Below are 243,793 nucleotides of genomic sequence, written 5' to 3'. Positions count from 1 at the left end.
CAACTGGAAAAAGCGGTAGTTTATGATAACTTAGTCACCACAGTGTAGCCTTTGTCTTGTACTGAATCAAATAGCTCATATTTTACAGTATCCTAAGTTAGTAGTTGACATCCAATTAATTACTTCCCAAAAAGTTATCCGCAAAAGTGATAACAATATCTGAGTTTCCAAGGGAAAAATAAATCAACATGTGACCTCTAGTCCTATTGTCCTTTTAAGTTCCCACTATATTTGAGAAGCTACCACAAATCCATTTTTCTCTCTTTCAGAGGTCAACCATGTTTTGCATTTCCAAGTGAAAGCACTACACTGCAGTGTTAGACAGCAGCACTACACTGCTGGCACGGGGTAAGAATTTTTTCTGTACTTCGCATACTCTTAAGTTCCACCACTGCCAGAAAACGTGCCAGTAAGAGAAGGGAAAAAAGTAACACAAACACTCTTATCACACAGTATTTGACACTGGTTGTACTTAGTCTCACGTAGCGAACTCATGGTGAGGGATAGAGAAAAGGTTTAAGCAGATTGTGTTCTGTACTGAATTATGAAATATTTTTTTGTACGAAACACCAAGAGTTTCTACTTCATTAAGTCCCTAATTCTAGTGGATCTGTAATGTACTTTCATTTGCATTCAACTTGCAAAGCAACTCAATCTCCCACTTCATTGTATGCACCGATCCATTCAAGCTGGGCCAGCATTTCTAGTTTTTTTGAGACAAGAAAATACTTCAGTTACTATTTGTTTGCCTACAGAAATATCCTGAGGTCAATTTAAATATTTTATTATTTAAAAAGGTCTTACTGGATTTAACAAAAAACATTTTTTTTTCTAGCTGTTTAGAATATGATTGAAACTGTATCACCACAGGTCAGTTCTTTTGCAGATCTGGATCTCCTTTCAAATCAAGATGCCACAGGATATTCAGCAGATGAACTGTTTGATGTTTAGATAGTTATACTATGGGCAAACATTTAGAGTGGTCTTTAAAAAAAGACTAATTTCATTTTACCGTTATAAAGAGAGTTTACCTTCCTGATAAAAATATATACACCATCATCTGGCATAATGGACAAGGAGAACACTATTAAAGGATCCTACTATGAGTTTTAAGAGAAAATCAGTCTCTAACACCTTGGGTTTGGGACATTTTGGAGCTGTTTGAAAGCCTATTAAGCTGGTATGGTTCAATGCAGATAGGATTTGATTTCTGATGCATCAGAGAGGGGGAAAAAAAAAGGGGAGGGCAGAAACTAGATCTACCTAATTATTTTTTATCCCATGGTCTTCTAAAAATAAAATCCCTGGGGTTTTCAGGCAAATACTAGTTCCAGGAAAATACTCCAGGGCATACAAAAGATTCTTTTTAATTGTTTTATCTTCAAGGAAATCACATACTTACGACTCACACCTCTGAGACAGCAAAAATGTATTTGGGACATAAAAGTGGATATGAGGATGATATAATTTCCCAGTCCTGAAGAAGCCATGACTTATCATTTTTCATAGAATCATAGAATGGCTTGGGTTGGAAGGGACCTTAAAGATCACCTGGTTCCAACCCCCTGCCATGGGCAAGGACACTTTTCACTAGACCAGGCTGCCCAAACTGGCCTTGAACATCGCCTGAGATGGGACATAAAACAAATTCTCTGGGCACTTTGAAAGCTTTAGAATTGTTCTGCTGGCTATCTGCAATTTCACAGGACCTTTTTTGGCAGTAAAGGTGAGACTGAGCACAGGTTCTGCGCTGTTTCTATTGCTGTTAGAAATCCAGATCTGGTATGCCAAAAATGAGGGCGCTTGGGACTCTCACAGTTGAAATCTTGATATTGCCAAAGAAACACACAAAACACCTGTCCAGATTAGGCCAGGATGCAGCCCTTTCATGAATCTGCTTATGAGATGAGATTGATCGATCTCTGCCTTAACTTGCAAATAACTTCTTGCAGCACCAAAACCAGTATCAACCCTCTCTGGGTTCCAGTAAGCCCTGGACCATGGAGAATTACACTGCAGGACACAGTTAGAACATTTTTTTTTGTTTATGCAGACTTTAGCAGTTCTTGCATTTCTGACTGCACAGCAATGGGTTTCTGAAGTTATTTTGACAGGGGTTGTGGCTCTAAAAAGAGATTCCTGGCATGACAGAGGGTAGTATGAAAGAAAAGGACAGACAGGTAGGCAATAGAGCTTTAAACAAGCAATGCAACTGAAGACACATTTGTGAAACTATGGTTTTTGAATAGCAGCATTTGATGCTGTCCAGAGATTGTAGCTTAAGACCAAAATCAACTCGTATTGTGAGTTCTGATCTAAGTGCCCTGCCACTTGGCATGTATTTGGCTTACCATGTGGATGGATATTGGTGATTTGGGATGGCAGCTGCTACACAAGGACAGCCCCTTGCAGTTTTAATTTTAGAAATTTGTTGGAACTTAGTAAACAGATCCCAGAAACCTGAAGGTCAACTTTATGGGCCAAAGACATGGCTTACAACTTGAATCACGTGTCATTACAAAAAGATAATTTTCTGTGTGAGGAAAGGGAATTGTTCCATACAAACTGCAGGAACGTGCTGTTAAATAACTTCTTAATGGAGGATTAAATATCTACAATTCACAAAAGGATGAGAATGTTAAAAACAAACAAACAAACAAACAAAAACCCAAAACCACTACCCTAGAACAAACCTCTCTGTTTAAACAGAAAACGGAAACAAAAACTTCATCTCAAGAGAGAAGTAACTCATAATTACCTGACTGCTCAGCTTAGTTTGTGGTTTCCCAGCTCATGTTAACTGTTTTCTGATGTTAACTGCAGCAAATACAGGTAATTTTGCAAAACTGTAAATGTAAACCAAATTCTATTGTAGCCCTTCATATACACTACACAGCACTTGAATATATCTTGCAGTTGAACAGTGCTTCTATGAATTCTGTCAACAGAAGAATATATTAAAGACATGATTAAAATCTTGCAAAAGCCACACAAAATATTTGGGCTAGGCCAAAGGATGTAGCCTCTTTGTTAATTTGGCCAGTACAAGATGTTGTAGGTCAAGTTCTGCCCTAACTTATAATTAACTTCAGAGATTTGGAAAGATGAAGTGCAAACCGAACAGATTCTCACCTCCTGCCTGCCTGACACACACAGCCAGATGAATTCTGGCAGTGCTCACTGTTCACAAACTTGCAGCGGACACTCACTGCCAGAAAACAGAGAAACCTCCCTAACAGCCATTTCCATCACCAGCGAAATGGGAGTTTACAGTGAAACAGGGTTTACAATGGGCAGCTACACTTCTGTAGCTGGAAAAGGCATCCACAACAAACTGTGCAGTTTCTTAATCAACAGCTTAATCACAGCAGTTACACACTCATGCTTATAAGTACAGGAATTAATGAACAGTGTTCTACTTTACTTGCAGTAATTAGGTTTTAATCTACTACTGATTTTTTCTTTACTATAAGCAATGTCACCACAATGTGAAATTGCTATTCATCACAGACATGTTCCTACACGAATACAAGCATCAGTCACAGGGCCATGGTCTGGGTTATGCAAAACAGTTCTGTAAACAGACAGTGCAGGAGGAGGCAAACAAGGCTTGTTTGGCAGGAGTAAGACTTGAAAAAAGGGTACATGCAATGGTGATGAATCCAGTCTATTTTAAGTGTGGGAGAACTTCACCTGAATTTTCTCCTCCATCATATTTTAACTTAAGTCTGCACTACACAGCACTTAACCAATACATGTCTGGCAGCTGAACAGTGCTTCTGTAAATGCAGTATACAGAAGAAATAACTTAAAAAAGTAGCATCTGAAAAGTCTCAAAGTCTGGGAGATGACCATCTTATACAATTTCCAAATGCTGGCTGGAGAGCCAAGAGGACAACAAGGGAATATGATAAGAAGCCTTGGCTGACAACTTCTATACTAATTTGCTACACAGTCAGACCTAACTATAAGAAATAAAACTGAGATACCTGAGAAATCCTCCTAGCCAGTCTCCTGCCTGGTTACCTCTCTCACAATCTGAAGAAACAAAATGAGCCGCTGTTTATGAGCAGTTATGTTCCTCAGTTCATGAAAACAGTGAATCAAGAATCAGAAAACTGTCATTGCTCACCCCAGAGTTACTCTTTCAGTTCTCTTTGTCTTCAGAAATTATCTTCATTGGCTTCTTAATGTGTCTTGCAGTTTATCTGCATGTAATACAAGGTGTGAAGATATTTTAAACACCAGACGTATTTACAGTAAAACCACCCTCCCATAAACAAAACCATAAACACTAGATTTGTAGTCAGTGGTGAAGAAATAGTTTAATGGAGAATGTGGTCACAGCCTATTTAATAAACAGGTCCTGTTCACCTGGAAGGAGATAGGCAAACATACACAGTCAACTGAACAGGTGAAAAAGAATAAAATGTGAGAAAGCATCAAATACAGAAAAGACCCTTGTATTCTGCTCCACTCAACAGCTGTGGACTGCCCTTTTACATTTCAACCAAGTGGTTTCTGAGTTAGGCATAAATTGATGCATGGACTCTGGCTGTGAAATGACACTACTGGGAGCTTGATACTGATGTCACATTTATGGGCTCAAGCTTTTCCACTGATGGAAAAGCACAAGACATTCTTGCTTTCAGGGGTACACACCAGTAATCCATCAATTCCTCAGGATGCCTCTTGAGGAATCTTTTTTCCAAGGCAAATCTTCCACTCCATTCTGGAATAAAATATAGCTGATTTTCCAGAAGAGGAATTGCTCCAACCTTTAAGACAAATTAGACTTAAATTTAATATAAGACCTAGCAAGAAACCATAATTTATCTAGTTCACCACTTCTAGTTTAAAGGAGTTCTGGCTCCAAATTCTGCTCATGAAGATGCTTGTTTTGAGTGCACAGAAACCTGTAGAACATGAGACTATTTCAATAATCCCAAGGAGGCTTCAGCAGTTGCAGTATGAACCTACCAGCAGGAATCCAGGGTTTTTTCCTCAGTCCTGTTCTCATACCTTCACTCCCAGAACACCTGCTGAATCCTTCTGTTCCCAAAGCCTAGGACTTGTGGCATCTTCCCCAGTAGTGGAATTGTAGAGTGCTCAGGAACTGACCAAACCTTCTGCAGATGAAGACAGGGAAAGGAGCTTTCAGAGCTGTTCTGAGGATGCTCTGGAGGAATAAGGGTATGAGTTAAACAAAGATTTCCACCCTGATGAATTTCCTCCAGAAGGGTTAAAAGTGCTTATTTTATTTGAAGTAAATGCCTACTACCCTCAGGGTAAATGCTCAGGCAAATCTTCAGGCTGTCAGAACACAAAAACCGCTCGCTACTAAAAATAAATCCAAGATTAGCCCACAGCTCGAAGTGACAACTTTTTATTTTAGGCAAAAAAAAATAAATGCCAAAAACATTCCGCTATTGCAGTTTGTAAAATTTTCACTGTTTTCAGTAGAAACAGTTCACAAGTCAGAACGCAATATTCAAATAACATTGTGCAAAATTGTACTGGCATAACTACACATAGCAAAAAGACTAGTGTAAATCAAGAATTCCATTGAAATTAGTTGAGCTGCTCCAGTTTTACAACAGTGTACATCACCTCAGAATAGGCCCTTTTTTGCAGAACATCCCTGGAATTCCTCTTGCTTACAAAAATTGCTTTACATGCAACAAGTAACAACATATGCAAGAACACCTCCACAAGTTATCACAGTGTAACAGAGGAAAACATATCAGCCAATTTCATACAAAGGCAAATCTAATGGTAGTTTTGAACATCCCTTGACTGCTACCCTCAAAAATTGCACATTTCAGTAAATGAAATAATTAGAATGAAGCCAAGCTATGTTCTTACCTATCAGTACATTGACAATTAGGACGGACGATGTGTTCAGAAGGGGGTTGTTTTCTTTTTTTTTAACTTATTAGATTTTCCAAAGAGATTTGTTTCACAAGAAGCTTGTGCAAGAAACGTTAACTTGCAGTGCTATCAGGCCAAGTCCTCTTCTGCTATTCAGATAGACCTGTCAACACTACAGAAGTCTCTGTAGTCAAATACAAATCCCAATGAAGAACTATGAAACAAAGACCACACCTTCAGTATTTGGTGATGACATGCAACAAAATAAAGCAAGCAGTAACAGGACTCCATTAACACTCGGAGCATTCAGAAAGAGACTGTTGCGGTTCAGTTGGAGTACAGGACCAGAATTTCACAAAACACTTGTGAACAGTTAACATCCTCTCCCCACTTGACTTGATGCACAAAGTAACAGTTTCAAAACAATGCACTCTAGGTCATTCTTTGTATAAACAAAACTCTAAGAGCAGAACTGAGTTTCAGAGTTCTGAATGCTCACAATGCCACATCAAGAAAATACACAGGTACATCTTACAATGAGTGGTCATTTTGTTTTCTTGTATACCCATATTTAGAAAAATAATTCCATAAGAACCCTTTGATTACAATAAAACCAGTTGTTCCCCAGTGTGTTTCACCTCCCTAGGTTAGGAAGGACACACCTTCTATTGCCTTTTCTAAGAGCCAACATTTTTGTTTTAATACATACCAAGCTGGTTCGAGTCTAAACCACAATGACGTCTTTCAACTATGACATTTTATGAAGGGCACACACTTAAACTATGGAATTATATGAAGAAGCACAGTCCTGATATTCTCAAGTGTTTGGTGCTTTTATGTCTTCTTTGCAGGTTATATTAACCTCACGAGAGCAAGAAAGAAAAATGCACAACCTTTGCTTTGGAGATACGTGTAAGGGTGCATCAGTTCTGCAAGAGAACAGGTCTGCAAGTCTGTACACAGGAAAAAAATAATAAAAGGTTCTCACAAATACCAGCCCTGCCTCAAACCATACAGACAAAAGCAGCAGACCTATGCAGACTGTATGTGTGCGTGCACACAGTGAGTCAAATGGAAATCCAGACACCCCAGAAGCCACCCTGCAGAAATGATCTCTGTAACTGAAAGTTTCTGGTGACTTCCTAAGCATCCTCCTTTGCCCCCTCGCTTCATGGAGAAGCTGTCAGGTACTCAGCAAGAAAACATTCAGCAAGGAAATATGGACATCTCTGGCACCCAGTTACTGGGAAGACATCGGTCAGCATTTCAGAGATGGCAGGGAGAGAACAGATAGAACTCCAGCAAGGAATTATTGCTGTAACACTGAATTCTATCAAACTCAATAAGCAACAAGAAGTTAGGCCCAAGGCAGAAGAAAGGTTAATGGATATGACTTTGTTTTCTTCTTCCCAAAAGGCTCAGCTTCAGTGTTTTCCAAAAGTCTCAGACTCTGAATTCCAGGAAATTGTATTTTAGAACAAATCAAAAAATAGCCCTGAGACTAAACACACTTTTAAAGAGCTACTATTGCTTCATGTAAGTCAAACACAGCAAGCATTTACTTCCACAGTATGCAATATTTAATTTTCACTCCCTTTTTTCCTCACTTGGGATATGTACCTGAAACCAAGAATTTCTTTCCAAGATGTATGTACTCAAGCATTATCTGTTACTTTTCCAAGAACTTAAATGCTACAGGATTATGGCACCAAGCAAGTAAAGAATAGCTGATGCAGGTCAAACTTCAACAAAGAAGTCCTCTTCCCTCGTGCCTTGAGTTTTTGAAAAAAGGATTCCAATAATCATAGCTGTCACCATGGACTTCATTACAATGAACTCCTTCCTTGTGACTTAAGTAGAATTTATAACTGGAGTATCATCATTTAGTATATCTCAAAATCAACTGTTACTGAACACTGCTACCAGCCTTTAAGTGTGACTAGAAGTGTAAAATACCAAGAAAAAAAGAATATCAAGTGTGTCAAGTTGTGCATAAAAATAGACCTTGACTTCTTCTTAAGGTAAAAACTAGGCAATCAAGGAACTGACTAGGTCTATGCATAGTTAGGATTTTAAGTATGCCAAAAGAATTTAGACTCTTTCAGTAAAACTCTGCTTGAGCAATGCAAGGTCAGCTCCTCCAAAAAATGGATATCCCACTCTGTACATAAAAGAATTTTTAAAAAGCTCCATGCGCTCTCAAAGCTATTTGAAATAGATTTAAATACTTTATCTAACAGCTATGCTATGGCACAAGACAGCACATAAAAAATTTAAGGCTAATTTTTTGTCTGCACACATGTCAAAGATGGTCTCAGAACAAAGCTGTCATATTTTCTTAATTCTGAGTCTTTAGTGTGGATTCATAATAAAGTCCAGCTGCCAAGCAATAGTAGAGTTGTCCTGCATATAAAAAAGACTGAATGTTGTCCTGAATGCAGTTGCTTTTTTTGTGTTTTTTTTCTTTACAAAAAGCAAAAACTTGACACATTTGCATTTGGTTTTTATCAGAGCAGCTCACTAATTTATACAGTACATTGTCCAATAACATACAAGGTAAACTACCAAAGAGATACTTGAAGTACTACAACAACAGGTGCAAAAGGAAGTCCTACGGTACGAAAGCCCACCGCTACTGGGAGAGTCACTCTGTGATGAAAACAAACATCAGAATGCAGTTTTGGTGAAGTCAGTTAAGTGTCAAGGCTGTAATAAAGGCTATTTGTTAACTTTAGCCCTTTGGTTCTTAACCATTCAGTTAAGATCTCCTAATAAAGCACTAGGCAGTTTGGCAATGATGGAAAAGTTCTTTACACGCTACTGTTACAGAAATAGAAAACAGACTCAGAAGCACTTCCTTCACCTGAATATGATCTGAATTCAGTCACATCAGGTTTAAAAAAAAAACCTACCTAAAGCAGTAAATTTTAGACTTCAAATTGCACTGTAGTGTTTCAGAAGAAACTAATTAATATCCACAAAGCCTAGAAAAGAATTATCAACTGGCAAAATTACATAAATTTGATGCACAAAGCCACTTATTTTAAAACTGTTCCTGAACAACTTCAGTTAACTGACAATGTCAGTGCAAAGCAGAACTGTTAACTTCAAAACAATCCTGTTTTCAAGGGGAAGATAGAAAGTAAGCCAAATTCTGTTTGTTTGCTAATTTAACAGGTGTAATATTTTAATGCTTCCTGGTACATTTTTCATTTACTGTTTTTTTGCATAATGTTGTAAGAATGGGTTCATTATGCTATAAACACAGGACTTTCAGATTCTAGTACGATTTACACTTGCTGAGTAAAGTACACTGCTATAATAGTTACTTATAGAGGATTTAACATAACAGCAAACGTTCATAGAGACGATGATTATTATCTGCACACATATGCAGGGTTTTTTGCTCCCAAGCAAAGTGTTTGCAAGCAAATTTATCATATTAAGCACTGAACAAAACTGTTATATTTGCAGTATCATCTTTAAATAGTTGCCATTATGAGAAGACCTGAGTATGCAAGGGATTTGTGAAAGGTATGCCTATGGAAGCCAGTGAGAACTGCTCATGTGTAACAGACCAATACTGAGAGCAAGAGACTGCCCAGGATGATGCTTTGAAATTACCAAATTTAACTCTGTAAAAGAGGTGCAAGGTCGACTTTGTAAGTTGATATGACACTGGTATTCAGGTCGTTGCAGGTTTTTGCATATCTATATTGTATTTACTCAAACCCAAGGAATGAACTCCAGGAACACATGAGGAACCTCACAGTTTCTGTTTGCAACTGCCTTTCCCCCCCATTTTCCTCTTTTATTGTAATTTCAAAGGAACTGTTAACTGCTGCATTATCTGGACAGACCAAATATCAAAAAAAACCCCCCTCTGTTTTACATGCCAACCTAAGTTGCTAGTCATAAAGGGAGAATGTATCTGCTGCTGTAAACTTCTGCATAACAGATATCATGCCTGACAAACCATCACCTTCAACGGACACACTAACACCACTATGACAACAGGGAGGAAACCATGCACAGGTATTTCAGTACTATGTGGCCAGGGTCTATAATACAGTGATGAGTCACGTCAGAGCAAATTTGTACCAAGAGTGATTAATGATTCAGGCTGACTAACTTCGTAAGTAGTCAAGCAAGCCTGTAAGAGCCAAGTATTTTCTGGAAGAAAGAATACCAAGTAAGAGGACAATATCTTTTTTCCCTACCTCTGCACAAAAATTCTATGGACAAATAGAACAATACTGGGGCAAGTGCTTTAAAATGCAATTTTCCAGTCAATAAGCCAACAGTAGTAGGAATTCTGTGAAGGAAGGTGTTTTAAGAATGTGACTTACCAGAAGCACAAATTTTCAATATCAAAAAAATGTACACTATATACTAACACCTTTTTTTTTTGCATACTCTTCTGTTTTAAAAGTTTCAAACGTATTAACTTGTCTTGTTTTGTTTAGAGCTGAGGCTGTTCAGCAAGGTCACATAATTTGAGACTGCAGAAGTAATTCAGCAATCCTTTGGTCCCATCAGCTGTAAACCAGCCAAGTATAAAAGAACCTTCCCTACAAAAGAAAAACAAAAAAGAGGGGGAGGGGATCATCCTCAGGAAACACCATCTGCTACGAATCAGAAAAGGCAAATTTTTGTTACAAAATACACATTTTCATACAAAAGACATCTTGCAAAACCATCTGATTGCCCCTCCCTCTGCAGATTACAATGGTAAATGGGATCAGCTGGTTGGTCTTGGGATTTTTGTTTTAATGAGAAAAAAAGTCAAAGGACACACAGTATCACAACAACTGGTCCTTTGAATGGCAAAGGATTATGAGTGTCTTTGTTTTCACCAGTGTTTAAAAAAGCAGGAGAGAAACAGAACCATAGTCTTTATAAGCAGAAAGTACAACAGCGCATCAGCTGCTGCATCCTCCTGAACTTCTCAATGTGCTACCAAACTGTCAATTATACAAACAGTTTGATTATGGCAGTGCCATAAATTGTTAAAACAACGCAAATAGTGTGATTAGAAAGGTCCAGTCAACTGGTTCCATTTTTTTTCCCCAGTAGTTGCCCAGAAAAGTGTCAAGACAATCTAAACCTATTCTTCAGCTTCCTCAATACATCCGGACGGCTGGAGCAGAGAGGACTGTGGTATTACTGTGCTTGTTCCACGAGAGATCCTGTCTTGATCTGTGTTTGTAGTCAAGGTGGCCATGGAAATGGGCTGTAACAAACCAGGCGTCATGCTGGAGGAGACAGTCAGGCTGTGTGTAGTGCCCTTAAGTGTGAGATCCTGTGTGGGAAGAAGTGGCTTGAGGATGCTGACAAGACAGAAAGCAGAGCCACTTTTCGGAATGAAATTCACTTTGTTCTTGTCAGGGCAATAGAAGGCTGGAATTTCATGCAATGGCTTTGGCCTAGAAATAAAATACACACAATAGTTTTATGAACAATCAAATTCTGCCAGTGGCAGGGATGTATTGCTGAACATGTCATCAGAAACAAATTGAGGTTTCAACTTGGAGTATTTCAGCTATTTAATAATGCCTTAATGACACTCACACCACACAGCAAGTGACAAGATAGTTTAAACTGCTTGTTTACATGTACTATGAGGTAAACAGCATGTTCTTAGGGCAGGCTGTCTCCAAACCTAAGGAAGACACCAACTTCATGCTGCAGATCACAAACCTTGTTCATGCTGCAGATCACAAACCCTGTTCATGTATTGGCACATCCAACACATGAGAAAGCATTCTCTATTGCATTCTCCAGAAACTTTCACAACCCAACCAGTTCTGCCCCCCATACAGACACTGTTTATACAACAAGCCTTGTGAAAGAAAGCTGGCATAGCAATGTTTCTAATATTGCATATCTCAAAGCAGTTCATGACCATGGGGAGATCCCCTTGTCTAGACTTTTGACTCCTTTGCACGTTCACGTGAGTGCGGCCTGACTCTCTGTAAAAGATAACCCCATCTTACTTAAAAACTCAATGCAGAGAGTAAAATACAGTATTCCCAAAGTGGCATTCATGATCAAGTACCTATAATCTGGGAAGGAAGTGTGGAACAAGCATTTAGATCCTGACTTGCAGTTTTGCCATCTCAGCATAGAACTCAACCAAATCAAAGACATGCTTTATGAAAAACAGAGCTGGAAGGGAAATTGTGGATAGCACAGGAATGCCTACTGTGTTCATTTCTAACCCTGCAATGTAAATCTACCTCAGCTAGCCAAATTCTATTTTAAGATAGAACTATGGGAATCTGCTTTAAAGCCTCTCTTTACTGCTAGAAAATAGCCATCAGAAATTTATACTAATATTTTCTTGTTGCCAGTATTGTCCTTTAGGCTATAACCTACCCCTCCCTTCTACATGTTTGTAAGACAGCATTATGCACTTCTGTCTTTGTTATACTAGGCCAAACCAACCTCCAGTATACTCTTGTAAGAGAAAATTACATTTCAGAGTAGAGCCTGTTCATGAAATAGGGTACATTTCCATGTTAGCCAATTCTCCCAAGTGTCCAGAAAATTCAACCCCACTTATATTTTTTTCCCAAATGAAAATCCTCTATAGGATTTTCAAGCAGAAATTATGTTAAACAAAGGTTGAGCTTTAAATAGTTACACTCACGTATTCCAGGTACACATGGAATACAATAACAGATGTGAAAAGATTTTTTCATCAGACTGCAGTGTCTAAGAACTGCGACAGCCAGGTAAAAGCTGCTGTAGAAGCTGTATAAACCCGTTTCCCTCTACAGCAGAACAGTCCTACAGCTACACAGCAAGGACTTTTGGAAAGAAATGCTAATGCAAGTTAAACCACAATAGATTACGTTCCTGAAACAAGTGAATGCTATCTAATCTGTTGGCAACAAAGCTTACACACTCTAAAATAGAGACAGGTAACTTAAGTTACCGTAACCCTTCCTGCATTGCTATGGGAGAGGCTGTAGAAACCTCTCAAAATCCATTTGCAGAGATCAGGCAAGTTCAAGGGTTTTTTTACATTAACACATATTAGACGGCATTCTTGAGATAACATAGGCATAAGAGAATTATAGAGAATCTATACGTGTGTGACAAAATGAAATTTTTAACTATAGCTTAAGATTCTCGCATGCAAGTGACATGAGAGTACAAAAACTCCTCTGAAAATAATAACTCCCAGAATACTCCCAAATGATAAAAGTTGGTTTTTTTCAGAATAACCTAAGCATTAAATATTCAAGGTAAAATTCACTCCTGTTACCAAAACTTTCACAACTACACTGATTTAGATGAAAAGAATATGGTCTTCAGAGTCTAGATTACTGGATGTGCCTGTCAAGCTGTGACATATATTAGCTGATGCACCTGCATTACAGCTTATTAGTACATCTCTCTCTAGCTGACTATTGGAGTTCCTCTCCCCCTATCTCCCACGTAAGAGACAGTTCTCTCGATTCACAGTTTTTAAAAAGAGTTTCTCAAGATTTTAACACAAAATTCCAGCAGTAAAATACATACCTATATATGCCAGTATATAGTCACACAGAACAGAGATCAGGCTGTTATCGTGGTCTTAGCAACTGGATTAATAACTTTGATCTGACACAAAATCAATAAAGCAATAATTAACTCTGATTGTTAGATGTTATTTCTTATGTAGCAAAGATCAACTTACAAGTTTTCCTCAAAGACTTTCACCTTTTCACAGCCCTCGGGAGGTTCACGCTTGAACATGTAGCTGTTGTTGGGTTTTGGTGAGGTAGCGTATTTTGGCAAAGGAGAATTATTCCCATTCTCTGCAGGAACAGAGTTTCTGATTACTTAAATGTGTCACGCTATAAAAAACCCACAAGAGCTGTCTTTAAATGCTCCCCAAATTTAAAGCCACTTCATTACCAATGTTACAAAATTAAGAAACATTTTCATTTGCCTTCAAGTCTTCATTTGCAAATAAGATTTCTTATCTCAATCCCTTTCCTCCTTTCTATTTCTCCATATAACATTTTCAGGCTCCTCTGCAATCTCTGATCAGTCCTGGATATTTTCAATTTGTAACTGCAAACCCGAATCTATGGTTCTGTGCCATTACCATCTACCCCAAGAGAAATGGGCAGAAGTCATATTCCTTAAAAAACAGAAGAGGTTTATGTTGAATTATAAAATTTTCCTACTATATCTCAGAAGATTTCAGATATAAAGAATAATTTACAAAGTCTAAACAGTTAAGCTTTTATACGTGCATGTATGAAATGCTGGAAGGTTGCCCACTTTGTCTAAGATCATAAAAAGAAATACCTGACAAGCAAATACCTGACAGGTGCTGTTCCACCTGTTACTGTACACTCTTGCTTCTTTAACTTGCTTAAAATACTTGAAGAACCTATTATTTAAAAAACAAAAACTTGTTTGGGAAGCACATTCCCCAGTCACATCTATGCAGCTCCAATCAATATGTGTGCACACAGTATTTGGAGCAATTTGGAAAAAACACATCACTTACAAAGAAAAACACATTCTATCGTTTCTCTCCATGGACATAGGGAACAAATCCCTTCTTTTACAGTTTAACAAATTGCAGTTCAGCATTGTTGAACTTTTAAAGTTACACAGTACCTTTGTCTCTGGAGTCACCAAGAAGATCATCTGTAGAACAGGGACTTTCTTCACTGCTTTCATTACAGATGGTAAGGAAGGAGGTTGGAGATACTGACTGGGAGCGGCTGCTGTTGTTACTGCCCTTGTCTGCTCCCCCGGGCGTTTGGGTATCGATGCTCCGAGTGCTGCTGCTGCGCTGAACCACCGGCGGTGGAGCACGGTGCCCATCTGGGATATCTTGAGGCTGTTAAAAGTGAAAGGTATCAGATGGCTGCTCTTATCTGGTTAGCAATTCTTTAAATCCAGCAACAGTGAGGGTTTTTTTCCGGTTTCGTAAAACCATTTGTGGAAAAAAAAAATTCATTACACACAACTCCAACAGAAAATAAGTCAGGTTCAGAAACTAAGGACAACAGTTTAACATTTCACATCATCACAGAACCGCTGAGGCTCGAAGGGACCTCTTGAGATTATCTAGTTCAACATCTCTGCTCAAGCAGAGTTAGCCAGAACAGTTTGTCCAGGACTCTGTCCTGTCAAGTTTTGAGTATCTCCACAGACAGCAATTCCACAAGTTCTCTGGGCAACCTACTCCAGTTTTGCATACCCACACACATTAAAAAAAAAAATTAAAAATCTAATGTTTTTTAATTTATGCCCACTGCCCCTTGCCCTGTCACTGGGCTCTACTGAGAAGAGACCAGCTCCCTCTCTTCATTCCTGCACATCAGATATTTATACATGTTGATAAGATCCCCCTGAGCTTTCCCATTTCAAGGCTGAACTTCCAGCTCTCTCAGACTCTCCTCATACGAAAAATGTTTCAGTCCCTTCATCATCTTCATGGTCTGTATTTCTGATACTTTATTACTAAATTTATCTCTAAAATCATTAAAATAAAATTAATATTAAAAATGGGCAAGTTATGCTTCAACTGAGATGGGAACAGTTCAGCATGGGCAAAAAAGAGTTACTACAAAAACTCTTAAAACAGACTTTTTGTCTTTCCCCCTGTTTTACTGAGATCACTTATTAAGAGGAAAAGGTTCAGAATTCAAGCTTTAACACTTTGCTTCCCTTTGCTTTCCAAGAGACTTTTCAACTAACCTTATTAAAAAAAGAACATATATAAATAAAATTAATTCCAGACAAATTTAATTTGAGAACTGTGCAAAATAAAGCTTATGACTTAGAAACCTCAAAGCAAAACCAAAATAATTATACAGAGAAATCGTGGTGGCAGATACATACAACGAGCTGTTCCTCCTTGTCTCCCGTCTCCTTAATTATTATCTCAATCTCCTGATTCAGTCCTTCTACACTGTTTCGGAATCGCGATCCTGTTGATTTGGTAATAGGTATCACAGGAACGAGAGCACTCTTTGGAATGGGAGCCTGAAGAACCAGAGACAATGAGAATGTTTTGCAAATAAGTCTACATTTATTTCTACTCAAAAGTGACCCTTGGAACAGAACACATCTACACCTTGGTATCAGATGTACTTGAAACTATAGCGACTGTGTTAAAATGGATGCCTTAAATGAAGACAGACATCCTGAATTTTGTTTAAAATCTGATTTATAGCAGGAAAAGCTTTATAATCTAGTCTCAAAATTCCCCTCAATATGGTCTGTCTCCAGCTTGACATTACTGTTAAATTTTCACTTGTAAAGCAAACATTTAAATGTAAGTAATTTTGAAGCCTTTACAATACTTTTACATTTCTCCTGAGGTGAGCTATACCATGAAGTCACATCGTTCACTATTAGATTTACCATTTGTACCTTCATCAAAATTATATTTTAATGGAAGTCTGTGGCCACATACACTGATAGGACACATGAAAATTATTGCACAAATGCAAGATTCCACTATGCTAGAAATTAAGTCTAACATATTAACTATATATAACAACCAAAATAAAAGGTTGACAAAACAACTTCAGAAGACTTCCACAGAGAGAATAAAATCCCAAACCCAAGTGTTGATACATAGTTGCTTCAGAATGAAGATCACCACTTTAAAAGTCCAGTGTTTCAAAGCATGCATGAAAACTCCATTCTCAGCAAACATGATACTGAAGTTTCCCCAAACCCCCTTTGGTACACCACAACCTCTCAATATTTTCCAGTCTCTCCATTAGCATCCTCCCTCCTGTTAAAAAAATCACACTACCAGAATATGAGAATATTCTGCCCTCCTTAAGCAGGGCTGTACTACAGATAATGGAATGCTTCCTGCAAACATTTAGTTCAACTCAAAAGACTTGCAAAAGCAAGCACAAAAGTTCCTATTCAGGAAATGCTTGTCACTCTGTTTGTCAACAAAAACTGACATAATAGCTGAACTTGTAAAGACTTTCAAAAGTCTTGCCTGAAGAAGAAACAGAGAAAACCAAAACCACAGGAAAAGAGCACAAAAAAGTCTGAGAAAACAACCCTGCTAATTCCAAGCAAGGCCTAGGATCAACAATCCAGTAAACACAGGTCAATATACAGTTATAATACAGGTATATCAGCATAAGCTTAGGCACTAAAAACTGTTTATGCACCCAGTTATTCAATATACACATTCTTAAGACAAACTGAATTGTGAAAAAGTAGAAGGCAAGTATGCTTTAAGATTTCAACTACCATTAGCAAAACGTGCGAGTTCTCCATCTTTTAAATATGATTGCCCACCACAAAAATTCTTTGAGCTCTTCAAATAGTAGCATGATTCTAAGCAGAAAAGCACAAGTTCCTCCATTAGAGTTCAATGAAGTTCAATACAGCACGTTTCACTTCCAAGAAAAATAATACTCTGTACAGGAGCGAGGATGATTTGCTAGCCCAGAGTGCCAGAGGGTGGGAAGGGAAGGAGGTATTGTGACATGGGTGGAACAATCAGCCTCAAAACAAGAAACTTGTTATTAGAAATACTGCCTTCACAGAGGACTGCATGGAGCTGGGCCCTGACATGCAGGAATTGACTACCAACCTTGGGCTACTCACCTGCACATTTGTGAATGCACACAATGAGGCAAGGTGCAAACACAGGATAATAATTACAGCATTCACATAACAACATACTGTCAGGGAGTTTTGCTGCAGGACAGTTAAGAGTCCTTACAGGTATGGCATAAACTCATGAGATATGAAATAGGGGTGATGACCAATCTAAATTGTTCACAGGCATTTCAGGAAAAATGCTCCAAGATCTTCCAGTTTTTCAACAAGCAACAAAACTTTAAACAGAATGCAAAGATGCCTTTAGATGTTAACATCAAACCTTCTCAGGGCTGAATGGATCATGGTAATTCCACTCTAAAAAAGAAATGCTCTACCTCTGTAAGGTAAGAGTGACACCAAAAAAAAGCAAACCCCAAACACTGCAAACTGCATGCAGTTGGTCTTGATATTAGTGGTTGCTTAGGATCAATCAATTGGTAAGACATTAAGGACACATGCTTCTCAGGAAACTGAAAGGAAGAGGGGGGCTTGATGGTTCATAGTGTCAAGTAGCAATGTAACATCAGTCAAGTGCACTGAGGAAAAAAAGATTATTTTGGAAAAACTAACCCATTTATTCTTTCATCTAGCTTCAGCTCTGGCCTCAATTCTACTTTCTCCACAACACCAACATTGAGAATAAAGAAAAATCATGGTGGTTTGACTCCTGTTTACAGATTTAGTACCACACAATTAATTCTAAGTATTCTCAGAAGCAACTTGAGATCACCTGAGGAGGCTATGACCTTTCTGCAAGCCCCTCTTCCTGCTAAGAGAGGCAGAATGGAACTTCTCAGGCATAATGTAAAAACCACACCAAAAAAAACCCCATTCAATTGCTCTACAAATAAATGTAGTCAGCAGATCAGACTTGATCAAGGTCCTCACCAACTATTTCCTGATTCTGAGTAGATGGACAGGAACAGCTAACTAGCTTATTCTATAGGGATTGTGTGGATTTTTTTCTCACACAAAAATCGTATTAGAAAGAAGCACAACTAAACAGAGGCTTAGTTGGCAAGACCCAGTAAAAATTTTTGTTAAATTCAAGAATTCTGGCAAAGTTTAAGTTTTTATTAGTAGAGAAGAAAAGAGGATATAAATGCACTAAAATTTCTTATTTTAATTTTAATAGAAGAGTACACCATTTTCCAAATGTTAAACAGTGTTTACTTAGTCTCTGTGAAGGAACTTACTGAGGCAATTTCCTAACACTTTTTTTCACCTTGTCAGGAATCCAACTCTTTGAGCTCAGAAATCTTTGTATGACTCTTTAGAGTCAACAAACACAAGTTTCCTTCAAGCTAGGAATGTAAAAAAAAAAAAAAAAAATTCTAAGTATTCTCATCACTAAATGCTAGTTTCCACATAGTCCTTCCCACAAATCCTGAAGGAACTGAGCTGCTGCCAGAAATTCTAGTTTAGCGGTTCCCAAAAGAGGAATGAGAAAATCTAAGAACTTTGCCCTTGATGCCTACAGTTACAGATTCTCACTCTGACTTAGAAAACAGCCATTGAATGCCATTAATCTAAACCCTTCACTTACTCTTTTTGAGTCCTTCTGTAACTTGCCCCCCTTGCAAGTAGCTCAACACAGCAGGCACAAAATTTACCAAGAAAAACAATGTTTTGTTTTCTATCACAATCCTGGAAAAGCTGCTTTGCCTCAGTTTATATTTTATAGTTTGTTTCACAAGACCAAAAACTAATTATCCATTGTGCAATATTTTTTTCACATACTCTAAAATTTGGCAGAATGCAAATGCATCCACACAAGAAGTAAAATAATAAAATAATTATGACCAAAAAAATGTTAGGTACATAATTTGCACGTGGGTTATTTTTCTGAGTAATAGCATCACTGTTCATTGTGAAAATTAAAACCCACTAAGATTATTAATGCTAAAGTGACAATAGCTTAGCATTCAGAAACCCACAGGTTTGCAGAATGCCAAGAAAACCTGACAGACTGCATGAGATTCTCCAGGTACTAAAGAACCTACACCAAAATTTCCACAGGGTACCTTTTGGTTAAAATGCCTCAAATGTCCTCAAGTTCTACAAATTTGGATAAAACACCTGCATCAAGTATGTTGATCTGACTTTTTTTTTTCTTTTTTGAACCAACAGTTTGAGACACATTTTGTATGTTGATTTTCATAAACTTTTTCAAAAACCCCTAGAAAGGGATTGGGTCATTTATTTGTCTTCCTTTATTCATCATTTCAGACTGTTCTGACTTGAGCTACAGCAGTCACTATGATCAGCAGCACACTACACTGCACCCACACTGCAGTAAAGCAGACCAAGATGTAGGGATCTGTACAACACAGCCTGTTTCAAATCCAACCTGTTCTTCTACTACACAAGAGGAGGAAATAGTTTCTGTCTCAAGATTTAAGGAGTTTGAAGAAGTAATTCCTAAATTGTTATGTCAAAAAACGTAATTCTAAAAAAATCCTACATACTTCTAATAGAACAGAATTCAAACTGATTTCAAAAGGCACTTAAATCCTGAAAATTTGTGACTCCTAATTAAGTGACCTACAGCAGGGCTAAGAAGTTAGGGTCTGAGACAAAAGATGCTAATGATTTTTTATACAAAGTAGGAGTTAAGAGGAACAGAGCAGAAGAAATTAAAAAAGCTGTTTCATTTTATTTCCAGTCTTGAAAGACAAATAGATTCACTCAGACACCTGACTTTTATCTGGGAAAGAACTTGGCTGCTTAGGACTGAATGCATGGTTCTCCCTTCTATTTCTTATTTCATCCTTTATCAGAGTGGATAAGTATCTGGACACATGCTAATGCCACAACAACTTCCCTCTGTGGCCTAAATTAATTCCAGAAGGATGGAACGACAGAGATGACACAGTTTTTATTAACTGGTGTCAAATTACGATATTTATTAGAACAATGCTAATGGCATATCAGGAGCAATTGGGAATATGATTAGATTTTCAGAGAAGCTTCAGAGATGAAGTACTTTCTCAATTCACAACACTGACAGTTTCATAGTTTCTTTCAACTGCATTGCCTTGCAAGGCTATTGTTCTTTTCATAACTGTTAAAAAATTGTGTGTATCAAATATACATTCACAAGATCAGTAGGGAGAGGAAAAAAGTTTTCTTCTGAAAAAATGTCCAAACTTTCCTATTGGTTTTCTTAAAGTTACTCAAGCAAAACACACTTGAAAAAGGATCTGTGTGTCTAAAAGTCTGTATTTAAAAGCCTGTTATCAATTGAGCTAAAAATATTACATCTCTGTCAACCTGACCTTATTAAAAGTCTTGAGATAAAACTGAAACTGCACACAGAACATGTGGTAGCCTAACCACTGCAATTTTTGAAGTGATTACTACTTCCAAGTCTCAAGGCACAATAAATGACAGGAAAAAGAAATAAAATCTTACAAAGCCTGAATGAAGTCATGAAGTGTATAAACAAATAAATAATCCCATTGAATAGCCTTCTGTCAGGTAAGCTCTCTAAATATCACAGTATTAGACAAGTGTTTGTCAAGACACAAAATGTGCTCAAAAAAGCCACATTTTATTTGAGTATACAGTTTTACCAGCAGTTTGCTCCATGCCATATTCTACATGCAAAGCTGTAATTGTTACAGCAATGCGTAATGAAAAAGATGATCTGTGGTTTTTGCTTAAACTTATCTGTCATCCTTTGTGGAGCCTGCAGAATGCATTTTAAAAATCTTGCTTTAAGGAAGGATTTAACTACCTGAAATTATTTGAAAGTGGGAGTTCAAAGCCAGCTCATCCAAGTAACAAAAAATCTGGAACTCCATTCAGTCAAGGAAGTCAAAAGAAAGAGATCCATTCCATAGAATTCACCTATAGCTACAACACATTTAGCAGTCCATGGTATTTCTAAGTTCCCTTAGAGGCAAATCACCTTGAAAGGAGTTAAAATTAGTATTAGCTACCCAATATGGCCAAAAAGCACCCAGCCTTACCTGACTGTGGTTAATGGCAGCATGGTTGCCATGAAATGGAGACTGTCTCTCCTTATCACGGTGGTGCCGACTGCTGTGTTTGCTTCTCTGCAGTTGTTGACGCAATTTTGCAATCTAATGAAGGAAAAATTAGATTTCAACGAGTGTATTCTATAGTGTCATGAATCTGTTCCATCACTTACTTAAAATTCTTTACTACCACAATATTCATAATTACTGCCAGCACTAAATCAGGGTCAAGATCTTGCACACCTAATGTTAGTAACCAACTCAACTGAAGCCCAGAAGGCACCTCTGGAGATTTAATGAAAGAACTTGAAATACATGAAGTTTGAAAGTAGTTTGGTCACTGCCGTATTTTCTCCTTTGATGAAGAATGTCACCTGCATTGAACACTTTCTTTCCCAACATTCAGATTAAAATTTTTAATTGACCTGCATTACTGTATTAAATACTGCCTTCCTGAAAAATCATAGTATCAGTGCATACCGCTAAAAAATTTAATCCAAAGGTATCTCAAGTAATGGCATTTCTGACCTCCTTGAGTTGTTCATTGCTGCCCCATGATGATGAACGTTTGTGTGAGCTTCTCTTCTTCTCTAAATATTCTTCAGCCCAGGCACTTTCTGTCTGTAGCAAGAAGATTACAGGATTAATTAAAAAAGAAAATTGCTGCTTTCTGGCAGAATATTTTGAGACAAATTAGAAAAGAGAACATTTAGGATTTGCAAGATTCAGAACTGAAAGTGAACAGCAGTCACCAACTAGAAACTTTTCTCACAGGTGAATTATGAAAAAGTGGAGTGAAACTATAGAAATAAAGACCCCAACAACTTTCAGACTTATTCTAATACAGGAATGTGCTAGTTTTCCTTCCAAATTATTGAGCATAAGGCAGTATTCACAGCCAGATGTACCACAAGCTGCTATTCAGTTCTGAAGAACCCGTATGACAGTTCTGAACTGGGGAGAGATGGTATATTTTATTTTTGACACACTAGCAAGGGTAGCTTGGTGTAAATGTTGTGAAAGCCTGCACCAGCACAGCTTCAAAATCATGTTCTTGCTCACAAGAATGAGAAAAAGGAAGACAAGGCATATGAGCACCACTAGGACTTCTGCAAAGCAGGAAATCAGTTTATTAATGTCTCAAAGGGCTCCAGGTTCATAGTTGTCTCAGGCCATGCAGAAAGCAACACAGATAATACTAAACTGGTATAGCTATCAGTGCTTAATAAAAAAAACTTGCAAACATACTGTGGTGAAAGACTTCTAAGAAATTCAAAGTATCATTAAGACAAACTGTATTTAAGGTAAGAAATGCACAGGCATAATACGTGATAATACTGCATGCTTTATGGACAGTTTGTATTTCCACCTAACCACACCCAGAAACATCTTCAAAAGCAGTGAACTGTGAAGGCTCTAAGAAGATGGATAGTAAAATCTCTCAGGAACCTCTGTGCAGTCACAAGAAATATACCTAATGAAGCAAGGGGAAGGATATCTGGAAGAAGCTTACACACTCAAAGAGACAGCAAATTCCTTGAAATGCATTGTTGCCACAACTGTTGCAGTTCTTAGCATACAGTGGTGATCTAGCTAACCTCATTTTTAGGAGTCACTGATATCTCACTTTCTCATATGGAGAGGAACTTTGATTGCCTTAAAGTCTTCACAGTGTGCAGTAGTTGTTCTTACATGTGAGACTAACAGCCTGCAGAAGCCACAAGTTGACCTTACTTACCCCATCTGCACTCAGATCACAGAAACTCACAAGTCCTCTATGGTATCAATCCCTATTTTGCAGGGGATATGGAGCTGTAACTCCAAATACATAGGTTGCAATCCCACCAGCTTCAGTTACAGATATAAGTTTCATATAAATGAAACCTCCACTATCAGTAGTTTTTAATCTTCATCATTCCAAATCAAAAACTAACTAGGACAAATCTGAATAATAAAGTTAGTAGGGTTGCTTTGAAATTCCTATTTCATAGCAAAATCAGAATCCATTACAATCTGTTTTTCCAGAAAAGCCCTCACTGATCTTCATCATAAAATAGAATAATTGATAACCCCCATTCCCAACCAAAGTACCAACCTTTGTCTAGTCAATTCTCAAATCAATCAGGAGTCTCACCCTATCCTCTAGCTCCTGGAACAGTAAGCTTTAGCCACTAATTCTAGCTTTCCAACTTAGCACAACCATTACACTTTCCTATGGGGAGTCTAATTAACACTCTAATCAGTCTTTGCCTTTAATTTATATTCCAGACTTTGACTCAAGATTCAAGACTTATTTAATAAATTAATATCTGATTCATTTTACAGCATTAGAAGTTGCTTTGATGCTCATCCTCAAAACAAATAGTTGGAAATCTTTTCAGAGTGGGTGTAGGTATAAGACACTAAATTACAGGAAACCTGTACATCAAGACAGAAATGTGATACTATTTTAGCAAGTCTCCTCCTACTTATTCTCCATATTTTGTTTATAATACTATTATCAAGAAACACAGATGAGATAACCAGTAGGCAAAGTGGGATTTATATTTCTCTAGGTTCTTAATGTACTACTACTTGCTTATTAGTTGGTACCATTCACAACATCCTTCCCCCATTCTAGAATTAGAAAGAGAAATTAGTTTAAGGCTAAATTTATTACAGATCCTGTAGAACACTTAAGAAAAAAAGTCTTAAGAGGCAAAAACTTTGCAGTCAAAATGAATTATTATTTAATAATTTAAAAAAAACACTAAGTAACTGTCTCATTTTAACTTGTAAGCCAAACAGGTTTAATTCAAATGAAAAAAGACACAAGATTACCAACATCTGTTTTAGGAGTACTTAAAAGAATATGGACCAGTACAAATTCTAGCCATGGATCATCCAACAAACATTCTTCATGTACATAATTCAGTCTAGTTTTATAGACAGGTTTCATAAAACAAAGGAGGAGTCTGATACCCAGTCTCTGCGTGACCTGGGATCTCTTACACAGTTCTCAGCCATGACCTAAGGGCATCTCTAGAAAGGCCTGCAAGTTGAAGTGTGCCACTAATTGCCATCTCTTCCCACTCTGCTTCCTGAACGACTCCACTCCCTATGCCATAACTCCACAGGATCAAGATGCCCTATTTACTCCACTTAAATTGGATCTATGAAGATATAAAAGATTTTCATGTTCTCTAAACTCCTGAAATCCGAACACATGCATTTCTTGTCAGATTTTGTGAAATCTGAAATTACACACTGGAACCAGAAGATCTTACAAGTGAAACTTCACCCAAACATGACATCTTCAGAAAAGCTGAACAGTATAAATGGAGAGCCTATATTATCTCCAGAAACTAACTATTGTTAATCACATTTTAAACTTGTCCTTAGCTCGAGTGGTTGCTCTCAGGCAAGAAGATTAAAAGCAATAGCATCTCATCACTGTCATATCAACAAAAGCTTTGGGCTTACAGATATATGGCTATATCCCTAAATTTTCTACTGGTTGGAGAAATTTTAAATTAGTAAGTACAAACAGATCATTCTACTTGTCTCAGAAATACACTACCATAAATCACCACTAAATGCACTCATTCTGCAGAAACACCTAGTGCCCTTTTAGTCATCCCATTAACCTTTTCAAATATATTTCCCCTTGCATATCAAAGTCCCACTGCCACAGCAGTTAGATGGGTCAAAATGGGAAGAAAATGATAAAAGAAAAATGTAAACCAAAAATGACGATATATGGCAAATACAGAGATTATAAAAGCCCAGCCATGACACAGATTATATTGAAACTAAGATGAAGGAGATCTACTGAACACAGCAAATACTTTGGCAGCAGTACAGAAATATAAGTATTTTGAAAAAAGTATTATCCTAAGAAAGCAAATATGAAAATATATTTCTAAGACACCCACACAGGTTTAGTTCTGCCCTTTAATGATGCCTTTTAATAGCTAAGCATGAACAGCCATTCCCTGTATATCACACACCTTCCTTCATCCTTCTCCTCTTACTTCAGTTTGCTTACCTTTCACCCCGTCTTCTAACCATTTTTCCAATTCATTTTCCTGCACAGAAAACTTGTTCCTAGGCTGTCCTTTCTTCATCAGTTCCTATGTCCACCTTGTCCACACAGGCATATTCCCCTACAAAGCACTTTAGTTCTCTACCAGGCTGCTCTTTGAAAGGTGGTCCTTTTCACAAAACGCTCTGGATCTGGAGAAGGCCACACAGTAACACCACAGACTTCCTCTGCTCTACACCCTACATGTGTCCTTAGACAGAACACTGAAACCCACGAGGCCACATTTTTGTTACTGTTACCAGAACTAGCAGGGCTTCAAACACAAGTATGTCCCACATGCTGTCAGGTCCTCTTCCAACTGCATTTTGCTTATGTTCTTTGGAATTAGTGGAGACCTGTTGTTGAAACCACATTCTAGCAACAGGGATTTAGAATCTGATATGTTTGCCTCTTTCTTTCACTCTACAAGTTAGAGAAACCTACTGCCAGACTGTATCCACAGAAGGAGAAGTTAAATAAGTCACATACACAGTAGCAAAGGATCCCTGCAATTTGAAAGTGAATAAGAACTTGTGAGCAAGAAAAGTAAAGTAAATGTTTTCAAGGGAAAACATTTTTCTTACATTTAAATCCCATCTTCACATTTAAATTCTCCAAAGACAAAAATCTGTCCTACCTGTGTGGCTTTGTCTCTCATACATGGAGCAGCTTGTCCATGATTATCACGAGGCCACTGTCCAGCAAGGTATGGAGCAGCAAGTGTGTCCAGTGAGGAAGTCCGGCGAACAATACTGGAAGGGCTTGATGAAGGTGGTCTTGATTTGTCTGCTAGAACAAGAACACTTGATTACAAAGAAAGCAAGACAGAGAGCTTACTCATTTTAATAGTCTACAAGAAATCACGTCAAATTGGAACCACGATGTTATTAAGTATACAATAAGATACTTTTAATATGGAAATATAGTTTGCTTTGCCAGGTTCTATTCAGTTTAAAAAGGCTATGAAATCTGTTCGTACAGTTTCCTTAAAAACATCCTAATGCCACAAATGCTGCCTTAGTACTCACACACAACCATTCACTCCCTTAAAGGTAAAACTGTCATTGGATTCTTAAATGATGAAGGCCTAGAAGAAATAAAAATAGCTAAGTTTCCTCATACATAAAGGTTAATGAAAAAAACTGTTGAACATTCTCAATTTAATGTCGAGTTTAGAGTTCATCCCACTAGCCCTTTACCCTTCGCCTACTTTACTTCAAGGAACACTATAAACTGGCATGTTTTATTAATCACTCAGTACATGATATATGGCATATGATACATGGTTCAACCCTCAGATCCAGAAGTCAACCTCGATAAGGTAATGATTTACTTTTTACAAGCTAATCGAGTCATCTTCTCCCTTTACATGCTATTTGGTAACTACATTCAGATTTGCCTGATCTTCAGCAACACCTCTTTCTTAGTGTTTACATTGGTATCCCTTTTCAGAACAAATTAGATGCTAATAAGAATCCTTACTAAAAAAGGTTAAATATAACAAACACAGAAATTAGCATGAGAAGGAAGAATACAAATAAAAATTTGTATCTATTCCATCTGTCAATGATATCTTAAGTAAAGTGGCAGTAAAAGACTACACTGCAAGCTATTAAGAATAAACACTGAAGAAAGGTTCCTCAAAACAGTAATTGAGGTTGTTAAATTTAAGAGACTGAGCAGAGGGAAAGACCCAGGGTTTAGAGATACATAAATGCTCTCATATTTGGAAATGTAAAATGCAAATAATGAGATCACAATGATCTAAGCTTACTATCAACTCATCTGCTCCCCACAGAATTATACTTGAAAGAACTGTGCATTAATCTTACCTATAATGAATACAGAGGCCTAAAATACATGGTTAGAACACAGCAAGCATGATTCAGAGACCAGATGGAAGCTTTAAAAGGGCACTGGAAAAACTCAGTCATATGTCCTCCCTGACTGTGCCTTAGGATGAATTCTGCACCAAAAGTATCAATAACATAGCAATTTGTATCATGCAGAAACTCATTTATGGGCAAAAGAAATTGTTCCTGATTAGTGTCTGACTGCTAGTCAGAAAATAAAATCACTGACATCAGAAGTCCAGAATTCAAATTATAAGCTGTTGCAAACTACTAAAAATACATATGATAAATATTATTAAAACCTGGTAGGTATAGATTCCGGTGCTGTGGACAGCATCTATGTCTAGTGACATTCTACAATAAATATCTTCATGCAAATTTCACATTAGAAATGCACACATTAAAAATGTGGGAAATATGTCAATTCAACTACAAGGAAAAAATTATTAGCACTATAATCAGCCACATTCACACAAAGGAGTCAGGAAACCTCATCTGGTTTATTATTTCTACTAGTACCAACAATGATAAAACCTTACTGCTGAGCTCACAGCAGATTTGCTCTCAGGGTACAGCAGCAAATCTGCTTTGGAGTTTGCACTTAAGACCCCTGTATCAAAGAATTTCCCTGACTACCACTACCACCACACTCACACTGAAGGGTCTGTTTGTAGCAGAAGATTTCAAACCAATTCCTTTTGTCTGTACTATGGGACAGTGTGGCATGCTAATGCAACGTGTCATTCCTTAAAAATTACACTCACTTCCAAAGTTATATCAAACATGTTATTTGTCTTAGAATTAGCTGCTGTACTCTCCCTGTTTTTCTTCTGAGTTATTCTTCCTCTTCAAGAAGCTTCTCTCTTTTTACTAAGAGGAAACAAAGGATGTGAAAAAAAATTATAAATCAGGAAGTGTGTGTAGTCAGTCACATCATCTGCAAAGCTACTGCAGCAGACAGCTTCAGAACTGGAGAAGCAGAATCTATTACCCTCTCCACCACAAAAAGAGAAAAAGCAGAAAGACTATTTTGCAGAACAGAGAGAATGAAAACTGAGGAGCCTGTTTACTATTTAAGTCCAAGGGACTTGTTTCAAGGCACAAAGCCTATAAGTACTCTCTTATCCTCTGAAATAAAAATTCTTTCGAGGAACTCTGTTTTTCAGATTACTTATATTTAGATGGGGAAGGATGTTTGGATATGTTTTTACTTACTTTTTCACCTTCATAACCTGTTTTAATACAAATTGGCAAAGTCTACTACACATTTCTTCTTGCTGTTTCAAAACGTTTCAATGGGAACATATACAATGTTTTCATTGCACTTTCCCCTGCAATACTTGAAGCAAGTGTTCAGCTGCTATTTTCCCTTGATGTGACCTACATAACAAGAGATCTGCCTCCATAGAGATAACAGTTACAACAGCTGTGGCTGATGAAAAACAATGGAGCTGTTTCATCAAATAGACGCTTCTTAAATATTAGATCTGTTCTAATTGGCCTGATTATCTCTTTAAACCAGTATTTGTGATAAATATCAACCCTCCTATCCATCAACCACCAGTATAAATCTATTTAGAAACAAAAGTATTTTTGCAATTTGGTCTCAAAAAAAGCAAAGTAATAGAACAAAACATAAGCAGAACACACACAGTACAGACCAATGAAGTCCATAATGCAGGCAGATAACAAGCAAGTTATCATGTCATTATGTACCCCTGACCAACTGCAGCTGCTACAGGTGAACTGGTATTACACCTATCCCAGTGTGAAGTCAGGCTACTCAGAAGGCAATGTCAGCTAAGGCAGTCTAACAGCGTGACTAAAGAGCAAAATTAACCAATACAGATGCCCACCAACAACTAACTGAAAGGTAGGACAGAGTGCACTGATTTTGGCAAGGTGTCAGCATACAAGTCCAGTTACAATTGATAAAGGAAATTACAGTGTAAGAACACAGACCTTTAAACCAGTTATTTCAGAGAGGAAAATTACTATATATAAAAGAAAGGAAGGGAATAAAGAGAAAGGCCTTAAACATAAGTGAGCCCGAAGTAAACATAAGTTCAGAACTGTTGTTAGAATGACAAAATAATGATTACTGCTGAAGTGTAACTTCAAGATTGATCTTACCATCCTGTTGACCTCTTTCTACACATTTGAAATTAAATTTTTGAGAAAGGAAAATAAAAACTCCAAAGAAACATCATCTAACAGATATTGTGAGAAAACAAGCAGCAGAAAAGGGACACTGGAAAAGCATAAGACAGCACTGAACTCACAAAATTCCCTGACAGAGTTCCACTTGAAGTTTTTTTTATACAAGTGGGCTATCCAAAGAAATGAGGAGGAGTGAGACTCATCTAGCTTCTCTGGCATCACGGCACACAGCTGACCTTTTTGTTCTCTTTTGGTCAGGGTTTTCCCTGGAAAGGACATTCATGGGATCTCTCTCAGGCACAGCTGGCAGAGCTGCCTCTTCCAAAAAGACAACTGATCTCTGGGGCTTCACCTACTTTTCACATTTCATTAAAACAACTTAACAGACTCAGAGCATTAAAACCAGATACACAGCCCAACTGTGTATACTCCTTTTGGAAGACAATCCTGGCTATTATCCTCACATAAATGTAAGAGAACTATTCACTAGTAACTCAAAATTGTCCCACTGTAGAAGAATGGCTGAATTAATGGTGTTTTACAAAATCAAACCTCAGAAAGCCCAAGATGTTCAAGTTACTTAATTCTAGTGAATGAAAACACACAATCTCAATAAAGTCACCTGAAGTGTTGGCCACAAGAAACCTACAAGTACGATGCTGCAAAAATGAATTCACTTTCTTTACACCTACCATTTGTAAAACAGCTTAAGTAAGCAAAGCAGGCATGTAATGGTACACAAAGCCTTCTATACTCTTATCCTACAGAACTTTCAGAACTGCTGCAAAACCTTGGTAATTAAGGTTGACAGGTATGCAGCTATTAATGTGTCACTCAAATTATTAAAATAAATCAATTCTATGGTGAAATTTAAGAGTTTAATGAAGTTCCTTTTCTTCCTCTCTACCAAGGAGTTTACATCTGACCTGTTTCAGACTTTATATACTATTATAACTATTGTCATAATTTCCTTTCACACAAGAACACTTTAACATCGTGCTTCGACAGACTGCTCTAAACAATTAGAGGTCAATTTAGTTCCAGATAAAACTAACCAATTTTTCTCCTTAATTTTAGAATGAGTTTAAATGTCCAATACAGTCCACTGGAATATACCAGAAAGTTCAGCATCCAGTAGAGAAATCTCCCACTACTTCAAGGCATTTAAAAGTAAACAATTGCTATGGCTCCAGTCTTGACCTTCTTGTTTACACAGCCTGGTACATTAAACCATTTTCTGAGTTGAGCAGTTGAACTCCTCTGAGATGATGTGCTTTATATAAGAACACAAATAATAAGATGCCATTAGATCTTCATTCAGTAAATAAGCCAAGACAAAACCAACAATAAATAGGGAGCATACACATTTTGCTATCTCACTTTGCAACAGTGTACTAGTAGGTCACAACAACAACCTCTAACAGCATGGTTTGCAGACAGGTAAAGAGGCATATGTGAAAACTGAACCAAAACTGGAGATTGCAGGACAGACATCACAGTGTAGAAATGAGGCCACACCAGTGATGGGAAGGACAGAGCACATTACCGTGCAATTAAAAGCTGAAGTCCTTGAACTAAGTACTAGAGACTGCAGAAAGTGAAAGTAAAAGACAAAAATGGGGTAGTAGTAAGACCTAGGCTCCTGGTGATATTTGTGAGGAAGGAAAGTGGCAAGAAAAGCATGGAAAAATTAGAAATTGTACAACAGAATCTTCTATTTGTAATTATCCCATAATCAACAGAAAATTCAGTTAAGCATTTCCGAAATTAAGCTGCAATTCAGGTCAGAAAACTATGACAAAAACCCCCAAACCAACAAAACCCACACCCGAAACCACAAAAGAAGCAAAAGAAGTAACATTTGCAAATTCACAAGTTGGGGTCCTCAAGTGTTGACGAAAACTACATTCAAAACTATTCAACTGCTTGCCAGAAAAGAAAATCTGTAAAACATGAAGTCTAAAGTACACAACTTGTATTTAGATACAACCAGTATCTAAGTTCAGAAGAAGCTATCATTTGTCTAACCTCAAGGTTCATTTTAATCTAAAAAAATATGGCTGCAGCTGTAGGAATCGACAAAAGCCACCATCAACAGAAAGCAAGAAAGAGAAAACCCCAGGTTATTCTGCAGCAGATTCTGACTGATTCCCTCATGTGGCCCATTTGGCTGCACAACCATTGCCTCCTTAGCAAAAAAAGTTCCACTTCCATGTCCTCAGGTACAGCTAAGTTTTCCAATTCATGTGAAGAAGAAATTTAAGTTAACTCGGTCTCTATCAAGCACTGGACTACACAAGACAAATGTTGAGCAATATTAAACAGTTTTAATTTGCATTTGGGGCCCAGACAAGTACTGCTCAGAAATTTAAACACGTGGAAGCAATTAAATGGACACCACTCTCCTGTTTTCACAAGTCTTGTAACAAGCTAGTGGAGTTATCTTAACATGGTAGAGTGATCAAATTACTTGTTTCCTTCTATGTGCTAATTAATTTGCAGTAAAGAAGCCAACAAGGTTTCAGCAGGCTTCTACAAAATGGCCAAAAGTGAAACTTTTCCACTATAAGTGGTCTGATGCATGCCTTTATTAAGAGTATTTGAACCTGGATCTCAAGGCTAGCCATCCTGTTCCTCGTTCTCCAGACCAGGAGATTGCACCTAAGGCAAGAGTTCTATAAAGTTCACAGGATGAAGGTAGGATTTTGTGATGTGTATAAAGTCTTTCAGATTACTGATTAACAAGAATCTCAAACGAAGAATACGCACATTTCTCGATCCAAAGCCTCAGAATATAACCTTAATAAAACCCTCATTACTCTTATCTGGAAAATGGAAAATCTAATTCAGGACCTTATTAGGGGTCTCTTACACTACAGACAAGCAGGCACATAGTCATCTTGTACCAGCTGGTTAGGACTTCTAATTGGGCAGCATCATTGCCCAAGAGCCAGGATAGGAGAAAAGAAAAAACCCAACGTGGTAGTCTGGTTACAATTAGTATTTTAGAAAGGGGGAGGAATATTAGGAGAAGTAGGATTGTTAAAGGGAGGGTTGGTCCTAAATTTCTGCGTATACTGCATATTACTAAACTTGTGTAGATTAGCACAGGCAATTTAATGATAAAAGAGTAGCTGTGAGCTTTGGTATCTCAAAAGTAACAGGTTTTTTCGAGATTTGAAGGCATGAACACAAAGCCTCACTCGTGCATTTTTGAGTAAACTTTTATCCCAAGAAGAAAACGGGCTTACATATGTCAGCCTCTGTTATCCTCAACTAGCTGCCCCATATTGTTTGAATTCCAGCATTTCCAGTAAGAATTATTTAATTATTCAAAACCATTAGAAAGCAGTTTGCTACAAAATGTATGCCATCCCCACGGTATTTTCTATCTTCGCTATAGCACAAGCTTGTCATCACTCTCAAGCTCACACATCCTTCTGCAGGGTTCATGCTGAAAGTAACTACTAAGAGAGATACTGAATACTTTTTTCCTACGTCTCTGCCATGCCTACAGCACCAGTTAGTTCTCTAATCGCAAGCTTGCGAACACTATTTGGATCAAAACCACCCACACCATCTGGCACGAGGTGCACAGAGAGGGGAGATGCAAAGGCTTCACAACAGCTGCCAAAAACCAAATGCACCTTAAGCTTGTGCCCAAGTATCTGAAGCACATCCACACCATCGAACCCCTCTCATCTGCAAACCTGCGGCAGCACTCGCGGTACTCAGAGGAGCGGCCACAACCCCCCACATGGCACGCTTGGCTCTCTGTCCCTCTTCTGAGAGCCAGGACGGAACAGAGCGGCAACAAAAGCAACGAGCCCTTCCACGCACACACGGCCCCAAGCGCTGCCGCCGGCCAGGGAAGGGGCAGGACGGGCACCAGCCCGGGCACAGCCCCGTCCCTGCCTCTGCCCCGGGGCACGGCGCGCCCGGAGCCACCGCCGGCCTCAGCCCCGCTCCCCGCACCCGGCCCGGCCGCCCGGGACGTGCCTCGCCGCCGCCCCGGAGACCCCGGCGCTCACCTTTGCAAACGGGGGAGCTGGGGCTCTTCCTCTCGGGGGAGCTCTTGCCCGGCTCCGGCGACTGCCGCCGGTGGTGCCGGACCCTGCCCTCCGGCAGCGGGGGCACGGGCGATGAGCACGGCGAGGGCCCGCAGCCCGGCGGCGGCGGCGGGGGCGGCGGCGGCAGGTGGTGGTGCCGCGGGGGGCTGCCCCGCGCCCCGCCATGGCCACGCGTGGGGCTGCCCCGCGAGGAGGCGGCGGCGGCGGCGCTGCCCCCCGCTCCCCCCGGCGGGGCCGTGGCGGGGCCGCCGCGCCCGCCGCTGCCGGGGGGCGCCGCGCGTGGGAGCCCCGCGCCCGGGCCGCCGCCGCTCCTCGTGGGGCTGCCATGTTGTTGCTGCTGCTGCTGCTGCTGCTTGAGCTGGAAGGGCACCGTGGCCCGCATGGGCTGGAGGCGGCTGCTCGCTCCCGCTCCGCCGCCGCCCGCCGCCGCCGCGCCGCCCGCCCCCGCCAGGGTGGTGGCGGGGGTCGGGGAGCCGCCGCACCTCACGCGCTGGTGGGACATTGTCCGTCGGGAGCCGTGGCTCGCGGAAGGCGGCCTGAGGTGGGGAAGGGGGGAAACGGAAGGGTGCGAGGCGCGGGCCGCTCCTCGCGGGGGTCCAACGCCTCAGGCGGCGGCGGCAGCGACGGCCACAGCCCCGTCCCAATCCCGCTGCGGGTCCCGTCCCCTCCGCGCCGCTGCGCCCGCAGCCTCCGTGCGCCTCATCAACAATAGTGCCCCGGCCGCGCGCCCCGCCCACCGCGCCCTCCCATTGGGCGCGGCGCCGCTCGGCTCGCGCAGCTACGGCGCGCCCATTGGCTGCGGGGCGCGCGCCTGAGTGGCCGGGCCCGCGCGGGGGGGCGGTGCGGGGGGGCCGCGCGCACTGAGCCGCACGCGGGCGGCGGCGGGGCCGCGCGCTGCCCCCGGCACGTGCCGCGGGGGGACCCCGGGAACACCCCGGGAACACCCCAGGAACAGCCCTGGACCCCTCGGGAACAGCCTGGGCAGGGCCCGCCCCGACCCCACCGCCCCCGCGCCAGGCTAGACCCCCATCCCGCCCCCGGGGTGCCAGGACGTGCCCGAGGGTCCCCGCGACCGCCGCTCGGCTCCCCGCGTCCCGCCGGGGTGCCCGCGGACACGTGGAATGCTGGACGCCGGCAGGGGTGGTGGCTGCGGCTCACCCGTGCCTCGGTCCCGTTCCAAGGGACCATTATTCCTATTCTTCTCCATTATCCCTAGCCCTAGGTGCACTCCAGGAGAGGACGGGGCTCCGCAGCGGTTTATCCAATCGCTTTGCCACCCGCTCGCCGTTACCAATGATGGCACCAGGGACGTGGGCAATATCCAGGCAGACTTGACCCCCTTTCCCCTTAATTGCTGTGTTTACTCTTTTCCCATTAGGTTAGATTAGTTGCATCTTCACTGCAATCTTTTAAAAATACTTGTGAACTGCTGGCATCCTCTTAACCCGATTTATACATCAGGACAGTGAATACATGCATGGAACAAGCCCTAAGGCATGTGTCTGGGGTATTTAAATGCAAGGTAAACACACGTTAGCACCCTTGAGAAAGAATCAATAAATCTTTTTTCTGTCTTTATTGCAATGTGAGTTCTGAGCTACCAGAACTTACCCAAATTCTTTTCAATATTGCTCTACAAGTTGCATGTTGCAATTGAATACCATTGCTATGATACAAATGGTGTGACAACAAATTACATATTGTTCTCTGTTCTTCAGCTTGGTTGAGCTTGGGTTTGGCTTTTTTTTTCCCTTTCCTTTCTCCTTCGCTGTTTCTGACTGAAGCCTACTTCACCTAAAAAGCCCCACTTCCCCTTTGAGGAGCTCCATCCATGTGCTGACAAGTTCAACAAACCTGAAAAGTGAACCTATGATGTGCACAGGCCCTTCTCAAGGATGCCTGGACATTGGCCTACCTAAAGCCTCGAAGGTTAAAGCTCTAGTCAGAGTTGAGAGCTTTTTATGAGAGATCAGATTGGTGAAAGAGAACAGGACAGATGTGTTTCTACTGATGAGGTCGTTGAGAAGCTCTTACATTCTGAATTAATAAATTTATTTTTAAATGCATTATTTACAGGTACTGTAAATACTAGTAATATGGCCTGAAAGAGAGCTGGATGGGTCAATCAGAACTGGCTACAAGAGGCTGTGTAGCAGCCAGTAGATTTGTGCAGCAGACTTTCATCCCTTGGACAATTTATCCTCCCCGGGAATACTGGGAAGCAGTATTTCCAAGTACTTGGAAGCAGTGTGCCATAAAGATACTTCCAAGGCATAAAATATTCTGGATGCATTCTTATTCCTGTTACTGTTTTGAAGAGGCCAAAAATGACAGGTATTGATTCGTATTTATTTTCATGATGCATGTTACGGAGTCAAGTCACGACTTTGAACGCAGAAGATACCTGTGACAATTATAGTGCTTCCCACATTATTGTCACACTGCAAAGATGACACTGCTCCACGCAGCTGCTGTGAGAATATAAAGCACAGCATTTATGTGTAGTGCTCATCAGCAGTTGTATCGCTCTACATGCAGCAGATGTGAGAGCTCAACATGTAAAGTCATGTACTCAGACCTAGTCAAACACCGTGTACTTAGTACGTTCATTTGTTTAAACTGTAACAAATGTGTTACAACAGGATTTTACTCCTACACCTTATGGAAATAATGGAAAGAGCTAAAGCAGGATTATGAACTTGAAAATAGTTTTGAAACTTCTTTTCAATTACAAAAAAAATTCCTCAGAACAAAACCCCAGCCTCAAATAACTTGGATCCAGATTCCCCAGACTCTCCTTGTAGTTCACACCTCTCAAGCTCTGGGTTTTTTTCAGCCATCACCTTCCTTTCTGCCTGCAGACTTTGCCAAATGCTGTCCAGGCCAACTCTGAGCAACGCATTTCATACCGTTTCATGTGGAACCTTTTGGGCTGGGTTTCTTCAAATCCATGACACACTTACTCTGGCTTGGAGGCTCTCAGCACCCATCCAGAGTCCAACCAAAATGTGCTGCTTTCTAGTCAGTGTTGGGGGATTAAATCTAGGTATGGCAAACATCCCCCCTTACGTGCAAGGTGTTGGCTCTTTCTTAAAATATGGTGTGTGGTAAGTGCTGTAGATACAAACAAATCAATCCAAAGGCTGGAAGTATATCAAGTACCCTCAAGGGCAGATTGATCCAACACAAAGAGCTGAGGAAACAAATCTGCAACCTGCTGAAAGCAGGGATGTAAACAAGTCTGGGAACTGGTCAACTGAAAACTGGTCAACTGGTAACCTCAAATGAAAAGCAGAGTAACAAGAGTCAAAGGGGTTTAACCAAATTGATAGGACCAAATCCCACTGTACAGTTAGTAAAAAACCCAAGATTTAGGGAGTTTCCTTATACTAACAACTGAAAATGTCTAAGTATTACTGCTCACTGATCATAATAATATATATGAAAAATGCTCTGTTAAAATAATAGTAATAATAGTAAACCTTATAGAAAATTACTGTGCTTCAAGCAGCTTCAAATATGTTATTGTCTTATTCCAAAATTAAATAAAATGTAAAGCAGTACATGTAGAGGAGCAATCTACTGACTGAAATTGTTTTTTTAACTACGGTTGTTACAAGCAATATTGAAGGTTGAAAGACTAAAGATTCTGGGAGCCTAATCTAAACACTAGATTATGCCCCAGGATATTTCACTGTATTTCTCATCTCTCCCCTGCAGAGTGAGTTTGTTTTGCTTGTTTCTGTGGGTGTTCAACATCAAGTGGAGAAAAAGACATTTAAAAAAATAGGACAAATATAATAGAATTTGCTTTACACAGAACCTGTAAGAGCCTAGTTAATATTCTGGAATATCTGAGGGGATTTGAGAAGGCAAACAGATTGAAATAAGGTATTAAGGTTAAAAAAAATAAAAAACAACAGATGGGACTTTGGGCATAAATCAAACTCCATGCAATAAGCAAAATGCACTCCTGACACATTTTATGAAGTACAATCTTTAAGAAAAGTTGTCATAGAAATAACATCCAGAGGCTCCAGTGCCTCACTGGCATTAAGGTAACACATTTTTGACAAAGAAATCCAGTTCCTCAATGCAACACTTACCTGCAGCTTCAGGGACGTTCCCACTGCACATTCCTGGCACACGTAATTACCTGGGAGAAGCACAAGGTTAATTTCTTTAGAAGCCAGTGTTAAGTTCACCTACAAGTGACAAGTTTTTCCACACATACAGATCAGTTTTCCGAGCATGTGTTAAATGTCAGCAGCAACACTAAGCAAAAACCTTGTGGTGAGTGTCCAGCTGCTGAAGGAGAGGGGCAACTGGAATCCTGCTTGGTTCAGCGATGGGAATTCTTGCCAGCTGAGAGTGACTGGAACTCTTCCTGGATTGAGACGAGGGAAGAGAATGAGCAGCAGAAAAGGCCTGTTGTCCACCACATTTTGGAATCTTTTTTTCGGTAACGGTGAGAGAAGTGGCCTAGTTCATTTAAACAAGAGACAGTATAATCTCCCCTAGGTATCCTACAAGATGCTGAATGATAATTTGCACATGATTGCTCCTATTCCAACAATAAAACTTTGCTTCCTAAAAGGAACAGTCTCAGTTCATGGCTTGTGTAGGCAGATGGGAACTTCTGCTTGCCTGTGCCTCAGGCACATCTCACAATCACAGGGTGAAGTTCAAACACATGATTTAGTTGAATTCTGGCTTTCCAGAGGCAAACAATAAATAAAGTTAGCTGGCTTAATGGTGATTTTAAGCTAGCTGTTTCTGAGGCCTGATTCAAAATTGTTAACAGTCCTGTAAGAAAATTCTTGGCATGGCAACAGAAATACAGGTTCCCAATAAATTCTTTCCACCTCAGCAGAGATCCATCAAGGCCTCCCTCCTGCAGGAAATTCTCTGGTCACCCATACACACCTTAGCTGCACCAGTACAAGTGATATGTGCAGCAGCAATGCCTATCTCATGGGCTAGAGTCAGACCTACACCTTGCTACAATGATTTGTGTCAGATCTCATTTTTTTAACTAACCCAAAGACCTGGAGGTGCTAGAAGTTACTCCTTACAACAGGGCTCAATTATTACCTTTCCTATGAGAGGGAAGGGGGAGGGGGAGAAAGAGGAAGAAAGGGAGAGAGATTGAGAAAACAGGTATAATTTCAGTATTACAGCAGACTGGCAAAACACCAGTCACCGCAAAGCACACAGACCAACCGTCAGGAAGGGAACCAGGAACAGAGCACGAGCTCAACCTCGCTTCCCTTGCACCATAAAAGTACATCATGAAAACTGTATTTCTGGTCATTCTGATTAAGAAATCTGATATCTTGTGGCATGAACTTCTCCCAAACAAAGGTTGCAGTAAGCGAAAGAGGAAAGCACAAAAGGCTGTACCATTCCTAGGAACTGCTTGCAGGCCTGTTACAAGCAGTGGCACTAGTAAAACGAGCTGTACAACCTCTGTACTCTCTTTATCACAATGCCCTACGCTATCCTTTCCTGTTAGCACTTGGCAGGAACAACAAAGAAATTGGGCCAAAGAAAAATGCTGAGTTCTACTGTGTTATGGAAACCTGAAACAAGTATCTCTACCCCCCTCCATGCTTTCTCCTTCCTCAAATCTACCTCATGCACTTGAGACTCTGCCCACTGGCTTTGGCCCATTATCTGCCCAAACCATGCCTGCTCTCTGCTGACTCTATGTCCTCATTCTCAAAAGGTACTTGGACTGTGATACAGAGTGCTGGGAAGCTCCTGTCCTTCCCACTGGGAATTGAAATGCACCTGGATCAGGTGTTTCCAACCTTTCTCAATATTTGCATCCTTAACATTTTTCCATTGCCCATGCGAGAAATGCCATTTGCTCAGACACTGCATAGTAAATACAGACTTGCTTTCCTTAATCACCTCCCACAGACCAGCTGTCCTCAGCCAGCCTTATTTGTTGTCTTTGTAAAAGAGGCACGAGTGATCCCCAAAGCATGACTTCGGCTCAGATCACATTTGTGGATTTCTCACAGACTTTCCCTGTGGTACTGAGAGCTGAAAGAAGATCCCCTGACATAAAAGCAGAATACCAAAGTGTGCCATTTAAATTCCAGGAATCAAAACGTTTCAACTCCTCATTGGATGGAGAATGACAACCTTTCAGGCTAACATGAAAAGCTGAATTTATACAGACACTAACATTTTGGTATAGGTTAGTTTTCCTGCCTGTGGAAAATTAACCTTCTTATCCAATAGAATGTGCTTTGGGTCATGGCAGCAAGCAGATGTCTATAATCTCCTGCACGTGGAGAATTTCCATAACATCAGAATTAGCAAGAAGCAAATGGGGGAAAAAAACCCTGAATGGAAACAAATGGAAGACTGACGTGGCTGTGTTCCACAAAGTACGTTCTGCAGCTGCATCACTGCTCTGGAACAAAGGGCAATATAATTATTGTTGTTTTACTTTCATTTCCCATTAGCAAAGCAAAAGCCAAATAAAAGTGGTTGTTATTTCTGCAGGAGAGAGCTGGCAGAGGTGAGTGTATGAGGTCACACAGGGAACACTATGAGGAGACTACTTCTTAGCCCTGAGTAGCTCATGCACCCAGTGAAAAATATCAGCAAAATTCACCAGTTTGTTACTGCAGGGCTGAGTCAAGGCTTCTCAGATGCCCTGAGGACAAGGCTCAGCCACACCTGCTGGGGTAGGGCAGGACTTGGCTGCTCTTACTGTCAGCAAAGAACGATAATTGCTTTTGGGGACATGTCTGCTCCTTTTGTTATGCTGGCCCTCACTCTCAGTGTGCCTCCTGCTTGCAGGGGAAGCAGGGTTTGCCATAGCCCCTTCCTGCAGCCAGGGGTTTCTAGGTTCACTGTGTTGCTGATGCCTGAAACAAATATCATTCACCATACTTGTGGGGCTGAGGTGATTTGCCATACAGGCAAATACTTAAACACACACTACTTGCCTCAGTTTGTTGCTTCCTCCTTATTTATGACAGCAAGAAATGAAGCTCCTTACTCTGTCTCCCTTCTTTCCTTGCATTTTGGAGTTAGTTCCTTGGCCACAGAAGTGTAAGACTTGTATCACTTTCCTTTTTTGCCTGCAAAAATCACCACTGTGGATAGAGAAAAATAAATTAATAAGAATTAAGTGAGGAGGAGAGACAAAACCAACAAAGCAACTGAGCTGCAGGATGGATCCCACCAATCTGTGTATAGTGGAAAGTGCCAGCTGGTGGAAATTTGCAGCATCCTTCTACTATCTTAATCCATCTCTTTTAGTTCTGCTGGATAGGAAGGCAGCTCTGGGCTGCAAAAGTTCCTGCTTGTAAGAATGCCAGGACGTTGCCTCTTCATGGGGAGGAGAAAGTGCAGTAGCTCACGTGGGAAGGATAAGGGGTTTCTCTTTTAATTCCTGTCCCACCTGCCGAGGTTGATCCTTGCTGTGTTCCTCCCACATGCCTGGCTGCCATCAATCCTGTGCTCTCCCCAAGTGCCACTCAACCAAAACTGAAGGAGAAAACGATTCAGTTTAATGCCTCTTTCTCCTGTTTTTTTCTGAGGGTTTTTTGGTTTCGTTTTTTTTGGGTTTCTTTTGCATTTAAACACTTAGCAGGCAGATGAAGTGTGACACGAGGTCATGCAAGGCCTGCTGCTTTGAAACACCTATAAAACTGTATCCAGTTCCAATACAAACACCTGAGCTGACTGATCAGTGAGAAAGGGCAGAGAGGTGAGCACAGGCACTGCATTACTGCAACCCTCTCATTCCTGGGAGCGTATCTTGTTACTCGTGGCCAATAATAACTTGAAAAACGCACAAAAGACAGTGCTTTTTGTCATTAATATGATCTTTAATAAATGGAATAATGCACCATTTTACAGCAAGCTTTTTCTTTGAGGCCTAAAGAATAGCCTTTTAAATGTTCTTATCCAATGTCTCTGTATCAATACAATCTCTTTATTTAGGTTTATATATAACAAAACAATTCTTACAAGTATTCATAGAAAACTCTGTAGTGGCTTTAACAATGTCAGCTTTCATAGTGGCATCCACAGATGATTAAAAAACAAAAATTAGCTTTTTATTTCATACTCACACTGTTCCATGAAACACAACTTATACAGCATAGCAAGGGTATTGGGCAGCTTATACAAAAGAAATAACTGAAAGCAATTATTTATAAATTCATACATGATATTTCCTCAGTGTTTGAGAGGAAAACCAAAAATACCCGTTAACAAAAGGGTTCTGATGAGACTCCATAGTCAAGGACTTCTCCCCCTTTTCCCCCAGAAAAGCTCGCTCAGAAAGTAATGCTCTCTTTACAGTCTTTCATAAGGAAAATGGCAGTTTCACATCTCCATATTTCAGCTTCTACAGAAGACCAAACCCTAGAAATCGGTCCTTGCCATGTTCATTTTCCTCTTATACTGCATTTAGGGGGGAAAATAATCAACAGCAATGGTAAAATATGATTCCAGCTTATATAAATGTGAATAGAGCACGCTTTCCTCTAGAGACAAAAAGCAGACAAGAAACACTACATACAAACCGTTTTAAATACATTTCAACAGCGTGAAAGAGAGAGTAGAGTCACCAATCAGGAAATTCAAAAGTGACAAATGAGTCAGCTATAACTTGGACTTGCCTGTTTGTTCTTGTGACTTCTGACAAACTACAGAATCACGAACTATTTTCTTTTCTTTCTGAATAAACAAGACTGAAGTGTGATACTTCATGATACAGTTCTGAAGCACAAAAAAAAAAAAAGAATCAAGTGCTCTAGAAATAAACCTCACACATTTTTGCTGTCTTAAAAACAAGCGAGTGGGCTATAAAAATTGACTTTAGGGAGACCTTGCAACTAGGAAGTTATAAAGGCTAATTATTTCTGCTTTAAAATAGTTACCAGGCGAGATGCTGTGCCCTGGGTGGGTGTACGCTCCTGTGATACATCTGCAGAAGTCCGCGAAGACTGGGAATAAATCCTTCCTTCGTGTGACAGTTACTGCACTGTTGAGCATGGTGTGTGCATTGAAGGTAACCAACTGAATGACTTGCAAATTTAAACAGTTGCTGATCAATAGGCTTTTAAAAATATCTGACAATTACATTATTAAGTAACATAACTCCAGCTAGTTCCTGATTATTATGCACATGTGTATATTAAACCGCAGTGAAATAAATAGAGATGGCCATAAAAAGTAATTTGTGTTAGTAATGCACCACTAAAACAGACCTGTGTGGAGCCCAGATACACATTAAAGGAATTGGTGTAAATGAGAACTTATCTTGAAACCTTCCATTCCCACTGCCCCGATGCAGTTCCACTTCTGGACAATAACCACAGCTGCACTGTGCCAACCCCGCCCGACAGCCTGGACACCCCACCAGCAAACACCCAGCAAGGCATCCGGAGCCAGGGCTCCACATTCCACATCAGCTTTCCCAGGGCTAATCCTCCCAAGGAGTGTTTAACACCACAGCCAGCAGGACACACCCCTCCTTTGCCCATAATCAACAGCAGACTCCTCTTTGATTCCAGGGGCACCTGGCTCAACCGGGAGCCAGTCAGGTGCCGATTCCCTCGGATACAACTGTGCCAATAATGATACTCATCTGGATTTGCAGGAGCACCTACATCTGTTATCTGCAGAAATGAAAGTTCTCCTACCAATTTTACTCAGTGCAGAAGAAACCTCAAAATGAGAAATCTGATTTGTCACACTATTTCACATCAAAAATGAACCCACTTGGGAGGTGGGTGAGATCAAAAAGGGATGTATTTCTACAGCTACAGTTTTATATGACAATATAGAAGCTTAAAATGTAATTGGATTTAATGGACTAAAACACTATGTTTAAATAGCAACCACACACATAACTATAGCTACTACATAAAAAAGCCTTGTAAAAATTATGTGTTAAGTGTTCTGGGTTATTTTTTGATCTTTAAGAGAGGTACCTTAAATTACTCAGCTTCACATAAAACTTGTCATGTGCATTCCCAGGTTTCTCTCCCTCTCATAAATCCATTCCACCTAAACAATTAGTGACAAGTCTGTCATGGGAGATCTTGAACTACTGGACTGTATGTCACAGTCTGATCCCAACTTTACTGTGATGCACTAAGGACAATTTTAAAATGGCATATGAAAAAAAAATTATATTTGCTACCAGTGCTACCATCTGATGCTGTAACTCATGCACAACATACATATATGCATCTAAATACATAAGGAGTTTACATAAAAATATATATATATCTGGCTTCACTGCAATATGTATAGTTTTCATTGGTGAAAGGCTTAAAGTTAACAAAAAATAATGAGCACATTTTAAAAAGGAGGTTAACATATTTACCTGTTAAAACGGGTACCGGCAGACCAGACAGAAAAGTTCAAATAATCCAAATTCATGCAAAATACCAAACTGCCCAGCCTATAATCAGACTTTCATAGACAAATCAATCCAATTTCAATTTACTTTGATGAGCTGCTACAAATTTTCCAGTTAGGCATCAGGTCATGTATATGCTACTGTGCTTGGCAATTATTATTGAAACCAGCCTGTTTCAGCAATGCAAACTGCCATCATTTCTACACAAGTAAAAATTACAGCATAATTAATGTCTCCTGCACTGATTAAATATGTGAACTTTGAAATTCTCTCTAATTAGGCTGGAAACGTCCATAGTAACATTTTAACAGCAGAATGACTATGAACTTCTGAATATTTTTCATGAAAGAAAATGATAATCTGAACATAGATGTAGTAATGTTAAGTAGAGGTTTTTTAATGTTTAAAAAAGGAATATCATTACAGAAAAATGCACTGAACCTACAGCATATATAATGTATACATATATATTTTTTTAAAGTAAGAATTCATTGTTACTGAATTTGGGCCAATAATCTATTCCATACAATTAAATAACTTCCTTATTCTCCTGAGGCAGACAGGATTACAGATTTCTTCTAGAGAAAGTTTACAGGTGGGAGGATACGTACTTTCTAAACATATTTATGAGGTGAGGTTTTTTTGTTGCTTGTTTCCTGAAACTTGCCAGCATCTATCTTGCATTGTTTTGTGCCCAGTGCGCTGAAAAAATCAAAATGTGTTGCCTTTGAAAATTAGGTAGTTTTCTATAGGAAAATAGGACACAAATGGGCAGCACTAAAAAAGCAAAACACAAACGGAAATGTCGTTTGTTTCTGAGAATATTCTAATTATGACACTATCAGATGGTTTTAAGTTAGGAATCCCTTTGTTTTAGCTGTGCAGTTTAAGTGCATCTTGGAGCTTCACGAAAGGCCTTGTTAATACCAACTGTTTAGCACAGGAAGCTATTAAGCATTATAAGCAAATTTAGGGAAAGTGTTGCAAATAACATGACTTGTAAATATCAATTTAGTAGGAAACAGACCTGTCTATGAGGCATGTCTGGTCAAATGATTATAGAGTTCACACTCTAAAAACCATGTTATGTTGGTGACTATTATAGGAAACAGAACAAGAGGCAATGCATTAACCTAAGCAACTCTTCTGGCTTCGTTTTCTATAACTAGTAAGATTTTGGATTTTGTCTTATATATACAAACATCACAAATGTTTGCTCTATCATTTTACTTGAATTATCTGTTTTAAATTACCATAACAAATATTCTACTGTTGCCTATTTGACACAATTCATAGGTATTTACACTATCATTCTATTTTTGTTTGCTATATTTATCTTGTCTGCATTATGCATGAGAAACTAATAGAAAATTATCAACTTTTATCATTATCCTTTTTTTGTCTTGAAACACAAACAAATAAAAACAAAATCAAAAAGTACAAGGAAATAAATCACATTTGTCTCCCTTGTTTATAGTACATTTATCAACCGTCCCTGTGCTTGGTCTGTAGAATTCTCTCTCTGACATGTATTTTGTTTGGTTAAGGATAATTCCCTGTGGTATGAGACACAATCCATTATCATTTAACTTACAGAGAAAGTACTCTATGGAGATTGGATTATGTGCTGTGAACAAAAAAAAAAAAAGGGCATTACTAAATTAAGCATTAAAACCAAACTGCTAATCTGGTCTCATCTAGCTGTGCAGAATTACAATATTTTGGTACCTGCTTAAGAGTTTGTTTTGACTGACATTTAAAGATAGTTTTTCCTTTATTTAATCAATAGGGTATTTTGTGATAAAGTACATTTTTCTATCACATTGCAAATTATATTTATCCATGGTAGATTGCAAAGCCGATACTTGCTAATAATTCATCCCAGAGGCATACAAATAGTAGGAATAGATAAAAGGGGGAAAAAAAAGCATTGTTTGCTTTAAGAATGTTTAAGGAAAACTGCAGAACACTTTCATCCGGTATTAAAATGATTTTGATTGCATTGATCACAAAAAAGTTGGATTTCTTACAAAGGCTTGGCCTGCAAAGAAAGGCTAGAGAAGACGGGTGCAAATCTGTCTTAGCAAAAAGAAGCAGCAGTCAGAGAAGTAACTTTTCTCTCCCCAGAGTGTTTTGAGTTAGACAAGAGAGTCCTAAATACTCTTTTCAGCCCATATTCTGAAATGCTGATGGATGATACATGCAAAGCAAAGCAAAAGTCACTGGGAAAGGAGTGAAGAACCTTCAACACATGATACAGCGCTCACCACTGAACAACACAGCGCACTTCAAATGGAGACTCAAAGGAGGCCAGAAGAGAAGAAAACCACAGTGAGTATTATGAAGAGAATGCTAGAAATTCTGATTCAGGTCTTGAAACCCAGCTGAGCAACTGGCAGGTTTTCAACATCTGGGATGTGAGATTGCAGCAGATGGGAAGCTGGAGAGTGGATTAAAAGTCAAACCAGAGGAAGGCTGTATTTTTGAAGAGGGGAGACATAGCTGTGTATTTATACAGGGGGATGATAACATAATTACGCCTCAGAGATGAGAGGTACTATTTGAACTGGAGCTTAAAGAACATCAGGAGCCTGAAACGTGCCTCTTGGCTTGTATTTCTACAACTACACTTAATCAAAGTCTGGATTTATAGAGCTATCTCTTGGAGATATCTAGGAGAATCTAAGAAATGTTAAGAAGCGTTACAAGAGAAAATCATAGCAATCAAGCACAAACAAGGGATTTTGGGGAACAGCAAGAATCAGATGCAGCAAGGCATGTATTAGGCTACTTGTATCATCAGATATAGAAGAACAAGGTTGGCAAAGTTTACCTCAGGGGGAAAAAGTAATAAAACAGCAAGGAAACAAATGAGCTTAAAAGCAGAGAGCATCTGTTTCAGTCATCTGAAAGGAGACAGGGTAAGGGAGGCAATTGTTTGCTGCCAGCATCCTGCCACAGGAATCTGGCAGGCTGACTGAATTGATTTTCTTTCTTTGAACATCACCAGTTTTCAGATAAAGTGATAAAACTTTACTTGGTACCAAAGACTGATGTCTTTTTCATCTAAACAGTTTTTACTGAAGTGTTTTCAATCAGAAAGAATATTTCTGAGGTGGAAGGAGGTCCTGACTAATAAGGAAATTAATTTTCTTTCAGTAGACAGTAAAACCAATCATTCCAAAAAAGAGGTAAGGTTTACTTGAGATGGTGAAAAAAACAATTTATCTCAATAGATAATACATTCACTGACAGCTAAAATCAATGTGCATACAAACTGAAAGAAGGGACTACGCAGAGGGGAAAAAAAATCCCCAACCCTCCCCTGCAAACACCCATGAATTTTAAAAGCATGCAATAAATTTTAACACGATGAATGAGGGGCTCTCTAAAAACTCTGAAGGGAGGACGAGTTTCAACTCAACTTGGCAACAAGAGCCAATTAGGATGCACCTACCTGCATAGGCAATTAGGTTGATTTTACCTCAGACTGTAGGTAGGTTAATCAGGCAAGATTTCTGACTCATCACAAAACTGCTTTGTGCCAAGTAAGATTCATGATTTTTTTCTCTGTGTAAACAAAGTACGTTCACAACCTATCTTCACTCGAGCTTTTAAGTACGACAGTTATTAATATTTCTGAATAAAATGTATTTTCCAATGTACATCATTAGTGATCTAAATAAGGGTTTACATAAATACAGGGGGTAAAACTGCACACAAAATAAAATGGAAAAAATGGCTGACATTGTTTCCTTACATTTGTTCACCATTTTGTTATTCAGAACTTCACAGGTTGGCATACACTACTATAAAGGAAACACATTTTGATTTGGAAGGATCAAAGAAAAGGTACAGAGCTCAGATTTTTTTTTTTGTTCCTTTTTAAAAGCCCTTTCAAGTTGGGGAAAATTCATGCATTGTGACCTCTCAGCACAATGTGATATAGGCAGCTGCTTCGAGCTGGCTACAATGTGCAAAGTTCACTGTCATGACCGGCTGACTGCTCAACTGTCAGGGGAAAATTAACAGGTACAAAAATGGGAACACGTGGCAGTTTTAGAAACACACTTTTCAATAAAGCATACCATGAACTATAGACTATTGCACATTTCAACATGACACAAGAAAAATAAGGGGTTCAAAAGAGAATACACTTTGTAACATAGAAATATACAGACTAGCTTGTGCACAGAAATCAAAACATGGTTACAAGACACCACTGCAGTCAAACCTGTCTTATAGTCTGCTTATGATCTTAGTGACCTTAAGAAACTGGTCCAAACTGATTATCAGCAATACTTTTTTTTGTTACTTTTTTTTTAAAAAAATATTTTGAGACCACATTTTTGATACACATATATATATTCCGTGGTCAAAACAGACAGACTTAACTTTAGCGATACTAAATAAAAGTGCAAAAACGTTCAAAAAATAAAACAAAATAAAAAAATATGGAAGCATAAGCTAAAAATTTTCTGCATAGCTGAAATCTATTTAAAGCGAGTCCTTGGTAGGGGGTGCTGACAGGAGGAGAAAGCAGTTTTTTAGAATGTCTTCTGCATGTTTGTTTCAAATAATGCAAAAAAAAGGTCATTTGTCGGCTTTTAAAGTATTTCACAGGCAGTTCACTCCTGCATCCTTAGATACCATGGTGGTGGCAGTGCCTCCTTCCGCAAGGTAAACGGCAGTGCTGGATTTGGGGGGGGCTGCCTGGTCGCTGCCGTTGTTGTTGACCTCGCAGTGCAGAGGCTCGGTGGAGATGACCCACGTCGAAGGACGCCACCGCTTCAGGGAGTAGGGAGTTTTCACGCGTTTCTTGATCTTTTCTCCTGAGCCCGATCTGCCATCCTGTGAGGAGTCACCTACTGAAGGAAAAGATAAAAAAAAAAACAAAAACAAAAAAACCAGAGTAGAAAACAGTTTTATGAGGAAGGTGAGATTAGATTAGAGTCCAAGGTTGTCACTTATGTGAAACAGAACAAAATCTTGTCACACAGAAGCAACTGTGTGGCAGAGGCATGACAGGTATATCAACTGCAACAGCTGCCATTAAAACAGGGGTTAGGTTCTGTTCTCTGTCAGAAATTACTTCAGTGAAGTAATTTGTGTTACCTGGAACGCACATTGGCATCAAACAGGAGAATCAGCATTTGACATTTGAGGGGCTTTTGCAATCATAGTATCTTATATTACCTGTAATGGGAGGTACAAAAGAATGTTGCTACCAAAGGACAGCAAAGGCTAGAATTCTAATAGCGTAATTAAACTTTAGATCCCCTAATCCTACTTCACCTGGCAAAACATTTCAGCTGAATACAAAATGGTCCATTATCTGCTAAGATCCTAAGTCAGGATTTGGAATGTTGGGTTGCAAACCCAACTTTAATCGTGATAAAACTTCATCAGTAAAAATCTGATTGTTAAAAAAAACCTTTATACAACCCTTTCTTTTAACTTAACCATCAATTAAAGAAATTCACTGCAATAATCTTTTTTCTTTACCTCAATAAGATTTCAAATCATGTCAATGTCTTAAGGCAAAAATAAGGTTTCCTACTTAAAAGGAAGGCTTAAACATTTTACTGCTGAATATTCAACTACATTTCTTGAAAGATATGTGATATGTTCTGGTTTGATTTTAAATCTTTTATTTCCAAAGGTGCTGGCACCTCAGTTTATTTCACTAGTATCACAGCATCTGTCTAAACATAGTCAAGAGATTTGCAAGCACCTTTCAAAGACTAATGTGCCTTCTGGAAATATATATTCTCTTTAAAATGTACAGTAGGAGGCCTTTCCAACAGCTCATACAAGCTCAAAGTCAAACACAAAGGAGGGACCTAACTTAACTGTAACTATAGGATTACATTCTTATCGTAAAAAGGAGAGTCCCATTGTAACCTCTTAGATATTTGGCCATAAAAATCCTAAGGTAGTTATTCTGAAATGGTCTATTAAAATTCATTCCTTCTCTAACTACTTTGATTAATTTTTAATATGTACATGGTAAACTGATGAAGAATTGCTATAATTTCTGGAGCTTAAATAACAAAAAAGACAACACCCGACCCTTCATCAAGGGCTCATCTGGGCTAATACAGTAAAATCAATTGCTTTGAAAGTAATGAAGTATATAAGTAGTTATTATAATACATTATTTTAACCAATGCATCTTAGAGATGACTACTCCTAGGAGAATGGGGGAAAATAAGGGAAAAAAAGTATAATGTGTCCCTGCAGAAAGGAATAGGAAGCTTTTTCAATATGATTTGCAGCTGCCAAGGTAGGGGCCTTGCAAGGAATTACAAAAGTTAACCTAGAGTCAAGAGCAGATGGATTAGAAAGGGACACATTCATCCTGTATATGTGGAAGGAAGATAGTGATCTAATGTGCTGGAAATGATGGAGACAGGACTTTATCAAAACGACTGAAATTGTGCTGACCCCAGAGATTAAATTTATATAGGATTTAATAAGTATGCTTTGAGGAGGGACAGGAGAGATGGAAGGAATTTCTATTCAAGCAGATATATATAGTTACTAAGTAAAAAAGTGTCAGAGAAACTGTTCAAGTCCTGTAGGCACTTACACTGCATACTACTGCTATCCAAGCTATTTGTAGCTGACAGATCCAGCGAATTAGGCCTCTGTGCTCTTCTAGTCTGGGTCTGCCCAGGATTTCTCACTACATTCTGGACACTGGCTGTTGCTGTGTCTGGACACGGATTACTGTTGTTGTTATTGGCATTTGTTCGGCCATTATCCAGTGGTCGCTCCCTCCTGTCTACGAGGCGGTCCAGAACACCTTCATCGTGGCCAACCTGCTGCTCCCGCCTCAACAAGGGTTCGTGCTCATCAGGGCTTGAATTAATATTCAGCCGACTATCCTCTCCACTGAACTGGTTCTGAAGCATTTCCTGGGCCCTCTGTGCTACTGAGCTGGTTGTCTGGCCAGATGGCACCGTGCCATTGGCATACTGGGTGGTGCCAGCATGAGAGTTTATGCCGTGGCCTCTCCCAGCCACTCCGTTCATGGTGACTGTCACGACGTGAGGTTCTGCAGCATTGATAGTGTTCATCTTGGCAACGCCTGTTTCCACTTGCTTCAAGTTTGATTTGTGCTTGCCACCAAATTTTAAGCGTGGCTCCTTTGTTGAATTTTTGGTGTTTAGGGGGAGGCTAGTAGGCCTCTTCGGAAGGTTCTGTTGCTTGGGTAGAGGATAGACCTGAGCAGATGGGACATCCGGAATCAAACATGCTTGACCATTGGCAGCTTGTGTGAAGTCCTGTTGTCCTGTCACCTCTACTGCAAGCTTTATCAGTGGATAAAGTAAGCTGGAACTAGTGCTGCTGAGTGGATCTGGCCCACTAAACTGCTTAAGTGAATGTTCCATCAGATTCTCATCAGAGCTTTCTTTCAGGTTCTTATCCACTTCTTTTGGATCCAATTTATTTGTCTCCAAGTCCTCCTCTGTTAGCTGCAGGCAAACGGGGGTGGGCCCACCTGGCTGCATGACATTTGTAGTATGTAAGTTTGTTTCATCCGAGTAAGGCATTTCGGATATGGTGGTCATGCCAGTGCTAGGAGTGAGGCCAGTTGTATTGGTGGTGGTAGTATTGGTGGACAGACTGGTGACACTTGTCTCAGGACTAGGAATGCGAGCTTGTGCCTGTTGCCGCTCGTAGTTAATGGAATTTCTATTCTTTTCGCCTGAAGTCAACGGCGTAGTGGACATTGAATGTTCAGAAGAAATGTTCTTCACTATGCTGTCAGTGTGGTGGATTGAATCTTCAATGTAGGAAGAGGAAGAGTAATCTGGGTATGGCCTTATCTTTGATACACGTCGATGATGTGACAGATTCCTTTAAGAAAAAATAAGGGATGTTAAGATCATATATGTAAAAATCACCTCACGTCATAAAGCCTCTCATTTAAGAGAGATGATATTTCAGTAACTTCCTTGAAAAATCCTGGGTAGCAGAAAATTGGTTTTACTAGGGCAAAATTTCATCATGGATGTTATTTACTAAGAGAACAGTAATTTTCTTCTGTTCGTCCAATATGTTGTTTGTCTAGTTGACTGCTAAGGTACCACTCTAGACGTAGAGAAGTGACACTAGAGGAGTCAACGAGAACTCAACAGACAAGACCAAGAAAGCAATGCTGGGAAGAAGTCAAAAGGTCCTATGCCATGAAAACTCTACTATTTTAACCATTTAGATACTCTACGATTTGAACATAATTTTTTTCCGTGACAATAAACACTGCAATATACAGCAACATTACTCTTCTCTCAAATCCAGATTTCTAGCACGTACTATTAAGCACTAATGTCAGTTCTGCAAATTCTTGCTCCCTGTGGATCATATATAAGCAGAGAACGTACAGTACTTTTCTCCCTGGGGTCAGAATAACGATGCCTTAAACAATGGTCCTGTGGTTCTTTAATTGAAAAACTGCAGGTTTGAGACTCTGTAATTTCCTGAACTCAAACTGACTGAGAATTCAGTTTTTAGTAGAACACTTTAAACAGAAGTTTTATGCATCATTTAGCAAGTGTCCTTAAAGACAATTCCCTTCATCACTCCATATCGTTGCAAGCCTGCTGAGACAGTTTGCCTAAGCTCGGTTTAAAAGGCCCCGCAGTGAGAAGTACAGTTGTTGTGATAAAAGGTGCCTGAATTCCAGGGACACATACAGAGATCTTAAGAACACAAGCAATCAGGACCATGTCACACAATACCCACATGTAGACTAGCTCACGTAACACACCCCCACGTCACAAGTGCAGAGATGTTAAGCCAGCAGCAAGCTGCAGCTTCCCTCCTGGAGCAAGCTGAGCACTGCATTGGGCATTTGCTGCTGACTAAACCAAAATGCCTTCTCTTCTTACCGCTCATTTTGCATGGCAGTTGACATAGGGTTGACTGTTGGACTAACTGATTTATTCCTCTCCCAGATCATCATGAGTTCTGCCATTCTCTCCTCAGCACACTGTGCTGTTAGTCGAGCCTCAGCATCTTGATCCCAGCAGTCTTCAATTGTTTCTTTAAGTGACCTCACAGCCTGCCAGAAGACAAAAATCCTTTATCTTAAATTATTTCCCCTTTACATTGTGCTTCTAATTTACTGTTTTATGGCAGCACTCTGCATGTATGAGAACAGTCGCAAGCTGGTAGGAAAGAGACACAGAAGACACACGATTTCATTCAAAGCTAGTTTAACCTAATAGCTGCAATATGCATGACTAGTATTATCATACCTCACACACACATCAACTGGAAGACAATTATTTAGGAAAAGCTTCATTCACCAGTGTCCATACAACCTTCAGCCAGCCCTCTGAGGTATGCATGCCCAGCTTATTCTCCTTGCCTTATGAGAGCTGTGTACTAAGGATTTCTGATATTCTGGAAATGCTGTCATTGTTACCCTCACAGTTCTGCTAATGGTCACTGCCTCGCTCCTCTGCACTGTATGCAAATAACACAGCCGTGCCCATTTCATCGTGCTTTTCTTCCTCTGTTCACCACTGCAGCATCCAAATGTCTCATAAGTATCAGTGAATTTGTCTGCACCATGGGAGGAGATTATTGCTGCACTTGTTTTACAGATGGAGAAACAGAAACACACACACATTCCTGGCATCACACTGCGGGATGAACTGTACAGTCAGGATTAGAGCTCAAGACCTCCAAAACGTGCTGCCATATGCTCAGAGAACTGGAGAGGAAACAACTGAAATTATGAGCACTGAACAATTCTGCTTCCACTGCATCTGGAGTACAAAAGCCAGGCAGACATTTATGGGCCCCTGCTGCCAATCTATGGCCCATAAAGAGGACCTGATTTGCCAGAACATCTCACGTCTACAGCCAAGCTTTAACCTCTCCAGTGCCAAGGACTGTGCATAATCCCAGCTGGGCACTATGGCATTCAGTGGGTCCTGCTGGCTGCCTCTGTGCCAGAACTGCCTTGTGCCCTTCTGGCAGTGAAAGCCTGGACTGGCTCTGCATGTGAGCCAAGAGCTCCTCACCCACCGAGCGGGCTCCTGGCACCGTCTGCATCTGGCAAGTCACTGCTGCTCAGTGATGCGGCCATGGCTGCACTGGTGGGGATGAGCTCCCCCACAAGCAAACCTTTCATCTCCCTTCCCACAGCAGATCACAGAGGAGCTAAGCAACCACCCTCCCCTCAGCTGAGGGACATGAGTCTAAAAGCACCTGCAGGCACAAGGACCTGGATCTGTTTTCTCTCCCACAATAAAATGCCTTCAATTCAGCTTTTAGGACTTGATTTCATCACAGTTTAGACTAAATATTTAAGTCAGTGGACACTCTAATCTCCTGCCTTGTCTCTTTGCAAGACTCTCCCCTACAGGTTTCACCAGCAGTAAATTCAACCAGCGCTTAATTTCAAATTGTATCTCCTCTGGCAGACCCTTTTCTTTTGATATTGTAAGGATCATGAAAAGAACATAATAATGACTGTTAGAGATAGCTAACAAAACTGAACTTCTAGAGCTTCACATTTACCACAATGTGTTTTCTATTAATTTCAGGTTCAAAGACCACTATACCAAAATGCACTATTTAGAAGTTCTAGCATTCATCAAAAAAATAGAAGGGACCAGAAATCTGCATTATTCTATTATTCTCTTAATATCCTTCAGTGCTGACCTTTGAAGTCAAGCTCAGATGCCACTTTGGCAAGTGAGACAAGAATGCCGTAATGTCTCAACACAGTTTATAGCCCTTGAATTATTTTACACACACCATCTGCTCAGATTGTTGATTTACACTGTGAAAAACAATACTGCTAATCAAGGTCCGTAACATAACACATATAGTGCAAGAAGTAGACTGAGACTGCATATATAACCACAAATACAGCATTCCACATCTTTTGAGTGCCTTAATTATGTGACCTAAAAAATAAAACATTGCTTTTTATTTTTATTTCTCAAATGAAAAGGACAAACACATTTCTTTAATATATGAATTTGCATGAAAGTGTTATAACCCAACATGTCAGCACTGCTTTAAACAACAGAAAAAAATCTTTTCCCCCATGCATTAGATACAGGAGGTTAGGACCTGGGTCCAGGGTGAGGTTATCTGGAGCTTAGTTTTCCACATTACCTCCTCCAGAGTGCTCATTCAGATATTATCCTAGACTGGCATAGGGTGGAAGAAATTGTTTGATACACGAGAGAACTACAAATTATTTATTCTTCTTTTCTCTTAAAGCAATGATGTAGATCAATCCTTAGAGCTGGAGTTATAATCATCATAATTTTGATTTTTTGCAAAAAAAAAAATAGTAGCAACACAAAGTGTGTCAGGCACTTTAAATATGGGGATCATCTAATAATGCTGGAGTCTATCAGCTTGTTAGAACGTAACTAACATTTAAAATGGTAGTCTGCAAAACAGAACAAACCTTCTTGAACTGTTTTAACTGTCTTCAGAAACAGCTGTCAAGCTTGGTTCTTCCAACATTGCATTTGCCAACGTGGCTATAGTTAAAACAGTTGTTGTTTGATTTCCTATATCCTTTGGGCGTGGATTCCATTTTTTTCTCTTTGCTCCCCTGCCCCCGAGACTGGCTGGCCAAAACTGTGTTATTAAAGAACCCCTCTCGGAAGCTCCTGACGCAGTTCCAACATGTTTTACTGCAGTGCACCACTGGAGGCTACGCTCCTCTCTGAAAACGGTTCTGTACATATTTACAAGTACCAGCACAGGTGAGCCCTCAGGCTCCTCGCTGTCTGCACAGCAGCTACACACTTATCAACTAGCAAAGCCTCTGAAGATTGCAGGGCATGATTTCACTAAGGGAATAAATGGAAGTATCTTTTTATGAAAGAGTCAAATATGTAATTTCCATACTCTCAATCAAGCTGTATTAGCTTAAACAAGTTACCATGGATCAGGTGAAACCCCGTAAGTCCATGTCACTTCCCTTGTAATAAAAGACAACCAGCCCCCTCTAAGCTAAGGGGATTAGCATTACCTCACCTTTGCTGCAGACGAAAGCAAGCACACAGACTCACCAGAGTTCAGCTGACTTGCTGTAACTTGCTGGCCTGCAGCAGCAAGCAAGGCTCTAAGCCATAGCTACACTAATTCAAAACAACAAACAACATTACTACTTTATGGTCTTGAAAACAAAAATTGCAGATCAAATGAAGCCATATAAAATTTTTAATGTAGTTCTAATGAAATGATTGCTGGGAGCCATAGCCTCTGCAAATTCTGAGGACTATACAAGTTCAGAAAAAGTTTATTACAATGTTTACAGATTTTAGTTTTGGAACAGTATATTGGCATTTTTGCCAACTATTTTATGGTTTTATTAGTTTATAAGATGTCAAAAGGCAAAAAATGCCTTCATGTTTCTCATCCAGCATCCAGAGAACACATGGGCACTTCACACACAGTATTACAGATAGTGTCTAACAATTAATATAAGAAGTTATCTGCTGGGTATCACACTGCAGTATCCAATAATAGTAATAATAATAATAAGAGTATTTTTCCTGAAAAGAAATCTAGTTTTCATGTCAATGGCTTTTTAAAAACTGAATTCCATATTTAAGAAGTCCAGACAGAAACAGCTCCCAATCCTTAAACACCAGCAAACATTTAAAAAGAAATAAAAAATTGCTTTTAAGAAATGAGTACACCCTAAAGCTGATTAAATCACTGTTTCTTTGCAAATATTCTAGCTCACCAGGCTGTTCTCCTTCCATGCTTCTGGGAATTTTGGTCTTTGCTTCTCTCTAGACACCAAGACTTGCATATCTTCAAAAGTGGGATGGTTTCCGACTTCAGTCTGGAAAGCCATCTGGTACTCTGGCACAGATTCCCCTGTTAGCAAAAGAAAGAAAGGGGGAGAAAAATCAATCAGATTAAAAGGCAAAGCAAAGGCTTTCAGGTGATGAAAGGTATCATCAGAATTGCTGTCTATCGAGACGTTCCCCACTTTCTCCACAAAAAATTCTGAATTAACTGCAAATGAATTATGTGCTGTTCAGCAACCTTTCCAAGGATAACATCCTCAAACTTTGTTGGCTGAGTGGCACATTCAGAATGTCTTGGAGCCTGAGGATTACACCACTGACTGATTATATTCATGTACTTATTTGTGAGGAAGCCCAGCAAGATCACAAGCCTCTGCACATAAAATGCATCTGTTTGACTACAGAAAGAATGCTGCATTTTAGATTCATTCTATATGGTCTTGCTTGGAAAGAAGATGGTGGGTGTGGCACAACCTCGTGTTAAATCTTAAAAGTCTACTTCCTTTTGTTTTGTGTTACAGGTTTGGAAGATTTCCCTGCATTTTCAATGTCACTATCATAAATAAAAGTACAACTGACTAAAGGCTACATTAAATCACACTGTTTTTCCATACATTCTTTCATGGGAAAACTCTAAAAAACACTTTTATCGGTTCTAACAACTGGAAGTACTGCCTTTTCCACCAGATTAACTCCAAATGTATTTAAGCTCTGGACAATAATAATAATGCTCAAATTGCCCTTACCATGAGGCCTGCAAACTGCTTAAACAGGTAATTCCAAGTCTCCCAGCAGGAACTGTGCCTCACCCTCAAACACACTGCGCTGCCAACCACCCCTGCGAACACTAGATGGCACCGACTTAATGGCAGAAGCAACTGAGAAAACTAATTCCCCTCTTCCACTTCCAAAAGCTCTGGCTAAGGAGTAGCTTTGGTTGCTGGTACTGCTTTCTACCTATTACGCTTTTCCCAGTTCTTTTGGTTACCTGGGAAGAGGTCTGTACATCTCATGAAGATCTCCCAGTAGATAAGGCCTAGCGCGTACATATCCACTTGTTTCAAAGCGGATTCACAGTCCCTCAAGTTCACTGCTCCTTCAAGCACTTCTGGGGCCATGTAGCGGATCGTACCGACCTGTGAAAGCATAAAATCAAAGCTTCACATCAGGAAGTAATTTCCAAATTCAATTTATTGTGGAGATTTATTTTTTAATACCCTATCTTGTTTGGTGTTTTCTATAGTTATGGAAAATGCAGTTCTTTTCTAATCAATGTCCTCAGCTTCTAGACTCTTACCAGCAGCCTAGTCATAACAAAACCCTTGCCCTACTTTGTCACTTCTTTGTATGTACCAGAACAAAATAACTTTGTCCTTTATTTAATGTTCTCAGAAATGTTTTTTCCCCCCTGGAATTACTCTGTTAAACATCAAGGTATGTATCATAATGGAAGAGGGTGCTACTGAAGAGGAAACTTGTTCTCTTTTTCCTGAACTGTCACCAAGGCAGCCTACATCTTCCATAGTCAAAGGTTATTAACAGCCTTGAGAGATTCTATTAATTTTCACTGGGACAGATGTTAGATAGATTAGAGCACTCACTCATCAGTACTATCCAAGACTGTTTTGTCACAGGACTGCTCCCTACAGCTCCATTTTAACAGCACTTTCCCTGTTTCTTTGTTCAGTAAGGGGAGATCTAAAAAGAGCACATGTGAACTATATACTATCAATTTAGCACCTGCTTTCTAAGGGAAGGTGATTAGCACTGCAAAACATACTCTTTGAATGAAATGTAAAGGTTTTCTGTAAAAGCACAGACAAATTTACTGAACCATTAGGGACTTTCATTGTGTTTAAAATAGCCTCACTGTATTTCCATAGCCTGTATTGGATGTCAAGTATATTTATATTATACAAAAAGAAAATAACAACAAAAAACTCCCCCACTCTCTGAGTCACAGCATCATAAAAAGGAAAGCTTAAGAAATCAGTTTCTTCTTTTTGCCTAGAATCCATTATAACCCACTCCTAACAGATGTTTTCCCAATCTGTTCCTTAAATTCATAAAATGATGCAAATTCTATACAGCCTTCCTTAGCAGTCCATTCCAGACCCTGGCTGCCTTCCACAGATTAGAAAGGTTTCTTGGTAACTAACCTGAATTTTCCCTCCTGCAATAGTCCCATTATCTCTTGTCCTGAATGCAAACAGTTTATTCCTTTCCCTTTGTAGCAGCTGTTTACATACTTGAAGACCCGTCTCTGTCTTCCCTAAACAACCTTCATTCTTTTATTTTTTCCCATAAGGTACTCTTTCAAGCACCCCCTTGTTTTTCTGACCCTGTTCTTTTCAATTGGTCCATGTCTTTCTACATGTGCTCACTCTAACACAGATGTATCCATTTAAAGTCCAGAAAATTGCAGATGACACCCAGAGAAATCGTTGTAGGATGCAGAATGTGGTATGTCACCTTTTTGCAAAAATTAACACCAAAACCACCAAAGGATGTTTGGTCTTCAGTTAACCCTTGCAGTACAAGACTGAAGGGACCTGTACCACATCACTGCAAAGAACATGGCAACCAAACCAGACCTTATGTCTTCTTGTATCTCACACAGAAACTTCAGTCTCCAGGGCTGCCAACCTATTGCCTTTCAAAATGCTACGTTTGTCTGAGTGTTTTGAGAATAAAACCAGTTTCTTCCTATGGAGGTTTCAGTTACTTCTCACCTACACTGCAGCAACTCCCTCTTACAGAAACTGTACCACCTGAACATTCACCTTGTAGCAACAGAAATAACTCTTTCTCAGTGTTACTTCCATACCAATTTGCTCTTTTATGCACCGGTTTATCTTCATTTATACTTACCTCACTAATGGCTGCATTATCTTCCTCACCTGGTCGTACTAATCTGTTTCCAGTTAACTTCATTGAGAGTCCAAAATCACTAATTACACATGTTCCATCATTCTTTACCAGGACATTGCGGCTGTTCAAGTCACGATGGGATATCGCAGGTTTGTAATGGTCTATTTGGACAAATGAAAGTGCTCATTACTATTTGAGCAATTCTACTGTTTGGCAAAATGAGAGAACCAGATTATGTCTGCTCACCTATTATAAACTGAGAATCAACCTATCTTTTAGAAAGCTAACATTTTGGCTTCTTTACAATGAGCTCCGGAGTATGCGATCCCTAGAAAACCGACTGGCATTCAGAGTTTCACCATACCTACATAATGTATTAGGCTACTGCTAGATACAGTTCTACTGTTTGCCAATGATTTTCTTTCCAGGGGATATTTCAGCATTATTTTGGCAGTAGAGACACTGTGTACTTAAGCACAGACCTGCTGCCACAGCCCTAAAAGCCATTTCAAATACTCTCTCTCATATCCACACTCCTGTGTCAAACAGGGCACCAACTATTTACATTATGATGGGAATTGGCACTGGCACCTATTCAGAAGACATGTAGACAAAATTATTTCTGAACAGAGTCTGAACATGTTCACCTTGCATGGGATCTGATCTTTTCAAAAGAATAATCTCAGTTCCTAGTTTATATGCAGTTTATTTTGTTAGTACAGCAGCTAGCACTATAGAACCCATTTTACTGTGGAATTCATTCTACTCCATGAATTCCTCCCTAGCATTCACAGACTATGGCTGTCTCTTCTTTCTGATGGAAGGCTTACACATTTTTTGGCTGCTAATGGACACACGTGTCTGCACATTTTGAAATGATGAATTTAAGATGATAGCTGCAGTTTCAATGTCACACAGGAATACTGATTTAGGTATTTTCAGGCTTGCACTTCTAGCAGCATCTTCAGTTGTCATTCTTTGCTAGAGCTGATGCTTAACATTTGAGATATATAGTTTGGAATTTTAATCAAACCACTAGCACCTTAATGTAGATTCAATGAAACTAGCCTTTTATTTACTGCCAAAAAGCTTCATTGCCAGGCCATATTCTGCAGCCTGATAGATCACAGATCTCAGAATCTCTGCTTTATAATCATAACACTTCAGCTGCTGAAATGTTGGCTGAAGTATGCAAGCAGATACAAAGATACAAATCAATACACTGTCACATCCAGTACTCTAATAAAAGACCAGAAGTCCAGCATATCGTTTGTACACAGCAAAAGCTAGGGCCAAACCCTTAGACAGTAATCAAGACATGATAAGTAAAACTTCAGTGGAGTCAGAAAATATAATTATTTCTCCTTGTGTATACAGTTCACATACAAACTAAAAATTGCTTTGGTGATCTGTGTCTGAACTGCAAAAACAAACGCAACACCCCATCTGTTTGCCCTCTGCTAGACAGCCAGCCAGTGCTTCAGGTCTTCAGTAATCTGTTGCCATGATACAGCAGCACTGCACAGCTCTGCCTCCTCCTCTTGCCTCTCTCTGGGGCTCTCCTAGCTCTCTCACTCCTGTTTTCATAGGAGCATCACAGACAGAGCCCACGACGTGGGGTTGTTCAGAAGGAAAGAACATAGCAGAAGTTCTGAGCAGTCCCTACTGGTATTCATCATTTCCTACTCTCTGTACTGTCACAGAGAAAAAAACAAAGGCAGGAATCTACTACCCGACAGAAATAAGAGTACCTTGAAGATCTTGGAATCCCCTCCTGGCCTTACCTCCTCGAGGCAGCTCCGTGTGCAGGTATGCCAGGCCCCTAGTTATGGAGTGTGCCAAGCGACAAGAGCTCACCCAGTCACTCGTGTGGAGACTCAGATATTTGCACAGAGAACCCTAAAAAAAACCAACCAAAAACAGAACAATAAACATGGATTAAGATCATTGTCCACTTGAATAACTTAAAATCTTTAGGAAAGTCAGTTTTATCCATTGCTCCTGAATGGTATAAACCTGCAACTGCTTCTGTGTTTACTCACATATCCTAAAACCTGTGACTGGACCAAAGTTGCACTAATTTCTAGTGCTGCCATTTGGTTTATCTAAAGTGGAATAGAAATTTTATCACAAAATAACAGGGATTGCCTTAGAAATAATTAATTATAAAAATCTTGTTGCAGAACAGAAGAAAGGTAAGTGAAGACATAACAGCCTGGGTTATGTGGGCTTTAGACCCACATACATATGTGGGCACTTACAGAATACTCAACATATCTCACTGGCTCAGCTATAATCTATTTATGTATCAAAACAAAAAAAACCCTAAGGTAACTCAGAATAGGAGTGACTTCACATGCACTCGAAGAAACATGAAAAAAAGAACATCATGTTCCCCTCTTCTTGAAAGAGAAGTTACATGTGTAAAATGGGGGATTTTCTAGTAGTTTGTCGTGAAATCTCCAAGAAAACCAGAAGGAAGGGTGTGAATTAGAATACTGAGATATTCTAGAAACTGAGACCACAATCCAAAACAAGAGCCAGACCCTGCAAACTACAACAACTTTGAGCAGTTCTTATGCACAGTCCCCAGTGACAATATACTCAGTTTAAATAAACTAAATCCTTATTCATGAAGAACAAGTCATCCAGTTATCTCTGCATATTTATTAGGATATTTTTATAACTACAAACTACCCTGATTTTGCTTATTTAAATCTGTAATCTCAAAGATGCATCAATGTGTCACGTCACAGCTGCAACTAAATACATGTTATTGCAAAATTAGTTTTTTAACATTTGGTTCATAAAAATTTGGTATGTGGCATTTCAATCTGTCTGGAGTCAACATCCAGGTAGGTAATGCATGCACAGTTCAGATGGAGACACACAGACACCAGAATTTAAAGTGACCGAAATATTAGACATTTTTTTAATCCAGTGCTAAAGTAAAACCAAATTGTTGACACTCCTTAATAGAATCACAAGAGTCTTACACCTTTTCAGACTTAGTCTGTGCAGAACAAGGAAGCCTTAAATCGATGACCTCCCCGGTGACAACACAGACCAAATGTCACTCATACCAGTTTACACAAGTATATATGTATATTTTTTTTAAATATATGAAATTCAAATAGATTCTGTAACACATAAAAAACCTATGAATCCACCTAGAAATGAGTTAAAAGAACTTCTCATTTTTTCTTACTGTTTAAAGCTTTTTAAGAAATACAAGCACTCTGATTAGCCTCCAACTGTCAGCAACTTGGGTGCAGTAACAGACTTTCTTGGCTCAGCAGGTTGAGGTTCCAGCCCATTCTAAGAGAGGCCGCAGGATTGTTGTCATGGTGTGACTGAGAAATACTCACTACATAAAGATCTCAAACCAGCTTCAAGATCTTTCTGCTGCAGCGCCTGTTAGCCACCAGATAATTTTTAAGCTAGCTGAGGGCTGTGATTTTACACTTTTAGTTCAGTTCAATATAAATGACAATCAGGAAAATTTTAGTCAAGATTTATAGAGAGATATATTTGTAATTGTCAGTCATGAGTTACATGTTAAAATGGGGACGTTTGTTCTGATTCTAACTACTGATAGAATCGATGCTTTTAACACTCCAAAGATTCTATTTGTGTTTTACAACAATTTTTCCGTTGTTCTAAAAGGACATCAGTGTCTGACTACCGGGGCAATAATTCTGTGGCTATTACCTATCTCCTACTATGTCATCCCTCTCAGCTTTCTTATTCACCTCCCACACGTCAGAGTACCACCAGAACAGCCTGTTGATTGATAAATACACCTATGTTTCCTTACTTGCTTGCCTGCTTCCTTTGGTCTGAAGGCATGTTTGGATAATGATGCAATCTGGGTCAAACCTTATCTGTCTTGCTTTCACCAAGGCACCATCAAGAACAATTTTCTGTGTGAAAATGTTCTGGTTTGTGTGTTCTTATTTCCAAGAAGGGAAGTATTTTGATGGGGAATGATGTTTTGGGTGGGGAATATTTCACCTGCACATCTTGTATAGGTTAGTCCTTTTTGAAATCAGATTTATGGTTCCAGTTTGAATGCTGCAATTCCCTTTTAGTGAGGCTGCCACAGCAGGCTTCCTTCTCTGCTGTTAACTCCACATACAGCAGAACATCTGCTCCTGAATTAAGGATCACACTGTGCATTAATTACACCTGCTGTGCACTTTTTCCAATGACTTCCAAACAACCAGTGGATTGATTTTAGGCTAATCTTGCTGTTCTTAATACCATATTGAGAAAAAATCTGATAACATGATGTCATAAGCCTCATCTGTGCATTTAATCAGATCCTGTTCATATAAGCAATGAGACATTATTTTCAACCAAAGTACATTTCACCTAAAAATCCTTTCATTCAAGAAACAGCAAAACCAGATTACCTGTGAAGACAGTTATGCTATACCCTCACAGGAACAGAATATTCACTTGATTTCACTAAACTCAATTACTTGAAAATTAGCCTGTTCTGCCAGAGCTGATGTGCTTTGCCACCGTCCATCTGGTATGGGCAAAACTGACCTTTCTTATGGTCATTTCTAGTCTCTGCAATCTCCTTAGATGCCTGTCTCTTACAAGCTGACATGATCAAGTGTGTCCTCACTTAAAAGTTTCAGTTAAGATACTCTTTATATGTTTGTGCTATGCTGCCTTAAATTTGTATATAATATATATATGTGTGTGTGTGTAAATACATACCCATATTTAGGTATGTACCTAAAAACCCCTAAGACAGGCCATCATTACTGGTACTTATCACTGTTCTGCTCCTTCTTGCTACTCAAGTAGGCAGCTTTTGTCCTACTGTTGCCATAACAGAGCAGGCTTCAGCCATCACCTTTACACCCTGGAGGAAATACAATAGGACTTGGCTTACTTGAGAGCAAAAAGCTCATTAAAAAAATGGTTTACTGAATAACTACAGTTCTTTCCCATACAAAGGCAAAAAAGCCCAAGATAAATTGCGAAAGGTAATTTTTTTTGCATTTTCATATACATAACCCCCATATACATTACATTTGATGATTTATACTGTGTGTTTTCAAAATATTTTTGTTTCTCTGTGTACACACACACACAGAGCATTAGGAACTCAATGAATTCAAGGGATGTAAGCATTCAGTTAGCTAAGGAGATTTGAAGATATGGTTCTGGAAAGTAAGGCTGCCTTCTTAGGACTACCTCATCAGTACATGGTACAGAAAAATAAATACAGTATGTCACAGAAAGCTGTACAACAGATAACAGAATAAAAAGGCAACACGATTTATGGTACCACAGACTAGTTTGACAAAAATACTGGATCTATTACATTTCACTGTAAAAAAATCCACTATTTGCAGCTACTGAAGTCATTAACTACCATAAGAGAGATAGAATGTCTTAATACTAAAAAGTTTTAAATTTATAAAATTATTTTTAAGTAAAAACAACTCTCCAAATTCTGTTCTTGAGTAAGGACGGAACTGACTAAAAATACCTGCACCATAACCAAGACCAAATACTACAGCTAAGAATTTGTAAGACTACGTTTGGTAGCACTAACTGAGAAATCTTAAAGACTATTACAGTAAACCACATTAAGGTTCATTAAAATTGTAATTTATATGGATTATTTTTACATTACTGAGCAAGAAAGAGCAATGAAAAGCACTGACAAAAACTTAAGTACATCCTTTTTATGTGGCTATTCTTAGGATTCTAAACCAAGCCAATTGATTCCTTCGAAGCACTTACATTGGGGTAATATTCCATCACCAATAAATATTCCATCCGGCCGTCGGCAGTGAATCTCTCATCCCCCACAATGAAGCGGGCGATGTTATCGTGTTCCATCAGTGGAATCCTGTAAATGTTCCTCTCATTGACAAAATTCTGACGATTAGCAAAAGAAAATACTTTCACGGCAACCGGACGTTCATCTAGGGAACCTTTATACACTGCTCCATATCGTCCCCGGCCAATCAGCTGCAAAAAAAATGTCAATAATCAGTTCACTAAATAAGAGATGAAGACAAAACCCAAGTTTTCACTCCACAAAAATTGTATGCCGACTTTTATACTGACTTGCGCTATAAAAGTAGTGAAGATGGTAAATACTTTGCAGTGAAAACCAGAATTAGAATGCTGTCATAAAAGCTATTTTGGAGCTGGAAAACTCAGCACAGGCCAGTGTGGGTCTTACTAAATTGATCTATAGTCTGAATAGCCAGTAAATATATAATAAATAATCTATTCAGCAATTTTATATACAGAATCAATAAAATACATGTCTATTGTGATGTTAATTCTTTTATTAAACTCTTGCCTACTAAACGTTTATAGCTTTTATGTGATCAATTTTATTTCACTCCAGAGATCACAGACATCAAGGTAAACATTTTAGGTTTAGGACAGTTTATAAGCTGTGCTTTTTAGGTTAGTAATAACAAAATACACATTTATAGTGCAAAATAGATACCAAAAGAGGTAAACAGGTTTTAACAGAAGGGAACAATTTATTCCTGGCTACCTGTGAATCTTTATTCTAGCCCCCACTATGCTAGACAGTCTTCACAGAATGGCCTTTCCCATCTCCATGGCAACTGAAGAAGAAAGATGCAATCTCTGCCCTAAACCAAAATGCAGCACCACCTTCAGGAAAAGTCCTAATTTCTAAAGCTCAAAAGATTTTAACTACTTAAGAATTTAAGCACCTATTGAATTAAAATATTTTTCAGGAATACCTATACATGGAACTGTAAGGATTTCATGAACCATCTTTCTACTTTCTAAATTTAAATACTTTTTAAATACTTCTTACAAATGAAGCAGGAATGGAAAACAGAACAGATAACAAAAGTAATGTTTCTAAAAATGATAAAACTGTCTGATAGGAAAGTTTTCAACATGAAAGTATTATTTAAGGGAGAGACTTTTCGTTTCTCAGTCCTTTCATGTCAGTGGATTGCAAAGCAGCAGCAAGTCACTTCCAGGTACAAACCTGGAACATGTTCTACCCACAGAGAGTCAAAAGGCAAGCACAGATTAAGACATTTGTCCTGCAACACCCTATGACTGGGGGTGAGGAGTCAGCTCCTTCAGATACAAGAAACAGGACAGAAGACCCCACAGCAGATCTCTCTACCAATGCAGTCATTGCTTTCTCCAAGAGACTGCATATCAGTACAAGTACTCTCATGTGGGGCTTTGCACACTTCTACAAACACACATTGTTAAACTCCTGTAAACTCTGCCTCAAACACTTTTTTGATGGCAGAAGGCACTGAAGCTTCTTTGCTGATTAGTCTGTTGTCACCATTAGCACAGCCCACACTGCATGTCTGCATCTCTAGGTGTGGTTTCTACCGGGAAAAAGAAGAAAGTACCACTCTCTGCATCTCAGCCATTCTACTCATTTATTTCTGGCTAAGAGTTTTTTAAAATTCCATATGTTCTATCAAGCATTCCAACTGGAAGCACAGCATTTTGCAGTTTTGTGATGATACATCTAACACCAAGCTGAGTAGAGAGTTCTGGTTGGCCTCTAGTTGCCATGGAGATAGATCATACCCCACAGTGAAGAATGACTATACATAAATGCACCACTACTGAAATATACTGCCCTATCTACAGTACATTTGATATTCCAATAATGTTACTAAAGAATTCCAAATGACTACAGTTTGATACTGTACTCAGAGCAAGTGGTGTCAAGCAAAAAGATGGATCTTCTGATGCAAGGCTGAAATACAGCACATTCCAATTACCTCCCAGTGTTTCTCTTTTGTTCTTGAGGCAGAACATGTTCTAGCTAATTCCAACAATATTACTAACAAAATCAGACAAAATAATAAAACTGCAGGAACCCTTTTTTTCTTTTTATTTCTTCTTTAAACTGTGAAGAAAACATTACAGGAGCACTGATACATTCATTTCTGTAACCATACCTGGAAGATGATATGACCACAAGTGTTATATTGAAAAAAAACGAAGATTAAAAACTGAGTTGAACATTTACCTCCAACAACTTTAGATTATCCAGATCCAATGAGGGCTCTGATGCTGCTGCCTCCATCATGTTCATACTGTGCAAACCTTGTTTACGATCTCCTGGGGAAGAGGGTGAGAAGCAAATCAGATAGTTTCCTTTTTGACATGCTCCAAATGAAAATAATACAACTTACCTGGGACTTGGCAGAAATACATATTGCAGGCAAGGACATAACAAGTACTACATATACTACAGATATCTGCTAAAGTCACTGGCAATAACTATAAAGCATGTTCACCACCTCACTTAAGCTGTGTTGAGCAGATGATTTGTGGAAGAAAAATGAGTCCCAAAATGCCAGCTTGGACAAATCATAAATCCCTCTGAACTGTTATGAAAAGGATATCACCCACCATAAAGTGTCAGAGAGGAGAAAGGGGAGCATTATGTACAAGCATATAATAGGGACTGGGAGAACAGATGACAAGTATAACTTTGAGAAATAGCCAAAAGAACAACTGAAAAACACAAAATCAAAAAGACTGTCAATCCCTACCTGCAAGCATCCTGTATCCAAAGAACAGAGCAACAATCAAAACAGCCAGTACAGACACAGATGCCAGGGCAATAACAATAGTCTCATCTCGATGAAAAGAATGAGAAGAATCTGAAAGCAAACAAGATGAGGACTCTTTAATTGTAAATTCAAAAGAATCAACACTATAAACATGTAATTGTTATTACAACAGTGAGGGGGAAAAATGTACACTGTAAGACAATGCACTAAACTGTTTTTCCTCTCAAAATCTAGGGATGGCAAAAGAGCTGATAAAACACAGCTGAGCACATTTATCAACAGCTTTTCCCAGTCTCCCCTTGCCCTGTACAGAGAGGCACCGACAGCAGAAAGTGAATTTTGATCTGGCAAAGTTCAGCCCAGCCATACAAGGCCAAGTTGATGCAGTCCTGCTCTGCTATCTGTGCCTTAGTCCAGTTTCCTGTATGAATCAAGTTTGTAACCTTTACAAGGCTTTTTAATTGTTTTTCCCAGGATGAAAAACTTAACAGAGTTTGCTAATTGTGCTGCAAATGTGATGAATGCTGAATGTTTTGCATTCAAATATATACAACATACATAAGTCCACTTATGCAAATATTTCAAAATACGTTGGGGTTTTGATTTATGTCAGTGCTCAGCTAATTTTTGGCATAATTCTCACTCCTTAATTCACAAAAAGACAGAGGTATCTCCACTGACTATAGCAGAGTATTAGAAAACCTGAAAAAATAAAACACTCAACAAAATTAAATAATTATTTTTTATTGAGTCTTTTTTGAAATAGCATTTGATTTGTTGTCAAAATGTATTTTGCTTTTTCAGGTTTGGGGTTTTTTGGGTTTGTGGTTTTTTTCCTCTCAGTGGGGAAAAAAGATTTCATAAAAAGATTTGTTAGCATCTTGAACAGTGAGCTTAATGCTTCCCCATGTCAGACCCCAGTCTGGCTTTTTGCAGACACACAAAAATCCAGCCCCTTTAATATAACAATTTATTAGTGCAGATACTCTTCTGATGTTAGAATCACTGGAATGTGGCCCTACAAGACCTCATTTACTTTGGCTTCAAAGCCAAGTTTGGGAACTATGTTTAAACTTGTCTTATATATTGCAAAAAGTACTCCTTAAAAGACTGTAATGAGACCTAACTATGCTAAAACCACAAAATACAAAATGCACTCAAGACTTAAACATTGGATAAATTTTTAGGTGAGACTGAAATACAATTTATCCCAGTCTACACTAGCTGAATAAACTGACAACTTCCCTTTTCTTGTATTGCATTTAAAAGAAATTAAACATGATTCACTTATTCAAACGCCCAGTGTTGACAGACACAAGAGAACTAGATAAGAAGAGAAAGCAAATTTAAAAGAAAACAACTTCCATTCTTACATAACCATAATGCCAAGGGAAAATAATAAAAAGCTGGTAAAACAGAATATCAGAGAGATTTTCAGCTGTGACAGAAGTATGTGAAAAATCACCTATCAAAAACAACATGCAGCTCATATCTGATACACCATCTAAATAAAAGGAGCTTGTGATAATCACAACACCATCAAATTTAAATTTGTTCTGTCAAAAGAAATACCATCACTACTGGTTTTGGTTCACTAAGAAAGTAAGTTATTGCCACAGTGCACTGTAATGTGGAACAAGAGCTCTGACTTCCACTGCGAGGAGACTAAAAGATTCACATTACAACTGTCACCTAAATTATGAATTCAAAGCATACACATACATATATATTAAAAATCACAACATCATAAAGGAAACTGTTGCATCATACAAAGCTTTATGAAACATTACACAAATATAAGAAGCTGAGTAACTGCTAGCAGGGAAATGGTAATTTTGACTTTCCTATTTTTATGAATGGAATTTACATGTTATTGGGTTATCTTTTAAAATATATATTAAATGTGGCAGGTTTTGCATCAGTTCAAGACAGTGCCTAGTGTGTACTAAGAAGATGCAGGTTGTGAGAGACTGACCTTTTTGCTATAATCTCAGCTGTATTTCCTTTGACCACACAACTAGAGCACAGCCATTTGCAACCTTCCCATTGCCAAGTAACCAGTAATCATTTCCACCACTGTTTGCCAAATGGTATCTGATGCCTGAGTTTGCTTGCTCTGCTTTAGTTTGTTGTACAATCACAGGGTTAACACCATGCCTCCATCAGGAGGGCCCTCCTCTATCCTGGAGTGGGATTTTGCTGCTCCTCCAGTCCCAGCATAGCCCAGGGCAAGGGCATCCTGAGCAACAGGTTCTTCAGCAGCTCTGGCTGCCTTGGCACACCTCCCATAGAAGCCTGTGAATGGTGGCATTATGCAGGCTGAAGAGATACTAGAAAACCTCTAGATAAAAATGTTTTGTGCCCATCAGCAGTAGAAAAACATACAGAGAAAAACGATCTTGCTTTCTCCTTCCTTGCTGTACTATCCCCTCTGGGGAATTTTTCTCTTTAGTGGGTAGCTGTGCAGTCATCAGGTAACCTCAAAGAATCTCCCTGGCCTTCAAGAGAAAAGAATATTTTTTTTTTTTTAAGCAGAGTTGTTTCTTAATGAATCTTAGATTGGCTAATCTTGAACTAATTTTCAATTCTTATAAATATTTTAAAATAACATTGTCAACATTCCAACAGCCAAGTCAGTCCTACAGTGTGAGTTACTACTGTCAGGTTGTTGAACAACATTTATAAATTTAAGAATAACTACAAATTTCTTAGTTAAGTGTAAATGAACACCTCAATGGAATGGTAAGATGCAGCTCAAAACAGTATGAGTGAGTAAAACACTGCATGTGACAGCCAGTCATTTCCCAGCAAGGACAGTTTTACTATCTTTTGCTTGTAAATCTACATAAAGAGAAAAGCAGAAAAAAACCCCATAATGACAAAAAGCCCAGACAGCTCCCAAACCCCCACAAACGTGTTATTTCTATCCACCCTTATCTGCTTTGTACAACAATAACTTTTGTAATGTTGTCAGATTATCAATCTTTCTTAAATAGAACAAAAAGGCTATGTCACTTATCTGCTCAGCTTTAAAACCTTCCAAAGCTTAAAAAAACTCTTATTAACTCACTAATTTTATCAATCCATCTTTTTTCTTCGGTTATATGTCATCTTTACTCTTTTACACCATACTTACTTTTAAACACCTAGATAAGAAGCCAAAGCCAGATAGGACCTCTCAAGGCATTTGCAGGGTTTACATTTCCTCTTTTATCTACTTCTAAGTAATTAATACATATTTTATATATACATACGCACAAAAGTCATATTTCTCTTGGTATTATTTGGAGATGCATTTTAACTAAGTCACCAAAAGACACATCAGTGTGGGTCAATAAAAGTAATCACTGACCTTTAAGCAAGGCACTGCTGAAACAAGGATATAAAATCTATAGAAGTTTCCTTTCATGCTTTCTTCCATGAATTTACAGCCCTGGCTGAAACAACCACGATTTCTTACAATTAGAACATTCAATATGAAAGTTTATTTGATATTACAGCTCCTATCAACAGTTCCAGATGCAATACAGTGCAGAAACAAATTTTTCTGAAGTAAGACTTTCTTGGTCTGAAACTTAACAATCCCTCCCCCAAATCAGTGGACTCTGCTTTTATTATTTACAATGCCCGGACACCTGCCATACAGCTTCTGTATTTTTTCACCATGTCACTGTATAAACTCACTTTAAACATTCATAACAACCACTCAAGAATCTCATTTTAGTTTTCAGAATCATCACCAATATTTGGGCTTTTCTTTAGTGACAAATACGAAATGAATTAAAAACAAATTGTCCAACACTGGCTTCAAATCTCAGACTGGAAGTGCTGGTATCTCAGTATTATTCCTAAACTAATGTCTAACATAAAAAGCTAATGGCATAATGAGCAGAATTAGCTGCAGACTCTAGAAAATCCAATGATTAAGGAGTTGACTGTGGAGACAAATTCTACCTACACTTGCACACAGAAGATATTGGCAGAGCTTCCTCAGGTTACGTTACTGTAACTGAAAGCAAGGTTAGTGCAGTGCTTCTTTCACTGCTAAGTACAGGTGAGGATTTTCTTTCCAGCTTCAACTTAGGCTCCCTGATCTAGTCAAAATCTGCCACAACAAAAAATTAAAACCAAGAGAAACCACTGGAAGGCCCAAAACACCTTAACAGTCAATATCTTGTCCCAGCTGGATGGGAAAGGAGAGCACTGTTCCCAGGGCTACCGACTCTACAAGCAACAGTACGAAGAAACCATTTAGAAGACAACCCAGCACATACACTCTTCTATCTTGAAACATTTTGCCAGTTATTCTGATAGCAGTCAGCATTTTACTGAAGTCCACCAATCCCATCACAAACAAATATGACAGCAAACAGCATAAGTTTTTTTTTTCCTTTTCTTTTTTTAAATCAGAAAAAGAAACAAAGCATGACTCTTTAACAGAGACAACCTCCTCCTGGCTGGGGAGCAGCTGGTAACCAACAAGCCACCATTCCCAGAAGCATCCTGACCTCATCATCAAGCAAGAGCTTATTTTTGGGCTCCAAAAACCCAAGTATAACATCCCTTGTGTACGGAGAGAATTTTGTCAAAGGTACACACAAATAATTGGGAATGTCTTTCAGAGCACACCGTGAAGGGGAATGCTTCTAGCACTCGGTTAGATGTGAGTCATCTGGCTGAACCCAGCCCTGCACGTGGGATACTCCCTGCAGGCACTTCTACACATTAGGCATTTCTCTCTCTTTTCTCAGGCATCACTGCCATAATAGTTTCCAAGCACTTATACAGTATCTTTGATAAACTAAGTTTTTAAAATTAAGCTTCCATATTGCTGCACATGGAGATTGTTCAACTGCTGCCTTCCTAGCCTTCTCCAGGAATGACACAGAATGAAGAATATTAACAGTGCTAATGGCATCAGGAAGAACAGTGTTTTTCCTTCAAATTAACTCGTCCACCCTAAATGCAAGCTTGTAATATTAATTAATGCAAAAGTATTCCAATCTGTGCCTATGCTTGAAAAAGCTTCTTTTATTTCTTTGTAATTTAACTTTCAAAAATTAAAGCCTCTTTTTCATGCTTCCTGTTTCCATACTTTAAAATTAGCATTTATCCTATGATGAAAGAACATTCTGAGAAAACAGACAAAACCAGGTAACAGCAGCCAATGGCAAAAGAGTCTGTAAATATACGGAACTCCTTTCTGGGAGCCAGAGAGGGGATGTGTGACTCTTCTAGCTTCCTTTCCCATCAGCAAATACTGTGAAACCTGCAGACAACCATCCCCTCAGTTCCCCCACACCCCCCATATATCTTCCCTCCCTTGCCAGTCTGGGTAAAGCATCAACTAACTCACCACCACCACCATTACTGTGTCAGTTCAAGCACTGACGTCCATGCTGTGAAGGTAAAATATTCCAGCCCGGCTGACAAACTGTGAGGAGCCCACGCACAGTTTTTGTATTTCCTACTTCACTGTTCAGCACATTGTTGCTCTGATACTAGCACTGAAATCAGAACGTATGAAGAGAATGGAAAATGAGGAGAAGGGAGGGTAGTCTCCTCCTCATAACAGCTGCAAGCTGTCCAGAAAAGTTCTCTCTGCTACCACAGCAAAGGTTTTACATCGTGATGGCCAAAGAGCTCCCTGGGACACTACAGAGATCACTGTTGTGATGATACATCTTAAGACAGCCACGAGAAAAGGCAGCAAGTGTTAACCAAGTTGAAAAACTAGGAATCCCAAGGGGAAAAATTTGACTGTGTAATTAAAGGCTGTATCCCAACATAAACACACAAAAGGATATGGCCTTGAAACTGTGCAAGCAATGACATTGTTTCCTTTCAATATTTAAACATTTGAATATGAAACCTTAGGCTTCAGAATGTTGTTTCAAAGCTATATATTTACATGGTGGTGATCATATAATAAAGGACATTTGCACATAAATTTCCACCAGATCTCTATATTGCTATTAAAGCTTTTTATTCCATTTTCAGAAATCTGCCTACTCTTCATGTAAATGACTCACAGCTGTGTATCTGTCACACAGTAGTAAATAATTCTAGAAAATATATGTGTGTATTTAAGTTTAGAGAAGCATTGTATAAAAACATTTTAGAGAAACATACAATTATTCTATATAATTAAAATCAGTTTTGAAAATAACTACCTATGTTCCAACAGAATTTGTGGTAGCTGTGTATCAGAAACCAAGTGGTCTTACAGCTGATATGTACCAAAATACTAATGTTTATTTAATTTGCCAAATCACAAGTAAGTAGCAGTGTTAGTCTCGAACAAGCAAGGAAAACACCATCCTTTAACCTTCACAGCACAACAGTAACATCTGATTTTTCAAAACAACTGCAGCTGTATGGACTCTGATCAAAGCCAGCAAGATTACACAGAGACTCAAAGATCTGCCCATACAGATCACTTTAAAAAGAAGCAGAGTCTTCACGCCATTCTACAACTATTTCTTTGATGTGATAGATTCAATATGTTCATTGCCAATCTGTTGCAGAAGTTGCTCTTCCATTAAGGAATCTTAATGATACTGAGGATGAGATCAGAAGGATGAGGAAAAGCTTATGGTTCAGTCACCAATGCAGCATGAGACGGAAGGCTGCAGTGTGGGGGCAATGTGGCCTTCAGCTGCAGATGACTGCAAATATGCTCTGCAGATCAGAAAAGAGACCTTTCAAGTGTATTCAATTCATTTTGATTTTAAAGTCACATTGCTTTTCACAGTGGCCCTGCATGACTTTCATGACAGTGGTAAGATCGTGGTCCTTTGAAAAAACATACATTTAGCAATCTTTTCCAAAGGCCCACAGATCTCAATCACAATCTGTTTATCTCTTTCGTCTACACAAAGCTTATATTAAACATGTTCTAGGAATCCTCTACAACATGTAGAATATGCATTCCTAACTGCATTCTAGCAGCACATTCCAACCAAACCAAAACACTTCATCAAGTCTTTTTCTCTCTTCTTTTCTGCACAGTAATCAACGTTTCTTTCCAAACAACTGACTACTGCCTCATTTCTGAACCTCTGTCCCGCAGCAAGAGAGTTCAGTCTTCATCACATTAGAGCAACTGACAAGAAAGCCTCCAATATAAACATTATACCAAAATGACTCCGACTATTTTATGTAAATCCTAAATTTATTCAGCACAGGGAAGAAAATGTGAAAGAAAAAAAAATAAGCTGATAACTTGTAACAAAAAACTATGTTGGTAGGCTAACAGTATCTGAAAAGATACCAAAAGATATCCAAAAAGATAGTGTCTACAAAAATATCATGGGCATAGATCAGACTATCATATAGTTCAAGAATCCCATCACATGGCCTTCTACACCAATTTAACTAAATGCATTTAAATCTACAGTTTAGTTAAGCTGGAACTACAAGGTTGGAATACCTTAAAAGTTGTGTTCTACAGTCCTTTACAATGAAATCCAGCAGGAGCTATTGCCAGTTTTCCATTAAACCTCTGCATTGCTAAGAAGGATGAAAAGAATAAAGATAGCATTTCCTAAACATCTTTATTCCTTAAACTTCTTTATCTAACGTTTGACAGGTGCATGTTTTAAAACAGCTATTATCCTAATTCTGATTTATGAGCCTGTGCATGAGAAATAAGGCTGCATCCTTCTGTAAGTACTTGACAAATAATTAATAAAATTAAAATCCATGCCCAAATTTTGTAACAGAATTATAAAATGTAAGTATCTGATGCCTATCAACGTGACCACCTTCAGTACTTTAACCAAAGTTAAGGTAATGAACACTATTTCACATGGAACTCTTGAAGGCACTTGAAGGCACAATGAAGTCAGCAAGATAACTTCTATGGAAGAGGACTGAGCACTTGGTGCTCACGTAGATGAAAAACACAACGGGAACTGCGTATTTTGTGGGAGATGGTGCAACATTCTTTAGCAGAATAATCCTGCCAACCAGTAACTCTAAGGCAATTTTCATTCATAATTGAAAATGGATGTTTTCCCCAGACTTAAGAGAAATCTCTGGGTTTAGTCTACTGGCTTGGATGAAACAGAAAATTTGCACTTGCTTCCAATCATTCCAGTATTTGAAGAAAAGATTTAAACAGTCACCAATATGCTTCCACTTTGCACTTAGCATCATCATATTTTATACTTTTTATATAAAATCCTATATACTTATTGTCATGGGGTGTCCTTTGTGACACATCTTTTCATGTTTTTCTCCACATCAGGAGAGCTAAAATTTTAATCCATTTTTCACATAATCGCATCACTGTGTGGAACCTGGACTGTAAGAAAGCACCAGTCTCTCGTGAGACTTGCAGTAACATCACAACCTGGCAACCATGCACCACAGATCCCATCTGCCTCCTCACTGAGTGCCTGAAAACATCATGCAGCTTGGGCTGTAAAATTTATTTCCCATAACATGCTCCAGAGAAATCCTGCTACAGCTAGAAGTCAGTCGTTCGTGATGGCAGCGTTTCAGTGGGCAGCTCTCTTTCAAAAATCTGCTGCTGGAAAATGCAATTTGCACTTGAGCTTTGTGTTGAAGAGGAGGGCTCCCTCGCTGTCCCTGAGTCAAGGCAGTCCAAGAGGTGTAATCCTTTCCAGCATCTCTGTCCTCCTCTGGTGAACTGGCTGCCCCCAAGCACCCAGTCTGGAGCCAGGCTGTGGGGATTAGATTGGCTTTTTTTGTTCATTTTGAATACTGAAGCTTGTACTGATACATGAAACTTAAAAATGAAGCATGAGTGGTAATTTCTTGGCAGGGAAGTGGGTTATGCAATCCCTACCTGCTCTTTCTTTGATGACTAGATACGAAGAGGTGAATTAGCAGCTTGTCACATTTGTACAGAAGGAATTCACAAGTTCGTAAAAACCCAACAAAACTTCCTGTTCTGCCTTTTTTTCTGTGAGTTCAGGGATCTTCAGTGTTATTTCTAACACTATTGAATAGACCCTCATAATCATGATGTATATAGAATAAATAGCAATTCAATCACAAAACTAAATTTAGATTATTTTCTCTGAAATTCCCTATATATCAACAAATATTTGATTACTAGAGAGGTAAGACAAATACCTTGCTTCCATAGGCAAACTACTTTTGAGTGCACCTCAACCTTGCCTTCAAGTGTAACTGAAAGCTTATTTGAGCACTTAACCACATACTGGGGACATCTTCCATACTGAAATAAAACAGTCAGAGAAATGTTTTTAATAAAAAGGCTGAGAACAACCTTTCCATTATTCCCTTATATTAATCTTGGACCAACAGGACTTACTGCTTATCAAACTGAACAGCAGCTTTACCATAATGGCACACTTCCAGCTTCTGTAAAACACTGGATCAAAAAATACATATGCTGCAATGGAAAAAAATGAGCACTTCGGAGAGCCTCTTTAAAGACATCTGAAGTTCTTTTAAATTCAACAGGCTCAATGGCTGCATATTTCATGTTTGTAACGTTCCCAGGCGCTAAAAATAGAGCCCAAAAAATTACATCAAAACACTGAAACACCTATTTTTGTATGGGTAAGCAAGCAACCAACCCCCCCTCATCTTTCAGAAAAGGCAGCTCTGATCCCATGCGCCCACATATTCCAAGTCTTCGAGAGCGCTGGAGCCCAGGAACGCTGTTCACCAGTCGGCCGTGCTCCCCTCGCTCCTACAAAGCCAGGTCCCCCCCTTGCCAGCCGTTTGCTCAGTGGGAAGGCTGAGCCAAGCCCAGGCAGTGTGGGATGTCCGGGCCTGTCCCAGCAGGCTCTTGCTGGGTGCACCCTGCAGGAACGGCGGGTGCCTGTTTACGGGCAGTGAGGCCGATGCTGCTCCTGCCCTGCCAGCTCCGCGCTCCCCTCCGCTGTGGGCAGGGACAACGAGCACTCATGTCCTCTCAATAATGTTGCACATCTCTGAGGTTCAGGAATACTCTTCTCCTGTCAACCTTAGCAACAGGCAACAAAGAATGAACTGATCTAATGGACATGATTGCACAGAGTGTTGATTTCAAAATCATTTCCCAAAGCATGCAGTGAAATCTGAATTATAGCAAAATTTTAGTCAGCCAGCCTGTTTCAAGTGTAAACCCAAGATCAATACAAACAGGGTGAGAACAAGTTCTGACAAAACCTTTCATTGCACTTTTGGTTTATGTCCTAGTACTTCAGATCTCATGCCCTAAATCAGCTTAATATTGTAATCCTCAACTGTAATCCTCAAGTGTAGCAAGTATTTTAGTACTAAACCTTAACTTTTCCTGCTTGTTTTAATTCAAGAACATTTTTTATACTTCCAGTACAACTCAGTATAGTGTACATTCTCATATGCAAAAGGGCTTGCAATTTTAAATTTGAAAGTCTATGTTACAGATCTGTGAGTTAAATCTGTCTGATATGTTAGAAACATTCACAATTACTAAAGACTGTGTTTGTCTGGCTAATGCCAATTCAAATAATGCCTGTGGTACTCCAAAAGGTATGCATCTGCTCCAGCTCTTTCTATCATGGTTTAGGAGAGGGTCTAACATGACAGTACATGTCCCATTTTCCCATTAATCCTCCCTCATTCTCTTTTATTTTCCCCAGTCATCATCTGTATATGGACATATAATTTCTAACTTTTACCAGATTCTTTTTCTAGGACTTCAAAAATATTTTAAAAGTCTTCTGTAAATATAAGATAACAACAATCGTTACATTTCTCTACCATGTGTCCATGCCAGGAGGAGGAGCGGAGGAGGGCAGCGGAGCAGCTGAACCTCTCCTGCCTCCTGCTGAAAGCCACCTTTCCTCCACAGCTGAGAGGCCTTAGCAATGGCTCCTTCCCTCTATCCTGTCCTTGCTTAAATAGAGATTCAGCTGCATTCCAGGCAGGAAGAACCTCTTCCTCAAAGACACTTCACAGGTACGAGATGCAGCGATTTGGAGACATCCTCAAGCAGAGCGAAATAAAGGACAGAAAAGGCTGTGGAAACCTGACAAGGCCAACAGAGACGAGAGGAGGCAGCAGGGCCAGCGCTGGGCAGGGCAGAAGCTGAAACAGTGAGAATGGCCCAGAGAGGAGAAAGGCTTTAACCTCAGGAGGACCCCAGCAAATCAATAGGCTCCACTAACACACAGCTTCTGTTTCCAAGGCACCAGCTGGAGCGACCTTCTTCAAACAGAAAACTGCATCCTGTATGAGGGCACACAAGTGTACGTCACATATGCGTAAACGACCTTTCTTTTTTCCTAAAGGAAAGAAAAAATTTCCAGAACTTGAATTATAAAACAAAAAGAAACTCAGATGGTGTTTCTGGCTCTGCTACTGAATAGCCTGATCTTAGGTAAGTTACTTTGCCTCTTTGTGCTTCATGTTAGCTAGTTATATAATGGGAAAAACAGTACCTTCCCTAACTTCAAAGGTTATTCTGATTACTTTATAATAACACGAAGATGAAAAAGGCAATAATGATAAATAGTAATCCTTAGTTTGCACTTATGCAAAATCCTTCTACAGATCTAAGTACTTGATTTCAGATGAAATACAGACATCGTTTGATGTTCGTTTCTCACAGCACAAGTGCCAGCTCAGGCATCCCTTGCCTCCTACTCCCAGGTGCCTGTTCCAGCCCAGCAGTGCCCCGACAGCTGTGCTGAACAACCGCGGTTATGCCGAGCAGGGAGCTGGGTACGGAAGCCAACGGGGAGACCATGGGAAGGGAGGAAGGACCATATCTAAGGCAACATCCCTGCCAAAATAAATATACATCAATCAAGTACAAAGGCTGGTATCAAAGCTATCAATTCGTGTTACAGCTGACTTCACTTGTATAACACGTTCTGTCTGCCCTACAGTAACAAACTTGTTTCAAACCAGGAATAAATATTTCAACACAAATCTGAATAGGTCAGAGGAGACATTTCATAATCCTATGAAAGTGACTTGCTAATGATGTTGGAATCTGCATGATTGCTAGATTAATTTCACAGATTGAATAAAACTTTTACATAGAGAGTGATACGGCTTCTGTAACTTTTCTACTTTATACATACATTCCACATAATGAAAAATTTTCTGAAATCAATCCCTGAACCTGTCACAGCCCTGAGCATCGGTTTCAGCTGTTTTAATGACACTGTACAATTAAACCGTAAGTCTGAGACTGATATGCTCATAAGACACTTATTTACACAGATACTGTTGAAATTAGAATGGAAAAAGCAACCTTTTAAAAAATTGAATACAAAGAAGTCTTCTGTCAATCCGATTTACTCAAATCCTGACTGTACCATGAAATCCTGTTAAATGAAAGGCAAAAACCTCAAGTCTCATTAAACAAGTAGAAACCTTTTTTTTGCAAAATAAAAAAATAAAGTTAAACTTGAAACTGACTTCTTCCTGACAGGTGTTCCTGCTTTAACCCATCACAAAGTACATGCAGCCATAGCCGAGGTTTTCAAGTGGTTCTGCTGTTTTCCAAATGGACACCATCAAAACATTTCTACACTTCAGTGAAGACACTTAATATACACTCGTTTGGTTGCTCAAAATTTAAGACATCCTCGATCACTATAAGCTCCATCAAAGTGAAAATGCGTAACCAGGACAAAAATGAGAATTTATGATTGACGATTAACTTTTTGCTTTCAGCCTGAACTATGGTTTGGTGGTTGGTTGTTTCCTGGGGTTTTTTTGCTTGTTTTCCTTGCTTATTCCTTCTAACAATTGACAGGTAATCACACCAGTTATGCCTCTGAGCAGGTACTGTCCTATTACTGTTTTAGACAGGAGTTCTGTTTCCCAATCTATCCTTTCAAAAAGGAAATCCAAGTGTTCTCTGAGTTCCATGATGCTTACAAAATACACTTTCTATTTTTCTTCCTTAACTTCCCTTTGCTTAAAGGTTTCAAATCCAGGAGAGGTCTGTCAGGAGCCCAGTTCACTGAAATAATATAGCAAGTTGTCAAGTACTTGAGCACATTTCTACCAAACAATCAAAACACAGTTACATTACAGCTGGAAGATGACGGCATTTGCAAGAACATATTTGCTTCTCAGAGGAAAAAGCCTTGCTCTTAACAGCACCTACCTGGTAACTGTTTCATTTTATAACCACCTAGAAGCCTGCCTTCTAATCTCATTTCAAGGGCTCCATCATACCACAAGCCAGCATTGTGCCAACAGCACTTTGGGGAATAAGACACTGCTACTGACATAACCCATTACAATGATTACAAATACATTAAGGCAGTGAAGAAATTCATGTCATACTTCTGTCATCACTGTGGCCCTGGGTGTGCTAAGCTACTCATCAGGTTGTGCTTAAGCAGAAATTCTAAATTCCTAAAAAGTGGTAATTTTAATTCTTATACAGGCTGCTAGAAGAAACTCCGAATTTACCAGTTTATGTTCAAATATCAACTTATAAATTCACATGTAAAGTGTGCAGGCATAAAATGCACATATCTTTGATGAACATTTAGGTGACATATGACCTCAGCTAATTAAATACTTAGTGCTGTGCTCCCTCATATTATAGGAAACTTCTGTTCCACAGCAAGCACAGCATGGTGACAGACAGACTCTTCCTAAATGTAGGACTGTGCTCACCTCCACTCCCTGCTCTGAGTAGTCTCCTACAGATTACACACTAGCTCAGTGTAGGATCAAGGTCAGCAGAGTTGGGAGAACCTGTTCAGACTGATATCTTTAGTACCTTATTTCACTTGGTTTATTCTGGACTATGTAGTGAAATTAAGGATTCACAATTTATGAGTCTTCCCCCATTAGCAATATTTAATTATTATTGTTTTCATAGCAGGTATTTAACACTCCAAGACTATTACGAAAATTTTCTCCCCACAGCAGAGTTTGATGTTTTCAGTTTTAATTAAAATAACATAAAAAAAATCCTCCATGAAAAAAAAATCCGACTCGAAACAAAAAAACCCCAAAATTCCCAAAAACATTTAACTGTATAAACCCAGGAAAACTAATGTTAGCATACCTGGGCTATACACTGAAATCTTAAATTAGTTTAAAACCTTTTCCTTTATGCATCCTCTCCCACTGTTATTACTCACTAACTATCCCCTTAGTGCTGGACAGAAGTTGTCTCCTATCTAACCCTCCAAAGCTGAGCAGGGTCAGCCCACACCTCCCTTGGCTCTCCCCCTGCGCCTGTAGGAGCACTGCTGGCAGGAGCTCTGAGGCCTGGGAACAGCATCCCTCCCGGAGTGCCTGGCACAGCCCTCGGAGATGTGTAATGCTTTTGGTTTACAGTCTGTGTTTATTCCACCCCCACACGTTTTTAGTTTGCTCCGAAGATGCTGTGAATGGCTCCACAGCTGGGAGTGTCTAACGCAGGTGTGTGCAGGGCTCTGCTCCCCCAAACCCACGTGTGGTGGGGGGCACGGCCCACCTTCCCCTGCACAGGTAACAAGTGCACCATCCATCTGCTAACAGTGCTGATAGAGGCAGAGGAACTCACATTACTCTTCAGAGTCATTAAAAAAACTTTTCAAACAACAGCTCGAGTGTCTTCTGTATGTTCATCTATTACTGATTCCTGTGGCTTTACATGCTTTATTTTGCAGTAAGTTTTCACCAAGTGTTCTCTGCTTTCCCACAGCATTGTGGAGCAGCAGTGTCTGGACCTGCATTCAAAGGAAGAACGTGGCTCTGTGTAATTCACTGTGGCTCAGACAGCATCATCCATTTTGCCTTACTCACTGCAATTTTATCCTCAGAGAATAGAAATGGAGGAAAACAGAACAGCAGTTAGAATATAACCAATTTGTATTTGCTGCAGTTTGGATGTCTACCTGTCACGAGTTCATGTTGGTGTGAATGTGGGTACTTTCTCCGTGCCTGTGGGTTATTTTGTCTGTTTTTTCTGCTGGGGGATGGTTTTGGGTTTTGCTTCTTTTTGAAGTTTTTGTGTGTGTGTTGTTTCAGTTTTAGTTTTTTTTAAACAGTAAAACCTCCCAGGTCAAAAGAATACACGTATAAAAATTGTGTTTGTGTTTTACAACATTTGTACTAATTCATTGGGGTTTAAAATTCTATTTGTGCATCCCACATTGCTACTTTTAGAGTGAGTTAATGCTTTAATAGGAGAAAGAGAACTATGACCAAGCAACGGTGATCTCAGTGGTTCCATATAGATGGTCCAGCTGTCTAGAGCACATATCAGCTGGGTATTCCTTCAGACAAACACATCCAGATTGACAGACAGGGCTCTGAACCATCACTCAAAGATAAATAGAAGTATTTTTATTTGGCATAGAAAAAAAAATCACTTTCACTTCAACAGCTCCAACACACTTATTTCCCAACACACAGCATTACAAAAGTGAGAAGTGTTTTTATACAGGAGGCAAGGATACCTTACACTCCTGCTCAAAGTATATATAGTTTTGAAGTCAATATGAATGTCTGAAAAGGGAATTTTTTGCAAGTCTCAGACTAGCAGTTTCTAAATGAGCCTCATGCCGCCAGTCTAAAGGAAGGCAAAAATCCAGGCCAAAGTCAAAAGCTGTCTAATATCACTCATAGAGATTTCACAAACTTTTAGGAGATAATTGGCCTAATGCCAAGAAACATATATGCAGTATTTTGTAGGCTCAACCTTTAAAACAAATGCACAAAACTGTAGTGCTTAAACACTGAATCCACCTCACTGAAACCTTCAAAGGAATTTAAAAGAGCTGGATCACAATCTCCTATCTCTCTGCAACTTGGTACTGATGTCTTAGAAAAAGTCCTTCCTCAGACTTCTCAGAAAATATCAGATCTACCTTTCTACTCTAAAGGAAGGAAAAAATGCTAAAGTTCCATTAAAAAAAGAAAAGAAAAGCTAAGGCAATAGAAAGTCTTCACGCTTCTCTCAGTATCTTTCCTTGCCCTTAGAGATTGAATTCTTAACTTCTCCCCTCTAGACGTATCTATACAGCTAATGTTTAGAAGTGTACTACACAAATAAACTGAAATAAGGTAAAACTCAGTAAGTCAGATTTTAAGACTAATTAATATATTGATTTCTTTCAAATTAATAAATGTGTTACAGAATATACATCTTTTGGGATACATCTAGTATCCCAAAAATAAAACACTCATAAACAAACCAGACTTCTGAGAAAGAAATGTATGGACTATTTACATGAATCTGATGATGTTTGGTTTTTAGAAAGATCAACATCTATTCTGATATTGAAAACATGGAAGCTAAAAAACAACAACAAAAACCCCGCAGATTTCTAACAGCTGACACGAAAAATCAGACTTCCTATCACAAAATTCAGTCCTAATGAGAACTGCAACAGGGAAAGTCTCTGTCACACAAAAACAGGCACAACACTCGGTCTCCCAACTCCTATGCTTACGTATTAGTGTCCATAGCAACACCGCACCATTCATTTTATTTATTAAATACAAAACAGCAAAAATAATCATGGTGAATGGTATACATCAACAGCTATTTCAACACATAAGGAAGGAACATTCCCAAACCTACCATGGAAAAAGAACAAAACTGCAATGTGACTGGGAAGAGTAACACCACAAAATATCCAGATAAAATGAAAAGACACAAAGAAATACTATACAGAAGTAGTTGTGGATTGAGGAACTCTACTCTTTATACTTCATATAAGTCTCCTTATAACTTTTTCACAAATTCCCCTCACCCTAATCTGCCCTACTAGCAACAGTAAGCTTTCTTGGTTACACAACCAACACGAATGTAAATAGGTTTTTGGTATCGACCTGAATCCCTACTTTGCAAAGAAGTACAATTACATTCATGGGAATCTTCACCGAGATTTTAGTGAATATACTTTCATCATGTCTCCCATTTGGACAGCAACAATAGCAGTTATTCCATCCTGGAAGGGATAGCTTTGAAAACACCTGCAGTTGGTGCATAATCGGGGGTCTGACCAGGAGCACACTGACGTGATGTTTTCCTGTGTGTGTGGGTTCCCCTGGATCCTCTGCCAACTCCTTGTTTTTCAAGCACACGGGTTCTGTTACCCAGAAAGCCAAAAGGTCACCTCAGGCGACTCCGAAACAGCCCTGACAGCTCAATTCTTCAGAACTAATGGAGATGTGTATAGCCAGGATGACACAGATCCCAGTTACGAAACTTCACATTCAGCATTCAAGAGTTAGTCACAAGTTTACAATCCAAACAACTGAGGCACTTACCTGCATCTGCCATTCACTTGATTAATACAAAGAACATTAGCCTTCCTTTGTAAGGGAAACAAATTTAAAACCCTCATCCCCAGTGTCCATCCACAAGCAGATATTTTGTCTAATACAATGGAGGGAAAGGACAAACTATAGCTTCTATCCAGTACAGCTCCTAACTCTTCTAACACTACCAACAGAAGATGCTCCAACAGCACAGTTGTGAAAGAAATCAAATCACATAAAGAACAGTCACTTAGTGCATACAGACAAAGATAAGCACAGACAGTCCCGAGTTCAGGCTTTGACTACAGCGCCTGCAAGTCAGATCCAACCAGGCAGGGTGCTGCCCTGCAGCTTTTGCTCCCTGGCTCTGGGGGAACGTGGCTATCTCTGCTCACTGCCTGCTCTGCACCAGCCTCTGCAGGAGCCACCTGACAGCTAACCTACATAATTCTTGCTCTTTAAATGCTTTGTTTAAAAGTAATTCCTCAAGTGTCCTTAGAAACAACTTACCACACTGTTAAAAAACAAATGTTTTATTTACTTACAGCTCCTAGCATTGTACCAGATTGAAGTATCATTAGCATTTTACCTCCAGAGAGCATCCTCTCTGAGGATGCACCATATGCTACATCATAAAGAAAGCAGCCAGAAATCAATGTTAAGTATCGCATTGGATTTTCTGGATCACAATGTTTTTCAGATAAATAAAAAAAAAAATTATCAAAAATGCTCAATAAGGAACTGTGATTAATGACCAACTGTAAAGAGTCAAGATATTTTAATAGTCTGTCTGGACTTTCAGTCTCCTCTGAGGAGGCTGGGTCCCATTGTGCTGACCTATAGATGCAACTCAGGTATCACTGCAAAGCAGTCGGGCTAATGGGCTGTTTTAAGGGTATGTCAAGTGCCAAAACCCTAAAGCTTTCTTTATAAATTGTATCTGTTCTAAAATCAAGGGGGTAAAATGCATTCAACAAAACCACGATACAGGATTAGATTTTTGTCAGCAAACTTAGCACACAGGACAGAAACAAGAGAGGCTTATGGAAAAAGTCTAATTAAGAAGCAAGAAAAATACATGAAAGGTTTTCCATGATCTAAACACTATTCTGCACAGATGAGCCTAATAGCACTGAACAGCAAATAACAGACCTGATAGTTATAAGTGATCTTGTATTTTACATTTAACAGCTCCAGTCCCACGTCTGCCTCTTACTATGTCAGTAGTCTGTGGACAAAGACTGCTACTGTACTGGCCATGAGGTGGGGATTTATTAGTAGTAGCTGGCAACACCTACCAGTGCTTTATAACCACACTTCGCAGAGCTCTCGTTCCTTTAACTCCATTCATTTCAGAATTGCTAAGGAAATCCAGAGTAAAGCCATGCTAAAAATCAAATAGGAGGAATGCTCCTTGGGTAACATCACAGGACAAAGGGGGTTACGAGAAACAGTGTTCTCAGCAAGCCCAGCAGCTCCAGCCTGCCCAGAGAGATACAACTGCAGCATTTTGAAGCTAATGCCCTCTGTCAGGAGCTGCAGCCGGGGAGCAGCCTGTGCACAGCCATTTCTGCCACTCTGGCTCAACACAAGGAGCCTTGAGCATGACAAGACAGGGAAAGCAGGACGTCAACAAAGCCGGTGAGGAAATAAACGTTGTTTGGAAAAGCACAGGGACACAGACAAGTATAACATCCACAAAACATAAATAGCGTTTTAATTTTGCTTGTCAATGACTTGAGCGTAAAGTATCCTGGCTAACTCACTCAGTATACTGTGCTGAGTTACCTAAACAAATTCACAAGTCTTTAAAGTGGTGTAGCTTCCACAGTGCTGTAGTTTTAACTCTCTCTGAAGTGTTAAAAGCTACAGCACCCAGTCTTGAAATTTTTGGGGAATAGATATTAGAAGCCTATTACTACTACTACACCATCAGAAAGCCTGTTGATCTACAGTTGTTGATAATGTCACCCAAATGTGCACTGATATGTCAATCTGCCTTCCAGAGAGCTCCTATCTACTTCTCAAATTATTTGTGTTGTTAAATAGCACTGTAGAGTTTGTTTAGAATAATGTTGATATTGTATACATGTATTACATTGCATATTGCAGCATCTGAATCAAGACATAAAAAGTACAGCATCCTTGTCCGTTCTCCATTTTGCCTTGAGATGGAGCAAAACAATTTCTTTCTGCTCCCTTTTTCATTTACAGTCCAGTTTTCCACCAATGCATTGTTTGATGCAAAGAGTATTGTTGTTAGGAGTCTCATCTGCTTTTACCTTGAGTGTATAAGGCATTCACAATAAAGCCTCAATGTACACTGTCACAAAAGACATCTACTAACTATGACATTGAATTTATTATACCACAACATAAAAAAGTCTGACAATACTCAACATTCCCCGTAAATGGAAAAAATATATTTACTATATTTGTATTACCCAAAGATATTTGCAGTTCTTTAAACTGTGCATAAAACATAAGCAACTAATTTCCAGTCAAGATGCAAATTAGCACCTCAGGAACTGTACATGATAAAAGAACTGTGAATCACCTATTTACAGACATCAGTTAGCTTAAAATGTACATTTTCACTATTACTGAAGGTGTCAAAAAAACAGCGATTGCATTTCAAAAAATTTGTTTCCCTTCTTCATTTTAGACCTTAACTGTGAATAAAATAGTTGCTGTGTAGTACTAGAAATACGCAGGACACTTGGAAGACGACAGAGATGAAGATCAGACAGTTATATCAAATGAATAAGCCAGAAGTTATTCTCACATCTACTTGAAGAATAGAGACCTCTGAAAGAAAGCACTTCACAAACATCCTATATTGCAACGTCGAGATAAAGACAAAAATGCCACCTTGCATTCAAAAAGCTTTTTTTTTTGAGATGTCAGCAGATTTTAAAAAGAACTTTGCAAATTCCTTGTTCTCAGACCTATGGGTCATAACACAGTACTAATTACTGCGGGCACAGCCCTGTGGTGACCTGGTACAGCTCTCCTAGTTTGACAAAGCAATAGGGAACATACTCATAAAAGGAAAAAAAAAAAGAAGAAAAAAAAAGGGGGGGGTTGGAGCTTTTTTTTTTTTGTAAAAATAATATTTGAATTGTTTCTCCTTTTTCAAATAAACATGTTTGCTTTTCTAACACAGCTTTCAGCATTTTACGGGTTTGGTGCATAACAGAAATTTAAAAACATTTTCAAAATATTTCAATGCCAGAGCAAGTAAAACACTCCAATTTCATCTTCCTGATTAAATGCTTCTGTAAGAGAAAAAATTTACACGTACAGTTTTCTAAGGAGGCTTTGCCTTCACAGCTAATATTTCATATTCAGACTCCAATTTCACATCAAAGCTTTACTTTTAAATTCAGTAAAGATGCAAGTTTAATCTCGGGAGACTATGATGTCTCAGAAGTTAAAACAGTAAGTGCTGCTACCGACAATCTTTAAGAGATTGGGCTTTGATAGATTCATTTCTAACGGGAAACTGAAGTTACTCAACAAGCATTACCAGTTATCTTGGGAGATTTTTGGAACATTCCACTAATTCTATGGAAATTAAAAGTTTTCACTTGAATTTCTAAAAAAATTGCTTTGATACTTTGCTTCCTGCAACAACTTTCACTTCTACTTTTTCTGCCCTCCGCTAATCCTCAATACTATCACCTTTCCCTCAGCTGCAACCACACAAGACATAGCCTTAATTAGAATACGTTTCCAAAATGTTATCACTATGCACTTACAGCAATGTGCACCCTGTGTCACAGCCCTCTCCACAGTTAACTAATTTCCTGTAACCAAATAAACAGCAAAAACCAAACACTAAGCACCAAATTTCAGACGGAAAGGCAACTGAAGGTTCAAAACTTTGTCAACAGCTGGCTAAAATCCAAATATTTAATAATTATTCAGAATATTAAAAAATATTTAAAAAAAACCCCTACTTTTTGTTTTCCCCCTCTCTTAGCTGCTCCACATACAATCTCTTTTAACAGAGACACATACTTAGAAATCCCCACACACATTCACATGTAATCTCCTTTAGCAGTTCAGTATCTTCATTTTCTACAGTGCTCTAAAGTAACTTCCTTGGAGGCACAGTATCATTCTCTTGCATCAAATACTTAAATGTCTCAAAGTACGCTTTTTTAAAGAGATATTAAGGCCCTTAATTACTGTCTTAATATTTCTTCCCCATCTTATAACATAGTGAAGGTACATTAACGACATAAAATGCCTTATCTCTTCACTGACTTGACCAACTCCCTATCATTTCAAGGGTACAAGTTTTAAGCCTCGTGTAGATCAGTCCCAGCTCCATCTTTTAATGCCCAATATCTACCACCTTGCAAAGGTTTTTAATTTCCCCTTTACTATGTATCCAAATCACCTGAAGCAAAAAATTAGCGCACGCGAGGGAAAATGTGTTACAGAGTGTTCTCTTAGATTAAGCAGATCAGAACTGAAAGAGCAGTTTAAACACCAGCTCCAAAATTAGCTGATCAGATACTGCGACCCAGCTGAAGTAAATGCATTTCAATCACAAACTAATATCGGATGCTGCTCTCCGGAAAAAGCAGTTCAAGATAACAACTGAGAGTGAGCAGGGTTACAACTTTCCAAAATTAGCCTGCCATGATCTAATTCAGCTTCAGAGGGAGTTAGATTGGGCCACGTGCCCACAGCAACATGAGTCCAACTGCTGCCTCACAAAAACAATAGTTAAATGAAAACTCTCTTATTACCACCATAATTAACCTGACCCAGTCACATATATTAGTAATTACTTTTTTTTAATGGTAGCTTTCATCCAAGTTTCCCCACAACTCTGTGTGCACCTAAGATAGACTTCTACATACATATTTTATATACCTAGCAAGAAGGCTGGCAAGGAAAGGCAAGGATGTTCCACTGGAAAGATAAACCCATCTTTGAGTGTTCCAGAATAAAGAAATAACTTCCTTTGCTGTGTGAGGCAGTCTCTTTATATCCAAATCTCTGTGCTTTTATTGAATAAAAGTTTCCTAAAGCCTCTAAAAATTGCAGCCACCATTTGCTGTTGGTTAGAAGAATGCCCTACATAATTTTCAACAGTAAGTACCAGTAATGCTCAACTGTTGCTGCCAGGGATTTTTTCCATATATCATACAAAAATACATTCTTAACACTCAGTTGCTCTAACATTAATTTATTTGCAGAGCCAGGAATGCAGCCTTGAGGGAAAAAAAATAATTAAAAATTGTTTTGTTGCTTTCATCTTGATGTTATTTTAACGTGACTGTTTCACTACAGCAATATATCTATGACCAACGAGGGACATCATTAAGTCTTTAGCTACTTAAGTTCTATTTAACTGGCCATTATGAATGATTGAGGAACTAATGAATTTGTCTTCAAAACAGCCTCAGAATTTAGAAAGCATTTTGTAGACATAGGAGGCAGATATTTGGCAAGTCTCAAACTAAATATTTGACAAAGCCAAAGTAAACACGTCTCAAAACACTGACCCAGGAAGGCATAGCTGGCCCTCTTTAGGCAGGGTTAAGGGGTATATGAATATACTGGCTGAAGTTAAGATGGAAAATTTTTTGTCAATTTTTTGTCATTTAGCTAGGCAGAAGAAAGTATATTTTTCCCCAGAAGTGCAAGCTTAGATTGAGGATAAGTGGTTGTTTCTGAACTTCTGCATTTCAATAGCTCCAAACTCCACAACCAAATCTTGAGATTCAAAGTCACCACCCTGCTCCAACCACTGCTCCTCCCAGCATCAGGAAACAGCTATCTTAGTCTTTGCATTTTTAATACCTCCAGACTGTGGGTTCTAGACTACAACCCATCCTACAGCATTTGCAAAATTCTAGCTGGAGGGATTAGCAACCAACAACTACTCAAATCTGCCTGGATTATCTTGAAGATAGAAGGGAAGAATATTATGACTACTCAGATGTATGATAGTTTTAAATTACCAGCTGCACATTAAGAAGCAGTAAAGATTAAATTTAAAGCTTCCAGAACCTGTTTGTCCTTAATCTTATTTTTCATTTCTAATAAAACTTGTTACAAAACAGAATGGATAGCCTATATTTATTTCCTGATCAAATATGAACCAAAAAACCACGAAAAACCAAAAAAACATTCTACCAGATATGGCTGTGTGATAAATACATTTTGACATCCTAAAACCAACACTGACATTATCTTAAATATTACACTTAATTTCTATAACTGCTATATTTTATGACAATGATAATTTGTTATATCTAACACGTATTAAGATCTTAACTTACTCTCATCTCCTTGAATCATTTATAGTCTAGCTACATCTTTCAACACACCACTGTTAATTGTCATACAAAAACTGCATACAAAAGGCTGTACAAAGTAATTGTTTTATTCCTTCATTATTGTTCTGGATGGATTTAGCTCAATAACCTAACTATTCTGCTGTTTCCACAGATCCTTCATACAGCCTTCAAGGAATCATTTTAAAAAGAACAGCTACAATTTTCCTTAATAATTAAACTTTAAACTGACTAAGGTCATCAGTAGTGTTTACAGGTTCCATTAGTTTTTAAACTATAGCTGAATTTACACTTGTTATTCCAAGAACTTTTTATGCTGTGTGATTTTACTGAAAATCAGAAGAAAAACATTTACAGATACTTAGGCTTCACACAATTAACTGTACACCAGTCACCTCTGTTTCGAAATTTCCAGGATCAAAAGAACAGTTCTAGGAGGCCACATACATTACTTTCTGTCATTCAAGAACTATTCAATGTGCACCACTTCTAATGCTTTATCAAAAATACAGATGAAATAAGTGTTCTTACAGTTCACAGGCAATAGTGAAATAACCTTCTGCAGAAGATTTCCTATATGACTGTGACCGGTTCAATTTTATTATCTGAAAGGTGTGGTAACACAGATTGCCACAGCCTGTGCAGCCAAGCTTACTAATGCCCTTGGAGCACTCACCTTCAATAGAAAGGCTGGAAGAGAGCCCAAGCAAGGTATCTAGTAGTTAACACAAAGCTTCCCAAAAATTCCATTAAAACTGAATTTTGCCAAAGAAAGAGTGCTGTTCTCCATGTTCAGATGGCAAAACTGAATCTTACAGCACCAAAATGGGTTCTGGAAGGAGTTGAGAGGGCTGAAAAAGGGACCATGAAGACTCCAGCACTTGGAATGGAGGTCAGTAATGTTGTAGGGGTCTGTGTGCCACAGCCTACCCATTCTTTCACCCTTCCAGCTTCCTAGAGTATCCTCTGCCTCCACAGTGCTACAAGTGCGGGATATAAAAGGTCAGGAGCAGCCCCATCTCTGTGGGATGTGTGGCAAATGAGGCCATCCGTGCTACTGGAATGGCCCATCTCCATCTCTTTACAAATAAAACACCAGAGTGGCAAATGAGGCCATCTGTGCTACTGGAATGGCCCATCTCCATTTCTTAACCTTGTCAAAGCAGACAGACAACTGTGCTCGGCAGCAATCTGCTTATGCTTATGCCTAAAGCCACATTTGCCTATTATGAAAATGGAAGGTGACACAATAATACAGAACAGTTTGAGTCAGTAGAAATGTATGCTGCAGCACTCAATTACAGCTGGGTGAATTAAGGACTGTGTTAAATTTAATCCCCCCCCTCACTTTCAAATCAACATAAGATCTTTCACTAGTAAAAATTCCATATAAAAACTATTTGAAGATCTTATCACTCAATAACTGAATTAATTCAGCTTGTAATTTCTACCCTTGAAGAAGCACAAGTCATTTTGTAGGAACCTGGTTTTCCTATTTTGGGGGGACAGAAGGGGACAGGGAATTATCTTTACACTTTTTGTTCCTCCTGTCTAATTTCCCTCCACAACACTAACTCCAGTCACATTTGGGGAGCACAATCCAATGACTACTACAAGAATCAAGTAAGAGTCTGTTCTGCATTGTGCAGTGCTGAGCTGAGACACTGATTCTAAATGGTGACTATTTACTGGTTCTACAAATAGCCTTATCGACCAAAAGGCACCATGTCTTATCAACTTTCTTTACCCATTTATATTGTATGCACTTCCCAGTAAAGGCTGTTTATTTTTTAGTATGCCAAGCCCTCATTTTGATCACACTTGTTTACAAATACTCCACCCTACAGCCATTTTTGAAAGCATCAGTAATTAAAGCATCGGGATCTTCACGCTAAAGTTAATTCAAATACTGTCATTCCTAAACACAAACTATTCCTTTTGCATTCTACAGCTCTAAATGCTACCCAATTAAAGACATCTTCATTTACAAAACACTTTCCACTGATAAAGAACTCTCAACACAGGGAACAGTTGTGTCTCCCTTTACATACCTAACGGTATTTAATTTCTCTTTCACAATTCTTATTTAGAAAAGGCTATCCAAATGTTTACGTTAGGCCACTAACTCAGCCTCTTTACAGGTTCTTAACTCTTGGAACACAGCACAGCAGTGTGCCTGCTAGTTATGATCGTGCTTCTGTCACAGAAGGTTAAGCATTTGATCCCTTGATTTAGATCCATGTGTTATGTTGATTTTATAACAGAAAATTACATTGCTCAAACCAGTATTTTTGAATGTTATATCAAAGTTAACGCCTACCAGAGATATGCAAAAGAAAGAAGTCAGATTTCAAAGCACTGTAAGACTGTTGGAGAGAATCTCTACAGTCTGATATAAGACCGGTTCTACCACTCCAAGCTACCTGTGCACCATGACTGAACAGACAGGCCAGACTATCCAAAGGTGAATGAACCTACTGGCCTGTTTTTAACAGAAGTCATGAATCCTGAATATCCCCACAGGCTTATGAGCTTGGGCATCCAACTATCAAAACACCCAGGATCACAGACCATTTTGGAAAATGTAATCTGCATTCAGCAGTCGCCTATAGAAACAATCCTGCTGTAAATATTTAGCTCAGTCTTTCTGGAGCACTGTGGAATATATGTGTGATAAACTTTGTAAGTGAAAGCTCTGTTCTGTTTGCCGTCTCCGTGGCACATAAATAGAAAAGTCACAGGTTTCACATTTAACAGTACCATGAAAGAAGCATCTTTCTCTCAGACATTTAAACCACAAAATAGCACAGAGGGAAACATCTGACTTACTGTAAGGTGTTGTATCAGTAGGATCAGGAGGTGGAAAATTTTCTGTGAAGTTGACATTACACAAGTCCGTACTACAGCAGCAGAAGCGGTATGTTCCATTCTGAATCAAGGAAGGGGTGGTTGTAACTATACACTCCTCAAAGTGACACTCCTGTGGGTCTCCTATATGAGACCAGCAACCTGTAAAAAGAGGCAAATTAAAGAACCTTTCTTAAAAGAAGCATAAAATTAGTTCTATCAAATAGATAAACACACCTATAGAAATCCATACATTACCTAATTAAACATTATGAAGTGGGGTGAAAACAGTTATCATAATCTGCTTATCTGACTTTACTACTACCTTCTAAATCAAAACCTGAAGAATTTCTTTTAGAACTTCCCAAGTCAAAGAGAGGAAACATGGGCAGCAATGAAGGTCAACATCAGAGGTGTCCAGCTGTTACCTTAATATGATAAAACTTGAATTCCTAAGCCTTCAAAGCACAAGCATGCCATTCCCCATTTCTCTGGTACCACAGACTATATCACCACCCTTTGGTCTAGAGTCTAAATGAATTGTGACCTAGTCCCCTCCCTAGGCCACAAGACTGCATCTATGTAGTTTGGTGCTTCTTGCACAATTTTCAAAATTCTGTCCTTCCTCACTGTCAACATCACTGGACTTTTCTACAGTTATTTCTTGGTTAATACCAGGCCCTTTCTCCCTGCAGCAACTGTTCCTTCCCAAGTATGGTCAATGGCAGTTAAATGTCATTTATGTACAGATGTCTGGAAGGCAGAGAGGCAGCAGGGGGGCAGAGGTGAGCAGCCAGTCTGCCTCCTTCAGCACATTGCCAGATCAAACATGAAACAACATGGAGTACGACTGCACAGCTGTTTGTAAATACCAGCTTTCATTCAGCTTTATACTAAATTAACTTGCATCCAAGTAACATCAATACGTATACTGAAATTCAAGAAAGCCATCCTGACATCACAAGCCTCTGGACATCCTAAGTAACAAGAAATTTGAGTGCTTTTTCCTTCAGCTGTGCCTTGATGTCTTTGGTTTCCTTTAAAAGTCATTTATTTCAAAAGAACTTTCTGTTCATATTTAAAATTGCTAAATGGGAAATTTATAATTATGCATTTGTACAATGTGCAAGAAGTCTAGTTTTGCAGCTGTGCATCTTTGTACCTGCTGGCTAGGTCACAAAACATGAAATAAGTAGCAAAACTACTGCTCTTAAACTGAACTGTTCCATACCTTGTTTTACAAGATGTATGTCTCCTTCTCGTGTTTTTTCCCAAAGTCCATAGCAGGTACTACCTTTCATGCACAAAATTGTGCCATTCTCCTGGGAGATTCGGCTCTCACTGATTCCATGGTCCTGCTGATATGGGTCCTTAAATGCACACAGCCGCTCCTCACTCTGGGTGGCTTTAGACAAAAAAAGAAAAATAATTTTTGTCAGTGATTCTATGCATAAAATATTAAGGACGATTAAGGTCTTCTGGAAAGACACATTGAAAATCATCCTGAATTATATGTATCTATTCTTTAAACTCTACTCCCACAGACAGAAATAAAAATGAGGTTTATCCCAAAGTTACTTTCATACAGATGACAAAAAAAACCTCGACAGATGTCACAAGATGAATGTGCAAATGTTTGAAGTTCATAGGTGCAGAATAAAAACTTCATTGCACAGTTTGCCATCATCTGCATCGCTTGTCCTCAAGCATAAATTACAGAGCTATTTGCTGGTTTCTCCAACAACTGCAGGTGTTACCTAATTGTTTACAGATCCTAAACCAAGATGATCTTTTTCAGACTGCACCCAGTCCAGTGCCTACTGAATTCAGAGGGTTTTTTCCACTCTTTGGCTATTGACCTAGCTCTTCTTTTCCACATGACCCAGCCATTGCACTGACATTTACTGCTTTTTCCTCAGGAGCTGATCAGTTTGGGCTCTTTCACACAACTTCATTAATGACCAACAACCAAACTAGCAGAGTAAAGCCCCTACAACTGACCAGCAGGTCTGGGAAACACTGCCTGTAAACAGGAGCAACACTGCATGTGAAGTCTCCCTGTGGAATGTCCAGCACAACATCATAAAACATACAAAGAGAGCACAAAAATAAATATCCCCCCTCCCACCTGAAAGATTTCGGGTTTTTTTTCATTAAAACAAAACTAAAACCACCCACAAAAAGTATCCTGATTTTTATTTCATCAATAAATTTCAAAAATGTAGTATCTTAACAACTCATATGTTTGAACTGCCTCTGTCATCTTTTCTTTAGGAAGAATAAACACATTTAAACAATAAATTCTTCAAAAAGGCAAGAAGTTCAAGATAAATAAATCCTACATTTGTAGTGAGTATATTTAGAATATTTTCATTCTTCCTTTAGTGATATTATAAAATGCATGGGAAGCCAGGTGTGTAAATACAAGGCACTTAAGTATTATTCAGAAGTACAGCTCAGCAAACAGCCAATCACAGTAAGAATTTGTACTAGGTTATTTCAACAACTAGATTTCATCCAGTTCTTTAACTCCCATGAAAGCATTGGTAGCAAAAAGATGCAAGGTGAAGTAGATTGGTCTTTTGGGAAAACAGATTTTGAACTTAAAATAAAATTACACTATATGTGACTTTAAGTTATGAAAGGTACTGTATAAAATAGTTCCTCACAGAGCATTTATTTATTTTATTATTCACAGCACTGGCCCCAAAGAAGCCATTTTGCAGCAAGGCAGACTTACTGCAGAAGCACTTCCAGTGCATCCCCAGTGCGGATGATTGGGTAATAAAAAGAAAAGCCAAGAGACTCAGACACATGTGTCTCACTTCCAAGGCCTTTGCTATTCATTAAGGAGTCAAAATTCGTAATTCTTTTATGCTGAGGCAACCATAAAATGCTGCACCACCAAGAAGAGCATTCAGTCAGTGTCTCCCAGTTTATTCTGTGGCTGCAGTAACTAAAATAGCACAACTTAGCTTATTTTTCTAGTGGTCTGGTAGGGCGTGTATGAGCAGTTGAGCTGCACGTCGGCTCAGTGGCAGTAAAACTCTCAGCTGAAGAGACAAGAACTTCTTCAGCCAGTGTAATTCAATCACTTGCAGCTCCACATATCCCAAGAACCTGGCTGGCAGTCTGTGCTACTCACCCACCTCTGCACAAGGGTCAGTGCACTATTAACAGTTTACATTTAGAACTAGAGCTTTGCAGTGATAAATACATTTATTATGAAGCAGTACTTGATAGTCAGAAACTCGGTTGCCTAAATTTCGTATCCAATTTTTTTTAAAATCCAAATGGGTAGAGCTAGTCAAGTTACTGAGTACAAAAAGGTCACACATTAACAGCCAGCATATGCTGCCTCCAGCAGTACTTGCCAGTTGCACGTAGTAGTTTTACTCTCAGGAACAGCTGAGTATGCCAGGCGTGAAGCATCTGTCCTGCATTCTCTGCTCCATGACACGGGACTGGCCAAGAAACAACGTATGAAAGGACAGTACTCCACTGCCATAAGGGAACTGGAGCTGACTAACTTTTTGAAAATCAAAAGAAGAAAAAACTATCAGAATTAAAATTTTCAAGACTAAAAATGGGATAGAATTACACAGCCTTGTGAAATAGGGCCCATCTGCTCCAAGGGACACTAGGAAGGTTTTAAAATCCATTGTGAATGATTGCTGAGTGGGGCTAAGGCCATCCAAGATGCTGGTTGTTTACAAAATGCTCAAATTGCTGCAACATAAGCCCTTTCATAATTTGACTTTACTGTGAAAAACAAACTTAACAGAATTTATGAAACAGACACACGAATCTGGTTTCCTTACTAAAAAAAAAAGTAATTCCAGGAAAGTCCACTTTCATAATACCTACCTCAATAGGTTTAAAAAAAAATAAAATATTTTAACCTCTTGTTTAATGGAAGGGGAAAAAAAACCCCAAAACATTTAGGTTTTGCTTTATACTCAGAAATACAGTTGCATGTGTCATGTCTGTTTTCCAGAGTCTGAGACAGCTTTAATTGCTAACTATTCTGGTCTCTTCATCTTTCTATAAATCTCTTAGCATCAAGGTTATGCAGAAGATACTTGAAAAAAGAGAAGTTGTTAACCGTCATGCTAGATGCTGTCCAACTACACACTACAGAAAATATGAGCTGCTATCAAAGTCTTTTCTGATTTAAAAGATTTACCTTGCCCTACAAGAATACCTGCAGAGGGGAGGAAGGGGCAAGCATGGCAAAATACAGTTCACACCGCTAGCAACCTGTCTATCAGTTTTCCAGCAAAGTAATAAAAATACAAGTTAACTTGACACATTTTACTGTCAGATGATCTCAGTGGGAAACTTTTCCAACAAAAAATAAAGGTTACTCATCCAACAACTAGAGTTTTCATGCTGATCACTGCACATTCCTGCTTCGATTATAACTTAGAGTAGAACAGCCCCTGTGGGAGCAGTACCCACTGCAATACTCTGCTGACCCCTGCCCCTTCCCTGATGGCATGGAACATCTGGAGAACAGGGGACACGGAACAAAAGCTACTTTATTTTTCTCTATGGCCTCTGTAGGTTCATTGTTGAAGTTGTAATGCCGAAGAAAATCGGGTAGGGCGTTCAGATGTACAGAAACCATCTTGAAGAACAACAGAATAGATGAGCTGCTTCAGTTTCTTTGCGTGATTTTGGAACATTCCTGCTCTGGGAATCTGGCAGTAAGGTTTTCTTCTTCCAGGCAGTGGAACCTAGTCAGGTCTAAAAAAATTTTAGTATTGGAATATTTCTAGGTCAGGTCTTGAAAGCCACCTCTAGCCTAGAGGAGTGCGCCTTAAACTTTGCCCAAAAGAAGTAATACAAAATACTACTACAAAAACAACACAAAAGTGCTGGAGTGCCTGCTTCAAAGTTTAACCAAGTCTAACAGAAACCTTACTTTTCCAGGTAAAATATTGTGGCTTATTTGGATTTATGCATGTTCCCCATGGATTACCTTTTATGTCAGTTCTCAGTCATCACGGGAGCCAACAAGTATGCAGGCTGTTCTCCGAGCTCAAACACATCCACCCGTCCCTTGGGAGCTGTGCATCTGCAACCTTTGAGGGCAGCCACTAACACTCTCTGTAGCAGCTTAGCTGGAAACAGTTCCAAAGCTGCTGCTTCCAAAACTCAATGCTTGGAGATATTCAAAAGCCATCTGGGTATGGTCTGGGGCAGATGGCTCTAGGTGATCCTAGAATGGACAAGATGACCTCCAAGATTTCTCCCAAACTCAACCATTCTGCAAGGCTTGCAGGTCTCCAGGTACTCAGTGTGCAGCAACTGGTCAAAAATTATTCTTCAGCTGGGCTACCTGCCACTTTTTGCCTCCAAGGCAGGCAAAATGGTAGGGTAAGACTAGAACTACTGGATTCTCTAGTTTGTCTTCAGTTCAAATAGATACAAACCCAAGGAAATACCTTAATGTTAAGATCTTCATTAAACAACAAGAGCAATTAAAATAAACAACTTATCCTATAAAGACTGAGGCTCCTGCTCCATTTGATACCTCCAGTTCATTTGTAACCTGTCAGAAAAACAAAGGGCAAAGCCCCAGCAGACTCATGTGCTCGCCAGGCACAAAGGCCCCACGAGCAGCTCACTGTGCAGAGCTCCTTTCCTTACACATTCCACAGACCCAAGATGTACCAGCAGTGTATCCTCAAATCAGCAAATGCAGAAGCCATTTACAGATGAAGCTATAAACTGTATCTGCCCAGACATGAAATGTCCCAGCACACAAACAAAACCAAGACCTAGCACCAAAATAAGTGGTGGCACAGGTTTCACAGGACATCTGCTGCATGGCTGAAGTCGCCTTTCAGAGCCCTGAATTTACCTTTATAAGGCAGATTTCATAGTAAACTATATTTATTCATCACACAGAACTCATTATACAGTCAGGTCTTTTCTAATTCACCTTTAATGAAAGACCATGAGAGAGATGTTGAAACAAACAAACGGCAACTGAATCCCTACATGACATACACCACTGGAAAATCTGCTGCTACAGACAACTTCTAGCTTCTAGCTCTACAACAGCTTCTAGCTCTGTTGCTAGAAGCAACAGAGAGGCTGACACTGAAAAGGACAAAAGTAAAATCCAAACAACAAATCATGAAGGATTTATAATGAAACGCCAATTTTCCATTCCTCTTGAACCTGGGTACCAGACGAACTATGTCAAAATAATTCATTAAAAATTGTAAAATGAACTCAAGCTTCTGTTCTCTCATCCAGCAGAGGCTTCCAACAAAGACAAAAAGGGAAGGCACCATTCCCAGAAGTTGTACCAAGGGAAAAACCAGTGACAGCATAGCAAGCTCGTCAATTCCCTATCATAAACCAGAGGAAAAAAAAAAAGAGTTCTGTTGCTCTCCAGCCCATTTTACACCTCTGTTTATACAAAACCACACTTTTCTATCCAGTTTCAAAACCATTCTTAAAACATGAGTGGCATCAGAACTGAATATAGGTGCTTCTTCAAGCAGTCATCTAAGGAACAGTAAATGTTCTCAGCTTTCCTGCTTGGCTGCCATTACCGGTGAGTCTGATCTCTGCACACTTAACTTGAAGAAGATTGTGAAAATTTATTGTCTTATTCCAAAAGGAGAATGGGGAAATGACTCCATTAAATTACTTTCCTGAAATTATAAAGGAACTGGGAATTCTCTGTAGTTTCTCAAGTCCATTCTGGGGCTCAGTCTTACTGCCACAACACTCTGGGGGCATGGAGCTCATCCCCATGTGACTATCATCCAGTCTCAAGGAAAAGGACCAGGGCTTCAGGAGTTTCCTTCTTGGCATATGCCTCAGGTTTTTATACGATTTACAATCTTAGCATTAACCAGTTCTACCATCAACAATAACAAAAAATATCTGAACGTTATCACAGGAGAAATACTATATAGATGTTTTCAGTATTTTCTCCCTGTAACCACATTGCTGTTTCCAACTGCTCAGAAACAGAGAACTGATTCACACTGATATGTGAATTCTGAATGTCTGTTCACTACAAAAACACCCTGTGTTTACTATTTGAATATTTGCCTTTTTCCCCCGCTAAAGATATTTCTGAACAGCAAAGATCAAAAGAAAATTACAAGTGTAACTACTCTCTGTGTCAGAAATCTTTTGTGAGATTAATATACAATTCATCCATACTAGGATGAGTTTAAACAAATGAATATGCTGTTCTTGTTTTTAATACATTAATTCTTTCGCGATCATTTTGTGTTCTAGGAAAACATAATTACTGAAAACAATGAAACAGAAATACCAAAAGTTACAGGAATCCAACTGCAAATCCTTAGAACATGAGTCATGCTTTCATTAATAGCATCGGAAGTCAGTTCCATTAGTACTTAGTTGACGCCTCCTGACCCTGCATCTATTCAATGCAGTACACAGAATTCGCATCAAGTGCAAAGGGAGGGGGAAAGGAAGGAAAAAAGACTCAAATGTTACTCAAATGCTACTCCATGGTCTACTTGTTTAGATTAAAGATAGATAAATAAATAAATAAAACATTTGCCACTTTGTGATTAATGCCAGGCAAAACATTTTGTGATGCAACAGTCACAAATAAAAGAGTCTCAGATAACAGTCAGAAGACGAACTCGCACGCAAGGTACAAGAACAGGCTTGCGAGCATCGCAGACCACACACACCGGTATCGTGGTGGTAATTACATCCAACTGCCTTCATGACCATATAGGTGAAGACTTGGAAAAAAAAAAAAAGAAAGAGAAGAAGTTTTCCAAGCATTTGTTTGCCTGCAATGGGATTTCTTTAAATATAGGCCACCATACATTCAACTGGGAACCTCAGTAGGTTGCAACAGATTTGTTTATAAAGACTGAGGTTTTTTTCTGTAACTTGTCCTTTCAATTAGTCAGATTTTCATCAGAACAGCCATAGACACAAAACCTGTTTTATTTTGGCCCTGTCAGCTTTCTATGGAGTTCTTTTATTTACACAATACAGGGAAACATCATTGCCCTCAAGGCAGGGTTATGAGATAGTATGTGTCTTCATAATGCAAACTATTAAAGGGAAGGTGATTAAAGTATTGTACATCAGGAGGCTCCTTTGAGTATTTCTTTTCAACTACTGATACCTAAATTCTGGTGTGATGTACAGAGAAACAAAATCTTGAAGAAATCATCACTTAGCAAGCACTCTACTGCTGCTTTTTTCATCTTTTTCTCCTTAGAGGTTTTAATAACAAATATTTCTAAATGTGTATCCACTTGCATTAAAATGTATCACAAGCGGATGTCTTCTGAAGGAAGCCATGCTTCACCAGACAGACCACCCCTAATACTAACTTAGAGTGGGAGGAAAAACACTAAACTACTGGTAATCTGCCGAGTATTTACGCTTCCAGTACCCTGCTTTGTAGCATGTCTGACCAACTGCACAGCAGGGATCTGTGCTGACTGGTCAGGAAACGACATACATTGTCTGCCTAAGGATTAGGCATAAGGGCATGAAGGTCTAAACCAACCCAAAATGGCCTGCAGACTTTCTGAGTAAGAGGTCAGGAGCAGCACAGTGCAACCCGTAGCCAGGGAATGTCTGGTTGGGCACAGCCGATTGCTTTACAGCAAACTGCCATGTCAAAAGTCCTCCAGGTGGGCTCCAAAAAGCAACCACTAGATTAATATTTTAAGAAGAAGATGAAATAATGGAAGCTTGCACAAAAGAATACAGTAGAACTTCAAGGAGAGAGGCAGGAGAGTAAAGAAAAATTATTCAGAAATTTGCATCTCTGGTCATAACTTTCGTCTCCTCCTAAGAAAAGGAGAGCAAATAAAAACATCACAATCATTATTTTACAGGACATATTATGTACCTCAAGATTTACTGCAAAATATATTTTGACAATGAAGCCCTTACAGTTTATACTCAGTGTTAAAATCTGGAATGATCTGTTCACAGTACTGCATGTCCTTAGCCTTCGTTGATGACAATTATTTTGGTTCTGTCTGCTTTTGCTGTGTAACATCACAGTTTCAAATGCTGGCAATTACACAGAGCCAAGGCTTTGATTGAGAACTGGTGCCAAAACTAAAATAAATGCTAGTACTGATACCCATTTTGAAGTGATTGACTGCACATGCAGATGACAAAATCACTTATGTTCATTACAAGGTCCTTTGCCCTCAAAACATCACGAGACTAGAAAATTTAAGTGTCTTTTTTCTGTACATGGATATACTTTCATCTTTCCTTCTCCTCAGTCTAGCCTTCAAGGAAGCAAGTCTGAAATCTGTTTTCTTTTCTTGCTCCCTTTCTAACACTGTGTTGTCTGCTGATAAATGCTACAAGCAGCAACGGAGACGCCAGCCTTTTCCTGTTGCATATTCTTCAACAGGGCTTGGGTACATTGGTGTTCCAGCCTCCTTCTGAAGAACCAGTGGTCTATTAGCACTAAATTAACACAACAGAACCAGACCATGTGGCAGCTGTGTTGTGCCTCTCACGCTGTGCACCAAGTTTGCACTTTGCTTCCCACCCAGGCACTGCTGTCTTGCACCACTGTGGTACATAGTCCATGGCCTCCTCTTAGCCCCATCTGGGACCAGCTGACCCTTCTGGCACAGACCCACTGCCCCCTGGCCACCAACACGTGCCCCCCTTGCAGCCCATTAGTATTATATGCCAGATGCACTCACCATACCAGGAATTTCATTAACTGGAATTAATGTGAAGAGAGAGGTATGGAGAGGCCAAAAAGTAAATTGCCAACTCAAACTCTTTACTGAAGGCCTTGTTCTCCTTTTCTCCAAATCTACTCTCAAAGGAAGTGTTACCTTAGAAGAACTGAGCTTAAGCAAGAGGAGTCACACAGGAGAGAACCAGGATGGCAGAGATTTATTGCTAGCAGCTGAGAAATTACGTAGTTCCCAAATGCTGCCAGATGTTATGAAAAAATACCTGAGCTTACTGCCCATAAACTGTCACTGCTTTATTTCTACAACCTTCTAAGTGTTTCTGAGGACCACTCGACCACCTCGCTGTGCAAACCTCACCCAAACCAGACATTACCACAGATTCAAAATTCCATCCATTTAGCAAAAGCTCAAGGCATACTGGCAAGAAAGATAGCAACACCTGTGGTTTGGGTCAAAACTCAAGAATTTCAAGCAAATTTGCACAAACCAAGTTAATACTGTTACTGTATCAGTATCAAGAGGCTGAGGCATTCTTCAGCTAATGTGGGAAGAGATTTGAGCTGAATCTATAATGAGGATGTACCTCATTGGCTCAACCAGGGTCAGAGAAGGACAAACTGCAGAATTAAAACCAAGTGTCCTGAAGTCTCTACTACAGCCATAACAAGGTGACCTTTGACTACCTTCACTTAGGCCACTAATCAGAGCTGCCCCCACCTTACAAGACCTCCCCCACAATGTATATACATCTAAACAAGAATCTACCTCTCTCAATGATTCAGCATTTTCCTTAACACCATTTCACAGTTGTGTTCAGCTGGTATGCAGGACATTTGTTTTTATTGTGTAAGTCTGTCTAGTCCAGCAGGCTTCTCCCTTCCATCTTTATCCCCTCTAATAAATTCCCATTGATTTTTAACTAGACAGAATTAAAACAAAATGCACGAAACAAACAGGTAGTGGAAAAGGTTATCAATCTGTCCAATATGAAATTCCTAAATATATCACCTGCTAGCTGTGAAAAAACCTCTTCTGGTATGTTACAAAACAGTAACAGTACCTTAGTTCAGGGATCAAACAGGACTGACAGCATTTTACCACACAACTTTTCTATTAAGAAACAGCTAAAGGCTTTACAGCAAAAGACTACAGCAGGTTTTTTAATGTAAAAATAGTAAAATGTCACCGCATTTTAGCATTCACTTTCTTAAGCTTTGAAATACTCATCTTTCTTACCAGACTTCAACTTACAGCCAATCCCAAAACCTTTACATTTCATATTACAGCAAAATCCAGTCAGTGTGTCCAATGTGGAAATGCAATGGTCCAAGCACATTACAAAAGTCTTCTGAAAAACCTGTCAAGCTCAAACACTGGAAAGTAGAAGCAAATTAGCAAAAACCATGATTTAACCATTAAATACCATGCAAGTGTCAAATCATGGAATATGTTCAACACTCACTTAAGGGAGAATCTAATCTAAACACGTTAGTGGAGTACAAAGCACAAAAACATTTACTCTCAACTCTGAATGCTTTTTTTTTTTTGGAAATAATCTAAGAGCTTCCACAAAATTAATGAAGTAGAAGAAGAAGATTTTCTGTGAGGCGTCACATGGCAGAAAGCACCTCGTGGCTTCCAATCACACTGACTGGTTTGCACTGTCTTCTTGTCTCAAGATGAAACGATTCCTTATTTTACCCCATGAGCAAACAGGAATTCCAGTCTTTACACATAATTGAATCAGCTCAGAGAAGCTACTCTCAGACTCATGATGTAGAGCAAAAGAAAATTTTTCAACAAAAAGTATTTTGTAAGTCAGCTCTAATGTATGCCTGCCACTTTATTTAAGTATTAGTCCAACTCACGCTAAAGGTTATTAAGGCCCAGATTTCTGGAAAAGCACAGGGAAGGATGTAGTTGGCTTTCACTGGCTCAATGGGATTTTGGACATCCAACTTCTCTAGGTCTTCTGGAAAAATCCCAGTCTACATTTAATCTGAAAACATGAATAAGTATATTACAGGATTTAAACAAGCCTAGCATTTTTCAAATTATTTTTTTATATATCTTTCAATTCTTAAATTACTCCACTCAGAGAAAAAAATAAGTAAGTTCATGTTACTGTTTAGCAATTATGTCAGAACAGAAATCACCACAGCCTTAGTCACACATAATCTTTTCCAGTGGCCAGTGCCTATTCACGGAACTGAAAAAGCCTGAATTCTTTATCTTTGCCCTAGACTGGAGTTCAGGGATTTTTTTTTTCTGGGTATGAGCGTCTGGCTTTTGTTTATCTGGGCTGTCAAAGTGAAGTATCTGCATGGAATAACACAGGAAACTCTGCAGCAAAAGCAACAGTAAGGCAGACTAATGATGTGGCATTTATCCTCCAAACTCAGATGTAACAAATTTCCCACAGCAAAATCAGTTATTTCAGAGTCTACTTTAGACTCTGAAAAGTCTAAAGGCCTTAAAAAAGGCCTGCTGCTGGATAATCCAACACATGTAATGTACTCACTTTTCTAGCTAGCAAGAATGCCATTGCTACTGCAGGTATACTGAAACACTTTCCAGAGAACTCTTCAGTAGCTTAAGTTTGGAGAAAGATAGTACCCATACTGCCTCTGTCTCTTACAGTATATTACAAAAATTCTTCCTATAAAGGTTTTTAGGAAGCTTACATTACTGGCAATATACTGAAACATTTGAACACTGGCAGACATTTTATGACCTGAAGCTACAAGGAAATTAAGCTCTAAAATCATAATCATATTTTGCCCTCAAAAACATACATTATATTATCTTCTGACTGACTACAGAAGTTTAATCTATTTGGCTTTGGAATCTTGAACTCTGAAGAAAATGACAAGAGGAGCAAGAGGCAGAAACTACCTTCCATCCTGACATACTTTATGAAGGCATCAAGCCTCTCACCTTTTCAGAATTCCTTCAAGGCCTTTAGTACTATGCCACTGAATATCCCACAAACCACTGTTAATCTTGAGTCAAGAGCAGGGTCAACATGACAGCTCCCTGTGCACCTTAACACAGCCAGTGCAAGGTGAAAGCCAACTCATGCAGAGGACAGACTATTATCAAGGACCAGTAAGAGATCGTGGGCTGCTACAGGAACTTGGGACCTACTTCAAACACTCCTACTTTGTGTTCCTTAGCTGAGAGAAGGTATGGAAAGAATTGTCAGCTAAAGGTATTTATGGTGTTTGTCGAACTGGGCAAAACCAGAAAATATTGACTTTTGCTTCTGTTAGACTTCAAGGTTATCAGCCCACTGAACAGAGGTCGCCATTCATATATTTCTTGATGTTACAGTGCTTACATTGTTAGAAACTTATGGGCACAGCACCGAACTATTTAAAATCAACTCATACGTTTTCTTCATGCATTTCTTCTTTTCCATTTAAATCTCTGTTGTAGGCAACAACAACCTCACTGGTTAAGAAGGCGATAAAAGCAAACTTTTGCAAACTTCCTACAGTCAGAAGAATCAGCGTCTAGTCAAGACAAGCTCTTCATTAACTTCTGGTTTCTAAACTTAGGCAGTTAAGAAGGGTATGGTTGGTACATGCACACCAGCCCAGAGTACTGAACACACTTGTTTCAAGGCCTGGCTTCCACGTACTGAAGTACAGTACGTCACACCAAGGAAACAAACTTCTGGGGACAAGGAAACAAAAAAAAAATATTTTAAACAGCAGAGGACTGTTTTTAATTATCTTTGTTGATGCTAATGACAGGAAACATGGAAAAGGGCACTCCCAAAATACAGACACTCAAAGAAAAGACTGTAATCAACTTAACATTCTACATTGCACACCTGAGGATGATGGCTACAGTTGTGCTCAGAAGACCATCTTAACTCCTCACCCCATATATATGTACACACACACACACCCACCAGGTAGCACAGGTTAAAACTCCCAAGACACAGCAATAGTGTGAGCAGAAAACATCAGGTTCTCCAGGTCACTAGTGAGCCTCATTCACCAACCAGCTGTTCCAGGGGCGAGCACAGAGCCAGACTGTGCTGGGGCTTCCCCACACGCACCGTGGCTCTCTACCACAGACACAGACAAGATAAGCATTTCAGTCCATGACTTTTAGAGTTCACACTTTTTCTGACTCAGACCTGCTTTAAGGACAGGAAATAAGCACAAACAGTATCTTAGCATTTGGGACTCCTAAGGAAGGAACAACACCAAATCTCATATAAAACCAACAAGAAACAGTGTAGAGGCTTCACAATAGCAGAATTTAGCAGCAAAGAGGTTGTTTCCTCTGCGTTTTCACTTTTTTTGAAAGACTTTAGTCTTTTGACAGCACAAAGTGCTATATACATTTATTACAGGGAGACTGAACAAATATTAACTGGTTGATTTAGGTGTTTTTAGAAGTAAAGCTATGATCAGACACTATGTCAGCCACTACTGAGAATGTTTTAATTTCTGATTGGGATCACATGGTTTAGTGGTGAACACGGTGGTTCTGGGTTAATAGTTAGACTCGATAATCTCAGAGGTCTTTTCCAACCTTAACAATTCTATGAGTCTATGAACTAATGAATTTTTCTCTTTAACTTGAACTAGAAACCTTAGAAAGCAATATAACTTGCAGCAAATATTTAAATAGCAGCTTTAAATAAGTACATGAGTTAATAAAACTGATCTGAATTTATTTCCTAGCAAACTGGCTCTAGTTTATGAAAATTGAAGTATAACAGTGAAAAACACTCATGTTTGCACATGCATTATTTATGTTACATTTCTTTATAAAAAAATACAGTGTTGTACAGAATACTGCATATTTTAAATAAGCCATACACCATTATGAAATAGCTTTGGTATTCTTTTTAACAGAATTGTATAATGGAAAACTTACTTGCAATCTCTCTGTAAATAAGAGATCCTGATCCAAACCTGAATTACTTGACATCGTGATAAGCCAGATAAGGACAATTTCTGGTGATTAAAATACAAATCCTTCCAATGTTGAATGAATTTAAGTTCAATTTTTTTGCTAAACAGTTTTAAGACAGACATGCCTTTTTTTTCTTTTAACATAGATATGAGAAAAGGGAAAAACCCAGAAAACACTCAACTCGTAATCTGAATATGTGTTTTAGAGTCTTAAGGCAAGATATAATTTATTCTACAATATACACTAAACACATTTACAGGATCAGACAGGTTTTCAAAATCTCTGAGACAAACTAATACTGCAATCAAAGGATTAGCAAACCAGCTGCCTATATGCCATTACAGCTGATTATCATAGACTGTAGACAGCTAGCTTACTTGGAAAGTGCTTTCAGGAATACTGTACTGCTGCCAGAGAGAAGGGTATAGCAGGATAAATAATAACTCATTATTTTATTTAATATACATAAAACCAGACACTTGTGCAATATAAATTGCATGATGTTTTAGAAAATCTTGTTATAAACTACATTTACAATAAAACCTGGCAAAATGGAGAAGTGAAGACACTTATAAGACATTGCCATTCAGAGCTAAGGATGCCATGCAGTGAAGGTTTGACTTTTCAGTCTTCTCCCCAGCTCTTACTAAAAACTAAATGGATTCCATAATTCATCTTATCATGAATCCTTATACATGCCAGGATAAAATCACGGAAAGAGAAAAACTGAACAACTTGGAAATCAAAAGTTTTATCTTCAAAATATTTTCAAATAGCTCTTGAGTTCACACGTAGAAAAAATTGCAAAATATAAACTTCCAATATCCCTCAATAAAAAAGTTGTTATTAAATAGTCTTCAAATAGTTTGTTATGTCCAAACAATTTTCCCTCCTTAAGGCTATGAGAAAGAATTATTGTTCTTACTGGAGACTGAGCTCTTTCCAAACAGGAAAGCAGCAGAACTCAGCATATTTAACAAGATACTGAAGTGTTTACAGCACTGCTTAAAAAAAAAAAGGGAAACATCTTTAGTTTTTTACTAACACTTCAGCATCATGTTCTTTCAACATCTTTATGAGTTGCACTACTGGTAATGAGACAATGTTTGCATCACTCCAACTTGATACAACTATAAAGGAAATACATAATTTATTATCTATGAAGAAAATTCAGATGTGGATGGAAATTACAGTAGTGATTTGTTCATCTAGTAAAACCCCTCCTTTCAGATGACACTGATGCAAACCCAAAACTAGTAACCAACTGAGTTCATCTCTCAGGTAGTTGGTAAAAGAAATAATGTTAGCAGAGTAGAGCTGTATCTCTCTGTCAGAAGTAGGGACATGGCATTTTTTTGGCTGCATATGGTTTACTTAGACTAACACTGGCTTTAGTCTATGTAATTTGAAATTATATATTGAATTCTGAGATTCCTGTATAGGGAGAAAAACAGGATCATCTTGATCACAGTTTCTAGCTATTGATATGGCCTCTGTATCTCAGAAGAGGAAGCCAAAGTCAGAATTTCACAGCCAGTCAAGAGAGGACAGACTGCCTAGGGGTAACTACAGAAGTATAAATATGCACCAGTTATTCAAAGTATGGCTTTCCAGAAAGCTTTTAGATTAAATAGATTATTCCTCCCCTACTTGCTTCTTCTCTAGTTTGTCTTCTTTCCCTCACCTTCTGGGGATTTAAAGGTCTTTGAACATCCTGTGTAGGAGATGAAACAGCCATTCACAGTTTTTAAATGCTCTATCTGAATGAGCAGAGTAGTTAAAGAAAAGAAGCTTACCATAGTTTTAATCTCAGCTTCTGTGTTTACAATATGGTTACTCTCCAAATCTTGCTTGCTGTCTCTATCCCATAATATTGAAAGGTCAACCTCTCAGGTTGGTAAGCTTTTTTCACTCTTATATAAAGTCTCCTGAAATCTTCCTCCCTATCCATCCACCCAAGTAAAGATTCCTAAGAGAGTCTACACACAAGTACATCCACACCACCTTTGTCTTCTTTATTTTTAAAAGCTGTATTTTCCATTACACCTCGATTTTTTCTAAATCACAGTTGCACGTCACTGAGGACAATGAGGATGAAAAAACAGGAAATACTTTGATTGATGTGGGGTTTAATGTTACCAAGTCACTGTATTATTCAGGGACCAGAAAACACTAACAGAAATTAAAGTGAAGAAGATCCCAACAATAGAATCAGTTGGATTTCACAGAGGGGAAAAAAAAAGGAGCTCATGCTCAGCTTCATTAATCCTTTCCCCCTCGTCCTCTCCTCTAATTAGTATGCCTAAGGGCTCTCCGAGAACACTGCACCATAAGGATGTACAACACAGGTATTAATGCAAAATTGGAAGTAAAATAATGAAAACGTTCTTCTCTGCAAAGAGAAGAACAGAGCACAAACCAAGAAAACAAAAATCCAGGACAGGTTATCATTTTAGAGTAATAGCAAAGGAAAATGAAGGAAGTTCAACAAAGGAAATGTGCAACTGTTACCATCTGACAATAAGCCAGTGACCACCAGTTACAGAGGAAAAGGAGACACGACAGTTCTTAGGCTTTGCAAAAATACTAACTTGTAACTGAAAAACACACTCAAGATAAGTACAAGGAAATTCAACAATCTCTGAATATACTAAGTAGTTTGCTCATAAAACACCATCATCATAACAGGAGTATTTGGAATTTAAAAGCTACTGAAGCAGTGAGTGCAGAATCTGTTCCACAACATTTAAGGTTCCAGGTAGGTTTACCTCAGCGCAGAGTTCATTATTAGGTTCCCTTCCATGTCCCTATTGCACCCCTTAAGCAGTAAGGTTCTCTGTCTTATCCTTAATGCTTAACCTTGTGGAACTTCCACCTTACCTTTCAAAGGCCTACCACATTCAGTACCCCAAGTGATATTTTTTCAATCTGCTTATCACTTCCTTGCCTGCTCTTCCCCGATGTATTTGACAGCAGATGCACATTTCTCCCATAAGCACCACTACACCTTTTTTAGGTCACTCTGTATGTGCAGCACAGTTCCTGTGAGCAGCTGCCAAGTCACAGTCACTCTCTTCATTTCATCCAAGCTTGTGCTGAAATTAATTTCTACCAGAATGTAAGTCCATGATGAAGAAATTAGTTCCCCCTTTTTAAACCACTACAAAGGCATCAACAAAACTCCCATACTAGCAGATGCATAAAGCTGATGCACTATGTGGCTCTGTTGTGCCTGTGTGGCATTCTTCAGCCTGTGACTTGGCCTCCACACTTTGGCATTTTTTGCCCTGAGTCATTGTACTGTTTTTATAATACTGTATTTATAATTCTGATTATAAATAAACTGAGATGGCATCCAACTCATGCTTTCATCCAAGTACCTATCAAAAATATTAAAATAAGAAAGATCAAATCTGTCCTGGTTAAGGTCATGTTGACTTCTATTACAAAGTGCTTATCAAAGTCCCTAGTCAGGAGAAGCAATTCATTCTCTCATTTCATGGGATAATACACATAACTCCAGGATTTGAGGGAAGGAAGGCAAGCACATTCTAGAGACCTGTCAAGGCTACAGTAATGCCACTGGCACAAGCACCCACTGTGGAAGACCCTGTTGGTGATCCCAGGTGAGCCTGCCAGCCAAACCCACCAACTGAACTGCAGGGGCTCAGACATTCCCACATGGATGGCCACAGCACCGCAGCCAGAATGGCAGCAGTGGAGATTTCTCCTGCATTGGTTTGGTTTTACCCATGGAGAAATATTTGGCAGTCCCCTCCTTAACCCTATGTCTGCTCTATGATCCAGAGACACCAAATGCTAAAGAGAGCAAAAGTTCTTTTTTTAGGCTCTATCCTCCTCTCCTGCCCATCATAAAACACTGCTTACTTGTTATTTTCAATCAAATTTGACAGAAAAGTGAAGACCCTCATGGATACTCATTTCTCAAGAGTTCAATGAAAGCACGCTGGGTAGAGGCAAGTGGCACCAGAACCACTTCAGTGGAAAGAAAAGGTGCTTGTTAGGCATAAGGGATTTTACAGCTTAAGGAAAGATTACTTAAAAGTGCCTCCTACTTAATCCCAGCACGGCAGCTCTCAGAGGACCTCTGGCAAACAGGACATTCCCAATTTGGCCAGAGCTTGTCTCATCACCACATTTCTAATCCACATTTCTCACTTCTGTAACTTTTTAGCATACACATGTAGCTGTTTACACTTTACTTATATTGTACTGAGGTTGTTAAATTCCAGTCAGGTGCCAAATGGCAGCATTAGAGTCAGATACGGTGTCAGCATCTGAAGCTGAGAATCACTGTTGAGGTCTCTGCTCCTCCTCAGCACAGCTTCCCAACCGAGCCCAGTTGCAATGGAACAGGAAAGGAAATGGAAGAAGTGCCACCTGCAGTGTCTTGCTGTGCTTTAATCTGAAATCAGCCATACGCTCCTCACAGCAGTGTCTGTTTATCAGGCATTACAAACAACTGAATCCTAAGGGATCTACGCACGCACACCCCCATCACCTTCTGCTGAAGCACACACTAACACTAATCCCATGCTGGCATAAGCAGCATCTTAAAAGAGTCAAGAATTTTGTCCATTAAAAAACAAAACTTACACTTGGCAGTAGGATGAACCGAGCAGACATTCTTTTCATTTTATACAGTTTTCTTGAGATGCATAAACTGATTTAGAAGATTCCACTCTGGACACCATTTAAAGCTAAATGAGTCTAAGGCTGTCAATTTTTATTTTCTTAAGCTTTACTTTTTATATGTGTTCAAAGAAAATAAGTACTGAAAAACATCACTGCAAGCATCACTATAGCAACTGCAGCTCTTGAAACTTCCTTGATGCAACACACTCAGATTCCAGATGGAGCAAAATGCCATGTCTATCTTGCTTTTCTAAGGAGCCTCTCTTTCCTACAAAGCCTCCAAAGACTAGCAGGGACATCTGCCACAGAAGTTGCTCTTGCAAAGACCACACAGATGAATAAATTCACCTATTTTCACAGTTCTGAAAACAAATAAAACAATCAACATCATGACATCTGCACCCAAATGCCTGCATGAAATGTCACTAGAACAAGAAAAGAGTTATGCAAGGTATTTATTCGAGTCCCTTTACAACCCAAGGGTTGACCTCATTAAAGTCAGAGGCAGTTTTGCCACATATTTCAGCAGAGCCAGAATTCAACCCTTTATGGGACGTTTCCCTGGTAGCTCAGCTCTTTGACTCACCACAGGGCATCCAGAGTATTTTGTAGCATTTCACTACACCTGCTGCCCATCAATTCTGTCTTACTACCTGGATGCAATTTGTAGAAAAGGCTGTGTATCCTTGAATCAAAATCTTAGAAAATAATAACAGCAAACGTACTAAGGAGATTGTAAACAAATCCAGGGTCATTTTATTTCTAGGAAGAGACAGAAGACTGGAGTAAAGGTATCATTGGCTTCTATTTTTTATGCAGCCACCCAGGGAGGAATAACAGATAATTGTGTATTTTGTTCGTTGGTTCCAGCGTTCTGCATGTAATTCAGTGTTATGGAAGCAGGAACAACCAAAGGATCATTTCAGGTGCCACTATAAACTGTAACTGCCATCATAATATCCAAGTGAAAATTAAAACACCATAAAAATGCATCAGTTCTCCAAAGTATTCCCATCACCAAAAACACATGGGAAAAACGCCAACAATGAAAACTCCTCATAGATTCTCTGGTTTGGCCCATCTTCTGAAAAATAATTAACAAGGCATTCGTCTGGCTCTTGTCTAATCCCTTTTTGAGTTTGCATAAGTTCCAAGGTGAATCTGTGATATTTATTGCACCTTCTGGGCCTGAATGAAGTGGCAGGACTACGGTGCAAGGAAAGATGAGTAACCCAGCACCGCTAACGGCAGGCACAGATGCCAGCATTTACAGGCTTCTTGCAAGCCACAATTTTCAAACAGCAATATGGTCATGTACCAGAAACATCGTTATGCCCTGGAGATTCAGCCCTTTGTCCTCCAGTTGACATAAACGAAAACAAGTGTCAGTACATCAAAGAATGCTGTCTGCATTTCTTATTGCAACTTTCTGCTATAGCTGACAGATGGCTCAGTTCTTATGGGTGGAAGAAAAAAAACATTTCCTAGCAGACCCCAAATATTTGTGCTTGCTTGGCACACCTCTCAAACAATTCAAGAAGAGGAAAATGGGGTCAGTATGAATTCTCTTTCTGAAAGGAAAATAAATAATGGAGGGAAATATACAGGTCATGAAACTAATTAATATTGTGCAGGCCATATTTGAAAAATACAAGATAGAACACACATCTAGTATTTCCCTTCTAGAGCCTTGGGCCATAACACCCAAAATAACTTCAGCTGCCAATTATCTGGAGTCCATCTATCACAGTGAGAAATCTGACAGTCACTAGTGGGGAAACTGCAATGAAAAGATTTAAGTTACCACTGCCATTTGGCAAATGTGTAAGTAGTAACTTAGATTATTTTCCTTGAATAATAATTTTTTATTTTTAAAATCGTGAGGGAATGTCTGCAATTTCTCATGGATATCCTATGTATGATATGAAGTTCAGGTCTGAGAAGAAGTTCAAGCACTGTCAATAGCTAATCTGCAAGCAATGATGAGAAATTACCATCAACAGCGATAACAACTGGAAACATCTCTTAAATGGTTGTCTAAACTCTTACATCAAATCTCTAAACAACAATTATTTTCTAAGTTATACATGGAGCTTCATGTACTAAATACAAACCCAGCCATGCAAATTTGATTACACATTTCTGGCATGCTATCAAGGCACAGAAAAATGCCACATGTACTTGTCTACTCAACTTTAACTAGAGATGATTCCACTCATAATTATTCAGAAGATTTAAAACTCCTTTTTTTTGGTTCATCTAAACAAGTTCGAGGAAATCACCTCTCATCTGTGCATATTTTGAGGGGAAAAAGCAAAACTTTAACAAAATTACTTCCTTCTATCTCAGCTACTTCTAGATACAAAGATGGCATGTAGGATCTATGGCTGTAGAGTTCCCACATCACAAAATACGACTCAAAGAACCTGCAGCATGATTTAGATTGTGTCAAGGAAAGCTGCAACCTCCTACACTATTGAACAGATATTTTGAGGCAAATGTGAAATATATATGTCATTGTCAAGCTTAGGGGGAAAAAAAGTCAACAACAAATGCTTCTATGAAAATTTGTTAAGTTTGTACTTCACCCATTCTAGCATTACTAAACAAATAAGCTGCAGTGGTCAGTTATACTTTTCCTACATCCTATTATCAACAGCTGTTGAACATCTGTACTATTAACACACTAAATATTCAAATCAACTTATCTTTTCCAACGGAAGGGAAAAATCTCAGGTTTCCAGTCTGGTCAGCAATTTTTCCAATTTTTTTAGCTTTTGATGATGTTCTAAATACTTGTAGAACTACCATTTCTTGGAAAGGAAACTTACTGAATGTAATAGCCATCAGGATGTGCTCCTCTCTCTGGGGCTAGCAGCCCCTAAAAATTAAACCAACATTCAACAAGAAATTGTAATCAACTCCCTCTAGGCTCAGGTATCAACTATTTGTCAATACTTGTTTATCAGCTCAGTGTTCATCCCTCCCCATTCTTCCCCCAGACTCCTAACATTTCCTACCAAAAGACAGCACCACTACACTGACTGAACATCAGTTTGTGCAATTCTTACAGTAATTCTAAACTCCTTTGAAAAAGCAAACAAGAAGCACGTTTTCTTTCAGACAACTTATCTGCATCGTAAAACAAATGCTGGTTTAAAAGCTAATTGTAACCACTCAGCAGTAGTGCTGCTTGCATTGCCCTGCTCCCAGAAAATGATTAACACCACCGTATGGGACAGGCTGCTTCCCTCCTCCATAATCAACCCTGCTAACTAAGTTTTCAGACAATATAGGACTATTCAGATCCCTATGCTGGCCTGCTTCTTTGTGTCTCTATTAACTGATGTGCAGCTGTACAAACAGCAGTGTTTCACCAGCATACAGTCTCCTTTAATACAATTTATCTTATTCAATAGCACTTCCATAAGCTTAAATGAGCCCAGCATTTGAAAAACAGTAACAAATACCTTCAAGACATACTCCCCCATCTACAAAAAGATACCTACACGTCTCAAATAGTAAACTGCACGACAGTCTGTCTGCTGCATCTCCACAAAGGGGTTTTGCTGAAATCACAAGTCCTGGGGAGTGTGAGGGGCCATGTGTTAGTTTTATGAATATTCTGACTCATTATCAGGTTCCGTTCTCAAAACAGAAAACAGCACTGTATAAGCTTTGCCAGTACAACCATCTACAAAAGCCACCATTTATTTCTTCAGGTAGAAGAGGTTTCCCCAGCTGTGCTAAGAATGCCATCATCTTCCTAAATAAACCATTACACTGATGAGGAGACTCTAATTTCTAAAGAAAAGTCTGGAAAGAGTTGTTTTTGCAAATTTGCAAAACAAGTCAGCTAACAGGAGCAAACAGTCCCCCTCACAGCTGACAGCCCTGGCTGGCAGCAGGTTGTAACTCATTTTCATGTTTCCCCCTGCTCCCTCTGCAATCTTTTTGGGCACTTCTGGGTAAAAATACAAGAGAAATACAGAAGAGACATCCAGACACATCCATGTAATGTACACATCCAATCCACTGCTAAAAGCAATTCACATTACAATGGCTCAGCCACGCTAAATTATTCTGGATTGTCTTTGCACAGATAGGGCATAGTTTTGCATCTTAGCTGTTCAAAACATTCAACAGGGGAGCACTTAAATGAAAAGCTTTTTATATTGGTGCTGCTCAGAGCTACTGTGTTTTTTAGAAAGCCTTAAATCTTATTCAGATCATAATCAGAGGTCCGATACAGAAAGGAAAATGTGGCATCACAGTTGAAAATCCTTTTGCCAGGCAGAATTCAATTTCAGAAAGTGTTCTTTCTTGATCTCCTAAAACACAGGTGCCTCAGCTACTGAATATTTCAGAAAAGTTACAAATAATCTGAAATTTTCCCCATAACTGATATAGTGAGTACACTTTTAATATCAGCAAAAAAAAACCCCAACTTTATACCTTGTAGGAATTATTTCAAATGGATTTAAATACCTTTTTTTTTTAATAATTTACAGATTGCAAAGAATGGGACATGTGAAAACTAGATCATATTTTTCTAAGTTGGCAATGTTTACATCTGTAACACATGTTATTTCTCGTTTGATTTAGAGTATAGCACAAGAGCAGTCGATTTTATTAAGATTTGGGAAGACCTTTGAACATCCTGCTACAGTTACTGTGTCTCACTAACGCAAAGGAAAAGGGCGAGGGACAGGAGGGAACACATTCAATTTTACAACAGCAGAAGTTACGGCCTGAAGTTTATTTCCAAGAGCTCAGCTAACCCCTCCAGCACAATCAAACACAGCAGCTGATGGGTGAAGCAGTCCTTTCTTTCCTCCCCTCCCTATTTAAACTGCTTCTCTTCGCTGGGAGAGACAAGGCCGAGGCTCCCCTGCCCTGAATGCCTGGCTCTGGTCCAAGCTGCCCTTAATGAGGTCCTGGCAACTCCCTGGCACTGCAGACGCCTCTCAGCGCCGCAAACAGCCTTCAGCAAACAGCCCAGAACCGCGGGCAGAGCCGCGCCTGACAGCAGGGCTTTTACTTCCAAAATAAAGAGACAAACAGACATTCTGGAATATCGTATACCCCAGACTTTATCTGAGCTAATCCGATCTCACTTCAACTCTTCTCCAAGAAAAGCGAGCGCTAATACCTTATAACAATTAACAAAGTTTACATATTGTGCTATTCAGGCCAGCCAACACTTGATGCAAAAGAAACCCTTAACTCTTCTCATTTCAATTGTTAGAAATCCAGTTATATATTCAATATTTGGGGAGGAAAAAAAAAAATCGGCAGTAGTCAAGTTCTGATTTTCTTTTCTAAGCATCACTGATAGGACAAATCACTACAACAGGAACCAAGCTCTAAAAAGCAGGAGATTCATTCTTTAAACAAGTATCAACTAAAGAAACACCACAATAACACATTAGTGACACTACTCACTATAATTTGCTAGAGAATGTAATGCCCACTCATACTTCCACATTTTTTAAATTACAATAATTGTCATGCTTCGTGTCCATGTTTTAGATTATCTCCTTTTCTGACTGACTACAAGCTTGGTTTTTAAAAAAAAGAAAAGATTACAGTACAACCTAACTATACCACAGAGAGCAGTTGCTCTGCTTCCAAGCTGATCCACACTTAGTTTCAAGTAAAAAAAAAAAAAAAAGTAGCCAGAACTGTGCACAGAAAGTGCTGCTGTCTCTTATCCAGTTATGGAGTAGGATTTTCTTGTTTGGGTTAGGGGTTTATTTATTTGGAAAGTAATGTCACTTTCCTCTACAGTTATTTGCAAACTTTATTAAAATTATAATTGAATTGAGTTTGACTTACTATCCTATTACAGGGTATAACCCAAATCCTTGCTAACAAGGCCCAAAACATTTCCTTTCAAGAAGATCACTTGTGCACTGGAGGCACCCTGCAAGAAACCACACATTCAGATCCTACCGGCAGCCAAGTTCCAGCTGAAAAGGGTAACTTTTGTAAATTAGCAGCAGTGAACAAAGAAAGAATCCCATCTCTTCAGGCTCAGTGTCAACTGTCCAACCTCAAAATGAACACGCTGGAAGTTTACTCCCTTCACCACTGATACTGTCCTTTACCATCTTGTGTTGAAAGCAGCTCTCAGAACAAGTCTTTTGTTTTACACACGTAAATTACATACAGTAAAAACACCATATTCAGCAAAGGCATTTACTCTTCAAACATTAAATTAAAAGACATTCTGTTTGTAATATCCAGTGAACACACCAAGTAAATCCTTGGGTAGGACCAGCACTTGCTCTCTCCACCCATCCAACAAGCCTTGTTGGAATGGAGCAATCTTTTCCCAAAGGTGAGGGAGAAGGTTCCTGCTTGATCATGTATGACTGAACTGGGAATTGGGCACAGCAAGAGATTGTACCTAATAAAATACGTGGATGAGCTTTAATGAGCACCAAGTGAAGTTGTAATAAACGCTCCAGATAAACCTAATGTCTCCACGCTGCTGAGGGGCACAAGGGGGTGCAGGTCTCTCCAGATGACACTTGGCAAGAAGACATTGCTTCCTGTGAAAGGCATTTCATAGCATGTTGCTCAACTAAGCACTGCATTTGGATTATTTTGCAAAGGCAAACCATTTAATTAAATACAGCAGTAACAGCATAAACAGGGTGTGGGAAATCTGAACAGCAAAGGAGCATGAACAAGAGAACAGATAGGGAAGGCAAAGAGTACAAGAGAAAATATGCCAGAAGACAGCAAATAGTAAGTCCAGGTGCCCAAGAGTCGTAAAGCACTGTCTAGGTTACCATTGCTGTGACAATCCATCTTATATTAATCACAAATTATGTATCAGTTGGTGCATAACACCGCTATCTGCTGAAATATAATACTTAAATAATTATTTAGTGTATTAGATATCACTAATTTTAAAGTGAATTAGCAACCCACCTTATGGCATTGAAGAAAAGGGTTGCACTAACATCATCCTCTCACTTTGTTAATTTGAGACTGAAACACATACAAATGAATGCCTGTGAAATGCAAAAATAAGGATTTATATGTAAAGATATTTGAGAAGAGACACTGATTCTGCATAATTAACAGCACTGAAGAGATGGAAATGTTTGCTCTTCTTAACAGTATCCAGCAACCTGTAATTTAGCAAGCTGCTATCATGAAAAACCTGTTATTCCATTTATCATTTTCTCACACCAAATTGGACTAAAATTTCCGTCTGGATTCCATTTAAATCTGTCTTTGTAACGGTGCAGCTGAACATAGTTCCATAATCACACCACTGAATATTTGCTAAGCAGGCTATATTTCGAGAAAGAAGGAGGTGAAAGACCTTTTCCTTTAGATACACTAAAGTAGCCTTTGAATCAGACTGAGGGACTGAGAGTGAAAAGGCATCAACAATGCCCACATCAGGGTAATGAAGCAGAAAAGCAGCAGGATCAGCAGCAGCAGAGGGAAGGAGCTGCGAGGAACCTGGACCTCCCCCACTGCAGGCAGGATGGCACCAGTGCCTACGTGACAACACGGTGGAAAACCACACCAAACCACCCCGTAAGGGGGAGGCTTCAGATCCAGGCCATTCACCTTCCACGTGCCCCTTCATCACAGGGAAACTGTGTGCTTTCAAAAATTACACTTTTATTTATTTGTACCACCGCTGGTTTGCGGCACAAATCTCTTGAGTAATGCTTGACACGAAGCAGACAGGGAAAATGCACAGCACTGGCCTGTCGGCGATCCCAACGTATGGGCAAAATGATCAGAACCTTTATTTTCAGTATGAGACAAAAGGTTTTTACCAATGCACATCATCCACAAGGATTATCCTGCTGGTTAAAAGGCATTTCAGCAAGCTCACTGCTCAGGGTATGAAAAGGTCTTAGGCTGTTACATTAGTTTCCCTCCTGCTATTCACTTGGTGCCAGTAACAGAGTACAGTATTTTTGAAATTCTACACTTACGTTGCGTATGTTTTCTGGATGATTGCCAATACTGACCAGTTTCAGATGTAAGACACACAAACATATAATATTTTCCAGTACAAGTTTCTGGTTTCTAAGCAGGATTACCTTAGGACTCTCTAAATCAGAAATTACGGTATTTTGTGTAAAGAAAAAAGCTCTAGAAATTTTTCTTCCACAGATATGTAATGAGCATTTCTCCTTTTCATCATCCTGTTCTATCCTGCACAATCTTTAGAAAGAAACCTATTGTATGAAATCACAACTTTCATAGAATGGTAACAATGGGCCTTCCCAGACTAAAATGCAAATATGGACGTCAAGAAATTCAAAATTTTAAATGCAATTTAACGTCATTAATCAATATTCCTTTCAGGAATGTAATGGCATGAAACAGTTTGCATTAAAAACAACAACAAAACATTTTGCTAGCAATGACCTCCTTCAATCTTGGTAAGATTGACATCTTTCTCCAGAGGTGCAACAGCCAATTATACCCTCAGCACATGTAAGCTCCCATTTAAAATGTCCACAATTGATTACCAAAACCATTTGTTTACCAAGTCACATAAAAAAATGAATTATCCAACTGTATAAAAGTCCATTATATAGCACTACTTTATACAAAAGCAATTAAGTGCCAAGAAAAATCTGATTTTATGCAAATCCAAGCCATTTATTATGAACACGAGATAAATGTCTCCACACTGAACACCATTATTCAGCAGAACATAAACATATCCTTAACTCTGTGCTTAACATTAAGGAATTGTTTCATTTCCACTGTACGTGTCCCAATGATTTTGAACCTGATATTTAGCAAGTTTGGAGTAGAACATAAATACAGTGATAAAATCAATAGCCTTTATGTCCTTCAGTTTTTTCCATCTTATGCTAATATCCTCTAATAATCATAGAGCTGTATAGCACCAAGTAAGTTTGTATCAGTCCCTTATTTTCTTCATAAATGCACGACTTTCTTCAAATCTCAAGTTTTTAATATATTACTTGCACACTCTTCTGTATATAATGCTTACAGCTTATCCAAACATGATGCAGAACCACATAGTAACAGCTTGTGTCCATAAGGCAGCTATCACTTTATCGAATAATCCAAAAAGGAGCAACAGATGAAATGGGAGAGGGAAAAAAAAAAGCAGTCACAATCAATTCTTCAGTAGGAAATAAGTTATAAATAGGTTAAATATAAGCTTATATAAAATTGTACCAACCGTTTGATTTAAACAAGTAGCTTTTTAGAACAGCAACAGTATTATTTTAAAAGACATCAAACAGTAGAGCTAGAAACAGTTCTGTCAGAGCTCTGGAAGCTTTTTGTTTCAGTGCCTTCTACTATCTCTTACTATCTCTTCCACTTTACAAGTCTTTCAAAAGCAATCCATATCTGCAGCATACCTCTTAGCAAATAATTACGCACATCGTTTATAGATCTTAATTATTTACATTTTCTTATTATTTCAAGTAACCAAAGGCTCGCAAAACCAAAAAGTTTAAAAAGCCTTTACCCTCCTGCTGCCAGGGATTAGCATATTTAAGCATTCTAGGGAGGCCCACATGAAACAAAAGAGACGGGCTGGGAAGTACCACAAAGCAGTGCTTCTCAAGCAGAAATGAGTGCTTGAAAACGAAACAAAAGTGGGGAGGAAGAAAAAATAGAAAAAAACAACACTTACGTATTCACACCACTTGCTATTAACCCAGTGACAGAAACAGAGGTTAAAAAAAAAAAATCACTGCAGAAATTCAAAAGATGGTAACAAAAGTCGGTGTATCACACACAACCAGCTCAAAGCTATTCAGTTCCTTTTTCCTTGCAGCAAAGGTCTGCCTCAAAGCTCACTAAAAAGCACAATATAGTCAAGCCCTAAAACAAGCCTCCTTCTCCTATAAATCAAGTAAAGTACCAAAGGGAACACTAGATGAAAAAAAGAAATCTCTCTCTCTTCAGGCAAGAAGTTCCCAAAACATCAACACTTAAGCGAAGATTTTCATTGAGACAATGCAGCTTTAAATTGTTTAATGTAGTTTTTACACATCAGTTGTGAACTTGGGGGTGTTTCGTGCTCCACAGACCAATTGCGGTGAGAGATTTTTCTCCTAATCAGCCGCTCAATAACTCTGACAACCCTGTTATTCAGTAATCCACGAATAATTCTCTCTTTCTCTCCCGGGGCCATTACACTGCCTCTTAACCCAAACTGAAGTAGGATTAGCACCATTTTGCCTTTTCCCCTCCCCTACTTACTGCTGTTTCTCTTGAGCCAGAGCTGACACTAACGAAACTGCACAGTGAACCAACTGGGAGAGATGATCTGGGAAAAAACCAAACTGGGGGAGCATGGGGAGGTTAGTCTGGTAAAGTCAGCTCTCCAAAGAGCAACACCGAGGCACTGGTGCTGGCAGGCAAGAGAAGGCAAGGCCAACGGGCTAGCAGTGCATCCCAGAGGCAGGTGAAAGTCAAGAAAGGTGGTCCCTGGCATGTCAAGGTTTAGAGGTTTAGGCCAACTTCAATTCATCACTTCCTTCAAAAGCAAATCAAACATGTAACAATTCTACAAATGCAAAGAAACCAATATTTTTGAGCCAACGGTTGTATCACTGAAATAGAAGTTTGTACTCATCTAATGCTGACTGGAGGAGTGCTAGAAAACTGAGTGTATTGTCACTGTTGTTTGATTGATTCAGTGTTCCACTGTGTGATTCCATCCACACATCCACAAATTAAACCCAAGAACTTGAAGAAATTATTCTTAAAATAATTGACTTGTCACAGTGCCTTTATGGGAATTTTATAAAGGTTTAAGCTGTAACCTTGTCCAGCATTAAGTAATTAACAGTACAGAATTGTAAAAAGAACAGCAAAATACTAAACATTTGCAGAGTAAATGCCACAGCCCCTCATTCTTTGACCTCTGTGGAGCTCAAAGGTAACACAATGTATTTCACAGCAACCTATTACCAAGTACATCTACTGAAGAAATTCCAAGTTTCTTTGTAAAGAAATTAGGGAAAGAATCTGCTGTGTTAGTGATAACACTTCAGGACACAAAATCTTCACTTGGTTCAATTCTTTTGAAGTGCTTTAATACATTTTTGATAGCTCAGTGAATGGATTTATGGGTAGTCCATTTGCATATATTTTGATAGAATATGCAAAGAGGTTCTCTGAAGATCCCTTTAAATAAACTACAGAGAAAACATTACTTCAGTAACTATGAATGATAGATTTCTCTGTCCCAGAGAAATTAGACATCCATACATTCTCTGCATTAAAATTTAATTGGACTATTTACTAGCAGTGTGATTTCCTTCCTGAAAACCATTTTATACTCATCTCTGACAAGTATCTAGAAAGTCCTAGAAGTCAAGCAAAAAGTTGAGAAATTCACCATAATTATGTGTTTGAAAACAAAAATTTATGGGGAAAATCAAAAGAAACCAATCCACACTGGAACGCCCAAAATCAGGTGCGGATTGTTGGGCAAACATCACTCAGGTTGAAGAGAAAACTCAGTGATGGGCCTGCTAGTCACAGGTGCCTGGATTCTCCCCAAATCTTACAACTGACCAGTTTTGGCCTTTTCGGACTTCCTATTCCCATAGAGCTTCCTGTGAGTAATCACTTCACCCAGACATTTCCGAACCATTCCTCCGCAGTAAATCTGTTACTTCCTTCTTTGGGCTGCCCCCGAGTAACTTCACTCCTAATGACCTGGACAAATACCAGTGGACTTTGGAATTTCAAGTGTTGCCAATAATCAGACTTGGCTTTCCTTACACATAAATCTCCATGAAATTCAAGACTACTTCTCCAATGCAAACATCTCAGGTCTTCCTCTTAGATAAGGTAAAGGCACTGTGAAGAGGGAGCCTTTCAAACAGAGCTAATGCATAAAGACAGATTACCAAGCAAGACAACTGCACTGTATCACAACAAAAATGACCTTAGATTAGTTTTATGAGAATGAACTTCGACAATAATGAAATACAAAAAAGTGTTTGATTACTCAGAACATCTTTTCAGTCTTCTTAACGTAAATGACTGCTAAATCAGGAAAAGATAAGCAGGCAAAAATTTGAATTTGGAAGGCAGGTGAATCTGTCTATAGGTGAAGGAAATTCAGATTTGAAGATCTGCTGTTACAAGAAAAATATATAGCCACTGATGCACTTCTTTTCTCCAAGTCTTAAAAATTTGTATCTTATGAACTTAACTAGTTAATCACCCAGATCTTGCATTACTAAGCATTTCTTTTATCTGCTTACACTTTGCAAGCCATTTTGTACAGCATATAAATACTATATTATTCTACAAAATTCTACAGTAAATTTCACATTTGAAGTGTCTTAGAACACTATTTTATGTTGTACAAGCATTCATCTCCCATGCAGAAGAATCACTGCCAACAGACATAAATTATGTCTATCAGCCTGATGCATGTTTTAAGGGTGAGTTGAGATAGCCAGCTATGAAACTTTGCTCCGAGAACATAAAAGAAGAAATACAGACCACTCTGCAGCAGAGGGAGGTGTCACAAGCTCTTCAAATTTACAGTAGGATATAGATGTGTGTTATTAAGGCCACTCTCAGAATCTAAGTACATACACAGATACTGTTTCACCATCTAACAGCCTGAATAAATTCCCGAAAAAATACAGTGAGCAGGCAGAGCTACATTTCCTTCTCAGAATAATTGCCAGAAACACTGAAAATTTCAAAGCAGGATACAAAAGCACTGCACACTCACGCTATTTAACAAGTGTTGGAGCTGACCCACAGCAGGAGCCCCACGAGCTGCTGTAACTCACCAGTCTGGCAGAAAACTGGGTCAGTAGCCCTACAAAAACACTACTTAAATTTCTGCCAGTTAGAGACTTAAAGCTGCTTAATGAGGGGATCCAGATGAGTACAAGGGAGAGGAAGGAATACGTAGCTAGGAGTGGGAGAGAAGCTGGAAGAGAGAGATTCCCTAATGGATTGCTGCTGGAGAAGGATGACTAAATTGTCAGCTCCAGGATCTGAAGTCTCCTGAGTAGTTCCTGAAGACCCTTGCCAGAATGAGAAAAATGGGAGAAGTCAAGCAAAGAACTCTTAAGTCCCCTTTGCCTCTCCCTACCTCAAAGGGCACCCACTGACCCAATCTCCACAACTGTTAATTGCAGACACTTCCTAAAAAGCAGCACTGTGCAAAAACCAAATTCTGTATTCACAGTTACATTTTTATATGGCATCTTTAAAAACACAGTAAATATCATCTCCACAGAGAAATTACTTCTGTTTGCTCCCAAAAAAAAAATAGAGAGGGGGTAGCAGGGAGTAAGAAGGCCCAGAGAGAAATGTATTTTGGGATAAACCTATCTACATAAAAGAAGTGCAGCTAGAATTTTATATTAAACCTTTCAGAATACAATAACTTACTATCTCATGGGTTACTTATTTTCAAGGTAACAATGACCATATTCTACCAACACAACTGCTCACTAAAACAAAAACTGAATGAATGGTGACAATGTAACACCATTTTCCAACCACGATGCTAGAACTGACTCTGGAAAGCACCATTCTGCCTCAAATTAATGACAAGTGGAAATTACCCTTTGCTTCCAGCTGCCTACCTTACATACTAGTCCTGAAGTTTTCACTTTGCCCTACCTGCTCCAAGACCATCAGTAACAGAGATCACATCTCTCAGCCACTGAAATGCAGAGTCCATCCCACCATATGACTACCTGCAGCTGAAAGGATGTGAAGTATTTTCTAGCTATGATGCACAACTTCCTTCTGTGTTCAATGAACACTGCTCAGTTGCAGCTGTTAAAAACAACAGATATTCATTCATGAAAGGGTGAGTTACACAGAATTGTTCAAAAATTGGCTATCTGGCCTTACCTTAAACGTAAGCCATGGCAATTCAGAAAAAAATAGTATTGTTTCTTCCAGTGGTATATATCTGCTCTAAAACCATTCCCTGTGGGATAAGGGCTTGCTTCTAATGAAATCATAAATCACAGGAAATTTAAGAATTAGAAAAACAAGACAAGGTATTTATTACTGTTTATGAACAATATTTAGAGAGGTCCACACAGTGTGTCTGCATGCTTCAGTAGCATGTGTGTAAGGGGAATCTACCTTCAAAACTCACTGACCCACTTCTGAAAATGTATCACACCTGTAATCACTGTAAACTCTGTAAAAATAGGCAAGTAAGTTACAGTAATAAATATTGCAATACTGTTAAATATTTGATCTTGGAGTTAACTTCAAATACACACCTAAAAACTCTCACAGACTGTTTTTAAAGATGTACTGACATAATCTAAAGCCTGTAAGGACAGTACTAGATAAAAAATTCAAGTTCATGGTAACAATATTTGAAAGCAGCAAGAATACACGAGATACTGAAACGTAAGGTCTTCTGAAATTTCCCTTAAAATATTGCCAGTACTTTCTGCTGGATTCCTCCCTTATACCCACCCAAGACAGCCAGCTACCTCTGTCTCATGTTCTGTTCAGATGAGGATATGGATTGAAGAGGGACCTGGGAAACTCACGTAATCCATGAAGGAGAGTCACAGTAGAACTTCACCATCTCTTCTCAGTCAGGCTTTTGCCTGGGACATGGAGGATGGGAGCAGGTTTGGAGGTAGAGAGGGAGGAGTGTAGTTTTGTTGCTGCTGTTTTAAATATACTATTTCATACTATACCATACCAAGAGTGGTAGGCATACTTTTCTAAACAAGCTTGACTGAGCTGAAGTGACCTTGTCTCCCCTGCCTTGTTAATAATGCTTGAGAAGAGGATCTGTGAATCCCTTACAAGGTCTTGATAAGCATAGCCATAGTAGCTTCTTAGAAGATACTATGACAATCACACATTTTAGTCACCTTACAGACAAAACCAGAAATCTCTACAAACTTCCAGGGCTGCAGTATCAGATAAAGGAGACAAACCCAGCCAGTACTTCAGAAAACCCGATCTGGCCTTCTGGCTGGCTGCCACAAAATCTTCATTTAAATTCTAGGCCAATTCTAGTCTCTATTGTTTCATTGCTTTAGGGAGCTTTCACTTCACAATGAGGGCACCTCTGCCAATCCAGCCCTGCCTCTGTAAATAATTTACTGGTTACAAGATTTCATCATAAGCAGTGACTGGAACTGCAGCACTGGGGAATTTAAAACATGAATGTCAAAACGTGCACTTATCAGAATCCCCCCAACAGCCAGAGCCCTATCAGTGGCTCTCAGGCAATGCCCAACAGACCTGGAGCAGGTCTCTCCTTGCTGCAGGAACCACCAAATACGTTTCATCAAGATGGGGATGAAAAGAAGGGTAATTACTTCAACACAGCCACTGTAAGCTTCAAATGGAGTACACAAACAGAGGGGGTACTGTACACTGATTTCCCCCCTGCACCTTTCAGCCAGTCAGTCTCTCATAATCCTTTCAAGATTCATCTTGTCTCATGCCCAGGGAAAACCATCTCAAGGCAATTAAGAAACATCAAACCTCTTGCTGGCTCCATTAGAAAACTACATTGCTCCATGCAGGCCCTCAGAAATATGGGAGGTGTAATAAGGTCCCTCATGCATGCCAGCCAGCTGCTCATCGGCAGCTGCACAAGCCATTAAAGGGTTGTCTTCCCAAGAGGAACCACCACAAGCATCTACTTCTCCTGTAAAGGCCTTCAGAACAATCTTTCCTATATAAAACTAGTTTTCAGACCGACAATTTATGTCACTGAGATTGTCCCAGAGAGAGAACACAAAAATTTCTCTCCATTGGGATTCAAGGTTTTGTTATTTGAAAGCCTGATTGTAAAAATCAGAGCATATGCAGCTCTGAAGAGGTGTTTGCTCATGAATGGACCCATTAAAACCACTCACCTGAATACAAGTCCTCCTGCTTACAGAGCAGAAAACAAGCTGGAGCAGTCACTAGAATGATACTGTCCTCCACAGATGGTAACTTGTTTGAGAAGCACCAGGTGTGAGGACAAGCTGCAGAACAGCAGTGATGTGAATTCTCCTTCATTAGATAATGGACTGCTTGCCTACCTTCAAAAAAATTTGCTAGGAGTTACAGATTTCTCCATGAAAACTCCATGAAATTACTGAGTACTGCATTGATTTCTTAAAATTTGCCAATAATGTTACAAGAACAAATTCAAGCAGAAAGAAAGTTTTCATCAGAATTGCAAAACAGTGGAAGACATGATTGTAATTCAGGTCAAATAGGTTATAAATATTTGCATTAATACACCAGGTCTGGTTTGTCATTGGCTTTTTATCATGACTCAGTTTTGTTAAACTGACCACCACAACAAGTATTCCTGTTCCAGTTTATCTTCACACTATTTCAGCTCAGCATCTTCATATACATAACCTGAAATTCAAGTTTTAGGATCTCTTCTAAACTAATTGCACTGTTAGCCACCTTTTCAATGTTAGTCAATTAAGGACAGCATTGAGGGACAGTTTGGTTGACATTATTTATATTTACTTACTTTAAATTGAGAGGGGAGGGAATAATTACATTTATTATAACCAAGCCTGGAACTCTGCCTGTAATTAAGGATCTGGCACAACTTAGAAGAACTCCATTTTCAGTTGCTTAAGACATTTGCCAAACTATCAGTCAGGTCACAGATTTCATAGAGCAAGCCTTTTTCTACCATTTTACTTAGAAGTGAAAAACAGATTCTGTTAAAACGATGTTGTCATGCCTGAGAATAAGACGAGAAAAAATAGGTTGTGAAGTCCATACTAAAATACTTTTTTAAAGTATTCTGTTGACGAATTCTAAACGTGGAAGAAGCTGAATTTAAGCTGTGGCAGACGGGCTGCCTCATACCAAGGGTGTGGCTCCGGGTTGGTTTGCGGCGAGCTCTTTTTTTCTTGTGGGGAAGTGGAAGGGGAACAGAGAGAGGACTGCTCATTTTCTTGACAAAGTACCAAAATTATAAGCCTCTGAAAAACTTCAGAAGAGGGTTGTTAGTTTGGAAACTCAATTTTTGACAGACCAGCAGCAGTGGACATGCTCTACAGTCTCTCTAGGACACGGGATTGTTGTGCATGCTGCTTCCATGGGTAGATAAAAATCTGCTGCTTTATGAATGAGCTGAGGTGAACTTAGCTTCAGCTCCTCCTCCAGCAGCCAAGCACCTACTCTGGTAAAGCTGGAACTAAAACTCAGTTCTCTCCTAATCTCAAGCACAAAAAATAGTAAAAACCCCAAAATATTAAGAACTCTGGTATAGGAAAGGCAGTGGAAAGACAAAACACAGGTCAGTGGAGAAAGCAGCAGTGAAGTGGACAAAAGCAAAGGAGGTCAAAACCAAATGAAAAGACCAAAAGCCAGAGAGAAGATGCAACTGAAACAGAGAAAAGAAAGTCTGGAAATGTTTGTGGCCTCCAATAAAGAGCAACTCTGCTTTGTAGAAGCAGCTTTTTATTTTTCCCCTTCCCCTGCTCACCCTCCAGATCCCTGGCATTTATTTTATGATTCTGGTCACAATGTTGTGCCTAGGAAAAAAATATTATTGTAGCAAGAAACTAGGAAATAAACTTCTAGGTTCAAAGCAAGAGATCTTTTTAATAACATCTTGGTTTCGATATATAAAGTTTTAGGTTTGTGGCTGTTTGTTTGTTGTTTTTTTTTTAATTAATTTTTTCCTATCTTATTGCAGGAAGCTCTCACCAGGGTATCTGGTGCTAGATTGCATATTTGTATTCAGTAGTATTTAGAGAATTACATCAACAAATAAAAATGGTAAGATACCTTGTATTTTAATTAATTAGTTCACTGCAGATTCCTCTGTGTTTGGTGCCAAACAAGGCTACATACAAGGGAAACAGAGACCCAAAAGAAGGAACATGTTCACACTATGGCAGAGACAGATAATTAAACACAAACAGTGTGCACCTGTCAGGCTATCATCAAAAATCTACTCCTTAGATTTACTAAGAAATCTACAAAGACTTAAAGCAAAGAACAATTTCTCTCTGTCCAACCTTTTCCAGTACCTAACTCAAATGAATGTTTTTTCCATGTGCTTAAAGAGATCTTTATTCCTTGGCCCTTGTGAGGAGGATTCATTCTTCACACTTGCCTAGTCTTCAGCCATTCAGTCACGGAGGAAAATCAGGAAGGAAAAAAGTTAATCTCCAATCATATTATAGCATTCTTGCACCTCACTAAATTTTCTTGTGCTTAAAAGTACTAAAATATTGAAATAAACTTTTCTGTTACAGATCTCTTACCTTTTTCATTAATATAGTTTGAAATCTGCATCGAGTTAGCATGTTTCTCCCACAGCAAAGAAACTATAGCTCAGTGTCCATGGTTCTTTCATAATGGTTTTAATATGGCTTGGCAACTACAGTATTCTAATTCAGGAACCTAATAACACTACATCCTCCTTTTTGGAACTTGGAACTGCTGGAACTTGGATGCTCAAAGTTCCAACTGTCCAAAGATGACTCAAAATATTGTCTCCTAATTTCAAAGTCACTAATTTTAAGATCATAATCATCCTAAGATCTCTCTCACATATATAAAAAGCCTTAAGAAAAATTACAAAGCTCACTACTAGCAAAAGCAATGGCTGTTACAAATATGGAGGGAATGGAAATCAGTTGATTACAGGAAAAAAACCCAGCCACAACTATGTTAAAGTTTCATCATATATGTATATATTAAAATTCACCAAACAGCACTGAGAAATTGGCAATATCTGAGTAAATCCATATAATCTGCTTTTATTGATTCTCACATGGTAGCCCACTGGATTCCCTCACACTAAACTCATTACTTGAGATGTGAAAAAATAATTGCTTCAGAAAAGGTTAACAGAAAACACTCTCGGGATTTCATGTGTTCATTTAAAAGTCTTCTGAGCCTAGAAGTTTCTTAATATCTACAGGGAAGGTAGAGCTCAGAATAATTCTACATGTACTAAGGCTCATATTACCTCTTCTCTCTTCTACACAGGCAGAACAGGCACTTGGATAATACTGGACAGAAGAAAGAAAAAAGTGAAAAAATACAAAAGAAAGACATAAATATGGAAAAAAAAGGAAATGGAAGTAATTCCATCAATGTGCTCATATCCCTACACTTTGCTGTTTTTTGCAATAAAAAACCCCAAGTATACTCACTGTCAAAAGAAAAGGGAAAAAAAAGTCACACAGGGAACATTCTAGTTTACTGCTGCTTCTAAGAAAAGCAGTGAAAAGCATGTCAGAGTACAGACACTTGGAATTGCTAATTTAGATGCAGCTTAAGATTAGAAATTCACTTTCATCTAAAATAAGGAACACCCACCATGTGCCTACCAAATAAACACTTCTTTTGCTGCATCGTTAAAATATATTCAAGTAGTTGAGCAATTGTACATAGTACAAAAAACCCCTATTTAATCATCTGTCCAGCTTTCTGAGCTGTTTATTAAACATCTCAGGGATAGCTCAATCAAGCAGACAAAGACCATGAGTAGATGATACAAAACAACAGATATTTGGAATCTGTGGGCTCCTTGAGATAACAAGTTGATGAAATTGAGTGCTCAGGAATGATGATAAAAATTCAGTTTAACTAAGCAGAATTCAAATGGCAGTAAATAAGATGAAAGGTAAAACACTCCCAAATATATTTCAAATGACAAAGTTTTCTCTTTTGAACAGTATGTATTGAAGTGAAACAGAGCAGTTAAAAGTGTTGAGAAATTAATAAACACATTTCTAAACCTTTTGGAAACAAAATTTTCTTTTAAAAGTGGTGTCTCTAATAGTTGTATGCTTTGCCACTTTTCACAACTTCTCTCTGTAGAGCAGCTTTAATTAGTACAACTGCTTCCACAACCAGCTTTCTACTATGAGATATCTCAAAACAACATCAGTTTTGGATTGTAAAATGAAAGGCTGGTGAAGTGGATGACAACGCACTGGGAGCCAGCAAACCAGATATCCCTTCCTCTTTGATGGTGGCATGTTAAGCAGCAGCAAGACACTTCATCTCACTGTGGCCCTCCTTCTATCCATTGTCTATATAGTTTTTAAGTTTCTGATGCTTTTGCAGTGAGGCCTCAATGCCTTTTTTTTCTTTTAAACATCTGTACTGCAGAATCAGTGGCGTGCGCAGAGCAAGTTCTCAAAACACAACTGGTGTGTCAGAACAGAACACCCAGGGAATGAGACTTGCCTCCACGTCCCAAGAAAAAACAACATTTATAGCAACTCAGACAATTGTTTAGAGGTGGAAAGCAGCTATTTTTAACTATTCTGCTTAGTGGCTGCACTTAAGGGAGGCTCCCATTTCCTTTCTTCATCTTACGCAGCAGCCGTAACTACTATTTCCTTTTCCCTCAGCTGCTTTTACAAAACATCTGGGCTTGCAGCTTGCATGGATGCACTGTCTTCAATATCATCACAGGTTCAAAGCAAAAGCCAAATATTGCTTCCAAACCAAATTCTGCCCTGAAGGGCAGCAGGCAACTTTACCTTTGAATGCATCTATTTCTGTTCCAACACAGAAATAGCAAGCCTGAATTAGGCAGAGCCCTGAACATGAACCAGCAGGCCAGCCAGGGGATCCAGATTTAAGGTGCTGGTGTACAAATAAGTGCAAAAGGGGATGCAGCCATCACACCAACAGATTTTGATTGTGCTGTTTAAGCACCGCTACTTGGTGTGATCACCTGCACTTGGGACACTTTAACTCAAGCACAGGAATCTGCAGAGACAGACAGCACTGTATGAATTGTCAGCTCCTGACAGCCAAAAGCAAATATTTGGTGGATCACTGAAGAGGAATTTAGGAGCTTGACTCTAGGAGTGTCATTGCTGAAACCCTAGTTAACTCTGACTCGCATTTAATCCTGTTTATTTTAAAGCTATGAGAGGTTTATTATCATATGCTAAAACAAGTCTTCTGCAGTCCTTAGCAGAAATGGGTAAATGCTACCATATGCCAGGTATGGGACATGAGAAAGGAACTTGTGTCTTTTTCCTCAAATGGAAACACTTGAGACGAAGACAGTATTTGTATTCACATTTGTATACATTTGGTGAATAAAAACCGGAAGGATAGGAAGGGCAGAGCAAGCAAAGGCTACAGCAGTTCTAAGCTAACTTCCAAAGCCTGATCTCATCAGCCTTGCACAATACAATTCCAAACACAAAGATGAGAATTCAAAATAAATCTAGGAGAACTCCGAGGAAAGGTATCTTCTATCACACTAATGACTAGATAGAGATCTCCAAGAGAGCATGATGATTTTCTTTTTGAACTGTCACACCCACCCGCCCCTGCCACACAGTAGTTGACAATGCTGAGAATAATTTTGGTTTTCTTCTACACACAGTGAAAAAATACATTACCAGCTTGTCTTTCAAAGGTCCTGGAACTCTTTAATAAAATGCACTATAAGAAAAATAGTTTGGAAATCTGTGGCATGGAACTCGTGTATTCCTCAACGACTGGAATAGGTCTGCACACAATTTTACCTTAACTGCCCTTCTCCCCAAACCTTAACCAAAGCATATGATTCTTCTGAAAGCATTATTTAAATATATATCTGAAATCACTTCCTTAATTACTCACTCAAGCTCATGCATGTTTCAAAGAAGTTTAGTGGATGAGCCACCTCTCCTGGGCTATACTGAGCTAGGTGTAGGTAGGCAATGACTGTCCTATACCACCTCTAATCTCACCCCACTTCATCTCCCCCGAAACAAATTACACATGCACAGAGGATCTGTCCATCAAGATTCTCAGAGTTTGTGTTCTGCAAGACAATAAAAGTAGAAAGCTGAAGGATCCCCACTTTTTGAAAGCATACCAAAAGAGCTGGGAGAAGTTAAGCACTCCTTTAGGGAAGAATAAACTTCAGTCTTTTGCACTTCCTTTATGAATCCCAGTTGATCTGAGCACTTATCAAAGATCTCTTTTTAGTTACATGATACAGCTCATTTCTTTTCACTGAAGAGAAGAAATGCATAAAACAGCAATGTTCAAGTGGAAATAAAAACGTCTTGCTACCATAACTGAAATAAGGGCAATAAGTGAAAATTAAGAAGAGAGAATATTGAGAAAGAAGCATACATGAAGAACTACCTCTGAACTGGGGAATATAACATCCAAGGGGAAGAGAGAAGCAGGAAGGTCTGCAACTGCAAAAGTCTATTCTCTGCAAGAACTTAAAATTACCCCTTTTTTCACCATATGAGGCAGATACCCTGCAGAGAAAAATACTTTAAAGAACTGTCACAGTTATGCACAAAGCAGCTGAACTAAGGTCAGACAGAGAGTTGCTATCATGACATTCTGGGCGTTTATATGACTGATTTCATGTTTATTTTTAATGCTCTGCCTTTAGGTAATTCTGGTTTTGCTAGTGAAAACAAAACTACAGAATTGTGCTCATTCTCTGCTAGATACATTTGCATCTTCCCTTCTTTAAATGCTCCATTTGCATCTTAATCTGCAGGATTATCATCTCCTGCTCAAGCAGAACAATTGACAAGGGAGAAGGAGTGATGTCCACAAAGCCAGATAACATAAAAAATTGAAATGACAGCGATAATTTATTTAACTTATGCTGCAGCAACTCTGCATGTGCACGCTCACAACGTCTTTCCCAAGAGCTATCTTAACACTTACTGCAGGTTAGGAGCATGCACACGGTCAATCAAAGCAAAGCAGTTAGCAAACTGGTTTCCACCTGAACTCATCCTGTTCCTTTACATCTCTTCGTTCAAGAGTTCTTAACATTTATCCTCAAGCTGCCACTGGCTTGTGCCTCCTGTGCTATCAGGGGCATCTGCTACTCAACTCTTTGTCCTCACATCACCACGAAAACTTGAAAATACCTTTCCACGCTGTCCTCGGTAGCTCCCACATTTTTCCCCCCAGAAGTCCTCCCCAGGTAATTGTGGTAGTGTCTGCATAGAGATTGGGCTAACAAATCCAGCAGAACTATTTAAACTGGGCTCAGACTGGGCTACATCACACTCTACCTCTGAAATTTTGCTATGCCATCCCCTTTAATAAAATAAAATGCAATAAAAAATCCCTTTCCCTTTAAAAGTTGTTTGGAAAAGTCAAAGCTCACTGCATTACTCTTCAGTTAAAGGGAGGTGAGTCTCTAGTCGTGTTTCCTAATACTTATTGCTATAAAAGTGCACTTCAAACTTCCTCCCACCTCAACTAGATAATGAGCTTTTCCTTCAATCAAATATAATTAACTGTACAGCAATTCATTAGACCGTTTCTTTCAAAAACCACCCCCCCTATGAAATGAGAAAGAAGCAACACTCTGCAATTCAAGTCGCAGCCTTTCAAGTGAAGACCCTTAACTCTAGGAAGTGTATTGCCGGAGATAGCACTGAGCTCTCTGCTCGCCTTCCCCAGTACCCACCACAGCACATTCTTTAGCTGCAAGGTCACTTTTAAGAAGGTGATTAGCTTTCCTTGTTTGCTGCAGGATGAATGATGCTCTCGTGCCTGTCTAGACTGAGACTTGATGGAATGCAGTTACCTCTGCACCTCGTACCCCCACACCTCGCGGAAGTGAAGCAACACCAGTGTTATCAATTAAGCACTGAAACGAGCTGCTTTATGTAATTGCCACAAAGGAATTTACTATCAGATTCCATCGCATACGTCAGCCTCGTGTGCTATTAAATATTTCAGCTAAATGTAATAACTGTTTGTATGTGGTATTCCTAGATTTTAAACTATTTAGTTGCAGTTATATGTTGAAAGCACACGTCGGTGACATAAAGGTAAACTCATTACATGCTTATCTTAAGCATCCTAAAAAGAATAACAAAACTAAGGGTGGAGAAGGGTGGGCAAATCTAGGAAAGAATCAAGACACAAATACCTTGTTCTGTAATAACAGTGGTAAACATCCAGCCAGGATGTCTAGTTTTATCTGGAGAAGAAAGGATATTGCAATAGGCTTACTTCTCAGTGTTTCCTGGTAGTCTCACTAAAATGTCTGATCTCCAAAATCTGTGTCAAGTTCAAAGAACTAACTGTAAATTTGAACAGAAGAATAAAGCATTCAGAACACTGGAATATTAAAAAGGCTGTTGGGATTACAACAGCACCTTGTATAATAAGAATCTGAAAACAAAATATAACTGTACTGAACTTCACTGTCCCAAAGCGGTTCTGGGTTTAAGCTTATAGCATGAACACAAAACTGTGTGAAAAAAGCAATGCTGAGAGGCTCATTACTAGCATCACATCAGCACAGAAGGGGAAAAATTACTTATTTAAATTTCCATTCAAATACAGAACATTCACATAAATTTTCATTTTCCCCCTCAGTAATCAGACACAGAAGACAAGCTAGTTGATACAGTAAGAAAGTTCGGTATTTTAGAATTATCTTGATTTATCTTTAATTAGAAGCCTGTCGATATCTTTGGGGGTTTATTTTGCATTATATGCATGAACATATTGCAGGAAGTCTGGAAGTGATATATAACAGCATCGTTAAATGTATGTTGAATCATGATGTCTGAAAACTAGGGGTTTAACTACATTTGAAGATTTGAACTTGGCAAAAAAGATACCATATGCACAACAAATACATGAAACCTGCCACCAAAGAGGAGCCTTATCTCTTCTTGCTAGTAGTAAAGCAACGTTAAAACATAGGTACTTATTTGTAAAGCCCCATAGACATTCAATCACTTAAATTAAGCCCTGGTTTTCGCAAATATTTAACAAAAATCTTATGGAAGGTTAACCCTAACCAAATAAAAGGAGGTAAAATCATAAAAAGGACTGAGATTCTAAGCAAATTCTTATTTCAGTTAGTACAACTGTGGATTAATCAAGCTCTCTATAAAAATATGCTCGGTAAAGTTTTGCATTATTTGCCACATAAACCCATTTTTTAGAAGTTGAAATTTTGGGTTTCATCTGTTTCTTTACACTCTCAGCAGTTCAAACAAAAACCTGTTACTGCTCTGTTGTTGAGCACTGGCCACACACAGTGCAGTTCAGACAGAATTCTGAGGGACATATTCTAGATTTACTGACAGTTTCAGATGCTTTCTTAGCTACTGCAAGCTTCTTTCTGAAACGGGATATACAGAAGGAGAAGGGTGCAATGCACATTGCCCTGTGTGCTACACACAATTCACTATTCTTCACAATCACTCCCTCGGTTTTTAATGAGAACCTTAATTAACTGTAGAGTTTTTTTACTTTTCCACCTATCTTCCCTCGTTATTGGATCACAACTCTGTTCCCAGTTTTGCTGCCACATCAAAAACCCATTTTTTTATTTTTCTGCATGCCCTATTATGTTCTCAGCTCAGCTCTTTTGTTACTGACCCTTCTCCCACTCTTCCAAAACCAGTCAAGAAAATCAAGCTGTTGGCCAAGATATCACTTTGACAACATCTGCCTCCTTTTGCAGACCTTCACTTCTTCAAGCTGAAAGACTGTTTTGATGACTGCTTCAAAGCACATAACATTTCAATAGTTGTTTTCACATTTAACTCTTCCACTCCTCAAGAGGGTCCAATTCAACATCCCTTTTAGCGTATCCCCTCTTAAATACTTCTAGATTTCCTCAGTGAAGTGACTCCTGCTAAGAATATTCTTACCAGTCTCATATATTATGGCACCACTTACTATTCAAGTGTCTTAGGACCTCACTAATTTTTTTCCCTGCACACTAAAAAGTGAGAGAAAAAATATTCTTACATTCCTAAAGTGAAACCACAAAGTTGTTTGAGTTGTATCATTATTGTATCACTAGTCTTCCTTCTTCACACCTTCTCTCCATTTTTAAAATTCATTTACTATGTCATGTTCTATATGGACTGGGTATTCCTGTGCCCAAAGGCCACATTTTCAAATTTTAAGTAGTGTTATATAGTCTGCATACAGATTAGTAAAATAATAATTGGGGGTTATTTGTTTTGGACACAAACATTCTATTCCACTACTTCTTAAAATAAAGGAAGCTGAATTTGCTGACAGCTTCACTACTTCTCTGACAGGAAACAATACAAGCAAAGAAAGTCTTCTATTTGCCACTTTCAATATTTCTAAGTCTGTATGGAATAGTTCGGGAAAAATATTTACTAGATTTAAAATTCTTAGCTAAAACAATGTGAAACAACTGTGACCAAATAATTGTGTTCTGCTGCAAAAGCATTAACTACTACAGATTAAATTTAACTAAAATTTAATTAGGCCAGATTCATCTTAGCATAACTAAAAGAGAAATTATTTAACAGGTCCTGATAGAATCTGAATGTAATTAATAAGTGTAAAGTTTACCCATCATACAAAATAAGTCATTTATAAGGACTTTTTGGAAACTAAGAACACCATGCAAACACAAATTTGCCAGTATTAAAATATTAGAGTTTAGCAGAGGAAGCATATTGGTATGCTTGAATTTTGGTAACATAGTGAGTATATAAGGATAGGTACACATACAGACACACACATACATATATGTATGTATTACAATTTACAAGTCATCTTCACTGTATCTGTGCAATACACACTAGAATTGGGTATCTGCATGTGTTCCCTATAAAAAAAGTTTACAGAGATCCAAATACTGCTACAGTGGGCATGAGGAATGATTTATCCTACTGCTTCCACATCTTTTTTCACTCATTTAGATTCACTGAGTCATTCATCCCTGCCTGCAAAGCCGAATAAGAATAGCACAGAACGCTGGAACGAGTTCTTCCACTTCTCAGTGAGTCCTGTTCCAACAGCAGGAGGAAGCCCAGGAGACAGGAGTGTGCACCCTGCTCTCCTGTCCCCGGCAGAGCCCAGGCCCGGGGGGCTATTTCAATCCTGGCAGCTGCTCAGGCTGCAGCTCCCTGGCCTGGGCCACTACAGAGAGAAATGCAGGAAAAGAACTTCAAACATGCAAACAGAAGAAACCGGCACCAGGGTGGCATCCAGACGAGCTTCATTACAGGGTTCCTTTTAGCCTTCTCTGATTGCAACTGAAATTATTTTAATACAGAAGGCTCGTTCTTGGGCTAAGTGCCTGCTTTGCATATACATGGCAGTGCCACTGTCTAACTAAAAAGATAGGTGCTACAATTTTCCTACTACAACCTTAGTTTTCTTCAGCTTAGTATACTGGCTCCACACACTATGCATATCTCAGACAGCTAAATATAATAAAAATTTATATTTAAGAACTGGTAATCATTTAAAAAACCTCTAATTTTCAGCTAAGGTTTTTATCTGCAAATAAATATGGAAAAACAATTTCTAGTGTTTAGGTTTTAAACACAAAAGGACTGACAAAAGTTCACAGCATATAGCACATTATCTATGTCCACACCGAGACTTTTGAAGCTTAGAAGGTACAGGGACACAAAGTCTCTCAACAAAATCAGCTTTACTGACTTTCCTGTGAAGGACAGCACGAGAAGGAAGGACCAATTTTCAAGAAGGTTCAGCAACAAACTAACTACAACAGAACCACTCCATCACTAACAAAAGCAAGCAATTTTTACAATGGACAACTAAACATTCTGCTGTAAGATCATTTATTTATACAATGGTTACTGTAGAAAACAGCTTTAATAGCAACAAAACCCACTATTTTCCCTGGTGACACGTTTGTCAAGTGTAACAAAAATTCAGAATAGCAAAGGATTGTGGATTAGTTTAAGTTATTGGAAAAATCTAATAAAGGTTCTCTAACATGGATGGTCTAGGAGTTTTGTTGCAAGTATCTGCTGCTTTGGTTGCAGAAATAAAATGCTTTATTTTCAACAGAAACCAAACCATTCCGAGGAAGCCTCATAAGGCAAAAGCAAGAGCAGCAGAGCACGTTTAGTCAGTCACTCCTGTCACTGAACCACGTTAAAGCTTCTCACATCAGGTAAAGCTGACCTTTGTGACTTATGCAGAGGGAAGTGCTCTTCACATCAAGAATGACGAGCTTGAGAGATGACACTGCCAACGCCCAGCACTTGGATATTAATTAAGTGCTGCATTCTCTAATGTATAAACTAAGGAGTCCAATTAACATACGTGACCTTCGATCATACTTACAGTCATCTCACTACAAAAAAAAAAAAGCCTCTTACATATATTCTCTTACACCCCTCCTGCTCACAACTAAAATGGAAAAACTATTATAGTAGAACAAGGAGCATAAATGTAGTATCAGCTTCTGGCTAAGCATAATAGCAAGAGCTGCTGTGCACCACTGCTAGCATTACCTTGCCCACTTGCTGTTGGCAGTCAGTACAGAAGATCAGAGGTTCCCTGTGCCACTGCCTGTGTCATTGTCTGCCATTTACTCCAGCCCAGAAGGTGACAGTACGTGCCTTTCCACTACTCCTGCTTAAACAAATAATAAAACTATTTTTCATGCACTTCACAGATTGAAGCAAGTATAATACATAGCAAAAACATTAAAAGGGACCACAGGAAAAGTCTAAGTTACAGCACTGTTGAAAAGAAGATCATAAGGAAGCTTAATGTGTTGGATATCTGAACTACAGTGTATAGTAAAATCCAGTCTGAAAGTGTGAAAAACAATGCATACCATGCAAGTTACTCATACACACCATGAACTTCATAAGTGGATGATAGCCATTCGGTAAGGTGATCTGGGCATTGTTTTGCAAGCTCAGTCAAAAAAATTGGCTACTACATTGTCTCAGAAACACCAGTTGTTCCACAAGCACTGAACTAATAGCCTAAAATTTGACCCTTATCCCACACTTCTTAGCCAACTCCCATGCTTCCTACAAAAGGGATCCCACATTTTCCCCCAGGTCTCCTATGGCATGTCGAGTGAACAGAGGACAAAATATACTGTGCTTAGTCCAGAACAGTGTATGTACCAACACACTTGCCAGCACCTCTGCACTGACTGGGCAGCCAGGTAATCTGAGAGGATTACCTGAGCTGAGTTCTGCTCCTCTTTCCCCTTGGGAAACCTCTATCTTGGGATTGTCTCCTCTATTAACTGAATAATTTTCACGAAAACAGTAGCAAATTAATCTTTCAAGACTAAGCATCTTTCACATCTGACTGAAATCAGCCAGCAGACTCAGAAGTTAGACATGGAGATGGAAGGGTTCACAGTAGTCAGTGACAGTCTTCCGTGTCCATAGTGCCTATTTTTACTTCCTTTTCTCATAGAAAAAATAAACCAAAGAGAAAATACAGAGTACTGAGAGATGCAGCAGGTAGACACATTTAGAGTTCAAAACAAAAAATGTGATTTGATGCAAACTCAAGAAGAAAAATTCACAAAACCGACACATCCCAGTGACTTGGAACAAAATGCCATCACCACCCAAAAGCCTGTGGTTTCCAAACTTACAAAACTGAGAGGAGGTAAAGGTAAAGGCAGCATCTAAATGATTGGGTCTCTCATTCATTCTCACAAAAGGGAACAGAAATCTTCAAAACTGCCACCTACAACTATGCTTTCTGTCTCTCTCCGCTGCAAAAGCTTCATTCCATTCATTCTCCAAACAAGTCTGACAGAAGTTTAGACGCTATCTCTGTCTGGCTGTCTAATACTCCTTGGTTCTCATCCCACAGCAAACCAGATTGAATCCTTCATCCTTTCAAATCTCTCCTGTCTCAGCCTTTCTTCCTCCTCATCACACCCCCAGACTGACTTCTCCTATCAGATCCACTTCTGCTGCTCAGCCAAGGTTCCAGCTCTGCAATTAACAGATTAACAGACCCCTTGAGTCAGGAAAGCATCATCAGAAACTGAAATTTAGGAATAGCACAAGTTTTCAAAAACAGTTTTTGGAAATTGCAATAATTGCATTTTAAAACACTAATGGTCAACTCGAGGCTTCCATCAAAAATTCCTGTAGCCAAGCTCAAGACACTGGGCTTCAACACAGGAATATCGAGACTGATATTCCCTGGCAATTGTCTGTGTGTGCTCCACACTACATGTTCAGGTGGATTGCCACATATTAATATCTTAAACAATCTTGCATTAGAAAAGAGGGGAAAAAAAAAAACCTACTACTGTTGCATTATGAAAAACATGATGATAATTAAGCACTGTAACAGGATGGACTGCCTAGATAGCCTGTGAAATCCCTCTTCACTGGAGATTTTAGAGGTGTTAGACAGACAGTATTATCTGTGCTTACAACACCAGACCATGGAGGAAACAGAGGAGAAGTCACTTCCAGCCTTATATTTCTGTGAACGTATGTTTCAGAGAAAAAAAAAAGAAAAAGGAAAAAAACCCACCCCCAAACAAATAAAAAAAGCAAGCAAACAAACAACAACAAAACAATAAAAACCATCCCACAGAAATCAGTTTGCATACTGAAATGTCAGTCTTTTGGAAAACAGTTCTTGTATTTCACTTATTTTTAAAATTCAAATTCAAGCAGTGAGTAGCTCCACTAAGTCTACAAGCTTAATAAAATTAATACTTGCTGCCTGTAAGCTATGCACAGATTCCAGTCCTACCCAACACAAAGCATCACCCAGCCCGTTTTATTCAGGGCATAAACATTTTGTTCCGAATGAAACTTTACACTCAACTCACAGCCCTGGTATAAAGTTAGAGTCTGCCCAGAAAATGACAGCACATTTTCATGGCACAGCCAGACTGAGTCCAAACACAATACAGCTCCAGTGCCATGCACTCTGCTGTTAGGAATAAAACATTTCTGAAGAACCCAACACAGCAACTTTCATATCTTTTCGGTGAGAAAGGCGGAGGAGAGTGGTATCTGCCAAGGAAACAACGCCACTGACTACACAGACTACTGAGAAATACTTAAAGGAGTATAAAAAGGAGGGGGGGACAACAATGTAAAAGTCAACAAATTATTTTTTAGAGAAATAAGTGCTAGAGAGGTGCTATCAAAACAACCACTTCAACAAACTTCACCACAGGAATATTTATAAGAGATACAGTTATGCTTCCCTCTCTGTCCAGGGTGAAGTGAGGTTTGCCTGCCTTCACCAGAGAAGGGCAGGCAGACAATTCAACCAGCCTTTTATATGTGGTTCCTTTGAGGGCAGAACCATTCACACTGAAGTGAGGCATCTGTGTAGTGTCTCAGGGCTTGAAATTTGGGTTCAACGAATGAGCTCAGCTTCCATTTCCTCACAGGCTGTGCCCACACTGCATGGTGCAGTACCCAAGCACTGAAGTTTGCTTGGGAACTGGAAGCAGCTCAGCTGAAATATCACAGAGGTTCACACAGGCTGATACACCTAATGGAAAATGGGCTCTTCTCAGCGAGGTGAATGGTTCTGTGCAGGATCCTGGGCTTTCCTTACACAAGTAGGCAGCTAATGAAGCCCGAGTCTGGCACACAGGCTGTGCTTCTATGTGAGGTTATCCATCAGGCATACCAGTGTGCTCCCCAAGAAAACAGCTTTGTTTCCATCTCCTAGGTTAGTATTTCTGAGACAGCTCCCAAGACAAACTGAAAAATAAATTTAATTTTTAGATTTCATCTGAATAAGCCATAAACAGTGGGCATAGCTTTAGTAAATAAGTAGAAATAGGGGTGCAGATAGGTTTAAAAAAACACTTTTATACACAAGATGCATAGAGACAGTTAGCAATTCAAAACACTGAATTGGAAGAACTGAGTTGGATAGCTAAAGGAGGCTTTTCCTCATGTCACACAATTCATATTTCAAAAAAATTATGTTGAGATACTAAAGTAACTTTAACTGGCAAGACAGAATTAGATAAAGATGCTTCTGCTCGCTCATTTTGATTAATAATTAAAATGATCATTAAAAAAAAATATTTCAATCTCTATCCAATCCCTTACACACTTTAATTTTTACAGCCCTGATGAACCACACAGACATAGATTTATGGAAATATTCCCAAAGATAAAACCATATTCTGTTTGCTTTAATTTTCACTTTATACTTCCCACAAATAATTCACACATTAGACAATGGAATGCTGTCTACCCTGGACATGTATAAAGAAGGAAAAGTGGTTTAGTGTTGCATATCACAGAACGCAAGCAAGTGAAATGAGGAACGATTATATCTTTAATATCTGGTCCGTATGAACACCCAAACAAAATTCTTTAGCAATACTGGGGAAGAGCTCAAAGGTTCACCAACCACCTCTTCAGGTGCAAACCCCCATGATTAACACATCAGAATACTCTACAATTTATAGGCAGATAAATAGTTCCCACAGTTCTAAGCAAAAGATTTAGAAATAGGTGTTTCAAATAATTTGAGAAATAAAGAACAAAGTGGCACAAACCATTTTTGTCCAATACTACTTTTTAAACCTCTGCCTAAGACTATTATCAGTAAAATGTCCTCACTGTAGCATTTCTCTTTACAAGGACTATTACATGATTTAAACACAGAGCTACCAGATAACTGTTAAGATCTGTATTTTATGAAGGAAGCCAGTATTATTTTCCTCCTAATAATCAGCAAATATTACTGAATCTAGAGCTAGTTTTTTATTATATCTTCAATTACAAAAGTGAAGGAAGAACCACCTTCTTTCTTCATTCATATTCTAGATTATGAGTGGAACTATCATCTCCAGCCCCACTGTAAGACTTTTTTTTCTGGTCATCCTCTTTATGCATCTTTTCATCTTCCCTTTCCTGTCCATACTAAGCCCAGGTCCTTGTGGAGTCTCTACAAAGAGGTCCAGATATTATCCTCCAGACAGAAACTTAAAAACCTGTTATGAAAATACTTTCCCTCTGATGTCATGATTTTGCATTTATAAACACTCAATTCTATACACTGCTGAGATATAGTATCCATTCACTAATCAGAAGTAAGAATTAACAGGGGGTTTCAAAGCTACAAAGGCAGCATTTTCACTCTGATGGGAGCATACAGTTCATACTTTGGGGGAGGGGAAGAGAAGAAAGAGTGTTGGCTCTTTCATGAACATAAAAGGGCAGAATTACACATTAGTGTAGCTTCCCCATGTATAGACATTTTTTTCTGAAATGCAGTGTAAACTTAAAATCAACCATTAAAATCTTTAACTACAGCTCAAATCATCCACGTAATTACTCTTACAGAGGATTATGACCAAGGTTTTTTAAAACTAGAATGGTTAAAACTGCACAATTAAGAAATAAATCACAATGGGAAAATAGGTTCCTATTCACAAAACAACCAACCAAGCTGGCATCGTTAATACCCTTTTAGAAAGGTAAAAACCAGAACCGAAATACTGGGAATGCTGTTGCCAGGTCAGAATTGAGGTGAATTGGCGAAACCGCGCAGATGGGCTCCTACCGCACCTGCCCAGCCCTTGGCCTGGTACAAATGCGTGCTCGCTCCTTCAGGAACCCTTCTCCTTCATCAGGGCATTGAAGTTTTCACAAAGGGGAAAAAAAGCCTACACTTTTTTAAAAATACATTTGAAAGAAAAGTTGAGATGCTGGGCATTCTTGATTGACGTGTGCTTTAAAAACCAAGATTTTTGACCTTCAGAAGTCCCTTCCCCCAGCTAAAGAAAAAGAAAAGGGAAAAAAAAAATAGAAACACTCCTCAGAAACTACCACAGAGAGACGCTGCAGACATCAATCGAAAATAATGGCAGTCAAAGGTCAGGATGATATAGGCAACATCAAGCTTTTCATTTAAATATCTTCCTGAAAGAGACCTCTTAATAAGCAGAAGCAAAAAAATCAGGGACTATCCAGTCAGTGATGAAAAAAAGTCATTTACAGGATTTTCCTAATAATGACACCAAGTATCTTCAACTTTGACAAATAAATTTTAAGACCTCACTGAATTATAATATGCAAACTACCATCAGCTTGTTGGGTTATCTTAGCAAGATTCAGCAATTTTTTAAGCGAAGATTCACTTATGAACTATACACAGCAGATTACAAAATAACACTAAAAAAAGCAAGCACTGCAAATTGGATCTGGACCGGTAAAACGACACAAAAGTCGTAGTAATCTTCCAAAACTGCTGGAAAACGCATACTGCAAGAACAATTGGTATTACTGCCTAACAAAGCTGGGTAACACTCAGAAGGCTCCAACATGCTAATCTGTCACCGTGACAGAAAAGCAAAAGATGCCAGACCAATACACATCCCTCTTCCAGTACCCTACATATCTAACACTGAGCTTCCGAACCCAATGAAAAATAGGACTAGAGTGTCCAAAAATATGAGTAAGGATGCTCTTAGCAAATCTGCTCCCAACTTCTTGTTATTAAAAAAAGAGTACCCTTCAAGATTTGTCAGCATTCCTCAACAGTGTTTTGTGTTATTGTTCTATAATCACAGCTACATTTTTGCTTCAGATCTCTCCTCCAAGAAAAAAAAAATACACATTACAGTAAGTCTGTTATAAAAGTGAAGCACATGTTTAAGGCCCATAGAAGCACCGATGCTGATAAAATTAAAAATGGCTGTGCCCGAAGATCCCACAGCAAAAACAGGCACAGCTCTGCTGCAGATTAAAATATATATTAAAAATTCCCGCATTACCTTACAAAGGGCGAGGTATGCAAAACAAAAAGATTATATATATTTCCAAAACTGAAGTAAGTTATTAGACAAGAGATGCAGATCTAGGCAAAGCATACTTCTTCAGTGCAGGTCGAGTTCATTTACACAATAAAGCAGCATTTTATTCCCCGAGACACTTAACGTATCGGGATTTCAAAACTTTTATCGGGCTTCGCCGCTGAAATAGATGCACACCCCTCTGTAAGGAGAGGAGACACGGATGTGCCCAAATACCAGCGGACCCCACCCCCTTCCCGCTGCCAAAATGGCCAGTTCGTTCCACCCAGTGGCTACTCACCAGCCGCAGTGCCGAGCAGCAGGGTGGCACTGGAGAGCAGGAGCACCAGCACAAGGTGCTGCAGTGAGGCAGGCATACCTGGGCAAGCCACGGTTCGAGCCAGGAGGAGGAGAAAAAAAAAAAAGGAGGGGAGGGGGGTTAAAAACCCCAAAAACCCGACGAGAGGAAATTCCTCCTGCTTTCACACAGCCTTCCTCAACTCTCTCGGTTTACAATCCCGCCTGGAAGGGCAAATGGCAGATGAGGGGAGCCGTCTTCGCTCCTACTCCATTACAGCCGCCTGCCTTCATGCCTGGGGCGCCGGCAGCGCTCGGCGGACACGGGGGAAGCGCCTGGCTCTGCCTCCCAGCCCCGAGGCATCTCCCCCGCCGGGGAGGACGGCGGCACGCTCCCGACCCCGCTGGGAACCGGGCTATTTCCCACGCAGCTTCACGACATCGAAGAAAGAGCCCGGTTGGGAAGGGAACATATCCAGACGCGCCCACAGCGGTGTCAGTCAGCGCGGCCCCCGCGGGCTGGCCCGGGCACGGAGAGCGAGCTACGGGCTCACGGCGGCGCCGCGTCCCATCCCGGCAAAGGTCTCTGTCCTCTGGCGGCCCCTCCTCGCTGCCTCACGCTCCGGGGAAGGCGGCGGCGAGACCCCCCGCTCTCACGGCGAGGGCTGCGGCTGCATCCCGGCCCATCTGCCTCCCGCGCCGGGCGGGCTCCTCCGCGCTGCCCCGGCCCCCGCCGCAGCACCGACGCCACCCCCGGCCACCCCGACAAAGGTGGGGCCCGGGGCGGCGAGGCCCCTCCTCGGCGTCTCCAGCTGCGAGCGCACCCGGCTGCTCTCCGCGGGCGAAGGCCCTTCCCCTCCTCCGCCGCCCGCCCGCGCCGGGCAGCCCGGCCCGGCCTCCTCCCTCCGGTCTCGGCTCAGCCTCTCCGCGCTGCCAGCGCCTTCCTCCCCCCGCGCCGGGCTCGCCGGCGAGGGGCCGCTCCGCCTCCTTCCCCTGCCCGCCGCCGGCTGCGGGTGGGAGCCGAGCGAGGGCCGGAGCTCCGCCGCCGCCCGCGCCCCCTCTCGCCCGCCCGCCCCAACAGCACGGGCAGCTCCAGACACAAAGGGGAGTCGCTGCCGCCGCCGGCCCGGGCGCCCGTCCCGCCGCGCCGCCCCCGCCGCCCGGCCCCGCCCCGCACCATAGAGGTGGCTCCAGGTAGGCAGAGCGGGGCCGCCCGGGCGGAGCTCCGCCGGGCTGCGGGAGGGGGCGCGGGGCTCCGGGCGCCGCCGGGGCGGAGGGCACCGCCTCGGGAAGGGGAGTTGGGACCCAGCGGCGGCTCCGTGAGAGGGGAAAGGCCTCGGCGGACCTTCCCGGGAAGGCCGCGGGAAGGCGGCGAACGGCCCCCCCAGGCAGCCTGTCTGTCAGAGAGGCTGGCAGCAGGGAGGCGTGAGCTCGGGAATCACAAAAACCGCCTGTAACAAGAAAAAAGTGTTTAGACTCTGAGATTGCATCAGCTTTGAACTCCGTGGCCTGCCTGTCAGACACCCCGGAGCTTCTGCCTCGACCTCTAGTTCGAGCCCCCGTTATCTTTGTCCCTGTGAGCTCCGCTACAAGCACTGGCCATACCACCTACTGCTCTCCCTCTGGGAACCCTGGCAAGTCAGTGGGGTACAATTTCTTGGAAAGAAATCAGTGGGGTTGGAAAGGCCTCTGGGATCATCGAGTCCAACCTAGGACCGAATATCACCACGTCAATTAGACCATGGCACTAAAGTGCCATGTCCAGTCTTGCCTTAAACACCTCCAGGGACAGTGATTCCACCACCTCCCTGAGCAGCCCATCCCAATATCTAATCACCCTGTCTGTGAAGAATTTCTTACTAATGTCCAACATGCATAAAGTCCACTCAGATCATACAGCTTCAGCCACTTGACTCTCCCAAGCAAAAGCATTATCTGCTTCTTAATTAAAGAGATTTTATGATTTCAAAACAAAGATAAAGTCAGCCCACTGTGCTGTTTGTATGCTTTAACCTTTGCTATATTACACAGGACTAAAGAGATAAATTGAGGCCAGCAGCTGATGGGAGAGCTGTGACTGGAACGTGCTGTCTGATGTTCTGGCCTAGCAAGGCTCTTTCAAACAAGTTTTACCGGCTGTAGCATAGAAGAAAGTTCTAAAGAACACCCTGCACACAGAAAGCACCTTCACATATGGGCTTCACCAAAGGTTTGATTATGGGAAATGCTTCTCTGTGCCAAAATTCCTACACCAGTTCCAAGAATGGCATGCAAGGAATAGAAATTCAAAAATCCAATTCCACACCTCAAAATATTAATTGCTACTACATAAAATTTTGTAGTTGCAAGTAAGAGTTACAATTTTAGTGATAATAAAAGGTTTCGGCATAACTATTCCTCTTCACAAGCCATAAGAGGTGAAATAGATGTAATCTGATTCTTTCATCATCAAGAAAATTGGTAAATAAATTCTAATAGCATTTTTGTCATTGTGATGCTTAGGCCAGAGAGCACGTTCTTTGACATTCCTAGGGTCAAGATGAATTTACAGGGGTGACAGTTATAAAAATGTTTTTGAAAGTTTTCTACAATATCTTCACTTCCAATCTATGCAGATCTAACATGGATATTGGTGAGAGACAATAAAATATAGAATCCCAGATTGTAATTTGTATTGCCACTTTCCAGAATTGCAACCACATGTTAACCACAGTATCCTTCCTGTTATTTGTGGAATGTGAACTGTCAAGAAATAACCTTTAAAAGCAAAAAAAAAAAAAAACCAAACCAAACCCAACAGCCAGAACAATTTTACCTCCAAGAGAGGAAAAAAAAAAAAAACCACATTAAGTATTTTTTGCAGGCCCAAAATCCAGAGTTCTTTTCTGGTTCAGAAAAGACACCAAACTATGCAACACACCTTCTGCCCAGCTGAACCTGCCAATAAAAGAAGCGACATCTACTTTGTTCAGAGAAAACAAGAACCTAACTATGTGTGGGTTGTACAGCGCTTTCCCTGTTTAGATGGTAAAAGAAAATTACTGTAATTGTTTATGACATGTATGAAAACCTGCTCACCCTGAAATAAATGACAGAAGTCTCACTTGTTTTAATGGTTCTAGTTTTGGCTTATCAATTAATACCAGGAATTGCTGTCCACAAGAAATTGTACAAAAACATATATTCTGCCTTAAAATATCTTTCTTTTTTTCTCGCCACAAAATGGATTGGATTTTTGTTCCGTGTTTTTCCTGAAAAGAAGGAACAAGACATGCCATTTTTACTACAATTATTTCCTCTTAGTTTCACAAAAACCCCAAGCCTGATCAAGAAAACACCCTTGTGAAGGCCACGGGGCTGTGAATCTGCTTCGCCTGAGCTTCTATCAAGTCCTTGGACTAATCTCACAGACTTGCAATCCCAGCAGTTTGCAAGAATTTCCCCTCCTTCCCTAACCTATTCTGAATTTTGCAAAAGAACTTCTCTGCAAGGGCCAGGTCCCTCCCAGCCCGGTGTGGCTGTGAATGCCACCAAGAGCCGCTGGCCACGCACCGATGCCAGGCTGCAGAGCGGGAGCCACTGCACCCCTGTTTCTCTGGGGCTGGCAGGGCCGAGGAGGGGCTGACCCCTCCTTCACCACATGGATGTAGAAAGCGATGGCTACTGTCTAAGCACAGAAGCAGCTTCCTTTTCCCACGGTGGTGAGAGGAAATCAGAGATCTAAACTGTCACACTCAGGCTCACCCATTGTTATGTGCTTGGACAAGAACATATTTATAATCCTTTCTGTGGTATTGTTTAATCTCTAAGCTAGGATTTCACTAGCCTAATATCCAGCAACATCCAGTAAGACCTACAGAAAAGTACTCAGGATAATGAAAACTTGCAGAGCTGCAGCACAGTAAATCTGGTGCAGGTAAAAGTAGGAGAGAGACAAGAGAAAACATGTAAAATTTACCAAGGTTTAAAAAAAACCAACTTTCTGACTGAAGCACTGTATTTCCACCAAGAACAATGAAACAATACTATTGAACTTAACAGAGACAAGACTGTTAAAAAGTAATAGGAGGAGGAAAGACCTTAGAAAGTAGATGGTCTTTTGCAGCTGTTCCCACGGCAGGCAGAGGCAAGGCTGCCCAGGAGCACATGGGGCAGAGACGAGGAGGACAGTGGCAGAGGAGCCAGGGTATGGTGGCTGCGAGCTCCCAGAGGTGTGAGTCGGATACACAGCAGGGGACTTGTATGTTGCCCTCGGGCGAGGGAGCTCTGAGCAGAACAGCCTCATGCAGCAGGCTGGGGCTGCCCTTTGCTTCAGAGAGACACTGAGAGCAGAGTTACTGCTGATATGAAGCTCAGAAGTTTCCCCGCTGTCGGTCACATTGATGCAGACACAAACATATTGATATCACTTGCAAATTCAACACTGCACATAAGTGAAATTAAACATGTCCTTATTAGGAGCGTCTCCTTTAAACAACACGCATCTTTATTTTTAATGAACTGGAATATGGGAAACTATTTTCATGCTACCAAGAGAGTGTACCAATCAGTGGTAATTAACAAAGAATGAAGAAAACCAAGGTGTACTACCAAACAGTAGCTTTAGTTCTATTTCTTTTCAGAAAATCCAGTGTTCAGGCACTTTAAAAAGATTTCTCAGGATAGGTTCACTGTTATCCAAGAGTTTTTCAGCGCTGACGCAACACAACTGTTATCATCGTTAGGACTCAGGGGACTGTTCTTTTTGACAGGGCCTTTCAAGAAGTCAACAAATCAGTTTAAAACAAGCCATAAATTATATTTGGCTGCCCATCAGCTTGGCCGGAGTGTTCTCTCAGTGTTGGCGTAAGTGTTGGGGAAAGAATAGAACAACACAGTATAATATTTAGCTTTTAGGGGATATTTTGTTCCTAATTTAAAACCAAAGCATCCCCCTAGCATTGACTCTGATGCATAAACATATGTTAGAACAGCAATCAAGATGTCCACAGACTTTCTTACAAATAAATACACCCGTTCTGGATCCTAAGTAATAGCTTAATAAATAATGGATTTGGTACAGGTCTCCACCGCGAATGCTGCCACTCATTGCTAAATTAGGGAACTGTCAGCAAGATCATCTCCCCAGTCTTGCCTCCTGTAACTGTATGTGGAGAGAGACACGATTCCTGATAGATAGGATCCAAGCCTTCCATAGCTCTCCAGATTATTATTAACATCCTGAATTGCAGCCAGAATGCGCCGAAAAGACAATACTGTCTACTTACAGTCTGCTGAGTTAGCAGTACAGCTTCAGCCAGTGCAGCCAAACAAGTAATCACACGCAGACGTCACTATCCTTGGAAGTATTCAGTTCCTTGTTTTATATAGCTTTTCCCATCAGTGTCCAATCTGAGGTGTTGCACAGAGGCATTAAGGCACCCCCATAAGTACCCTTGGAGTTAGAGGTCAGGGTAGGGAGGGTGCCTGTGGGAAGACCATAGGTACAGGGAAGTGGGCACATGATATGCAGAAAGAAGAACAATGAAACCTCTGGGGACTTTCTCCATCATGGACATGTGTCCTTGGGAATAGGGAAAGGCTCCCTGCCCTTTAGAGCCTCCCTGCAACCTACCAGCAGCACTTGCATTTTTGCCCGAATTATTGTTGGTTTCTGCTCCTTTTCCAGGGCTTTTGTCTTGGGAAAAAAGATTTCACAAAAGAGGGACTGAGGGACACCCAGCCATGACTGAAATCTCAGAGAAGTCCTTTGTGGGATAAAGTCAGTTTCCTTCTGTTTTTCCTGACAGGCAGGAAAAACACTATCCATGACGGTCAGTCTGCCCTGCCAAGATGCGAGAGTGGCAAAACCTCATCACGTACCAGAGCAGGCTCTCATGCTCCCACTCCTACCATCAGCCTTAAGGAAATGGTAAATCAAATTTCCTTCCTCAGAGGGAATTAATTTCCCCCTTAGTCCAGTTAAATAATCTGTGCCAGACATTACTTTTTGTCTTTAGACTCATAAAAGTCTATCTGAAGGCTGTTACGACTTCATTTTTCTTTGTCTCTGAAGCATAGAAAAGAGCACCAACTGTCAAGCTTTTGGGAAAAAAACCCACATTTGTGAGTATGAACTAGTGTTTTCAGTCCTGGGTTTTTCTAATTCTACCATGTTGTTGTCTATTCTACTGCAAGGTGAATCATACTCTGCAACGAAGTGACGACAGCCTTTGACATCACCATCCTATAACAGAAGTTTTGTGGCAGCTTTGTTTATCTTTTCATGGCAAACTTTTAATAAATTTAATGCAAAAATTAATCACACCACTTTTGTGGCAGTCCCCAGAAAGATCTATTCTGATATTTAACTTCTTTTGTTTCATGCTGGTCTCACATTTGCTGATTTTGGTATAGTGAATGGTTTCCCATGGGGAAGCCATAATTGCATGATCAAAGGTGTGAGGATCAAGCCTGGAAACATAAGCAAGTGGGTGTGGGACAGGTAAGTCTTCAGTATACAGGGAGAAGGAGGAGGAAGGTGCACACTGTGGGATAAGCAAAGGGAATATTTTGTATCTAAAAGGATTACAATGAAATAGTTAATAGACATTTTTACATTTCACAATACAAGATATTTCCCTGTGATAATGAACTACCAATAGTGTTGGTAGCAGTTGCTGCCTTGTTTTACAGATAACACTGCTTAGTCTGTGGAAATCTTATCCCATTTTGGGGGTGGAGGTGAGAGAAACTTTCAAGATAGCTCTGAGAAGCACCTCCTACTTTGAATTAAGTCTGAAATCATATGTTAAAGGCCCTTTACGGGTTTCCTGAAATCTATTGGCTTGTTCATCACAACATAAAATGGGAAATTTGCTGCAGGGTGTTTATCAGTTCAAAACATCACTTATTCATTAAATCCAACAATGGGCTTAGTCAGAAATAGAAATGTAATGAGCTGTGTCGGAATCATCCTCTGGTCCGTAGCAGAGGGGTATGTCATCGCCACAGACCTGCAGGGTTTCATTCCTGAGAGCTACCTGAGCCTTCTCATACTCACGACAGGCGGCTGGGAACGGAGCTCACGGAATCTCCAACATACTCTCCTGCTGCTGTTACCTTTCTTTTTTCTTCTGGTTTCGGGTTTTTAGGGTTTTTTCTTTTTCTGTTTTTGGCTGGCATTTTTTAATCACTCACTACATGAGCTAGTTAGCAGTGCAAGCCAGGCTGGTTTTCAAAAGCCACCTTTTCTTTTTTGTTCTTTAATTTCTTACAGTCAATTAGGATTAGACCTAAAAATGTTTCTCCAATCGGCTCCATACTTCTAGCAGGAAGCTAATAAAAATGCCCTTTGAGAACAAAATGAAAGCCTGTGGTAAAATCTCAGTAGGCCTGCACCCAGTTTGCCAAGGTGGAGGTCCGGAGGAAGCAGCCTCTGTAATGCTCATTGCTGGCCATCCTCGAACTCCACACCAGTTTGACAAGTGTCAGGCATTCATCTAAAGGACAGAAGCAGCGTCTACAACGTGAACTTTTTGCTTGTTATTTTAAATGACAGTGTGGAGGGAAAATCTTTTGCTCAGGCTTCTTACAACAGTTCCCCTTGGCAATGAGAAAGGAGGCATCAAATATGAACCCAACAGCACAGCTTATCAGGTTTTGTCTTCTCTTCCAAAGGCAAAAAAAAAGTGAAAATGCAGTTAGAATTGAAGCACCTTTTAACTCAGTGTTTGCTGCCACTGCAAGCATGATGGCAGAGGGCCAACCACTCTCAGAGCCATTGCTTCCATTGCTGCTCTGAGTATACCTGTCCAGGGTTCCTCTCCTGCACTCAGCCAGCTCCAGGAACATCACCTGGAAGGTGATCACAAAGGAAGATACAAGTAAATTATTACCTTTTACTATACCAAACATGAAATTTATATCCCTTATGCTTCTGCCTGTAACACGACATCTGTTGCCTGAGGATTTTGAAACATTTTTATCTGTGAAGAATTTTCCTTCACATCAAGAAATGAGTCAGTATCTCTGTATGGCCTGCTTGCCTCTCACAAATCAATCAGGAAACATAAGCCCAACTAAGTGCTTCCCCAAAGCATTCATCAGGAATCCTCTCCCTGAAGCGATACAGGCCAGACCACTGACTCCAGTCAGCACCAGTCCTGAGTTAGTCAAGCACACAGCAACTGTTGATGGCACAGTTGCTCCCTGCACTGTCTACAGACATTTGAAATTGCAGAGGCCTAAAAGGCTTTAATTCACAAATGAGAACCAGAGCACAGTATGGGCTATGCAAGCCTTGGGTAGGTGGCTTAGGGGGCACAGACAGCCCTCAGACTCTGTGAAACCTCTACCTCTGCTTGCAATTTCAGATTAAAAGGCAGAGACATAAATGAGGACGGAGGGACAAGTGGGCAGAGACTTCTACAGGAAAAATTGCCCTTCGTCTCTGTAGTAAAGAGTTTGTCGGTTTGGTATAGACAAAAGCTCATCAAAAGCAGAAAGTACCATCTCCCAGAAATCCCACATGAGGTGCTTTATGTTTTGTAAGTTTAAAGGAATTTTTCCTTCTTTTTTCCCCCCCACATTTGCCACAAAATAATTGTAATGTTTTGCATATTGCTTTTTCCCCCTCCCTTCCTTTTCTCTGCCCCTCACTGAGTTCAGTAAAATCAACATCTGAGCAGGGTTTCCTCTCTCTAGCATTTTTACCAGTTCACTTTTGTATTCATTTACTTTTAACCATCCCCTCAACTTTGGAGAGGTTGCATTTAGCAAAAGGAAAATCCACCACCCCTAGGCCTTGTAACTGCTGAAGCTCTCACACTCTCAGAAGCAGCAGAAGGGCAGAAGGGATGTGAAGTGAGGGCAGACAGTAGCGCAGAGCCTGAACTAAATGCTGAACAAGAAAGAGAAGGGAAGTTGTAGGCAGGAAAGAGGAGCCGGGAAGGGAAAGGAGGAGTGAAAAAGTTACAGGAGAGGGTTACATTCGAATTTGCATTTACAGATTTAACAAAAAGAGGGGTGCTAAACTCAGATCTCTAATATCTGTGACCAAACCTCCCTGTGCAGTTGTCATTTTACTGCCAGGCAGCTATTTGTACTGTCCCCACCAGTGCTCCCATCAGTGGCATAATCAAACAGGAGTAGAGCAATAGGAGGAATCCCATGGGGTGTGGAGATGGGGTCAAAATGCCACGGTTTTGCCTTAGGGACAAGAAGGTTCTGGTGTGCCTGCCCAGGAGTCCACCCCCAGGGGGGCTCTGTCTGTGCCTGCAAAGTGAAGCACATTAACCCAGAGTAACAATGGTGAGCACCTTAGATCTTTCAGACGTCCTGGAATGTGAGGCCATCACTGCAGCCATCTGCCTGGAAGGGCTGGAGATCAGCACATGTGAAGGGGTGTAGGATGAAGAAAGCTCCCCACAGGGGAGCTCCCCACGTCTCCATCTCACATCACAGACATGTGACCTGCTGGCTGTTTGGTTGCACCCCTGACCGGGCACCACGCTGGGCCAGAGCTCCCTGCCTGCCCCATGGGACAGGGACAGAGCCAAGCAAAGGGCAGCCAAACATGAAGCCCTGCTTCAAATGTCCCCAAATTCGGATAACCAGATTGCACCCACAACTGCTGCAGAGCCAGAGCTGGGCTTCATTCCTCCTCTCCATCCCATGACTGCCCTGCTCCTTTGAGCTGGCCCCAACAGATTCAGACACAGTGATGGGATGGGGTGGCGGGGGACGTCAGCCACCTTTTGTAGGGGACAGAAGATTCCCCACTCAGAAGGAAACAGCAATTCCCAAGTTTCTCTTGGCTTAACTAAAAGCTGTAAAGTATATTCCTCCTGCCCTCCACTAGCATTCAAACCTCCCTGTGTATTTTGTTGATGAAATCTCTCACCCCAATTGAAGAGATAGCAGTGTTTGCTAAACATGCCCTGCCTTGCTACCAGAAGAGCTTCTGACCTTGTTCTGTCTTCTTCTTGGCGTTTGGCAAATACTTATCAGTGCTTGCAGTGACCTCCAGCCAGCTGGACAAAAAGCTTTGGAGCCAAACATGTGCACAAATAATTCCAGGGGCAGCTGTTACTACTGGATTATCTCTTCCTGTGGCTTCTACTGATACAAATAGTTAATACATGCTGCAGCTCACAGCCCCTTTCTCTTTAGCAGACCAAGGCCCATCTTCCTTCAACTTGGGGCCATTAAACCCACCTCAACAACAGGGGCCTTCAATCTGGTACTACCCTGTGTTGCCAAATGTATCCTACCAGATGAAACAGCCAAAGTCACGGATCACAGCCCTGCCATCTTTAGCCAAGAAGGTCACCATTTAATCACTCTTTCCAAGTTATGTGTAACAGAGGCCATTCTGTGCGTATCCAAACATAGCACCCCCTCTCTCCAACCCCTCTGGCCTCCCACAGCCCAGACATGAGGTGTTTTTTCACCCCGATGCATTGAGGTCCACGCTTGATCAGAGTTCATTCAACCTGAAGAACAGCAATGACTCGCTTCCAGAAAATGAGACTATTATTGCTAGAGACCATTATGAAAGCCTGCGTGAAGCTGAGACCAGATGTGTGCTCGGATCACTCCAAATGTTGCTTAGAGCAAAGCCCTGGATTGTTTTGGATTTGTTTTTTAAACAAAACAAAACAAAGGATTGACAGAATCTCGCCTGTAACAAGAAAGATTTTCTGATGTTTTCCTGCACAGCTCTTACAGATGCGTGGCTGGACTTGGAGCTCACACCCACCAACAGCAGCTCTCAGAAAGTGGATGAAGACTTGGAAGGAGTCCTTACATGATAGGATGGAAGTGATGGGGATGCTGACCTATTTAAGTTCAGCTCCAAGAATCAGCTTGTGGTCACTGGGACTGTGTTAGTTTTTCAGTAGGATGCTCTGTACCGTCCCCTGGAAATGAGAGTGATCACATGGCTATGATCACTTTTTGCCTTTACAGCAAACCTTTCATCAGAGGAACTCAAAGCAACTTGCCAGCAAGTACGAGCACAACCTCACACTGTGCCTGTGAGATAAGCGAAGGATGGAATAGATTAACTGCTTAAAAGCACACAGCAGCTCTGTGGGATGAAGAAAAAATAAGAAAAAAATATATATGCACACACGTTTGAAACTGTACAGGGTTTTATGGAGAGGCAGCCTGGAAGGCTGCCAGGATGCTGAAATTGCCACCCCTACACAACCACGAATACCATGGAAACCAGTGGGGCACCGGCAGACAGGAAAGGAAATCAGCTGAAAAATGGCTTTCCATGAAATGCAGCCAGGCTGGGACACTGTTCCCCTCCTGACTGAGGGAGGACTACGTGCCTAACCACCAGTGCTGCTGCTGGTGGGAGCTGGGCTCCAGGAAGGAGTAATTCCCAGTAATTTCCCAGCCTGGGGTAACATTGCTTTCCTGGCGGCAGCCAGTGGATGACAGCAAAAAGAGGGATGGTTGAAAACTGCTACATCATGTCAGCTGTGGTATGGAGGCAGTGGAAACCCTGAGTGCCAGGTAAAGCTTCAACACGTGTTGGGAGGTGTAGGAAGATCAAAGTCAGTTGACATCTGAATGAGGACAGGGAAGGAATATGTATGCGCAAGCTCCTGCCTGCCCTGTCTGGTGAGGCACGATAAAAAGGCACGAAACACTCATCAGTAAGTGCATTTTTCCCTCAAAATACTAAGAAAGCTCAAAAAAGGATTCCTTCAAGCTGAGCAAAAGTAAGGAGAGAGGCCCGGAAAACAAAACTAAAAATAACAAATGAAACTGAATACAACAGGAATAACAGAAATAAACAAACCCAGACAAGCAGTGGGGGAGGAAGGAACACACTGTTAATTTGTCAAGTACACCGTGCCCACATCAAACTAGAGAGAAAGCTCAGAGAAATATCCACCCTCCCAGCTGAGCAAGGGCACCTGCTTGTTACCAAACAGCACACATCCCTAAAAAAGTCATACTGCTGCTAAGCCAAGTGAGGAGGAATCCAAGCATAGAACAGCTGTACTCATTCAAAATGCTGCTAAGAGGAACAGCAGCATCTTATGAGTAAGCTGGATATGGTGCAATCATCACCAGACTTGAACAAAAATAGCCCAGTGGAGATGAGAGGCAGGTAGAGAGACCAGCACACAGCTGTCCCTCCGGCTCTCAGCAGCTGAGGGGTGCACAGGTGGTCTCCTACAGATCCTAGGTGGAACAGAGGTCAGGGGAGGTTTATTACAGAAAAGCAAAGAGGACTGGAAAACCAGAGAAGCAGCAGAGTGGCATTTCTGCCACACTAAAGTGCACAAGGCAAACGGGCCTTCCAGTAACCACAGGGGAGGGCTGGAAGGGGATGGGAGCGTTGCCATGGCTGGCCCTGATAAGGCTCTATCTAGGAACAGGCGAGGGCTGCGCTCATGGCCCGGCCGAGAAACGGGTCTGGAGGAGTGCGAGAACAACAGGATAACATCAGGCACTTCTCACACAGCTGAAGGACCCGCCACCGGTCATCAGGAGGCAAGTGCAGATGGGAGACTTTAAAGCGGTGCCAGAAAAAACAAGCTACAGCCAGGGTCGAGGAACATGGGATCCAACTCCTAGTTGTCAGCAGTTCTGGTGTATACATTGCTGAAAACAGACGTAGTGCCAGGAAAATCCAACTCCCAGCATGAAAAGAATAACTTAGGAATGATAATGGGAGAAGTCAAAGCAACTGTGACTGTGAATTAGTGATTATATAAAAGTTTTTATCTTAAAGTTATGTTAGGCCAAATTCTGAAGTAATTTTTTCAGCCAGAATGCTCCCTTGAGACCCTGTGATTTGGCCACAGATTGCTACATCTTAAAAAAAAGAAGGAAAAAAAAAGGACAACAAAACAAAGTTCTTCTTTTTAAGCTGGCTGGCAGTACACAGTAGGAAACAGCCTTGACTTTGCATCAGACACTTCTCCAGCAGGTAGCTGAAGCTCTCTGCTTTATGCCACCATCCAGTGTCACTGTGAGGCACATGCCACTCTTGAGGATTTGCTCCCTTTTGGGGCTGGGGAACATCAGTCTGTATGCTATGAAGGGAAGCACATGTTATTCAAGCTCCCTGAAACAAGTGAGTTACGATCCGTATCGCAGTTCCTTCCCCTTGGACCTATCAAAGCTACTTCTGAAAATTTGGATGTACAGTAGCTTGGGTACTGCCATAAAGAAACAGCAATTGTCACTGCCCACCATGTGCTGAACAGCAATAAAAATGTCTTTTCAAAATAGCTGATCTGGGTTAAAAACTACCAATGTCTCAGTGGTAGGCTCAAGAACAGTGAAAGGATCCTCTCCATCCCATTTCCCAAGCAGTACAAAGTCCAGCAGCAGCTCCAGGCTTTACACCTGGAGGCCTTTGTGTAGTTTCAAATGGAGCATTTGCAAATCCCAGACCCCAATGAGTCCCAGAGAGATGCAGCCACACCGAGACACTGCTCGCTCCCCAGAAACTCTCCCCATTCCGGTTTGAGACTTATCGCACACATGAAACTTCCCTGCTCATTCTTTGGAGTTGGCTTAACATAGGTAATATGCTGCCAACCTGCAATTTCTAGAGGTATCAAAAATAACATAAGAAAGCGAGGAATATTTTGAGCAGGAGACACACCCTTCCCATGACAGATGACCTGCTGTAATAGCCCTTACAACAGCAAGAGAATGCGCTCAAGTACCTGTCGTAAAATCTGAAGCTCAAATGCTGCCCAGCCAAAAATGCTGGAAATAGTTCTTTCAAGTCATATAAACACTTGGGAGACTCTGAGGGAAGAAATAGCTGGAAATAGTTTCAGATAAAAGAAACTTTCATGCCAGCTGGCAAAAGACAAACAGATGGATCAGATAGATGGACAGACAGGGCTTAAAGCCACTTTTGTCTTAGCAGTGGGCTGGGCTTGTATATGCAATGTCTGATGGCAGCATATCACATCATCTGACCCTTAAATGTTAGCTTTATGAAATCATATCAGATGAAGCTGCAGCCTTCAAAAGCACCTCTCAGCCTGGCAGGATTTTTACTCTCCCCTCAGAAGCACCTTCAGCAGGCCTTGGGACAGCTTGGCACTCATGCAGACCACTCAGGTTCTCCCCCACTCCGTGCATCAATCCAGCCTCTGTCAAAGCTCAAGAAGGTTTGTTATGGTGCAGGGAGTTTCACAAATATTTAGTCAAGACACTTCTGTTCCCATAGTGCAACAGCAGTGGGGTAACCACAGAGGGTAAGAAATGAAGGATGCTGTGAAGGCTGAAGGGAAATCCCCCCAAACCATGTTTGATGTGCTGTAACAGAAACTCTCGGAAGGCAGGATGCAATGCAAACAAAACAAACCAGGGTAAGCACGCTGTATTTTTTGTAGTCTGTGCAGCTTGAGAAAGGTGATGTTTAGTTTCAGCTGCACTTTTGATGCCTGAATTGAAAGATGCCAAACTGAGCCACCTCAGGATGAGAATTACACCTTGACTGGTGGTGATGAGCCTGGGCCACAGGTTTGCATGAACCCACTGAGGTCTGGTTATAGCCAGACACCCACTCCTCACCACCTACTTGCTTTTTATATAAGATGATTATGGTGGGGGATTAGGCTGTCCCCAATACTGGCAGCAAATTTCATGTGATGTTCGTCACAAATTGCAAGGACCATGGTCCCCACAGGCTCCCTCCAGTGGCTCTTCCCCTGGGACTTCAGTGGGTCACTGCCAGCGTGACATCCCAGTTCTGCTGGATCACCAGCCAAAGCAAACCCAGGGTCTCTGCAGCAGCTCAACTAGTGCAAAGAGATTACAGAAATTTGGAAAGCTTAAAATAAGTACAATGACCAGGAACAGTTTAACTTTCTCTGAGAAATGTGGGGGGTTTGCTGTATTTGAACTATGTGTCCCTGAAGATCTCGTGTCAAAATGGAATTGTGTAATGAATATTTATCAAGAAATTCACAGTTGAAAGATCAAAAAAGAAAATCACCTCTGCACTGCTTCTATTCTCATTTTTTTATGACATGTAAATTCATCCAGAAGAATTTTAATACTCACCTTTATAGATGTTTCTGTTTTTCACATCAGACATCTTGTTCGAGAGGACTCTGAGTTACCAAAGACATGGCAGGATTACACCATCAAAGTTGCAACATCGAAGCCCTGGTGTGACTAATCCCCACATAAATGGGAAAGACCAAAGATGGGCAGTCTGTGCAGTGGGTAGGTGCAGAGCCAGACTGTCTCTTCCAGCCCACGGGTGCATGGGAAGCGTGTCCCATCCACAAAGGAACAGCCTTGGACAGGCAAGAGTCTCTGGCACCCTCTTCCTTGGGTCCCTTCATAGGGACAGTGGCACAAATGGCCCTGTGGCACAGCAGGGCTGGCCTTGTGGTGGTCCCCCTTATGTCAGGGCAGCGTGGCTTAGGGTAAGGGAGTTGCTCCCAGGAAGAATAGTGCATTCCTTGTTTGGTTTCATAAGCATGTTCATGGGAAAAATCCTCCTTTGGGTAAGGCATAAAATCCCTTTTTACCCGTGGCCTGTGAAAGACAAGCAAAACTGTCTTCCCTATATGAACTGCACCTTAGAGAGCACACGAACTTCTTGGTCCATCCAAGAAGTAGCTGTCAGAAGAAGACATCACCAAGTGCACTTCTCTTTCCTGTGGGCATCATTTGGCCATGACTCACACAGCTCAGCTGAAGGGCACTGATGATGTGTCTGTATGATGCAATGGCCTGTGTCAGGTCCAACACCCCAGCACTAGTTTTCAGAGTAAGTATGCTCATTTTTGCTTTGCAGAACCAGTCTAGCCAAAAGCTTGTATGAAGTTGGTCTAAACCCTTCTTCAGCACAGAGCAGGGGTGGCTGATCCAGGCTCACCCAGGGGTCAGTGTGGGCCCCTTTCTCTTTCCACCTGAATTCATTAAGAGAAAAATGAGAGGGGTGACTTGCTGTTTGGAGGGACTTACCCTGCAGGGCAGCACTTCTGTGGTTTCTGCCACTGAGCTAACAGCACAGGGACCAGAAACATCAGATATGAATTGAAAATCAAAAAGAAGCAAGACCTGCATCTTTTGCTGGCACGAAACTCAACTATGAATAGGCAAAACAGTTCATCACAGCGATTTCTGAAGGTCAGGACTTCATGAGGGGATGGCAATCAGCAGCTGACAGCCAAAGGGAACCCAGATGTTTAAGTTGCATATTGCGCAAATTTGATTGAGAAATCAGAGAAACCTAAACAGCACAATTCTGTTATTCTACATTCAGAATTTTTTGTAGGTTAAAAATGCACTTGAAGCTCTTTTTTGCAGCTTTGACCTCAGCAAATGGCAGTTGTTCTACTGTCAGTAGCAGAGTTGTGAGCTCCAGTGATTTATTGCAAGTTTCATGCTAGCTGATATTTCTGACAGCTCGTAGACTCACGTGAATAAATCAGCATTTCAGCTTTAATCAGCACAAGTTTCTATGCTTTCTGCTAAAATAATGGAAAATAAACCCTACAAATGTGCATACCAGGAGTCAGCCAAACGCCGGAAGCTGCTACCTGTAAAACCAGTCATTTTTTTTAGTTGATCATATAGAGTGGGACATAACACTCAGTCTTTCTTAACGCCTGGAGTTACTTCTAGATTGTACCCTAGATTGTACTTTCAAATTGCACAGGTACATTTGGACTGTGCTATTATTTTGTCACAGGCTCCGGTGCCCGTAGTACCTGCACTTGTGACTCACTACAACACCACGAGGCGTTGGAGGATCATCCACCTCCACTGGCATCCAGTGAAACCTTGTGCAAAACCTTCACCAGGATTTGCGGGAGACATGCCTGCTCTCACTGCCTGTTATTGGAAATCACCAGGAGTCTCCAGGAAATGCCAGTCAGAAAGGGCTGGAGGCAGCATCAAAGTAAAAAGAAATCCCAACCTAGCATATGAGAAGATATTTAGTATAAAGGAATACTTACAGTCCTAAAGCTCTGTGCTTTAGGCACAGCGTTTGACAAAAGTGATCTTACCAGCCTTTTTCATTGCTAAAACGATGCATGTCAGTTGGACTGCAGAAGCAAAAGGCACTCTGATAAAACAGATGGCTGGTTCCTGAACAAGGCTCTAACCCTCACTACAGAACAAGTCACGCTGAGCATTTGCCTGTAACACCAAGGCCATTTACAAGTGCCTTTCAAAGCAAACAGAAAGGTCACCACTGACCACAGTAAGAGTTGGATCCAGATGAAATGCTGCACCCAATAACCCACTTTCCTACCAATTTTTCGAGAGATATGAAGTTTTAGAGAACAAAGACTTTCACTTGCAGCTCCACTGAATTCACCATCGTGCCCCAGCACTATAAACAAAGCAAATACCTTGAGACTTGCATACTGCCCTGGCCAAGACAGCACATGGCTTTCCTCTTTTTTGCATAAAATGAAATAATTCCTGGTTTGCAAGGTGTGGTCAGGCAAAAGGAACAGCTCGTTTTCTTTAATTAACCTTGGTGCTCTTTGTATCTGCACTTTCTGTAATAGTTTCAGGTGCTATTACTTATCAGGAATATCTGCTTCAAGGTATAAGCAGTCAAAGTTCTCAATCTGTCATCCCCCATGGGGTTTTAAAGCCTCCTCTCCCAAAATAGGTGTGAGGCCTTTTCCCACAGATGCTCCAGAGCAGATCTATTTTGATCACCAAAATACTAAACCCATAAAGTCAGGGGGAAAAAAAAAAGACAGAAAGCCTTTCAAATCAAGTGAATAAGCCAAGAGTGAAAAAATAGACTCAGTCATCTCTCCTACCCATTTAATGAACAGCATTCCACTCCAGAAACAGCATACACAGGGCAAACCACTCCAAGTGCCTGTTTGCAGCCCAGCTCCTGCAGCTGCCCCTCTCCTGCCCTCCCTGCTGGGACATGGCTGTGCCTGTACCCCTGCCAGTGGAGTGCTGGTGGGCAGGGCTGCGTGCAGAGCAGCTCCACTCCCCAACAGGGGCCGGGCTCCAGCCAAGTGTTTGAGCAGACAGACACCGGAGTGAAAGGAGCAGGACTGGTTGTACTTCAAGATAAGATTGGCTGCCAGGGCTTTGTTGGAGGCAGCCTTGCAGATGCAGGAAGGAAAACAAGCTGTAAAGATGGTAGAAGGAGAAAAGACACCCCAAGGGAAGCAGCACTGGCAGGAGACAAAGAGCTCCTCATCAGTGAAGGGCACAGTAACAAACTTGCACAGCACAAGTCACGTCCTGCCCTAAGAAGCCCCCTTGCCCCACTCACTTGTGTGTTCTGCACCTCCCTGGGCAGCCAGTGCTGGGACAGGGTGCCAGGGACCTTGGCAGCAGCTGGGGCAGCCCACCCACACCCCACCTTGCCTGCACACAGTCCTGGGCTAGCAGCTGGGACGCTGGCTGTGAGACCACCTGCAGCAGGGGCTGCTTTGCTCTTGGTGACAAAACCTACCTGGGAAACAAGCTGGGGTGGCTACTGACCCAGCTGGTATTTCACAGCAGCGGCAGGAGGAGAAGTACCTGATGGCACAGTTTGGAGGAGGACGATCAAATGCTGCTCCTGCAGGAGAAGTGGAAGGTGAAGGACAAGAACAGCAGCATCAGCCCAGCAGCCCCTGCTGCTAACAAACTGAGCACAGTATGAACACACCTGCACTCACGTCCTGTTCACTTGTTTTGGTTGCTTGGTTGTTTCTCCAGATTTAGCCTCCTATTGCATCCCTGGGTCAGGCCCTGCATTCAGTCTGTCCCATGCCTGTAGAAAGAGAACAAGGACCTTCACAGAGGGTCCATGGAGGTCCCCTGCTTCTTTATAGATTGAAGTTTTTCTGCTTGAACATCTTGCTTCAAGCAAGGATTCAGGGGGAAAGCGTGGTTCCAGTTTAGCTTAAGCTAGTCCTATGCAGCCTAGCCTTGTGCATCCACCTGTCCTAAAGGTATTTTATGCAGCATAATTTCCTGGTTTGCACATCTCCAATTGCTTATAGTCCTTTCTCCATTGCCCCAAGCCACTACAATGGAAGAATGGAGTTTCCAGCTGGACAGTGGATGGTGTGAGGGAGGGGAGCCCAGGGACAATGGGGTTTTCCACATAGAGGTGGGAGACAGCAAAGCACAATGTGTTGTTTTGGTTCTTAGTGGTTTGGAGGCTAAAACCAGCACATGCAGCCCCACAGGAGCTAAGAGCAAAGGGAGGGGCTGTGGAGTTGGGATCGGAACAGTCCTGTTTGTATTTAACAAGTGATAAACTTAATGAGCCAGACGAGACCTGAGACAAGATAATCCACACAGCTTCCTGCTGCACTTCTTTTGCCTGCTGCATCTTCAAGTTAAACCAGCACCTTGCCCTCATGTGGCTGAGCTGCAGTTCCTGGCATGCACCGGACCTCGGGCACAGGGAGCAGCAGGACCTGGCCAGAGGGTCCCCAGCTGTGCCAGAGCACATGTGGGCAGTTGCACAGCCCCAGGGACCTGGGGAAGGCAGGGTACTTACAGTGAAAGCCGTGGCTGCTACTTTGTGCCCTGAGGCTCAAGGTCTTTTTTTATCAGAACAAGGAAGAGAGACTTGTGCTAAATACCTGAGTTTGTTTAATCCACTGTACAGAAACAAAATCCTGAGAGGTTCAAAGCTCCAGTGTTTATTCTATCAGTCTTATTTATGGTCTAAATAAACCATCAAAATTTAAGTCTCAGCTGAAAACATCTAAACACAGTAGTTGAAGCTGATGAATAGTTAGTGTTTGGCAAAGACAAAGCATGAATCCATAATTATTGTAAGATGAGTCACCTGGAGAAACTAGAGCAGTAGCCAACAAAATGCCTCTTTGAATAACTCGATGAGAATGAAGATGCCTAGAAATGCACACATCAGCAACACCACATCCTCAGCCCTGCCAAGGCCGGAGAGGGGCAGGCAGAAAAACTCCAGCTCTGTAGAGGCTGTTTCAGACCCCATTTGTCACCTCTGACCAAGGACCCCATGCCTGTCTCACCAGAAGCCCATCCCTGGATACAAGGGCGGTCTGACACCCATATTCCCTCCGTGACTCATAGGATTGGACAAGTCAGTCTTCTGCAGACAACAAAAAAGATAAAAATCATATTGCTTGGGTGTGTGCCAAGCTATTATTTCACCCAGTTAGAGTCTTGAACCGCTGAAAGTTAAAAGGATTTCCTCTGGAAAGAGAACATTCCCCAGCCAGAAAGTCTCCAGAAAGGTACAGGCGCAATAACTCCTGGCATTTGGTGTTAGGAAACAAGTGTCTAGACAAAGCCGCCTTCTTTTGATTTGTTTTGGATGACATTTTTAAAACATGCTACAGTACAGATCCTAGAACTTGAATTTCTATTTTTACACTCTTGATACCTGTGACAGGTTCACACATCCAGGACATGTTGGGGATGATTTCTGCATCTTTGGTTATTTTTATTTAACCACCACAGTCTAAAGGTTCTATACCCCCTGGGGTTTGAAGGGATGGATATCTCTATTTGCATATCACTATTTGCATGGATGCACTGTCACACAGGAACAAGAAACAAGAGTTGGCTGCACTGATCCCTGCAGCTGGAACTGCCCCCTGGGGACACCACGTGTAGTTTTGGCCCCATGTCAGTCCTGAGAAACCTCAGTTGGATTTGAGGGGCATAAGGGGCTCCTGCACAGGGGCCTCACAAGAAAGCACCTGAAACCTGGTGCAAAGGTTCAAACACCCCCTCATGAGCTGCATGTGGCACAGCTGGGTCTGGGCACAGGAGCTCTGTTGGCACCTCCTCTCCCACACATGCCTGCTGTCAACCAAGCAAAAACATGGCGAATTGCACTAAGAGGAAGTAGTTTTTACCTTGTCCTGCTGTTCCCAGGCGGTCAAAGGCAGGCTGGCCACGGGGAGGAAGCATGATCCCCTGCCACAGCACTGCCCATTGTTGCTTCAGCATGTTGCAATACACTGACTGAGCAACTGGCAATTATATTGCATTTATCTGCAGTGTTATGGTGTTATGTTCACAGCTGTCTAAACAGCAGCCTGTCTCCTATCCACAGTAGCTTCCATTTTGCGTGGTGTTGCTGATCCTGTGGCAGAGAACAGCAGTAAAGCCTGAGCTCAGCTCAGGTTTCAGTGCTGCCCTGCACCCAACCAGTGGCACACCAGTTTTTAAAGGGTCATTTTTAAACATGCTTCTACATCCCTACAAAAGCAAACCTCTTCTTGCCACCCTGCAAAGGGAAGTGTTTTGTGTTTTGGCACAGCTGATTTTAATTCCTGTTCAAGAGGAGGGAATTTAGTGTGGCTGCTCTGAGACTGGCTGCAGTTTTATCGAGAGAGATTTCATTGTGGACTTAGACAACCTCACTCATAGCCATTGTGCTGTCAAACAGGTTTCCTTCCTCTTCTTCACAACACTTCTACATCACATCCTATTTAGGAGCTCTTATAGTGCTTCATAAATAATGCGATAATGAGAGCCCTGTACACTTGTGGGATTTGGGAGGCATTATCTCAGTTTTTAAGAGGTGGAATGTAAAGATCAGAGATTAAAGGTGGCAAATCCAACAGGCTGTGATCCAAACAACAGGAGTTTTTCCTAACTCCTGTTAAAAGTTCCCTTTAAATTTTGAGCCCCTTCTGGTTTACCAACAGTCAGCCCAGCTTTCCCACTCCTTCATCCCAGCACTTCAGTCCTGCCTCATTCTTTCTCTCCAGAGTAGCTTAGAAATTTTGCACAAGCACTTCACCATTTGCCCCTCACTGCATTTTCCTTGAGCTCTGTTGAGAAAATGTTGCTGTTTCCATCAGCCAGTAACTGGGATGAGAAATTAAACATCAGAACATCTTTCTACTGTAGATTAATACTATTGAAAACCTGGAGTCACTGAACATAGAGATGCTCACTGCTATAAGAGGAATAACCTTTTGCTTAAGAAACATGACCGAGTGCAAAGGACACAAAAAGAAAATGAAAGCTCAGAGCTAGGACACATCATGGGGGACAGGCCCTCACTGCAGAAGCTCCTGGATTTCCAGCAGGGGTTAATTAAGCGTAAGCAAATGCAAGTGTGGACAGAGCATTTGGCAGCACTCCCTGCTAGCCAGAGGCAGCCTGCGGCTCAGGGTACCACCAGCTCCCTGAGGGCAAGGCCGATTGATGTTGAGGGCTGCACATCACACCCTGTGGCTGGAGAGGCACAGGATCTGAACCTGGCGACTAAGAAAACAAGATTTCTATCCAAAATTTTATGCTACTTCAAAAGACGACATGCTGCGGTGCTTCTCCCTGAGGAAGACACAAAGCTACTGCTGAGCTGTCTGTCACTTATAATAAAATTATTATTTTTTCCAGCGAAAGTGAAGTCTCGCTGCAGGATGTGGCACAGACAGCAGGAAGTTGACTTGTGGGATTTCTCATGTGCAGAAACAGCTTGAGAGGGATGGGCAAGCTGAAGGCTTTACCTGAAAAACAGCAGCAGTTCTGTCTCTTCACAGCAGGCAGGATTCATGACCCCTGAGCAGTTACCTCTGTGTCTCCAACCTCAGTCTCAGCAGGCACGTCTCACTGCAGGGACACAAAATCCCAGGATAGCTCTGGAGAGCTCCTCCAGTCCAGATCAGAAAGGCCAGTGCCTGGAATGGTACAGAGTGCCTGCTCATCTCATTCTCTGTGGCAGGAAAAAACAAGGTCCTTGTGCTTGGCTTCTGATGCCCAACAAGAGCTGCTGCATAGGCATGGACACATGGAAGACATGCAGAGGGTGTGTGTCTGTGGGTGGAACAATTGCAGGATGGCTGGAGCAAGCAGGATGCCTGCAGGCAGCAGGAGATACCTGAAAGGAAGCACATATCCATGGCCTGTAGGCAGTGGGGTGAGGGACTGCTGTGGGACAGGGCTGCAGCAATGTGTGTCCCCCACACCCTCAAGCAATGTTCTCATGCAAACAAATCCTCATGAACAGGGAATGCTACCAGGCAAATTCTCAAGCTACAGACAAACCCCCAAACATCTGTTTTCCAAAAGACAATAGTATTAGCCTGAAGAAAACACTCATTTTCCTGACAAGGGCTTTCATGGTGCAAAGTAGCAACTCAAAAAGGTGGATGGCATCTCTCTGGTGAGAGAGTGTCCCAGCAAAAGCAGACAGTGAGCAGCCCCTCTGCTCACCAATGCCTGTTCCACAGAGCACTGATCAATTGCAAAGGGGGAAAAACCAGCAGAAAACTCCATCACTTTAACCTTGACAGGCACTTTGTCACTTGGATTCTGCAGCTGAAAGCCAGCATGGCTTTCCTTTGGAGTCAGTGTGAATAAGGAGAAGCAGGTAGGAGACCCAAAGGACCTCAACCCAGAAGCAGTCAGGCCCAGTACTTCACAGAACTGGTCCTCTCAGAGGGAACACAAAAGATTGTCACCAGCCCAGAGAGAAAGTCTTCACTGTCCCTAGATGAGCACCTGGCAGCTCCCAGAAGGCTGGGCTGGTGGTTGTCTCCCTGGCCACAGTGAAGGCTGTGTGGAACCCCTTCCCCAGCAGGATCTGTAACTGCACAGTCAAGGGGACTGATGGCTACTAATTAAGACTTACTGTGGGCTGTGAAGGAAGGCTGCCCGCCCCTCAAGCTCTCAGTCAACATGAGAATAGATTTTCAAAAGCTGAGTGAGCATAGGCCATATTACATCACTTTCAAACTGCCAACCACCCCTTTGAAACACCCTCACTCACTTCATTCTAGGCTTAGCCCTAGTTCATCAGCCATTTTCCACTGCTAGCTTTGGTTTACAATAACCCCTACTGGTAAAATGCTCCAAGGATCAAATTATCATTTTAGCTTCTTCTGTTGCACAGATCTCACTGTTCTGCTTTAAGTGCCATTGTCAGTCTGGCTAGCTCTTCTTTCTGCATTCAAACAACTCAAACCCTCTATCCCTACTCTAATGTTAGTTTGGGGATTTTGGTTTTGCTCTACATAAATACCTTTGTTGCACACTTATTTCTTACAGGAGAGGCTGTACAAGCCTTAAAACTACCATAAAAAGATTAAAAGGTTTGCATGCCAATTAAAGGCCTGTCACATTTCTTAAGTAAGAGTCACCACTTCTCTGTGCAAAGAGGTTATAGTATTTCCCAGCTATACCTGTAGGTTTTATTATTTTAAGGTGCAAGACTGTACACAAATGCCCAGACCTTCGTTTGTGGAAAACCATTCGTGAGCAAATCAATCTTATCTGCTTGAACTGATAACCAACTTGAAATGCAGTTACCCTGTCTTACAGTGACTGCAGTCTATCACCACTGTTTATTTTCACTGATCATATTTAGCACTTGAGCTGAATACACTTATCAATGTTTCTGCATATCTCAAAGGGCCACTGCTGCTTATTGTTTTGAAGATGAGGAGTTTAACAGTTCAAACTAGAACTCAGAGTACTGATTTCATCACCTGCTTAAAAGAGGTGCAGGCAGATAAATGTATGGTCTGTTCAGCACTGAAAAGTTTTAACACTTGCTTCCTCTTCTCCACCCAGTATTTCTGGGTCACACACATCTTGAAAGAGAATAAAGTAGAAGCTCTAGCTGAGTTGATATTAAAATCAACACTCCCAACACCAGAGCAGGAAAGGCAAAGACATGCTGCTTCATGACTGAGCTCCAGTGGGCTGCCTTGTGAGATGTAAGCTGGCCTGCACTGGACATTGGCTTGCAATGACAAACCACTAAAATGTGAGACATAAGGAAATAGGTGAATCTGATTCCCTTGTTATCAAAGCAATATACAAAAGGAAGGAAAAAGTGGCCGTGCAAAAATAACTTCTCTCCATTTCAATCCTGATTAGACTTACTAAGCAACTGATGTTCATACAAATTTTCTGATTAGGGTAAATTATATAGGACAGTTTCTGAACAGCACATACATAATTTATCTGATACTTTTGAGGAAGCAACTACATTAACAGTTCAGAGGAAAATGAACTCTCATATCTGGTAAGGATTTCTGCTTGAAAATGCATTTACAACAAAAACCTGAAGGCACTAATAGCCAAGTCTCCCATCTCATTATGAATACTTTTTAATACCTTTGCTGCCCATTTAAACATTTCAGCTTAAATTCATCTTACTTGTCTAGTAAAAAGCAGATGAACTGGAATGGTCTCACTATTCCCAGGCAGTCTCAATTAGAGCAGTTAAACTCACTGCAACCTTCCTGAGGGAAAAAAAAAAAAGGCAGTTCATATTCTTGATACAGGTACTGCATTAATAAAATGTTACCAATCTTGCTAGGGATTTGGTATATCCACTTGCACTAAGAGGTCATAAGCCATGGGCAGTTCCATACCAAGAGCTGGTCAGTAATCTGTATTCCACAGAAAAGCACCAGTAACACTGGCTGCAGAGTTATCAAAGGTTACCCAGATGAAGAAACTGATTTTTTGTTTAGGTGATAGCCTACCACTACACCTAGAAAAAAAAATTCATGTTAATTAATAAACTGAGTGATAAGCACAGTTAAATAAAAATTGTTTCCTTTTCCACCAAATAAGCTTCAAGAGCTTTAGAGCTTGATAATATGATGCTACTTCAGTGCATCTGTATCCCCACAGAGAATGGCAGAATAGGCAAATGGCTGATTTCTGCTATTAATAAAACACTTGTCTTTTCTGCTTTATCAGATAGCTTAAGAAGTAGTTTTGCTTTAGTTTTTTGGGATTAGTTTTTTTAAATCAAGTGAAGACAGTTGCCACGATCACCAAAGCAATTTGAAAGCCACCTGACATTAGTTCAAAACATGAATTTCGTCAGTCAATGCAGCAAACCCAAAATGTCTGGAAGATGATTAAAAAAGGCTTTATCGGGGGAACAACAGTGCAGACTCAGTAACACACCTCAGCTGTTCCACATATTTTTGATATGCATAGATATTTATAACTATTTTATGGAGAATTTAAAAATATTACAACCTTTGAATTCTTTAGAGAATAAAGTGCAGCAGAACATTTACACATTTAGTTTTTGCTGATCATTCATTTAAAACAATAAATCTCAGTCCTGATAATGGCTAGAAAACCAGCAAACAAGTTTAAAGACAGAGGCATGAGATCTCCATAAAAACGGTTTTATTCCTTATCAGTGGAGATGGCTTGTGAAAAGCCTGCTGTAAGCTTTTAAACAAAAGAAACTGCAAAAAACCAGCAATCCTCCTAATGAGCAGAGACACCAGGGTATCCTGTTCCAGGGCAGAAGACAGCTATCAAATCCATCTCCTTGCCCTCTTGCAACACAAGGAAGTTAGTTTTCAGCAAGAGGGTAAACAAATTTTGTTGGGAAATGCTACTCCAAAGCAGCTGTCCAAGGGCCAATGTTTTCCCCTGCTCCGGATCAGTCTTCATCCTCCTCTTTCACTTTCTTCTTTTTCTTCTTCTTTTTCTCTGCATTCTGCAAACAAACAAGTGTTGTCATGAACAGCATAATGCAAAAGCAAAGCAACACAGGTAGCCAAGGCAACAGAGCTCACACCCGAAGCATCCCCTCAGCTGCCAGCTCAGGAAAGCACAACCCAAGAGATGTCCCTTCCTCAGTCACTAAATGCACTGGCTGTTCACAGCCCGGTGGGGGCAGTGGGCAAGGGAAGCTGTGTGCTGGCAGCTCAGCACTGTGGGCAGGCAGTGCAGCTGCGATACACAAAGGGGAGAAAATTAAACCCCACGTTAAGAACAGGATTTCAGAACTGAGCAAAATGTTTGGTCTGGTCCCATCTACTCTACTGTTGCTGCAAGGCATCAAATGATGTTTCATCAAATCAGCAGGTACAGCCTCTGTTCCCTGCAAGTCCTAAACTCTAGACTGATGACTGTGGATCAGCAACAAGGGACACTCTTCTCACTAGAAAAGATGCAAAAAGAGAGAAGACTAGAGGAAAAGGAGGGGAAACACAGAGGCATTACAGTCACAAACTTCCTAGACAGTATTCTGTAATGCAAATCTTCTTGGACATTACAGTGATGGATATCACAGAATAGAGTTACTAGAGCAAGACCCTCTTTGCATACCATACAGGAATTTCCCCCCCGTCACTCCACACTGTGTACACAATGTTTTGGAGAAAACACATTCCCAAAAAGGAATGCAATTCAGCCTCACCTCAACTGTGGGGCTGGTGGGGAGTTCCTCATTCAGTACCTCCTCTTCTTCAGCTTGCTTTTCCTTATTCTTTTTCTTTTTCTTCTTTTTGACAGGTTCATCATCTTCTACAGCTGTGCCTTCTGTAGCACAGAAAGGACAAAAATGAAAAGCAGGTTGTGAGTTATTAAGAGTGCAAAAGGAAAAGCTACGAGATGTGAAAAGATGCAATGACGACAGTAAGAATGCAAAATACTGAATACCACACTGCCCCTTCTTTAAATCTCTCTACATCTATTTACCATCTGCTTTGCCCTACCTGCATGACTACTCTCTGCTATAATCAAAATGTACAACTGCCTAATTCACAAGTGACAGTGTTCAGACAGCACTCTGCACATCTGGTACAAACACCGCTTCTACATGCTGCTCCCAAAGTTTAAAACAAGCTTTCATGTTTTCATTTGTTTGCCAAATTGTCTTCAAGCACTCCATCTGAAAAGAGACTGTCCACAGTTTGGCAAATATTTTCAGCAGCAGCAAAGGAGCAGCAAAAGGACTCTAAACTCCACATGAGAAATGTGTTCAGTTAGCAGCAGCTTGTTCACAACTGATTTCCCAACCTTGATGTTGGAAACTTGCTAAGAAGCAGACCAATTTTCTTCACTGTTTAGACTGGCAAACACAAAGATGTCTTGATGCTGAGCTAACATAAAGCATTTAATGCAGAAACTTTCCTGCCCTGGAAGACAGGAATTATTTATATAAGCTGAGAGGAATGTCAACCCAGGAAAAGATTTACTAATGACCTTACAGTTACTTTTTAGAACTATTCATCAACAGCTGCCCTATCTAATCACAATGGTAATGGAACTATGATTTACCACTCATTTTCTAGAATACATACCACAGTCTTAGCAATCTCTAGGTAAAGAAACCAAGCAGGAATCTTACCAAGTTGACAGCCTATGCAGCAGCCAGGCTGTTACTGGAGCATACCCAAGTCAAGTTTATTTGCACAGCTGAGTCAGTGCTGGATACCAAGTTTCTCCATACATAGTACTCATGACTAAGTTCATGACGTAGCAACCACTGTCCTTCAGTAGTTACAAAAATGATGCTGAAATCAGTGGTGTTTGTGGTATGGACAGTTGCTACTGGGGGTGTGACTCTAGACATAATTTTCTCACCATATGCCCCCCAAAGGAATCAGTTTCATTTTGAAGAACTCACCACTCACAAAAAGAACTGTACAATTACAAAAAATTGTCAAACTACACAACCTCGTAACATCTTGACTGTACTTAGTCACAAGTTTAGTTCCTCAAGAAGTCAAAAATACACTTCAAACTTTGCCTCTAACATTAGCTTCAAAGAAAAATTGGCCTCAAGGTAAAAAAATTCTAGACATGTCTACATGAGAATACAGCCAGCTAACATGTACAGTTTGCTACATTAAAAAACAGACCAGAAGCAAAACAGTAAAGAATTCCAGTAAATATAATTTTAAGTGGATTCTGCCATACACATAATTCACAGTGAACGGTGTGTGAGCCTAAGGCATTCAAAATGTGTAAAGCTAAATATCCTCACCTCTCTCTGTATAACACAGGGAAATACAAAGTAGCTAGAAAGCATATATTACACTAAAGACATACAGTACAACAGGAGCATACACATGGTATTTTGCTATGCAACACATTTTCACTCAGCTGGATTGGCAAGCTATGCATTTTCAAGCAAAATGTTGGGTGGTAACCTTGAAAAAATAACTTCTTGCTATTACCCTACGTGGCATCAAGTCTGACACATGAGGCAGTGAACCTGTCACAATTTACAGCTGCAGATGATGCATGGGGCACTCACAGACACTGTCACTCACACAGCCAGCAGCAGACCCCTCCCTGAAGATTTCAGATGCTGCTTTCCAGGAAAGCTTATCACAAGACTTCACATATTTGTACCTAGGCAGAATGAGGACAAAGGCTCCAGGGGTGCTGGCCTTTTCCCTCGAGGTGCAGTACTTCTAAGTCACTCAAGGCCAGCGGGGTTTCTTTGTGGTACACAGCAGTTGACAAGGAAACCAACAGCTCTTGGCATCAGGCACTGAGGCACAGAAAACAGCACCCAGAAGAGCAGTTTGATTGATGGCCCTGTGAGTGCTGGAGATCAGCAGTAGCAGTTCCACTCACCCATTTTTCACCATTTTTTTCTAAGCTTTTATACACCAGCCTGATGTGCCCTCTCTCCTCTACATGATGCACCACTTCACAGAGTTAAGTCACAATGCCTATCAATAAAGACATCCTGTCACGACGTTGCTGTCATTTAAGGCTTTGTATCTTGCAGGGTTCACTCCATTAATTTAAGAGATTTCTCTTTCCAAGTGAGACCTTCCCAAATGACTGACTGCTACTACATCTTGATGCTAAACACAAGCGGAAGGCTTCACTGCAGGCACTGGCTAGCTCTGTTGGTGGTATGCATTCTGTCTAGCCACATCCAACTTCAGACTGTAGTCACAAAAATACCTGCCCTATTTCCCTTCCCCCAGCACTAAGACAGGTTTTAACAGACAAATCCTTCCGCGAATTTTAACTTGTTTCAGGCACTAAAAAAGAAGAAATCGCTTGGTTTCTTTCTAGGTATAAAAGGTGAAAGTGGTTTGAAGTCATAGCTCACCCCCAGCCCCCCTGCCAGTTCCCACCCAAAGTACTGCCAGCCATGCACCCCAAAGAGGGAGAGATAAAACACCACACATCTCATCTTGCAGTAACATTGACATTTTGGGGTAGCATAATGCAAAATATTGGCCCCCTTTACAACAGATATTAAAAGCAATAGTTTGACAAATCAATCAGTGGCATCATCCCAGATTCTTCCTGTCCTTTATGTTCTTCTTGTAATACAAACTGGATAAAAATGTATCTGGCTGAAAAATGCCTTTCTTTCCAGAACTACTTTTCCACCACCCCCATTTATCCTGCAGCTGCACAAACAGCATGGGGAAGGAAGGGGCAGAGGCTTCTTTCACAATGCACTGTCTGGATACATAATCTCTGACCAGGCAAAAGCTTAACAGAGCACTGCATCAAAAGAGAATGGAGCCAAGAACAGCAGACATTAAAGGCTCATGCGTACTCATGCAACATAAATCTTAATGCTGGGACCTCCTCTGCACTCTTCTGTGCATTATCAGACTTGCTGAACTACTCTAACTCCTGGGACCACCACCAGCAACCCCCCTCTAGCACACTGTGCAGCCACAGAAATTATACTGGGAAATAGCAAGGCCATGGTCTGTCTAGCAGGTGTCAGGGAAATCCATGTACTTTGCTGGGTGCTCGAATACAAGACTTTGCAAACACAGGGGCAGTGCTATTTTATAGGGTTCAAGAGGACAGGCTGAAGGGATTAGTTCTGCATACAGGTGATACAAGATAAATAAGCTCTCTGAAAACACTTATTCCATAGTCTGAACCAAGTGGCATAGTTAGTACTAATGTCCAGGTATCCAAATAAAATGACCCAGTTGATAGGAAGAACTGGGAAAAAGCAGGAGCTGTGAACCATACATTTGAAGAATGCCTCATTTTGTCCAGAAACAAAGCAGAAAAATCTGAATCCAGTACTTCAGGTTTTGGGAAATTTAAAAAACAACGAAACAACACAGATTTCAGTAGCCTACAAGTATTCTGGACACTATCTCCAGCTCAAGGATATCTGCTAAGCTCCACCCAACCCCTACACCAGGAAATACCAATGCTCAGTACAGCAAATGAAGCAAACACAAACAAGTTTGTGTATAAAAGCACAAACCACTGAATAATATAATTATGAACAGAAATATCCTCCTCAAACTGCAAGAGACCAGGCTGGAAATCAATGTAATATTTCACCTGTGAGGAGCTCATGCCTGTGAGATGTCAACACTTGCTTTGATAATGCAAAGGAAGCCCAAGGGAACAATTCTGGCTATAGCAAAGGAAGTTAGTTCAAAAGATAATCAAAAGCAGTAACTGTGAGAACATCCACATTCTCCAAAAGAAAATGGGCAAAGTTCAAGCCTCCAAAGTACTCATGTGTCCTTGTCTCACGATAACAGAACAAGCTAGGCAACAGATCTCAGGTTTACAGCACAAAGGATTCTCCCTCCAGTGTAACCTTAATTCTCGGCTAACTTTAGGTTCCTACAAGTTGCTCCATCCATGTAAACAGACACCATGGATCGTCTGGGACGATCACACCTCAGCATCAGCTGAGCAAGAAGAGGTACTGAACCAGCACAACTACACTCTGGTCCTTAGAACACAGCAGCAGAGAAGGTAGAAAGGGAAGGCTCTGACAGCCCTCACCTGCTGCAGGCACAGATAGGTGACAAAACTTGTGAGTAGTTCATACCCAGATCTGGCTCTTAATCTCACAGAAGTGATTTAAAGTCATCTTTTCCCCTTTTTTCCCCCTCCCGAGTTAGACACTGGGTACTCCACTATCACAGCAAGTACAGGCCAGCCTTCTAGAGGTGCTGAAGTGCACACTGGAGAGAAGAGAATGTTTATTAAAATGAACCTTAATACAAAACTATACTATTCTGAAGTCAGTTCAAAATCTTTCTTCACACAGAAACACAGCAGAAGGAAAGAATAATTGTGGCCACAGTTCAGTTTTAGCTCCCCAGAAAATAACAACTGTTCATGTATTATGTAAATTCAGATGGAAATTTCTGAGTGCCATTTCACCTCAAATTCTGACCTGTTTGTATGTTGAAACGTGCCAGAAAACATTTCTAGTCAGAATAAAACAGTATTCTTGAAAGAAAATTGGGCAAGTTTCTGGTTTTCAGAGAACAGCTTTTCTGTCTTCAAGATACTGAGGATCACTAAATATGAACCTGCCGTGCAAGAAATTCTTCAAGAAGAATACAAATAGAGTGTCTTTCTTAGATGTTCTTATATGCTTACAACTGTTTAAAAGCAGATGTTTAAAGCAAATTAACTGCAGTCTGGTATCAGTCCACAAAGGATCATTACTATTGTTAAATACAATGTCATACCCAAGGAGAATAACCAGGTATTGTGGCTGGCTGTAAATGTTAAGCCCACTGCATGATGGAAACAGCAATACGTCAGCAGCACAGATACAGCAACTAACCTTTCATCTCTGCTTTGAACTTCTTTGCTTTCACTGGAACCTCAGTGTCTTGTTCTTCCACCTCCTGAATTTTGCGCTTCTTGGAAACGACAGGAAGCGTTGAGTCACCGGACGGGTCAAACACCTTCACTTCGCTGCAGTGAAGAAAACAAGTCAGTTTAAGCGGTAAGAAGAGCAGGCCCCCAGGTAAGATCCTGCACTTGAACGTAAACTTTCCAACACAACCTCCCGAGAATATCTGCAAATAAATCTTACTCAGCTAACAAAGCATCTACAGGTAGTGAGGCCCTTTCTCCAATACAGATGTGGTTTATCACTAATCATGACTACAGAAGAGATACCCCACAAAGTACAACTGTCTGATCTGAACAGAAGGTATCAGTTAAGTAAGAGTTTGATTCTCGTTTATATCTGTTCAAGGCTCTATAGAGCACTTCAATTACCCATTAGATTGATCTCTCTTGCTGAAAGCCTTTTCAGCACAGCCTTATGGTCACAAGCACACAGCCCCACACCATTTGGTATATTATTATATTGTATTTGGCATATTATGCTATCATTGTACCCTCAGGAGTGTATATGTACACAGAGTATTAAAAGTAGCTTTACCTTTGCCTTTTCTACCCCGCCTCTCCACTATTACATTGAGAGGGGACAACTCACAAGGCAGGGTAATACTATGGTTCACCCCTGTATCACTGACTTTTTGGGACATTCAGATATCTAATCCGTGTCTGAAACTTCCTCTTCTCAATTATTGCACACTCCTTTGTTCAGACCCAAACTCCTCTACAGGCTGTAGAGAACCAACCACCCTGAAATCCAGTGCTCTTTAGTTGGAACTTGTAAGGGGCAATTGAATCATTAAATAGCAAGAATTCAGAACAGAATTCCTACTGAAAGGAGTTTTAAATCAGTAAGCCTAAAATATTTCCCCCCAGCCACATCCTGAGCACCTGAACTTTTAGAAAAGAGGAATCTGAAGTAGCTACCTTGCACATGTTATAAAAGCAACCGAGGCTAGTGACTGGACTGGGAAGCATGTGGCAATGCCAGCAGACAGTACCATCATTTCATCCTCTAAGCATCAGAAATTATCCTTATGGGTATTAACACTGCATATTGCTTTACAGAAATTGATTACGTAGCCTTTTGCAAACAGTGGACTCTGCTTCAGTTAAACCCAAGCGAGAGCTCACTGGCTTCCTTGAGATTGTCAAAATATTCCTGCTACTTAAAAAAAACCAAACAAACCCAAAACCAAACGAAAACCACAAATATGATGAAGATAAGTAATGCATTCTTTTGCATCTTTTTTGGAAAGCATACTGAAGTGTTTCACTTGAACCTCACCTCTAAAAACTACCTCACATTTAACTTCTGATACATTACTTTGATTTAGCTAATTCATACAAAATCCATAGTTCCATACAGGACTAAGATTCTCACCAATCTCCTTAAAACACTAGTTTAGCCCTTCAAACATCCCCATACAATATTGCCATTCTTGTACTCTAAGGACAATTTGATAGGTACTGAGTTAGTTTCCCTTTTAGGCAGCCAGACTGTGCCAAACAGCCAGGAATTATCTTCAGATTCTCCCCCAAGCCTAGACATGTTTGCAAAGTATGTCTAACAGCAGAAACATGTCCTGGCAGGAATTCATGACTCCTCATTTCAAGAGGTCAAAAGCCAGCATCTATGTTGTCTCCTCAACACCCTCCTCCCTAAGCTACTGCTTCCTGACAGGCCCTGATGCTTCATTTCCTGACTGACACTGTCTTTGCAAAAGCTGCTCCAGTAATCACAGCCATCACTACACTTGGAAATGCCTGGCATATGGAAATGAAAGTTACAGCTAGGCTCCAGAAAGATGTTTGGGGACTGCAGATGGGTGTAACAGTGCTATTTTTTCCTCACAGAACGAGCACTCAGCCCTGTTTTTGCTGAGCTCTCGCCTCTCTACACCAAAAGCTCAGCAAAATAAGCAGGCCACGCTAAGCAAGAAGCCTGCAACCAAATTAAGCGATAAACCCAGATGTCACAGCTCAGACTAATAATACCCTCTTCAAATCCTCAGATGTTCAGCTGTCCCAGTTGCAATTTACAGTGTCACTTTGGGCACCAGAAACTGTTCTAATAGTGTCCAGAGTACATACAGACCTCATCTATTGCTTAAGACATGTACAAGACTAAAACAAGGAGGTGAAGCTTTGCTCAAAACGAGTGGTGCCTGGTTTTTTTATTTTCTAAGAATAAGATGATAAGCAGGTCTCTAGGACAGCTTCCATGTGAAAGAAATTAATTCAAACTGTAATTTTCAAATTTATTTCATTCAGACTTGTATTAAGTAAAGCTGCTATACATTAACACCCAGCTTTCTGGGGCTGATGCTGATAGCACCTAAAAGTACTTGTTATCTGATGATGTCAGTAATTTACTGTTAGAAAATCTGGGAAAACAGAAATCCTTTCTAGCAACAGAACTTATCAGTGTTTAAAAGCACAGAAAATGTTTTCTAGATCTTAAGTCAACTCAGCCTACAAACAAAAAGCTTTTCAGAAATAAAAACATGGAGAGTTTTTGTTTTTTATACTCAGCCAAGTAGAAAGCCTGAAAGGAAAAACTATTCACCTCTTGTTTTGATACTTGTCTGTCTTGGCCAAGGCTTTTCCAGTGCCACTTATTCTTCTTATCTACAAGAAAAATTTCGATACGAAAACCAAATTACTCATAATGAAAACAATTCACGACTCAAGTTTTACAGCTCTTGAAAGGAATTAAAAATAGAAAAACAGACATATATTATGGGTCAGGTTCTTGTGTACCTGCACAAGTCTTACACCCAGGTGTAGTGACAGGGAGTGTAACTGAGGTGAGAAAGGCCTTTCTAATGCTGCCCTTCAGAAGTGCAATTCAAGTAAAGGCTATCTAGTACTGGATCAGACATACCACAAACACATCACATCATGCCTCCAAATTCCCCAAATCTGCTCTAATTTGTACACACTTTTTTTCCTTGGCAAGAGTATGTCAGGGCATGTATCACCCTATGGCTGGCATAAGGCCAACCTTAAAACCACAAAAGAGGTCCCAAACTGGATTTGAATTAAATATGTACTTGTCAAGTGGTCAGTTTGTATTTTGGTGTTAACATGTCTCCTTGCCTTTGATCCAATAAGAAGCATCACCTCCCATGAAACACTTGAGAAGGGGCAGGTTTTTCTGGATTTTTCTTTTCTGATCTAGTGATGCCAGTACTACAGCACTAGTATCAAATCTTCTAGCTTGGAAGGCTGTACCTAGTCATCATTCACAAGATCACATACAGCAGGCATGCCACCTAAAAGAGGAAAGTGACCTTATGTTCTCCCAGCATGCTGTGCCAATGGCAACATGGAACAGCAGGTGTGGAGAGGTAGGATATGCATTAGGTGGTGGGAGAGCAATGCAGCAGTTTGCAGAATAACATCTTGCTTTAGGTACAGAGAAAGCTTTTTAAGACTAAGCATCACCAGTGTTCAGATTCTGAGGAACCACAGTGGAAAACATAAGGCGTGTACAAAACCCAAATACTCCTTTCTAAGGTAAAGAGAAAGAAGCTATGATGTAATAAGCATATCTGCAATACATGCAATGAATGTAAAGGTATGATCTTACTCATTCAGGATCAAGATTTTTCAGGATAATGTAAAGGAAAACAGCCATGTAAACAAGAAAAGCTGACAAAAATGCCAGCAGCCAGCTTACACACCCAACTGCTCCAGCGAAAGCTGGGAGAAGCTACAGAGTAAGAGTGACACACTACTGAGTGACAGGAAAAGAGTCAAAAGCAGTGCATCAGAAATTCATACCCTCAACAAGAATGTCAGCTTCATGCAGCCTCTGCTAGACTTACCCCTCTCTCTTCCAAAAGCCTCAGTCTCGTCTCTACTTTTAGTCTGTTCTCAGCTCCCATTTCAGCACTGGTGTTCTCTCCAAGGGCATCATAACGAATAGTCAAGGCAGTCTTAGCTGCCAGCATTCGAGAAATCTGGAAAAGCCAGAAATAATATTAAATGCTAAGACTTAGCATAAGGCAATGATTCACTCTGATCTGAAAACCATACCCACATACAAAAGAACAAAGTAACCATTTACTAGCAGTGTTTAATCCAAAAAATAATTAGTGCATCATTCTTTCACCACTGAAATACTGTTAATGTAACACTTTATTTCCTTGATAAATAGAGGGAAACGTCTGAGATAGCAAGTTAGTTCCACATATCCTACTCTATCCCAACCTTTAGATCAGGTTAGTTTGAGGTATAATTTCCAAATGGACAGCTTTTTCCACAATTCAAACACATATTCATCCACCCACATAATAAAAGCCTAAGCTCCTCAAGGTGAAGCAGCAAATTACTTGCTTTAGCACAAGAGACCCATTTTCAAGCAAGACTAAAGCCTATCAGTAGAAGAAAGTAGCAACATACCCCTTGAGAAAGCCAGTGTTACATCATAACTCAGCAGGAATGCATCTGTTATTGCTCAGATGTCTCAAATGGACAATTCCATTCAGTTTTTGAACAGGAATGAGTAACACTCAAAGATTTGTAGACAGTGGTATTTTACATGTTAACACAAAGCAATACAGTAAAACAAGCCACGGAAAGAGCCTCACTGTGAAGCTCAAGATACTCATGCTCTGGAAAAAGCTGAGCTGGTAAGCAATTCTGCAACTTACCTTGCCTTTATTTTTGGCATTGGTTTGTCCCACTAGGGAAGCATGATAGATAAGGCCAAATTTAGGTGTGTCCCTTTTAGTCTTCAGTGCTCTGAAGAGTGCCTTCTCAGCACCCAGTAACTGAACTGTTGAAGCCGGATGTTTTGCCAAATTCAAGAGGGAACCTAGGAGGAGGTGACACAGCAATAGTAATTTGTCAGAGGAGCAGCTAGGCTGGATTCCTGCTTTTGAACAGTGTAAGAAGCTCAGAGCCATCTATTTCCGAGACCTGCTTCACATTCGTTTCCTGAAGGACAGGTAAACCGCTTCAGCCTTTCATGCTTCAACTAACTCTCTTGGTTTGATTTCAGCATGAGGAAAGAAGACTGACTCAATAAAACATATTCCACTGGAGTAATGCCTACTCCTGACAGTCTGGCAGCAAGAACATGTCATTACAGAACTGCAGCAGAGGTAACTGAAATAAGGCTGCTACCTTGAGCCAGTCTGACTACAGAAGTGTAATGTCGGTTTGTCAGCATTTTACCTCAGAAGTGACTAAACTATCAGCAGGAGGCTCAGTAAGTGTCTCAGAAGAGGTAGTGACTTAAGTTGCCCTCATATTCTGAAAAGAATTCAGGCCAACTGAGAACTTTGTCATCACAGACAACTACCAAGCTCATGCTGGTATTCTCAGATTGCTGAAGTGCTGCCTTTGCCCCCTTTACCATGAGATGTTCATCAGGGCCTTACATAATGCTTTTAGCTGACCAGCCCTGAGGAGAAAGCCTCTGATGAGGTCACCTAAGAGTTATTTACATTGATCACTGAACCCACCTGCATGAGCAATGAGCCTTGCTCCGACCAGTTCTCCCACCATGACAGTGAGATTAGGAGCAATGGCCATCATTCTGTTCTTCAGGTAGTCATACAGCTGTGTCCGATACTCAGAGATTTCAATCACCTGCCACAGACAGCGTGTGGTTACAGGAGTCAGCATCAGATGACCAAAAAATATCAAGAGATAAATATACTGAAATGAGGAAGTGCTGAGAATTCCAATGAAGGAGACTAACAAATTGCAAAATGCAGACAGCCAAGAGCCAGAGTTACAGGAAGCTTTATATAGGGCATATTCCCAGAGTAGAGCTCCATCCTCCAAGTATATTGGATCTGTGTTGCTTATTCCCCTATGTGACTCACTTTCTCAGCAAAGCTCCCGATAAAGGAGCTGATAGCATGCCAAAGACAGCGAAGCAGAACAAAAATACTTAGTAAGGGCATTTTCTGTAGGACAAAACCCTGGAACATTCAGTTTTCACATAAATCTTTGCCACTATTCTCTTGAAATGGGATAAATGCTCTTTACTTGTTCCATACAAATACACACAATTAGAATGCACACAAAAAAGCAGCCTGGTCTAGACCAAGAACAGGAACTCCTAATCCTGCCAGTCCCTGGCAAAGTCACAAAGGGATCCAACTAAAGTCACAGGGTGCTCACATACAATCCAGATGAGAGCAGAATAGGGCTCCTAATTCTTCTGGGGCCTCAGTGCTCCACTTTTAACCCATGGTTTATCACCTAGCTTCCAAAGTGACAGATTAGAAAGAGACCATACAATGCCATTATTTTAAAGACTCGAAAGCACAATGATAGCAAAATTCCTCCCTAAAGTAACACTGCCACTTTCAGAAGGCTTTGTGCAGTTATCAGCAGTTTGAGATGGCTCAGATGAGGTAGTGACTGTGCACCCTCATGTCTGAACATCGGGAAAGCAACAATATAGGAATCATCACTGCCATCCCAAGTGTGTCAGCACTGCCTTCGGAAAACCTCTCCTTGGTAGAAGAGGCTCTGCAATGGCTACAGTGGAGTTCCTATTGCTATCCATCTGTGTGTACATACCTGATCACAGAGATGGATTATGTTGTTTATGTCTTCTTCTGATACTTCTGTCCCCATGGAAATCTCAGCAGCAGCCTTCACATCCTCCTCAATCTCCTCTGGTAGGATGTCAGAAACATCAGAGGAAGCAAAATTGCTTCTGTCTCCTGTAGGGGACAGATGAAAGCTTGTTTGTGCTGGGGGCAAGATGAACTAGTGAAAAAAAAGAAAGCACAGAAACACATAAAAATAAAAGGCCAAAAGAAAAACAGAGTCAAGTCTGCCATCACCCTACTCCAAATTCCCAACATATTATGTCAGTGTTCTGACTTTACATTTATACTAGCTAGGAATGGTTGGAACTAAATTTGAAACTATTAAAAAAAAAAACGCCCATATTCTGTAACACTGCATACTTCACCTTTTCTATAGCTGGTTGCTACAAAATTTTCAGTCACAGTATTAAAAACAAAGAATTCTAGGAAGCAAGCAGTCATTTACCAGTAACCACATCTACTTAATTCTTCCCACAACTGGGAAAAAAAGCTCCCTTCAAACTACAAGTCTCCCTCTGGACTGCAAACTTCATTATTAAAAAAAATAAATCAAAAAACCTCAAAAAAACCCCCCAAAACAACAAACCAACACCACAAAACCCAAGAAAGACAACCAACTAAAAAAAAAAATCACCAATACAAAGCTTCATCCAAGAGGTGAGGCAAGTGTCCAAAATATTATAGCAGTCATTCTTTTTGCTCTTGTGAATAAAAAAATCCAGCAGTTGCTGTCTCCAAGAACATCCAGAAACAGGTGACATTTCTCTTTACATCAGTTCTTTTGGTAGCTAATTTCCAAACTCGTCTGCTGAATAACTGGGATTTTAAGAAGACATGCAGGTGGCCCCTGAAGGACTGACTGGTGATGTGGTATTAACTTTCTCTTAAGCTTCCAAAGCTTGCAGCAACACACAGATGCAAACACACGCTACTTTTCTACTGGCCCTGTTTACACTGCTGCTGAAGGCAGGACTGCACAGTGTCATGACTAACTGGATGAGAGAGTGAGTTGGTCTGCAAGTCAGTGCCACTGGTGCACTGCATACTGCCATGCAACAAACTCCAGGCTCACAATTCCTTACTACTCACCAACTTTCCGCACACATTTACAATAGGTTAGGTTATCTGTGATGATTTTGCCCAGTTCAGGGAAGTGCCAACCGTACCATTCCCTACAGCGCATGATGTAGTTATTCAGTTCCTTGTCCAAGTCATCAAGAAGTGCTAAGAGAAAGAAGAATGGACTACTTTTATCTAAAAAGGTAATCTAAAAATGGAAAGCTCTCAAATCAACAAATTTAAATAGTGTAAAGGGAGATTAACTGAGGTATTTTATCCTATAAAGACTAGAATAAAACAAACTGCAGTACACTAGAAGTCTTCACTTTTCAGAGAAATGCATAATCCCAGGCACAATATTACAGAACTGTCAGCATTCCCACAAGCGTGGCCTGAAAATTTCATCACTGGAATTGTCTTGGAGGGATTCCTTTAACAGCTGCAAAGAACATTCTCCTGGAAGGGGGAACAGCAACCAATTCTTCCCCCCAGTCAGCCAACGTGCTACACACAAGGCTGATGTAAAATGTAGCCATCCGATTAACTTTAAGGAAAAAAATGTTTTAATGGTTACAAACTGATTTTTTTATTCAATTACTTGATTTAAAAGATTGTATTAAGCCCTTTAGTTGCCTTTATTATATAAATATACTCAATACAAAACTAACAGGCTCACCATTTACCAGATATGACCAAAAATCAGATTTAGAATTTAAGAGTGTAGCATGCACAGTATATATTGCTAGAGAGCCCTGGGGCTAAAATATTTCCTGCTAATGCAATACCAACACTCCCATCTGTTGTCTCAGTGGTAGTGACGAAGGAACTGAATCAAATCATTAATTTCAGTTTAACTATATGTTTCATCATTGACAACAGTCTGGGAATAATATTCCAAACAGCATTCCTCACCACTGCTTCACAGCAAGCGTGCCAATTATGACGTGGATGTCTTCAAGGAAAAACGAGGAATGGGCTTTCCTAGCTGTGTTAACAATTTCAGTCTGTGAAATGCAGCATTACACACTGCAGCATGTTTTACATGCCTAACACAAGAGTCTACTTCTACAATACCCTCTACGCAAGGTACCACCAAAATAATGGGTCACAAAAACCCTTCCTGTGGGGCCCATTCTCCCAGCACCACTCAAAAGGGAAGCATGTTGGGAAGGGAAGCCCTTAGAGGACTGTCTGTATTTCAGCTGATTTCTATGCTAAGAGAAAGTGGCAGTTTACTGTATCATCCTGCTAATGTTCCTGCTTGTGGAAAACCCTATTAAGAAAACACACCTTATGCCTTACTGAACGTCAGTGCCCAATTTACCAAGACATACTCAGAGGAAATGGACAGCAATACTTTTCTGTAACCAATGTAAAGAAGTCAGCTATCCTAAGCCAAATCCATTAATAATTTAAGCTCTAAATATACTTACAAATTGCCTGGATAATCATGGTATCTACTTTGTCTGGGCTGAATTTCAACTTGTATCGGGAAAGGCTGAGGAGACAGAAATACAGTTTCATCAGCATCCTGAGTTCCTGTTGCAGAGTATGCCCCACCTGTTCCTATTTTACATGAATACATTCATTCAACAGAGCTCAGTTTTATGCCACTGACTGCTCTCAGCTGTGGCCAGAAGCCACACTGACACAAGTTTCACAACAGCTCTGACATGTGTACACACACATACCCTGCGACCAGGGTGAAAGGGAAAGTTAAGGCTATTTGTACCACATGCAGCAGACTGAACATGAGTGCTGTGGCAGGAAATTGGCTGCTGGTTTCTTTCTGCGTGGTTCCCCACAAAAAGTATTTGTCAACAGCACTTCCAGTTCTGCAGCAGCTGAAGGCAATCCACAAAACTGCACCTACCCAGCAGCCAATATCAGCAATGCTAATGTGAAGCAACAAGACACTTCCTAGAACAGATTCTCACTGTCTGACAAAGCCCATTACCATCTGGCTTTAATGTATGTTTACAAAGACACTTGATATCAATGAAGATTTGCATCTCTAAAGTCCTCCTTCAATATTAATGCCCATTTTCTAAACAAACACACATCTATTTTCAAGAAATTAGCTACAGCAAAGCATTTCTCTAACTTGCCAATGGCTCATACAGGACAAACTCATATCAGAACATGAATTAAAAAGTTACTCACGAATGGATGTTTGATCTCATGTTGATCCTTAACTACTACTCCACTAAACCTAAAAGGCAGCAATAGCAAGGTGGAAAGACAACTCTGCCTTTAACATTTTTACATTATTATCCATTATATGGGTATTTATTGTGGCATAAATCAGCAAATCATGATCTTCACCTTGTCTCCTAGTGGCAATGGAGTTTTAAATTACCCACTTGACTCCTACAGAGACATTCCAAACGAAATCCTGAAGTACATTAAATGCAAAAGAAAGCTTTCAACTTCAGGTGCAGATGAAGCCTTTCCCTAAAGGGTGGGTGCAAACTGGAAAGCCCTTCCTTTATAAAACAAGATTTCCGATACGAAATGATGAGACCATGTCACATACTCAGAGACACTTCAAGCAGCACAGCATAGCCAAGGACACAGGAGTGGGGCAGACATGGGATGATACAGAGCTGTTCTAGGAACTCACCTGTGTGCCAGCCCCAGACACATGGCTGCCATCTCTCGAGAAGGCAGGCCTGTTATAAGCCCTTCAATCTGGGAGCGAATTCCTCTCATCAACTCTGTAACCATTGGGCTGTGTATACAACTCAAATTCAGCTTGTCCTGCAGGTTGGAAAGCAATGACCCAAAGTCAGGCAACACATGACATTCCTCTAAAGCCCTTCTTCCAGCAGCCTTATATCATTTACGACTGGTTTTCCCACTGCCATCCTATGATCACACAACAGTTTCATTGCCTTTGATGCTAAAGGTAGTGACACCACCAGTTCCACACATTGAAACAATTCCATTATGAAGAGATTTATAACATGTATCTGCTATGTAGAAGATTCAACTTAAGAGTCAAGATTTTGCAGTTTACTAGAAACAGTTCAGCCACAGACAGAAAATTCAGAGGTAGAGGGTTGGGGGCTTTGGGTAATTTTCAGAGAACAAAACCAAATAATTAGTTCAAAGTCCTTGGTATTATTCACTTTACCACTTAAACCCTGTGTACTCAAGACAACACCTCCCTGTATGCATGCAGTATAAACATTAGGATTAGATATCGTCCGTGCTGCAAGCACAGCACTGGCAGCACAATCCATTGCTAGGAACTGCAAAATCTCTGGAATCTGACAATAATATTTCAGCAGCATGAGGCAAAAGGAAGAATGGCAAAATCAGCTATCACCTTTATGACACCTCCAAGTTTGGCATCTGCTACGGCCAACTGCTCATGGGCATCTTTTGCCACAATCTTCTTGAGAATTTTCTTCAAGTTCTTGCTGAGCTTGCCTTCTACAAGAGCTGTGGATGCTGTATAAAACAAAAAGACCAAAGATGCAGTTTCTTTCCCCTCCTAAAACCTGTCAAAATAGTACTCCTAGCTTTGTACATTTATTTTAACTGCCCACAGTAGCTCTAGTCTGAGCTGCAATGCTACTTTGCCATGCAATAGCTAAAATCAAAATAGAAGAAAATCATATACTTGTTCCTTTGGAGGCCTAAATCAAAAACTTTTCTCTCAGTTGCCTCTCTCCATATGGTTTCAGTTCTATTTTTGCCAATTTTTTTAAAGATCTCTACAAACAGTATGCCATATGCTTTAGATGCATGTTTAACATTTCCAAAGGCAGGGTTATATGGGAACATTTTGTGTATCATTTAATTAACCAACCATTTTCCAGGTCCCTTAGGCAGCAACCATGATATCCTAAATTGAGTAATGGCTTATTTGCATCCTCTGGTGATGATAATGTAACATCTAAAGCCCAAGAAGGAATCATGCCAAACACACTGACTGGGCAGTCAGGCACAGACCCTTTTAATATAGCATGCAGACAGAAGAATTTTAAAAGGACATTCTTCATTCTCAAATATGAATAGATTTGTAAAAGCTTTACAATCCCACACAATATATTTTAAGCAGGCACTTATACAATCTGTCTGATGGTCAGCTCTGTGCTCCACTGAACTTCTGTGACTGATGCAACATCTTCATCACACCAAATAGAGCAGAGGCCAGTGATTTTTGGTTTCCAGAACCTTAATGACATGTAAGAGTAAAATCTAACTGCTTTGCTGAGTTTCCTCTCAGCCTTTCTAAAATGGAGATAATTTTCCACCTTTTTTTTTGCTTTTTTAAAATCAGCCTAACTATTCATGATCTGAATCCAAACCTACGCAAAAGCAACATAATCCAAAAAATATGCCATGGAGAGGAGCTTTAATTTCAGCTCTTTTACTTGCACCTCATGTACAATGGCAGCATCTCAGTTTTTGTTTCCTTAGCTTCCTTTATAGGCTAGCCCTACCATATCAGAATATAAAGAACCATTCTTTAGTTGTAAATGCAACCTGGAACATCCATCTATTGCTGTCATACAGCATATTCAGCAGTAATTGTCACACTATGTCTGAATTATTACCCAGAACTTCTATCACTTTTGTTCAAACTAGTCCACAGCATCAAGTCTTTAAGTGTAAAATCTGTAAACATTACTGAATATAAGGCTTTCCACTTTGTTTAAACTCCTGAACTCAAGTACAAGACAGGCTTTTTTTAGGCTGAAAAACATAGGTATCATAATATGTGTCCATAAAACATGGGTGACTGCAATAATGAACGTTCTCTGATACCCCTCTGTTGTCTCAGTGGTAGTGACGAAATGTTGACTCAAATCAGTTGTACTCAGCTTCAACAAGAATCCATCATTGACAACAGGCTACAGGTATCAGGCAAAACTTACATGGTGCCCACTTATGAGCTGCTTGGGAAATACACACAGTAGGAAAAATCTAGACTTTATTACATCTCAACTGCACTAGAGACCAAAGGGGTGACCTCATAAGCCATCAAAAACAGTTTACTTTGAAAAACCCGTAATTTAAAAACTAAGCAAAGAAACACAGCAGGGACGGAGGTAAGTAATGAGTGAACTAGTGCATGACAGGGATTTGGGTTTTTTGTAAGAATGGGGTTAACTCACTTACCAGCAAGTGCTTCTGTGGTGTCCTGAAATTTTTCAAAGTGCTTCAGCTTTACTCTACAGAAGAAAAATAAAAGTGTGTAAACAAATGTACATAAAACAGATGCTAGAACAATTTTACTTTTTTTTCCACCTTCACTCTTTTAGTTCCCCTCTTTTCCCTAAGGCTGCAAGAGAGCAGAGATTGATACCCAGATCATCAAAAAGTGAGAGCACTAAACCTCCCAATTAAGTTTGGGTTTGGTGTGACTTTTCAGCTGGGTCCCACAATACTTACATAAAGAAAAAAGGAACTTTGATTTGGTATTTCTTGGACCAACATCACCAGAAAACCTAAGCCCCTTTTTTGTTTGTAGTTCATATTTAAAGACAGACATCATCCATTTAAATTTCAACACTGCACCCTGATTGACTGATGATAGCATCTTCCCACTCATGTTCAAAAGGAAACCTTCTGCCTCTGTGGAATGCAGAGCCTGCACAGCTCAGATTTAACACGCTTTCCAACCAAATGCATCTTCAAAGATTTTAAACTGAACTGATTCATCACCCATGAATCCTCAAGTCCTCCCTTGTAATTAGATATTAGAATACAAGTTCTGAGCTGAGCTTAAAACAAACAACAAAAAATTCTTTCATGCTCTAACTGCTGACCAGAGCCAAAAACCATATGGACAGTGTTTAACCACACTGTGTCAGATCCTCAGGCGCAGCTTCCCTCTGCCCTTCACAGAATCTGTGGTGTTGATATATAGAGTTACAGTTAGGAAGCTATCTCAATCCACTAAATTCCTTGTCAGGGACAGGCATTTGACTAATCCAGCTCCAATTAACCAATGCTGTTTGCAAATCAAGTATCTGCAAAGGAAGAAGGTCACAGATAAAGCTGAATGCTTGAGTTAAGCATTTGCGGATCCCAACAGAAGCTTCAGGCTTACACTGATGCCTTTTCAGAAAGGCAAGACAGGAATTACTTTGATCAGAGTAGAAATCCATTAAGAGCCACATCCTGTAGAGCAAGTGGCCAAGATGATGTTTCCAAGACAAGATTAACAGCACTACAAGCAGGCAAATGTGGGATATTCCAGCCTCTCCTCTAAGTACTATTGCAGAGCCGGATAAATACAAATCACAAGGCATAGCTTGTCCAGATGCATCTGTTATAATCAAAGAAATCTTCCAATAAAAACACACCAGACAGACTTGGAAGGAATCCACCACTGTCCCCCACTTTGGGGCAATTTGCTAGGAAGGCCAGCTTGGTCAGTGGACACTGCTCCCTGGGCAGCTACGCAGTGGTGCCAACACTCACTCACTGATGGCATAGGCAACAACACTAACTCTCAATTCGCAGTGATTTACATAGTTTCATCTGGATTAAACTTTTGTTTTTCAAAAATCATTTCTTGTGAGCACAAAACATGTCATTTCACACAGTTTCAGCACTACAAGCTCGGATGTTCTTGTCAAGGCTTCCAGATTGCCTTAAAATATTGTTCAATATTTTGCTTCAGTGACACATAGTAATGACTTCTGCTGCTTAATTACACTGCAAGGAAAAACGGTATTCCTTTCACTTTGATACTCCATTTTAAGTTTCTCAGCATATCTAACTTCACATTATCATTTTTCACAGCTTTTACAATACTGAAAAAACCAAAATCAATACTTCTTTCTGAAGCAGATGTGCATAACTACAGGTAGTCATGTTCTTCCAAAAGCCACACTGCCATCCCCACATAAAGCTGCTTACATTTTGTTTGCTTTTTCAGGAGTTTCAAATTCTTTCCACAGACTGTCAACTTCTTGGAGCTTTTTCTCATTCAGAACCTGCAGGGAAAAAAAAAAAAACAACACACAACTATATTTATATCACCTTTGAACAATCTTCAGCCTTCATTCAGCAGAGAAGACCTGAAACAGATTTACAGTGTATCCAATCCCTCTGCAGGGCTTAACACTGATCCAGTCACCAAACTCAGTCTCAGTGATCTACAGTTTCATCAATCTCTCTCAGCAGCTTTACCCCACCAACAGACAGACAATAGTGGAGTGTGTTTACTTTCACCTGAATTAAAGAAGTTCCTCAATAATGGCTGGGTCTTCCTGAACCTGCAAAACCCTCTTCTTGTTTATCAAAACTGGGCTTGCTCCACCTCCTCTACCAGACTCTTTCACAACCCAGTGACCCAAAACCAAACCTGCCACCACTTTGGAAAAATAAAACATGTCTGGGACCCCTAACAGGAAGGACTCATCCCCCTAGTTATTTTCATTAATGTGAGCTAGCCCAAAGAAAGAGAACATCCCTATAAAGAAGAGTTGTCACCACAGCTTGGTAATCAACTGGGCAGGCAGCAATGGTTTAATCCCATCTCTGAACACAGGAGATCCTCCTCAGCTTTTAAACAGCACAAGATTTACAATTACAGCCCTAGAGCCTATATACATTTCACAAAATGTGGAGTGCACTGCAAATTCCTAGAAAACTGCTCAGGGGATCAGTCAAGATCTTTACACCTACTATGAAATCTTGTAGTTTTGTCCCCAAATTGCAAGTGCAACACAATTGCAATTTAACTCAGTGCAGAAATCATTCCTGGTATTATGATGCTCCCTTGTGGATTTTTAAACCCTGGTTGAAGGAGCTTGTCTTTTTTTAAATTCAATTAGTAGCTGAGCAAATAAACATAGTAATTATTTTCCCCCATAACTCTCAGGCACAGAAAAACCTCGGAGAAACTCTTCCTTTCCTCAGCTTGCTGATTCTTTCCTCCAGTTCATCTCTCCTACCCAAAGGCCTACAGAATTTGCAGCCTCTATAAAGAGACGTGGGTGTATAGAGAAAAATAAAGAAAAAAGCTGCTAAATCAAGACTGTCAGCAGAAAACAGAATATGGATATTTTGTGTCATTCAAGATAGTAAGACTCCTTGGAGAAAGTCCTCCAAGACCCAGAACATGGCTATATCCCATTTGCCCTTCCTATGTGCTCCTCTGATGGGAGAAACACCTACAAGGGAGTACCCGAGAGCTACACAGAGCTTACAGAAGACAGTGATTCTTCATCACCAAGGCATAAAGGCAGAGTACAGTTATGCTGGCAACAAACATTTGCAGTCCTTGCTGAAAAGGGAAGTGGGTGACCGTGACCTGTCCCCAAAGTTCAGAAAAACAAATTCTCTCTAACCCTCAAGTAACTAAAAAACAGACAAAAAACCCACCCCAAACCCCCAGCAGTGACGAACTTTAGAAACTCTGGGAAGCTAAACTCTGCAGAGAACATTTTAATACAGAATGAACATACAAGTGTGAGAATGACACAAGCCTGCAGCTGAACAGCTGCCCTGTCTAGGGAAGGAAGGTGGTGTGACTGAGAGCCTTACCCTACAGATGTGCACTGGGGCTGTGGCTTTGCTGTATCCGGCTTGGCAGCTGCCAACGAGCAGGATCAGCATGGAAAACCAAAGCTTGCCTCAAAACATATACTGTAATAAAATACCACTTCTACTCGTTCCCAGCAGACAGCTTTCACCTCTCCCCCAGCCGCTCTGTGCATCCATCCCAGCCAGACTGCTGCTCACACCTGCAGCAGGACACTGCACCACAGACCTCCTGGCACTTCTCTTCAAGTCCCTCCTCCTACCTTTCCTTTATGCCTACTCTGCCATCAAAAATTGAAATACTGGTTATTTTCAGGCCCTCCTGGCTCCTGTGAAAGGTTAAAAGGCCTTGGCTCACTGCACAGGAAGTCTGAGCCTACTCAAGGACTAATTTTTTTATTTTTAGTAACTCTGAAGGTGCAGGATACTACTCTGTGTGAACATCCAGTTGAGCAAAACCTTCAGGGAGACTGCTGCACATGTGTCAGTTCCCCAGGTGTAAGTGCTGGGAGGGGGGCACAGACCAGAAGCTATCTGCGTTTAGAACTATTTCTGTCTTCCTCCTAAGGCTTATGTGTTAAAATGCTCCTTGCTTGAGTTGCACAGCTGGTCTCCAACGAGGAGGAAAGTTTTCGGGGCAGATGAAGTAAACACAGTGCCCTATAGAGCACCACTAAGGGTGTAGTTCTGCCGCAGGCTAGGGCGAAAGAAACCAGAGCTTTGCTCTCTTTGCGCCCGCACTTGTGTTCACACAAGTTAAACCCAGAAAAGGACTGAGCTGGCGGTGAAAAAGTACAAATGCGATGATCCATCTGTGGAGCCGCAGACCCGCCAGGGCACGCTGCCCGTCTCCAACGCGCCCCCTCCCGCATCCACGAGGTTCTGCTGGAACATGAGCCACGAGGGCACAGCCAGGGAGAGAGCGGTCAACACGCCCACCCCGGGGCGCCACCAGAGATGCTGAAAAGGGCACGGCGGGGGGGGCACACATCCCTCCCGCACCCACCCCGGCGGGGGCACACGGGCGCCGCGGGTGCGCTCGGCAGGGCCACGGAGCCCCCCTTCCTCCCGCCATCCCGCGCCCCCCGCCCGCAGACGCGCCCGTCGCGGGGGCTCCCTCTCCCTCCCTCCCCCGGCCCGTGTCTCCCCGTAATTCCCGGCGCAGGCCCGGCGCGCTGCCCTCCGCCCTCCTGCCCTCCCTCCCGCTTCTCCGCAGGACGGCGGGCGCTCCCCGCGCTGGGACGCGCCAGGGGGGCCGGTGGGGAGACGCCGCGTTCCCGCTGCCGGCGCTCACCTTGAAGATGGCGTATCCCGCCGCCGTCTCGAACAGCACGAGCATCGCGGCGGCCGCGCGGGAGCCCCCGGTCAAGCACGCGCGCGCCGCGGAGGGGAAGCGGAAGCGGCGGCGGCGGAACGGGAAGTGAGCGCGCGCGGGGAGGGGAAGCGGCGGGGCCGCTTTCTGCTGGCGGGACACGTGGCGGGCGGCGAGACTGCGCATGCGCCGCCGCCGCCGCGCCCCGCCCGCAGCGCCCCCCCCCCCCCAAGGGAAGTTGGAGCCCCCTGACGGACAGACGGGCGAACTGCAGCCGCCCGGGGCCGTGCCCTGTGTCCCCCCGCACGCCCCTGCGGCCACAGCCGCGCACCAGCCGGCGCCTCCCCGGGGCGCCTCGATGCCGCTGTGCCAGCAAACAGTGCCCTGGGACTCGGGGGCCCGCTTCCCGAGTGGGTCCCGGAGCAGGTGCGAGCTGATAGCCCCGCGGTGCCCCCGAGCTGTGCTGGGGCGCCGCAGCCACACCGCCTGTGGTGTCGGGGTTCAGGCACTTCAGTCCAGGGCGCTCCCGGCCCCCCACACACAGCAGGGAGCGCCTCCCAATGCCCGCTCCGCTCCCAAGGCTTGGTCTGCAGATCCTCACGCAGATCCAGTTCATAAAAAATTTGTTGTGACTAAGCGCGACCACGTGCGTCTAAAAGCTTTGCATCTCCAACAGAGAAGTACCACATTATATGCATATAAAACACGCACTTTAAATGCTGCTTGTTTCCCCACGCTACTGCGGCGTCCCCGGGATGGGGTCCGAGCCCGGGGGAAGCTGGAGCGGCCCTTTGTGCCCCCTCCCGGTCCCGTCTGTGCTCTGCGGTCCCTGACTGACCTACTTGTGCCCGGGCCCCGCTGAGGGACAGCAGCTGCGAGCCGGCGGGAGGCGGGCGGGAAGCGCCGCTCCTTGCCCTTAGAAATTCCCACTTACTGCACATGGAGGGTTATCTGTCCTGAAAACAAAGGCAGAGATTTTTCCTGCCCGCAGGAAAAGAGGCTCCGAGCAACGCCGGGGCTTGATTTATATCAGACATTCATTGCTGGATTTTATGCAACCACCCGTATGAGTCAGCACGCCTTTGTTTCCTCCGTGTGTAAGGAGTGTGCTGAAAAGCCAATAGTCAGAAATCTGGGGACTCGCATAATTCTGAAGATTATTTTATTTTTTAAAGGAAAAACTTTGGTGCTTTACATAATGTAATAAATTTTTTAAAAATCCCCAAACCAGTAATAGTGCCAAAGAAATTAGGTTCAACTAGACAGAGAATTTCCAGGTTCCACTGAGTTTTAAAGTACTGTTTCTGATGCTGCTGGCTCAGGGCAATACTACTATTATGTAAGAGTAAATGTTATGTAGCTGTCTGCCTTAGAACACTGCATTGATCCTATTTGCTAGCACAGGCAAACAAGTTGGCATTATGAGATTGCAGATCATTCTTAGGTTAAAGTCTGATTTTATAAGAATCTGGTTTTGATGGACTGAAGAAGCTTTGCACAGACCATATGAGTGGGCCAATAGTTTTTAGAAAACCACTAATAGCTCCTGGCCCCTAAACTATATACACAGCTTTGGAGAAATTAGCAGCAATTTGAAGGAACAGAGGTGAACTTCATTGACTTCAGGTGACTGACATTATGTGCACATGGTGAAATAAGAGACATAATAAAACACCTGAGAATGGAGTGAGGTTATAAGGGCAAGTGGCCTTGATGGTTCATGCAAACGCGAGGCTGACTCTGGGGTTTTGTGGAAAGAAGCTTGTGTGAGCATATTTTGTATCTTTAAAACAGCACTCTTTTTGGTTGTGTTTTCAGTTTAAGTATGTTCTGTGGTGAGTTTGGGCTGTCGAAGAAAAGTGTGCGTTTTGCTGATGTACATCCATAGTCCTTATGGGCTGAACAGAGACTAAATTTGCAGATCCTGTACAGATCTACGTTGTAGCCTGAAGAGGTAATGCATCCACAACTGAGTAAAAGGGAGTCAAGAGAGATGGTGTTAGTCAGTGTGTGTGCAGATAAGCATATTTTAAGATTATGCTTTTATGGCTGTCTATAGGGATAGATAACTGCACTCTGACTTATCTCAGTGTTAGCTTTTATTGTGGGATTACATGGAAAAATTGGGTTTGTGCCAGTGTCTGAGACTTTGGCCTTATCACTGTAAGGCTATTCTCCCCGTTTAAAGCTGCTTTAATTTATGAAAAGCAGTGATGTTCAGGACAGAGTAAGTATTTGCCATTTTCTATTCTGTTAGTATCGTGTGTTCCTGTGAAGCCTTTGAATGGCTTATTTTGGTGCTTTGTTTAGAGTTATCAAGCTCATAATGAGCTCTTACTGTGAGCTTGGCACAGTGTGAACATATTTGGATTCCCTGCCTGCTAGGTCTTGCCTAAGAAAGATCATCTTCATTCTGTAGCTCTGTATAGCATGTGTTTTGGTTCTCTTTATTTTTTTGCCTCCCCTGTTAATTCTGAATTGTTTTAACAGTTGTGATTAAAACTAATGTCCATGAGTCTAGATACTGAGTGTTTCACTGGTGAGTAAAAGTGCATCCCTTGGTGTAGCTGTGTTTGGAACTCTGCATTCAGTTAGTGAAATGCAGCAATGCAGGCACAGAATGCAGCTGCTTTGGTGTTTGGTGTTTTTACAAAAGAACATGGCACGCAGAGTATTGAAATGCTTGTGTTGATGAATGTGCTCTGCCCAGAGCATTTTCTTACCCTTTCCCAAAGGTAGCTGGTAAAGTTAAAACCCCATTTAGTAGCATCGCGATAATAATCTCCTGTTTCAGTGGAGCTAACTTCTCTTGATCCATTTATTTTAGATTCATGTTATTTTCACAGTTCTCACATGTGGCTTTTTTTCTAGCTGGCCATTAGATCTAAGCATGTGCCTATTCCAGCAGCAATGCCATGAAGGAGTGGCATTAGTTGTTGTGAAGGGGACATTACTACTACATGCTATAGTCCAAGCAGCTTGCAGTCTAAATGTAATCTGTTTAGGTGCAGTTGTTGCTTCTTGTGCAGACCTCTAAACAGCTGTGCTGTGCTCATGTAAAGCAGGACACCTGTTCTGTGCCAGTGGGGTTTATCACTGTAAGTTTGTACAAATGCAACTTCCTGGGTGCAGATTTGCTTAATACGTGCAGATCCTATTGCTTGCATGGTTGTGATGATTTAAAAAAAAAAAAAAAGCAACCTGTGCCTAAATAGATAAATGAGTTTTGCTGTGAAATATTCTCTCTTGGTAAAAGCCTTAGCAAGGTATTAGAGGTAGGTGTAACTACAGGGACTTTTTCTCCAAGATTTGCTGTTATGGGAAGGGTTATGTGACTTCACAGGATCACAGCATCACAAACTGTTAGGGTTCGAAGAGACCTTTGGCGATTTAGTCCAATCCCTATGCCAAGGCAGGGTCACCTGGAGCAGCTGGCACAAGAATGCATCCACATGTGTTTGGAACATCTCTGGAGAGGGAGAGTCCACAACCTCTATAGGCAGCCTGTTCCAGTTCTCTGCCACCCTCAGTGTAAAGAAGCTCTTCCTCATGTTGAGGCAAAACTTCTTGTGTGTTAGTTTATGTCCATTGCTCCTTGACTTGTCACTGGGCACCATCCTCTTGGCACCCGCCTTTGAGATATTTATATTATGAATATAAATATATTAATGAATCCCCTCTCCGTCTTCTTCAGACTAAAGAGGTCCAGTTCCTGCAGTCTCTCCTCGTAAGAGAGATGCTCCAGACCCCTCATCATCTTTGCGGCCTGCTCTGCCCTGGCCCAGCAGCCCCAACCGCCAGGCTGCCCCGGCGCGCGGCCTTTGGAACAACGGCGGCTCCTTCTCCCTGCGGGTCCCTCGGGAGAGCCGGGGCTGCAGCGGCAACTCCGCACTGAGGGCGCGGGAGGCCAGGCTCGGTCCCGGTCCTGGTCCCGGGCGGAGCCCGAGCGGGAAGTGAGCTCAGGCGCACAGGAAATCCCGCCCCGCCGCGGCCCTGTGTTTGCGCTGCGGGCAGAGAAAGGAGCGGAGCGCCTGCAGCGGCCCAGCCGAGCCTGCCGCACGACACGGGGCCGAGCCATGTCTGACCAGGTACGGGCGGCTGCCCCTGCCACAGGGGGACCGCACGGCGGGCGACGGCGGCCCCGCAGCTCCGGGGCCGCGGGAGGAGCTGCCCGCGGCCCCCCACCCTCTTTGCGGCCGCGGGGCAGCCCCTGCTCGGGGCAAACGGGGCCGCGGCCGCCCGGGGGCCGCCGGGGGGAGCGTTCCCCTCGGGAGAGTGTGTGTGTGCGTGGATGCCGATCTCCGACCTCGGGCAAACTCAGCCTCCCCTTCCCCTTGATTTTAATCCCGCTTTCCCCTTCCCTCGGGCTGTTTCGCGAGCAGCACGGGGCGGGCTCCAGGCGGGGACACTCGGGGGCCGGGGCGGTGTCCGGCCGAAGCGGGATCGCCGCCGGGGCAGCCCCGGCCCTGGGAACCCGGGAGTACACCGAGGGGTGAGCCGTGTTGCACAACAGTTGTTTCCTTTCGTTTCCCATTTCCCGGGTGTGTGGTAGGATGCCCTCCCCCCGGAGCGGGCTTTGTGCGGGTTAGGCTAAGCTTGTCAGGTCCTCTGTTCGCCCTAGGAATGCGAAGGGGGGGGGGAAGAAAACCAGGCATTCTTAGCTGAGCGCTGCTTGCCTGTATTAAGTACCCCGTCCTTCACCAAGGCTCTGTCCTGCCTTCTCTCCATGTACATCGTTATGTCCCTGTCGATTCCGTCTTCCCAGTCGTGGACTTAAATAGTTACCTGTACCGCAAGTTCCTGGCTTGCTCGGCCTGGCGTGTATACAGTCCTTTGCTTACAACTATTGCTTTAGGCTATATGACCTGCTGGTGGAAAGTTAAAACAGCGTTCCGGTTTTAATTTGTATTCTGTTTTGCTTTATTTTTTGTATTGCCGTCATAGGGCAGTGTTTTCTAACTTTGTTATAATGCTAAGGCTTTGGAAAAATCTATGTCAGTACTCACAAATGTTTCTTGTAGTGCTGGGAAGTCAAGAATAATAATAGAGCCAGCCAGGAAATCAAAAGTACCCAGAGAGAAGGCTAAGCTTAGTGTATACTGTGTCTGCTTTGAGGAACAGCCTCGGTACGTTTTGACCGGCGAATACAAACCAGAGCTGTATGTGCTGATGGTCTTCCTCCCCGCCCCCGGCTTGGAAGCACAATGCAGCTGAGGATGGTGCTGCTGTCTGTGTCTGTGCCTGGGAGAGGGCAGCTGGGAGCACAGCGATGGCTGGCTCCCAGTAGGACACGTTTCTGCTGTAGTAAAATACATGAAAGTGACTGCATGTAAAAACATGCAAAACCAAAACAAACAAACAAACAAAAACAAAACAAAAAAACCCCAAACCAGGCAAATTCTGAACTACATTTTGTAGACAGATGTTCACGTGACCTGCTCTGTAGCTGTCTGCATATGTGAACCAAGGCATGTTTTAACACATAGCAGCTTTCACTAGGTAATTCCTTCTCCTGGCAAATTCTGCTAAAACACATACATGTTTTTCTCTGGGACTGCTTGAAGTATGTAAAATTCCACGTGTGTCATAAGTTTTGTGGATACATGTTTTAAAGGTCCGTGAATAAGAGCCCTGCTGTTTGTTTTTAATAGATAAGCAAAACATGGTTAGGTGTTGTGTCATTCACCTCTGGGGGGACTGTGCAACAAGAGCTAAACAGATCCTTAAGTAATAGTATGATGTGTGGTTATGAGCATTGTAAATCTCGTTCCTCTGTTTATCAATCCTACAGGAATAACTGGATTACCCAAAATTGTGGCTTCCTTACAGTGTCTTTCTTTTTGGCCCTGGAACTAAGTTAAGAGGGCACCATTTGTCACCACTTATGATAGTTTTGGCTTGTGTTTATACTAAAAGAAGTATACTTGACTTAGTTACTTTATTTCCAATGGGAAATTGACTTTTATGATAAGTAAAAATGCTTGCAAAAAGGACAGACTTGAAAACAAAAACACCAGCATATGGCTGCTTAGTGGGATCTAAGCAAAACAAAAAAAAATTGTTTTTTCCCCTCCCTTCAAGAGTCTTAGCCTGGTTTTGGTTCCATTGAATCTAAATCCTGTCATTTTTATCTGTTCATGTACTATTAATAAAGAATGCTATAGTTTGATTGTGTTTTTCTACTTCTATAAAAAAAGTAAGAGTTTACTTGCTCAGTTAGGAAGTATGTTGTAGTCTATTCCTCCAGTCATTTTGTTTTTGTTAATTTTTCTTTAAAATGCTGAGCATAGGTTTTTTTTTTTTCAGGCTTGAAATTTGAGCACTTTTGAAAATTGGAGGAGGAAACTTGAAATATATTACCTTACGATGTTTGTTTTGTGGTTTTGTTAGTTGCAATAGCAATACCAGGTTTTCATGCCAGAAACTTTGTGTGCTCTTTGGGGTCATGAATTAATGTTGGTGTGTATATATATATATATATATATATATATATATATATATATATATATGTGAGGCAGTACCAGAATCCTTATTTTGTGCTGTTAAGGAAAATTGTGGAATGAACCCTTTAAAACTTCAAACATCTAATGAAAGTTGGAAGTTGGAGCATTGTGGTATTTCTGGTCCATTTGTATGGTGGTCTTTTCTCATGTACTGTTTCATGAGGTGTCCTAAGCACCAGTTCCTTTCACAGGGCAAGTAGAAGTCTGGAGGCTTGTTTGCAAATTGCTGAATCAGGATTTTAAGGACTTCTTGGAGTTTAGCAACTTTGCAATCTCCTTGCTTTCTTTGTTCTTTAGTGGTTTTGTGTTGCCTTTACCATTGAACGGCAGTGTAGTTCACTGACAAACTGCAGAGAGCTGTTTCAGACTTGCTGGGTCTTGTGTTCTGATTTAAAATATTTTTCTCCTCTTTTAAGCTTGAGTTATTGGCACTGTCAGCATTGATTTGATATTATTTCTCTTTTCCTGAAGTTACAGCTCTCTTTGCACTTATTTGGTGAGCGAGAGGTTGCTGGGGCTTTAAATGAGCATCTTTATGGCTTGAAGACTCCAATTCCCTCTGTTTGCTGCTTCCCCTGTTTGTTTTTAGTACTACAGCCCTCTTTCCTTGAGGGTAGGAATCAAACATGAATCATAGTTTCCCACTCCTATTGGCCAGAGGCACTGTCATAGTAGCGATGATAATCAGTAATACCTTGTGCAGGGTGATTTGGTTTGGAAATCTAAGTAGGTAGATCTGTTACAATGCACAGAATTATATAACCACTACAAATACCTCTACTGCTGGGGTAATGCAATTTGTAAGGTAAACTTAGACAGTGAATGACCTGAAACATGTCAGGAACATGAAAGGAACAGTGTGTTCTTACAAATTCTTTCAGTGATAGTGAAACAGGAGCTAGTTTCGAAGTTACAGATTTCAGATCTATAGAGATTTGAATCTCATTCTGATTCCTAGAGGTTAGTAATCCTCTAATTAAAAATGCTGTTTGTGTAAATTATCAGAAAAAGTTGCAGGTTCTTGGTTTTGTTCCTTTCTAGCCAGGAATGGAAAACATTGTATTTCTATTCCTGCAAATAGTCTCATGAGCTTAGAGTCCAAGTATGTTAGAAAGGCAAAACTTTGGTGGGGAACACGGTTGATGTGACTGTGTTACCCGTGAAGACTCCTTTCATGCTTCAGAAGTGACTTGCTTGAAGACTAGTGTCTAGTTTCTTGGCAGCTCAGGTTCAGATTCTGGGTTTGAGATTGAAGGGTGATAAATCAGTCCCAGCAGTTCAGGTGGTGCCCAGGTAGGTATTTAAAAAAAGAAAAGATATTCAAACCAGGTGGAGTCTCTGGCTCATACTTTTTGTCCTTGCAGAAATCGAATTGATCTGGGTTGAGGCATTGAGTCAAAATGATACAAAGAGCACTTCCTCTTGTTCTTTACCCCAGACTGAGACTGGTACAGATGGGAAAGGTGTTTGCAGACTTGCCCTGTGGTCATCCTCGAACTCTTAACATTCAAAGAAGTTGTGCATGTTTAACCTCTTTAAGGAGAAAAAAACCCCAAACCTTAAAAAGGCTTGTCTGCCATTTTAATCTGGAGATAGAGACCTATCTGGATGGACTTAATAGAGAAGGTTAGTATCTGTTTGTGGCACTTGGTCGTAAAGTTCAAGTCTAACCATACAAGAGATATTTCTGTTTACTTGGCCAAAAGTCCCTTTAGGGCTGGGAAAAAGCCTCTAGTAGGCACATGTACATATTTTTGGTTATTTTAGCTACTATGTTAAGCGATAAAGTATGAAAGGAAGATTTGAAACACGATCAGCAGAGTATCCACACTTCTGACTACTTGGGAACAATTTTTCATTGAGCACCATCTAGACCTGAGGCAGTGTCTGTGTAAAATCCTTTTATGCTGCAGTGAGACATAACTAAAGGCCTGACCCAGAATACGTAGTGACAGGCAAGGAACGGGGTTAACAGTACCTGATCTCTCACTTGTTTTATCTATCAACTGCTAACATGAAAACTTTGATGTCTTTAACTCATGTCTTAGAGTGCATAACGCTTCCCTTTTGATGAGACTTAATGCTCAAGTTGTTGAATCAAACTTGTCTGTACAGTTAATTCTTATCCTGCAAAGATATCAAAACACTGTAGTTCTTGGAACTGCAACTTCTAAAACTTCTAAGAGTTGTGGTCTTAAAACAAACATGCTAGAAGGAAGCTGTTGCTTGATGATGTTTTGTTGTCATAGAAAAGAAGGCAGCTGACCATCCTTTTAAAAGTAGTGCAATAGATTTTGATGCAGTAGATTGAAAAATGCATGCATGGGTCAGTCTAAGTGGATAGATGTTCTTTTTTCTGTCAAATATCTGAGCCTCTTAGTACACTTCTTGTGTTTCTTTTCTGGTTTGTTTGTTGTCCAAGACTTTGTGGTATAGAATAATACATAATAATAACAATAAATAAAATAATACATTTTTGTGCATCATTTATTTCCAAATGATTCTTTTCTCTTGCCATCTTTAGTGTTTCTCATCTATCATTAATTAAGCTTTTCACAGGCAGACAGGCAACCTTTCATAATATTGAAAGGTTACTGTTATCTTCATGCACACACAGGGAAAGAAATAAAATACCTTGAGTAGTCTGATTTCATACAATAAAAAGGATGACAGCTGCCATACTGTCCATTGAAAATAATGAAGTGTTGAACTGATCATGTTTTTTTATGTTGCAGGAAGCAAAACCTTCAGCTGAGGACTTAGGAGATAAGAAAGAAGGGGAGTACATCAAACTCAAAGTCATTGGGCAGGTGAGTTTTTACATAATTGCTTGTTGGCACTTGGGGGAGGTGTGAGTTTTTGTATGGTAGAAGTGACCAAATGAAAGTTTTTACTCTCAGTTCTTCAGCATGGATCCTCCCCTGCCATAAACTACTTTGATAGCCAGTGATGTGTATTAGTATACTCTGGTGTGGGGTTTTCTGATGCATTGAGGGATTACGTTATCTGAGGATAGGAATGAAATAAGTGGCAAAATTGATAAATTCCGGTCTCCAGAGTTGATGAAGTACACTAGGCATGAAGTCAGCTTTCTTGGAGGGAGATAGGAAAAGGATTCTGTTGGCTGGTGTGTTGATAGATGTGAATGGTGGATTATAAGTCTGTATTCAAGCTGTGTTGGAATGTGAATGTTGAGATTTTTCTTGAACAGAAGTCCTTCTGTGCAAAGAACCCCTCGCTCAGATGACTTAACTAGGATTGTTTGTTGGAGTAGTATTGTTTGCTGCTGTTGGGTGGAGACGGATGACTTAAAGTAGGACTAACAGAAACTACCTTACCTCTTCCTGGCTTAATCAGCAATGATGAGAACACATTCAAAAGCTGAAAGTTACCCACATGAACCTCTTGCAGTCTGTTTTACCTCTGTAGCCATTTTGACAGTTGTAGCTACTCGTATCTTATGGGTGGTAGGAAGGACTACAGAATAATGAGTCCTAAGATTTCTCCTCAGGTTAGTGTTGTGTTGCCAAGTCTTCCTGTATCCTGACTTCTAGATAATTACTCTAATTGAACAATGTTTTGAAGTGCAAGCTTTAACTTGCCTCTTTAGGAATCTCAGAGCAGAAGTCCCCTGCATATGTATGTTTGTATTTCATAAGTGCATCAGCTGGGTAAAGATGGAAGCACAGACTGAACCATGTATGGGTTTTAGTACTTTTAAATCCAAAACCTCTATATTGAGCCTAAGGCTATACTATGCCATCTGTTCTTTAAAAAAGAGCTTCCTGTGGAAGTACATGATGAATTTAGTGACTGATACATCATCCTGGAGGTTCATGTTATGATGCACCAAGGTATGCATGGTGATAGTTAAACTGCATTCCATGTTAGTTTTATATAAATTTTCCTTAATGAAAGACTTAAAAATAACAAAGTTTGCATTTACTACAAGGAGAGTTAATTTTTTCTTTTCTGCTCTTAGGACAGCAGTGAAATTCACTTCAAGGTGAAAATGACAACACACCTCAAGAAACTCAAAGAATCATACTGTCAAAGACAGGTTTGTGAAATGACACTGCCTTTCAAAAAATAAAAACCCAAAGCACTTTTCTCACTGTTCTTTCAAATAAAGACTTTCGAGGTATCTGGCAGTACAAATATAGTGGATCTCCTAAATTTCTTTTGACAAGTAAAGGTATTCCTATCTAAGACCCTTGTGAAGTTTGAAGTAAGTTAAAATTAGTGTTTGAAAATATGTAGTGGCTGCTCAGAAGACACAGAATTTGTTTTAAAATGTTTTTAAAATGCTTAAAATGCATTTATAGTTGCTGTAAAATCTTTTGTTTGTAAGTAAAATTCCCTTAAAGCTGTAGAATGCTGCAGTTTAGGATGAGAGCAGTCTTAGGCATTGTTACAGCTGTTAATATGGTAATCAAGTAAACACCAGTTATTGTGCCCTAAGTTAAAGCTAAATCTGCAATATTAATTGTGGGTGTAGGTAAATAGTAATAACTGTGACAGAGCAAAAATATATCTTCACTTGCAGGTTCTGTGGCAGATATTGTGGATTCACAGCTGCTATTTTCAGAAGCCTTGGCCTAGTTTGCCCTCAGCTTTGGGGATAGATGCCTTATGTGGCCTTTTCTTCGATAAGTGTGTTGGAGTTCATTTCAGGAGATATAATCATAAGTAATAATACTTTGGGGTTTTTTTTCTTAATACTTAAAGATGAGTTGAACTTGTCATTGAAGAGTTCTTTTGTTGAATGTGTTCTTTTTTGCTATCTTTCTGGAGTAGGAGGAAAGAAAAGATCAAACACCAGATACGTTTATAGCCAAATCCAAGTGATTAAAATTGTGATTCATTTGGAAAACTTGAAATTTTAAAATAAGGTCTGGAAATAATTCATGCAGCAGTCTTGTTGACTAATGAAAATGCATGTGTAGAATTTGTTTTTAAGAAAAAAATAATTGTTTGAATGAACACAGCTGTATCTCCTGGGCTGAATTCTGGAGGGTCTGTGATTGCCTTCATCAGCAGTCAATGCAGTTTTTGATGTCAAGTACCCTTTCTCTAGTCAAGGGACCACGAACATTTCTTCCAGGTTGGCCAGAGGGATTGTTTAAACAATGTGAAGATCTGTCCTTTCCTGTGAAATTTGTCTGCCTAGTTATTTGCAAGCAATGTGTGAGATCTAATTGATGCACAAACCGTGTGGTATTTCCCTTGCATTTGTTTTGCTCGTACCTTGTAAGACAAGGAAAAGATGAGGTGTTTGCCTTACCTATTGAGGTGAAGTATGATGTTCTGCTGGAACATGGGCACACTGTGCAGCAGACATACTGCAGCTTTATGTACCTTTGGGATGCTCCTTTCTCATTGTTTGAAAGCTGTTCCTTTTTCTCCCCCCTCAGCTCCTCTTTTTCTTGTCCCCAGTGCAGAGCTTTTGCAAAATGTGGTAGTGGTAAATGTTGCCGTTCCTTCCTGTAGCCATAGAAGATTAGGAAAGCAAGGGTAGGAGTTTGTGAAGTAAACATCATGTTCCTCCTGCTGTTTTAGGATCTTTATTAAGAGTGATACACAGATCAGAAAAAGACAAGACTTCCATGTGTAATGTCTTGGGAGGGAGGGTATAGTCAATACTTTATAAATAAAGACAAGGGAAAAAAGCTAAGGAAACTTCCAAGTCATTGAGCTAGAACTCCAGTGAGACTCTGGAATAAACATGCATTTTAGCACTCTCATGCTTTTTGAGTCACTTCTTTGTCGTCTACACGAGTGCAACAGAATAGTTGAGCTCCCTGTGTAACAGGAACTAACACTTTCTTTTTTGACTTCAATGTGGTTTTTTTTCAATTTAAAATGCTTTTCTTGTAAACACATACAAGTTTCAGTAAGTTGGTTTTTTTTCTTGTACATCTGTTTTGTTTTGTTTTGTTTTTTTTTTTAGGGTGTTCCAATGAATTCACTCAGGTTCCTCTTCGAGGGTCAGAGAATTACTGATAATCATACCCCCAAGGAGGTGAGTTTCTTTTAGTGTGATATATTTCACTGGACAAACTAAATACTGACTTGGCTAGTTTCTCTGTTCTGCTAGACTGTTAACCAGAATGAAGATTTTTCTTTACATATAGCCAACTTATTGGACTGTATTTAGTCAAATAGAGTCTGACTGTATTTCGCTAATTAGGGTCTTTAGTAAGGCCCACAGGCAGTTCAGAAAGAGACTTCATGTTAATGCCTCAGAAGGGAGGGAATAGTCACTGTCTGCTGGTGGAGGGGAAAAAAAGCCTAATGGGAGCTTGACAGTTGTTGAGCTTGAACTTCAGTGTGACTTTGGAATAAATATGTATTTAGTTCACATTTACTAGATCAAAGTGTAAATAAACAGAAAACAGTTACTTCTGTCCAGTGACTTCCACCAATTGTTGTGACAAAGCAGGAAGAAACCCTCATAATAATGACCTGAAAAATCAAACCAACTTGTTGACTGTGAAATTGAGCAAGTTGCTCTCTCTGAGAGAAGAGCTGTAAACAGGCTTGAGTTCCAAGCTGTAGGTGTTGGCTGCATTGTAAGCGAGTGGTGTGCTATATATAATGCACCTGGCTGTACAGCTGGTGCATTTAGTAAGATGTTCCCCCTAAACAAGGGGTTTAGAGAAAGGTAAAGCTAGTGACTTCCAGCCTGGTGTATGCTGCTCCACAACTGGGCTTAGTCTTCACTATAAGGCTTTTGCTTTGACTCAGATATCTAAGTCCTTATCTGAGGAAAAGGACTAAAAATCATGAATGTTGTCTAGTGAGATGGTGACTTTTTGCCCCTTTGAATTATGATGGGCCAGAGGAACAAAACATTGTATGAATTGTCTAGGACCTGCTCTGATTTCATCACACCAAATTTATAACAATTGTTTGCTGTTTTTCTCTGTTCTCACAGCTGGGGATGGAGGAGGAAGATGTGATTGAAGTTTATCAGGAACAGACGGGGGGTCACTCAACAGTTTAGATCCTTCTGTTTTTCTTCCCTCTTAATCCTTTTTTATTTTTAAATAATAGTTCTTTTGTAATGTGGTGTTCAACACTGAAACTGGCACCCCATCTCTGGGAGTTTACTTTCAAGCGTCTGGTATTTTGAATTCTCGTGCTCATTATACACTATTGTTTCTGTTTTCATTGTGCTGAACTTCTGTGATCCAGCTGCAACCTTGCTCTCCCTCTTCCCTTCTGCCCTCCCCTTTAGGAATACATGTACACACATGCATTTGTATGTTCACTAGGTTCGTGCATTTCAGGCACGAAGGCTGTAAGATCTGCCAGGTGGGCGAGTGTTCTTAATGACTTCCATATCTGCCCTGAAGTTTTGATGTGTGACTGTTTCACTCTTGGACTATAACTTTCAGTGCGAGATGAAGTTTTTCAGAGAACTAAACTGTGGAGAAATTGTGTATCCATAACTCAGAGCTATTTTGCTTAAATTGTGCTGATGGCCCAACAAAGAAGATTACCGAGTTGGAAATGGGAAACCTAGAACTGTTGTCATCTGTTCCTTGCTCCAGAGATGGCTTTGCTGAAGACATAAAATTGAAAACCCTAATGATTTTTAAATCTTACCAGAAGAGCCCAGAAGCATTTTAACTTCATATAGGAATTAGTACACGCAGGTATTCATGCAAGAATGTTCACAGCAGCCAACTGGTGTTACTTTGACACTCTTGTTTGTACCTTTTGGCCTGGGACGTGGGTTTTGAATGGACATTGTCTGTACCAGCTTCATTTAAAATAAACCAGAAAAACAATTTTATAAACAACTTGCATTTTCTTTTCAAATGTTTGGAAATGAGCAAAACCATAAAAAGTTATAATTAGAGCATGCTTTTCCAGTGACTGTAAGTTGAAGCCAGAAAAAAAAATGTGCTCTGTAAATATACCTCATGAAAAAAATTTCTACTTGCCCTAGTAAAATACTTGATCTGCTTGTTTTGCAGGTGACTGCTAGTAGCTGTTTCTTTTCTTGGTAGAGAATATTCACATACAGTTACATAGATCTGCACTTCATGCACAGAATTTAAACTGAAAATGAAACTTGGAAGGAAATAAAAGATGGTTTTAAATGTCTATATTTCGTATAATGTGGATGACCTGGAACTGTCGTGATGGTTCATTGGGCATCGTTACGAGGGTCTACATGTTCTGGTGACTTGCAGCTTATAAATGGTCAGTTTGAGAACTTGTTACTGGATATGAAAGCTGAGATGGCAGGTTATGGGCAGAGTAGTGTGGAGAGAAGATTTCTGTACTCTCCCTGCTTCAGCTTTTTTTGCAGATAAATAGGACTTGTTTGGTTTGGTAAATAAAGTTCACTGTGAATGCCAGCTTTAGTCAAAGACACATTTTAGTGCTGGCATACTTGGAAGAAATTGCAGATCTTGAATACTTTTATTATGGCATTTGCTGTAAAGCTAGAAATGGCATTTTCTTTCATGCTTGTGGTTTGTGCCCTGTTTCTGATTTAGTAATACTTTTGTATACATAGTTACATTAAGCAATTTTTTTAAAGATTAAAATTTTTGTTTACAAAATATCAGAATATGGGGTTTTCTTAAAGTATTTTATATAATTCAATTCTTAAGGGAAGAAGGATTGCTACTGTGATGTTGACCATGGCTTCTTTGCACTCACCTCCAATTGCTTTTTTAGAATACCAAATATGTCTGCCTCAGAAAACCAGAAATAAAACAACCTTGTGATTATTACCAGATCATCTTTAATTTAAACTTGTATAATGCTCTTGTTTTTAGACAAGTTCCTATTATCCCTCTTCTGCAAACTAGGAATTGAGGTGCAGGGTGTGGTTGTTCACTGGGGTCTGTCTGGAAGCTGAAGGTGGAGCTGAGAACTGAATCCAGATCCCCAGGGTTTGATGCTGGTATTCTAGTTGCTGCCCTGACTATCTTTGCTTCTAGCTGTTCACTTTCCTCTTCCAAATCTGGTTTTATATGCTCATTTATATCAGCTTTCTACCTGAAGCACTGCATTTAGTTCTCTTGAGACTGTGGGGGAGGGTTTTCTGCAAAATGTGGCTTCAGTAGGATGAAGCTCAAGGCAAAGATTGCTTTTAGTTCTGTAACCTTGTCCTAAAATACATCTCTTTGTCACTGGTACCATATCCACTCTATAAACTGATTTGACCTCTTTCTCAGACTTGTTGTGAAGCCTCAAAGAGCCTCAACAGAGCAGCTGGTCTAAAGCCAAGCCTTTGCTGTTAGAACTTGATAGAAGAGTAATAATGGGAAAACTGTACTCTGCCTGAAAGATTAGTATTGAGAACTCAGTGTAAAATGAGAAGACACGTGTGCTACACAGAGGCACTGGTACCCTTTTTAAAGAATTAATTCTTGGAAATTACACATTGAAATAAACCCTGAATTTTGAAGTCAAGGAGTTAGACTTGAATTTTCTTGATTTCTCTGGAGGATCTAATCCTTTTCAATGAACTTCTTTCTGAAAAGCTGATCTGGAGTGGAAGGTTTAAAACACTTGCAGCTTTGGAGGATGTGACTGAAAGTAAGGTTGGTTTTCATATGCTGGAGAAAAAAAGGAAAGTCTTTTTTCCTCCTGCAATTTTTTTTTGCTTACCTGTATATTAGAAGAAGGTTGCTTTTAAGGGCTTTAAAGAATGTGTTGGGGAAATAAAACCATCTTCACTGACACAGCTATGCAATAGAAGCTGAGAGCTAACACTTGCTTTATTTTGAATTGTGAGAATATATTTAATATTCACTATGTTGATGTATAAAAGCTTTATTGATAAGCACATCACAAAACTATCAGTTTTAGCGGATTTTCTTAAAGCTGCTGTGTTTAAAGGATTTGTGTGTTCTTTTAAGTATAAATATGTCTACATGATCATCAATTTGACAATATGAGGTTTTTTTGAAGCCAAATGCATAAATGTTGGCAGGATTTGGACTTCAGTTAATGTGTCAGATAATGCTAAAACTTGAATGCTGCCACAAATTTTGACTAGCCATGTATTGTTTTAGAAACACTACAATTGTTTACTAGTTTTTAGCTTTTCCTAATTTAAATGGAAATTATATTTAAGGATACAATATTAAACTATCTGTGTTGACCTGTGCTGTACATCTTCTGTATGCACATTTAAATTCTTGCTGTTCAGGTAAATTTTCTTAAATGAAAAGATCAACTTCTGAGGCACTATACAGAGACCTGTAGGAATTGGGCAAGCTGGAAGTGGTATAAATGGGTTTTGGTTTGCCCTTAGAACTAGTAGTTACTGCGTACCTAATGAAGTTCAGCTTCAATTTAGAGACTGCAAAAATTGATTACTCTTTTCCCCAGGAAGAGTAACTACAGGAACTGCAATGTAAATTGAATCTATAAATGTAACAATTTGTTACATTTATTTAGATAATATTGGAGAACCAAAAAATGATAACCTGATTTTTAAGGAAGAAAAGTTCTTACCTTGCTACAGTTTCTCTGTAGTAATTTTATTGCTGAACCCACAATTAGCCTTTTCTTACAGTTGTACATTTATTGCAATTTATTGTTTTGGAGGATTCCTCCAGAAGTCAGCACTGAGGTCTTCCTACCTTTTTGTAACCTGGTTATTTCATTGTTTCATCTCTTAACACAAAATAGACCAAAGAATCTGTATTCTGGCACTTCAGGAGGTCTGTCTGGATTAATTTCTACTGGCTGATCAAACACGAGTCCTTTTACTTCCTGTCAGTGGGATGTGTACATAGACTAGTGCTGCAGTCTAGGAAAATAAATTTGTGATTGAGTAACTCTTGTGCCAAAAAGGAACATTGTTCCTCTCTTGAGCCAGGTTGGATCATTGAATTTGACTGCAACTGAAAGAGCTCAATGCAATGGCCCATTCCTAGCACCAGGCATTTATTTACTCTTTTTTGCTGTTTTCAAGTCTACCCTTTTTAGGCAGGTGAACATGAGCAAACACCTGTGGATGAGGAAGAAGTGTGATAGCTTCCATTAATCATGCTTCTTGGAACTGCAGAGGTGGTTGCAGATTTGTTCTTTGCCTGCAAACAGTGTTAATAAAGAGAATTGTGGACACAGGACAGAATTCCTCCTGCTGCTAGAAAGCTGGTGTATTGGTTTGATGACACCTACACAGCTCACTGCTGTGCACTGGCAGTTTCTTTGGCTTTGCCACAGTGCATATGGTGCCTTCTGAGCCTTGGCAGGAGCCTGGGCTTCCCCTGGGAGTTGGCTTTGAGCAAGGTTTGGAATCGGCTGGGGAAGAAAATGTTGGCTTATGTAAATACCTTCTTGTGGGCCAGTATGTCCTTCTGTCACAACAGCACGAGCAGAGCAAGCAGGAGGTAGTAATTGCTTCTCAGCTGTAGTTATTACTTGGCCTTTTATCCCTGGTAGCACTCTGTGGCTCACAAATTGATTTAGGTTTCCATTAAGAAGGCCTGTTATGCTATTTCCAATGTTTTAATATGTGCTATGCAGCCTCCCAGTTCCTGTGTTCCTAGGTGCTGGTAGGAATGAGTTCTGGAAGCATACTATGGAGTCTGCAGCCATGGATCGTGTGGAGGTAATCATAATTACAGGTGGGCAGGAAATCTTGTTGGGCTTCTTTCTGTAATGTAAATGGATGCTATAAACTCTAAAATAGTTAAAGAATACAGATGTATGTGAATTGCTGATGGAATTTGGGGAAATATTGAAAAACTGGTTAAATAGCAGAAGAACTGCATTGTGTCTTGGAGCTGGAACTGAAGGCAGCTTAACTAACTCCTGAGGGACTGATGCTGCTCTGCAATGGTAACTACACCCATAGAACTCCTGACTGCACAAGTGTTTTTGTACAGGCTGGCACGAGGTGTAAAGATGTGTTATTATTACTGAGGAAAGAAAGTTAACTTTTATTATTAGCTACGTACCTGATTAAAAGCTGTGCTTGTGTTTTGACTTCCTCTAGAGCTGGTCTAGCATCTTCATTTTCTCCTCAGCCTTATGTCTTGTCTTTTCTCAGTTTTTTCCTTCATATTCCAGGTGTTCTATTGCCATGTCTCCCAGGTGCTGGCATTCCTCCTCTAACTACATTGCTCCTTCTTTCTGCATTTTTGTGCCTCTTAAAAACACCACAAACAACTCTTAGCTGCTTACATACTCTCTATTTTTCCATCAGTTTCAGATAAAAATAAAATACTGTTATAGTATTGACATTTCAAGTATTTACTATTTTTTCATATGACTTTTTCTTAAATTGTAATTGGATTTTTTTTAAGATCTGCTTGGCACCTAGGTTTTCAAGAAGTTTCAAGTTTCTCTGCAACTATTTGTTAGAAATAGAATATCTTTTTTTAATTCTGTAGATACTGGGAGTTGGGTTTTCGGAGAAGAGATGTAATGGAAGCATCACGAAATGATGAGATGTAGCACAAACATTGTTGTTGCTAGCATCTTCATGGTTGCATCATAGCTAGGCTGTGGGATTTCTCCTTTTTTCAGGCTGCAGGGACTGTGGCAGAGAGGACTATTGTTACCATACCTGTTTAACTGAGGAGCAGCTGAGGTACTGTAAGTGTGGGACTTAGTGTCACGTGAATCTCAAGGCAGACACACGCAGGCTGTCTATGTCTTTACCAGAAATCATCCATTCTGAAGAATTATCTGCAACTAAAGTAAGCATTAGCCTTTCTATAGACCATCTGCTGCTCCATGTTCCTCTAACTGTTGCTTCTTCTGGAACTGCAGAAGCTTCCTGTGATAATCCTGCTGCTGCCAAATACGTTCTTGTGCTGTTTTCTCTAATTATGACTTCTTTGCTGCCACCTCCTCCTCATGGCACCTCCACTCTTCTTCTAGTTTCTGTTTCTGTAAACTAAAACGTAAATGATTATTAATTGCTATAGCAACCTTGGGTTTGCTGAGCATTCTTGCCAGAAGAGCAGATGCTGGCCCAAGGAGCTAAGCAGATTGCCAAAGTGAAGGGGAGAGAACTGAGAATAAAGAGAGAATGGGTGCTGCTTAGTGATATTTAGCATATGTCTGGTTGGTTCTGCAAATAAATATTAAAGAAAAATACTGTCTACTTTCTTTCATGCTATCTGTAAGGGGGCTAAAGCCTGAATTATATCTTTCACATATGTGCCTTTGAGAAGGACATAAGAAATACGGATACAGGTACATGGCTTACATGAAACAAAGATGTGGAGGCAAGGGATAGAGGAGAGCACTGGAACAGATAGGAAAGTTCAGAGAGTAGGAGCTGGAAGAAAAAATTGGAATGCATATTTGTGTAACAAGAACACAAACCCCGAACGAGAAGCCAGGCTATACAACAAACAAGGAGGCAGTGGAATGCCTTGGCTGAGATTTAGATGTAAACAGAATGGCAGTAAAATGGGCTATTTTTGCAAGAGGGTTCCACTGAGAGTAAAGAGAATAAAAGAAAAGGAGGTTTATAAAGCAAAGGAATATTCTCCCTATTTTGTGACTAGGAAGTTAAGAAAAAAAAAAAACAAAAAAGAAAAGGTCATCTACTTTGCTGAATGATGTTCAGGATGTTTTCCAAGCATCTTGGTGTTCTCAGTCCAGCAGTTTGACTTAAATGCCTATTTGCTTTTCCTGAAAGAAAGTTAAGCAGGGCATGGCACTAATTTCGAAAAATGTTTTATAAGTCAGATTTGTCATGTCTTTTCAACCATCTGCTTAAAACATGCTACTTCTACTAATCAGGTTCTTAGGGATGCCTGTTTTCCTGGGTGTGTTCCAGCCTGTTCAGCCATTTCTAGGTAGGCTGCAGCTCCTCGATACCACCCGAGGAGGTCGCTGTTCTCCCCGGGAAATGCCGCTCCAATGAAAAATTATCACATGGAAGCGAAGCAATGACGGTGTCAAATTTATTGTTTTGTGTAAGCAGAGCATTTCAAAGGGTGAATAGAAATGTGATAATTATATTGCACCAGAGCTTGTTTCTGGTGCAATATACTTACAGGTTTCCCGGAGCTTTGCCTCAAGTATTTGGTGGGAGGGTTTTTTGTGGGGTTTGTTTTGGGTTTTTTTTTCCCCCCTAAAGCTATATCAGCAGTAGTAAAGAGCAAAAGTGCTATTAATGCTTTTTTTTTTGTATTATCAAATGCTTGTATAATTAAGGGATAATCTACATTGTTATGAGGTCTTTATAACCATGTAGTTATAACCATGCTGAGGTTTTTGTCAGGGAAAATGCTCAGTAAGGGATTTAGTGCTTTATGAAAAGTGGGGAATATCATCTTCATGAACTCACTGTAAGCTAGGTACAGTTGGTTGAAAACCTGAATTTGTTTAATGACTTTGAATCACTGTTGATACTGATTTTTTTCATATTGACAGACACTTGGAAAAATCAGAATTCAGATGAAAGTATTAGAAAAAATGAAGTTAAGTTAGTAGACATACACACAATACTAAACTTAGGAAAAATCTAGTATGCTGCTATGCACCTATTTCAGATTAAAAGATCTGTGATGTTATACTTTAGTTTAGAATTTGCCTGGCAGTGCTGGATCAGTTTGCTGGCTCCTTCACACACTGTGGTGTTAGTCTTCTGTTATACTAGAAGAGGCTTTGTTGTTATCTATGTTTCTTCATGCTGGAACATTGATAGGTTTGGATGCATGTGCATGGCCTGCAAAAGAAAAGCAAAGACTACAATAGTTCTGTCATGATTCCATTCAAATATTTCCTTCTCAAATGAGATTATCTTCACTAACCACATCTCTTCCATCTCCTCTGTTGTTCCTTTTCCAGATCTGCCTTCACTTGTTCCTACTTGTCTTTCCATTTCTGCTCTTGTTCCTCTTCCTCCTCTTCACTTCTAATGTCACCTTTCTGCCTTTTCTGTTCTCTTTCCTGTGCAGATTTCTCATTTTGGCATTTTTCAGGAGGAATCAGAACGGGAATATAATTAATAATGAACTTAAAGTTGACATTCAGTGAATGATTATTATTAACTGAGATTTAACATTTTTGAAACATGTATGCTTTATGTATTTATTAAATTTTGTGGGGCTTTTCCCCTTGCTGTAGCCAACGGTGCCTGTTTTCTGTATATAACGTGTTTTACTATTTTTTCTTCCACTAGATACTTGCCTTTGTGATACTTGATTACTCTTACATTGATTTCCTAGTACTTAGTGTCCAAATATGTTGCTTCTTAAGCTGTATTCTTGAACCTCTACCAAGTTTGTGTTTTTCCCTGTATTCTTTCTAAATGTTTTTAAAGCTGTAACAGATGAGTGGGCAGACACAGGGGTTTCAGTCACAGAAAAGAGGATGCTGAGGAAACAGGTATGGTCTAAAAAATCATAAAACTCTGGTAGCTGCACGGTCAGCTACAGAACGATCACAGAGGTGAAACGGGAAGGCTTCGGACAGAGACTGTATTTCTCCAGTTGTAAACCAGGACTGAGGGAAATGCCATATCTGCCTGCGTGGATGATGCACAGATAAATAAAAAACCAGTACAAAGCCTGTTGCTAGTGAGGGTTAATGAGTGTGGGGGTGACTTGAGATTGGCTACACCTGTGCTTGGGGTGAAAAACGAGCTGGGGCTGCTGGAGAGCTCAGTCTGGCGTGGGGCAGCCCCGGGTCAGGTCCTGTGCGAGCAGTGCCGCCCTGGGAGGCTGTGGGATCAGCCCCGGCCCGGGAGAGAGCCCCTCGTGCTGCCCATCTGAGGGGGAGCCTCGGGACAGGGTGTGCTGTGAGGGAGCTGAGGGCTGGGAAAGTCCCTGCGAGGCGAAGGAGCCCGGCTCTCCCTCCGTGCTGGGCAAGGCGCCCTGAGGGGGCACCAGCCGCGCTGTGGCGGTGGAGGCCGGCGGTAGAGCTGCCCTGCTGCAGTGGCCGTAGCCAGAAAGGACACACCGGGTAAGTCTTTGCTGTCTTTTATATCCTCACTGCATGGGAGTTTCTTCAGCATATGCCCCTGCCCACACCAGCGAGCACCGTTCCTCCTGTCCGGGCTCCCTGCTCCCGCCCGCGGCCGTGTGGGAGGTGCGGCTGCGGTGGCTGTGGGAGGCAATTGGCCTGAGCCGGGGAGGACTGGAATGCCATGGATACTGTGGTGATTGTTCCTTCAGAGTACAAATGTTTCTATCTAGAGGTAAATCTGGTCCTTCTGTCAATGTGTTTATGTTTATGTCATATTTTTGTGGTGCGGGAAAGTGTCAGAACAAACTATAAATAGAATCAAAGTGCTGTGTTTCATGTAAATCTCATTCTAGGTACAGGAATTTTCTCTATGGTGTAACTTAAAATCAAAACTCATATTCTTGGTCTTCCTGCCCCTCTTCTGTTTCCTGCTCCCCTTAAATTAATCGAAGATACCAAGAATCTTACTTTGAATCTTCATTTGTTACGGTCAGAAAAGGTGCATCAAATGTGTCATCGGGACTGTAGTGAACTTCAGACAGAAAAACTGGGGGGGGGGAAATATTAAGACTTTGGTGCAGGCAACTGTTAACATATTACAGATGATCTTGTCCTACTCAACAGTACTGCTGCCTGACCACTCTCCTGAAGGCTGATGCTCTTGGCTGGCTGGATTAAATGCTCACAATTAACTTGACCTCTGTGTGGACAAACGGTGGAAGGCCATGATATCCAGCAGAGAGAAGCTGTGATGTGATACAGGTGAGTTATGAGCTTCCTGCTGCCTCTGACCTGCTGGTTAACTTTGTGCAAGCTTTCTCTGTCTCTGACAGCCTGCTGCCTGCAGTGCAAGGCCCAACAAAATCCAGCTTTCGGTTTCCAGGTATGACCCTAATGCAAACAGACATGCCTAAGTAACCTCAAACCACATTTATTGTAAGTGCCTGCTCTAGTACACATACTTGGGATTTTCCACTTAACAGGTGAGGTCTAGAAAGGAAAAAAAAAAAAATCTAGCTGCTGTGTCTGCTCGTTAATACAATTTGTAATCCTTGACTTTTGATACAAAATAAAAGGAAAAAAAAAACTTTCACTTACTGCAAATGTAGTTAAAATAATTTTGACTGTTAGTGATGCTTGATCTATCTTGTTTGAGGCTTAATAATAAAGAAATTAGTTTTAATAACAGATATTACCACTCAAAAAAGTTACAAAATAATTGCTAAATACAAGAATTTTCCATGGTCTTCTACCTTGAAAGCAACTACCAAGCAAAAGCACAGAAATCAAGTTGGCTGGACTCTCCCCTTCAATCTCTTTTGAAGAAATTGTCTATGACATATTAATCCTTCATCTCCTTGTTATCTCTTCCACTGAGATAACTAAAGGTGCATACAGTAATCTTCAGCAAGATACAGAGATCTGTTTGTTGTTAGTTAACCTTACTGTAAGTACTTATGATACATAGAGGGGTATCGATCCATCTCCTTGCAAGCAGCAAATGCCAAAATGTTGTGCTGATTTGTTAGTTACATCACAAGAGTTTTTGATATGAAATATTCATGTCTCTTCAGGATTTGCACACTAGGACTTTACCACAACTGCTGCAGTCCACTGTTGTACAAGCACTCCAAATGAAATGTATTCCTATGCTAGTGGATCTAAAATTTCTGCATGAAAATTTACCTGAGACATTAAGAGAACATCAAGATGCTCTGTGTTCTCTCTGGTGGTGAATTGCTGAGGAAAAGATAAAAAAGCCTATTTTCTTCTATAAATTACAGTTTAGGATTTATGCTACAGGCTAAACCCACGTCTACTGGTTTGTGTAAAGAACTGCTGTTTGCTCTTTGTGGGTTGTTGGGTTTTGTTTTGGCTGTTATTTATAAAACTGCTTCTGCAGTTCTTTCTAATACCAGGGTGCACTGTGCACTGAGACCCTCCTGTTTCACTTCACCCTAAAACATTTTTGGACCAGTGAGGGAGAATAGATGGCATTTCAGAATATACTTTGAGATAGAGCTTGTCCTCTGCTACTCCAGCTGTACTTTTTCAGTGCTGCTGGTCCTAGGGAGGGGTTGTAAGGAAGAATGGTGTTCTACCATTAATCAGTAGTGTCTGATCTTACATGTAGACATACATTACTTAACAGGTGACTATATACAATTTCTGCAAATGAGTGATTGTTTTGCTACCTTAACTTTATCCTGATGGTACAAAGCAGATGGAATCTGTACCACAACCCAGACAGCACTTAGTTTGTTGCAATCAGTGTCTGAACCGTGACTGAAAGCAGTCTGTAACAGAAATATGTAGTCAGACATTACAGGGAAAGGAAGCAGGAAATTTTGCTGCCATAGAACTTAGAAGATCAGAGCTGCTGCCAGCTGGGGTTTTTTTCCCTGCTCTTTGTTTGTTGGGAAGTCTCTTGGCTTGCATACTGCTTTCAGAGTTACTTGTTTTCATGCACATTTCTCCTGCATATTAACAAGCAAAATTTAGACTTGATTCCACTTTAAAAAAAAAAAAGCTTCAGAAGGTGCAGAAAAACTTGAGGTTTGGTTTCACTCCTGCCTTAAACCTCTCAACCTGTTTTGCACAACTGTAAGCCCTGAAGCTCTTCAGAATAATTTGTCAGTACCACGTAATTAACAACTGTGTAATTGTAATGACTCTAGCAGGTGGCTGCTACTCTCTTTTTGAACATCACTTTTCTCCTCATTACTGAGGAAAGCAAATCCCATTCTCTCTTTTGATGCAAAGAAGATCTAAAGACTTATTTGCAGGTGTTTTGCATATTTAAAAATGGTGAATATTTTAATAATTAGCTTCATTTATGTAATACATATCCAAAGATCTTGAAATATTTTAGAAACACATAGTGTGATTTTTATTTTTAGTTTAGGAGTGATGTGAATACATCATTTCCAGTGACTTCATCAGCAGCAAAAGCTCAGTTTTTCTGAAAATTGGGCTACAAATACTGACATTTCACATTTTAATTAATAAGTTCTGTATTAATCTTCTATGATGTCCTGTTTGGTTTGTATTTCCTGAATATTTTTCTATAGTGCATTGCTCTTTTTGCCACAATACTGGACTGGGGGGAAGAAGAAGGCATATGCTTATTCTGAGCATGGAATGTAATACTTTTGGCTTAACACAAGTTCTGTACAAAACAGTTTACTGGGGTGCAAAAAAAAAAAATTCTTGATCCTAGTTGAATCTTACAGATTCTGCTTTGAGGTCATTTGGTATAAATTCCACTGAAGGCCTACTCCTTGGGCATCTACTATAAGTTAATGCTGAGGGGTTTGTCCAGGGCTATAGAGTTGTAGAGAATAATCTGTTAAGTGTGTGTCTTCTCCCTGTGTTTCCCCAGTCCCTGGTACTTATCACCAGGTCATCACTGTGCAGAAAAGTCACAAGCCTGACTTAGCTGGCTGCTTAGGACTAATTAATGCTTGTCTTGTGTCATCCAAGTAGCACAAAGCCTGCCTGTCCATGAAGTTTTCAGCGTTGTCACCACGTAGCTTTTTCCTGGTGTACATTTTATGTATAGCTCATTAGTTTTCCCCCAGAGTCTGTCTAGACTGGAGTGTGTGGTTATGTGTTTAACTCGCAAGAATTGATTTACACCTGATTGAGCAGTAACTTCTTGTAGCCTTTTATTTTTTCTCAGTCGTAGTTGAGGAGATCTCATCACAGCGCCCCATAAAGCCATTAGATACCGTAGCAGTCAAATGTTTGAATTGGAGGGTTCTGACAGGGGATCCATCTCTGACTTTATAAATAGGAGGCAATGACTGTCCCTTCTCACTATGAATATATGCCTAGAGGCATTGATTGCTGAGAATTTCCACTCACATGCTACACTGTGATAAACAATAATGTGTCTAAGATGCCTGACTAAAATAGAAACAAAGGAAGTAAAAACAAGTCTGAGTCTTGTTTTCAGAAATGAACTTTATGTACAAACAGCAGGTTTTCTTATAGTAAACTTGTATCTTTTTAGTGAAATCTGCTGTATGGTTAAAGAAGGTTTCTGGTTGTATAGTACTGAACTCAGCTTTTCCATCCATTTTCTTCTTGTCTGGATGTATAAAAATGAAGATCAACTCTTGATCAGATTAGGCCACAGCTACACTGTGTCTGTGGTTCAGTGTCATTGGTCATAGTAAATAAGTAGCCAAACCATAGGACGAGAGAATAGCTCTAGTTCTGAATTTGATGTTGGAAAAACCCCCCAGAATTAGTGATTATGTTTAATTCTCCCACCCCAAGAGAAATTTGGAACTTGGTATTGCAGTATCTTCTGGCTTCAGTTATGGATTTTTGATAGTCCCATCAAATGTAATTTTTCCTCAATGTATAGTGTGATTAAAAGAATGATTTACTATGTCTCCATAAGGATTAAATAAGAAGAACTAGGGTTTATGTGCTCAGATTAGTTGGGCATGGAGGGGCAAAGCAAAAAAAAAATCAAAAAATTTTCCAAAATTAGGTTTAAGGTTAAAGACTTACTAAAGGCAAAAGTGACAATAGCCAGGGCAGTGGTGGGATTTACCCCCCTTTTTGGTGCTTTAAGGTAATATTTTAGAATTGAAGATTTGAGGTTCAGGTATATTTCCAAATCTCTGAACCAGTATTGAGCCTTTAAATGATAGGATAGGTAAAAGGTCTCCTGAAATATTATATCAGGCAGCAGTAGTAAAGGGGTTTGTTTTTTATTTAAAATCCAAGTTTGCAGGTGGCCTATGAGCCAGACTAAAGCTGCTGAATCAACACTGGTGATGTCAATTATCAGAACTCAACTATTGGGTAAATTAACATTGAAAAGGCAAAGGGGTCTATAAACAGCAATCTGCCTCTTCCTGTCAAAGCCCCAGGAGCCAGTTTTCCTGCCAACATCACCTGAAAGTGTGAGAGATTAAACTGTAGAAGCAAGTGATTCTTTAGCAGTAGAAGATTGTCTTCTCAATCTATATTTAAGGACAGCACTTGGGAAACACCTACTAAAAGAATGAACTTGAATTCTGGAGAGGAAGGAGCAGGATTTTCCCTGGAAGAAGTAAGCCATTCTGCTAGGGGGATTCGGTGCTTTTCCCTGCAGAGCTGGGCTGTGGTACAGGGTGTCGAGGCACCAGCAGAGAGAGCCGTTGTTTCAAGGATGTGTGGAAAGCTGTACGGACGGCACAACTTGCTGGCAGGGCATGAACTTGAAGTGTGTTACTGTAAAAGCTCACATAGATTTTGAAAGAGATAAAAGAACTCTTGTAGAGAAGGATCTTCACTTTCTAAAGACACTCCCTCCTCTCCCCACAGTGTCTGGACAAGGTTGCACAAGGATCACTTAGCAGTTAAAGGCTTAAATCCATGCCTCTGCTCTTTTGTACTACCTGCAATGTATAGGCTTTAATGGCTTACCTGTGATATGTGCAGAGCTTGTCTCAAATGAACTTATGCAGTGGGGGCAATCTCGTGGGATGTTGATCAGGAGAGGGAAGAGAAAGATATGAATTGCAATTAAATATGTAGTTATGAGTATCGGAACTGATGTTACATTTCATTTGATCCCCACGACATTTGACAACATGAAGTGTTCTTCCCTCAGTTGTCAGTTGCTGTTGAGACTTCCATCGTTTTCAACAGTGCTAACAGTGTTGTGTCCTTAGCATGGGGGAGTTGCTCTCATCCAGCTCTGAGCTTCCTTCTGAGGGTGTGCACCACTCCTATTTTGGCATAAGACTGATACTACAAGCCCAAGGAAGAACACAGCATTCCCAGCTGTTCTGTTACCTGTGACCATTTGCAAAGCTGAAATGGGTCTATTTACTTTTGCTGAGGTGTGTGTAGTTGCTTGGCAGCTTCTTGGCCCATGAGCAAAACCCTGTAAAATTCGGAGCTTGAACAAATCTCAATGGAAGGCTTGACTGAAGCTGCAGCTTCTCACCTTGCTGCATGCTGGAAGCTTCCTGAATTCCTGATGTTGTGTTCTTAGTTGGCAGAGGATCTCTTACCTGGCCAAGCCTTTCTAGTGTGGGGGTGATGAAATCTGAAACCGGGCAAGTTTAGCGTGGTTCTGAATTTCATCACAAATCACATCTCACACTTCTCATTTCTTGCCTGGGGGAGAAAAACTCCAGTATCTTTCTGTCTCCAGAGTGGAGGCAACGCCTGCATAATTCCTCCATGCTGGCTGATTGTATTGACTTAATGGTAATTGAGGAAAGAATCAGATATCAGCTTGTGTGTGATACTGGCATGTAGAGCCCTGTGCAACCAAAGGCTGGCCCTGATGAGACAGCAAGAAGGAAGCAGTGATGGCAGCATGAAAAACAGAGTTTTGCTGACATATCTTACAATTGTCACTAAAGGCTGAAGTGCAGATGGAAGAGCAAGGAAACTACCTGTTGCTAAACAGAGTTCCTTCTTTAAGTCTGGCGTACTGACTTCAGGAGAACAACTTCAGAAGCTCTGAAGCCTTGCATGAATTGTCACTAATATTTTAGCAGGCTTATTTCTTATTATTTTATATTATCATAAGTGACTTTGCTGCAGAGCTGACCAGCTGCAGAAAGCATCAGAAACAATCAGGATTTTTTTACATTTGCATGTATACTTGCAGCTCTTTTTGGTCTTAGGGGCCATGTTATTTCTGCTGCCCTACTGTCCCCATCTCCCTTGCTAGAAAAACGTAGTTCAAGTCTTTTTATAGTATTTGCTGCCAGTTCTACCAGCCCACACTGCTGCTTCTGTGGTCTCATATGGTCATCCACTGTGCCTTCACATGGTGCAGAGTAGACTGTGGTACTGTTGGGCGTGATTCCAACACAGACTGTGAATCTGCTGTAAGGTACTGGGGGTATGTACCTTAACTAACATCTTCCTTTTTCTTCTCCCTGGCAGCTGGACTGATCTCAAGAGAACTAGTATTGTGAAAATTTCTGTTCTCAGCTGGCAAATGTGTAGTTGGGAGGGGAAAGTCTTCAGTTGTCTTACACGGTTTCTGCAACAGTGAATAATGGGAAACAGTCATGGAATTACAATGAGAGACTTCTCTTAAGTTATCTCAGATCAGTGGATTTCTGAAGGATCCCACAAAACCAGGATAGCCTATAATGAAAACTGTTTATTTACATTACTGAGATCCTGCAATATTTTTGGTATGTTGGGGGTGCCCCTTATCTTTCTCACCTCTTTTTCCATCCTTTAAATGCTTTTCACCTTTGTATGACCTTAATGATTTGAGATTTCAAATCTTCAGCAACTTCAGGTCCTTACCACAGTATCTGCACTGCAGGAAGTAATACTTTGCCTTGAAAGATCTAGGGACTTTTTTGGAAGGTTGTTGTAAGGAGAAGAAAAGGAAAAGAAACTAATGTAAAAATGAGTTCTGTGGAAACAGCTCTAGAGGGAGTTTTCAGGGCTGGGATGTACAGTCGTTATGGGCTTACTAACAAGAAATTCTGTATGTGTGGAGTTCAGAAAAGAGAAATCAACTATGAGATGAAACCCATGCTGTGTGAAAAGGTGTGCTTTAGGAACTTCCCTGGTGTGAGCAATGGGTAGCCAGGAGAGTTAAGAGCTTTAGCTAACAAATGCTGGAGAATAACAGATAAGAGAATGAAACTCCCTCACTAATGCACTGGACTGTTTTCTTTAGTGTTCAAAACAGCAGGAGAGAACTGGTATTGCTCGGTGTTAGCAGTTCTGCCCTGATACACACATGAAGGTTTTGTACATGTAAAGTACAAAAGGGAATGTGTGACTCTCTTCCATCAGTTTCCTTTGGTGAACTTCTCTCTAATCTGTTCCTTCTCTCTTTTCTTGCACTTCCATATGCCTGAACCTGGGCCAAGTTACCAAATGCTGCATCAATGCCAGCATGGCTTTCTGTACCTGATCTGATGGTGGGAAGAGACTGAGCCTGCAGTGACCAAGCATCAGCAACTGAAAGCAAGATGTTTGTTTTACCCCACATCTTCACTTAAATCAGTTGTACGGCAAGGCTGAGGGGAACCTGAGTGTCACATGAAGGTCACTGTTGCATAACTTTAAGCATCTGAGCAGCATTTCCTCTCCTCATCTGTGTGCTGTTGAGCTTCTGATAAGTTTGCTTGGGATAGTAATCACAGCAGTAAAAGCTGCTGAAGAGAAAATCGATCTGGCAACAAAAGCTCTGAAAAACAGGTAATTGATCCTCTGCAGAAAGACACTTGGTAACAACAAAGGCACGTGAACTCGATTAAGATTCTAGTCTGAGCACCAAAATTAAGTGGGTCACAGGAGAGTAGCTAAAGAGTTGATAAAGCTTTTCTTGTAATGTAGTTCTTAGGAAGAAGTGGCTTTAATTGATATCATTGCATGACAGACCCTTCATACTCAGTTATTGGTGGTATCTGTGTGTTGATCCTATTTAAGCAATGGGGAATTAATTTCTGTGTGATATTTAAACATGGCAACAAAGCTGTTGTAAGACCCTAGTCCTTGAAAACATGCAAAATATGACAATATGGTGACTAGCTTTATAGACTGTTTTATAAGAGCTGGAGGACGAAATTTGCTTTGGGGTGACTGGTCTGTTCACAAAAGTCAAGGTACAACTAGCCCTTTATAAAAAAAATCTGAATTTCAGCTTTTGAGCTGCATCTGTAAAAATGGTAGTGTGTCTTTTCCTCAGAAATTGCTGAACTGATAAAATCATGGGAAAAGAAAAGGGGGGGTAAACTTGCTTTGAATCAAGTCTTGAGGAATTAAATTGAGCATTAAAATAGATTTGTACCGTCAGTCTCCTTAGACATGAACATTGCTAGGCTTAATGAGAAAGTACTGAAGCAGAATGACAGTTTCTTATTAACTCAACAAGGCTTGTCTAGCTATTTCCATGGTGCTTTCGCTTGCTCATTAATGACCTTCTGCACTATAAAAAGAACAACCCAAACACTCTAAGCCCCTGGGAAGACCTTTTTATATGGTCTATCAGATGTTAAATGGCCTGCTAGCAGTGAAGAAACAACCCTGTGAAATGCTGATCAGTGATTTTTGTCTTGTTCTGGTGCCTAGACAAAAACCTATAATTGATTAAATCGTCTACTGGAAGATAACAAATGCAGGTGACACACTAAGCCAGAGTCACTGATGTCTGCACTTCATCCAACCAAATCCAAGTTGACTTCAAAGTAGTGGAGTCACAGCTGTAAGTAGCTGAGGAAAGATAAAGCTGTCAAGCTTACCATGAACACCACTATAAATGAGTGAACCGCCTAGAAGGAAAATATTTGTCATTGACCCATCATTCTAAAAAAGCAGAAAGTGTAGCAAGAAGGAAGCTAAAATAGCATTGTTGTAGGTGATTGTTTCCTTCACGTGCTGGCTGGGTACCTCAAGGAGTTCATGTGTCAGAATCTGAGCAGCTTCTTGCATTTAGAGCCAGCAAGCAAATGCTGGCCAGGTCTGCTTTGTTAGCCTAAGCCTCACCTCTGCAGTCACTTGCCTGCAGCTCCACAGAATTCCAAATAATTCCTTGGAGTGCCCAGCTGTGGGTAGCCAGGTTCCCTGAAACAGGACCGCTTGTTGTGGTGGAGAAGTTGCTAAAGCAGGTTGTGATCTCTTGGCAGTGAGTTAACTCTGTGTCTAGCAGTGTTTCACTGAGCACAGTGGGCTCTACTCAGGCTCCTCTGTCAGTGGGGGAGATTGCTGTGGTTGGGGGAGCGGCTCAAAGCAACTTGGGGCTCAGAGCTATGTGAGCTCAGTGCTGTGGAGCCTTCAAACACACACCATTTTCTGCTCTTGAGGGTTCACTGAGCTCTTAAAGCTTGGGAAACAGTTGTAGTTGTGTTAATGGTCTTCAAACATGGTCCTTGACTTTGTCTCAAACAAATCTGAGTCTAAACCAGTTTTTAATCTAAGTCTGAAACAGGTTCTAAAAGGAGGTTAACTTTGAAGGTTTGGTTTGGTTCAGTTTTGAGTTTATCTCAATTGGAAACTGGTGGACATGAAGGGAGTTACTTCAGTATGCATCAGTGCAAGTCTGTTGAATCAAGCAGTATCTGGGTACCTATATAAAATCGAAATAAATGCCTGCACAATCCCCTTTGGACTGAGATTAGTGATTTGGCTTGATACGAAATCCCTATCCTCTAACCTGGAAAGCTTGCAGCTAGCTGTAAAAGAAATAGTATTTAATAATAGACCAAGACTTGATTTCAATGGAAGCATTGTCTGAGTAGGGACATCAGAGCTTGGTTCCAGAGCACCAGTAAAAAAAAAATAAAATAGCCTTTTTATTTATTGGGCACTCAGACTTGAAGACTCCCAGGTGCCTATTAGTCTAAGGGCTTGTCTGTACAGGAAAGTTAGTGTGCAATATGTTGGAATATGAATTTACAGTGCACCAGCTCCTCTGTACTCCCCCTGTGTTTGGATATTTTTAGCACAGAGTAATGGTGCCTTTCTCTGTGGCAGTTCATTCAGCTTTGAAAGTAAAATAAATCACATTCTGCTTAGAGCCTGTGTGGTGAGTGAATGTCAAATAGCCAATGCCCTCTAAACTTGTACCCAAACTTCCTCCTCTCGGCTTGTGCTAAGGGTGATGTTTAGTAGGATTCTGCCTTTGTCCATGAAGACAAGTGTGATTCTGGTTACTTTTTCAGAAGGGAGGAAAATAGCATGTTTTCAAAAGTCCTTGTATTTCAGTTCTCAATACACTCTTGAGTATGTAGCAGTTTAGATCAGAGGGTTCCAGTATAACTCTTTGAGAGTTATTTTCATTAATATTTTGCAGCTGACACTTATTAAAATACTTCAGTGTGGCTGAAAGGTTTGTATGGCTTTTTAGTGAGTTGAATTGAGTTTTACTTGAGGTTTACTTTACTTTCTCTACTTGGTTAGTCTTAAGCTCAAATGCACTCAAACAAATGCTTTTGCTGGCATATATTGAAGAGGCAACATCAAATTGAGAACATGGAAAAGGAATAAGGGAGGGAGAGTGGGCATACAGGTACTACTCTGTGATTTTTGTTTGTTTTTTTGGTGGCAGTGATGATGTTTGCCATGTTTTGAAACCATGAACAGAAGGTGTAAGGCACCTGGACAGCCTTCAGTTTGCTCATAATTCTTGTAATGAGAATTTGGACAAAGAAACCTGACTGTTGTTGAAGCTTTGAAAGATTGGATGTTGTTTGGTTTTTTTCTTAACCTGTAAAGAAAAGCACAGCAATAACTCTCAAGATGATATCTGTTTGCATGGGGTGGGGGGGGAATAGGGGCAAAAGTCTGGTTAATTCAGTCTAATCCATACTTGATCTATTCACCTTACAAAGTAAATTCCTTCACCCTTATTGCTCTGAAAATGTACCAGCTTGCATATAAACATTAGGAACTGATTGTGAATCTTGCACCTTTCACAGAATTGATGTTACCTTGTTGCTCTGCCTCAGGTATCCATGGTATGTCAGAGGAATGCAGCAGAGAACCAAAGTCCGACTTAATCTGTTTATCCTGCATTAATCTGAAGCTCCCAGAGGGACACAATCCTGACTTTGAGTCTCTCTGAATTCAGCAACAGTGCTCCTGTTCCCTAGAGGAAAAACAAACGAAGGAGAAAAAAGCTATAGGTCCGTGCATCTAACAAAAAGTGCCATATAATTAGACTGAATTTCACACAGCTTACTTTTAACCAGCTCACTTCCTGAGAAGGATCTACTTTGTCAGGTTCTGCTCTTTTGTGTGGTAAAAAGAAACACAAACACAATGCTAAAGTGAATTATTGTATTTTTCTCAACTCCATTGTTAAGCAAGTGAAATTTATCCAGTTGGAGAACTAAAACAAGCTGAAAGAAGCGTTGCTGCTTTGTTTGCTAAATCTTCTCTGCATACACAGGTATGACAACCTGATGGGAAGGCTGGGATCCTCCTTGGGGAGCTGCACCTGGAGTCCACCCATGCTGTTCACTGCAGAGCCCCTTTCTGTGGGAGTTCCTCCTTACTCCCAATGCCGTGAGACTGAAGGAGAAGAAATGTGACTTGGATGTCAAACCACAGTGAGTTGTCTTCATGGGATGACTGCGGTGAACCAGTCAGCACCAGTTATTGCTGGGGACTGCTTTGTGTGATGTTTGCAAACACACAAGTTTGCAGCTAGAGCAGATCAGAAAAAAAACATGTTCTTTATTTCAGTCATGCTGGGAGAAGGCTCTCATCCAAGTCAAACTTTTCCTTGACCAGCTGATGTAGTGTACACAGCATTTCCCTGCCTGTGGTGTTTTATAGCCGTGCTATGCATTGACGTGATCACAAATATTTCAGTTTATGATCTCCTGCATTGTAACTGTGGTGAGGATAACCCTAAAGGAAGTTTCTGCTCCTCGTGCAAGGGCAGTGTAGCTACAAGTTGGAGCATCAATGTTAGTGGGGTAACCCCTTCTTCAGTCCAAAGGAATTGACCTTCTACTGAACTTTTGGCTGTGGGAAGGAAAAAGGATTTGACCTTAAATGACTTGCACAAAGACCAAGGGGGAGACTATCAGGCTAGGTCTTGCAAGCAGTCTGGCTCCTGATCCTCTGCTTAAGTTGCTAGACCATATGTCTCTCCCTATTCATGCTGAATGAATTCTCAGACTGTGCTACATTTCCTCTCTTGAATAATAATCATTAATGAAAAGGAAAATGAGAAAACAAGGTAATGACAGATAGCACAGAGAAAACATTGGAAAGTGAAGAAAGAAATGTCTGGGAGTAATAGAAATGCTGATATTCCCATGTTAATGATTCAAGAGCTCTCTGACTGCCATAGAAGCAAAAATGATAGCTGCTGCAGTCCACAGAGATTTGAGCAATGCAGGGAAAATTTCAGAATTGAACAGTAATGACCCCCATGTTTGTTCTCAGAAGATACCTCTGGCTCCCTCCTGCAAGGTGTGAGGTGGTCTCTGAGATGCAAAATGCCCCTTTGCAGGTTTAAGCCTGTAGTTAATTAATCTGAAATCCTTCCTATCTGGACTGACTGGTTAAGAGAACTTAATAAATTCCTGAGACACTGATCTCAAAGAAAATAGGGAAAACTCCCAATTATATCATCAGGTTTATCTGTGCCAGGATTGCATGAACGTGCCCTTAGTATCTACATTAGCTCCACATCTGCTGTTCTCTTCACCCAAGCCCAAATCCTGGTGATTGTAGTAGCTCTTAAATCACTTTTTTCTTCAGAATGTGTGATTTGTTGTAACTACATTCACCTCCCCTGCTCCCTCCTCTGTTTTGAGGTCAGTTGCCTGTGACAGATACTGTGTTCTATTTGGTATGTGCAGCTAACCACTTCTGCTTTTAGGGAACGTGGTTTTAATTAGTTCTCTTCCTTTCCTCTGGTTGCTGAACAGAGCTGGCCTCAGGTGGAATTTTTTAATTGTGCTATTGCTGTCTGTCACACAAGCTGGAGTTCTGTTTCATAGACTAAATTTGAGACAAAAATGAGACTTTTTGTGGCACAATTCACAGGACTGGTTAAAAGTTTTTAAAGTCATGTGAGCAGTTTTTTCAAGTGTGTACAGTAACGAGCACAGAAGTTCTGGGAGATACTGTCTTTCCTCTCTAGGTTTGTCTGATTTCACTGCTTTTAAAAATTATTTACCAAGTTATTTGCTGTCATATTTGCACATGCCTGTGCAGTGGTGGTGCTGGAGTTGCCTATTTCTGCTACCTCTCTAGGAAGTGGTTTCCTGAGACATTTATGGGGAGCCCTAAGCTTTACCTTCTCCCTTTTCTCACTAGCATCAGTTCTCACCTTTGACTGACCTTTGATGAAGTGATCCAGATGGCTGCTTTGCTGGAAGATTGCTGGAAGATTTTTATTATTATTCCTATTATTACTTAATTTTTTTAACCTTTTTTTTCTGGGCTAGTTTGCAGCTGCCATGAGGCAGCATTTACTGGAAGACCTGAGTGCCGATTTCCTTTGGTGTGAAAGACTAGGGAAAACACCAGCCTCTCAACCAGGGCAGGAGAGAGCAATTCTCTACAACTTCATGGGCATTTTCCTGAGTATATCACATTGCTGAGAGGTTTTTTTGTTTGTTTGTTTGTTTTTACCTAAGACCTTGCTCGAAGCTATTTAAATACACTCTGGAAAAAGCTATCTGTAGTTTGAATACACCGATCTCTTATCTATACAACCTCCAGAATTTCCTATCTCCAAGGCCGGGGTTTCCAAGATTTGGGCAGGTTCCTGTGAAGATAAATCACATCAGGGGCATGACCTTTATCCTTGGTTCTATTTAAATAGCTTAAATATCTGTTGACTTCATGCCTTGTGATTTCAGTTGCTGAAAAGTGAACACTAAAAAAAGGAAGAGTTGACCTACAGTGTATCAGATGAATGATACCTTTATTTATAGAGTTCTGCAAATACAGATGTTATTTTTCCAAAATATTCTCCCCCTAGCACTACTGTATTGTGGCTGGTTGCTTTTGAGAAGGAATCTGTGCATCCACATGAAACCTAGCAGAAGAAGATACTCATTTCTATTGTAAGTGGTAAAGCTGTTAACGGAAAGATGAAGATAAAAACAAAACAACTGGGAATTTACTGTCTGCAAATAAATATTCCCTAGTGGTTCTTAAGAAAAATCTTTAAATCACTTGCCTAGGTAATTCTGCATCTTTGTGAGGATTTTCTGTTGGAAGAGAGAGTGAAGATGAAGAAATGTATTTGCATTTGCACCTTAAAGGGCAGTAGATCCAATTTATTACAGAAAACCCCAGTGAAGTGTCTCTGTATCTCCTCACTACAGCTGAAGGACTCCATGTCTTCTATATTTACAGAATTGATTCACTTCCATGAAACTCTGCTCTGGAAGAATCTAATATTAAAAAAGCTCTGTTTTTATATTTCAAAGAGTGGGGGGAAAAATATTTAATGTAAGCCAGAGTGATGCAATGACTGCTTGAGTTTGGAGACAGTGTGAAACTATAAACAAAGAACTGAATAACTCATTCACCAGCACTGAGTGTTAACTCTGGCCGATTTACCAGCCTGTTCAAAGATCAGAAACACCAAGAACAGCTCTCAGCTGTGGGTCAATGCAAGGAATTTTGAAGATGTATTAATTTCTTTGGGCTTTGTTTCCCCACAGGAATATTAACCATGTGTTTTGACTACATAAACTGGGTTTTGTATTGTTCTTTGCATTGTGATATTGTTGTGGTGGCAGATGTAACTGCAGCTCTGCCTGTATTTCTGGGGTGCTGAGGTTCTCTTTTCTTCTGACTATCTCTCTCCAAAGACTGGAGAGTTTTCTGTGAAGATGACCAAAAGAATTTCAGAGCCATGATGTGCAATGAATTGCACTTAATATCTGAATTAATAGAAGTAGTTCTCATAAATGCAAATATTAAAAATTAACTCCTGAATGTGGCCTCATAGCCTGTTCTTTTCCTGCCTTCAGATGGTGGTGTAATGTCACCGTGAACCATTAGCTGCAATTCTGTGGGACAAAGGCAGCTGCATTTTGCTAGTGAGGTGATCCCATCTATAATTTGTTTTTATAGCCCAGGGTTTGCTTTTGTTAATGTTTATAAAGTGCTTTGAATTAAATGGCACAGAAATTTCTATTATTCGAACATCTGTTCCTCCCTGAGAGCTTGTGTAACCTGGAGGAGCTGTGCAACTGGACACCACCTCCATAGCCTGTGTCCCTGGGAAAGAGCAAAGAACTAGAAGAAGGTTGGTTCTGTTTCTGTGGTTGCACATTGCTGTATGTGTCAGGGCTTCACTTTTACATCAGCAGGGAAGGGCTCCACAAATTCTGTCAGTCTCTGGAAGCAGCAGGTTTTGGACAATGTTGAAAGGTCTGGCAGGTGACCATGGGGATATACTTGCAGGTGAAAGAAAGCATTCAGCTGGCACCCTGAGCCTCTGTCATGCTGACAAGGATGTGAAAAAAGTTTCAGGCTTTCTGCCATATCTTACCCTAAGCACAGACTGTCCTTTTGATATTTATCCATGGTACTGCTTCTTGATCTGCTTTACTGTATGAAACTTTTCCAAGATGTTTTTGCTTACCACAGTTATTTCTATAAAATCCCTTTCCAAAGTTGTTATCTTGGGACGCAGTAAACTCTCCCAGCTTGAGAAGAAAATGGCTCTATTTTGTATCTTAAAAAGTGCTGTGTACATTTGTGGTACTATAAAATAATCAGCATGACTAAAAGGGAAGCTCGTTTGGGATATAGATTTTAAGTGTTATGTTCAGATTGTGTTGGGGTGGGAAGAAGCTTGCAGATTGCAGAGAAGTACCTGTCTGCTGTTGCTTACCTGTACCAATCCTCACTGTTGATCATGATAGTTTGAAGGAAGCCTTATTGTCCATTACTGCCAGTTTGGATGTCTGGCTTGTTCAGATTGACTGGCAGCCTACATGGAAAACAGGCCCAGGGCTGGAACAGCAGTGCAGATCAGGGCTGAGCTGGATTGGCACTGAGGTGTGGGAAGCTCATTTAATGCAAGTTGTAGCTGGTGGTATCAGTGCTTCCCTTTCATGAGCCTAGAGTTTAACTTTGCTGCCAGCCTGGCAACTTCCCACTGGGATAATGTAATGCAGCTGCAAGATTGTTTTGGCTCTGTGCTAACTCCTTCCCATGCCTTTTTTTAATAGTCTGTCTCCTGCCTTTCCCCATTCACTCATAAAACTTTTCCTAACATTTGTTCTACTTTTAAGAGCTAGCAAGGGCATGGCAGTTGATAACAGAACCAACACCCTTCCATAAAAATGCACTTTTCAGCAGTGAAATATGCTGCCTTTTGGGGAATTTCAAGAGTTGATTCTGGGTGATTTGAGTTTGGTTTTGTTTTGTTCTTTCTCTGTTAGCTATCCTTCCTATCAAAAGGTTGGCTAAGGTGCAGGGTGTGTATTTTTGTGACTATTTAAAAACTGGTCTTTTGGAATGGAATAATAATATAGCTTGTTTGAGTCTTGATCCATTTAAAGAGTTCTGAAAAGGTCTGAGGCTCACTCTTGGGAGACAAGGCTTTTTTCAGGTTCTTGGTCCTTCTTCAAGAATCAGGGCCCAGTTTGGCTCTTTGGAGACCTAGATGTGTGGTCATGGGTACTTGGTTTGGCTTGACTGTCACAATTATTTTGTCATAAAAGTAATTATTGGTGATGTAATTCATGTATCAGTTATGGTTGAATGAGACCTGTAATTTTAATCATAACTAAAAGAGGCTGAATTTCTATTTATTGCTCAGCTTTCCAGTTCTTACCTATCAGTAATGCAAAGAATTTGACATTATAGTAAGCTTCCTCCTTCTTTCATAGAGTGAAAGCCAGCTTTTAAAATCGGAATAAAGCCTTCTTTCAAGGAAATGAGGAAGCCATCAAAATTAGGGTAAGGCAAAGGTAGCTAACTACACTCTGCCTTTGACTGCAACCTTCTTGTTCAGAACCTGCAACAAAAATTTCCCAACCCATGCTTCCTGGTGCGATTATTTTCTTCTGGAATTTGACCTCTAAATGAAAACTACTGTTTTGATTTCTTGTGGGGCAACCACAAGTGTGGAGGAGTGTAAACTATAGCAAATGTTAGTGTCTGCAGGAGCTGAAACAATAGACCAGGGTGAAAACCGCCCTCTCCTCCTGCTTAGTTAATGCCTTACGTTTCAATGGCACATAATGGGCTCAGGTAAAAATTTCTAAGGACCCAAATTGACCTCAGAGGGAAAGGAAACGGCTTTTGTGTGTCTACCCTTTTTCTTAGCAAGTCTGTGATGATTTCAGCTTCAGTTAGTAAGAGCCATTCCCCCTTACAGCCAACGTGGTAAATTGTTCCCATTTCTTTTCTAATGTTTTTTCTCTGACAAACTGCTCTTATCATAGAATCATAGAATCAGCTGGGTTGGAAGGGACCTCTGAGATCATCAAGTCCAACCCTTGATCCAACACCGCTGCGGTTACTGGGCCATGGCACTCAGTGCCACCTCCAGTCTCTTTTTAAAAATCTCCAGGGACGGAGAATCCACCACTTCCCTGGGCAGCCCATTCCAATGTCTGACCACCCTCTCTGTGAAGGGATCTCTCTTTCTGTCACTTTTGTCGGTGCTATTGTGTTACAGATTGTTTGGGGTGCCTGTTCAAGGCCTGCGATTAGGACTTGTAAAAGATCTGTGAGAATTTCTTTGTCTAGTTTTTTTCCTAACTCATCCTAGGGGCTCACAGACAAGCCCTGCCTTCCTGCTCTAGCCGGTGTGAGGGTCGGAAGGAGACAGGAGTCAGATGCGGAGGCCCGGGGTAAGAGTTAAAATAAACCCTTGGGAGATAGAAATTACATTTCAAAATAATTGGTTTTCTGTTTTTCAAACAATACTGTGTGGCCCGCTGCTAGGAGCAAGCTCAGTGACTCCGGTGTCTTTAGGACTGACTGAATATTGGGAAATCCAGCTTTTAGTTTGTATTTTTTGAAAAGGGTTTGCTTCTGCTATCTTGACAGCATGGAGTAGGAAAGCAGCAAGAGGTTATCAAAAAATGTGTATTGGAATTAACTGGTCAGCGTCTGGAGGGTACCAGGGTGGGGTCACCAGCATGTAAAGGCAGACATCTGTGGGATGCTTTGGGTTCCAGAGATATTTTTATGAATGAAAGGTGCTTATGACAGGAATGCATGCTGGAATAGGCAGTGCTAATGGAGAGTCTCTACAATCTCCTTATCTTCACAGTAAATCTGCCCCTGAAGATAAATGTTTAATAACGTTCCAATTTGGTTGTACTTGGTAAAAGTGATTGAACTAATGACCCATAATCCAGCGGATCCATTTGTGTTGAGTAGCACTAAGGGTTCAATCCCGTGCTGCTGATCTAGCAAGATGTCTGCTTAATTTACCACGTTTCACTGTTGCAGCGCTTGCTCAGGGATCAAACGAAATGATTTACCTGGCAATGAGTGCAGTCTACCTTTCAGCTGCAAATGGACAACGGTTTCTTTGTGTGTCTAAAAATTAACAAAACTCTCACATGCTCTCGTAAATCAGTAAATCTGAGTGTGAGAGGCAGAAATTTGAGATTTTTTTTATAGTTTAGTCAGATAACGTGTGGTGGTAGCTGTGTACAAAAACTTCTGGTGCGAATACTTGTAAATATGGGTCTGAAATTTGCTTTGGTCAGTAAATACTTGTGCATTCAAATAACTTTTTCCTGCAAACATTAAAGAAAGGTGGAACTATGGCCAAAGTAAATTTGTATCACACTTCAAACAAATACCTGTGGAATTCTTTCTGTTTGGCAAATGAAGCGCTCCTAATCACTTCAGTGGGGATCTGTCTGCTCTGAGGAATGCGGTATCTTGACCTAAGCCCCCTGCTAACACTTACGTAATGAGACCCACTGAACCATGTGGGACTGCTTATGCACATGAGTAATTTTATGGACAACTCTGTGCAATATGCAGGTCCAGGACAGCGATTATGACTGCAGTCACCGATTGTTGATTGCCAAGTAACAGACTTGTGTATTAGGTTAGAGTGCCAGTGACCCCAGTCATGTTTTCCTGCTGCTGCACTGTGGATGGTCTCCTCTTCCTTCTAACCTAACTCTTGTAGAGGACAGCTGCTTTCATAAATCCTGAAAAATCTTACAGTAGCTATTTACTCACGAGTTTTTTTTGGTAGATTGAAATGATTGGCCTGCATTCTAGGAACTTCCTGTAATAAAAAATAAATGCATAAATAAATAAGCCCCCCCCTTCTGCCGTCACTCAAGTATTTGTTTCTTGGTTCAAAAGTTCTGCAGTTCAGAGTAATGATAATTGAAGTTCAGAGTAATGATAATTGAAGTTCAGAGTAATGATAATTGGGTGGAACTGTGTAGGGAAACTATTTTTTTCAGTACTTTTCTGAAAACCGTTTTCTTTTTCAAGCATTGCTCCTAAGTTTGAGGTGTTTTATTGCCAAGTCTTTACACAAGGAATGTGTTGAGACAACTGGATCCTGATACCTCAGCTCATACTCTCAGGTTTTGCAGCCTTGCCAGTAGCACCTTATTAAGGACCTAGACTGAACAGTGACTGATAGGAATAATCTTCCCACTATTACTAAATAGTGTAGTAATTGGAGAGACTAAGTGAGGCTGCAGGGATAGACACAGCAAAACAATGAAAGCAAAAAGATTTTCTTCACAGCCTGAGAATTCTGTCCTACACTTCTGATGATAATGGGTGATGCATCAGAAGGTTTGCAGCAAAACTGAGACATATGCTTGATTTCAAAAGCTTCATTATATATATATTTTTTCTTTTAATTGCAGGTGTGTAAAGCAGGCTCAAGGCAAGGAAGGGAAGTAACCTAAACAGACAGTATTGATGTTCTGTCCCCTTTTTTATCCTCCATAGTAAATTAGACTAGTTTCCATCTTCTAACCCTTGTGTAAGATCATGCACATCTTCCAAAGTAAGCATTCCTGTTTAAACATCTACCATAACATCTGTTTTTCTGCCCACTATCCTTCATTTCTCTCTCTGTTTAATCTAGCTAGTTGCTGGCACACTGATTTTATTAGGAAAAACCTGGTTCAGTGGATGAGAGTCAGTGGTCATTGTATCCCATGTCTTCAGGACTGCCTACTATTGCAAGTCCACTGAAAATTTCATTTTCTCCTCAGTGTGATAGGGTAGGGCTTAATCTGGATGATCTGCACAAACTTCAAAGGGGTATCTGGGGAGGAAATGACCAGCACATTCTAGAAAAAAATAAGTCCCACTTTCTGCAAGGGAAGATCTGTAGGGAAAAGCAGGTTCTCTTGTTACACTGACCAATATAACTGGGAAGAGAGAGAATAGATAAGCTTTTAGGCATGCAAGCCCTTTTCCAGGTCTGCTAATTACCTACCCACTTAATGCAGTCTGTGCTTGTGCTTTCCTATAAATGTTTCATACAAATGTTTCATACTGGATTTTGTAAGAAGATATGGTTTGTACCTTATTACTCATTTCTTCAGTTAAAGAGATTTCATGTGAATATCTGTGAAGATTGGCTCCAGTTTCAAAAGGTAATTCAAAGCCTGCTGTAATGAAATTGAGAACACCTTGATCAGGGTCTATACAGTTTTCTCTATATCTCTGCTTATAGAGTGAGTTTTAATAGCATTATTGTTTTAAAACAAAACAAAATCACAAATAGAACAAGCAAGCAAGCTAGACTGGCTAGACTAACAACCCCAAAAACAGAAATTCATTTGGTTTCTCCCTTCTAGTAGGGGGACAGCATAAACAGTGCCAGGTCCAGGTACACAAACACACTCATATCCAAAGACAGGCCAGGCCCCACATAGGTCTCACACTCTTTAATGAAGCAGTGGCAGAGACAATTGTGTGGTGGGTGTGTGGTGGATAAGGCTGAGACTGGCCAGGGTCCAGCTAACTTCAGACCATTTTTATGTGGCAGTCCATGGATGAGAGCTTGCCCTTACCCCTTTTGTCTAAGTCTTCTTCACTTCTCAAGTTCTTGCATAAACTCATTTGCTGCATCTTGTGTGATAATCTTCAAGTGCTGCTGTGAAAGTCAGGAATAACTTGTGAACTCTGTGTGTGGTTTCACCTACTTAATAGTGAATAGCTCTCCATAGCTGCCCAGACTTTCAAGAAGGAAGGAGTGTAGCTTTTTAGTTCCAAATAGAATGATGTAGGTTTTTTCTTTATAATACAGAATTAAAATAACATCAATTATAATTTTTCGTCTTTTCAAGTATCTATACCTTTTCTGCGATCTGCTAACATGAATAAGAAATGCAAAATGATCATTTAAGAAGTCTGTTCTAATTATAAGCATTTTTTTATCCATATAAAGTACTGTTCCAGTCACCTTGAAATTTCCCTCAAGAGAATGGCTGCTAAAAATTTCATGTGCTTTTGCTCTAAAATACTGGAGGGCTCTGTAGCTGATTATCCTGTAACAATAAATATAAAGACTTTGCCTTATATGTGATACAGTGAGGAAATTCTTGATATTCTTGTAGACCAGTAGCATTAACATTTTTGCAGTAAGAGGGCAACTTGGTATCTGTGACCTGATGACTCTTACTTGTTTTTAAAAAAGCCTTCATAAATCCCTTGTGAATCTCTTGGTTAGAATGGGAAAAAAACCCTCCACTGTTCTTTAGTAGAGCCTGTTTCTGAATACTTAAAATCTGTAAATAGAATTGGAAAAGCTTTCTTATTCCTACTTGGAAGAAAATCTATGTTCAGACCATGACTAACCTGCGAGCCAGTAATTTTAAGCTGTTGCCTCTAGCTTAGTCTGTTATTCAGTGACAAATCTGTTATGATTTTTTCCCCCTCAACTGAAATATTGACATGAATATTAATAGCTGACATCACTGGTTTTGATGCAATTTGATATAAAAGTCAGATTCCTTTCTACCTTCTCATCTCTATAATTACTAGACCATAAGGACATGATTACAAACACAAAATCATTATCTTGGGGATGAGCATCCTCCTGTAGAGTTGACAAATGTAGTGTCTGAAGGCAGAAAGTACTATTTGTGTGCTCTCCTTAACTTGTAAGGTGTGGCATTCAAGATACTTTGGTGTTGGGGCCATTGCAGGGAGGCTTTAATTTTTAAGGAGCTTTTCACTAATGGGTATGTTCTTTCTTTTTCAGGTGTCTTTGAATCCTGCAGGAACTGAGTGGCTTCTTGCAGCAAAATAAGAGTGTGGAAAGCACTGAACAACTGACCGCGGTGCAGTGTGGCCGAGATCCCTGGACAAACACACAGGAAGGCAAACGGTGAAGACAGCAATGTCTCACCTCAGGGGACTGGGAAAAGTATGGTGATATCTGGGCACAGAGAACCCCCATCAGTTGGACTCTCCTCTGAAGCACGGGTGAAA

General features: G+C 40.5%; 4 protein-coding genes, 3 long non-coding RNA genes and 4 other non-coding genes across 14 annotated transcripts; 2 read left to right on the top strand and 9 right to left on the bottom strand.

The window, feature by feature from the left end:
- Nucleotides 1–5,370: 5,370 nt before the first annotated feature.
- Nucleotides 5,371–34,312, bottom strand: FAM117B (family with sequence similarity 117 member B). 2 transcript variants are annotated; one of them, XM_064660575.1, is made up of 8 exons: nt 33,560–34,312; nt 26,153–26,304; nt 21,981–22,073; nt 21,444–21,557; nt 15,730–15,873; nt 14,497–14,722; nt 13,559–13,679; nt 5,371–11,297 (listed from the first exon to the last, which is right to left on the bottom strand). In XM_064660575.1, the coding sequence occupies exons 1-8, from the start codon at nt 34,098–34,100 to the stop codon at nt 10,979–10,981; spliced, it is 1,710 nt and encodes a 569-aa protein (XP_064516645.1). In that variant the 5' UTR covers nt 34,101–34,312; the 3' UTR covers nt 5,371–10,978. The 2 variants fall into 2 exon arrangements, with proteins under 2 accessions (XP_064516645.1, XP_064516646.1); XM_064660576.1 differs by having other exon boundaries at nt 26,153–26,301; nt 33,560–34,311.
- A 7,121-nt stretch (nt 34,313–41,433) lies between these two features.
- BMPR2 (bone morphogenetic protein receptor type 2) lies at nt 41,434–148,865 on the bottom strand. 3 transcript variants are annotated; one of them, XM_064660558.1, is made up of 14 exons: nt 148,735–148,865; nt 95,866–96,039; nt 94,617–94,796; nt 68,245–68,355; nt 67,716–67,807; nt 65,453–65,683; nt 61,468–61,582; nt 59,684–59,844; nt 57,801–57,948; nt 56,743–56,879; nt 52,901–53,073; nt 50,596–51,869; nt 49,119–49,199; nt 48,758–48,871 (listed from the first exon to the last, which is right to left on the bottom strand). In XM_064660558.1, exons 1-13 carry the CDS (start codon nt 148,808–148,810, stop codon nt 49,150–49,152), a joined length of 2,922 nt encoding a protein of 973 aa, XP_064516628.1. In that variant the 5' UTR covers nt 148,811–148,865; the 3' UTR covers nt 48,758–48,871; nt 49,119–49,149. The 3 variants fall into 3 exon arrangements, with proteins under 3 accessions (XP_064516626.1, XP_064516627.1, XP_064516628.1); XM_064660556.1 differs by lacking the exon at nt 49,119–49,199 and having other exon boundaries at nt 41,434–48,871; XM_064660557.1 differs by lacking the exon at nt 49,119–49,199 and having other exon boundaries at nt 41,434–48,868.
- LOC135417045 (uncharacterized) lies at nt 79,021–83,269 on the top strand. The gene is made up of 2 exons (XR_010431878.1): nt 79,021–79,612; nt 79,885–83,269. It is a non-coding gene; the product is annotated as an uncharacterized LOC135417045 (long non-coding RNA).
- A 4,333-nt stretch (nt 148,866–153,198) lies between the features above and the next one.
- On the bottom strand, nt 153,199–167,223 carry LOC135417043 (uncharacterized). Its single transcript, XR_010431876.1, has 3 exons — nt 167,164–167,223; nt 157,515–157,604; nt 153,199–156,566 (listed from the first exon to the last, which is right to left on the bottom strand). It is a non-coding gene; the product is annotated as an uncharacterized LOC135417043 (long non-coding RNA).
- Nucleotides 167,224–174,800: 7,577 nt separating this feature from the next.
- Nucleotides 174,801–198,617, bottom strand: NOP58 (NOP58 ribonucleoprotein). The gene is made up of 15 exons (XM_064660577.1): nt 198,483–198,617; nt 195,560–195,636; nt 193,811–193,863; nt 192,009–192,133; nt 191,301–191,437; nt 190,111–190,175; nt 188,708–188,842; nt 187,584–187,729; nt 186,512–186,638; nt 185,696–185,859; nt 184,868–185,002; nt 183,604–183,665; nt 180,970–181,103; nt 175,840–175,961; nt 174,801–175,134 (listed from the first exon to the last, which is right to left on the bottom strand). The coding sequence occupies exons 1-15, from the start codon at nt 198,525–198,527 to the stop codon at nt 175,078–175,080; spliced, it is 1,584 nt and encodes a 527-aa protein (XP_064516647.1). The 5' UTR covers nt 198,528–198,617; the 3' UTR covers nt 174,801–175,077.
- LOC135417652 (small nucleolar RNA SNORD11) lies at nt 186,260–186,345 on the bottom strand. Its single transcript, XR_010432171.1, has one exon. It is a non-coding gene; the product is annotated as a small nucleolar RNA SNORD11 (small nucleolar RNA).
- Nucleotides 187,399–187,482, bottom strand: LOC135417654 (small nucleolar RNA SNORD11B). The gene has a single exon (XR_010432172.1). It is a non-coding gene; the product is annotated as a small nucleolar RNA SNORD11B (small nucleolar RNA).
- LOC135417657 (small nucleolar RNA SNORD70) lies at nt 189,471–189,560 on the bottom strand. Its single transcript, XR_010432175.1, has one exon. It is a non-coding gene; the product is annotated as a small nucleolar RNA SNORD70 (small nucleolar RNA).
- LOC135417656 (small nucleolar RNA SNORD70) lies at nt 193,457–193,545 on the bottom strand. The gene has a single exon (XR_010432174.1). It is a non-coding gene; the product is annotated as a small nucleolar RNA SNORD70 (small nucleolar RNA).
- A 3,748-nt stretch (nt 198,618–202,365) lies between the features above and the next one.
- On the top strand, nt 202,366–212,811 carry SUMO1 (small ubiquitin like modifier 1). The gene is made up of 5 exons (XM_064662040.1): nt 202,366–202,588; nt 207,739–207,813; nt 208,986–209,063; nt 210,954–211,025; nt 211,941–212,811. Exons 1-5 carry the CDS (start codon nt 202,577–202,579, stop codon nt 212,007–212,009), a joined length of 306 nt encoding a protein of 101 aa, XP_064518110.1. The 5' UTR covers nt 202,366–202,576; the 3' UTR covers nt 212,010–212,811.
- On the bottom strand, nt 212,432–220,649 carry LOC135417588 (uncharacterized). The gene is made up of 3 exons (XR_010432119.1): nt 219,763–220,649; nt 219,493–219,677; nt 212,432–217,889 (listed from the first exon to the last, which is right to left on the bottom strand). It is a non-coding gene; the product is annotated as an uncharacterized LOC135417588 (long non-coding RNA).
- Between the last annotated feature and the right edge of the window lie 23,144 nt (nt 220,650–243,793).

The sequence above is a fragment of the Pseudopipra pipra genome, chromosome 7, assembly GCF_036250125.1.
Source record: "Pseudopipra pipra isolate bDixPip1 chromosome 7, bDixPip1.hap1, whole genome shotgun sequence".
NCBI lineage: Eukaryota > Metazoa > Chordata > Aves > Passeriformes > Pipridae > Pseudopipra > Pseudopipra pipra.
The sequence above is the reverse complement of the archived record's forward strand: the minus strand, read 5'-3'. Positions and strand labels throughout refer to the sequence as shown.

Bases quoted from the DNA above. Each gene is read 5' to 3' on its own strand.
- FAM117B (XM_064660575.1), bottom strand. From the start codon at position 34,100: ATGTCCCACCAGCGCGTGAGGTGCGGCGGCTCCCCGACCCCCGCCACC. The intron at 15,874-21,443 runs GTAAGGCTGGGT...CTGGTTCTTCAG, and splicing joins CTGCCATTAACCACAGTCAG to GCTCCCATTCCAAAGAGTGC. The intron at 11,298-13,558 runs GTAAGTTGATCT...TTTTATTTCTAG, and splicing joins AAAGTCTTTGAGGAAAACTT to GCCAAAGCCATTGCATGAAA.
- BMPR2 (XM_064660556.1), bottom strand. From the start codon at position 148,810: ATGCCTGCCTCACTGCAGCACCTTGTGCTGGTGCTCCTGCTCTCCAGT. The intron at 94,797-95,865 runs GTATGGAACAGT...CTCTTTTTACAG, and splicing joins CATACATCTTGTAAAACAAG to GTTGCTGGTCTCATATAGGA. The intron at 48,872-50,595 runs GTAAGTGCCTAC...CTTTTCCTTCAG, and splicing joins GGATAGCAGTAGTATGCAGT to TAGGTGACTCCTCACAGGAT.
- NOP58 (XM_064660577.1), bottom strand. From the start codon at position 198,527: ATGCTCGTGCTGTTCGAGACGGCGGCGGGATACGCCATCTTCAAG. The intron at 183,666-184,867 runs GTAAGTCTAGCA...TTTTTCTTGTAG, and splicing joins GGCTTTTGGAAGAGAGAGGG to ATAAGAAGAATAAGTGGCAC. The intron at 181,104-183,603 runs GTGAATAGTTTT...TCTTCACTGCAG, and splicing joins GACAAGTATCAAAACAAGAG to CGAAGTGAAGGTGTTTGACC.
- SUMO1 (XM_064662040.1), top strand. The intron at 207,814-208,985 runs GTGAGTTTTTAC...TTCTGCTCTTAG, and splicing joins AACTCAAAGTCATTGGGCAG to GACAGCAGTGAAATTCACTT. The intron at 211,026-211,940 runs GTGAGTTTCTTT...CTGTTCTCACAG, and splicing joins ATAATCATACCCCCAAGGAG to CTGGGGATGGAGGAGGAAGA.